At 51.5% G+C, this 243,793-nt stretch overlaps 1 protein-coding gene and 1 long non-coding RNA gene across 2 annotated transcripts; one reads left to right on the top strand and one right to left on the bottom strand.

Annotated features, from left to right (window-relative positions):
- Positions 1–10,997: 10,997 nt before the first annotated feature.
- On the bottom strand, positions 10,998–142,546 carry SRRM4 (serine/arginine repetitive matrix 4). The gene is made up of 13 exons (XM_037052215.1): positions 141,989–142,546; positions 48,105–48,248; positions 45,049–45,135; positions 43,364–43,435; positions 40,481–40,507; positions 38,679–38,729; positions 35,607–35,705; positions 33,065–33,221; positions 20,251–20,555; positions 16,691–16,894; positions 13,873–13,983; positions 13,154–13,294; positions 10,998–11,537 (listed from the first exon to the last, which is right to left on the bottom strand). Exons 1-13 carry the CDS (start codon positions 142,117–142,119, stop codon positions 11,252–11,254), a joined length of 1,815 nt encoding a protein of 604 aa, XP_036908110.1. The 5' UTR covers positions 142,120–142,546; the 3' UTR covers positions 10,998–11,251.
- LOC118991160 (uncharacterized) lies at positions 27,247–49,926 on the top strand. Its single transcript, XR_005067365.1, has 4 exons — positions 27,247–27,398; positions 42,436–42,441; positions 45,289–45,293; positions 49,915–49,926. It is a non-coding gene; the product is annotated as an uncharacterized LOC118991160 (long non-coding RNA).
- Positions 142,547–243,793: the final 101,247 nt, after the last annotated feature.

Raw genomic sequence — 243,793 nt, 5'->3', positions numbered from 1 at the left:
AAGGCACACACAAAAATCAGCAGAAATTTTTGCAAGCTACCATGCAAACATTTTTGCCTACATCTCATTGGCCAATGTTAGTCACCAGGCCACACCTGGTTGCCAGGGAGGCTGGGAAATCCAGGCCTCACTCTGGGTGGCTATGGACTCAGTTAAAGTCAAGGGGTTTCACTGCTATGGGTGGGTGGGTGGGGGGGGCAATGGCTATTGGGAGGCAACTAGAAACTGCCAGATCCTGAGAGTCAAACAGATTTTGCTGACAATTCCAAGATGGGTTCCTTTGGGAAACTGGTGGGAAATATTGTACTTTTCTGTAACAAAATGCTGATATATCTTTTTAAGGATTTTTAAAATTCATTTTGAGAGAGGGGAAGGGAGAGAGAAAGAGAGGGAGAGAAACATTAATGTGTGGTTGCCTCTTGTGCACCCTCTACTGGGGACCTGGCCTGCTACCCATGCAGGTGCTCTGAGTGGGAACTGAACCAGTGACCCTTTGGTCCTTCACAGGCCGGCGCTCAATCCACTGAACCACACCAGCCAGGGCAAAATGCTGATATTTTAATATATTAAAAACTTAGTGTAAGATTTCAAATAATTCTCAGATTCTCTGAAGCCCCAGCCTGGGAGGTCTTGGGTTCCCTTAGGTTACGATTACTTCATCTGGAACTAGGGCTGGAGGTGAGGGAGACAGAAGGGAAAAATATTCTATGTGTGTGTGTGTGTGGAGGGGTGGGGCGGGTGGTGAGAAAATGAGTCTATTTGATGTGGTTGGTGGTGTTTATTTTGGTTTTAGATTTGAAAGTAGATTGTCAAAGGGACCAGTGTTGCATGTAAGAATTCATGTAACAAATTCCATTGGCAATGGAGAAAAAAAAGGCAGAAAGAAAAACTGCCCTGAGTCATTTGTCCACAGGTTGGCCATAGCTATTGTAATAGAATGGTTTAGAGCCAGGTTCAAGGGCATGGAAACTTCCGAACAGCGCCCCCTGCCTTCCAACTAGGGAACTGATGTTGGAAGCATTCTGGGGGGATCTATGGATGAAATGTCAGAAGGGACCACCCAGTGGAGGAGATCGTTAGGGAGGACGGCAGCTGGGAGGAACTTTCTGGAGAATTTGGGGTTCGAGGTGATGGACGGCAAGCATAAATAGAAGCTGTTTGGCCTTTTGCCCAGGTAACCTGGAATCCTCCCCCAAAGTTGTCAGAAGCTTCCCTGGGCAACAGAGACCCCCCTCTTAATTTTTTATTTTTCTTAGTAACGATGATAATAGCTCCAGCAGGCACTGGGCTAAGTGCTTTACCTGCATCCGCCCTACTAATCCTCATGGCATCCTTATGAGATTTGTGCTTGTCCCCGTGGGACAGACGAGGGAGCAAAGCTCAGAGACGTTAGGCCACTTACGCATAGACACACACACAGTTGGGCTCAAACCTAGGTCTTTCTGACTCACAAGTTCTCACTCTCAGCTACTGCCTTTAAAAAGTTGTATTATTCTCTGTAGACGGCGGAATATGTCTTGGCCATAAGAAGGAATGGAACCTTACCATTCGCAACAGCATGGATAGACCTAGAGGGTATTAACACTCAGTGAAATAAGTTGGGGAAAGGCCCATTCCACACGACCTCACTTACACGTGGACTCTAAAGAACAAAATACATGAACAAACAAAAGAGAAACAAACTCAGACACATTGATGGTTGCCAGAGGGGAGGGGGTTGGGGGGCAGGGTCAAAAAGGTCAAGGGATGAAGAGGTTGGGGCTCAGGCCAGGGAGCTCGGTTGGTGAGAACATCGTCCTGGTTGTGGGTTCAATCCCCAGTCAGGGCACATACAAGAATCAGCCAATGGCTCTGATGGGTCGGCTCAGCTGGTTGCAGTGTCTTTTCCTACCCTGAAAGGGCCGTGGGTTCCCTTCCTAGTGAAGGGCAAACACATAGGTTGCAGGTTCCACCCCCGGTTGCGGTGCATACGGGAGGCAACTGGTCGATGCTTCCCTCCCATTGATGTTTCTCTCTCTCTCTCTTTCCCTTCCTCTCTCTTTAAAATCAATAAGCATATCCTCAGGTGAGAAATTTTTTAAAAGGAACCAACAAATGAATGCATAAATAAGTGAAACAACAAATCGGTGTCTCTCCTTTCCTCTCTCTCTAAAATCAATCAAAAAATTAAAAAACTTTTTTTTTAAGTGCAGACTGGTAGTTACAAAGTAATCATGGGGATGTAAAGTACAACCTAGGGAATGTAGCCGACCGATATGGTGATAACTATGTGGGGTGCGTGGCGGGTCCTGCCGCTATCGGGGGATCACTTCATAAGTTGTGTAAATGTCTATCCACGACGCTGTACGACCCAAACCAATATGGTACTGCATGCTGACTAGAGATGAAAAAAAAGTTAATTGGAAAAATCTCGTATTGCCCAACTTCAGGAGATGAGCCTCAGAGCTTCCTGCGGGCTGAACTGGTAGCAGGTACTCATGTCGGTCTGCCTTAGCTGCTTTCTGTCACCCCCAGGAGGGCCACCGCCCCCGCAGGGGAGAGCGTGATGGGTCCTCGGACTCCCCGAGTAGGACACATCACAGCCCTTCAGCCACAGTCCCCACACCCCTTGTCCCACGGAAAGTGAAACCTACCCAGCACAAAAATGCCTGGGATTTGGAAGGGAGCCCAGCTCTCTGAAGGCGGCTGGGCCCGGTGGGGCGGTCCCCTCCGGGCATGCGGGGATGGGGAGGAGAGGGCAGGCAGGGCCCCGTCCTCTCAGAGAAGCATAAACAAGCGAACACACTAATTACAGTAAGAGGAGCTGTGGAAGGGATGCGTGGGTGGGTGGGGTGAAGAGCCGACTGGAGGCAGATGGAAGTCAGTCCTGGGCCCGTATACTCACAGTCACCCCTGCCGGGGGTCCCCCTACTCCCTCCTCTTTCCTGAGCCCCCTTTCCCAGCCTGGGCAGCTCCCCTCATTCCCCAAGCAGCAGTCTAGATGTCAGTCCCTCTGCGATGCTGCCCTTGAGCCTCCAAGGCAGATTTTGGTGCCCCTTTGGACTCACTGTCCTCCTTGCGTCTAGCTGTGTTACCGGGGGCAACCCATCGAGCCTCGGTTTCTGTGTCTGTGAAATCGGGGTGAAAACAGGACCTACTTCATAAGGCTGTTGGGAAGATGAAATAGCGTCATTTATGTCATTGCACTCGAGGAACTCGGAACCTGTGCGGCACACAGCAGGCCCTGCGTTGTGTGGGAAGGTGCTGCTGCTGCTGCTGGTGTCGCCATGCGGACGGCAGCCCACAGCGAACAGCAGGCCTGGATGGCAGGTGGCGTTTGGGGTGCCGTCGAACTGGGTCATTCTCAGTCCTAGCTCCATCTTAGTCGTCCCCAGGAAGCCTTTTAAGACACTGGATTCCGGCCCCCACCCGCCCAGAGCAACCTTTTGTTCGGATGGAGTGGGACCCAGGCATGAGTGGCTTTGGGAGATTCCCAGGTGGCTCCACTGTGCACCCACAGCTGAAAGCCATCCGCCTAAGCCAACCTTCTTCACCAGGTGGCGGAACCCAGAAGGGTGGGTTTGCTTAGGTCGGGAAGCAAGCAGGGTGGGAGTCTCGGACCTTGAGTCTCTGGAAGTTTTACTCCCCTCCCCCCAGCCCCTGCTTGTCTGTGAAGGGCTGCATGTGCCCCCAGGGCTGCAGAAGGCGAGGGTGTTCCCTTCCGGCTGTCTTGGTTAGTCCCTGGGCAGCTGTGCTGCAGAAGCTGGTCTCTCCCCCTGGCAGCCAGGGCAGTGGAGGCTGAGAGGGGGCGGGGCATCTGTTCAGAACCATCCCTGGAGGGACAAACTTACTGACTCCTGTAACTGGGGGCCGGGGCAGGAGATAGACTGGTGAAGTCCTCCTCTGCTGAGTCACTGGGAAAAACTCCTGGCAGCCACATTTTCCGGAAAAAGGATATCAGGGGCCCTACAGAGGGCTAGCTCAGAGTCAACGGGGCTCACGCCTCCAGAGGTAGAGGGGTGCGGCGGAAATGCCCTGGTGCCCACAGACCTAGGTTCCAACGTCCACCAGCTGTGTGAGCTTCTCTGAGCCTCGATGCTCTGCTCTGTGGAATGGGGCTAAATCGGGTTGTCAGGAAAATGAAGTAAGTTAATGAATGTAAAGGGTCTGGCACGTGCTAATTGATCCATCAAAGGGGTGGTTGTTGTTATTGTGTTACCACTGTTCTCCACTGAGGGAGCCACAGAAGAGGAGATGGGGGTGGTAGCCCTGCCCCCGCTTGGGGAGAAAGGTCAGTGTGCAGGGGTTGGGGTGTTAGTGGGGGACAGCTCTGGTTGACCCCAGGGAGGACATCCTGTCCCGATCTTTCCCAGGGGGGATTTCCAGAGGGGCAGGAAGCTGGCCAGGGGCAGGGACCGGGCGGGGAGGCCAAGGCCAGGGTAATCCTCCTGCTTGGCCCCCGAGATTGTGTACAGTATCTCTGTGTGTGTGTGTGTGTGTGTGTGTGTGATTTTGACTCACATAAAAAATGAGTTACAAGCATTTTAAAAGTCAGGAGATTTTTATGTAAACATTCAGGTTTTCTTCAGGAAGTGGGGGGATTTCTCACAGTGGGAATTGGGCTCCCCAGTCCTAACCCTGTCCACTTCCCTCACCTGCCCCCCACCGCACCCCCACCCCAGGCCTGTTATCCAGGGCAACAGCTTCTAAGCCAGACACTGAGAACATCTCCGGAGGCCCCCACTGTCTCAGGTTGGCCACTTTGGGGCTGCGGGCACAGCCCCACCTCACTCAGTGGTCCCACCTTAGGCGACGGTAGCCACACTCACTAGGATTCACCGAGTGCGTCCTGTGCATGAGTTTTTTCAGAGCCCCCATTCCAGTCAGTCCCCACAGGGGCTCAGGGGGGCAACGGTGGCCGGCTGTCCCTGCTCCCCTCTACGTGGGGCTGCTGTGGGCAGAGCCAGGCGCAGTCTGGGGACTGGAGTCCGTGGCCTGGGCCCAGGCCTCGATGCCAGCCAGGCCTTGGGCAAGGAGCTTTGCTTTTCCAGGCCCCAGCTCCCTTCTCTGCAAGAAGGAGATCCTGCCGCCTGCCGCCTGCCGCCTAGGGTTGTGGTGAAGACTAAGAAAATGCACGCGAAGTGCTTAGGAAGAGGCGCCCTCCTCCACAGGTGCTGTTAATGTACAGGGTCCCGCCGAAGTAGGGCCTGCTGGCGAGTGTGGCTGGTAGGGTGTTAATATGGGTGTAAGGCTTTATAGTTTTAACCTGAACATCTCACCGAAACTGTCACAGGGTGTGCTTGTGTGTGATATTGTTATGTTACAGAATTACATGCTTATGATGTTGTAGTAAAAGATTTTGTAGTGGAAAACAGGGGCGTTCTTTGTGTCCCACCCTGTATAGGAAACCAAAATACCCACAGGTTTGTTTGGAAGGTCCAGGAACAAGCAAGGTGGCAGCGCTGCCTCCCTGCCACCCCCCTTTCCTCTGCCTCCCCCCCAGTACGGACAGAGGACGCTGAGCCGTGTGTGAGAACACCATACCATGGGACCTTTTATTAGGACAGACGTGTTTCGTACAGGCTGAAAAACCAGAAACCCTGGGAAGTTTATGTTCAGCTGCAGACACCAGGAATCAAACAGGCCATGGCCGTGGGAGACAGGGTCCCAGGGTGCTGCCGGGCACAGGTGCTCCCACCCTTCCGTGTGGGTGTTCTGGGCAGAGGGTGGCTGCTCAGCCTGGGCTGCTGGTGGGTCCCCTGCTCTGGGGTTTTCCAGATGTGGGATCCAAGCCCCCAACGTGGAGAAGTGACCTAGGCTGATGGGGTAGATTCTTTGAGGTCCTAGGCCAATGACTGCTTGAGGAAACAGCTGAGAATTGGGACAGAAAAGATGCAGCCCAAACAAAAGCCCTCACAGCACAGGCCTGGCGAGGAGGAGCTCCGGAAAGGGTGTGGGGCATGGGGCCCGACAGACTGGAGCCCCAGGGAGCTTGCGCACGCCACTTTCCCCTTCCCGGGCCTCAGTGTTCCCATCTGAGAAATGGCAGTATGACCCATACCATTGGTTTGAATAATGGTACAAATAAACAGTAGCGCAGCAAAGTCGTTCTGATCTTGTCTTTGATGACCCTGCAAGGCTGGGTTTGGGGAGAAGTTCAGGCTGAGTATCGAGGGCTGGCAGCCAGACCACAAGGTGCTGTTAAAAGTGGCAGCACCTGGACACCCTCTTCCCCCACCATCAACTGCAGGACTCAGCTGCCGTGACCTCGCCCTGCAAATGAAGCCCAGGCCGTTTTCATTTCCAACCCTGGGAGACACCCTTCACCCTACAGTCAAGAGAAGACACAGGGACCCTGTATCTGACAGGGCGTCAGCATTAGGACCCCCTCCCTCCACCCCACCAGGAACAGAGGCCAAACCCCATTCTGCAGATGGTAAGAATGAGGCTTGAGAGCCACTCTGTCTGACACACACACACACACACACACACACACACACACACAGAGGCAAGAGACCCACAAAGCGAGTTTGTGCCATTCGCTTTGGCTCCACTTGTTAAGAGATGAGGCACAGCTTTTCTTGGCCAGAGAAGAGGGATTACAATCTTCTTTCTCACCATTTTTTTTTTCTTCCCAAGGAATTGGGACTCTTTAATAGAAGTTGGTTCCTGTGCAGGCATTTTATTCTTCAATTAATTTCCATCTAAATGAGGTTTTCCCAGACTTAACCAGTGTTTTAGTTCCATTTGAGCTTAATTTGTATGACTGAAGCCTCCGTTTCTGCCGATTCCAATTTGCTGGGTGATTCTAGCTTTCATTACCTGGGCCGGCACGCCTGCTCTGCAGGCAGCCACCCCGGAGCCGGAGCTGGGAGCTAGGCCGATTTCCATGAGCAATTCAGGGGCAGGGGGGCGTCCCTCTCCTCTGCCAGTACCACTCAATAAATAGGAAATAAATTATTAATGTTCTGATGAGGGATCCCCATCGTGGTATTTACAATGCAAAGCAACCACCACTAAAGAAAAGCCCTCAAAAAGTGAAGACAAACAAACAAAGTAGCCACAGGTGGAGGGGAGAGGATAACTGCACAGCTGGTTGGTGGGGCGTGAGAAGAGGCTGTAATCCAGCACTGCTTCCTGGCTCGGGCGCCGTTCCTTGGCTGGGCCTGGCCGCCGCAGGTGGCGGCGAGTTTTGAGGAATGCCAGAGGTTTTGACAATTTTTTTTATGAGACAAAATTGTATATTCAGCTGGAGAGAAAAGCAAGATATGCACGTGAGAGTACTCTGGATATTCGGGGAGGAGAATACGGCAGGAGAAAAGATAGAAGTAGGACTTGGAAACGAGGGTGCTTTCAAACCTTTGGGAGCACCCTGAATTTTGGCCTCGTTAAGGGGAGTCACCCACCGCTTTCAGATTTTACCCCTGTGACGAAGAACCTCCTGGACTAAAAATGCTCCAGGGTGTTTTTCCTTCTTTCTCTACTTCTCGTGAGCTCAGTCTGTCTCTGAAGAATGACCCAGGGCTCAGGTGGACATTTTGGATTGTATCGCAGAAACCCCTCTACTTCTCAAAGGGGGAGACGGTGGCCCAGGGAAAAGGAGCGATTGCCCAGGTTCACTCGTCCGGTGAATACCTGCAGCAGGAAGGGCAGGGGCTGACCCTGCTGGACCTCAAGCCACATTGGCCTCCCCTTTCCCGGGCTGGCTCTTAAACCAGGTCCTCATCAGGAGCAGGTTTCGGCAGTTTGTCTCATTCCCGGGAGCAGGAAGTAATGAGGGTGGGCTGAGACACCGCAATGCCAGGGATTGGGAGTTCTGGTTCAAAGTAAGATTACCGGTGCCCCAACACGAGCCTTTATTTTGGGAGGGGAAAACACAGAAAATGTAAAGGAAATTAGAGAAACACACCAAGTGAGCCAGAGGGACAAAGATCTCCCCCCAGGGGCGTTTAAGCAGCCTTCTGGCGAACATTCCCCCAGCCAGGGGACTCCTTTGCTTAGGGTCGCTTGGGCTAAGGCAGGGCAGAGTCACGTGACAAGAGAAACCACCAGGCCCACCAAACCCAAAGCTGGACCAGCCGAGCTGGCTGTTTCAGCTCGTTTCGACAGGGGAGAGTGACTGGAAAGGGAGGGAGCCCTCTCTCGCCACCGCCCACTGCTGGCTGGGTCAGAGAGGCGAGCCCAGGGAAGACCTCTAGGTCCTGCTTCCCGGGGTGCACCTGAAATGACCTGCTTGTGGGGTACCTGTCACTGCTCCCTTTACGGTTTTTTTTTTTAATTTCAAAAACATCTTTGCTCTCTCTCTCTACAGAACAGCAAGAGACCACATGCAAAAAAAGGCGTTAGCTTTGGGTTTGGGCGCCTCTCCCGGGGTGGCTGAATCCTCGTCACAAGGCAGTGGACCCACTGCAGAAGGAGCAGAGCATCGCAGGGGATGATGGGGAGGAATCGGCACCAGGAGGCGGAAGCCCAAGTAACTGACAGGAAACCCACCAGGTATGTCCAGAGAAGCCCGTGAGGGATCCCGCCCACTAATACCCGCCGTGGAGTAAGGCCACAGGACCTAGACGCGAGCGAGATATGACGGAGATGTGACCTTAGTCCCCTTTCCTTTTCACAATCCTGGCCTTAGTCTCCAGGTCTGAGCTTCTCGTCTAGGCCAAGTGCACGGGACCCCAGCGCTGAGCCCTGCGCCACTTTCAGCCACCAGGGGCTCCAGACACAGGCAGCTGCCTGGATAAGCACCAACGGAAGCCTCAGCAGCCCACCAAGAGGCAGCGCCTCTGTCTCCCGGGGGCTGCCTGGAGCACTTTCAAGGGTGATTTTGACTCCGTGCGGGTTTCGCCTTCCACACCAACTTCCCATGCCAGCCCCCACGTAAGCTGTGACTCCACTGTGTCAGTTTGGTGCCTTAGCTCGTAAGATTCTTGGCCATTTTCATTGTTTGGTACCACAGTGAGGCAGCTGGAGGGCAGGGCCTGGGGCACGGGCCTGGACCGCACGGATGGTGGGCCAAGCAAGGCACCTGGGGGCCTGAAGTGCTTCCGGGCCACCTCCAGGATGTCCTGGGGCTCAGGGCTCAGTGGGTCTCACCTACAGGGGAAAGGGCACTGGCCCAGCCCACACCTGGCTTGTCAAATCCCATCTACAGAAACAGGAGAGAGAGATGCCCAGAAATAATTTAGAAGGCCCCCTCCTCCCCAAACACACATACAAACACACACAACCTCTCCATATAAATAAATAGTTGAATACTGCTAATGGGGACGGAGATCGCATCACATAAATAAATAAATAAACATAAATACGGACAATAAATAAAAAGGTCTGCTAGCAGCCCCAGGCAGAACAGGCCCCTGGAGTTGCTTGAGTGGAGGCAAGTCTGACTGCGAGGCCCTGGGGCCTCTCACCTCGGTCCTGCTAAGGAGGCTACCAGGCTCCGGGGAGCCTGTCTCCGTGAGGGGAGACCGGAGTCCAGCAGGGAGCCTGGGCAGGAAGAGGGTTATTTACACTTGCTGTACATGCCCTCCTGGGGCACCTGCCATCAGCCTTCTGTGGTGACAGCATCGGCATCTGTAAGCCTTGGTGGGCAGGACCCAGGTCTGGGCCAGAGGGCATCATGGGAAGGCAGGCCCTCCTCACTGCCCGGACAACCTCGCTCTGCTCTCCCGGTGGAGGAAGGACGTTTGGGGTGGTTCAGGGCAGTTTCTGGCCCCACAGGCTGATGTGAAGGCAAAGACTGCAGAGGGGCGGGTCCCTGCTTCCAAACCAAAGGGTTTTCCCCCCAAAATGTCTTCCCCAAGGCGTGAGGGATGAAGAGTACGTGATCCCTGCTTTCACAAAGCCCCAGATCCGGAGCGGGGAGCTGTCTCCTCTCTCTCTCTCTCCCTGCGTCCTTCCCTGCTGCTGTCGCCACCACAAGCTCAGAATTCACCCGCAAGGCTCTGGAAAGCCAGTGAGCTGGTGAGGGGATGCCCGGTTTATTTTAAGGATCCTTCCTCCCACACGCCTGGTCTCAGTTACTCCTGTGGAGGGAGCAGCTGCTGGTATCTGTGTCAGAGACAGACTCGCCCTCAGTGCCCAGCCGTAGGAAAGGTGGGCCGAGGGCAAACAAGGGTGGGGCTTCCTCCAGCTGACAAGGAACTTCAGAAGCCAGGAGGAGCCCAAGACATGGAGCATCCAAGCCCCCCTGACTCTGAATTTGGGCCTTGCCCCTCACACCTGAGCTGCTGTGCCCCATCCTGGCAAAATTCCTGAGGCAAAGGAGCCGGCTGAGGATGAGGGTGGGCGGGTGTTCAGCTGCCCTGGGTAGGATCCAGGGTGTGGCACTCTGGGCGGTGTGGAGGGGCAGGCAGGCGCCAACCAGAGGGTAAGGCCAGACGGGCTGGCGCTGCGGATGGCAGCTGGCCATGGCACGGGGGAACATTCGGCAGATGGTCTTGTGGAATTTAGTTGGTGCCAGCTAGTGGGGCTGAGACAAATTTGGGGAATGGGAACATAGACCACGCTGTCCCGACTGTCCGCTGTGTCCTTTCTCAGTGAGGTTGCAGGGTCCCTGGGAAGAGCGAAGGGGCATCGTGTGTAAACCACGCTGGGATATTGGGAGCAGTGGCCTGACCTCTCCCTCCAAGTTTCTACACTCCTTATCAGAGGACCCTACTATCAGCTGGAATGTCCATGCCCCCTGCTTGTCTGTGCCCCCTCTTCTAGGATTTGAGAGACTTCTAGCCTTTGCTCTGGCCTGTTTGTGGGGGTGACTGGCCTCACCCCATCTCCTGGACTTGAATTGCCCTTGAGCTTCCCTAATCCTACCACCCCCCCGACATCCCCATGAGGAATGGGTGTACGGACATGCAGCCACAAGACCGACTGAGGGGAGAAGGAGGGCAGGTGGGATGAGTTAGCCCTGCCCTGCCGGACGCAGCCTGGGAGCAGTGTGTGAGCGAACCATGTACATCTTCCTGGCCAGGCCCAAATGTTGGAGTCACGGACCTGCTGCTTCTTACAAAACCTTGAGGTTTTTTTTTTGTGCCAACAGCGGGTGGGTGTTTCTCTTCATATGCCCAGGCCTGAGTGGAGCCCCAGGGTGGTGCTGGTGGAGGCTCTTAGCAGCTTGTACCCTCTTTTCCTCCTTCGCAGAACAGAAAGCACAGGGTCCAGGAGCCCTCAATGTCTGTCACCAAGGAGAAGGCAGGGTGGGCAGAGTGGGGGAGGCTGGCCCAGAGATAGGGCCCTGCCCCCACAGGCAGCTGGCTCAGAGGAGGGCTCTTGCTTAGCGCCTGGTGCTGGAGTAGCTGCCTGCTGAGCTGTAGCTTCGGCTCCGACTCCGGCTCCGGGAGCCCAGACTGGGGCTGTGGGAGCTGGAGCTGCTGCTCGTGCGGGTCCTGCTCCGGGTGCGGCTGCGGCTGCGGCTGCGACTGCGGGAGTAGCTGCGGCTGCGGGAGTAGCTATGGCTGGCTGAGCGGCTGCTGCTGCTGCTGTACCAGGAGGAGGCGCTGCTGAGGCCACTGGACGAAGAAGGGCTGGGCCGGTAGTAGGGGATGGGGCGTTTCCGGGCGCTGTGGAGACCAGAGGGCCACATGTGAGGGCCAAACTCCTTTCAGCATTCCCAGGGAGCCTCAGCCTCATCCCGAGGGAAGGCAAGCAGCGGCCTTCCATTCCCTCTAGACCCTTAAGAAAAGATACTCCCCTTGCAGTTCTGAGAACATCAAGCAAACAAAAACTAGCGCTGACAAGTCTTGAAAAGTGATAATTTCACTTTTTCACATAGCGGGCCTGGGGCGCAGAGTAAAAATAACAAAGGAATTTGTTATTTTTACTTTCACTAGAACCTTCTATTTATGGAAGGGGAGGCTGACTTTCCATTCCCTGTGGCGTATCAAGTTTCCTTCTGAAATAAATGTATGCAACTCTAAAAAAGGGCAAGACTATTTAAAGAAAATTAAGTGACTGAAGTTTGGAAAACACTGAATGAGTGCATCAAGAAACCAGGGAGGCTTCTGGAAACACCACCTCCTTTACTTCCGCCTTCCTGCAAGTGGGCCCTAAGGCCACCTTCCATCAGGGCAGTGGGTGCAGGAGGCCCTTCCTTCGTACCAGGGAGCAGGCCATGCCATCACTCGTCTTCCTGTTTGGGACCAATGTTCCTTTCCCTCCCCCAGACCACCCCCAGCGAGGAGGTACAGGGCAGCCAGGAGCCCCGCCCCTTCCCTCCGGGGGGTGGGGCTCCTGGGCCACGTGGCTGACCCGAGAAGGGTCAGCAGGAAAAGCCCAGCCAATGGGCAGGCACCGATTTCAGGGCAGCGCTCAGCCCTTCTCCCAGGCCGGAGACACTGCGTCGGCTCAGACCGCAGCCCCCCTTCTACGACCTGACCTTGACAGAAAACCTGTCCGCCCAGCCTGACCCTTCAGTGCGTTGCGATGGCGCATCGCGGGGCCTAGTGTGCTGCTCTTAGATTTACAAAGCACGTTCACGTCTGTGTCTCCTTTCATTTCAGCTTCATGACACTCCCGGGAGTTATTTCCTCCAGTCCTTCGTGGGTGAGAACTGAAGCTCTGGGAAGTGACGAGACTTTCCCAGAAGTCACTGGAAAGTGGCCTGGCCAGGATTCCCCTCCAAACCCAGCACTCTTCTCCTTACCCACCTCCAGGTACCTTAGGGACTTAATCGCGGCTGCCCTCTGCACGCTTGGTTTGGGGTGTCATTACGGATGCGTCCTTCTGAGCCTAGATTCTCGCGTGTAGGTCTGAGGGTGGCCTGTCTCCACTGCCCAACCCCAGGCGAAAGCCCTGTCCCATTGCGGGTGACCCCATTCCCTTACCTGACCCCACTCTTTTCCTGCAGACCGCCTCCTGACCACAGCTCCAGGTCCAAACCCTGGCCCCACCCCTTTTCCAGCCCCTACCATCCCCGCCCATCCCACCCAAGGCCCCGCCCCCACCGCCCCTACCCTTTCGAGCCTGGCAGTGTAGGCCCCCGGCGCTGACTTGGCCCAGAGGTTTTGAATGGAAACAATTTCAGTGGTTGGGAGTTTGAGGGGGAAGGGAGTCTCTGAGCTCCCAAAATTCTGAAATCCAACCCCAGGGAGGCAGGGAGAGAGCCTACGGTGGAACAGGTGGGGAGGGCGTGGGAGTGAGGGTGAAGGTGGGCACCACCAGGCCTCCGGCGCCCCACCTGGTTATCCTCCGCGCCTCCAGGTGGCTCGGGGAGTCTCTCCGGCGCTTCCGCATGGGCGAGTAGGACCTCCGTCTCTGGCGCGCTCGCTCGCGCTCCCGCTGCTGCGAGTCCTTCTCACTGTACTTGGGGTCCCGCTCCCTGAGGGATGTGGGGGGATTACTGGGGAGTTGGCTCTGGCCTGCCTTCCTGTCCCCAAGGCCCTCCACCCCAGTGGGGCAGGCAACAGGATCTGCACGGGGTGGGGAGGGGGAAGCTGACACTGCTGTGGACAGTCTGCGTGGGTGGGTACTGTGGGGGTGGGTCGGGCGAGTGTAGGTGCCAGCCTTTGAGGGTGGGCAGTACAGGGGTGCGGGGGCTGCCGGGGCGGGGGTTTGAAGTTACACAGGCCCTGGTGTGTAAGAATTGGGGGCTCAATATAGGATGAGGGGTGGTGTGAGTGTATGAAAGGTAGGGGTGTGAGTTCTGGGGTGTGGCCGTAGGGACGTTTGGGGTGGGGGGGCACGTTAGGACACAAGGATATATGTGGGCCTCAGTTGCCACTCCAGCTAAGATAAAGGGAACTAGAGGGGCGTTTAGTCATCATCCTACTCCTATTCGGGCAGGGTTTGACCTAAAGGGAATAGAGGCGGGGCTTGGGGATTCTCCTCCTAAGTGCCTCTGGGAGGCGGGGCCTACTCTGAGGGGTGGGGCCAGCGCCTGGTGGGCGGGGCCGGTACCTGCTGGGGCTGTAGCGGGAGTAGCTGGGGCTGCGGCGAGATCGAGGGCTTCTGCTGGGCGGGCTCCTCTTGCCAGACTTGGAGGAGTAGCTGGGTGAGCGCGAGTAGGACCTGGAGGAGAGGAGGTAGCCCCTGAGGAGCCTGCTGAGCTCCGCCAGGGTTGCCCAGGGTGTCGGCTGGTCTCTAGTCTTTTTCCTTCTGGAGGCCAGGCAGAGGAAGCAGGCCCTTACTGGGGAATGAGGTCCCCTCCCTTTCTGGGTGGTTAATAATACTAATATGAACAACTTCCTCTCATGGAGTTTTAACTCTCCTGGCCACGTATTAGCTGTGTGACCTTGGGCAGGTGGTTTTTGTCTGAGTCTCATCTGCAAAATGGGGGTAATAATAGCACTTACCCTATGGAGTTGTAGATTAGATGAGTAACTTAGGGACACAGAGCTGGCACACAGGAAATATCAGCCATGCTGTATCTGTGTTATCATATTATGTCTTTCACTCTGTGCCATTTGAACTAATGCTTTGGGTGCGTTATCTCATTTAATCCTCAGCACCTCCTAGGGTTAGGCACTACTTTCAACCCTGTTGTATATATGGGGAAACAGAGGCACAGAGCAGTGGTATAATTTGCTCAAGGTCGCTCACCTTGTAAGGGATTTGAACCCAGGCCCGTCTGGCCTCCAAGTGCCCTTGACTCCTGTTAGGCTACCTTGCTGCGCATCCAAATACGTGCCATTGTGGTCCGACCACCCTCTTCCCACCCTGCTGACGCCTCCCCCTTTTAGTGTTCCTCCACCAGGTTCCCAGGAACATCTGTCCTCCTATCTCATCGCCTTAAAGTCAGGCTTTCAAATAGTGTTCATCTTGTGTGTGCTGGGAGTGATGTCCTCGTGGTGACTGCCAGAGCGGAGAGGGACTGCGCGGCTGTTTGCGATCAGTGGGAAAGAGCGCCGCAGCCACGTCTGCTATGGGCACAGGGATGGGTAGGGACACTCTCTCATGTTCTGCTTTTGCAGCTTTTCCTCAAAAAAAAAAAAAAAGGAAAAAGAAACTATTTCCCCATCAATTCTTTTTGATTTGAAAAGGCCTGCCTTCCCCTGGCTGCTCGTTAGGTGTTGCCCGCTGTCCTTGGCCGTTCTGACCACCAGGCCCTTTACACGCGGCCCCTGGGCTCTGAGCTTCCACGCTGCCCCGGGTGATGTGAGGAGTCGGGGGGGGGGGGGGGAATCGCTGCTCCAGGCTCGGGGCCCCAGGACAGTGTCCAGCTGTGGCCCCTGGGGAATGGGCTCCTGCCATCTGGTTCTTTGGCTGTGTGTTGAAAGATACGTAAGAAAGACTCAAGATGAGACATACTCTTGGACACTTTCAAAGGACGCCGGGCATTTCTGCCCACGCCTCTGCACAGCATCCTCTTTCTGTGGAGCCGTGTCAGCCAGTTTTCACGCACTGACACATCGCAGTAACTGCTGTTCTCAGCAGCTTGCTCCGTTACTCTCCTTTTTGTTACTGATGTCACAGTTGGTGGAGCGATGCCCCTTTTCGCTTTTTCTGTCAGGGAGCTCAGTGGTAGCTGCGGCCCGCCCCCACGCAGCTCTACAAAGTAGACGTGTCAGGACTTCGCCTTTCCCGTGTCTTCCTTTTACTTCTCTCCTTAGTCTTCCTTTTAGTCTGATTCGTCCTCCTATTTATGTCACTCGGTCATACTGAATATTTCTACCAGCTCCCTGGTCTCCTCATTGTGAATGAACTGGTCTTGAAGTAACCCGCTAAGCAACCGTGTGGTTTGTTTTGATTCTATGGTGGCCGAGAAGGAACAGCAGGGCCGCTGCTGGGAATTCCTGTTTGCGGAGGAAAGCTGGACTCCCCGAAGCCACGGGTTGGTTAGACCGGGTGGAATCTCCCAGGTCCTGAGATCTTGTGTCTGTGCACTCTGCAGCCTTATTATTCGACATGAGAAAGTCAGTTACGAATACCAGCCGCTCCTGTAACTGAGTGGCAGAATGCAAAAACAGGGACAAGGCTTCTCCTTCCTGTATGCACAGCCCTTGAACTGTGACTTTGCAGCCCCTCCCACTAAGAGGGGCACCCCTCCGGATGCACCCATCTGCATCTGGATTGGTCTCTGTGACTTGCTCTGGCTAACAGAATGGCCGCAGGGGTGTCACGTCCAGTCCGAGCCTAGGCCTCGATGGCCTTGCACACTGGGGCCGTCTCCCTCCCTCTCTGTCTCTCCCCCTGCAACCCCTCCCTCTCAGACCCTTGTCATCATCATGTGAAGGAGCCCAGACAAGCCCTGCTAGAGGACAGACTGGCCAGGCCCCAGGCAACCCAGCAGCGGATGGAGGACACCTACATGGGCCCCAGAGAGACTAAAGAACCACTTAGCTGGGCCCCAGCCCTAACTGCTGACCCACAGAATCAGACATTAGACAGACACTTGTTTAAGGGTGCTAAGTTCGAGAATCATGGTTTTGTGCAGCAGCGCTGACTGACACACGGGGCTAATGGAGCTCATCCCTATGCCAAAAGCAATAATAGTAACTAATACTCCTTATACTCCAACTATTGCTCTTAGTGCCTTGTAGTGCTCAAAACAACCCTTCAGGGCGAGTACTGCTATTGTTTTCATTTTGCAGATGAGGAAACTGAGGCCCAGAGAGATGAACGGAGGCCCGAGGCCACCAGCTAGGATTGGGTAAAGGGGCACCCAAGCTCCAGTCTGTCTGACTCCCCTCCCCCACGGGGCCCAGGAGATCTCTGGTCACCTTGTCAGCTCCCCAAGGGGGACCTGCTGTGGAGCCAAGGTCCACACCACACTCACCTTTTCCCGGAGGAGGTGGACCGGCTCCGGGTGTACCTGGGGGAGGCCCTGGGGTTGGGGGACCGGGAGGAGAGGCTGGAGGAGCGGGCGCTGGCATAGGAGGAGCTGCGGGAGCACCCTCTCACAGGGGAGCTCCGCGCTGGAGAGGGGACCACACCGGACTTCTTCACCTCGGCGCAGCCCAGGCACGGTGACTGCGGTGCTCTGTGGAGGGAGAATGTTTGTTAGTACCGGCCCGCCTGCTGGCCTGGGGGCGTCCGTCTGCGTGGTGCTCGCTGCCCTACCTACGCTGGGGCTGTGGGGCTCCCTGAGCCCCCTCCCCACCCCGTTGCTTCCTACCTCCAGGACGGGCTCCTAGGCCATGAGTGTTGGAGTAGAGACAGTGGAATACATTCCCTGCATAGGGGAGCATGTCTGAGTATTTTGGGTCATGGGTCAGGGGCGTGATGGGACAATCAAGTCACATGCTGGGAGATTTACCGCCTTTTGCTGTATATAATGCGCACTCACATTTTTGTGGTACCTAGAGCCATGCCCGTACCTGCTGGGTTCTCAGTCAGGACGTGCTCATTTGCATTGGGCCAAGGGCCCAGGGCAAATCATGTTAGAATAGTTTCAGGGTTCATCGTGACCTGGCCTTTGTGCACCCCTCCAGGCTCAGCTCCTGGCACATCCCTCTGGACTCTGGTCCCTCCTGGAGTGTCCTTGCCCCCTTCCCTGTGTCCAGGCCTCAGAACATCCCCACTGCCGGGAACCCACTTCCCTCCCCTCATGACCTGAAAACCCCTCGTCTCGGTTCGGGTGTTAATTTGACCTCACCTTTTCAGGGAAGCCCTCCCTGACACCCCGAAGTCTGGTTGGGTGACCTCCAATGTGTCACCCCAGGCCCAGCCCTCAGGCCCCCCTCAGCCCAGTGACTGCACTTGGTCTCATAACTGTTTCTTTCCTCCCGAAGACAATGAGCTCCTTGGGGACAGGACTCCCCTGCCTCAGGACTCTGTATCCCAGCACCGAGGACAAAGCCTGACACATGTGTCCTGGACACGTCACAGGCATCCTCTCCCCGGTCCCCCAGCAGCCCCAGGGAGCTGGTGCACTTACCGTCCTGGTGCAGAGAGGACTCAGGAGGGCAGGCCAGTGGCTCAAGGCCACCCGGGTGCCCAAACCCAGATCTGTCCAGCACCAAAGCCCATGGCCTTGGTGCCTCACCAGCACGACCCTCCCGTCTCCCCCACTCACTATGGTTCCGTGATTCAGGGCTGATACCTCTTCCACTCAGCCCTCTGCTCCCAGCTGACAGAATAAAGGTGGCGTGGATTTAAAGACTTTCTATTTCATAGTGAGCAGCTGGGGCCAAGTCGATCAGTTCGGCTGTCCCCGGAGAGTGAGTGAAGCAGGTGACTGCGAGTTCTGGGGACAGATCTGTGCTCGAAGCCGGGTGTTGGCCCTCGTTCACGGTTTCTCAGCCACGCCAAGCCTCAGTTTCCCCATCGGCTAAAATGGGGTTATGACCCCACCTATCCCATGAAGGTCTGGTGAAGAGATACGGAAGATGGTTCACGGAAAGCGTCTGGCGTGTACCTAGCACGGAGCCCCGGGCTCCGTAAATGCCAGTTGCCGTTATTGCTGCTGCTGTTGCTGTGGCAAGTCTCAGTTTCTCTTGCACAATAGCAGGGTACCAGCAGACTCGCGGCCCTGCTCCCCCATCTGGGGACATCGCTGACTGTTCTGAGAGACCGTGACGTTCGCTCTGGCCCAGCCCTGGCCCCCAGCCAGGCTCGAGTGGGAACTGAGGTCAGGGGGGTCCTGGGCAGGCACGCCACAGGCCGGGTCTACGTATGGACGCCAAGCGGTCGATCTGGGACTGAAGTGGCTCTGTGCTGGGGAGGGGACAAAGGGCACTCTGTCCTTGAAGACGGCTTCGCTGCCAAGGCTGAGGGGAAAGCCACTGAATGAATGGTACAGAGCGAGTGATCAGCCAGGTGCCATCGCTGATACTGTGACAGCATCCTCAGTGATTAGCATTGCGTTGTGGTTGCTTGAGTGACAGAGTAAGGGGGTGAGGAAACAGCAGCATCACGCTGTCTCCTAAGTGGGTGCATGGAAGCGTTTTCTGCAGGAAAACTGCGTCTAGCAAATGTGTCAAATGGGCAAAAAGTTGAGAAATCTCCACGTTCTGTGAGAGCCTGGTCTCCCTCCTCCTGACACGGTCCTATGGGGTGGACGCCCAAACACGCACACACGCACACACACACACGTGTGGCCGCCCCCCTCCCAACATCCCCGTCGGAATGGCACACTTGTTCCAACTAACGGGCCCACGTGGACACACCATCATCAGCCCAAGTCCGCAGCTTACCTGAGGGCTCACTCTTGGTGGTGTCCACCGCATGGGTTTTCACAGGTGTCCAAGCGCACGTTTCTACCATTATCGTCTCACCCAGAGCAGTTTTGCTGCCCTGAAGACCCTCTGTGCTCTGCCTGCTCGTCCCTCCCTCCCTCCCTGCCAGCCCTGGTCTGCTACTGTCTCCGTAGTGATCCCTTCTCCAGATCGTCCTGTAGTTGGAATCACACAGTGTGTAGCCTTTCCCGACGGGCTCCTTTCATGTAGCAAAATGGGTTTAGAGTCCTCCATGTCTTTTCATGACTTAATAGCCCATTTCCTCCGAGCTCTGAATACTATTCCATTGTCTGGATAGGCCGCAGATCATTCATCCATTCACCTACTGAAGGACATCTTGGTTGCTTCCAAGGCTTGGCAATTATGAATAAAGCTGCTATAAAAACATCCCGTGCAGGGTTTTGAATGGCCATAAATTTTCAATGCACTGGGGTAAATACCGTGGTATGTGTTTCAATGGCAGTGACTTCATTAAATGAATTCAATGCTGGACTTTCCCCTGAGATTATTGGTGAAGACACCTGTTTTTTTCTTTTTTTTTCCTGGCCCAGCCTCTGCCCCTCCTCCCGATATCCCTACCCTGGCTTTTCCTCCAGAGAACCAGCCCTCTCTCCATTTTAGTGGACCTGGCAAGACTCTACTCATTAGCCCTTATGGGGGCGTGTGGCAAATTCTAAGCAAGAACACAGCATCCCCTGGGCCAAAGTGATTGGTCCAGGGTGGGCCAGTGGCCCAAGCTGGGCCAAGCAGAGCCAATGTGCGCCTGCCCTGATAGTTGGCTGAAATTTGGGGGAAGGAGGCATCTTCCTTCCATTGGCTGGCTGCACTAACAGAATGTTAGCAAGGTGGCACATTTGACAATGCTTTGGGAGGGTCTGCTTGAGAACTGAAGCCAAGAGAGAGGGAAGCAGCGCTGAGAGATGTAACAGGAAAGATAGATTCCGAAGGATATATTGTTGAGCCCCTGGATCCAGCTGTACCTGAAGCTGATAGCCTTGGATTTTTTTCCCCAAAAACATGCCAGTTTGAGTTGAGTTTTCTCCCTCTTGCAAATAAAAGACTCCTGGGTCAGAGCCCTGCGGGTGGTGCAAGGCAAGGGGGAGAGACAGAGACAGTGGAGCTATGGGGGAACCCCCTTCTCCTGCCCTGGTGTACTGACCTTGGCTCTCTGCCCCTGCTGGTGGGGGAGAGACTCTCCAAAGTGGTCCCCTTGTTCTGGGGTGAGGAGGTGGTAAAGGAGTTCCCTGAATCAGAGGTGTTGCCGCTGTTGAGGTCCCGGCTCTTGCTGAGTTCCCCACTGGGGCTCCCCTTCTCCTGCCCCCGAGACCTGGTGGAGCTGATCTGGGTGGCGGGTGGCGAGGAGGTGTCATTGCCGGAGTCGTACTCCTGGGAGCGTCCGCGGGAGGCGGTGAGCGGGCTGGCTGTTTTGGTAAAGAGGTCAGCAGCAGACCCCGACCCAGTGATCTGAAAGCAAAAACACCCGTTGGACGCTGCTGAGCGCGGGGCCTGCGGGCTGTGTCTAAACCTAGAAATGATTACCATCATGATGCACTGTAACGAGAGGAAAGAGAGAGAGAGAGCAGAGGAGAGGAGAGACGCCAAAAAACAAAAGCACAAATTCCTGAGAGAGTACCACAGAAAAGAGATCTTTCTTTACCCCCTGCTAGGATAACGGGGAGATTTTAGGTATCATGCAGAGAAAAAGCATGCGATCCAGATTAAACAAAAGAAAAAGGAAATTATACGAAATTTAATTTCTAATGAATTAACTCAAAGCAAAGAGGCAACTTAATAGAAGGGGGGAGGGGTGTAAACACCCTTTAACCTAAAACAATAACAAAAATAAAGGGAGGGGAAGGGGAAAAAGAAATGGAGCTATGGGCCTGAAAAAAATATATCTTGAAACTTAAAAAAAAAAAAGATATAAAGCCCAAACTTTAAACTTCAACCAAATTCTCAATGAATTGGATTTTTTTTTTCCTAATAAGAAGTTGCCTGGATAGAACCCTACACAAATATCACATGGGGAAAAGAAATGAAATAAAGATGAGCTTCTTAAAAATATATATATATATAATGTCAAGGCCACAAAATGACATTTTAGTAGCTGTCAATCAAAGGGGAAAAGAAATAGGGGCGGGGACAAAAAAATGGCAGTCAAATAGTCTGGCTGAAAACAAAGAAACAAAAAGCTCACTACGGATACGGAGTGTGTCCCCCTGGAGAAGGCAGCTAAGACTCTCGAGTGGCTTCTAACAAATTCTCTCATGTCTTTGCGGATTTCATCCACTTACCAAGCAAGAACTCCTCCTTTAGTAGGTAGGTAAGGTGTAAGAGAAAGGGAAGAGCGGGCAACGTGAGTCCATCATTAGAGTCGCAAATGACAAGAAAAAACACACCCCTTTCTGCGCATCCTCACACGGGGCCCTGCACTGTGCGTCTGGGGTTCTGCGGTGTCCTGGACAGGGGAGGCCTCGCTTCTGTTTGGGTTCCTCGGGAAGGGGCCCTCCGGCCAGCAACACTAACCTCGTGCCAGCCCCTTCATGCCCAAGCGGGATCAAGAAACCCTTGCTGAAAGTGCAAGTGGGGGCTAGAGGTTGCGTCTGTCTAGGTGTCAAGATCAAGGCGACCCGGGGAGGGTGTGCTTGCAACACTGGGCTATGGGAGGGGTGTGGCCGGGAGTGAGGAGGGGCTCCCGGAATCCTGCTTGGGCTTGACCTGGGACAGATGAAGGAGCGCAGGAGGCGATGGGGGGCCTGCCCCTGGGAGGACCGTGGAGTGTGCAGAAGCACAGCGAATGGCTTTGTTTAAACATTCCAACAAGTCTCACGACTGCGACGCCACCGGGTGCAGTTTTCCGGCCCCGCCAACAGTGCCATGTGTACTTGGCTGTGGCAGGAGGGACCCTGGCCCTGGCCCTCTCTGCCAGCAGCCATCCCCACGAGGCAAGAAATCTGTGGGATCGAAAGGGCATTGCCCCAAGACCACCTCCCTGACACTGCTCTCCAGTGGCTGAGATCCCAGGATGCTGTTTAAATGGCCCCTGGGCGCCCCCAGGGTCCCTGCAGGTGCATCCCTGGCCCTGCTCCCCCAGGAGTAGTTCATGCTTCCAGGCGCACACTCCCAGGTCCAAGGGGGCCTCTTTGGACGGAACCTGGATGTTCGGGCTGAGGTGTCCCCGTGCACGTTGGTGCTGGCTGGTGTGAAAAGTGGGGAGGAAGGAGAGGGGCCAGGCCCCGGGGGTAGGTCTCCCCCATGCTGCCAGGCTGTGGCCTGGCCCTCGGAAGGGGCTGGGGCTTTAAACTCAAATCATGCTTTCAGATCATTTGGAAGGGATGCTTGCGAAGACAGGAGAACACGTTTCATTTCAGTCTGCTGGCTCCATTGACACTGCACATTCAGACAGAGAGTATGTGGGCTTCCTTCAGACTCTTGCCTGGGCCCCCCAAACACTAGAGCCGGTCTCACCATCGAGAGCCTGCCTGCTCTGCCCCCCACTTTACCTCACACCCTGTGGGCCTGAAGGAGGGAGGGGCTTGTGGCATTTCTGCCTTCTCAGCAGGTGGCCCTGAAGGCGACACCGGAACACGGACACCGAAACTGGGAGGATAACAGCGAAAACCCTGTTGGCTCAGGATGTCACCTCCTGGACTGGGGAGGCAGGTCTCCCTAGTGGATCTTCCCAGGAGGCTTTGCACACAGACAAGGGGCTGGTCCAGCTCTGCCAAGTTCTACCCAGAGCAGCTGTGGCTCTCCCTGCTTGGGGTCCTGGCTTAGCTTTACTTTGGGAGAAGGGACCACTGTGTCGGGAGTAAGGAAGTCCCATGCCAGGCAGCTAGAGGCTGGGGCCCGAGCTCTCAGGCTGGGGCTCGGGCCAGGGATGGGCTCAGAGCATCTTTGCCTCAGAGATGGTGAGTGTTCGGTGGCCAAGACATCACAAGTGAGTCAGCAAGCCATTCTTGGAGGGACCAGGCTCTGGTGCAGGGGCCCTGAGAACAGTGGTTTTCTCGTATCTCCCGGACACATGCTACTTGGGTGCACCCAGGCTGGGCCTCTGTCCCCCCCGCACCTGTTCCCTGCCTCGACTGCTCAGTTCAAATGACGGGCCCTGGTGCATCAGGGGTCCCCACGGGCAAAGATTTCACTAGTGGGAGGCCCCTGGGGGCTGGTGGATGTAGAAGGGGATGGTTCTTTTCCACCTTCCCCACCCACACCCTGAACCCACAGGGACATCTGTGTCCCCACTGAACCACAACCGACATCCACATGTAACTCGTGCGTTCAGAACTGAGGATTCTGCGGGGCACCTTGCTCTCCCGCCCTTGCCAGGAAAGGGAGGTACAAGTACGACGCATGCGCTCGCAGTGGGTGGCCCTGGTGTGTGAACACACCAGCCTCTGTGGCTTGTTTAAAAGGCTCGTTTCTCGGGATGGATCTAAATTCTTTGACCTGGATGGCAGTGCCCTTTCCAGCCCCACCCTGTGTCCTTCACACGGCCTCACCTCTCCCTCACACCCCACCCGGGCCCCCCACCACCTTAAGCTGACCAGTTACAGAGAGCTTTCTCGGTTCTGCCGCCACGGCTCGCTTCCTCAACCTCAGGCCCTTGGCACATGCCATTTCCTCCGCCTGGAAGAGTTCCCCCTTGTGTCTCCCTTCACATGACTAGATGCATTCATTCTCCTCTGGAAAGCCTCCCCCGGTCCCCAGGCCAGAATAGCACAAAACTATTTCTTTCTTTCATTCATTCATTCATTCATTCCACCTTTCCTTCATGCACTCATTCAAAAATGAGCGGCATCTCTGTGCCACACACTGTCACTCAGCGGGGTAAATGCTGTTTTATCGCCTGGCTCCCCATCTGGGCGGGGGCTCCTCGGAGGCAGGGCCCAGACATGGTGGCTTCCCCGTTGCACCCCAGTACCCACGGTGCTCGGCACAGAGCAGGGGCCCAGTAGATCTCGCTAAGTGAACGCAGCTGCTCCACAGGCCCTGGGAAGCCTGGGCTGGGTGGCTGGGCCCATCCTAACTCAATTTATTGGCTCGGTGATCGGGCCCTGGCGGGGTCCAAACTGAGTGGGTGCCAGCTTTGGGAAGCTGATGGATTTATGAGGAGGGACTGGCTTCCATCACACTCCAAACAGTTCTAGGATATTAGGTGAACCCTTGGCTGACGGTTGGGGCTTAAGTCCCAGTGGAGGGCTGGGCGTGTGAGCCAGAGACGGCCTCTAGGACCAGGTTTCAGGCCCAGGCCTGTGGCAGAGAGAAGGTGTACCCCTTGTTCTTGGTCCTGGCCACCCTCAGACCCAGGAGGGCCTCGGCCTCCAGGTTCTCAACAGCGAGCGCTGCAGGTAAAGGGAGATGCCTTCTCGGCGGGATGAGCCGTGTGAGCCGTGCAGGTCTCCTTGCTTCCTTCTCCACCCTCCGCTGTTCTGAAGGTCAGGGGGAAAGACGGCCTGGTCTGGTGGTTGGCACACAGCAGGGCTGTGGGCCCCACACGGTGACTGGGTAGAAACAGGTGCTCCTCCTGGGGCAGAAATTTTAAGAAAGTGCCCCTCTCTGGCTAGACAAACTAGAACAAAATATACTTTTCTCAGGGCTGAAGCATCCCCACGTAAGTATTCACAACCGGCCCGGTGAGTGGAGGATGGGGGTGTTTAACTCCAAGGCGCAGGGCACAGCAGCAGGATATAACATCCCTGGTAGACACTGAACACACAGTTCTTCTCGCTCCATCTGACCTGCAGTGGGGGTGGGGCTGGGGCAGGGAGGAGGTGGTGCCCTGCGGACATTCATCCCTGCTTCTTTCAGCTGACATCTATCTGGCTTTGTCTTGATGGGCTCCGTCTCTATTTCCGGGGACAGGAACATTTTAATAAACTCATTAGTGATGTCTGGATAGTTTAATGGCCTCTTAGCCCCAGACTGCACCTTCTCCAGAGCCTTCCATTCACCCCACAGAAAGAGGAGGAAAGACACACTGAAGGGAGCCAGAGACAGTGTGTGTGTGTGTGTGTGTCGGGGGGCAGGGGAGGGTGACAGTGTGATGACTCACAGGAGACCTTCGAGTTACAGACGTCACGACAGGCAGACAACGGAGGCCTCTGTCCTCTGCCCTCCCCCCTCTGAGTGACTCCTCCCTACCCAGACGCCCACTCTGGCACGGAGGATGCCCACCGTGGCCCAGCAACAGTGCCCCCACGAGACCCGGGGCCCCCACTGAAGACTGGGAAGCCTCCTGCCAGGGCTCTCTCCTTTAGCCCACTCTGACCCCTTCTTGCATCTCAGCCTTGACCTTCTGTGCGTGTCTTCACAGAGGCCTGCCTTCGGGTCTTGGCGTGAAAACTCAGCCCCTGTAAGATCTGCTCCATCACGGAGGGAAATAGCACTGGCCTTACTATGAATTCTCCCGGAAATTCAGGCAGGAATTTCTCAATTTGAGAAATGTGAGTGCTAGCAGTTTAGTCCAGGGGGCACGTCTGTAAGGGAGAAATGAGAGGAGGGAGAGAGGGGCCCAGCAGAGGGTGTGTTACCAAGCCAGTGCCACCGTGGGCAGCAGAGGACGCTGCCACCGGTTCAGGACTGGCCCCAGAGTTCGTCTTGTCCTAGGAGGGCAACGAGAGGGAGCCGACCTCAGCCCACCAAAATCGCCCTGGACAGCTATGCTTTGTATAAGATATGCTTTCTTTGGCCCACTAGGTATGTTCGACCATCAGTTTGAATCAGCTGCCAACAGGATAGAATGGGGCGCTTCCCGATCACAGCCCCGTTTTGTTTCGTGTTGAAAAACTAAGATCTTGCAACACAGGGTGGGCGTCCCTGCTTGGCAGCTGGTGATCAGCTGGACAGTGATGCCAGCTGCCCGTCTGGACGGTGCCTGAGCTCCCCTGGCCCCGAGCCCCACGAGGACCCTGCTGCGTATATCTTTTAGCCATTTGGCCCCTGAGACAGCGGAGTCTGTGACCCTCTGTCCTGAGTGTCTGCTGTTACCTCTATCACGCTGAGAGCCAGAGACAGCTCGCCTGTGTGGCTCTCCCCTCCCTTCCCATCGGCCGAGGGTCAGTGGCTCCGCCTTCCCCGTCTGGACCCTCCCAATCCCTCTTGGCCTTTGCCCGGGAAAGGGACCCGGAGACCAGAGCCACTGAGCCATACCCAGGCCCCCGACCTATTACCAGCTCTCCCGATGGGGTCAGGATTGCCAACCTCAGGGGATGTTTTTAAGGGCAAACTGCATTTCAGAAACTCCTGGCCACTAGGAAAAAGCAAACAAGTATTTTCCCTTTATTCCTTTATCTCCTTCCAATTTATTTTCCTTTTGCACTCATAAACTTGCCTCATCTCCTTGTTCCTTAATATACTCAGTGTTAACACTTGAGTTTTTCTAATAAGTAATTAAACGCCCCCCCTCCCCGCCCCTCTCCCCCTGCCCACGGACTCCAGCTCCTGGCGTTTCACAGGCAGCCTCTCTCAGCCCTCCAGGGAAGCCAGCACGGTTATTTATTATTTTTTGTCTCAAATCGTTATTTAATCAAGAACAGGGGGAAAAAGACAACCTCTCACTTACACTTTAAAATTTAATTTCAGCTGAATTCTGAGATCAAGAGGCAGCGCGGCCTAATAGGTTACAAAAATACAATCAAGAAGAGAATTCCAATTAAACTGAACAAGTGCCTTGACTGCGCTTCCAATGGCCCCATGGAGAGAGGCGGCGGGAACTTTTTTTTTTCCTTCCCTGCCATAGGGGGCCTGGAAATTCTCGTGTGAACAAGGAGCTGCGTGGCAGAACTCTTAGCTAGAGGGTTCGGGTTATTTCTTTAAAAAAAATCCTTTTGTTTCACAGAGACATTAAGTTTGTTTTGCTTGCTGTTGTTCATCTTCCTTTGCAAACTAATTAGGAAGCCAGCACGAGAATGGGTTCATGGATCTGTTGGAAGTTCATCTGAGGAGAGCCGGGGGTGAGGAAAGACAGGGGGACTTGCTGGGGGTTGTGGGAAGAGGACAAGCTGCCCCAGTGGGGTCTGCATTTGACCTTGGGCCCTGGGAGCTGGCCTGGCTTCCTCCTAGGACCCTCCCTTCAGCACGAGGCTGACAGGGACTGGCGGCTTCGGCTTCTCCATTTCTCCAGAGCCCTCACTTTCGGCCCCCAGCCCATCGGTTCTTGAAAATCTCTGCATGGACACAGTTAGTTCCCCACCAGCCCAAATTGAAACAAAAGAAACGTATGTTCCAGGCAGGGGGTGTCCAACCTTTTGGCGTCTCTGGGCCACACTGGAAGAAGTAGAGTTGTTTGGGCCACACGTGAAATACGTTGTGACATGTAATCACAAAAAAATGTCATACTGCTTTAAGTAAATTTACGATTGTGTGTTGGGCCACCTTCACAGCCCTCCTGGGCCGCAGGTTGGACACCCCCGATGGGACTTTTTCCAGCTAAATGCACTTGATTCCGAGCTGCGTCCCTTCTCCCGAGGCCACGACAGTCCTACTCCTTCCGGTGGTAAGATGTCACTTTCATGATAGAAAATCATGGGGTTTGTTTCTGTTCTGACTTGGCAAAAGTAAAAGTTGACGATGCTATGCCACTTTCCATTAAAAAACAAACAGACAAAAGCCACCAGTCCCAGAAATCCCTGAATCTCACGCTGCCGCTCTGCATTCTGGCTCCTGTGTTCTCTCAACTGCAAGGAGCAGTTTAGCCTTCTCGCTGAGGGGAGCGCGAAGGCGTTCGCAGGATTTACAAGAGGCTGGCTCCGGGGCCTGGAGGCCAGGGCCACTCCCGCACCGTCCCTCAGCCCCCACATCTCTGTTCACGAAGTAGGAAGCAGACCGCCACCCTGCCTCTCTCCCAGGGCTGTTCTGATGTCCGGCAGAAATCCTGGGTATGACTCAACTGCGTGACGAAGACCTGCTCCAAACACACCACCTCGTGTTTGTCTGGAGTCAGTTTAATAAAGCCACTCTGACGACAGCTAACCACCCCAGCGATGGTCGTATCCTGAGTGTTAGGTCCCAAGCGCTGGGCTATTGTTCACACAGAACTGAAGCCGCACCAGGGCAGGGACCTCGTCTGTTTGGTTCACTGCTTCTTACCCACTGCCTGGCACACAGCAGGTGCCAGTGCGTATGTTCTGGATGGATGGACACCTCATCTCAGTCTGTCTTCACAGCTGCCCTATGAGGTAGGTGCGATCGTGGGCCCACAGCACCGATGAGGTCCCAGGGGCCCAGTGCAGGGAGAGGGAGGCCATGCAATTACACACCAGGTCCCCGAGTCAGGCTTTCTGGGTTTGGACCTTACTTTCTCCACTCAATAGCTTCCTTCCACTTAACTTTTCTAGGCCACAGTTCCTCAGTTTCCACAGTTTCCTGCAGAAAGAGGACATTAGGGGAAGCTCCTTTGAGGGGCCATTTAGGATATAAGTGAGATGAGGCATGTACGACATGCAGCCCAGCACCTGGCACACAGTAGGTCCTCAGCAAGCATTAGTTATTGCTGTTGCCCAGGGCTTCACAGGGAGACAAGGTCAGACACAAGGTCAAGAACTCCAGAGTATCGAGATCTAACCTCAAAGTCTTCATCACTATCCTCTATAGCCTCGTCCTATAGAGAGATTTCACAAGACCCTCTTTTACGGCCCCTGAGTTCTGCTTTCCCCCCTTTTTGATTTTTGTTGTGGCGTGTGTGTGGTTTTTGTTGGCAGGGAGCTGTGGCCACTGCTGGCCCAGCCTGGAGACGGAAGGGGGAGAAACGGGGCCTGTTCCTCTGCTTGGTCCGGTTTCAGTCTGGATCAGCCCCTCCCTCCGGGACTCCCTCCCTGATAACTAGAGGACGCTTGGCCAGACCTTGGGGCTGCCTCCTCCTCAATCACACAGCTGTCAGTCCCTTGGTTGTCAGACTAAGCTTCTGAGACACACGCCATAGTCACACCAGCTCCCCTTCCTCCCAATTGGGCTTCTGCCCAAGTCAATTCACCTCTCTGAATCTTGGTTTTTCCATCTGAAAAATAGTGATAATAATTGTATCTGCCTCAGACGAGGGGGAAAAAACCTGTGAAGTATGTGACAGTGCCTGGCACACAGCGGTATTCCCCCCTCCCTCTATCACCATCCCTCTCAGTTTGGTGAACTCCTACCCATCCTTCAAAGCCCAGCTCAAATGTTCCTTTGTTTGTGAAGCCCTCTCGGACACCAAGACAACACTGTCTGGTCCTACTACACATTGTATCAGCTCCCACCAGCATCGGGGGGATAGTCAAACAATTCAACAACTAGCTGAGTGTGGGCCCCTTCTGAAGGTGGCCCACTGAAGGTAGCTGCCAGGTACCTCTCTCCAGTTGCTGGCTGTGAGAAGGTCCAGAGGGTACCAGGGGAGAAAAGAGGTGGCTTTGTTGACTGAGGAAGGGGTGGGGTGGGGTGGGGTGGGGACAGGCTCTATTTATCAACTGCTGTGCAAATATTTGAATATTCCGACAACGGAGGAGACACTGGCACTCTCCGACTCAGTCTCAGCCCTGAATACAAGGCTTATCTACCTGTGCTGCAGCCGGCTGCTGACTACCAGACTGTGAGCTCCGGAGTTCGGGAGGTGGATTTTATTCATCTCCCTGTCTCCCTAATGCCTGGAACAGAGATGGCTGAGTGGAGATGAGGAGCATGAGTGAGGCTGTGAAGGGTCCCTAAATTGCCTCCTTGGGACCCTTCATTTGGATTTGGGCTCAGGCCCAGCAAGAGGGCTTCAGGTTATCTTTAGCTCACCAAGTAGGATTTCAATAAGACAAGACCCCAGATTTGCATATTCATGCATGTAAATGTACCCCTTGATGTGATACACCATTCTCGATTTTTTTTTTAAAGAGCCGTGCATAGGAAATGCCTGTAGTGGAGTGTGGCGGGGAAGCATGGCGGAGAAGGCCCTTCACGCTCAGGTTCCTGCCATCCCCCGACACCCCGCTCTCATCCTGGGCTTCTGTCTCCAACCTAACTCCAGTCTCCATTGCCTGCTTCCTTCGGCGAGAACCCCTGTTCACTGTTGCCCCCTCAGCTAGCTGGTGCCTTCTCTGCCGGAAGCTAGCCCCCCGCCCCCGCCCCCCCCCCCCCATTCCTGTTCCTGGGGCTTGCCTTTGACCCCATCGCGGCCTCTCTGCATTCACGTTGCCTACTACTGTCTGACACAGTTTTTACCTGTCTGCCTCCCTCTCAAGGAGACACAGACTACCCCTCATTCTCAGGATGCTGGGACCAGCCTCGGAGCTGAGCCTTTGTAGCTGTAACTCAGCAGCCAGCCCGTCGGTTGGAACAGATGCCCGAACGAGGGATCAATGACTCTGCTGTTCTCTTCAACAGAGAGCTCAGGGGACATCTCAGGGCCAGGACTCAGAGAAACCTTTGGTCCCACCCGACTCCTTTCGTCTCTGCCTTTGCAGGAGAGTGGATGAGAAAGGCTCTGGTGTGGAGGGGACTCAGAGGGCCACCCGACGTCCCCAGAAGTCAGGCAGCCACAAGTCGGGTGGGGACAGCTCTGTGGGCTGCAGCCTCCCACTAGGACAGCAGGGGAAGCAGGGCCCGGGCTCTAAGTCCCGACTCACCCACTGGTCTGCGCCCAGGGCCGCACCGATGTTATCGTTACTACCATTGATTGCTGCTGCTGCTATTGTCGCCACGGTTATTTCCACTGTTGCTACTAAGTCATCGGCATCACCCATCACAGCATGTACCACTCGCCTGTCACAGTCTACACTGTTTCCCTGCCTTGAGTCCCACCTCTGGAGAGGCAGGTCTCATCAGTGTCCGCGTTTTGCAGACCTGGAGGAAACTGAGGCACAGAGTGTTTGTGTGGCTTGCTCGGGGCTCCTCGGCGGGTAAGGACAGAGGCAGACCCCGCGAGGCTGCGGGCACAACGCCTGCTGGTGTCTGCCGAGTTCTGCCGCTGTGCCAAGCCGGGACCAGTGGTTTGCAACACTCCTTTGCTTTTGTCCTAACAACAAGGCTTTTGAAGAAGAGACTTCTCTCATCTTCACGATCTCTTTTTAACAGAGGAAGAAACTGGGGCTCAGAGAGGATTAAGCACCCATCCCTCGCTCACAGCCGGGACTGGAATGCACGGTCAGAACCCCACGGTTTGTTTTTCCCAACGCCCAACCTGCCTTGGCCCACGGGAGTCACTGATCTCCTGTGAGTCTGATTCTTTTCTTGGAATCGGGAGGTTGAGTTAGACGGGCTCTCGTGGTCTCTGCCTTCTAAGTAGGATTGAGCTTTCAGCTCTTCCGATGAGGGCTGGGCCCTTCGAGAACCAACAACTAATCCAGTGCCTCACTTAGCTTGGTGTGGGAGGACACTTTTTAACATTTTTTTTTTTTTGACAGTACTTCACAGCCCTGCCCTGTTGGGAAACGGTCCTGGGCAGGTGAGAAAACACGAGCCAGTTGCTCCCAATGGCAATTTTTAATGAGGATCACCAAATGGGTGATCCAAATACCTCGACCAGGGAGACTAGGTGGCTTTCGCTGATTTAAGCATCATTCTTCCACCTCTCACCGCGTGCCTTTTAAATTCATCTCCACCTTTGCAATGATTCCTCTGGGGGACAAGTGAGGTATGTGTGCCCATTCTCCAGGTGGGAGAGCTGAGGCTAGGGGGGACAAAAGGAATTGTGCTGCGGAGCCAAGACCTAAACCCCGCCTCCAAATCACTGCCACACTGGCCCTTCACAGGACCTGTGGGGCGGGGAGACCGCAGTGGGGCATTTCCCACCTGCGAATACTCAATACCGCAGGCATTTCTACAAAGCGGGGGCCTGGGGAAAGCTGAGGGCCATTTCCAGCAAGGCCGAGGACCTCGGCCAAATCAGACTTGGTGACTGAGGGTGCTGTGACTGGGCACAATGAGTTTCAGGATGCACGATAGGCCCTAACTACTGTGTCAACCAGGCCCAGCAAGGGTCTGTCACCACCTGCCCCTCCTGGACCTCCCGCAAGCACCTCTGAATGCTTCCTTTCTTCCCCCTCATGCTTTCTGAGGGAGAAGCTCCCCAAAACTTCCAGATTTGCTTGCAGCTGGAGGAGACAGGTCCCCTCCTAGCTGGCAGTCGCAATTGTAGGCCACATCAAAGTTCAATGTCCTCATGTGTCTCTCTGTCCCTTTAGCGTCTACAAAAGACCATTACATAGTATATCTTATTTATTGTATTATCACCAACTACCCTATAGGGAAGTGGTCCTGTTTCAACTTTACTGACGAGAAAACTGAGTTTCAACAAGGTTAAGCGACTTTCCCAAAGCCACGCAGCTAGAAGCGGCAGCGCTGGGACCTGCGTTCAGACTCAGCTCCGCACACACCCTTGCCTGGAAGCTCGTGGTGTCCCCGGCTGAGGTCCCACTGCAGCCCCTGGTGCTGCCTCGAGGGAGCGCGGCAGGGGTCCGTCTGCTTTTGCTCTGCGCTGCAGTCTTCACGCAGACCTTGGCCCTGGCTTTTCTACCCCTGAGACCTTTGTACACCCACGAGAGGACACAGGTCCTGTACATTTAAGGTCGTATTGACATAGGTGACATGAGGCCCCGGCTGGCCCTCCGTGCTGCTTCCTAGCTGGCATCCAAGATGGACTTCATGGGGTTCCCTGGGACCTCTGAGACGCCCCTCCCCCTCCCTCCCCCGAGAAACCTCCTGCAGCACCTCTCACAGACATTCCTGAAGACGCACTTTTCGACACTCCCCCCCCTCCCTTAAAAAGCCTGGGTGTTTTCACTTGTCTGCCCGCCTGCCCGCCCCTGCCCCAGATTCCCAAGCCGAGTGCTGCCACAGGCTGGCGAAGGACCATCTGGTGAATTAACAACGAGGTCTGAAACCAGTGGGGGCCTTGCCCAAAACCAAATTACAATGTGTCGTGCACTGCCCTGAACTGGAGCCTTCCTTCGCCCCCCCGCCCCCACCAGGTGTCATGGCCAAGGCTGGCCGAGGAAGCTGTGAGGAGTACTTACTACACCGCTGGCCGGCAGGAGGCTGAGCATCTGGAGGGGCGGGCTGGGCGGGTGGCCGGACCGGGCCTCGGGGCTGGCCTTGCCCAGGGTCTTGGAGCAGCGGCGGGAGTGCCTTTGGCGAGACTTCCGCCCTTCCTCGGGGGACCGGCCGCGGTGCCTGGGTCAGGGGAGAGACACCTGAGGGTCTGTCGAGGGAGGGGAGCTTGGCAGAGAGGTGGTGGAGGGACCCGTGGGATCTGAGGACTTTATAGTATCCATCCATCTCCCAACCCATTCATTCATTTATTCATTCATTCATTCACTCCTTCCCTCATCGCCTCATGTGTTCACCTGACAAATGTGGATCCGCACCCCCAACCCCGTTTCTGGGGGCTGGGAGTGCGGCCGTGAAGGCAGAGGAGTCCCTACCTGGGCCCAGTCTCCTACCCTCTGCTCACCCGTGTGGGCGTCTCTGCCTCTGTCTGTCTGTGACTGTTTGTGTCTGGGTGTGGCCATCTGTGTTTCCCTGTGTTTGTCTATGAATGTACGTGTGGACCCTCATGTGACTTTGTGTATGTGACGTCACCATCTGTGAGACAGAGGCATCTTATTGACTGTCACCCAAAACTTTCGGGGAAAAAATAGCTGACAAAGATGACAAAGACGCCTCCTCTGAGCTGGTCAGACCTAGAGCCGGCCCACCGCCCACCATGGAAACCGGAGGGGTCCCCGGTTCTTCCAAAGGGGACGCATGCACTCCGAGGGGCCCCTTGGCTCTGAGCCGCAGCAGACAACAGCTGGCCTTGCCAACTGGCCCAGCACTTGTGCACCCCCTAGAGCTTTCCCAGGCCGCCCTGCAGCCTGGAGACATAGGCAGGGCAGGGTACTGCTTTCCCATTTCTCTGATGAGGAAGCTGAGGCTCTGAGACCGGTAGGGGCCTGCCTGGGTCACGAAGCTTGGAAGTGGCAGAACCAGGGTCAGGGCCGAGGCTGCCAGCCCTGTAGGGACCGAGGTCACTGGTCTTGGCCAGGCGTGGGGTCCCAAGGGCAGCGCCCGGGTTGCTGCCATGACTGCTGGAGTGTCCCTCAGCTCAACAGGCACTGGGGAGGCCCAGCAGAGGTGACAGCAAGGGGGGCTGCAGCGGGGTCTGCGACAGCAGCCTCTCCCCTAAGGCTGGGAGGGTGGGCGGGAAGGTCCAGCGCAGTGCCCTGAGAGTCTGTGACCAGGCGTGCTCTCCTGCTGGGGGCTGACTCCGCCTGGGCTGCGGGGAGGTTTGGGCTGAGCCATGCAGGCCCGGGTCCCTGTGCCTGCTTGGCCAGTCCCTGTGACTTTGCTCAGACCCCTTCACCCACCAACACGCAGGCTTGTCGCTGCGGCACGTCGCTGACGCAGCTGAGCCCAGGGTGCCCGTGCCCACCGGGAGCACCTCTGTGGCCGCACAAGCATGGGCGTCACTCCTTCCGCTGAGGGAGACTGCGTGCCCCGGGGGAGTGGAGGGTGTCTCTGCACCTGGTGGGTGTGTGGTGACTCTGGGGAGCCGGGGCTCTGCTCCAGATTGGGTGCCGTCGGAAAATGGAGGTAATTCCGACGGGGCATCGTCGCAAACCTTATCTGGGAAAACGGGCGAGTGGCCCAAGGTCTCGGCTGTCCCTGCTAAAGCATCAGCAGTCACTCACATTAGTCCATGTCACTCAGTCCACGTCACTCATGGACGGATGCTGGGTCACCTGTGTGTTCTGGACAGAGTTCCTGTTCCGTCTGGGCTCAAGACTTGGAGCCAGGCACAGCGCAGGATTGAGACAAATATTTCTCTTCCTCCCTCTAGGCCTTCTGATCGAACTGGGACGCAGTGGGACCAGGACCGTGATATAAACACAGAGCCACATGGGAGAAGCATTTCAGAAAAAACAGAGCGGCCTGTGATACCCAGAGCCAGCCTGGCACCAGGAAGTGGGCCGTGGTGTCCCCGAGGCCCACCGACGATTTCAAGCACCAGCACCAGACGATTTCAAGCACCAGCACCAGCCCCGCTCCCCTCCTCCTCCTCCTCCTCTTCCTGTCTCGAGAGATGCCTCCCTCCCCTGCACAGGCCAGGACAGCCAGTGTGTCAGCACACACAGGGCCCAGGTCAGGAGAAACAGGACACTTCGTGCTGTGTGGCCTTTTGTAGGTTGTTTAGCGTCTCTGTGCTCCAAGCTACCCTTAGCAGGAGTGCAAAGTCCCAGCCGGACTCCCTGCCTCGATTCGGGCTCTGTCACTTGGTGAGGAGCAAGTTCCTGAACCGCTCTGTGTCTCGGTTTGCTCTCCTTTACAATGGGGACCACCACAGTGCCTGTCTCCCACGGGAGGGTGCTGGCGCCTTGGTGCGGTCTCTCGGGCACCGGTGTGAGCAGCAGGTACTGTGAGTGCCCAACCTGAGGCTAGGAGTCCTTCGGTCTGCGCCCTCTCTTCCCAGGGAAGTGCCAGGAAAGTGGGCCCCCAACAGCCACGGAGGTGGCGGGGGAGGGGGCAGCACTGGTGACAGAGACTGGGCCCTGGGTGGCGGCTGGGGCGAGGGGTTACCTGTTCTCACAGCTTGAGGACCGCGACTCCGAGCTCTGGGATCGAGAGGGGCAGCGGTGACGGCGGTGGCGGTGAGACTTTCGGGGCCGGCTTCGCGACCTTGTGGGTGAGGAGAGAGTCAGAGAAGACTGATTGATTGACTTTGATCTTGTGACACACACTGCCCTCTGTCACTGTCCCTCCCAAAGCTAAGCCTCTCTTTCCATCTCAGCCCCACGTCGCCCGAGCTCCCCACATGGAGACCTGGGGTCTCCCGCCAGCCGAACTGAACACGAGTGAGCAGAAAGGGGGTTCTCCGGATGTCTCAACTTCCCGCCCTGCTGGAAGCAGATGCTGCGGACCACACCCCGGAGAGGAACGTCACCTCTGCCTGTCACCTCTTCCTCCCCTAAGGCAGGAACCTCGATTTCAGACAGTGTCATGCGCCATGAAGTGTCCCAGTGGGTGGTGACTCAATCGAAGGCCATGGGCACAGAAAAGGGTGGCTTTGCCTCCAGAACATGGGCATGGGGCTGGGTCTTCTAATTTTTCCAGCGAATATAGAAACACGGATATTTATGTAAAGGATTCCTATTTTAAATGGAAGCCCCTTTTTTTGTTTGCTTTTTCAATGACACTGTTTGGGACAAACAAAACCACATTTGCAGAGTAAATTAGGCCCTTGAGCTGCCAATTTGTAATGTTGGACCTGGAAAATTAAGCCTAGATTCTTAGCATGGGGTCAAAAGCCCAATTTCCGAATGACTTACAAGCGCCATCAACAACCCAAATTACAGTAATTATGGCCACTCCCACTACAAGTGGTATCTCTGCTGGTTACCTCAGTGCCACATAAACAATGACAACAACTCGGCAGCAGCAGGAGCGGCGGTCACCACGGAGGCACAGGGGTGTCAGTGGCTGGCGGGGCTGGGGCCTCCATCAGGAGGTAGCCGGCTTAGCTCAACAAAGGACTCTGGGATCCTTGTAACGTGATAATCAGGCCATTGCCCTCACGTCAAGTCCAAAGTCTGACCTTGAAGCCCAAGCACCTTCGGGAGTCACGCCTGGTCTAGCTCTGCAGCCTCCTTGTGTGACAGGCACAAGCATCCTCGAAATGCTTCTATTCTGGCGCATGTGTTTCCCACTCCAGGACGTCCTTGTGAAGGTGACAGGCGTGACAGGCCACCCGTCCCTACCTAATACACACTGCACGCCTGGCGCTGTGCTCCAAGCATCTTCCTTAAACAGACGCCTCGGCCCCTCACGACCACCCCCAGAGCGGGAGCTCTGGGATGCCCGTCCCACGGACGCAGAAACCCAGGCACAGCGAGTCGACCACACGTGCCCAGCCTGCCACCTGGAAGAGTCCCACCTCCACCCTCACCCCCAGCGAAACGCCCCCTCCTGTGGAAAGGGCGCCCCCCCCCCCCCGACACCCTCTCCCCAGCACCAGGGCTCCGTCTGCACCTGGACTTCCTCTGCCGCCTCCTCGGCCACCACGGCACTGCAACACGCGTCCCATGTCTGGCTCCCGGGCCCCACTGCACTGCGAGCTCCTCGAGGCCACGACAGTGGCTGGCAAACCTCTGTCCTGGGCCCTGCACAGGGCCCACCATGCGTCAGGGCGCCAGTAAGGGATGCTGAGTAAGAGGCAGCAAACTCACTCCAGGGGCCACTGGTTTAAAAGCAGCCTTGACGGGGGACTTGGCAAGAATAGCCACCCTTTTCCCCAGGGGTGCCCTGACTTTCTCGCTCTGGTCTTCGGCTTTTGCAGACTTTCTTGCATCCTGCTAGCGATTCTGGGGACTCGCCTAGCCCTTGGCACTGGGGCGGGCAGTGACCCCTCCCAACACCCTTAGGGCCTGGGCACAGCCCCTGGCTTGGAGGTGTGTGCACTGCAGCCCCTCTGAATGAGTGGTACTGTGGACTCGGGGAACATGTGCTCTGTGTGTGCTTAGCATGACAGCACATGCAATCCTAGGACTGACGACTGCCTCTTGACTTGAATTGATCAGCAAGCTCGATAATTGGGAAGTTCTCCCCTGAGCTAACTCAAAGCTCTCCTGCTTCCTTCTGGAGCTTTCCGTAGGCATGGGCACTGTGGTGGAGTCTGACATGGCCTCCTCTGCACCGACCTTAGGCGAAGCAACCCCGTGGAGCCGCAAAGCCGGGCGCTCTCCCTCTGCGCCCCTGCCCCCCCACCCCTCCCCAGCAGCGGACTGCCTTTCATCCCGTTGCCTTTGATTCTCGCTTTAGAAGCTTCTTGGCAGGAGATAAATTATTAGTTGATTGGAAAACACTCGCACTAACATTTGTAGGGTATAAAGTAGGTGGGTTGTAACCAAATTTACTTTTAATTTGGCTGGGAACTGAACTCCGCAGGCAGCGCTGGCTGATTTGAATTTCTACAACCAGCTATAAACTGTGAGCCAGCTGGGCCCCCGGACAGGGCAGGCGCTTCACTGAGAGATCTGAGCCCTAAGTCCCAGCACCGGGCTGGGACTCGTATGCACACTCACGTACCTGACTATTCCCCTTTAACTCCGGGTGCACGCACAGCACGTGTGTGCACAGGTAAAAGCCACCCACACCCTCTGAATGCATAATGCACACAGGCACACAAGCAGGGCACGCTCACAGTGCATCCGGTTCACCCACAGCAGCAGACAGTGCACACAAGCATGGCACACGTGATGCATTCATGCGAACGCAAACACATACCACACACACTAGGTGCCCGTGTTACACACACTTGCACACACAGTTCACACAATGTTTGCATGATGAAAAAAATGCACAGACGGTTATCAGCAATGTGCACACGATGCACACTAGATGTAGATAAATATGCAATGCACCCAGGAACACAGAATTCACACAGAGGGCGTGCCGGGCACGCAGGTGCACACCCTTCACCTTCATGCACACTCACACATCACATGCACGCACGCACACCCAGACCCACAGAGCCTGTCCGCACACAGTGACCTTTCCCTTCTCCCCTCTCCCCCACCCTCCCATTCCTGTTCACTAGGCAGCTCCAACACTTTCCCTGGACTGGGGAGCACACTCCCAGAGGTCCCTACTTACTGTTTTTTGTGCCTCTTCTCTTCCTTTCTCTTGCTTTTTGGGCTGGAGGAGCTAAATGGACAAATGAATGGCCAATTAATTGAAAGATGCAAAACTGCAGTTAAAGGTGAACATAAACAAGTAGCTAAAATGCTCAACACCCAGCAGCCATTAGGTCCAGCCTGTGTGGGAACCACAGCGTCCCCTGCAAGATCGGGGCAGCTGACGCCAACGCTCACTGGCTGGAGACGCTGACCCACGTGCCCAGACAGAGAATGTGGAACTGAAGGGGCCAGGGTCAGCTTGGGCAGCTTAAAAATAACCGTGGCAACGAAGGTAATAACAAAGCCCGCCACCTTGTGAGGCTTTACCTCAGGCCATTCTGCTGAATCCTGTTTGTCCGTGATCTCACTTTATTCTCCCCACCACCCATGGGAGAGGCACAGCCTAACACGGGCCCACTTCACAGATGTGGAAACAGGCCCACACGGGTGAGCGGGGGGCGGTGGCCCCAGACCGCGGTCCCCGGAGCCCATTCTCCTGACCGCTGTCCCATCCATTTCTAAGAGAAGAGAAGGGAACTCTCAGGGGTACCCTGGAGACTTATGAAGCTGGGCGGGTTCTGAAATGTTCTGCCTGTGAACACCCAAGTATCTGGGTTTATTGCTTTGGTTTTTGTTTTTGCTTATTTTAGGCCAGAGCACTTGGGCGGCGGAGAGAGTGGACGGTGCCGGCCCGAGGCCCCAGCGCCACCACACGGAGGCCCCAAAGGGTGAGCGCTAATTTGACAGCTGGAGTCAGATTGACTTCGAGAAATTGCCACACACATACTCGGCGTGGGGCCTCGGTCCTGGGAAACTGGCCTCATCCGGCTGGAACCGGACCTTGACGGCGGCTGCAGGACTGGTCCCCACACCTGACACTCGGTCTGGGCCGTGGAAGGGCCCCGTGCCTCGCTGGGAGGCCCCAGCTCATGTCCCGGCCCCAGCGCACAGCTCCCTGTGACATCAGGCAAGTCCGCCGTCTCATCAGAGACCCAGCTTCCCTGGCTGTGACACTGGGACGCTGCTCAGGCTGCTGGGCTGAGTGGGTGGGTGGCCTCGGCAATCGAGGCCTACTGGTCACCGAAGGCATGAACGAACTCTGCACTCTGCCGACGGCTCCCGTGTGGCTACTGAAGAAGCCACAGCAGCCTGTCCCCACCCCCTGTCCCAGAGATCTGGCTTTAAAGGCTGGCTCTGCCACCTCGCACTGAGTGTCTGTGGGCATGCGTGTCCCATCGCCTGTGTGAGTCTTAGCTTCTCCATCTGTAAAATGGGAACAATGAACACATCCACCACACAGAGAATTATGGGGGTGAAATAGGCACACACATGGAAAACGCTGAGCGCCGGAGCCAATACATTTGTGCCGGAAACCCGGGGTTTCCAGTCCCGCAGGTCTTGGCTCCTGTCGCCTGGCCAGGGTCTGGAAGGGCTGCGGTGGGGTGGCTGGGGCTGATGTTCCTCCACAGGCTCCACCCCAGGGTTTCACTCAGCACTAAAACGCACAGACTCTGGCAAGGGTGGGAGATTTTCCCAGTCCCGCCACTGGAGGGGCTGGTCTGGGAACAACCATCTTGCCTGGTGGAAGTGGGAAGCTGGCTGGGAGCTTTCAGGGAAACCAGGTCAAGCCTTTGTTTGGGAGGAAACAGACACGGGAAGATGAACAGGGGATGGTGCCCGAGATCATGGGGGTGGGGACTGGGACCTGAGCCTAGATGGCTGCCCCCTGGAGAAAGCAGAAAGCTGAAGCAAGAGGCCGGGGGATGACAAGATTCTTACCTGTGCCTTCTCTTCTTGGAGAATGACCTGATTGGGGGAGCAGGAAAAGAGAGGGAAGGAAGGAAGGAGGGAAGGAAGGAAGGAAGGAAGGAAGGAGGGAGGCAGGGAGGGAGGGAAGGAGGGAAGGAAAGAGGGAGGGAGGAAGGGGAGGAGAAAGGAAGGGAGGGAAATAAACACAGGTGAGTTAGAGGTTTCTTTCCCCGGATGAATGTTTTCAGTGCATTTGCGGCCACGCGACGTCGGGGTCCGGTACCTAGCGAACCCTCCTTTTAGACTGCAAAGACTATGAAGACATTGACATTGGTCTGCCTTTGGAATTCCCAGGTCAAAACCTATCAGCGCTCAGCCTTCACCCCAAATTGTCAGCGACCCCCTGTGATGGGGCTGGGTGAGGTTGGTGAGGGTGACGGAAGGGCGTCCTCTGCCTCCTTCCCTACCCCCAGTCTCACTTTCCTCTGTCCCTCCCTGGCTGTGGACTCGCTGTCATCATCACTGTCATGAGCATGGGACAACCAGTTTCCCGGGTAGGACTCTAACTGGGAGCCAGGCTCCGTGCTGAGCCTCTCTCACACATGATCTCCTTCCATCTTTCCCCGAACTCTGGGACGTACTGTTAACACCCATTTTACAAAGACACTGAAGTACAGAGAAGTTAGCCGAGATGCCCAAGGTCACACAGCTTTCACTGGTGTAACCCCTACTCACTCTCTGGAGCTCCTCTCAGATGCCACCTTTACCTTGTAGCAGTTTCTGGTCCCCCTAGGCTGCTTGGGTGCCTGCTCTCTGCTCCCACAAGCCCGGAGCTTAGCTTCACTCCGGTCTAGCCCTCTACCCATTTCCCCAACCGGAGTGTGAGCAACTTGAGGGCAGGGGCTGGGTTTTGGTCACTGTTCTGTTCCCAGGGGCCCAGAATCCTCATTCATGACACATAATAGGAATTCAACAAATAGATTTAAAAATGGAATTTTTTTAACCCTGAAGTCTTCTTATTTGAGAGGAGAAAAAAATGTCCCTCCATCCTCTACCCCTGGGCTGGGGAAGCGTCAGCATTGGCATTTCCTAACCTCCGTTTAGGGCCCTCCTCCCCACTCACCCTCCAGTGCCTGGGCTGACCACAGCCAGCAGCAAAAGCCCGTTCTTAACCTGGCCCATCTCTTTCTCCGAAGAAGAAACCCTGGAGTGAGAAGGCCCTTGGCTTCCAAGACCCAGACATGGAAAGGTCCCCCAAGCTGGGACAGCACAGGTGACAAGATGAGTCTATAGTCTTGGCAGGCCACTGCCACTGCCGAGGACTTCACGCTGGCAGAGCCTGCTCACACCAAACCAGCAACGTCTCCCTGACTGGTGTGACCCCCCCCCCCCCCGCAAAACATGTATTTGAACTGTGCGGGCCCACTGATTTGTGGGTTTTTTTCCAGTAAATGCGTACAGCATTGTAAGTGTATTTTCTCTTTCTTATGATTTCCTTAGTAACGTTTTCTCTTTTCTAGCTTCCTTTACTGTAAAAAGACGTGTATAATAGATACCATACAAATTGTGTGTTAATCCGTAAGGTTTCTAGTCATGGTGGACTACTAGTGGTTAAGTTTTGGGGGGAGTCAGAATTACATTTTGAACTCTGTGGGGGGTCGGGGCCCCCAACCCCCACGTTCCCAAGCATCCACTGCATCAGACACGAACTCAGCCTCCGCTGGAGGGGCTGGGAAGGTGCGGCCACCATCGGCGAAGCCACACGGAGTCCAGCTGGCTCTGGCAACGGAGCCCAGACCTGACCACGCCCCTCAGTTGGGAAAAGCTGCTTTGGTTTCTGAGGTTTCTGAGGTTTTGGGGGCAATTTGGAACCACGGGTGCGATGCCGGGGGGGAAAAACCTGAAGGAACTTTCTGCTTTTTTGTTCTGTTGTGATTAACCGCACAAGCGACCCGCCATCGATGCGGGAGAAGCAGGAGGTACAGACAAGCGTGAAGAGGACGTGAACCTCTCTTCTCCCACCATCCGCGGTCCACCGCAGCCAATGACCTGCATGGGGAGCTTGGAGCCCCTGGGCCCTGCGGACTGACTCTGTGAGTGTGCGGGAGTGTGGGCCCGTGGCCAGCCCAGCTCAGAGGCACGTGGACACCCACTGCAGCGGTCACCGGTGTGAAAACTGGCCCGTAAGGACAGAGCTTCTGATATCTCGGAGCAGCCGGAAAACCCGGTTTTTATATCACGGAATCTCCTGATCAATAAAGGCCGGCTTGGTGTGTGAGCCAGAGATCTGCGTACTTGGGTGTGCATCCACCCTGTCTTCCCCCCTCCCCACCGATAAATGTGCACGTGTGTGAGGGTGTGCACGTACGTGTGTGCATATTGGGCACCTTTAGGCACATGTGATCAGTTCAGAGTGCCCCTTAACTGTCCACAAGGGAGGACACCCCAAGAAGTCGTGTTTGGCTTCTTGGGAATTGGGAACAAGGAACAAGACAGAGAGACTCAGCACCTCTGGCTGGGAGACAGAAACAGGGCACAGCCATGTCTTCCCCAGGGAACGGGGAAGACGTGTCCTGCTTGGTGCTCCCTCCCCAGGGAACTGCGTGTCCTGCTTAGTGCTCTCAGCATTCTACTCCTCGGCTCTGGACCCCCACGGAGGCCTGGCAGGTCCCCGAGACACTGCCGTCTCCTTGGCACCCACTGCCCCTCTGCCTGAGTGAGCTTCGGTGAGCCTCTGGCCTTTGCAACCAGGGTCCCAGGTTATACAAGGCACAAAAAACAAAATGAAGGAAAAGCAACCCATAGATGAATATTTTACATAAACGAAATGCTTCTAAATGACCTTCTGGGGTCATCCATTCTCACCGCCACCCTATCCCACCAGTCTTGTCTGCGGAGGAGGGGGGACAGTACCTGTGTCGCTTATGTTTCTTGGAACTTTTCTTCTTCTTTTTCTTGACAGGTGACGGGCTATATGACGGGGACCTGCAGGGAGAGGGACACCCTTCAGAGAGAAGTTCTCAAAGGCGGGTGCTGGTTTCAGAGAGGCTTTCCCCCAGCCCCGAGCTGGTCCTGGTGCTCTCGGTGACACCCACAGGGTAAGGCGCAGGCTGTCCTAGCCTGTACGTGTTTGAAATGTTGGACCCAGGCTCCCGAGACCCGAGTCCCAATCTCGACTCTGCCACCAGGTCACGAAACTTCCTGGGGTGGTCACCGCCCTCTCCCATTTCCCCGCTGACGAAACACCCCGGTTGAACGAGATTAGGCGTTTCAAACACAGTGCCAGCCCGGGGCTCTCAGATAGCGTACGTCGATGCAGCAGCCTGGGAGGAAGGCAGCAGTGGCAGTGGGGCCTGCGTCCACCAGGGGCGCCTGACTGAAGGGGCGCCTCTCGGATCAGCCGAGGGTCCCCGGGCTTCCAGAAAACCCCCTTTTCAATAGAAGTCACCAGAGAAACAAGTTTATTATGTGCCATCTCCTGGCCTTGACACATTGGCCTGCAGTTCAAGAGACAAAAAGAAAAATACACACTTCGCACGTCAAACAGAACGTGTCTGCAGAGGGAAAGGCGGCGTTGAGAACGACCTGACTCTTACGGAGTCACAGAGCCTGTCCCGAAACATGCCCGCCCCTAAGACCAGGAGGCATAAGCCACTTGTGCCAATTCCAGAGCTCACCCTACAATGGCTGGGACTCAGGGTCTTCATCCACGTTCCTGTTTGGGTCCTTTTAGAACTAGGGGTGTCCTGGAAACTAAGTCCCAGAAAACCTGGAGGTGGGTCCTGTCATTCAGACCTTCCTCTCTGCTGCCCCCTACAGGCTTCTTCAAGTACTGCCTCCCCAGTTTGGTGTGTTTTTCAGCTGGCCCTTCTAAGGTCTCTGGCCCCCACTCCGGTCTGGAGCTCTGGCTATCCTTGCAGGCCAATGAGTGGAAGCTTAGAAGAAAATCTGGAAATCTTTTTAAATATAAAAAATTAAAGTACAATGTACATAGAAAAAAATCATAGGGTACAAAAGAGTCAATAGCTGGCAAAATATAAAATCCATTATTTTTGGCTTTAAACCCACTGGTGGATGTGATGCAGCCAACCGAGGGGCTTGGAATCATGTCCCTGTGGGTTCTGTCAGGCTCGCCCTTGTGCCTTTCTTTTCCCATCTCTGAAATGGGGACAATAATGCTTGCTTGGTAGGCTGTGATCAAGGGCAAGAGATCGTGGGGAACGCACAGCCCTCCACACAGAGACAGTCCTCAGAAAAAAACAAATGAAGCCACGTTCAGGGTCAGGACTGTGGCTCCGATCAGTTGGTCACTCATTACTATGTGTCAGACACGGTGAGACAGCTCCTTCTACACCCATTTTTTTTTCACCAAACCCACTCTAAAGTCCCAAGAGGGAGGTATTATCACCATTGTGTAGAACTGGAAACAGAGAGGTGAAGTGACTTGCCTAAGGCCACACAGCCAGGTAAGCGGCAGAAAGGGGCACCGAACCCTAGCGGTCACTGTTTGACTCTGAAGTCCTTTTTACCCCGCCCCCCGCCCCCGTTCTGTCCCTTCCCCCCATGTTCAAGGTCTCACCAGCCTGTGGGGCCCTCACCTCCTTCTCTTCTTCCTGGTGGATTTCTTCTTTTTCTTCTTCCCCCTGGAGGAAGGTGGTGGCGTCAAATCCTTCTCTCGGGAGGCACTGTGGAGAGAGCACCGAGTCTGGAGTTAGAGGGCTCAGGGTCCCCCGGCCCCTGTCGGGGCTGCTGTGGCCAGGGAAGAGGGACCCAGCGCCTTGGCGGATGAAGCGCCCACAGCGAATTACCACCCCATGGCTGGTTCGGTCACACTTCAGACTAAGTGTCTCAAATAAGGAGTTAACGCCGACCTAATGAGACAGACGCGGATGTCACCCAAACACCAATTGATTATTTAAAACAGAATTACAGAGGTTAACTGCTCCTTAATAGATTTATTATTGAATTTGCAAGTGGTTGACCTTGATAAATAAATCACTTTTTAAATAATTAATCGGCAGTTCAGCCCCGTCCCTCCTCAATACATCTTGTCTGTAGTTCCTGCTGGAAATTTAATAGCAGGCAGATACGTTAAGAAGCAGCTGATTATTAAAAGTATATTTGCCGAGGTCTAATGTAATGAGATACATATCTTATATCGCTTCACGGAACCTCAGAAACCTCTGCTCTTCAGGAATAATTATTTCCCATTCAATTAAATTCAAATGCTCAGGCTGCAGCTAAATGAAGTCAAGTTATCTCCGTTTATAATTGGGGCAGGCTCCAGGGATTTTTTTTCTCTTAAACACTACCCCATGGCAAAAGGAGATGGTTTGAGATGAAAAGCTGCTTGGAGATTGAAACGTGCCGACCTAGTTGGACCACAGTGGGAAAATGGAATATTAATAATATTATTGTCATGATTAGCAATGATACAACGACCGTTTATTCACTTACTTCACGCCCTGCATTTTGCATACTTGGATACTCACAAAACACTTTGGGGGTGGGCTGGCTTTTACTGCCTCGTTTCACAGGGGAAGGAACTAAGGCTCAGAAGGCTGCCTGGGCTTGCCCTCGGGTACACAGTGAGGAGAGGCTGAGCGAGCTGGGAGCAGAGGCAGGGACCGTGCGGCCCCGCCCTGGGAGCTCTCCCACCAGACCTGCCGCCTTCTCAGGCCTGTTTCTGCGCCGGCGCTCTGGAAACGACCCCGAACTCTTTACAGAACACCACAAAATGCTGCCGTATTTAATTCCATTCCAAGAACCGGGATCATTTTGATTAGTAGAAAAAAAAGTGGCCCTAGCTGGTGTAGCTCAGTGGATTGAGCGCGGGCCTGCGAACCAAAGGATTGTGGTTCGATTCCCAGTCAGGGCACATGCCTGGATTGCAGGACAGTTCCCAGCAGGGGACGCAGGAGAGGCAACCATACATTGATATTTCTCTCCCTCTCTCCTTCCCTGCCCCTCTAAAGATAAATAAATAAATAATTTTAAAAAAGTGATACAATGGTCACAATACGTGCTAAGGTCTCTGGGTTGCCAGTATAAAAATCATGCGGCCACTGGTCTATGGAGAACGTTTTCAGGAGAGTTGCTGTCGGCAGGGTGAACACAAACAGCACAGGGGACTCCACACGTGTCCAGGAAGCCAACCGGCTGCCCGTGCACATGTGGGAGGCCACGTCCATGTTTTTCCCTCCTGCCTGACACAGGGCAGGAGCCTGACATGTGGACATTCGGTGAGTGACCGAGTGAGGGATGCACAGATGCAATAATTTAGCCACTGGTTAAATCATCTTGTTTCATACAAACACTTCCCAGGGGAACAGCTGCCAGGAATTGGAGAGAAAAAGAAACTTGAATCATTTAAAGGGAGGAATAATTAGGAAAATAAAAAAACTTTTAAAAGTGTATTGTTTGAAACAGAGAAAGATCTCCTCGTTTCAGTCAATTACTCTGCCTCAGTAACCCAAAAGCTCCAGGTTCGAAGGAGAGAATTTGGACCAGATCAGGGGTCCTCAGGCTAATCTAGGCCCTGCTACCAATGGACCTCAGTTTTCCCACCTGTAAAATGGCTTTGATACCCTTTGACTGAACAGGAGGCCAAGGCTGTAACTGGGGTGTACTGTTGCTGAGGACATGAGGTTCATTTTCAATCTGTCACTGGGGTGGGGCCCCCCTTCATTTCTCTGGGGGCCAAAGACGGGCCAGACTTAATTTGTGTGCAGCCTGAAATTTTTAAACAGGTGGTGGGAGATAGGTTGGCTTTTCCATTAACATCAATGGGTGATGTGGTAGGTCTAAGTCTAGGATACAAGACCGGAGAGACTGAAGTTCAAAACTTCACTCTGTGTGAGGAAAGCATAGGGAATATAGTTCAATAGCATTGTGATAACTATGGATGGTCCCAGGTGGGTACTGCACATATCAGGGGGAGCACTTTGTAAAGTATGTGATTATCCAATCACTGTACTGTACACCTGAAATGAATCTGAAATAACACGGAAAGGAAAAAAAAACTACAACTGGTAACTGGTGCCTAAAGTAAAACAAACGAACGAACAAACAAATAAACGAAACCCCTCACCCTGCCCCTGACCGACTGCCAGATCCTGGGAAGCACCTCACCTCTCTGAGCCTCAGGAAGATGCTGTGTCCTCATAGGACAGCTGCACCCTGCCTGTCACGTAGTAGGTGCTCACAGAATGTGGGGTGAGTGACTTAATTTAGGAATGGGTGCAAAGATCTGGGACTCAGGGAACAGATCTGGTCTGAAGTCACGACTCTGGAGCCCGTGGCTCGGGGGTCACTAGCACGGACAGAAACTACCTCTGGCTTTTAAAGGTTCGGAGCCAATCCGGGCCCATCTCCCTGTTGGGTGAGGGACGTGTGACGGATACACAGCCACGCCCACTTGGTCGCATACTGTCTGGGGCTGCTCTGTGCTGCAGAGCCAGGCTGAGTAGGCGTGGCGGAGACCACAAACCTAACACAGTTTCTGCCTGATCGTCCACAGGAAAACAGTTTGCTGGTCCCTGATATAGGGGTCTAAAAGAAGAGCGTGTAAAGAGACAGGGGCGGACTGGCCAGACAGACAAACTTCACCTCTGCCTCTTCCACCTGAACTTCCTCGCTGCGGGCAGCACCTCACCTGCGTGCTCTGGTGGGACTGAGCTCCCGGCAGGCCTTGTCTCTCTCCCAGTGGGTGCCCAAGGCCTCAGTGGCTAGATGCTGGCTCAGCTTTTCCGAGGGTCCATCCTGAACTGGAACCACGGGGCTGCTCTGGGCTTCTGTCCTGCGTGGGCAGAGAGAAGGAAGTGAAAGTGTCAGGGTATGACGGAGGCTCTGGACGTTCATCAAACCTTCGCAGATGTCCTGACATTTCCCAGCTCCCCTTGCGGATGGCGTTGAGCCATGAGAATATCTTTGGCCAACATGTCCCTGATTGGGGTGACGTGTCATTTCCAGTGTGACCCTTCTCTAGCTCCTCCTCTGTCGCAGGGGTGGCAGAGGCTACGTATTCTGAAGGGCAACGCTGAGATCTGGGAAGCGAAGATCTGTGGTGAGGCAGAGGTGCCTGAACCACATTGGACTTTGTGGAACAGAAACAAGGAGGTTAGGTTAAGCCACCGAGACGGAGTTCGTTTGTCACTGCAGCCCAGCCTACCCTATCCTGACTCACTCCCAGGGAGAGGCTGGAAACCGACATTTCATTACCCACCTTGAGACATAATTCGAGGCCAAAGCATGATGGGATTAGTTCCAACTCCTCTTTGCCATTTTGACTCCATTTTTCTACCTTCTGTGTGCATGGAACAGAGATACCTGAATGCAAATACCACTTTCACCCTTTAGTAGCTATAGGAACTGGGGCCAGACACCTCTCCCAGTCACGGTTTTCTCAGTTATGAAACAGGGAATATGACTGGCCCTTACACTGTTGATTTGTGGTAAGATAAAATAAGCAAACAGAAGACCTAAGAAGTATGGCTCCCTTTCCCTTCATTCCCTGTGAACCAAAACCTCTCGTCTGGCGTCTGCAGCAGGTAGGAGGCCACCTGCTTGAGACACAGGCAGTTCCCACGAAGGCCCAGTTCCTTCTCGTGCCTCTGAGATGAGCTCCGACAACACAGGGAAAGTACCTGAGTGCCCCCAATCCCGGCCCTGACTTTCTTTGAGTCCCAAGGAGGGAAAAGAAGTTGCCCAGTCACTCTGTCTTTGAAGAGCCCGGCACCCAAATCCGCTGGCTCCCAACCAGACGGCGTCAGGACTCTGAAGGGCACAGGTGGTTCTGGCCCCGACCAGCCAGTGCCCCTCCCTGCTCACCCCGCCTGCGGATCCGGGTCCAGCATCGATCAGAAACGTCAGTGTTTCTCAGGCACCAGGCTCCTGCAGCCAGCGCTTCAGGGTTGGTTTTATGACTCAGGACGAACACATCTGATAAGCCCCCTCTTCTCCCCGCTGCCAGGAGAGCAGGCCACGCCCAGTCAACATTGGAGGAAAGACAGCGGAACACATCTGTCTCCGTCAGCAGCAGCTGCCGGCGCCCCCTTGGGAGCGGAGCTAGGAGACCCCGCAAACCCAGGAGCAATGAACGCTCTCATCAGGGCTTCCCCACGCCTCCCTGCCCGCCTCCCACTACGAGGGTCCCACTTCCATGCCTCGGCCCAGGCCCATCTACCCGTGTGGGAGCAGTGCTGGCTTTTCTCAGACAAAGCAAGGCCTGCCGTTGCTGCCCAGCCCCCAGCGAGGCTGCTCTCATATGCTTGTCCCGGCCTCTGCTAACCTGCGCTCACGAGCACACGCCGATGCCCCAGGGCCTGCTGCGTGCCCAGGCCAGGTCTAAGTGTGGGGTGCCGTGAGCAAGGCGGAGCTATCCTCTGTGACTGCAGAGCTCACGCTCCAGAGTGGGGAGCCGGTAATAAAGACCTAAGCAAGTCATAATAAGGCTTATTGGATAGCAATAAATGATGCAGAGAATAAACCAGAGTAATGGGACTAGGAAATTGGATGGGTGACTGTGTACAGTAATCGGGGAGACCTTTCTGAGGAAGTAACAGGGGAGTGGAGACCTGAAGGCTTAGGGACTAACCCTGGAGTTTGTGATGGTTTTAAAATATGTTCACGGGTTCTTTAACACCCCTGCCATCAAAAGATGGCGTCTGATGGCCTCCCCCTGAGTGTCAGACGGACTTAGGGACTCACTTTTAATGAACACAATTAATTATTGAAAGTAGAATAAATTAGGAGAAGTGATAAGATAATGTGGGGCTTCCCAGAGCAGGTCACAAAGGCAGCTTCTGCCCCATGCTGTTGAATGGACCACCCCCAGGGAAGCTGGCTGTGTGGAGGGGCCCAATGTGAAGCCGAGCTGAGGCCTCCTGGTGACAGCCAGCGCCAGCTGGCCGTGTGAGCGGGCCACCTTGGAAGTGGATCCAGCCCCAGTCAAGCCTTCAGGTGAGAACGCAGCCCCGGCAGACATCCGACTGCAGTCACAGAAGAGAGGGTGAGCCAGTCACCAGGCCCAATTCCTGAATCACAGAACCTAAGACACAATCACTGCTTATTGTTGTTTTAGGCCACAAAGACTGGGGTAACTTGTTGCATTGCTCAGGCTCCAGGCTCCTGCAGCCAGTGCATCAAGATTGCTTTGATGGCTCAGGATGAACGCATCTGATAAGCCCCCTGCTCCTCGGGGGCGGCGCCAGGACAGCAGGCCACGCCCACTCCATATTGAAGGGAGGACCGCAAAACACATTCACCTACTCCTAGGCAGAAGGGACAGCAGGGTGGAAGACTGTCAGCCCACACAAGGAACAGCAGTCCGGTGACCGTGATGAGAGGGGAGACCAGAGCCTAGGTCTTCGTGGGTCAAGGGAAGAGCTCTGGGCCCTCCCTCCTGAGCAGAAGAGTGGTTGGTCCAGCTTGCATTTCAGAAGGGTCGCTCCACCGGCTGAAGACACAAGACCACAGGGAGGGAAGGGCAGAGAGGAGGAGACGGCTCGGTGGGCGGTGATGGAGGCGGTGGGTCGGGCGATGGTATACTTAGGGGGTGGAGCCTGCGTCCTTTGTGCCGGTTCAGTGTGGGATGCAAGAGGCTAAGAGCAGTGGGGGGCTGGTCACGCGACTCTGAGGCTAGGGCCAGGTGGGGTCACCTCCACCTCCGCTGAGGTGTAGAGACGGTGGCGCAGGGAGCGGACTCCTGGGGAGACCTAACTGCTCCTCTGGGACGTGACGGTCCGTTTGCCACCCTCACCCCGGCTCTTGCTCACGGGCGTCGTTCAGTTACACCGTCTTCTCTCACACCAAATGGGGAGGCTTCCGGCCCCTGCGCCTGCTGCGTAGGAAACACTCAGCAACATTTGTTCAATGAATAAATGAGAGAGCGCATGTATTGGCTTGGGAGAACGTTTGTTTCAGAAAGCTAGACAGGGTTTTTGAGATGCTTTGAGCTAATCCCTTTATGTTGCCGTTGGTGGAAGTAAACTAGCCCAGGCCCCACTATTGGATGGCTCCATCAATGCCCCTTCTAGTCTACCCGCCCCCTCTTGGAAAAGTGATCAGCGAGTGTGGATGTGTGTGTGCGGCCCGCCAGAGCGTGGGGCTGTTCACACCCGAGAATGGCATCTCCGACTCTCTGGGGCACTGCAGGGAGCCAGAGGCGACCCTGGCACAGGCACGCACCGCATGCTGATGTGAGGAACTTGGCTGTGGATGAAGACACGGTGCGTAGTCCCGGCCTTGGGCGGAAGGGCTCAGTGGCGACTGGTGCTCACAGAGGGAGAAGTGACAGGGGCTCCCTGCAGGTCGGAGGTGGCGGATGCCACTGCCAGGCGCTGGGCACAGGGCTGGTCTGAAGACCATGGCTCACCCACCACTGCCTTCAGCAGGGCGCTGCGCCCTAGGGCTGCCCCAGGGGCGGGGAGGCACAGCAATGCTTTGATGAGGACAGGTATGATGGAGTCGCAGCAACGTATAACGTCACCCCCCCTGAGGTGGACACTGTCCTTTTTGCCAGTAGGACTGGCTTCACCTTCCCAGTGTGGCGTCCCCACCAGGGATTATAAAACCAACCGGAACGTAATTCACTCTACCAGGCAGGGAGTGGCGGGGGGCAGGAGAAAGGGTTCCTCCATTATATAACTGGCAACCTTTCAGCATGTTGTAATACTTCGCTTCTCTGCTTTCTTAAAACGGAAAGAAACTCAGGGAGCGTGTATAGTCTGGGGTTTTCCAAAGCTGGCCTCCAAGGGGCTTTGAAAAATGCAGATTCCTAGTTCCCCCCTTAACTGTGATTAATAAATCAGAGTCTCAAAGGGGTGAAACACGGAGTGTGCATCTTAAAGAAACATCCAGTAATTCTGCCTCCTACTGGATACTGAATAAAATCCAAACTGATTAGGGGGACTAACAAGCTCTGCTACAGACCCCATTTCCTACCCCTCTCCCTTACTCTGCTCTAGCCACGTGGCCCCCTTGCTGCTCCTCAAATGGAACTGCGTCTTTACTCGGGGCCATTGCCCCCTCTGTTCCCTCCACCTGGCACGCTGTTCCTCAAGTGCTTCTCATGGCTGGCTCCTTCCTTTCATTCCAGAGAGGCCGTCCTTGACCCCCTTGTGAAATCGAGCTGCTTTTTACCGGCGCCATCACGACAGCTCGCTCTGGCTTCCTTCAGAGCGCTTGTTACCATTTGAAATGACTATCTTCTATGTTTACTTTCTAAGTGTTGGTCTCCTGGACTAGCAGGTAGGCTTCAGAAGAGTGGGGACTAGTTTCTTTTTTCACCACTGAATTCCTGGAGATATAGTGCCTGACGGAGGGTGCCTTTTTGCTCGATAACCATTTGTTGAATGAATGAATGAATGAATGAATGAATGGATCCAGCATGAAAACCCTGGGTCAGATTCAACCTCTCCTTACATATAAGGAGGCGGAGTTCCAGGGAGAAGGACCAATGGGAGGTCAACCCCTTCCGAGGCCCCACCCATCTCCCTTCTCCGCCTCCTACTCAGCACCCTTGCAGCATTTTTAAGAAAAACTCCATGTTCCACCTTTGCTGAGCAGGACGGGCAGTTGTCCCGATTATCACCACACAGCCCTTCAAAGTTGCATTGAAAAATATACTCAAAAGAAGGCAGGGTCTTCAGGGGACGGCTGAAACAGTGAAATCAAGGGCCCGCATGCACCACTTCACAGAGGGAGGGAGGGAGGGAGCCGCGAGTGCTGAATTCCACAGGGCCTCCCCACTCAGCTCCTGCTAATCAGCGACCTGGAGCTTAGTCGCTGCTCTCCGTAGTCATGGCAACCAGCAGATTCATAGCCTCTGATAAGAACCAGAGCTGAACTTTCTGCAAAACTCTCTGAGATGCCTGGCTCCCCAGCCGCTGCCCCGGCTTCTCCCTCCCAACAAAGTGCTTATTCAGCCCCCGGCTGGGTGCAGGTCCTGGCGCGCCCAGTACGGAACTGTTTGGAACTGTTTAACGACTCTTGGGAGATCAGAATGGAACAATGTAGCGGGAGCGTGCGGAGTGGGGAGGGCCCCCAGCCCACCCCTGAGGGTGTGGGGGGAACTGAGGCCCCAAGAGGTAAGGGGACTTGCCCACACGAGAGGTGACTCATGTTAGGACTGAGCTGGAATGGTGGTCTTTTGACCCCCCGTCAAGTGCTCCGCCCACATCACTTGATCATAGCAGCAGCTGGCGTGTACCAAGCACCTGCTCCGTGCAATGAACATGGGAGGCAAAAAAAAAAAAAGTACAGACTAGGAAGGGAGACAGGGGCTGGGTCCTTTGCAGCCATGTGACAGGTGCTTCCCACGCCTCAGTGTGCGTGTGTCTCACCTGTGAGTCTTGTTCGAATGCAGGTCTGGGGTAGGGCCTGAACCTCTGCATTTCTAAGCGATTCTCAGATGCTGTTGCTGGTTCCCGGACCACACTCTGAGTAGCTAGACTGTGGAGTTTGCAAAGGATTTGGACTTGACCCCGAGGGCTGGCTCAGCCAGACAAGCACAGCTCTGTAGTATGCTGTCTCTACAGGCAATCGATAAGAACGGTGGAGGTCAGTTCTCAAGGCTGGGTGTGTGTGAGTGTGTGAACAGGTGTGTATGTGTGTGTGGTAAACACTCTTGTACATCAAAGATTGCCCTGTTCCCAAGTTTAGGTCAAAGGACAAAGGAACCATATGGAGAAAAATAAACTCAGCTTTTCTTACCCAGCTCGGCCAAGCAGGTCGGGCTCCCAGCTGGCCTGGGTCTTGAACTCTCATCACAGAACACATCCACTCGTTGCCCTCCCATCGACCCCATACCCACCCCACCACCTCTCCCTCCACAGGCTGGCCTGTGGATTGCCTGTTTGCCGAGCGAGGGACCAAACCGCTGAGAGGCAGACGACCTTCGGTTCTGGGGACATGGCTGAAGTCCAAAACGCTTTGGTTTCCCACTTGGACGGGTTGCAAATAGTGATGCTGAGCAAGTGCCCAGGCCCTGGAGTCTCAGTGACCTGAGTTCCAGCCCTGATCCTGCCACGCTGTGTCACCACGGGCAGGAACAGCGTCCCTCGCTCCAGCCCAGGATCTCTGAGTCAGTTGGAATTGGGAGGGCTCGTTGCTGACTATGTTTCCTTGGTGTGGGAAAAGCTGTGCTGGGTGAGTCCCTTTGGGGCGTCATTACAGCCACTGCCAGAGGAGCCAAGCTAACCGGGTCTGTGGGGGGCAGGGCAGAAGCCCACCAGAGAGGAAACCTTCAGCCCAGGGTAGGAGGGGCCTTGGTTCAAGAGCTCAGAGAGTAAAGGCTGGTCGGTTCCCAAAAGTGCTGCCAGGGACCATTCTCCATTCAGTCACGGATTCAGCGGACATTAATCAAGTGCCCGCTGTATGTGGGCACTGTTCTGGGCACTGGAGACACATCAGGAAATAAAGCAGGAAGAAATCCCTGCCTGGGGGGCTTGCAATCTGGGCTGGGCAGAGGCAAGAGGCAAGCAGAAAGGACACAGGATTAAGTGGTAAACATGTAAGTTATCCGAAGGCGGTGGGCACTATAAGGAGAGAGACGAAGTGAGATAAGCAGGGAGAGAGCTGCAACTTTAAACGGGGTGGGACAGAGACGGCCTCAGTGCCAAGGTCACATTGGAGCAGGGTATGAAGGTGATGGGGGCGTGAGCCTCATGCGTGCCTGGGAGACCAGTTAACATGCAAAGGCCCTGGGATAGGAACACGCTAGATGCACTGGGGCTAGAACTGAGGGGACAAGGGGGAGAAGGGGAGGGGCGGTATCAGAGAGGTGGTGAGGGACCAGAGAGCATGGACCGTCTGCTGGGCGAGGGCAGGGACCTGGCTTTTTCTCCGAATGAGATGAGAAGCCGTGGCAGGGTTCTGAGCGGGGAAGAGATACAATCTGACTTAGGTCTGAAGGGTGTTTCTGGCGGCTTGCTGAGTGTAGACAGCGAGGGAGCTGGACTCAGCGCAGGAAGACCGGAGCGGAGGTGATGACGACAGCTCCCCGATGGGGCTGGGATCGGTGTTCCGGCTGCCGCAGCGGGAGAGGGGGTCAGGTTCTGGACACTTACGGAGGCTGGAACCGGCAGCATTTGCCCCTGGCTCGGATGTGGAGTGTGGGAGAGAGGGGTCAAGGGTGCCGCCCAGGATTTTGGTCTGAGCAGCCTCGAGGATGAAGCTGCCAATTAGTGAGCCTGGGTCGGCGGCCGGGGGAAACCAGTGTGTTGGAAAGGTTCTCTGGAGCCCAGTTTTGGACAGACTAGTTTCAGATGCCAATTAGACACCCGTGTGGAGTGGGTAGGTAGGCAGCGGGGAACATGAGACTGGGAAATGCACCTGAGGTAAGCAGATGTTAATATTCAGACTATTTAAACCCAGGAGAGTGGACCATCTGGGCAGTACCTGCCCACAGTAGGATGGAGTACCTGGCTAGAGTGAGGCAAGACCCTGAGAGGTAGATAAATCCTAATGGCATTGTACCGGTGGGGTTTGGGGTAACAGGACGACTCAATGGAAGTGTCCTGGCTGTGTGGGCTGGCTCTTAAAATACACCCATCAAGTGTCTGATGCCTCCTGTTCATACATTTAGATGCAATGATTCACTAATAGTTTATGTGTTCATTTATCCGTACATTCGTCAGCCATCCATTTACTCACTCATCTGCCAGGTGACCTTGGGCAAGTCTCTTCCCCTCTCTGGTGGAATCGTCAGCCGCATGCATGGCGCAGGGCCGTTGGAGGACGGACTGGCGTGGTGTGTGTCTGGCGCTTAGACAGCTGCTGGCACACGGCAGCACTGGAAGCATGTACACTTTCTAGGAACGGGCCACACTGCTCTCCAGCCTTACTTGCAAAGCTAGCCTCTGGGGACCCATGTACTGCTGATTCTGACCCTTTCCACAAACAGCCAAGGCAAGGGATGCTGGGAAGGGGAAGGGTGGGGAGGCTGAAGTGCCCCTGAGTGTCCGGGAGCTCTGGGGCCTTGGCTGACCACTGCCAAGCTGAGTGGCTACTCTGGAACCCAGCAATGGTCCTTTCCCATTCCATGCTGTGTCCCAGCTTCTTTCTCTCCCCCAATAGCCCAGGGGTGAATCTGTGTCCTATTGTCCTCCCAGAATTACCCACTGGACCCTGTTTTCAGCTAGGGAGCAGGGCTTCCGAGCACACGGCACAGTTGGAATTTCATGCTCCTACGCACACACACGCACACACATGCCTCCTTCTCTAGACAGAGGTCTGGAAGAAAATTCCTAACAAGCAGAGAGCAAGCTGCCACTCAAATCTGCGGAGAGGACAGAACAGACAAGCCACAAATCTCAGTGGCAGGCAGGGAGCTCCTGAGGTCTGGGCTCGTTAGTTTTAAAATAACACAGCAGGGAAATGAGATAAAGGGCTTCCGCAGGGGAAGTGGCTAGACATTTTGACTTACACTTGCTGGAACCACCTGAGGGGGCCCATCTCTCCTCCCGGGTTACAGAAACAGAGCCCACCCGCTGGGGTGGCGACCGCATTACCAGATCATAGAGTCAGAATGTGTCGGAGCTAGGCCAGCCCTCGGAGGACACCAAGCCCACTCCTGGAGAAGCTGAGGTCCGGAGAGGCTGGGTGCTACACCCAAGGGCACGCTGCGAGCCAGGGGCTGAGCAGGGCCCACTGCCCAGTTCCCCTGCAGCCACAGTGGCTGCTGTGGGTCAGATCCCAGGTTGCTGTGAGTGCTGGCTGCACACGCCGTGCAGGTACCCCCTTCCAGAGAGCTCTGTCCATTTCTGGGTTGGGGAGAGGAAGAGCAGCCCACCACCAACGAGCAGGTGACAGAGGCTTACAGAAGACCACCCCCTTCCCTCAAGGGAGGACTCATTCTAAGGTGCAGTTCTCCTTCCAGTGCTCCCCACGCTCAGCCCCCTTCTCCTGAAAATGTTCTCTCGGGAAGGCCTTAGGTTCCCTGTGGAACCTTAACACAGATGTTAAGGTTACCTGCTTCATGAGGTCATTGTAAAACCCTTGGCACATTTCCCAGCCACACAGTAAGTGCTCGATATTTGTTATCTGATGATGATGGTGGTGATGGTGTCGGCAGCAGAATGAATGGAGAGTTCGTTCCACTGCAACTCCACCAAGGAGCAGAAAACTCTCAGAAGACTCCGCCCCTGCAGCTCCAGCACCAGTCACCCGAGAGTTCCCCAGTCACACCCTTTCCATTCGCCCTCCCTTAGGCTCATCCCAGAGGCCCCATCCTTTGCCATGATCCTTATTCTCTCACAAAGGCTGCCCTGTGGGAGAGGGGGGTCTCTGGAGAGAGCAGACCGTCTGGCTTGACGCAGAAGTGGCCATTTCTCAACGCCGGCCCAGGCATCCAGCTGTCCCACCTGTAGGAAATGGCTCTTCCACAGTAATTCTATTTGAGGAGTCAATAGGAAAGGCCTGCCCTTCCAGTGGGACTTTTATCTGCCTTCTAACAGCCAAGCCGCTCACCACAGGACTGCAGGTTTACTGGAGGGCTTTATCATTATCAGGCATTCAGCTTCATGGTCATCTCCCTCCAACTCTGAGGGGCTCTCCTGGGCTCCAGGAGAATTTGAGGCGCAGGGCCAGGGTGAGTTGTGGCAGGAACAGACTAGGGGGTCTCAGGACAGCCCCTTCCCACTACATGGGCAGAGGTCTCTCTAAGGCCCACGGTTTTCAGTGTTGACAACGGGCAGCCACTGAACAGCCAGGAGCCACCAGGGGCTTTGGAATCGGGCAGGACCGGAGTTCAAAAGCCGGTTCTGCCATTTTCAAGCTGTGATCTTGGACAAGTCACTTCATCTCTCTTCTGCAAAATGGGGTTCACGACAGTGTCCAGCTCAGAGAGATGATGCTCGTAAAGCACTTAACACCATTCCGGGTGCCCAGGAAGCGCTTAGTCAATGTTAGCTGCCATCGCAATTGTAAACAGGCTTTAGGACAGAAGCTCGCAGCTCGGCTCTCTTTGCTTGAGCTGGGCCCTCTGTTCTCAGGGCCCTCCCTTCCCTTCTCTCCCAGGAGAGGCTTCCCTCGCCCTCCACGGCTCAGCACAACGGTCCCGCCTGCCTTTTCTGACCCCCACCACCCCGTTCTCCACAGGACTGAATTCTTCACTCCATCATGTTCCCACATCCCTCTAGCATATTGCAGCGTGACCTTGAGCAAGGCCCCTGATCAATGTAAGCCTCAGTTTTCCCATTTTTAAAATGGGTATAATGCGTTATGCATTGAGGTGGCTGTGGGAAGCATACACCCGTTAAGCTAAGCACAATGTCCATTATTGTCACTGTAATTGCAATTACTATTGAAAGGGGCTTGGTGGCTCCCGTGTGACAAAGAATTTCTGCTTGGTGAGTGGCCTTATGGATTATCCTGTCCCAGTCATCTCTGAGGAGGGCACAGCTCCCAATCCGCCTGGAGTAACTTGGGACCCTGACGGCAGGGGATTGGCCCCAACGACCTCTGAAGAGCCTGTCCAGTTCCAAGGTTTTTCTGAGTCAGCTTCTTCTCTGGGTCTAAGTCATCCCCATCTTTTTACTTCTTTCTGAACAAACACATCAGGGGAGGCGCGGCAGGGCCCACAACCTAACACATGGTTCCTCAGCCCCCAGTTGAAGGACGAGAGCTTCTGGGCTCCTAGGCTGGCGCCCGGGCACTCGGCCTTCCCGCACTCACCGTGTTAGAGTGGCGGGACCTCGCGTTCACCGAGCACCGACAATGTGCCCAAAACCTCCTAAGACACTTAAAACCCATTATTTCATTCAGGTCCCCTAATGAGCCCTCAGAGTAGATATTGCAAGGGTTGCTTCTAAAGGAGAACAAAAGAGGCTCTGAGAGGTGTAGTGACTTGCTTAAGGACACACAGTGAAGAAGTGAGGGGCCCAGAGTTCTCAAGGAAAGGTGGCTGGGGGCTCCTGGTCCCCAGACTGAGTGTGGCTACAGAGCTCGGACTGTGTCCACCCAACTTGTGCAGTAACAATGCCACTTTCTGCTGCTGACCTCGTCTCCGCCACCTCCCCGCTGCCTGGCACTCCGTCTTCTCCCTATTCCCCTGCCCGCGCCCGGCTCCCTGGCTGCCGGCTGCACAGTCTATTGACGATCAATCAGCCAGCTTGCTCCGACAGCTAAAAAACACCCCGTTGACCAATCTTCCCTCCAGCGCCTTTCCGCAGACTGTGAAACCTTACTAATTTGGAATTTGCAATGATTTCTGACACAGAACCTGCATTTCTCATTCCAGCGAAAGGAAAGCCTGAATGGAATGTCCCCATGCAGACCCCTGGGGGCTTCTCAGCGAGGTCCTGGCAGCCAGAGCGCCCTCTCTCTACCCCTTTCCCCCTTGTTCCTTATCCTGGTTCCTTCCACCTGCAACCTTGTTTACGCTGGCAGATAACTGACAGCACCATTAAAAATGCTAATGTCACTACTAATAATAACAGTGGCTATTCGTGGAGCGCCAGCTCTGTGCTGAGCGCTGTCCTAAGTGTTCTGCATTTGTTTGTTCTTCACTTTACCAATGAAGAAACTGAGGCATGAAGGGGGTCCTGCTAATAGGTGGTGGGCATGGAATTCGAACCCACGGAGTTCGCCTCCAGAATCCATGCCCTGCACCACAGTGCCTCTTGGGATGGGCACCATGGGGGCCACTTGTGGCTCCTCTGAACCCCAGCATTGCCTCCTGTTTGGGGGCTCAGAGAGCACCAGGCCATGGGATAGGAAACCATCGTGACCTTCCATAGCTGCATAACTGGTGTGGAGCCCCAGGAACTGGAGGTTGTGGAAAGGCTGCCCGGTGAATTCTGTCCGCGGGATCGCTACTGAGTGGGATGCATGGAACCTTCCAAAGACATGGGTGGCAAGGAGTCTGAGAAGGTGCCTTTCTAGGTTCAAAATCCTGTGTGAGAGGGTTGGTTGCCCTTAGGGACTGACCGTCTAACCAGAGCTCTGGTTTCTTCCTACAGACTTTTTGCTACATGCCGGTGGCAGGGATGGGAAACACACAATCGGAAAGCTAGGTGCCATCCCACTCACCCCTTTCCTGTGCAAAGGCCCTGTGGCATTCTTTTGCATAAGCCCAGCACGGACTTGCCTTTGTGGATTGGCGACAGAGCACCACTCTTTACCTGGAAGGGGGCGTTGGCCATTGGGTGACTCTGGAATACAACTTGAGTGGAAAAGAAAAGCCATAGCAGAAAAAAAAATTCATCAGTATGGCTTGATTCTACCACGTACCAATTTACCAATTTTGAAGGCCTTTGTTGTCATTATCAGTCTCCCTGGTGGTGGGACCCGAGGCCTAGCCAAGGGTGGGGGCCCTGGCAGGGTCGACGCAAAGGCCTTCAGACTAGTCCAGTGCTCTGACCAGGACGAAACTGCCCCCCTCGGAATGACTATTGTGGTCACACCTTTACTATGCTTTCCTAGGACCATCCCCATAAGTGTGCAGTGTTTGTCCAGATGTGTGTGTATAAGACGGGCTGGAATCTGGGCCCCCGATGTCCTCAACATCAGGATGCGTCATGGGGCAGGGCCACTTATGTCTAGGGTGATCACATAATTCAGTGCTCAAACTGGGACACTTCGGGGATCAAAAGGGCACTGATATAAGCCCTCAGGGGACGTACGTGGTCAGCCTGGCTGTCTGTCATTTCTGACCTCGAGACTCCGGTACCCAACTGTCTCCTTTGGCCTCCCCTCATGGAAATAGCACAGGCAGCTGGAACTCACCCCGTCCAAAACTCAGCACGTCACTGCCCCCGCCACCTGTCCTCCGGCTCCACCGGCTCCCTCCTTATCCAAGCAGCCACTGGCCCTCACCCTGGACCCTCTCTCTCTCTGGCCCTCACATCCAGCGCACCAGCAAATCTCGGCCACTCTCACTTCAAGCACCTCAGCATCATTTCCGTCTTTCCATCTCCACCATCTCCTCTCCAGTCCAAGCCACCATCCTCTCTCACCGAGACAAACGCCATGGCTCCCAGCCTCCTGATTGGCTCTGGCCCCGCCCAGCCCACTCTGCAGGCAGCAGGCAGGGTTATTTTCCAAAATGAAAAGTCGATCGGGTCACGCCCTTCTGCAGAGTCCCGAGAAGCAAGTCCAGCCTTTCCCGCTGGCTGTCACGACCCTCCGGGTCCATGGAATCGGCTGACACGCCCAGGTGTGTCACCCTCTTGGACATCAAACCACCCAAAGTTCCCACAGGGCCCTAAACAGCCCTGCGTCTGACAGGGGCAGCACAGTGGGAACTCAAGGGCATGGACGGCACCAGACTCCGGGTTCAGACCCTGGTCCCCGCCACTCTGACCGTGGGCGATTGCCTCACCTCCCTGGGCCCCAGACCTCCGCCTGTAAGACGTGGATAACCACAGTCCTCCCTCACAGAGTCATTGCAGGGGTTAATAGTGAATATGTCACATGTAAAACTCTTGGAAGAGGGCCTGGCACATAGAAAGTGCTCTGTTTACTAATTAAGAAATGACGTCTCTCACCTTACTTCCTACTTTCCTTCTCTCCCTCCCCAGGCATTTCTTGAGCTTCTGCTCTGCTAAATATTCTCAGAGCATGAAGACGGGGCAGCTCGGTTCCCCCAGTCACATTCCTCTTCCAGTGAAGCTCCCAGAGGAGAGCTGACCCATGCCAGGTCATGGTGCCCGGGGGTGGCAGAGTGGCCGGCAGACCCTGGTACCCCAACATCCTGTGCTTTGGGCTGCTCTGACGAGGGCTCTCCCTGGAGGCCGGCCCCTGCCCACGCTGCTGCAGGCCCAGCGTGCGGCTGGCACCAGGGCCAGGTCAGGCTGGGCTGCTGTGTTCAGAGCTGGCAGCCAGGGAGGTCTCTGTCCCACCACAGCCCCCGGTGGGGTCAGCCGGCCAGGCAGGTCTGGCTCAGCATTTCAAGCGCATCCTTAGGCGTTGAAACAGTCTCAGGAAGAAAAGAGGATTTGCTTTTTGTTGCAGTTTTCAAAGAAAGGGGGGAAGTCACAAACACATTCTCCCTCTCGCCAGAGCGGCCCACTGGAGATCAATCAAATGTTTTCAGCCAAAGCCCACCCGGGTCCACATTTTCCCAAACTATATCAGCTGAAAGGAAGGTGGGGAGATGGAGAAAGGGTTGATAAAACTGGGGAGGGGTGGAATTATCCACGGGGAATGCAGGCGGGAGGGGGGGAGCTCTGCCGACCGTTCTTACACCTGGCAAAGAAAGGAGTGGGGACAGAGACTGGCCAGGGTGAGGGCGCTTCTTCTGGTGAAGGGTCTTGGCTTGTGCTCCGTGGAGCTGCAGAGCTCTCAGAGACCCCCACTGGGAGTGCAGTGCACTCTCAGGAAGTCCTGTGGACTAACGAGACTGAGCCTGAGACCAACCAGCCACGACCAGCTCGCCCGGCGGAGTGACGTGGCGGCTGTCGGCCTCCGCGTGACTGGAGGGTCTGTCATGATCANTCCACAGGGAATGCAGGTGGGAGGGGGGGAGCCCTGCTGACCATTCTTATACCTGGCAAATAAAGGAGTGGGGACAGAGACTGGCCAGGGTGAGGGCGCTTCTTCTCCTGGTGAAGGGTCTTGGTTTGTGCTCCGTGGAGCTGCAGAGCTCTCAGAGACCCCCACTGGGAGTGCAGTGCACTCTCAGGAAGTCCTGTGGACTAACGAGACTGAGCCTGAGACCAACCAGCCATGACCAGCTCGCCCGGCGGAGTGACGTGGTAGCTGTCGGCCTCCGCGTGACTGGAGGGTCTGTCATGATCAATGGTGAGCTCTGTCATGGATTCATTCCTAATGATTATTAAAGATGAACATAGGGGAAGAGTTTCCAATTAAAATAGACATATGAATACATGAATCTTTGTCATGTCAGTGAAAGGCTGCTCTAAGCAGTAACCATGGAGTTGTCCGTGACTCCACTCTCACACGTCTCGCCTGACCTATCAGCAGATGTGGGTGCCCCCTTCAAAACGTATCTAGAATCCAATCACTTCCCTCCTCCCATGTGGCTACCAGCCTGGTTCAGGGCCCCGTCCTCGCTCACCTACATCACCGCCAGCGCGTAATAGGTCTTCCTGCTCCCACCCCTGCCCTCCTGCAGTCTGGGCCCCTAGGAGGCAGCGGATCCTGTTGAAACTCAAGCCAAGTCAGGGCACTCTCTTCAAAGCCTTCCAGTGGCTTCCCTAATGCCAACACAACAGCCAGGCCCACACAACCGGCGCCCGTTCCTACTCTCCTCCTGTGATCTCCACTCCCGCCCCACAGACCCTCCTGCTGTTTCTCTGACACGCCCATATGATCCGACCTCAGGACCTTTGCACCTGCTGTTTCCACCGCCTGAAACAGTCTCCCTCCCAGTCGCCACGGGGCCTCCTCCCCCATTTTCTTCAAGTCTCTGCTCACGTGTCACATTCTCAGTGACGTTTCTTCCCTGACAGCCCTTTGTAAACCCTACGGGAAGTCATGCCCCCTTCCTGTTGTATGTTATCTCTTCCTGCTTTATTTCCCTCGATAGTATTTATTGCCTTGTAACATAATAGAACTATTGACTATATGTTTTTTTGTTTATTGTCCCCAACCCCCCCACTAGAATCTAAGGTCCACGAGGTCAGAAATTTGTTGTGTGTGTCCCTTCTGTTCACAGCTGTTTCCCAAGATTCTTGAACAGTGTCTGGTACACAGTAAAGACACAATTACCATTTGTAAATTAAAGAAGAGAATGGATCCCAGATTCCTCCTGCTACAGAGCCCTTCGACCTAAGCTGTGTTCTGTTAAGCTTCCCTGAGCAGGAAAGAAAGGTGTGGCGTGAGGCTGCATGCGACCGTGGGTCTGTGTGGCAGGGGTGGGGTGGGGTGCACGGTCACACATCTGATATACGTCTGGACTGTTGGGGGAAGAAGAGGTTGAGAACAACAGGACTGATGTGCTGACTTTGGGGACTGCATGGCTGTGAATTGCTGTGTGGCTTTGGGGAAGTTGCCTGCCCTCTCCGAGAGGCAGCAGAGCAGCAATGGGTCAGCCCTGCCCCAAGGGCACTGGGGCTCGGGTCTCAGTCCTGCCGCCACTGGCTGAGGGACCTCGGTGCAAGAATCTAATTTCAAAGCTCCTGTCATCCCATGTCCTACACAGTGGAAAGAAGCCACTGGGTGGGAAGGATGGAGCATGTGACTGAGAGCGTCGGAACCGAAGTGGGGACTTGAATCTTGGCACAGCCACTCGCTAGCCATGAACTTCCAGTTCTTTACCTTCAACGGGGGGAGCCTGACCCCCCAGAAATGGTGTGAGGGTCAAGTGCATCACCAGGTGGATGATAATACGGTAAAAATAATACGGCGTCAGATTTTAGTGCTTACACCCCAGTCGTTGTTCCAAGTTTTGATGTATTTTATCGATACAACTCATCTAAGCATCGTCAGGATGCTGTCAAGACAACACTATCATTTCTCCCGTTCTGAAGATGAGGAAACTGAGGCACAGGGTGGTTAAATAAATAATTCACTCAAGGTCACAGAGCAGAGACGGGTTTCAAAAGTCTAAAACCAGCCCCTCCTCCCTCTTCTCTCTCTAGCCCCAAATACCACCACCTGCTCCCTTAACATCCTCAGCCTCTCACACCAGCTGATAGAGGCTGGATCTTAGGACCCACCGACGCCCCACGTCCCGAAGCACCAGGGTCTTCCTGAGCGTCTGAGTGGAGAGAGGCGCTAGGTAGCTGAATTTAGGTTGATTAAATCAAGGAGAAAAGTCAATTAAATTTAAATAAAGAAAAAAGATTGGAAATCAGGCACAATGCCTTCTTCATTATAGCAACTAATCACGGGCTGGAAAAAAAAAAAGAACTCCGGCGCATTTCTTGTCATATACAGCCTTGTGTGTCTGCCATGAGAGGCTGTAATGAAATGCCCATTACCCCACTTGACTAGTAATTGACTAGGCGATCCTGACAGTATCACGGGTGGAAATGATCAGGCAGAATAGCCGGAGCTCTTTAGGGAGGTGACAACACAGGACGCGCTGGGGGCTTATCAAGGGGCAGCTGACTCCAGAGTCCCCTTCCCTTGCAGTGCAAGTCACAGTCCTGCTGACAAAGAATGTGACCACTGGGCAGGGCCGACTGTGTAATGCGGCAGGCGAACGTGATTAAATGGCTTCCCTCGGCACAGTTCGGAGCTGCTGCAAACACACGGGGCGGGGGGAGAGCGCCGGCTATCAGCAAGCAAACGCCTCCAAGAGATTACTCTGACCAGCGTCCCTGCCACTCAGATCCTGGAGCGTGGCCTTCGAATTGGTCTCCCTGTCCCCCACCTCTCCCCTTCCAATATTTCTCCTCCATTACAGCCAGGGACATCTTTATAAAGCACACCTCACGGAGTCACTTCCTTGATTAAATCCCTTCACTGGATTCCTGTTGGGATGAGAGCAGTCCAGACTCCTGACCACGGCTCAGGAGGCTGCCAGGCACGATCTGGTCCCAGCCCGTCATTTCTCCACTCCTGGCACAGCCTCGGTCCCATCAGCCCACATCAGCCCAGTGGAGTTCCCTCAAACCTTTCAGGTACTCTTGATTTCACGCCTTTGAACATGCAGTTCCCTCCGCCTGGAACACCCTTCCCTCCCTCCCCCACCTGACTCACACCTCCTGACAGCACATCTTCCTGGGCACCCCCCCTTCCCTGGCTGGGTTTGAGGGCACGCTTCCCTGCTTCTCCTGTCCTGGCAAGCATTCCCTGAAATCATGGTGGTCTGTGAGCCCACTGAGGACAGGGACTTAGTTCTGCTGACTTGTTTTGTCCCTAAAACTGAGCCCAGGGTCCAGCCCTGCTTAAAGACTCTGGTGAATGAGTGAAGGCATTGAAAACACCATCTCTCAGCTGGGATGCTTCTGTGACTATGAGTGAGTGTCACAGACCCAGCGTTTGCTTGTTCTTCCGGCCCTTTACGACGTGGGCAGCAGTGAGCAGCCAGAGCTCTTGGGGACATCACTGATTGGGTTATTCTGTCACTCAGTCAACTAGCCCCCATTCATTGCGCAGCACTGGGCTGGATCCCTGAGTCTGAGAGCTGACGAGGGCGAGATCTCTCCCTACAGCACCTCATAGCTCAGTGCACAGCAGGTGTGCAAGGGGATGCTCACAGTACCAGGGCTAAAGGGATGGGCAGAGCCCCCCGAGGAGGAGACTGAGGCCCAGAGAAGCACTGTAGCTTTCCTGAAGTTGCAGATGCGATACCTGGCCAGCATATGAAGAGCACACATCCTACCAGCTTCTCTTCAAGATCCCCACGTCATGCCTGCCTAGGCGGGGGAGAATCTCAGACAGAGAAGCCAGAGTGCGTGGGGGGCAGCTGAGGTTTCCAGTAGCATTAGGATTAGAGTTGGTGAGAGGCCAATGACCCTGAGAAGTGAGGGTCTAGAGACCAAGCACCCAAAGGTCCGGTGTCGGCTAACGGTGCACCACGTGGTCCTGGAGACGGAAGTTCTTTTTAAGTCGCCTGACTGTAATTTGTGGAAGGCAGGAGCTGACTTCATTCATTCCTCCATCTGCTCATTCATTCACTCATTTGTTCATCCATCTACTCTTTCGTTCATTGAAGAAATAATCATGGGCTACCTACTGTGTGCCAGGCAGCGCACTAAGAACTTTGCAGGCATTTTCTCATTCCATATACAGAATCAAATCTGATTTCAAGGTATTACTACGATTGTTCCCATTTTGCCAGTTAGAGGACCTGGAATCAGAAGTAGAAGTTTCCCAGGTAGCGATAATGAACAGTAATGATAACAATGAGCATTTGTGGATCATTCATGACATGCCGGGCCCTGCGCTAAACTAATATGTTGAGTTTAATCCTCACAACAAAAGTGCAGGGTAGGTGTCCTTTATATCCTATTTTGCAGGTGAGGTCATTGATATATTTTTTGTAAAGGTGAAGTAACCCGCTCAGAGCCCACAGTGGAACCAGAATCTTACCCTATATGTCTTCTTGATTCCCAAGTCCAATATTTCTCAGCTCCATGGGTCACCTATAGCAGCCTCGTCAGGGACGTTTGTGTAAAATGCAGGCTCCCGGGCCCTCGCAGACCTCCAGAATCTGAGGCCAAGGCCCAGGGACTGGCATTTTATGTATAAGAATCCTGCGTGGTCCTTACACTCGGTAAAGTCTGAGAATTGCGTTGTCCCTCTCTCGGTAGGGACCCGGCCGCTTTGGACGGCCAGGAAAACATTCCGTTTGACTTCCTCACTCATTTGATTTGGAAAACCGTAATGCAAGGAGGAAAATCAGTGAATTTCTCCCTGGGTCCCAGGAGGGCTGCGAGAGACGTGAGATGAAGACGGCGGTGGCGGCGTTTGGATGCCAGCGCGCTGGCAGATGTGTTTATGCAAGTCGGTTTGATTACAGGTGCTAAAAATACCCACTTTAAATTGAGGGGCCCAGAATATTTCCCAGTGCTTTACCGAAAAACGGGTTTTCAAAACCTTTAATTCATTCCTGACCCCCACCTCCTTCAATCAGTTATTAGTATTGATGCTGGAGTCCCAGAGATCGTTGCCGAGAATTAGAATAGCAAATCACGGAGACATTTTCTCTGATTACACAGATTCTCAGCGCGTTTGGTTCCCATCTCCCCGCCAGCCATTCCTCTGAATCAGCAAAGCGCCAGCTGCACCCTTCTCCCCTTCCTTAGGGTGGCTGGATTCCAGACCTCGACAGCGTCCCCAAATAAATCTCCCACTGGCGGGACCTGCCCCCACTTCCTTCCTCCCAACCGGTCTTATCTTTCTGTCCTTTACCTTTTGGGATCGAATCACATTAAGACCTGAGAGTTCACGGGTGAGGAAACCCGGGCACAGACACAAAGGGAGTATCACTCGCTGGACGTGACCAAGCGCGTGAGTGACAGCGCGGGGCCAGAGCCCAGGCATCTGCTCGTGCATCCGGGGGTCTTCAGCGACCCCAGGCTGCTGCTCCTGGGGCGCTGATCTCCACCACGGGCCGGCCTGTGACCTGACTATGCCTCACTGAGGGCTGGTTTTCTCATTCATAAAACGGGAATAATACTGCTCACCCTGAAGAGCTGTCGTAAGCAGGAAACCGTCCATGCAAAATACCTGGCACCGTGGCTGGTGCTGAGTCAACCCTCACGAAACAGCAGCTTGTCACCATCTAGCTCACAACACATGTCAACCAAGGAGAAGTTTTTAACATCAGAACACTGTGATCATTTTTTTAGTCCCGCTCCCTTTTTCTGTTTGTTGAGGAGACGCGGTGCCTGGCAAGGAACATAAATATCTGTTGGGTGTTTTATGAATGAATAAGAAAGACCCAAAATGACTAACCTTATTCAGGGTTTGGATCGACCTGATACTTACTTCAACAGGAGATTAGGGGTGAGGACCACTGGGTAACCGTTCCCACAACCCATCACCCCCTAGAGAATGGGCTCTGGTCCCTAGAGAAGGGACCTGGACACCCTCACTGCCCCTCCTTCAGGACACACACAAGTGCCCCCTCCACTGGGCCTTCCTCACGCCTGCCTTCTCTGAGTTCCTCCTACGCTACTTGGTCTTGAGAAAACGTTCTCTTCCGTCCCACACGGGAGAGCATTGTTCTCGCTCAAGGCCCCCAACTCTCCTCTTAGTCGGTGCGTCTGGGGCGGGGGGGGCGGTGTGAATTAGTTGGCTTCTTTGTAGGGTTATTTATTTTTATTTTAAAAAATCCTCACCCGAGGATATATTTGCTGATTCTAGAGAGAGGGAGGGGAAGAGACGGGGAGAGGGAGAGAGGGAAGGAGGGAGGGAGGGAGGGAGGGAGGGCTGGGGGGAGACAGAGAGAGAAAACCCTGATGTAGAAGGGAAACATTGCCTCCCTCCCGTGGGTGCCCTGACTGGGGAATGGAACCGCAGCCTTGCGGTGTGCACGCCGACACTCACACTCCAACCCATCCAGCTCCCTGGCCAGGGCGGCACTGATATTTTTTAAAAGTACCTCCTTCCTCCCAGAGACTGCCTTAAACCATTTAAATAATGTATGTATTTGATTTTCCGGCCCACCTGATGGGGAGCCCACTGACGCAGGCCTTATTCATCTCTGCAGCCACAGCTTCAACACGGGATTAATAGACACTTACTAAATATTTACTGAATTGAGTGGCAACGATCTTTTGTACTAAACACCGTGACCTTTGCCGGCACATGAAGACGGTGCGTCTGAGCTGTGTAATCTGAGTCCCGGTTTCTCCGTCTCCACGCTGAGCGTGAGAACAACGTGTATTTCTTATTTCTGTTTATGACGAGCACGGAATGAGATAAAGTGGAACTGGGGGCCAACACGGAGCCAGGAATATCAGAAATGCCCACGAAATGTGATCTTCTTTTCCTTTTCCCTTTGCCAAGTGCCATGGCGAGCAGGCAGGGGAAAGGAAGGCCAGAAGCACGCTCGGCCTCGGCAGGGATTGTCCTTAACACCTGAAGCTGCCGCCAACAGCGGCACCATTAGTAGCAGCCGGCCCCAACTCTGTGCCGCCTCTCGTTAAAAGTACTTTACAATATTTCCAATAAGCTGATGACAGCCCTATAAGGTACGTATTATGATGCCAGCTTTCAGATGACAAAGTAGAGGCTCCAGAAGGGGACTTATCTTCTTCAAGTCACACAGCAATGAAGTAGCAATGCCAGAGTGAAATCTAGTGTGTGTTGTCTTTTTTAGATGTATAACTGACATGAAACTGTACTAGTTTCAGGCATAGAATGTAATGATTTGATATTTGTCTGTATTGCAAAATGATCACTGTAGTTGAGGCCAGTTCCAACCCCATGCGTGTCTCCATGGCCCTCATACTCATCCCTACACTTCCCTATTTTTCAGAGATAGGCGATGCCTTTCGCAAGGATCCAGCTCCTGGACTCAAGCCTCTCCTTGGAGTGTCACACTCTTTCAGCTGAGATGACACAGTGCCTCCTGTCCCACCTGTTCGCCCAGATCCCCAGACAACAGACAAGCTGGCCATTAGCTGTCAGTCCCTTCTCATTTCTTTATTCTCTTTCGGAGGCAACCACAACGGTGGGGACCCACGTTTGCATCTACCTGAGCTGGATTCAAACCCAAACTCTGATGGGCTCTGTGACTCGTGGGCAAATGTCTTCCAGTAGCTGGGTCTCAGGAATCCCTTTGCAATGGGGCCAGGCACAGAGGCCAACTCACAGGGCGAAGGGGAGGGTTTGATGCGCTGTTGCGTGCAATGTGCCTTGAACCCAAGGGGGACCCAAAACAAGCTAGTAAGTGGTAGTAACTGTAGGGGTTCCTCTTTGGAAAAGATGACCCAGCTGCCCAGAGGCCGGCCACCTGTCTGTAACCAGGGCAGAGTGCCTGGCTGGGAGGGACCCCTCGATGTCCGGCGTCTCCATTCAATTACCTCCATCTGTGGGTGAAACAGCCCCTGCGTAATGGACTGATTAATCTCCTTATCGCACGGAGCACACAGTGTAATTACATCAGAGAATTCAGATCCCCAAGCGCAACATCAATCAACTCGGAGAGAACAGCTTCGCCCTCCCTTCCCTAACAGCCTCGGGGAAGAAAAATATGTCTCCCCTCTCTGCCTCCCTTGCTTATCTTTCCCTTAAATGTGAGATTGAGACTAAAACTGTCAGGGCAAAAGGCTGCCTGGGGAGCAGGTGGGGGAGGAAGGCAGGGTGGTGGGGGGCCTGTTTTTAGGTCAGGCTCTGTGACAGCTGCCATGCCTCACCTACCTTGTAAGTCCCGTTGTCACTTGAGTGTGCGCATGAATATGTTAGGGTGCGGGAAGGAAGCCCGGGTTTTTTTGAAAGGATGCCTGGACAGAACAGCACTAAGAACTCATAAGTGCATTTTATTGAGTGCTCACTACGGTGCCTGCCCGGGCACTCTCTTCTTTTGTCTCACAGCAACCTGATGAAGAAGGTGCTATTATTAGGACCCATTATGCAAGTGAAGAGACTGAGGTTTGGGGAAGTTGAAGACCTCCCAGCTGGCGAGTGGCGGAGCTGGGGATCAGAGGCTGTCAAGTTCACCTCTGAGAGCTGAGCTTTCTGTCCTCTGCTCCTCCCCAACCAGATCACTGGACCTGCACGACTCCTCTTGCCCACAGCGACCCTCCGCCACCCTCGCCCCTCATTTTCCACCTGACCCTCAGCTATCCACTCATCGAGTAATTTCTGAGCACCTAATATGTGCCAGACAGTGGCCAGGAGCCAGGAAGGAAGAGATCTACACCCTTGGAGCCCACCCTCAAGAAGGGCTAAGTCTGACGGGAGGACACACGCCAAGCCCTTCATCGAAAAGTAATCGCGGTGGAAGCACGTGGATGAATCTCACAGCACTTTGCTGTGCAAATGAGGCCAGGCAGGAAAGACAGAGATGGCATGGAGACTGACTCTGTTTTACAAAGTCCCAGAGGGGGCAAAGCTAACTGGTCACGCAAGTCATCAGGACAGACACTGCCCCTGGGAGCTGGGGACTGACTCAGGAGAGACCTGAGGGGACTTTCCTGGTGGGGTGTAGATTACAGGGGTGTGTGCACTTGTGAAAACTCACGGAATTGCATGCCTGTCTGTGCACTGCATTGTGTGTAATAGATTCTCCCTAAGTGTACTGCCAATAAATATTGCAAAACAAATCAAAATAGCAATGGCGGCAGCAAAGTCTATTGTTGGTCGGTCGTGCTTAGCATGTGCTGAGTCTTGGCAAGCGTTCATAGGTTTAATTCTAATAACAGTATTACCGAGGCTCAGAGAGGGCAAGTGACTTGCCCGAGATCACACAGCTACAGAAGTGCCAGGGCCAGGGTTCCGGCCCAGATCTGTCTCCGACACAAAAACCTGTGCTGCCAGCCACCGAGAAAGCCATCCTGCCTCCCCTCTGCCGAAGTCCTGACACTGAGATTCACTTTCATTTACTTACATATTCATTCACTCAATCAATACATTTTTCTTGATTCTCACCCAAGGACATTTTTTCACTGCTTTTCTGAAAGGACGAAGCGGGAGATAGAAACATCGATGCAAGAGAGAAGCATCGATCAGCTTCCTCCTGTACGTGCCTGGACTGGGAACTTATCCCACAACTAGGCATGTGCCCTGCCCAGGATCAAACCCGCAGCCTTTTGGTTACTGGACGATGCTCCGACCAACTGAGCCACAACTGCCAGGGCTCAAGCAACGGAATTTTGTGGTGCCACGCACTGGGGCTGGGTCCAGAACCTCGTAATCACAACACACCCCAGGCCTCGAGCTGATGAAGCTACGAGCCCTGTCCTGAGTCCTGAGGAGCAGGACCCACCTGAGTCCCCGGGGAAAGGCAATATCCAGGCATCCTGCTTTGTCAGTTTGCAGCCCATCCCAGCAGCCGCCCCTCCGAGAGGCAGATGGAGTGGAGAGCGGGGTGGAAGGGGGGTGGGGGTGGTGCCTGACGTCTCTGAAATCAGGTTAGGGAAGATAAGTCCCCAGAACCCCACGCTGTCTCTAGTCATCTGGTTTTCATCCCAGGTGTGGGTGAGACACTGCAGAGTCAGACCCCGGGGGGATTATCAAAGGGTGGGTTTGGGTCAGAAAAAGGGATGGTCCCAGTAGGAATTAAGGCAACAGTCTCTCAGTCTGTTCTAGCTCTTGTGAAACCAGGGAATGAGGCTTTTCTTGCTGGTCCGGGGACTGACGACTTGTGTGTGATCTAAGCCACATCATGTTGTTGTCTTGGTGTGCAGAGCAAGAATGGAGCGGACGTTTGCACGCCTTCGACAATCCAATATCAAGTCGCTGTCAGCCATGACAGTCAGGTTAAGTGCTAGGTCCTGACTGGGGTAACAGGGGGTAATGGGGGGTAACGGGGTGTAACGGCAATGTCCAGAACCACAGGTCTGGACACTTGGATAGGGACTCTGCCTGGACACCGACATGAGTGGGGCCTCCCTGCCAGCGGGGCTATGAGGACTCAGGACTCCAACCACCTGGTGCTTGAACTGGCTGAACCTCGGGTCACACTCATAGCCCTGCAGGACTTCCACTCCCCCGGACACATTCTGCCACTACAGCCACCTGACTTTAGACCGATGCCCACCACTCCACCTGCAGATGCCGCAGGTGACCAGAACCGCACACTGGATGTTTGCTCTGCTCGCTTCTGTCCCGTAAGCTCCCCATCTCTGTGTGTGACTTGCATGTGACTCTACTAGCTTACTGGGGAGTTTCCCCCCATAAACCTGGCATTGTGCAAAGACACAATAGGTGTGAGTGGCTCCTCTCAGGGATGCTCCCTGGCTCACAGCACTTGGTCCCTAGTTTTCCCAGGTGTAGACTTGGTGGCGGCCTGAAATCACCCCACACGAAGCAGATACACACACACGACTCCTCTCTCTGGAGCAAGGTAAGTAATCGGACATCCAACCACTCGGCCTCCTCCTCACTCAGCAAGGCAAGCCCAGGGAGAGGGTCCCAGCACACAATTCGGCAACGACACCTGTAGGTGAGCTCCCAGATCTGAAATATGAGGAATCTATGCCTCAGAGAGCAGTGAGAGAAGTGTTGTCTTGTTCACAACTGAACCCTCTGTACCTAGAACGGCTCCTGATCCAATTAGTGGTTGTCGAGTGGACGGGTGCTTCCAAAGCCCATTCATTTAATGGACAGGCAGAAAGTGGGTGGATTTTTTTTCCCCTCTTGTGCAAAGAAGCTCCTTGAGGAAGGAGCCTGCAGACATGCTCGGCTCGGGCTGCATGTTACTTCTCAGATGCTCAAGCTCATTTCGGACATTTCAAAGCCAGGCATTGCACACACACATTTTAGTTTTAAGAAAGACCAGATTGGAGACGAGGGGCCTGCTTTGCCCTCCCAAGGCAGCCATCAGTGGGATCTAGGTCCCAGTGGCCCCTACCTCATCTGAGTCCCCACCTGGCTCGCTTCACCCGTTTATGGTCCCTGTGGCCCTGGTAGGTATTTAACTTTGTGAGTTCCTGGTTGAGAGACTAGTTTCTTCTGTTCCCCTCAAAAGTGGGGAAGCACAGAGCTAGCCACACCTGGGCCAGCCCTGCCAGGCCGCCACCACCTAGGTGATGGCTGGCAGCCCGGCGGTGGCCTTCTGAATCCGGACGCCTTCTGAGAAATGAACCGACCTCTACAAGCCTGGACCAGAAAACGGAGGTCTATCCTTTTCTCTTCCAGTGGGAAGCAGGAGGGTAGACTTACATCTCATTGGCTAGCGGTGCTCCAGACTTACATCTCATTGGCTAGCTGTGTGCGCTCAACACCCACCATCTCATTTGCCTCCTACGAACGTTGAGATGCAACCAGCCGCCCGCTTTCTCCTTTCTCACACAGGACTCTGCCCCCAGGCTCCAACGTGCAGGCTCAGCCCTGGTCAGGTCTGGGGAGTGCGGTGACGCCTCTGGCAGCTGGGATGACACTACAACATCAAAATCCATGACTCCCAGATGTGTGTCCACAGCCGGTGCTGATTGGGCTACTACCGTATCATAGAAGGCACTGCCTGTCCATACGGATTCCTGGGCAGCCCTTGGGGACTCGGACCCGTCCTGGTGGAGGAGGGGTGGATCCTGCTGTCTGTATAGATAGGAGGCTGTCGGGAGGACGCTGGAGGGCAATTCTCAGGCCCGCACGCAGTGGGAACCACAGATAACTGGCTAAACCCCTCACTTTGTTCCACCGGCTCTGCCTGCATTTCTTTACGTGTTGGCTTCCCTATTTGGGGCGCTCCTGTTTCTATTTTCACCCCACCTTGAACTTCCCCCAAGGCTATCTCCCTAAGCCGGATGGCTTTCGCTCATTTTCTTACTCAGCCGGTTGAATTACATCTTTGGGCTTGGCTCAGACCCCCAGTGCCTGGTGCCGCAGGGATACACAGGCCAGAAGACAAGAAACCTCGCAACAGCATCTTCGGGGAGAGGCACTGCCCGGCCCCCAGGCTCCAGACCTTGGTCCTTCCCCACGCCATGCCCCTCCTCTCCATTTCCTAGCGCTGCCTTCCTCCCAGGATCGGTTAACAGGAACACGCACTGCTTCATCTCTGGGCTCTGGAAATCCATCAGCTGTTGCCAGAACCTCCATGGCAGGTACTTGGAAGGAGCCGGTCCTGAGCCGCAGTGATGGATGCTGCAAGGCAGGCCAAGTTCGGACTGCGGTGCCCAGGGGTCCCCTTGCAGATGGGAGATAAATGTCTACAACTCTCAAAGCCATGGAAACAGCGGCTCCTCAAGGTGATTTTGCACACACACACACACAAGGCAAAGAAAGTGGCGTTCAGAGGAGTCCCCCTACCCCGTCGCCCCCACTGCGGGACCCTCTGTGCTTGTCCACGGGGCGGTTTAGAGAGGGTAGAGTGGAGACAGAGGATTGGGCTGTAGGGCAAGAAAAAGCCTGCTTTTTCTCTTCTTTGGTCACCCAGCAATCGGGCTGGGTCACAATAGAGATGACAGAGGTCATGACAGTGATGACAGCTACTAGGTAGCCAGTGCTTGCCACGAGCTGGCTCAAGCTGGGCACGGCTCTACACACTCTGATTGCATTCGGTCCCCGCCACGGCTACAACCTAGGTCCTCTGTGACCAATGTGGGACTCCAGATGAGAAAACCGAGGCCCAGGGAAGTTCAGAAACTTGCCCAAACTCATGCCGCCAGGAGGGGGAGGAGCCAGGCACCTCCTAGTCTGAACCTGTTGTCTGACACTTACGTCTTCGGCTCTGTCCTGCCTTGGACACCCCTGTAGCTTGTGAACATCTGTGAGACAGGTGTGTGCCACCAGCCATTGGAAGAGCTTGCGGGACAGCTGGGGAGTTCGGATTTAATAAAAACAGATCAGTAGGTCTAACACGCCAGGCACTGAGCTGAGAGCTTTCTGTGTACCGTCTCCTTTAATGGTCCCAACTACTCTATTACCCCCACGGGTAAGGAACCTGAGGTTCAGTGAGATTGCCACGTGCCCCAGGCCATGCAGGGTGTGGGTGGAGGCCTGCTGGCTTCTAGAGCCCTAAGCTCTGACCCAACAGATACACAAGAAGGTAACAAACCTTATCAGCGTGGTCACCATGATAAGATGTATCAGGACAGAAAGCACAGGGTGCCCGGGTCTTAGCTGTACAATTATTTATTGAGTACCTACTATGTGCCGGGCATAGTACTAGGCACTGGGGATAGGAGGTTGAGAAAAACAGATATGGTTTCTGCCCTCATGGAGATTACAATTTAGTGGAAGAAGCAAAAGGTATGCAATTAGACAGAACTTGGAGAAAAGTGAAGGGCGTCAGGTGGACACACAGTGGGGAGTGGCTGGTCACAGGTGACATCATGAGAAAAGATGTGGGTGACTTTGTACACGTGCATCCGTGACATCCAGGGGAGTGACATGATCAACGGGAGCAGTGGTTCCCACACTGGGCTCTGCATCAGAAACACCTGGGGGAGGGGGGTGGCTGTCACTGCACAGTTTGCTGCCCCCCCCCCTTCCTGGGGTGTCTGGTTTGGAAAGTCTGGCCTGGGGCCCAAGAAGGTGCATTTCTAAAAAGCTCCCAGGTGACGCTGCTTCTCCTGAGGTGGGGACCAGCTTTGAGAACCAGGAGCGCAGCGTGCAAGCCACCCAATTTGCAGCTGCATCCTTGAGAGGTGCACCCAGCCTCTGCCCCTGTTTAACCTGGGTGGGGCTGGATGGCCTCTCCAACACTCACTTTCGTTCATCTGCGAAATGAGACCAGTAATATCAACACGGTGAGTTAGCTGTGTATTTGTAGTAAATCAGATAAAAGGCTTATTGTAGTACTTGGCACACGAGAGGCTCAATAAATAATAGTCACTGTTATTGCTATTACCCAGAGAAGGAGCTTAAACCAGCACTTAGTCAATAACACATTAGGACTCAGATGAAAAAATGGTATCTCCAATGAGCACCCAAAGCTTAGGGCCTCTGAAGTGACAAGCAGCTAATATTGGTGAGTAATGACAAAAATGGGGTAACACATTTGAGGGGTTCCTGTTTGCCAAGCAAGACTCCAAAGGCAGACAGGAATCAGAGGCCGTCCCTTCATGGCGGCAAAGTCAGACTGTCTACTTATTCATCCACTAGGTGATCAATTCATTCACTCACCCATTTTCCACTTTTCCACCCATCCACCGATTCCCCATTTATTTGGCCACCTATCCACAGCTTTTGGTAAACCCCTGTCTTGAGTGAAAACCTGTCCGAGGTAGGACCAGTTAACTGGATGCAGCATTTGCCTCCTTCTGGAAACCTGGCTCGTATTCCCATGTTTTGGCTGGGAGATCTGACTCACCCAGGGCAGTCTATACCCTGCTGGAGGAAGCAACAAAGAACAGCGTGTCCTCAACTGACAGGGAATCCAGGGGAGAGGGGCGGTTCAGAACCGAGGCTCGGCAGAGGGACAGAACTTGAGGCAGACTCCAGTTGTCGGCCCAACCATTACGACGTGAGTGATCTTGGAGGCGGCGTAACCTGCTTCGTGAGCCCCGATTTTCTTCTCTAGAGGAATGACAGTGTTGAGAGCGCCCATGTCACAGGGGTGGTTGGGAGATAGTGCACAATATATACAAAGCGGATGACATGATTCCTGGTATATGTTAATTAAACACTAAACAAATCCTAACTATCATTGTTAGCCATGGAGCAGGGCTCATGAGGGTGGGTGGGGCGATTTGCTTGGATCAATGTCTTCATTATCAGCTGAAACCAAATTTTAGGGTTTTCCCTGAGCATATAAACCCCCCCGAAATGAGAGAAAGGCTAAATTTTTCCTCCATTTTCTACAAATCTCTGTCAGATAAACTAGTGTCTGGCTTGAGAAGCAAAGAAAAGAAGCAGTTATCAATGTAATTCTAATATTTATAGAGCATTTTCCACATTTCCAAAGCCTGTTTGTTTCTTCCCTGTCGTTTTGTCCTGATAAGACCCCAAGCGTTCAATAAGCAAGGTTTTCCTGGCCCCGTTTTCCAAAACAGGGCGCAGGCCCCAGGGACATTAGGTGACTCGCCTGAGGTCACACAGCCAGTCATGTGCAGGGGTGTGGCTAGCTGACTTACGTGTTCTTTTCACTACAGGTCATGGCAACCTAAGTTCAATTTCTTGGTTTTCCCCCTTTTATTTTTTATTTATTTATTTTTTAAATATTTTATTTATTGTTAGAGGGGAAAGGAAGGAGAAAGGAACAGAAATATCAATGTATGGTTGCTTCTTGTGCATCCCCTGCTGGGAACTAGCCCCTGCTGGGAACTGGCCCGCAACCCAGGCATGTGCCCTGACTGGGAATCGAACCGCGATCCTCTAGTTCACAGGTCCACGCTCAATCCACTGAGCTACACCAGCCAGGGCTCCCCCTTTTAATAAATAGGAAACCAGAGAACTTTGGCTGACCCCTCCGGTATTTTACACTCCAATGCCACCACAGGAAAAAAAAAATATATATATATATATGCCTGCCTTTTTGGCTATTGTGAATTATTCATGCCAGTCTCTTTAGCATGTCGATTGTACTCCTTTGTTCAAACCACTCTGTTTGGCACTGGCAACGGTACTGGAATGAATAGTTTATTTGCCAATAACATAGCTTGTTAATTTTTAATCAGATACAGCATTGTGAGCACGTAGTTATTTGGGATACACCCCTTGGGAGTCAGAGAGATCACTTCAGAAATGAATGAATGACGGAGCCGTTGGGGGCCAAAGTGAAGTGGCCAGTGGAGCCTGGATGCGGATTACCCCGATTTGAGCTCTGAGTCAATAGGGCTGGTCTCTCACTGCTCCCATGAAAACTCTCAAGTTAATTATTTTCAGAAGACAATAAGAACAACACGATGTAAGGACACTGTTTTACGTTTTGTTTTCTTTCAAAAGGCACAAGCTGTCCTGATGATGTTTTCAGCCCCGCATCATCGCCTGTTACACCCCGGGAGTCTGACACTGATGAACGGAAATTCTCCTAGGCACAGAGTGGGATGGTGCTGCCCCATGTCCTTGAACGTAGCTGTGACATCATGACTTGCCTTGACGATGGAAGGGTAAAAAAAATGGATGCGTGTCACTTCCGGGTAAAAGCCTTGAAGGGCAAGTATGCGGATCAGCATTTTCCCTTCCTCCCTGCCTGGGTAACTGCAGACATGCCCCACGGTGGGGGTTCACTCAGTCTGGGCTCCTGCAAGAGGACAGTGTGGAGCAGAGACCCCCGCCAACCCACGATGAGCGAGTGGCGTGATCGTGGACAGAAGCCTTTGTGGCTCTAAGCCTCTGACATCTGGGGGCTGGGTGCTGCTGTGGCACTTAGTTGCCACCGAGCCTATCCTTACGGACAGATAAAGGATCGAGTATGACACGTATGTGACCCTGGCAGTCACACGTTTCATTTGTGACCTTGATATCGAACCCAGGATTTCTGGTTCTTTGGGGACAGAGACTAATGGCTTCTTCATCTTTAAACAGCCAGTGCCTAGCAGAGTATCAGCTATTTAGTGGGTATCAGGAATGTTTTCTGAATGAATGATTTAGAAACATGACAGTATAATTTCTGGAGTTAAGTGGCCAAGATGAGGATGATGGTGGTCACAAGGACGGCAACTACCTTGCTGATGAGACTAGCATCTTTTGAAGGGTTATTATGTGCTCAGCACTCCGCTAATGACGTTGACAAGGAATACTTTATTCAGTCCTCACATAAACTCCCCAAGGGGAATGTTAAAGTTGCTTCCATTTTGCACAGGAGAAAGCTTAGCTGTAAAGCAAGGAAGTCAACTGACCAGAACCATCAACACTGGTAGAACCAGAATTCAAATTTCAAATACATGTAGTCCACAGATTTTCAATGCAGGTGGGAGGTTTTGCCCCGGAGTGGAATGTGACAGTGTCTGGATTGTCACAACTGTGGAATACAGCAGTGAGTAGAGGCCAAGGCCATTGCAAACGTCACATGAGGCACAGGGCAGTTTCTCAGACAAAGAGTGATCCAACCCCAGAGGCCTCCCAGGCCAAGGACCCTTGACATAGTTCTATGATGCTCTTCCCTGGTAAGTTCCACCATCTGTGAACACATCCATTTTTCAGAACTCAGGGAGACCGAAGCATCGAGATTTCCACCCCATCCTCCTGAAAGGTTTACTGGGGGGGAAAATGTGTTTCTGAATTGATCGCATTATAAAATACAGGCTTACATACCACTGGTCAGGAACATACATTTCCCATAAAGCCAGGGACACCTGAGAGGGGATGTAACCAGCGGGTTCTCTAGGTTGAGGTGGCTGGCGTTGCAGCCAGGTAATGGTGAGTGGTGGTGCGTGGTCTGACTCACCACAGCCTCGCTGTTTAACCAGCGGCCGCTGTCCTTGGTGCTGAGCCACCGCCCCCGGCCTCCGGGGACCTGAATCAGCAGAGCCCCGGGTGTGAGCGGAAGTTCTGCCCCCACACTCAAGTGCACACGCAGGCTACACCTTTTTCTCTCATCTCGCCTCCGCATCTCAAGGACAAGTCTAACCCCACCTTTGGAACAAGTTAATTAATATGTGGGAAACATTGCCATTTTTGAGTCCATCTAGAGGAATTTTCATTCTAGGGCTTGACAAGGGGGCCATTTTTTTCCTCCCATCATTCATTCTTTCAACCTTCAAGGACTTTTCCGCCACTGAGTACACAGCCCTGCCATATATGCTGATGCAAATACACATGCACGCACACACATTCCACGTGAAGAGGTGCAGGGAAGGGACAGGCATGCTCGGATGAGACCGAGAAGCAGGGTGTCCTGAGGGGGAGGTGGGGGAGTGAAAGGATGGAATGCACAGCTCCATCCTTAAAGAGAATTCGCCAGAGGCCAGGATTTGGTTGACAAGTGAGAACTGTGTTCTGTCTGCCCATCCCTTCCTTTACCTTCCTCAGCTCCCTGTCCCTCAACTCCCAACCTCCACCCCACACTCCAGCCAGGGTGGAACTTCCCCAGGCAGGCCAGACCCTTTCTTCCTCCGCTATATACAGATTGGGGCTGCTTTATACTTCTCTCCTCTTTTCTGGTTCACTCCTGCTTATACCTCAAGTTTTGTCCCAATCATTGCTTCCTCTGGAAGCCTTTCCAGGCTCCACAAGTCCTTGACAAGTATCCCTCTCCTGCTGCCCCCTCACTCCGGGGAAGAGAAACAGGTGAGTTCTCACCTGATATGTTCACCTGCCTGCCCCAGTGTTGCAGCCCCAGAGTCTAGCTCTGCGCATGTCACCAAGAATGAATGAGTGAGTGAATGAAGGAATGAACGAACGAACATTGCTCTGCTATTCTTCAGCAGAGTCGGCAAGGGACTGTGTGTGATGGAGAAGTCCCAGGGAGTGGGCAGGTGAGGGGCCACTGAGTCAGAACAATTAATGCCTCTCAAGTCAGGAGCCAGACAGAAGTGATTTCAGGGCTGAGGACGGCCCCAGAGGCTCTGAAATGCTGCCCTGGTGTCCACAGGCCTTGTGCTCGCTGGGCACGGAGGAGGGCTGGGCGAGGTGTCTCCGGATAAACAGCTGCCATCTAGGGAGTGGCCGTGGCAGGATTGGAAGGCACCTTTCCCCATGTCTGGCTCTGCACTGGGGAAAAGGGGATCACAGACCTCTCAGCTGGGGAGCCCACGGGGCATCAAAGGCACTGCAGGGGGGTGGGCAGAGGGTACCGAATCTGGCTGCCCTGGGTGGGTACAATCTTAGAGAGAAGTGAAGGATGTGATGGGGACAAAGTCTCTGGAAGAAAAGGTAGGAGAGGAAGGGGGACGGAGAGGCAGAGAAATGGGGCTGGAGGGTGTGCACTGAGGNCATCAAAGGCACTGCAGGGGGCTGGGCAGAGGGTACCGAATCTGGCTGCCCTGGGCGGGTACAATCTTAGAGAGAAGTGAAGGATGTTATGGGGACAAAGTCTCTGGAAGAAAAGGTAGGAGAGGAAGGGGGACAGAGAGGCAGAGAAATGGGGCTGGAGGGTGTGCGCTGAGGGGAGAGGGTCTTGCTCACTGGCTGTGTCCACCTCCAGGGAGCGTGAGGAGAGGAGGGGGAGGGGTTCCTGACAGCGGCTCACATTTCTGAGGAATGCGCATGTGTTACCTCTATAAACCTTCTATGTCATGATGGACCTCTTATGTAGAATAGCTGTGGGAGGGGCGAGATGACCGATAGGTCACAGACATGGGCTTTTGACCCAAGCTGCCTAGATTCCAATTCAAGCTTTGCCACCTATGGGCTGAGTAACACGAGAAAGTCATTTAATTGTGTTAAGCCTCTACCTACCCCTCTGTAAAATGGGAGAACTCCTGTACCAGTCTCGGGGTGTATCCGTGTCCTGGGTATGAGGGTTAAAAAGGAGAGAGTCCACATTAGACACTCAGATCAGTGTCCCATGGCACACGATATGGGCTCAATAAAGATTTACCTTGTGTTACTTTTTACGTATACATTTCTAGTGCCCCCACCCCCAAAATGTCTGACAAATGGCAGATCTCAAATAATATAGCAGGAATAAATGAATAGGTGAATGAGTACATTAAGGAAACATTTGTTATGTGCTCAGAGCTTCCTGTGAGAGAGCCATACGCCTTGTGTCGCTGTCCCCTCTGCCCGGAACACCCTTCCCCATGTCCTTGCCCAGTGACTGCCCGTCCATAAGTCAAGACTCAGCTCAGAGAGTCCGTTTCCCAGGAGGGGTCCTTCCTGGTATCACCGAGGAAAAAATGCAGCCATATCTCTGTTCTGTGAACATCTGTGAGAGGTACAGGGAATCCTGGACAGAGAGTCTGGGGTCTAGGGTTTTTATGTAGGTTCTGTTCCGAACCTGGACAATGGCCTTGGAAAAGCCCTGGATATCTTGCATCTCTGTGCGTCATCCATGGAACAGGAGTGATGATGCTTATTATGTAACATCACTGTCAGCGTGTCTGTCCTTCAAAAATCTCCACTGGACTCTTCTGAAGGATCAGGCAACTCCCCTGGGCCCTGGATAAACCCCTAGTGAATAAGACAGGCGAAGTTGCCACTATAACGGACCTCACAATTTAGTACAGGAGACAGACATTCAGGAAATAAGTGTTCTGAAAAATACAGATAATTATAACTTGTAATGTGTGCAAAAAAAAGGAAAGGACGTGTGGGAGAAAATTAGGAGAGGCTTGCTTGAAATACGAATGGCAAGGAGGAAATAATCATTCAAAAGAAGCTGGGTAAAGAGCATCCCAGGCAGCCCAAATAGCACGTGCAAAGGTCCTGAGGCAGGAGACAGAATGCCTAGCGGGTTTCAGGAACTGAAAAGAGGTGAGAGAGACACGAGCACAATGGGAAAGGGAAGGGGAGGAGTGCGATAAGGCCAGACAGGTGAGGCCAGAGCAGAAACCAGGTCTGGCAAACCTCGGCAGGCCACGGCAAGGAGATTATCGGTGAGGGTAGGGGTGCCGCTTCTCCTGATACAAAGTAAAACTGCGTGGAAATGTCACATAAGATCACAGGCCATAGCCTTTTGTCACTAGCTGTCAAAAAAATCTGCCACTAGCCTTTTGGTTTCTCCATTGGCAAGGTAAGATAACACCACCTTTCCTGCTATGCCCACCCAGGACTAAAGACGAGCGTGTCATCTCCTTGCCAGTGAAATCAAGCGACCTCTCTCCAGGACAGCACCGTGTACCTAAGCCTCGATGAGGCTGTACCAGGCCCCGTGGCCCCGGTTAAGTCAGCACTCAGACGAGGCTGAGCTATTATCAAAGGGGAGGAAGCATCCTGCAGCCTGTTTTGGAGCGTGATGTACGTGGCTATTCTGGGCCTGGTGGGAGGGAGGCGGGAGGGGGGCTGGCCGGAAAAGCAGAGTTATTTCAGGACATTGCAGCAGACAGTTTGTAGCCTGAGCATACAGAGCAGCTCTGGGTAGACCACAGGGGCCAGGGACCCTGAATTGCTGGAAGCCAAAGGACATCCCTAGATGGCCCGAGAAGAGAGGGGCTCTGCCGTAAGGCAATGGGGACGGCATGGGTCTTGGAGGCAGACAGGCTGGATTGATGCCCACTGAGCAACCTTGGGGAGGGGCCCACTGGGTGCCAGGCATGTTGCCAAGTACCTTATATGCATCAGCTCCTGTGTCCTCCCAACAGCCTTATGACAGAGCCTCTGTGTTCCCATGTTTCAGATGAGGAGACGGAAGCTCGGAGGTTAAGTGACTTGCCGTGGTCCTGCTATTAGAGGCAGAATCAGGGTTTGCACTCAGCTCCCCAAATCTCAAAGTGTCTGACCTGCAATCTTCTCCCCGCCTCTGATCACCGACAACAAAACAGTTGTCAGGACAACTAAGTAAGATGGTGGGTGCAAAACAGGCAGCACAGTCCTGGCCGGGCGGCTCGGCAGTTGGAGCATCGTCCCATACACCAAAAGGCTGTGGGTTCAATTCTCAGGCAGGGCACTTACCTAGGTTGTGGGTTCAATCCCTGGTCGGTGCATGCACCAGAGGCAAACAATTGATGTTTCTCTCTCTCTCAAATCAGTAAACATATTCTCAAATGAGGATTTATGTGTGTGTATGTATATATGTGTGTGTGTATGTATGTGTGTATGTATGTACACACACACACATATAAATAGCACAGCTCTGTCATGTTGAATCGTGGCCTGCAGATGGCTCACTAAGGTATCACTCAAGTTCACGGGCACTCTCTGAAACTGCTTACCTGGAAGTACACAGGCAGTGAGTTGCGTGTGCCACTTCATTCTTGTGGGGAGATAAGGCAGGTCTTAAAAACTCTGCAGGGACCGGTCAGACTGGGACTTTGAGAGAGGTATCAGCCATTGTTGGGCAGTGGGGGAACCTCAGGACTAAAGTGTGTGTTTTATAGAAACCAAGGAGAATAAAAAGCAGCAACGATAATTGCATTTATAAATAACACTGTTGCACGTGCTCTTTAAAATAGTGTTGCAGAGTGTGGTGGCAAGAAGCTACTGTCCTGTGCAACAACGGAAGACACTGAAACACATTAGGATTTATGGGGTTATCCAAGGTCACGGAGTAAATCAGGGGACAGAAGTGATGAAACCGCCGTCTGCTCCCTCTGGGTGCAGGCCCTTGGCCCATGAATCTTCTCCACGAAGATGGAAAGTAAATTTCACGGGGCATAATTCTCCCTGCTCAGCGTCTGTTCTCTGCTGTTATGAGATGAGTAAGACATTCTTCTCTGAGGGGTCCATTCCCTTCTCCACTCTCAGCCCATCTGTTTCTGGCAATGGTGCTTTCACCCCCGCTCCAGAGATGAGCACATGATCCCTCCCGGCCAATGAAAGCATCACATGCCCCTGGCCACAGGGATTGGTTCCTAAATAGGCACTGACCAAACCAGGCCAGCTGAGCCAATGAAACTCAACTCTGGGACTGCTTTGAAACGATTTGGAAGGGATCTCCTTTGCTAGAGGTTGCTCAAAAGGGTAAGATGAAAGCTTGGAGCTCTTGGCAATCTTGCTGTCACTCTAAGGGGAGAGATTACTTAAGAAATGAACAGGAGGCCATCATGTTTTAGTTCCTGGATCCAGCTAGACCTGAAGCTATTCAACTTTTCGGTTATGAGAACCAATACATTCTCTTTATTACTGGAGCCACCTTGGTGCGGTTTATGTTCCTTGTAACCAAAGGATTACCCACTAATCCACCTCATTATCAACAACAGCAAAGAACTTGACTGTAGTTCTCTAAGATGCAGGTTCTTCTGGTGCCAAGAGGAGTAGTTAAGAGCCTGCACGCGAGCTGCCTGGGTGTGGGGACTGCCTCTGCTACACCCCAGCTGTGAGCTATGAGCTATGTTGTGAGCTATGAGCTATGTTGCCTCCCTGTGCCTCGGCGGCAAGGGAGGGTACCACTCCTTTCCTTGCTGAATGACTGGGAATGAGGAATAAGCTCATATCCAGCTAAAGCTTAGAACAGTACCCGGCATAGGGTGAGCACAGCTGACCCTTGAACAATGTGGGCATTCGGGCCACTGACCACCTGCACTGTGGAAAACCCACACGTAATTCTTGTTAGGTCTTCTGCATATGTGAATTCCCAATCGCCAGCTGACCCTTGAACAATGTGGAGCAATTGAAAAAAAAAGTCGGGGTATATGTGGACCTGCACAGTTCTGCCTCATGCTCAAGGGTCAAGGGTACTCAGTAAATGTTGATGAGGAAGAAATTGTTTGACCCCAAACCTGGGACCCTTAGAGGCACCACGTATAGAAACCAGTGTTAGTCACAGAACAAGCACGGTGAGTTTCCAATCTCTGAGCCCTTGCTACCTGTCCCAGATAAGTTCCCATGAACCACATAAGACAGGTAATTTACTATCTCCACTTCACTGGCGGCAAAACTGAGACTCAGGGTCGGAAAGCCCAGCTCAGCACAGCACAGCTGGGGCGTGGCGGAGCGGGCACTAACGTGGGCTTGCTTCCTCCAACGCCACGTCGCCCGCAAAGCCNCCACTGACCACCTGCGCTGTGGAAAACCCACACGTAATTCTTGTTAGGTCTTCTGCATATGTGAATTCCCAATCGCCAGCTGACCCTTGAACGATGTGGAGCAATTGAAAAAAAAAGTCGGGGTATATGTGGACCTGCACAGTTCCGCCTCATGCTCAAGGGTCAAGGGTACTCAGTAAATGTTGATGAGGAAGAAATTGTTTGACCCCAAACCTGGGACCCTTAGAGGCACCACGTATAGAAACCGGTGTTAGTCACAGAACAAGCACGGTGAGTTTCCAATCTCTGAGCCCTTGCTACCTGTCCCAGATAAGTTCCCATGAACCACATAAGACAGGTAATTTACTATCTCCACTTCACTGGCGGCAAAACTGAGACTCAGGGTCGGAAAGCCCAGCTCAGCACAGCACAGCTGGGGCGTGGCGGAGCGGGCACTAACGTGGGCTTGCTTCCTCCAACGCCACGTCGCCCGCAAAGCCTGCTTCCTGTACCTCAGCTGCTCACCTACGACCCGGCTGTGATTTTTGTCCATGTATGCATGTGTTTCCTGTAAGAGCATTTGCTTAATAGTATTCATAAATAATACTGACTTGCTTTTTGACTTAACATATTTCGTTAAAAACAGAAACCTCACAACACAACTGTAAACAGAAAGTAAGTGTCCTGTTCAGCAAGAGAAGACAGCCCTAGAAGGAGAGCTGATGAGGACTCAGGAACGTTACAAAATTCCCTCTGTGCTCTGCTGCCTGCCCCGACCCCCAGCCTGACATCTGCTCCCGCTTTTGTTAGGAAAGGAAGATTAGCACCTGTCGATGGGGGTTAAAAACACAGGAGTCCCAAAGTGAGACAGCTCTGACAGCCGGTGGGATAGAAAGGGGATGAAAAGGGCAATTGCTTTCTCACCACATTATCTCACGCTGTGTCTACGAGCCCGCGGAACATATCCAAGTAATAACCTGGACCCAGAATTCTGGGCCACGCAGCACCCAAACTCCAATTTATCTGTTCTCTAAAGACCCTCCTTTCTGGTCTCAACCGTGTCCCCTCTCTCTCTCTCTGTCTCTCAACATTCTAGATGATCCCTGTGTTAGTATTTGATTGGAATTTAGCTAGGCTAAAAAAAAAAAAGAAAAAGAAAAAGTCTTCAGTTCATAAGGTTCTTTCCCCAGGCGAGTCTTGGAAACACTGCGCCACACGCCGACACGAACATTTACTCCGCTGGCACCTGGCAGGCACACATGGCTCTCACCAGCCGAAACTCACCGCCCAGCGCCCCCCCCCCCGCCCCGCCTTCTGCATGAGCCAGCACCCACCCACTGCCACACGGGAGCCGTCTAGGTCTGCACCACGAGAACAGCCACGGTTGCCACGGTGACATGTTCTAAATAAGGCGGGTGATGTAATTCTCCTTAGGAATGTGGTATCAACCAGGTGACGGGGGCGGGCACAGTGCATCTGAGTCCGGCTCCTCGGGAGAAAGACCTCACAATGACTCAAGGATTCTCTGGAATTATTAACAGGAAAGGGGTGAATAAACGAACGAGACACCTGCCAGGCTCTGAAATGTGCGCTCCAGCTGAGTGGCCTTGGGTGAGTCACGCAGCCCAGGGTCAGAACCACCAAATAAATGACTCTCCCCAAACGCCAGGACTGGTGTATGGTCACGCAGATATTAACTACTGACAGATCCAAGGGACAGGGGGCTTACCGTATTTTTTTGGACTATAAGATACACTTCCCCCCAAATTTGGGAGGAAAAGGGGGGGTGCGTCTTATAGTCTGAATGTAGCTTGCCTGGCTTGTTGGCGGGGGTCGGTGGTGGGACAAGGTCACAGGTTATTAAATATTTTACCACATTTTTTGCTTCAACATTTTTTTGGTCCTATTTCCCTCCTCTAAAAACCTAGGAGCGTCTTATGGCCTGGTGCCTCTTATAGTCCTAAAAATATGGTATTTGAGATTTCATTCTGTGTCCAACTGTGCTGTCATGCGACACTTACCAAAATGGATTCCATCAGGACATTGGTCCTGCCACACATTCGGAGTCGCTGGCTCCTCCGTCACGACAGGGGAATGGAAAACCATGCATCCGCCGGGGCTGAGAGGCGCCGGGGTGAATAAGGAGGACCCGCTTTCGCTGCTGCGGGACTTGTCAGAGCCTTTGCTGTGTGCAGTGCAATGCGACGGCCCAGGAAAGGACTGTGTCAGGCAGGCCTTCTCAAAAAACTTGGGGCCGCAGAACCTTGTTCACGGTCGAGGGGGCTGACACTCCGTGGGGCAGTCTCCATCAGACTGCCTTCGACAAGGGGAAGCTCACTCCTTCCACTTTCAGAAAATGGAGGGCTCGCAACAGCTTTCGTAACTGGGAAGAGACAGCCTCTCTCTGACTTGCACCCTTGAGCTCCATTTCTGCTCCCTTTCGAGACACCGAGCACCCCCGAGACTTGCTGTCCCTCCCACAGAGTGGTGGTGATGCTGGCCCTGATTGCCCCCCAGAATGGGGGGCGGGGGGATTATCAACACGTGGGATGACTCAACTCTGCAAACTGTTGAGTGTTGCAGACACGCGCACGCCCATCCGGGGAGGAGCAGCACGGCCTCGGGTACAGACGAATGGCTTCAGGCAGTCATAGCTCTTGGGAGCGGCCTTTCTGGAGACAGACGACTCAGAACGGCGCTTCTGCACCTTAGCACTGTCGTTTGGGGACTGTTCTGTGCACTACAGGATGTTGGGCCTCGTCCAGGGCCTCTGTCCACGAGGTCCCAGAAGCGGCCCCCGAGTGGGACAACAAAACCATTTCTTAATATCCCTAAATGTGCCCTGGGGGACAACGCTACTGCTGGCTGAGAAGCACTGTCCCAGATCGGCGAGCTTCTGTGAGGATGGAGATGTCGGGATCTTGCCTCTGTGCTTTACAACAGGAGGGCACAGACACAGGTGGGCATCAGACGCTGGGAATGTGGCTGGACTGACCCAGGACACGGACTTTTCATTTTGATAATAAATGACTAATGTGTATAAAAACATACCATTTAATTTCTCGTAATGGTTAATTTAAATATACATGGTCAGAGGTGGTGATTGGCTGCCACATTGGACAGTGTAGCTGGAGGTCCATTGACACAGTCCACAAATATTTGTTGAGCACCTCCTATGTACCCACCATGATAGCACATATTGGATATCCGGGGAGCACACGACTCCTGCTCTCACCAGGCTAGCAGACACCAGCGAGTCAGCCAGTGCACAAGACAACAGGTGTTTGGGCTCATGGGCCAGAAGATAGCGCCCTACAGGCTTGTCACGCAGCCTAAAATCCTGCCACCACACTCCACTGAATTACAAGGGTTCCAAAAGACACACATTATTTCAAGGGGAAAATTTACTAACACCCGCCGATGTGCCAGAATGGGTTTGTTTACGTGATTACTTGCACTGAACAGCCCCCCACAAGCTCCCTGACAGCAGCGCCCCGCCTTGCCATCGTTACCGTCACCAAAGCCTGGCACAGGGCCTGGCGTGTGTGGGCGACCAGCAAACACTTCTCGAAAGGAGATCGGAACAGATTCGGAACAGGCTGTCGAAGATGGAGGCGGGTCTGCAAACCCTGTCATGTCAAGGTCAGCTGTGCCCTGACTGGACCCCCTCAGCACGGTCTCCCAGACCCTGGCACAGGGCACGTCCTAGGCAGCTGCTTGTTGACTAGCGAGGAGGGGGAGGGGAGGGGAGAAGCCTGTGTCAGTGTCTGGGGGCCGTGGCTCGGATAGGAAGAGTATGTGACTGGACTAGGCGAGAAAGATCCTAAATGGGCCATAAGGATAATAGTGATTTGTTATTACTGTTACGGTTACTATTTATTATGGGCTGAATTGTTTCTCCCCCAAATTTACGTACTGAAGTGCCAACCCCCAGGGCCTTGGAATGGTTTTGGAGCCTTCACGGACATAATTGAGGTAAAATGGGGTCACGTGGGTGAGCCCTAACCCAACGTGGCTCCACTGGGGAAGTTGGGGAGAATAACCCCCGTGGCTCACGGTTCATGCTTGTTCTTGCTGCTCTCTCCGGTTCCCCTGCCCCCACCACGTGGGCTGGCTGAACACGTCCCGCGGATGTGATTTCAGGAAGGCCAAGGAGAAAGGTGAAAGACACCGAGAACTGTCCCTTCCCATTCGGTCATGGACCCAGCTCTGACCCGGGGCTGGGCTGGGGGACCCCGATTCTGGTCCTGCTTTGCCACACTCTCCAGGCGTGAGGTCTGGGGACAAGCTTCATTCATCACTACCCTCATCTCCAGTTTCCCCAACGGTACAATGGGATTCCCAACTCTTGCTTCATAGCATTGTGCCAGGGGTAACATACAAGAACACACGAGAAGGTGAAACTCTGAAAACTGTGAAGCGCTATGCCCACATCAGGCAGTGTTAGTTCTCAAGCTATTGAGTTCCACCATTTGTCTCTTATGAACAACTACTAGCACTCATTCTGTGTATCGTGGCAGATTGTATTATTGTTCTCTGTCCTTATTTCCTTGTGCCCACACCCATTGTCATGTGACTTCATGGTTCCTCCCACTCTGGGTGGATTTCTCCACCCCATTGGTGTTGGGGTGGGCCACACAACTCGCTCTGGCCAATGGAATGCAGGTGGAAGTGAGACTGAACTGGTTCCAAGCTTGGGGCTTAAGAGGCATCGAACATTTCTGTTCATCTCTCCTGCACTTCTACCATACCACGAGGGCTTGTCCTGAGCAGTCACCAGGCCCGAAGAAATGAACAGTGTGAAGCTGGTCTAAACCCAAATCCAGCTAAACTCAACCTAAACAAGCTGACTCCCAGTCAACTTGCGGATGGGTGAGGGAGACTAAGTGATTAATGTTTTAAGACATTGAGTTCTGGGATGATTTGTTACACAGTACTATTGTGTCAACAGCTGACTGATATACATGTTTGCTCAATGTCACTTTATGGACATTATCTCATGAAATATATGATAGATTTCATTATTGTCTCCGCTTTAAAGATAAGGAAGCAGAGAATTGATAGCTTCAGAAGTTTGCCTAAGGTCATACGGCAAGGAAATGGCACAGCTGAGCCATAACATTAAACTTTGTGCATGCGGCATCCCCACATTTTATGCTATGCTGCTTCCTTGCACCTATGAAATAGAGACCAAAGTATATCCAGACAACTCAGGGTAAAGAGATGCCATAATCAGTGTTCCAGACATTTCAAGGGAGATTGGATGACAAAGAGTTCAAGCACCTTGGTGAAATGAAATGCAAACAACAGTAACAACCGACCCCCAAAAGACCTGGGTTCTGATTCCAGCTTGGCCACAAACTGACTGTGTGTCCTTGGTCAAGTTCTCTCTATTCTCTGGGCCTTAACTGCACAACGATGAGCCTGAACTGTGAATCGTGCATGACCATCACTTACAAGACGTCCGTCAAGCTCTAGGATGTTTTCAAGCTTCTCACTTCACCCATACAATGATCCTTCCAGGTGCCACTGACAAGCTGAGACTCAAAGAAGTTAACACAGCAGGAATTCAAGCCCACACCGCCGGAATTATCCCAGGGTCCCTTCTGGCTCTGAGGTTCCCTGGGTGAGCTTCAGCATGGACAGAAGCCAAGAGGTTTCCTTTTTCTGGCAAAGGGGTCACACCTGTGCTTCCTCCCTCCTGCCACCAGGGGCCACGGTGCAGGCGGTTTGATGATGGTAAGTAGGATCTCCCCTTCCCCTTCACTCTGTCCAGGCTCAGCGGAGCTGAATGGGTCCTGAAAACCAGGCCTGGGATAATTCATGGTGCCCAAAGCAGGCCTCTTTCCCCATCGGTGGGTCACTGGGATTGTTAATTACTTTCTTTACAAAAGTAATCAGTCCCAATCAAAACAGGTGCAGTCCAGAATTACAGCTCATTAGCGGTAGGTGCACTTTGCAGTCTCATAAAAAGTCAGGTGGCTCTGGTGAAAATTACGGGTCCCTGGAACCAGCATCAGAGACAAATCCAGCCTGTGTCCCGCCGATGACTGTCAGCCACGCTGACTTAGCTTCTGTAATTACAGAGGGAGACAGAGAGAGGGGTGTCTGTGTGTGTGCCCAGGAGTGTAAATCTACGTGTGGGTGGGGTGGGAGGCAGTGACAAAGACCCCGGAGTTCCAAAGTCTGGGTCACAATACTGCACGCTGTCCTCCCTCCCTCTCAAAGCGAGGCATTTGCCTCAAAGACATGGGGAGAGGTCAGTTCACGGGGATGACCTCAAACTGCATTTTTGCAGAAAGTGAGGCTCACAGAGGCGAGAGCAGAGCTGAGACAGCTTGGGGCAAACCTGTGCTCACGGCTGTGGCCCTCCAACAGCCTGCTGTGCGGCTCTACCTTCATCTTTTAGGAAGATATTTATTTATTTATTTATTCACTCATTTATTTATTTACTCATAGAGAGAGGGGAGCAAGGGAGCAAGGGGAGCAAGGGATTGGTTGCCTCTCCAACAGCACACCTTGTAGGAGCCCTGACTGGGACGGAACCTCGGCATGTGCCCTGACCAGGAAATGAATCTCTGACCTTTCTGTTTACAGGACAACGCTCCAACTCATGGAGCCACACTGGGCCCCAACCTTGATCTTGGAAGCAGGACAAATAGCTTTGGAAGCTTTGCCTCGAATTCTCTTCTCTTCCCTGGGCCCCTGTCTCCCGACCAGGGAAAGACTCTGGGTCTTTCGAGCTCCAAGGTGCTACCTGTATGTGCTTCCCCAACCCCACTCCCCTGGTTGCCCAAGGTCCCCCCTCAAGAAGCTGCTCATCTACACACGGATCCCTGTCATGCAGATGGGGACAGTGGCAATGACATATAAGGGCTTCCTTTTCAGGGCACCAGAAATAGCCTGGAGGGTGGTAAGCCCCCATGCCATCCATGTCAGGAGTCCAGAGAACTTCCAGCCAGCGGGTCCTCTGGGGACTGAGAGATGCCCAAGACACAGCTGTGTATGTGGAGGATGTGACTCATTGTTACTTTTCCCCTCCACTCCTCATGTGCTGGGCCTCTTGTCTGCCCTTTCTGTGTGTTTGCTTCTTCTTACCTCTGAGCATCTGCACTCCGAGGCCTTCTGACATCCTTGGTTCCCTAACTTCCCCTTTGCCGTATTTGCATTTCTCCTCATCTCTCTTTCCATCCTTCCCTCCCACTCCCTTCACACCCACTCTGCCACACCCCTCCATCTCCAGCTTCGCTTCTTGTTCTTTACATCTTTTCTCTCCCTCTCTTCTCTGGCCTTGGCTTTCATCTCTCTCCTCCCCCTCTCTCTCTCCTCCTTCCCCTCCCCTCTGACTCCCTCTCCCCTTCCCTCACCCACCAGCACGTCCACCTCTCACGCGGGCCTGTGTTGCCATGCAGAAAGGCGGCCAGTGTCCTTGGTGAGCGCTGGACCGCACACGCTGAAGGGCTGAATCCAATCACACTGCAACCGAATGGCACGAACAGACCGACTACATGGCATCCGAAACGCCATTGCCACGGCACCCCTCACACGGACTGCGTTCTTGTCTCTATCTTGCTGCCTCCCCTCGCCCCGCCCCCACACTTCTTCTTTCCTCTCATTCACTCCTCTCTCTCTCCTCCGCCCTCCGGCCCTTGTCCCCACCCACAGGCTCTTGTCCCCACCCTCAGGCTCCTACAAAAGCCAAAGGACACAGAGAGTTGGATCTGGGACCGACCTCACCCGAGCACCTGTCTGACCGCGTAACCGAGATGCCCACGGGCTGCACGTCACGGCTGTCTTTTGAATGTGCGTGCTTTGTTCTCTTATTCCTAAACCGAAGTGTGGCTGATATCATCGACACAGGTAAAAACTTACATGAGTAAGGTTACTAAAGTACAATCACTTCTACCAGTTTGCTGGATCTCCGTAACGCCTCTGTGAGGGTGGTCAGGGGACATCACCCTCACCCGAAGGCTGGGGAAACCGAGGCAGAGGCCCACTGAGGGGCCTAACCGAAGTCACGCGGATTTAGATTTGGGACTACGGCCCACGTCGACTAATTAGACCCAGACAGGACTGGACTCCAACCCCAGCTCAAATTTTCGGCGGAGTGTCTTAGGCCCATGACTTCACCTCTCGGCGCCTCAGTCTCCACGTTGCAGTAGTGGAGGTAATATGAACACCTCTCACGGCACGAGGAGTATTAGGAAGACCCCCAAAGCTGACATCAGTAGGAAGCTTAATGGGATGCCTGTATCCCAGTGAGCAACCAGAGGAGGGGAGGCGCAGTTACTGCTGCTGTACCTGCTGTTGTGGGTGTGGGGACACGTGCCTTTTCCCGCCTTCCCTCACACTGATGCCACGCCCCTACGGGGATCTGACTTTCACCCCCTCTCTCATTCCTGGTTTCTTCAGCCCCCGGGGCACCCGTGTGTGTGTGAAAGTTGTCCGTCTAACTGGTCAGAGTGTGGCTACGACTGGGCCATGTTTCCTGGTGTGTCTGTGGGAAGGGTCGCTGCACTCAAAGGCAATGAATGTGCTCCTTTCGCTGTCAAATCCTCCGTGTCTGAGTGGGTGAGGAACGCTGTCTGGCTCTCTAGCCACATCTGCACTCGTGGGTGCCAAGTTCCAGCATTTAGTTCAGGTATCCAAGGCCAATGTCCTCATTCAGCCTCAGACTCGGGTCACATTCTCCATCGCTGCTTCCCCAAGTTCACATCCACACTCCGTTTTACATTTGGTTATTCGTTTCTGCCTCACATGGGTAGGCTGCTGGACCATCTTGGTTTGTCTGGGACTCAGGTGGTTCCTGAAATGTGGGCCTTTCAGTATAAAACTGGGCAAAAGTCCTGAGCAAACTGGGACCAGCACGATAAGATAAAGTCCTTAAACAAACAATGATAATACCAGTAATGATATTATGGGACATTTGAAACGTGCAAAAACAAAAGCAGAAGAGAATTGAAGTCACCACAATTCCATCACTTAAAGACTTCCTGCCCCCAGCAGAGACAGTGATACTGCCCACGTTGACCACACCTATCCAAGTGCATGGCCCATAGTAGTTGCTCAATAAATGTCTGCAGCCTGTCTGCAGTAGTTGCTCAATAAATGCCTGCAGCCTTACATTACTTACTCATGTAAGTAAATGCATAGCATTATTCACTCCTGCCCATGTTAGTCAGTCCTCTAGCGTGTCAGCCACAATCATACCTCACTGACCTTTTGGACCAGCAGGGAATACGACTACCTCATTTTACAGGGGAGGAAACCGAGATTCAGCAGGCGATGCCACTACCCACAGTTATGGACCAGCCCTTGGTGGATGGAGATGGAATGAGAGCTCAGGCGTCTCAATGCCAGCCCCAGACTCAGGCCCCGCGTGCTTAGAAGCAGCACAGATGTATTTCTATGCCTTCCCTCTCCTCCTTTTAAGTGAATGTGTTACAGGGGTTTCACCATGTGCCCAAGCAGCAGGTGCGCTATAAGCCAGCTGTCCCCATGGTGATCGCAGCCTGGGAGGCCTAACAGATACCTGCAGGGAACACATGTAAATAAGCCAGCCACGTTGACCCATAGATTCCATGAGATAGTGTGGCCCTTGGCAGTGAACTCTTGGTTCATGCCGGTCTGTTTTCCTTGGTGGGCCTGGGCTAATTTTTCACCCGGACTGTAATGTGATGGGAAAGGCACACAGACATCTATAAAAAAATTCAGCGGAAATCCAGTCCTCATTGTGAAGGGCTGGTGGAGCCCTGTCTCCTCCTTGTCTCCTGATCTTCCCTCCAGCCCCACTTACAAGGCCCCACTATCTGTTTTGCATTCCGGACAGGAAAATCTATTTTCTGATAATGGTCCTTAACTCCTAGGGTATTTTTCTTCCCACATGGGATGGCGATTTGTCGTCTGGGTGATGTTCATTCTGAGCTCTCTCTCCATCCCTCTCCCTGTCTCTCGCCCTTTCCCCTTCTGCCACTTTTCTCCCAAACCCATTTGAGCAAGAGAAGCCAAACCGTTGACCTACTGGAGAATTGGGGGGGGGGGGGGGGGGGTAGTTGCTGCTCCTTTTCACCAGCAGGGGGCGTGGATATCAGTCTTGCTTTTGCTAACCCCTATTGCTCCCACCACAACCGGTTTCTAAGACGTTCTAGGAATGAGACCAAAAAAGAAATCCTTCGGGTGTCTGATTGCCCCAGCAGAGTGGGTGCAAGAAGTGAGGGGAACTAGCAGGGGGCTCACCCAGAACAGCACCCTGAGCATCACCATGCTCCTCAGATATTAAAACCACTGGGGGACTTGGGACCGCTTTAGGAACCCTGCACACCATCCGCTACACCCTGGGAGGCATTGTAAGGCGTGAGTGGGCAGGCAGACCGTTTTGGGGCTCCTTCTCCTTTCTGTTCCGTGTTTTCTTTCTTTTCCCCTCTTTCCTTGCCTCCCCACCTTTAACTGCACCCTCCCCCCTTTCCTTCGCCCTTAACCTTGAACAATTATTCCCTCGGGCACTACTCAGAATCAAGCTGGCAATCAAAGGCGTTACCCACCTCCCTCCGCTTGCGGCCCCCCGCCTGTCATTGAGGTGATCAAAAGACTATGAACAGACAGCTGTGCTGTCCCTTCATCCAACCACAGGACACTCTGTGCTAGAAGCTGAGGACAGGCAACTCTTAGAAGCCAGAGGAGCGCTGAAGACTATCAGCAAGGCAGGGGATTGGCAGCCCGCGTGGAAGAAAGCGCACGCTCAGCAGCAGGCCCCTGGGTGTTGGAACAATGGGCCTGGAAGCAAGTGGAAGAGACCCCGGCTGGCACTTACAAACACCTGCCTGAAAGCCAGGGAGAGACATGGAGTCCTCAAGGGACAATTCTGGAAGCCAGCAGTATCTTTGGGAATTGAAGGGGAGCCAACAAGCAGAACAAGTGGAACCAACCCACAGTGGTGCTGAGTCACGCTCAGAAAAAGCCAGGGCACTTCTGGGATCTGGCTGACCCAAGGCCGCGGCCACTTCTGCCTTGCCCGCAGACCAGAGGAAAACCTTTCCCACAGGCACATCTCCTTGCCAAAGATATCTCTGGCTCTGGCTACCTTCTCCTATCTCTTCAAGCAGCTGAATCTATGAAAGGAAAATTACAATAAATTTAATGTTTCCCTTTCCCTTCATCTGGCCTGAAATAGCCAATCAAAGATCCCTTCCGTCCCTCTTAGAACCCACACAGGCTTCCAATTTATAATATTCATGGCCTCATTGTAAGCATGAGCCAGCAGGGAACAAAGTTGGGCCATATGAAAAAAAAAAACCACCTCAAAGTTGAGTTGAGGGGGATATAGAAGTCTCAGGGCTAGAGCAGAGTTGCCATGGAGAAAAGTTCAGAAATTGTCTTGATACTGTGAAAGGCGGCGCTGCATCCATGTACTTAGGGGAGATCACTAGAGAGATCACATGAAAATGAAAGGTACCCTGGAAGTTAAAAAAGTTGGCTGAGTCGAAAATAAAATCGCAACAGGAGCATTAAACAGTCCGTTGCAAACTGTAGAGGATCAAACAAAATATGTAAAGATCGGCTCGAGAAAACCTCCTCTCATTCAGAAACGGGTTAACAGAAAAGGAAAAATAAAAGACACGGAGCATAGACCCACACCATCCAATATGGCCGAATGAGGAGAGGCAAGAACACCAAGAAATGATACAGAAAACATCACTGCTGAGTCATCATTTCGCTCTGCCAATCAGACAAACTTAGCAAGGGGGGGGGGCGGCGGGTGGAAGTGAGAAGAGACAGACACCTAGATACCTAGTGCAATTTTTTTCAGTTTCAATCATAAAGAAGCAATTCTACAAGCAAAGCAGGAAGAAAGGTTTAATACTTCAAAAACGGGAAAACCAGGCAGCCTCAAGCTTCTCTATAACACAAAATATAATAAACAGTGAAGTTTCGAGAGGAAAAACCGTGATCCAAGAATTGCGAGCCAGTGTTCCAACCTAAGAGAAAAAAGTCCATAATTTAAAATCATAAGGGTTAAACTTTATATGATCTGAAAAAAAGTTCAAAAATATATTGCAGCCAAGTAAGGAATTAATCAAAATAATTACTCGTGTAATTCATATAGTAGGAGAGAGAAAATGAAGTAACTATTAAGACGACATAAAACAAGAAGTCCTGTTAGTTATGACCATAATTATAAAGGGGTTAAATCCCACTATTAAAACACCAGTACTCTCAGTAGTGGGTCAGAAATTAAAATTCAAATGTGCCAAGTGCTTTTCACAAGGGATACACCTTGGAAATGACAAGGTGATTGAAAATGAAGCATTGGCCAAAGAGACTGCAGACAAAGAGGAGGAAACCAGGGGTCGAGACATCAATAAACCTGGAATTCAAGGCAACACAAAAAGCAAACGGAACTCAAAGAGGGGGTTTTGCATGGGCAGGAGACTAGCCATGACAAAGACACCCGGGTGTGGGTATCTATGCGTTGAATGGCGCAGTTTCAAAGGTTGTAAAGCAAAGCTGAAAAATAAAGCAAAAAATACAAGAAGAAATGGCCAAATCTTAATTTTATTAGAATACTGTAACATTCCTCAACAAACCAAATACTCGGTAAAATTTAGTAAGTTTGAGTAATATAGATGGATAAGATGTTTAGCCTTCTGAAGAATAAATATGATTCTGGAACATAAGTGGCTCATGTATAAAGAATACATCTCCAAACTCAGAAATTCTCCATTGTGGTCCTGGCTGGGTAGCTCAGCTGGTCAGAGCACTGTCCCAGCACACCCAGGTTGAGGGTTCGATCTCCGGGCAGGGAACACACACAGAAGCCACGAATCTAAGTTTCTGTCTCTCCCTTCCTTGCTCTCTCTGAAATCAGTACATTTAAAAAAATAAAGAAGGAAAAAAAAGAAATTCCGAAATCAGTACATTTTTTTTAAAAAAGAAAATGTCCTTTGCGTTTCCTTTTTCCTGTTTCTGAACTACAGGAGATTTTCTCAAGCTTCTCTTTACATTTTTTGTTTGATCTTCTATAACCTTTCTTCCTGCTTTGCTTGTGGTGGGGGCTGGGATGCCCTGCCCAAATTCATCTTTGAGCTCGAAGAGTGGGTTCTCCCAGCCCCGGGGGTCAGGCCTGCAAACGGTCAGCCCACTGGGGCCAGGACTGCCTGCCCTGCAGGGTGGGAACTAAACGCCAGTCCTCAAGCCCCCAACTGCACTCAACTCCCCCCGGATTCAGAACTCTCCGTGTGGTCAGCTGAGGCCTCCACTGAGACTCTTTGCAAACTAACTTTTCCTTCTGTCCAATCCTACTTCCTTCCTGTCCCTTCCACAAATGTCCCTTGACCCCAAGGTCACTTGCTCACAAACCCCCTGCATGCCAATCTCCATCTCAGATCTTGCTTCCCAGGGAACCCACCAGAAAACAGATCATCCTGCTAAAAAACTAGAATTGCTTTTTAAATATTTAAACAAGAAAGCCAGAAGGACATATAGGAGCATATGCATTTATTCTATATAGCTTCTAAGAAAAAGAATAAAATCTTTAACTGTAGCTAACTTTTAAAATATTGGTATTGAGAACATTACATATTAAATTTAGTAATAGGTGTTGCTAATTCTGTACTCAGAAGCAAATTCATAGTCTTAAAATGCTTTTCTTATTACATAAGAAAGAATGAAAAATCAATAAGCTAAGAAAAATCAATCTAATGAAATGGAAAAAGAACCATGAAATACTCATAAGGAGGTAAGAAAAATATTCTTTTAGAAAAAATATTCTTTCTGACATGTTAGGGAAAAACAACATGATTTCCAGGGTTTTCTTTAAAATTTCTCAGCAGATAAAGAAAAAAGGAAAGATAAAGCAAATGTGGCAAAATATTGGTAATTATTGTATATAGGTGATGAGTATAATGGGAATACTTATACTGTTCTTAATTTTCAGTGCATTTATACTTTTTCATTAAAAAATTAAAACAGAAAAGAGGAGAAAGAAGTATTAAAATGGATGAAGCAATTAATGAATTAGAAAAAATTAAACACTAATATAATTGATATGCAAGTACACAAATTCATTCTTGGAGAAATCAACAGTGAAATAGATGATTTGTCATTTCTAATCAAAGATAAATGAGAAAATAAATTAGTACATATAACTAGAAATATAATTACAGATCAAAAGTTAGATTTAGGTATTATTGCTCTATTATTACATTTTTTACCTAAGTTTTAAACTCACAATGAAATGGTCATTTTGTACAGGGCGAATAAGTTACCATATTAGCACAAGTGGCTGAAAAACTGACTAGACCATTGATGGCAGGGAATCTGAACAACTGTTATATATAGTTTGTTAAGAGCCTTTGATCCAAGCAAGTCCAGAGTAAGATCTTTCAAACTTCCAAAAACCAGCAGTATCACGTCTTATAAATGATACCAAAATATGGAAAAAGAAAAAGTGTCTCAAAGTATTTAATAAGATTAGCACTCTACTATCAAAATAGTAATAGTAACAAGAGTAATAACCAATCTCTTCAAATAACTTTAAATATAAGTGCCAAAATTCTAAATAAAATACTAATGCTGGAAAAAACCAAAAGTTCATTAAGAAATAAATGTGCCATAGCCAATGAGACTTATGACAATATTATACTGGATTATTTAAAATAATGGTCCCTACTCAAGGCCAACAGCCATTACAGATGCATTTGGGACGTTCCTGAATTAGGAATTAATTTGATTAAGAATATCTATTTTCAACCAATAAAAGCACATCAGGCTTCATGGTGAAACACGACGGACATCTTTGTCAAAGACCTCCCCCCTCCCCCCCACACAGACATTAACTCTTATTTTACAATTTTGCTGATAAATTCTAATCAATGAAAGAAGACAGGAAACTGGAATAAGTGGGTCGGAATTTCCACCCCTCATCCTTCCATCCACACCTAGGGGGGAGCTCCTAACACCCCTTCTCAGGGCCCCTTGCTCCCAGTCTGGGACCTCCGCCAGTGAGGTGCTCTCACACCATCGCCCAGGTGAGACAGGTGAGGGGAAGAGGGGCCACTGAACTGCAGAGTTAAAGATAAATAATAAAACCATGACATGACTGTAAGAAATATGACATTGATCTCTCTGATTTGGGGGCGAGGGACATTTTAGGAATAAGAGCGAAGGAAGAAATTGCAAGGCAAATTATTGTTGGCTTTGACCATGTAAAATAGTAAGTATTTTTACAAATTGTGTAACCAAGATTTTAAAACAAATGACAAAACCTGCCCTTGGCTGGTGTGGCTCAGTGGAATGAGCACTGGCCTGCGAACGAAAGGGTCACCAGTTCGATTCCCAGTCAGGGCACATGCCTGGGTTGCAGGCCAGGTCTCCAGTAGGGGGCGCGCAAGAGGCAACCACACACTGATGTTTCTCTCCCTCTCTTTCTCTTTCCCTTAGCCTTTCTCTAAAGATAAATAAATCTTTAAAAAAGGAAACAAATGACAAAATCTGAAAAAGAGTATCTAAAACATTAAAACACTTAAGAAAAATGGTTAATAAAACCCTTATTATATTAAAAGAGTGAGCAGCCTTTTATTTAAAAAGTGGGCAAAAATATGAATTGGCAATTTATAAAAGAAGAAATACAATGACTTGTTAAAAAATGTAAAAAATTAGTTCTTGAAAAAATACAAATAAAGATGGAATACCATCTTTTCCCTACCAATTTCCCTATCAAAATGAAAAGAGTTTTTCAAAAAATGACGACAAGCAGCACTGGTGAGACTGAAGACAGCTAGTGGGAAGACAAATGCACACAAACATTTCAGGGGGCAATTCATCAGTACATCTCGAAACTCCAAAAATAATTCATATCATTTTACCTAGCAATTCCCCTTCTAGAACGTGACGGACAGATTCTAAGGCAACCCCCAGTGACCCCACCTCCTGAGGTTCACACTCTAGTGTAATCCCCTCCCTCTGAGGGTGGGCGGGGCTCGAGACTTGATTCTGACCAATAGAATATGGCAACACCGAAGGGCTGTCAAGTCTGTGATGAAGTCACATACATAATTGAATTGTAACTCCCACCTGGCTCACAGACTCAACCCCTCGCTGGCTTTAATGAAGACAGCTGCCCTGCTGTGGGCCATTCTAGGGCGAAACCCCCCTGACAAGTAACTGAAGGTACTAGTTTGAAGGTCCACAGCTAAGAAGCACGGAATCCTGCCCACAACCACCTAAACGAACTTCAGAGCAGATCTTGTCCCCAGATGACCCTTCGGGTGAGGCCTCAGCTCTGGTCTCCATCTAGATTGCAGCCTGGTGAATGACTGTGGAGCAGAGTCCCCACTAAACCTGACCCATGGAGACTGGGCTACAAACGGGTGTTGTTTAAGTGGCCAAGTCTGTGTCGTGTTGCTTTGTTACACAGCGGTATGTGACGAGTGTGGCAGGATTTACCAAAAGGAAGTAACCGTGGATGTGCGTGCAAAGACCTGAAAACCAAGTTCACTGCACAATTTTCATAATTGAGAACATTTGGGAACAGTCTAAATGTCAGTGAATATCAGGCAAAAGAAAGAAATTACAATACAGGTGAACCATGTGAAATTGTCATTTCTGTCGGTGAAGAAAAGGTTGAATATCACTAATTTTACATGTTTCAACCTGATGTACTCATACAATAGAGACATTGAAATGGTATTCATGGAAAATGGTTTTCAATACGGAGGAAAACCTCATAAAAATTACATGATATATTGTTAAGTGAGAAAAAACAATTTCTAAAATAATGAAAATTTGATTTTCCTTTTGCAATAGAAAAGATGTGCACACATGTGCCCAGAGAAAAGACTGCAGGTGTCCCGATAAAAATTTAATAGCACTTATCCTTAAACTATGGGATTTGGGGGGATTTTGCTTTTCTTCTTCTGTACTTTCTGCAATGGATATACCCATATTTCATTTTTTTATAGCCAGAAAGCAAGGCTAATTAATCCAAGCCAACACCAGAATAAACTCCTAAGCCAGAGCTAAACTTTCTGCTTAGACAATGGTTCCTTGTTTCTTACAAATCACACTTTCTGATTTCCCGGGCTTACAGAAGAATTACTGGAGGTGTGTTTATGCGTGCCCTGTGATATCATTCACAGCTCTGTTGGATTAGTCTGCTGTCTTCTGGAAATCTGTCACCCCTCCCCGGTGGACAGGGTCGTTCCTCTCCTATAGCACACTGTAGGTTCTTTGAATTGCTTGTTACAAATCCCTTGGTTTCTGACATTTCATGACACTGGGCAGTAGAGGGGATTATGAGGAAAACATGTGTTCTAGAAGAACGTGGAAACTCACTGTGTATTTTTCTCTTGTGTTTCAGTTACCTCTGCCTTCTGTCACTGCTCAGTATTTCATATGTTACCCAGTTAATGATCCCATTAGAGACCTGAAACTCTCCCCAGCTTAGTTGTGAGTGGCTGATGGACTTTCTCTCCCAGGCCCCGGAAAGGCCTTGGCACAGCTGTGTGGGTCCCTGGGGGCTGGGCCATTAGCTGGGAGGTCGTCCTCACCGAAAAGCACCCCCCTCATCAGACCATGCTCCGACCAGGTCCACCTGGTGCAGTCTGCTTCCTGAGCCCCTGACCTCACTGCATATCATTCAGGGCCGTCTCTCCCTGGAGGCAAAAGGGCTCAGAGGGAAGTGATTTGGGCCTAGTTGGCAAGTTTCATTACAATCGAAGCCTGTGCTATCCATGTGGGAAGAAACAGAGGTTGAGAAGGGCTGGCTGGTGACCCCCCACATTTTCCCTCACTGACAAAGGACGGAACATACTCCACCTTTGAAACGACGACTAAATTGCAGCCAGACGGATTTTGGCCAACCACGAAGACAAGAAGCATTTCTGTCTGATTCACCCAGGGCTGACCCCAGCACACGACGGATGCCTGACGGACGGCTGCCCAGTGACTCAGGGACTGGGTCAATGGACAGCATCAAGAATTACCAGCACGGTCCTCCTTAGTTTGCCATTTCCACCTACTGATCCGCCTCACAGAAAGAGGCTTTTCTCTCTTGCCTGTGGTTTTGGAGGTGCCCTCTCGTCATACGGGAGCCTCTGTGTCTTGGCTGGCTGTTTGCTGGAGGCTGAATTTCAGCGCCTTCAATCACAGAATATCATTTTTCACTCGACGACAAAGGAGAAATCACTCTCCTTGTCTTTTGCTTTGATGAAGGAACTTAGAATGGGAATGAAGCAGCAGGTTCTGGCGAGAGTGTATTCGAACCCTGCTCTTCATCCTCCCCTGAGGGAATGGACGGGGATGGTCCGTCGCTGGGCCACACGCTGTATCCAGCACACAAACGACGCTTCATAGATGTTCCCTTATCCTGTCTCTCTCTCCGAGTCCTTTCTCTCACTCCCTACACACAACCACCAAGTGCTACTCGTTCTGTTTCTTTATATAATTTCAGTGTCCACTTCTCCATAGATCCCACCACCCCCAAGTCCAGGTCAACATCATCTCTTTTCTGAACCTCTGCAGCACCCCCCCCCCCAATTAAAAAAATAGTATTATCAATCTCTTCCTACCCATTTTCTCCACAACCATGAGATTGGCTTTTTTTTTAAAAAAATAACAAAAATTGCCTAAAACCTTCTGTGGCTTCCCATTCTCCTTGGAATAAAATTAAGCCTGGATGGGGCGGTCATGAGAACGTATCTCTCAGGTTTTCAACCACAGGGAGCATCATTGACCCAAGACCTCCAAGGCTGACCTCTGCTGACCTTTCTGGAAGGTCATACTTGCCACGGGCTGCTTCCAGTCAATGGCTGGGTGACCAGAATCCTAAGGCAGGGACACACACCTCTGACGGCCAAATTTGGCTTGAGGGCTCCCCGAGAACTTGACCAAAACTTCCTTGGGCTGCGTGGCGGGTTAGGATCCTTCTGCCCTACCTTTCTGCCTTTCCTTTTCCCTCTGTTCCAGGTCTGATGCTCTTGCCGCTGTCCCTGTCCACTCCCCAGGCCCACCACCATCTCTCTCTCGGGCAGTTGTCCTGGTAAAATCCTTACATATATAATCCTACCTTAGCATCTGCTTTTAGGAGGACCTGGACTCAGGGCATTGACACCCCTGTGAATTAGACTCTGCCCACCTGTCCAGCCTCACCCCTCACTGCTCGGCCCTCACACCAGATACTCTACCTGCCCTGGACTACGAAGAGCTCCCCCCTACTCCCCGCCTACTCCCTGGCCTTTGCACACGCCGCTCCTCTGCCCTGCCCCCACCCCACATGCCTGGTTTGGCCGAAGTCTCAGTGCAAGTGTTATTTCTTCTGGCCATGTTTATCCTCTGTTCTCCTGCACACACAAACGCACACGTGTTACACGCCTTGGCTCTACATGTCCAGAATACTCTTCCCAGGCCCCATCCAAAGTACTCCTCCGTTTATGCTGTAATTCTGGACCCGGGGGCCTCCCCACACAGAATGTGAGCTCTGTGTGGGGCATTAAGAGGTTCGCTCACTGTGCCCGTTTGCCCAGTCCCCGAAACAGGACCTGACTCACAGTCAGTGCTTATTGACAAAGGGTCGCCTTCTCACCCTGCGGCTGCGACACATTGCTGGGAGACACAGGGAGGCCCTGAGGGAGGGATGTGTGTGTTACAAGCGCCCCCCCCCCACATTGGTGCAGTTTGGGTGTAGAGGGATCAGAAAACATCCCAAGGCCCCAACATCCATCTTAGAGACCCGGCCGGCCTGTCTGTCCCCGCACGCTCCAACAGGGAGCAGGTCTAGGCCCCTGGGAGGCTCAGTTTAAATGCACGTCAATCATGCTCTGGCCAATCCTGGATTAAAAGATCAAAGCTGACAAGCTGCCTGTTGGAGAGGGGGCCAAGCCAGGACACACAAGGAAATGTGTGGTGGAAAATACACACGAAGCAGGGGCTTGGGAAGAGCAGACTTCCATATGCGTGCAGCTGACGACCTGCGCAGAGGCACCCAGCCTCGCGGGTTGTAGGGGCTGAAACCCAACCCGCAATCCCGCCACCAGCCTGTGTGCCTGGCTGGCAGGCTGCACCAGCCCGAATTCAACCACCCAGAGAGGGCACCTTCGGGAGCTGCCCACGGATGCTCCACAAGCCTGCAGCAACTCTGAGCAAGGAGGGGCCAGGCCCAGGAAAGAACCTGAGGCTAGAAGCCAGCAGAGACGGTGTCTGGCCTTCATCATCCCCCACCATGCTGGGTGACAACAGGCAGACCGCCTACTCAGGGTTTCGGGTGCTACGTGTGAGCCCCTGGCAGACCAGGCACTGGACATAAAGCCAAGGAAAGGCAGAAAGACAAACAATCCTCTTAAAATGCACACATAGGCGAAGAGAAAGAGACATTGAGGAAATAATCGCATAAATACATCAAAACAACCATGATAAATAGCAGCAGAGAAGTCTAGAGGCCTATGAAAAAGAATTATAGGGAGGGCTTCATTTGTGAGAAGAGAAGGAATTGTTAAAGAAAAAGCATAAGTAGGAATTAACTAGAATGTAGGGGGGTAAGATTTTGGGCTGGGGAACAGCATTTATTCATGCAACAAATCTTTATCATGCGCCCATTCTGGGTTGGGTCTGGAGCAATGAAAAAAGGCAAAGAAGTCCAGGGAGCGAGGAGCAAAGAGATGAGAGAGAAAATGGAACTGAGTTTATGTGGATGGTGGAGGTGGAAGCCAGATCATTCAGGACCTTGGGCGGCAAAGCAAGGATTCTGGGAATAAGGCCTTAAGCAGCTGTGTGACATGAGCAGATTCGCATGTTGAGATCACATTGGCTACTTTCAGGGACCAGGGCCTGGCGTGCCCGTGGGTTCAGTGCCTGTGGGCTATTCTGGGGATGATGCTAAGAGCTTCTCCAGCTCTGCTCCCCTGAGACACAAGTGTCCCTTGGTCATGCGACCTGAGGCTTGTGACCTCTTCCTTTATCATTCAGCTTTCACTGGGGACCCTTGCAAAGGCATCTGGTCACTCTCCATCTTGTGGTCCAAGGATGCATCCTTGTTAGCCAGAGTCCTGATTCTGTTCAGACATTTGGGTTGGGGGGAAAGAAGACCCTCATTAGGGGAGGCTGGGCCCCCCTGCGGTACCAAGGGATGAGTCTTGATTGACTAAAGCCAGTCATGAAAGTCCACTCTCCTCACCGGTGACTGGCTTGGGAATAAGCATGTGATACAATTCTGGGAGGCCAAAGAGAAGGCTTTCTTTGTCCCTAACATAGGGCACGAGAAGGGCTGCTGTGTCCCATGGTGTCTGCACGCGATGGCTGGAGAGGCTGCAGCCCTCTTGCAGGGGTGTGGGGAAATGCCTTTAACACACGGGAATGGCAGAGTCAGACCTGAGGTCTAGGCGAGCTGCCGAATTAACCAACCTTCCCCCAGGACTTCTGGTAAGTGGCAGAATACATCTCCGTTAATATTTAGGCCATTTTCCATTGGGTTTTCTGGAGCCTGCAGATGAAAACTCCTTAACTGATGCAGGTTCTCCGGGCCTCAGTTTGAGGTGTGTGTGTATGTATATATATATGTATATATATATATACGTACACACACACATATAGATATACACACATAACGATGCTTTACAAGTTTCACAATCCCTCCGCCAATGTCAGGTAGGCTGCAGCTAGCAGCCCAGACCCATGGTTTCTGCAGTCTGCGTCTAGTAAAGCCACCCTCCCTCACTCCAAGCAGACATCCAGCTAATGTCGCAGACAGGAAGTCCTGCTTGGCCTCTGGCTTAAATTTCTGCTGCTGCTTCAGCAACTCTCTTTCCCTGGGAAGGAAATCCTGTGGGGATCACCTCCTTGCCCTAAACAAACCCCAGGAGTCTTGGCCCCATGAGGTGATAACCTTGGTTGTACCGATCCCTAGCATCTAAACCAGTCCCCGGCACAGAGTGAGTCTTAAAAGTTAGTTCTTTTCTTTTCTTTTCCTTTCCCATTTCCTTCCTTCCTGCCTGCCTTCCTTCCTTCCTTCTTTCTTTCTTTTCTTTTCTTTCTCTCTCTCTCTCTCTCTAATGAGCAAATATGACTACCAGTTTCATCTCTAAGAAACTATGAGCAGAGCATCAGTTCTTCCTCTTTTCTTAAACGTAGACTTTTAAGTAAAGTTTAACATACTTACAGAAGACTCCCCAAATCATCAAGGTAGAGCTCAATGAATTTCCACCAAATTAAGAAACACAATACCCCGGACACCAGAAGCGGGCTACCCCCACCCCCACCCCCCTCACTCCGGTCACTCTCTTTCCTGACGTTCTGACTCCCAGACGAGTTCTGCCTGCTTTCAGGGGGAATGCACACGGAATCTCTGCAGTAGGCGCTCTTTTGCCCCCGGTTGCTTTTGGTTCGGCACTAAATTCGTAAGGTCCATCACTGTTGTGGCCAATGGGAGTGGTTCGCTCATTCCCATTGTGCAGATGAGAAAAGCAAGGCTCGTGAAGAGGAATCACAAGCAAGGTCACCTCGACAACCAAGGGAGCCGTGGCTCCTCCCCACTGTCTCTGTGACTCACTTTCCTGCTGCCAGAACAGCGCCCCCCTGTGGTAGGACCAGCATCTCCTTTTCCTGCCGCCGGATAGGATCACTTTCCCTTTGGGAAAGACCACCTTCGTACCACAGCCCCCCTTTTAAAAAAAGAGGAAGGAAGGGAGAAAAAGCCCTTTCTCATTCGTGGCTTCAAACTGAAATCCTCTTTATTTCCCCAGCTCCTTCCTTCCTGAGCGCTCCACATCGAACCTTTCACCAACTCTGCTTGCAATTATCACTAAGAGGAATCTCGTCTATTCTGGGCGACTCATTTGCCTTTTCACACAGGGCCTGTCTGTGACACACCTGGACAGTCCTGTTCAGGACGGCCGCCCCCTCTGAGCGGCACCTTTTCAATGCCACCGGCCAGCCGCGACTCACGCCGCTCGACGCCACTCCCCTCCCTTTCGGGATTTCATTCCTCGCTCGGTTGGAAACGGATCATTCAACCCAGACTGTACTGATAATGAGCAATGGCTCTTCCCTGCCTGGGGCCGCTGGGTTTACCAACACTCCACGTAAGCATCTTCTACAAGGATTTAATTTAGATATTTAGACAGCAGATTTTTATCTGCCGCACCAGTCGCTCTGCCTCTGAGGCAATCCGAAGGGCTATTTAATCAGGAGACAGGTGAGAGGGTCTGTGTAGGGGGGGGCACAGGGGGCAAAAAAATGAAAGACAGAGTCAAGACCCTCATCCCAGGGAACAGGCTCACTGGGTGACCTTGAGAATGTCACTTCCCCACTGAACCCCCCCCAATGAAGGGGTGACCTACCACAGGGTCTGTGCTGGGCACCATCACCCTCAACTGTGCACGTTGTTATTTACCGGAGGCCCAGGGTTCCCTTCCCTAAGTCAAGGTGTGTTGACGTTAGACAGCAACCCTGGTGCAGTTCCATGTGCGTGATTTTTCTGAAAAAAAGTCCCCGTGGCTTTTCAGCTTCTCAAATTGTCCCAGTCCCCAGGAAGGACTCAAAACCATCATCTTAGCAGGTCTCTCCAGCCCCTTGCTTCCCTGCATCCTGTGAGTTTGTTAGTATTTCCTCTCCTTCCATCACCTCCCTTCTGGTGCTGAAGTAATCAATAATCACACAGCCCTGCTCCTCAAATAAAGTAGCTGGAGAGGCAGCAGCATTTCCAGTGAAGCGGTTTGACCCCGGGGAGGCAGAGGCACAATGTTCACGGGCAGAGGAAGGAGCTGAAGTGACAGCGGGGTCAAAAAAAAATGGAATAACATGTTACTCGGGGAGGTCACAGGGTGAAAGCCAGTTGCTTCCAGAAAAGGCAAGAAACCGCTGTTGCTTGGGGTTTGGGGCTGACAGCAACAACAGGCAGCTGAGGTGGGCAGGTGGTAGGAAAAGGTTTGGGGGAATTCAAATCCGAGGAAAACTTCTGGGATTACTAGAGTCCCCCTCCCCGCCCCCAGCTGATTGGAGGAAAGGAGACAGTAGGCTGGATCTGCAGGTGGACCCCACAGGCAGAACACCCACCATTTGTACTCACGGATGGTCAACGCATCTTCCATAAGGGCCTGATTCCCACTCACATCGCAGAAAAGATGGGCTCAACTTTGTTTTAAAACCTCCATTCAATATTTAAGGAGCTGGTTTCTAAAAGCATTTAAATTAGGATTTGATTTATGTCAAATCAATCGACACATCACCTTTGCCAAACAGGTGTTCTCTTCGAGGGATGTAGAATTTGGGGTGGGAAACCCAGTTCCTCAGTTTTGGGGAGCAGACCTGAAGGGGAATGTAGAGTCTGGGGCTAAATCTGGCAAGTCGTTGCAGTCGGGTTCTGGGACATTTCCCTCTGATAAACCCCCTTCTACAAGAGCTTCACTGAGTCAGCTCTGGATTCCTGCAACCCAACCACCCCGAAGGAGACACACGGACTTCAACCACCACGGGGCGTGAGTGAGAGCAGGACGGACACCGAATAATCTTCAGTGGAGTCCTCATGACTCCCAGGAGGGCTTGAGGGTAGGTATGCCCCAATTTAAATAAGTTCGGGATACGAAAATTCCAACTACAATGAAGCAAATTGGAGCAATTCTTCCTGCTACTCTGGAGGACTGGCCACGAGTTTCTTTTGCAATCCTAGTGGCCTCCCAGTATTTTCAATTAAACCCCCAAATTCCAGAGACTTGCAGTCGAGATGGAGGCATAGGCAGACACGCTTAGCCTCCTCCCACCACCATAGGAAGAATTACAACCAGATCTCGAAACGAATAACACCCAGAGCCATCAGAAAATCAAGCTGTATAGAAGTCCGACAACCGAGGATTTAAAGGAGACGCATTCACCAGATGGGTAGGGGGGGCGGAGTTGTGGAGATGGGAAGGGAGGTGGTGTGGCATGGAGAGGCAGCAGTAGTGGTGGTGGCGGCGAGTGGGGGGTCCCACATTCACACAGGGTGGGTGAAAGTGGGGAGGGATACCTTGGAAGCCAGCAATCCAAGCTCCAGGCCAGACTGCACAGCCCAGGGTTCCAGTACCAAGAAGACAGTTTCCCCCGTACCTCTGACTGTAAAAACCAGTGGGGGTTTGGACAGTGGAAGAAACTGTTTGATTTTGCTGCTTAAAGGGCCTGTATAGTCTTAAAAGGTACACAAACCCACCCATTCCAGGACTCACCATTGGGGCAGCAGCTGGAAGTCATTTCACCCCCACCAGTTCCACATGGGAAGGGGGCGAAATGATTGGAAATGGGGCAAATGTTGGGTGAACCTCCAGAAGCCAGGCGGTGGCAATGTCCCCTCTTGGAGCCCCGCCCCCCCACAGCCACAGAGCGGTAAATGGGGTGGCCCCACCCTGACAATTATCTACAACATAAAGGAAGAAATGAAGGTCACACAAAGTGCAATAAAGAAAAATCCACAGGGAACCGACAGGAAAGGGAAGGAAGCTGGGACTCAGATCAATGACTTGGAACATAAGGAAGAAATAAGCACTCAACCAGAGCAGAAAGAAGGAACGAGAATTAAAAACAAAACAAAACAGGATAGGCTTAGGAACCTCTGGGACATCTCCCAATGTGCCAACATCCAAATCATAGGGGTGCCAGAAAGAGAAGAGGTGAAACAGGACATGGAAAACTTATTTGAAAAAATAATGAAGAAAACTTCCCAATTTGGCAAAGGAATTAGACATACATGTCCGGGAAGCACAGAGAGTCCCGAAGTTGGACCCAAAGAGGAACATACCAAGACACATCCTAGTTAAAATGCCAAAGGTTAAAGATAAAGAGAGAACCTTAAAAGCAGCAAGAGAAAAACATAGAATTAGCTACAAAGGAGTTCCCATAAGACTGTCAGTTGATTTCTCAGAAGAAACTTTCCAGGCAAGAAGGCACTGGCAAGAAATCTTCAAAATGATGAAAAGCAAGGACCTACAACCTAGATTACTTTACCCAGCAAAGCTATCATTTAGAACAGAAGGGCAGATAGAGTGCTTCCCAGACAAAGTAAAGCTTTGTCATCATCACCGAGCCATTATTACAGAAAATGTTTAAGGGACTTATTTAAGAAAAAGAAGATCAAATCCATAAACATTAAAAAGGCAACAAAAATGCACAAATATCAACATCTGAATCTAAATAAAACAAAACAAAAAACCCTAAGCAAACAACAAGAACAAGAACAGAATCACAGGTATGGAGACCATTTGGAGGGTTATCCACTGGGATGGGGAAGAGAGCGAATGGGGGAGAAGGAGCAGGGACTGAGAACGTATACATACTACCCACGGACGTGAACTCGGGGGCGGGGAGGACTGCTGGAGGGAAGGGGGGTACTGGGTGGTGGGGAGCAAAGAGGAGAAACCTAGGACAACTGTAACAGCATAGTCAATAAAATACATCGTAAAAAAACACAACTGGCTGACTGACCACTAACAGTATTTTTTAGTAAGGAATTATTAGTATTTTAAGGTATAATAAAGTTGTTATCGTTATGTTTCTAAAAAAAATTCCAGTTCTCATTCTTTGGGGGTCTGAACAGATTTATTTCTCTCTCCCTCTCTGCCTCTCCCTTTTCCTCATAATTACAATGGATGTCAGGTTTTGAGTTCATACTATGTCCTAATGCTATGCTAAGCACTATGATTTCATAATTTCTGATCTAAAAGCTTAGTTTCTTCTAGGGAAGTGCAACAATCTGCTTATTTTTTTTCTTAACTCCCCCCCCTCCGCCCCGGCCATATACAGTACCAAACCCTGAACTCTCGTGGGCAAACACCACATCCTGTTCGTCACTATGAAGGGTCCCCTGAAAGACATTAATGTGAAGGTGTTTCTGTGTTAGGGGAGGCTGGGGGGGCGTTAGATTCCTGGGACTGCCATAACAACACGCCCAAACTGAGCAGCTCAGAATGACAGACACTTATTCTGTGACAGTTCTGGGAGCACGAAGTCCCAAATCAGGTGGTTGCTACGACCAGGCTCCCTTCCAGGCCTCTGGGGGCAGGGGGTGGGGGGCCAGGGGGATGCTTCTTTGCCTCCTCCAGCTTCTGGTGACCCCAGCATCCCTGGGCTTGTGGCTGCATCCCCCCAGTGTCTGCCTCCATCTTCACTGGCCACCTTCCCTCTCTGCCTGTGTCTCTTCTCCCAAGGACAGCACTCACATTAAGGGCACACCCCACGGCAGTCTGCCCTCGTCTTCGCTTAAATTTCCTCTTCAACGGCCCGATTCCAAATCACGTGACAGAGGTTCCAGTGGACAAGAACGGGGAAGGGGCCACTATTTGGCCCATTACAGGTGGAGGTGGTCAGAGAGGGCCTCCCCGAGGGAGCCTCGTTTTTGCTCAGATCTGGGGAATTCAGAGAGCTGGCTCTGCACGCACCTGGGGAGGAACAGCCCAGGGGGCCATGTGAAGGCTCTGAATCTGGCCTGAGCACAGTGTGTAGGAGGGCCTGCAAAGAGACCCCTGTGGCTGGAGCAGCAGGGTGTGAGGGGGGGGGCCCAGTGGGGAGGGGGGAGAAGGAGGTGGGGCTGTGGCCAGGCGCTGGGGATTAACTCATCTTGCAGCAGGTGCAGGACTTGAGTGGAGAAGTGAGTGACGTGAGCAAGCGTGACTTTCAGTGGTCTCCCCGGCGACCGGAGGGGAGTGAGCAGCGTCCGCAGCCATGGGAAACCTGGGAGACTGTCCTGGGAGTCCAGGTGAGCGATGACAGAAGCTCTGCCTGGCTCAGGAGCCGAGGGGATGCACCAGAAGAGACTCAGGCTACATTTATAACTGAGCGGTCTGTTGATGGGTCGATTATGTGTTGAGGAAGCCAAGGACGACGCTGCAGTCCTGAGGGTTATTCCACACCTACCTCCCCCACCTGCAGTGGGTCTGTTCCAGTCCACAAACGCCCTGGCCCTCTCTCCATGCCCGAACTTGGATGTCGGCCTCACGCCTTTTAATTGCTTCATTGCATTCTGTATTTTGGATGGCTCACAATTTGTTGCTACAATATTTATAAAGCCCCCTTGTCAGATACTTGCATTTCTGATTTCTCACACTTATGTCAATGCAGCAATAAACATTGACCCAATTGTGCCTGTCTTCAAGAAATGTTTTGAGCAGAACCTGGACCCTCGTCTGAGGGCTTCTCCAGGCTAGAAAAGGGGTAGCAGGGTGGTCGGTACTCCCGCTGTGATGGGACTGCAGGTTTTTGCCAAAATGCACTCCCACGGGCTCAGTGGCCATGGACATGCTGGTCCCTTGCTGATCAGAGGAACCCCCTCCCTCCCACATCTTCTGAGATTGAACAGTCCCCCTGGGGCGCCCCCACCTCCTCACTTCCTGTCCCTTCCTAAATTTAAAAATCGCAGGGCTCCTGGTGGCCATATGCTACCTTGTGTCTGGTCTCGAGCAACACGGAGTGGCATTTGGGGAGAGGGGACCAGGCTGCCAACAGCAGCTTGGCTCTGGGAGGCAGCGGGATGCTCTTTGCAGAGACAGGTTTTCTTTCCTCCAAAGGCACGCCCTCATTTGAACCCAGGTCCAGCAGGGGAGATGAGAGCCTGGTACCTGCTCTGACTCACGGCCTCCATCTGTCACAGAGAGCCGTCCCTGGGAGAGGGAGGAACTGGGAAGGGCGGCAGAATCCAGCTTCCCTCCCTGGCTCTTCTCCAGCAGCTCCCTACAAGGTTCTTTCATTTGCTCCGACTCTCCATCCTCATCAGAAACGAACGTCAACAAAACAAGTTTAAGCAGCGGCCCACCCGACAGAAGAATAACGTCCTTAATATGCAAAGAGCTCCTATAGAAAAATGACCCCATGCCACCGAATGGACGAAGGACATGAAGCGGGAAAGCGATCCAGAGAAATCCAAACGGCCAGCCCACATGCAAAGAGGGGGCCCTCGCTCATCACTAAAGAAAGGGAAATTCAGCAGGAATACAGTGCTTTCTAAGTCTCAGAATGACACGCAGCAAAGAGCTGGGTCATGCCGTCTCTTGTAAAGGTCAGGGCAAAGATGCTCAAACCCCAGGGAAGGGAGGGGGCAAACTTTAGGCAACTGGGCAGGATCTTCCAGGGATTTCGAACAGTTCCATTCCCAGGAATCTCATATACACTCTCAGGGTGGGGCAAAAGTAGGTTTACAGTTGTGAGTATGTGAAACAGAGTCTATCCTTGTATTATTATTAATTATTGTATTATTTTCCATAGGAACAATGAGTGTGCACATATACCCATACGAGTGTGTATATGTGTATATATACACACACGTACAACACACACACATATCTCCCCAAAGTGAACAAAGATTATGAAAGTGCTGACGGTAATCTTGTTATAGCTAAAGTTCTCAAAACCACCTGATTGTGAATCACTGGAATATTGGTTGAATAAAGGGTGATCCAGCTGGACAACAAAATATAGGGCAGCTATTAAAAAGAGAAAGGGCCCTGGCTGGTGTAGCTCAGTGGATTGAGCACAGGCCTGTGAAGCAAAGGGTCACAGGTTCGATTTCCAGTCAGGGCACATGCCTACGTTGCGGGCTGGGTCCCCATTGGGGGACACATGAGAGGCAACCACACATTGATGTTTCTCTCCCACTCTTTCTCCTTCCCTTCCCCTCTCTCTAAAAAATGAATAAATAAAATATTTTTTAAAAAGAGAGAGAAAGGGCAGCTCTAAGTGTAGTGGTATATGTAACAACCCAAGGTACAAAGTTAAGAAGAAAAGGCCAGTTTCCCAGCATAATGCACTGTATTTGCATATGACACGTTTCTGGAAGAATGCATTAGAAAGCACGATACCATCTCTCCTCTATAGGACAGGAGTTAAGAACTAAGACAAAGGGACTTTCTCTTCTCTGTTCTTCAGCTGGGCTTTTGATAAACGATTACCATGTGCTGCTTTTACGATTAAAATTTGTTTAAAGAACGTTGAGTGGAAAACAATGATTTGGTGCTGGACAGAAAATCTGGAAATTGGAATAGCGGAGTCCTAACCCCAGTCTGTGTTCTCTTTGCGGGCTGTGTTACCTTGGGTCAGTGGCTCAGCCTCTCTTGGCCTGATTTTCTCATCCCTGAACTGGAGATGCTGTGGGTTTGTGGGTAGTGTTGTCATTGTTCATGTTCTTTACGTGGCCGGCGGGGCAAACTGGTACAGAAACGTAAGCAGCTGGACTGCGTGGCTCCAGAAGGCGTTTGGTTTGTAAGTCATGCGTAAACATCGGTCTGATGGTCTCTGAGACCATGTCACTTACTTAAGTTACAGAAATAATGATGCGGGGCTTCCCTGCCATGAGGGTGTATCTGGAGACGCTGGAGGGCAATCCAATGTTCACCTAGCCTTCTGTTAATTCCCTCTGTAGCCCATTGCATGCTGACAGGAAAGAGCATTACCTCCCCAGTCGAGGTGAAATCTCCATCTTCCCTCCTGCCTTCCCTAAAGGTGAGAAGGGAATTGGGTCCGTCTCTGTCTTGGGCAGGCGTGAATGCAGACGCAGTAAATGCCAACAGAGGAAATCACTAGCACGGGGGGTATTACCAAGAGCGACAAGAGAACGAGAAATGCCTAAGCTCCTAAGGTGAGAGGCGACTGCCCAAAACAACAGAGGAACTTTGCAGGGTCTTGGCAGAGGAGCAGCGACACACCTGCCTTCAATAGTGACAGTGGAGGAGGGGAGGCCACTGCAGTTGAAGGAAGAAGCCGGGGGAGGAAGCGGGACTGCGTTGAAAAAGAACAGAAGGCTGCAGTAGCAGAGGTCATCTGGCGGGTGGTCTCCGGTTGAGCCTGCTGCTCGCTAAAAATCAAAACAGTGGTGGTGGGGGGTGGTGGGGGCAGACTAGCTGAAAAACGGTAGGAAGAAGAGAAAACTGTGGCCTTAAGATGATCACCCATTTGCCCTTCATTTTTCCAAGGTGGAAAGGCTGATGGCGGGGAGCTTGGTCTCTGAGGAATGTTGCTAAGTCAGGGATGTCCCCCCCCCCCCCGGGAATTATGTCATGGGAACCCTGATTAGAAGACATCAGGCAAGTCCCTGGCGCAGATGCCAGGGGAGGATGGGGAACAGGAACTCCCCGTGGGCGGGCTCTGTGTTTGATGTATCCTAGTCCAAAGGAGGTGGCCCCCAGTGAGCACGGGGGAGGGGCTTCCTGCACAAGTGAGTGGTGCCCATTCACTTCAGGGTGGGCAGCTGGCCTTCCGGGGAGGTGAAAAAGGAAACATCTGACCCTCTTCCTCATGTAAGTACTATTGGCTTACAGCAGCACCTTGGCTGATATACGACTCACAAGCACAGCCACAAGAGCATCTTGGGTACCATCCACTGAGCCCGTAACCCGACCAGGACACAGTGAAGTCATCTATTGTCTATGTAACCCTCAAACCTGACCCAGGAGGGGGTTATTACTGGCATCACCTTTTTACAGGTGAGGAAGGAGTTTAGGAAGGTGAAGCGGCCTGCCCAAGAATGCCCGGGGTTGGGATCGGAAACCAGATCTGTCAGTTTTGCCATTTGCACCAAGATGCCCAAGACCGACAATGACCAGCCAGGAGGAGGCGCTAGTCTCCCTATTTCATGGACCAGAAGACTGAGCCTGGATCACCGGCTCCTCCCACTGCCACGGCCCCTCCCTAATCCCCATGGGAAGGCAGGAGTTGCTCCTTTGGAGTCCTCCACCCAATCTTTTTTAAAGTTAATGTTTATATACATAACTCATACAGGGAAAACTCTTGTAATTCATGAAAAGTCTCATGAAACACGCAAGCCACAGAGATAAAGCGAAACACCCACCAACTCCCTGCCCCCCTTCCCGAGCGACGACACTGTCCTCAGTTTGTGCGCGTCCCACAGTGCCGGCCTTGTAATTCTTTTTAACGTGGGTAAGGCCCAACCATGGAGTGGGGGCCGGCACTTGCCCACGCCCCACGCCGACTGCTTAGTGGACACAAGGTGTCTGAGTGACTCATCCCAGAATGCGCTTCCTGAGCACCGACTATGTGCCCGGTGGGGAGCGCGAAGCTGTGCTAACAGAGAAAACAGCCGCCCACCGGCAAGCAGGCGCCAACCCCAAGAACACACAGTCAGGCTGCGGTACACACCGGCTCAGGAACTGAGAGAGAAGGAGAGAATTGTTCCGACTGACATGAGCAGAAGGGAGAGCATCTGGAAAAGCTGCTTGAAGCGATTACTATTTGGATCCTAGTCACAATGGTTTTTATTAGTGGGTTTTCTTGTTTATTGTCTGTGCGTGCTCCCACTCCCCAAGCTGTCACAGTGCCCGGTATACAGCAAGCACTCAATAAACTCTTTGCGTGAGTGATCTTATCCGATTCAACCCCGTGAGGAGGTGGTACCACTCTGTTCTACACAGAAGAACATGAAGACGCAGACAGGTGAAGGAGTAGTGGGCTGGAGGTCACACAGCCAGCAAGGAACAGAGGAGAATCCGACTCCAGTGGTCCAGAGTCCAAAGTCCTACTCTTGACCCCAGGCTTTAGAAGGCCGCCCTGATAGCTGGGTGAGAGGAAGTCAGGCAGGGCAGGTGGACTCAGGACCAGGACGGGAGAAGGAAACTGTAACTTTTCCGAATGGCTTCTTCAACCCGGAATCTGAGGTGTGGCTCCTAGAGGCTGGAAGCTGTGTGATTCTCCCGTCATTCCTCCCGGCTACTGTGTCCCATCCCTTTCTTGCCCTGTTCCCCTATTTAATTGTCCTTCTCTCCACCCCCTCCCCACCTCGCCCCGTCCCCCGGGGGCTGCCAAAGATGCCATTCAGTTGGACAATTAAAGTTCCCCCCCTGTTAGCATCTCGCTGCTGAGCCCTCCCAGCAGCTGTTCAGCAGGAGCGGGCCTGGGAGGGCTGGCCCCACAAAAGCTTCGCAAATAATTGTGTCTACAACCTGTGTGTGTGTGTGTGTGTGTGTGTGTGTGTACACGACCAGCATGCGCCTGGTCTCACTCTCACCCCACTGGGTGGGGTGGGGGGGGTGAGGCACGGATTCATTACAGATTTTTCTTGGTGGTGCTGAGAGGCGGGAGGGGAAGGAGACCAGATGGCAGGCAGGCGGGGGGGGGGGGGGGGGGGGGGGGCCGCGCGCCCCCCCCCCCCNGGGGGGGGGGGGGGGGGGGGGGGGGGGCCGGTAGGCCCTGCCTCCTCCTCCTCTCCCGGAGCAGATGCCCCAGGAATAAGGGCCCCGGAGGCAGAGGCAGGATTAGAGGGGGAACCTCCGTATCAATTAGTGTCAAAGGCTCCGAGAGCTGGTGGGGGAGGGGAAGCTAGTTGGCTCTGGCTGGTGGGGGGAGGGGCCAAGGCCAACTCACAGCCCACAAGGAGTTAACATACATCCTCCCAGGGAGCTGGGAGAGAGGAAAAGAATCACCCCCAGAAATCATTAAGGGCTGCGCCCTGCTTTCACACAGGTAAACTGAGGCCCAGAGAGGAGAAGAGATTTGCTGGAAGTCTTACAGCCCCTAGGCTGGGGCTAATACTATATTAGAGCTCTAATATTATTAGATAACATTAGACAGTCGATATTAAATAATGTTAATAGGTATTAGATAATATTAACAATATTAGTAGTCTTATAGGTAACAATACCAAAAACTTTAATAGCAATGGATTAGTACTAGTCACATGGCTGAGCACCCACTATGTGCCACATATTAGGCAGTCGATTTCTTACCTAATTTAATTGAGCCTTGGTTTTATGGATGAAGAACCAAGGTTCCAGACGACAGCGAGGCCACCCAGAGTCACAGGGCCAGTAAAGACCGGGCTGAGGGTCTGCCCCAGACCTGAGCAAACCTAACAGTCAACAGCGGGGCTGGTCCGACCCGCCCTGGCCTGAGGTTGGGTCTCTGTTGGTTTAGAGCAGTAACACTTAGTCTCTCTCTTCTTTTACCCTAAAAAAGGGACCTGAGTTCCAAGCCCCAAGGTCAACATCCAAGTTCGAGCTCTTATGTACAAGCTGTNCCAAGGTTCCAGACGACAGCGAGGCCACCCAGAGTCACACGGCCAGTAAAGACCGGGCTGAGGGTCTGCCCCAGACCTGAGCCAACCTAACAGTCAACAGCGGGGCTGGTCCGACCCGCCCTGGCCTGAGGTTGGGTCTCTGTTGGTTTAGAGCAGTAACACTTAGTCTCTCTCTTCTTTTACCCTAAAAAAGGGACCTGAGTTCCAAGCCCCAAGGTCAACATCCAAGTTCGAGCTCTTATGTACAAGCTGTGTGACCGTGGGCACGTCACTGAACCTCTCTGAATTTGTTTAGACCTCTAACCCATGATGTCGCCTGACAGTGGAGGATGGGGAAGTTTCTTCTGATAAATGCCTGTAGTGAGACATAGGCATTAAAAATGATGAGCGGGACAGATAGTTGCAAACATGGGAAGATACTCAGACTGCATTTCTAAATTAGACGGGGTTGGGGGGGGGTGGTGGTGAAATTTTTAAAAAATGCCCCAGATATTTGCAGTGGTTGTTATTGGGTGCAGTGACGAGTCTCGCCCAGCCCTGAGTTTTGTGAGGACCCAGAGTCTGGCTCCACCGGCTGCAAACGCCCCATGTTTGCTAGGGCCGCTGTCCCCTAAGGTGGCAGAGGGGAGGATGAGATGTGAGCTGGGGTCTAGTCCGCAGCTCTGTTAGAGACCCAGCCCTTCTGGGGGTCCAGTCAAAGTCGTGAAGAACCAGCCTCTGAGGCCTGCTGGGGGGAAAAGGGTTAATGTGCAAAGCCATACAGCTGACCCTGGGGTGGCCCACTTAGGGGACCATCTGCCAGCAGGCTGGCAGCTGCCAATCCCAGGCAGGCCCTGCCTCCTCCCAGGCTCCTCCCAGCCCACACTGCTCTGGGAGCCTGTGCCTGGCCTCCATCCGGCCAGGGATCTAGCCCGCAGCATCATCACATCACCCTCCCTGCATTCTGCAGCAGCGCTGGCGCCGAGGCAGCAGGGGCTGCAAACTTTCTCGCTTATAGACTCATTGGGCCAGGAGGTGAGGTGGTGTTTTTCCCATTGGGAAGCCCAGGAAATGAAGTCTCAGAGGAGCCATATGACTTGGGAAGGACACAGATTCTCCTTGGGAGACAGCCCCGGGCTCCTCGGGGAAGCAGCAACCCCACGCGCCCTGACATCATCCCACAGGCACTAACTCCTCCAAGAGAAAGCGAGGGTCAGATGAGGCTCTCATGCCACCACCCAGAGCCCAGGGCAATGGGGTGAGGATGGAGGCGGGGCTGGAGAGCACCCAGTGGGGGTCCGGGGAGCTGACACCCACCTAGAAAGTCTCAGGGGCCTCCCGGCTCCGCACTGTGGGGAATCTCTGATTATTCCCAACCCCAGAAAGAGAAGAAGGGGAGCAACTCTTCCTGCCCCTCTATCACCACAGTCTGGAGCCTGAGGTTGGTTCTGGGCAACCCAAGATGGGAGAGAAAAGAGTTAAATGGAGGGGCAGACGGAGGAGGGACAGGATCCTCCCTGGAACCGGTTCAAATGTTAGACCCAGTGGCTCAGGACTGCTGGCCAAAGGCGGCAGCGAGAGACCCAGAAGCTCCCGGAACAGATGGGCCAGCCAGGGCACGAGGGGGTTGACGCAGCCGTCATAACCATAATATCGCAAATTCCTCTGGTGCCGTCCCCGTTTCCACAGCTCCTTCAAATTCACTGCCTCACTGGACTCTCACGACACCTCCAGACAGGAGAGGGCCAGGGGCTGTGGCACCCATCTGGCAAGATGAGGCCACTACACTCAGAGAGGGTAAGAGGTTGGCCCAAGGTCACACAGCTCATCTGCTGTCGGAACAGCCGAAAAGAGAATCAGTTCTCCTGAATACTAACTAATTCACCCGTCAGCAGATTTGTGATTTCTCAACCCAGGGCAGGTGGGGGGCTTGGGAAGAAGGTATACATTGGTAATAAAATAGCAATGACAATAATGAAACCAACACGTATTGGTCACTTACAACATGCTAGGCACTGCTTTAAGCACTTAATGTATATTATCTCATTTAATTCCAACTCTGACCCTACGTGAGGTACATATTACTATTTGCGCCAGTTTAACAGATGAAATGAAATCGCTTGCTCAGGCACAGGGTAACGATACAGCGGAGCTAAGATTCAAACGCTGGTCTCCCTGTCCCTTCACTGCCCCCGTGAGTCAGTCCCAGTCACCATGGCTCATCACAATCACCTGAGGAACAGTTTCACAAATAGTGAGGCCCAGAAACCACCTTGGATCAATTAAACCAGAATGTGTGGCTGTGGGGGGTGGGGTGGGGGGCAGGCATCAGGATTTTGTAAAGATCCCCAGGGGATTCCACGACGCAGCCCATTTTGGGAGCCACCTCGAAATACTGTCCCCAGGGACTAACCACTTATCATCTCAGAACAGCTCAGTGGGGGCCGAGTTCCTCTCGGCTTCCCCGTCTGTGACCCGGAACCCCATCATCTTTCCCGGAGTAGGGTCCATCCTCTCCAGGCTCAGGACAGGAAAGTGTTAACACCCCAGAGCTGGGAGCGGAGAATTCCAGAAGGCAGTCCCATCTCCTCTCCCCAGAGCCAACTAGAGTTTCAGAACCCTACACTGGGAGAGGCTGTTATAAAACTTTTATGATGTTTGTTTCCAATTAGGCTTTTGTGCAACTGCAAACACCAGAAGCCACAGCCACGGGGCCGTGCCGTGCTGCTTGCTGCAAGCGGTGTTTTCATCTTCTCCGGGGAGACCAGTTGGGCGCCCCCCGAAATACAGTGAAATCACAATGCAGGGGGGGGCCAGGGATGCTGCCAAGGAAACTAGGAAAATAGGCCCTGAAAGAATGAAACTGGGACTGGAACTGTGTGTATTTTTCAGGCTCTGGAAATCATCCCCCACTTTCTCCGCAGCAGGACGCGAGGTGCCTTCCCTGGGAGGGGCGGGGGAGCAGCGCCCAGCGTTGAGGGAAGGCAGTCTGTTTGCTGGGCAGAGCCCTGCTGCCGGCTCACTCATGGGGTGGGGTGGGGTGGGGTGGGGTGGGCTTGGACTGGCAGCTGCCACACTCTGGCCCACTTCCGTGCCTGGAACTGGGGAGGTTGGAGCCCCTGCTGACCCTGACCTACCTAGTCCTCTCATCAGGCCTATGAGCTGCAGGAAGGGAAAAGTGGAGAGGCCCAAATGAACGGAGAAGCTGGGGGAAAGCCGGCCTCCTCCAGGAGCTCCCTCCTCGGGGGAGCAGTGTCCAGCAGCAAATGCGAGGCTCTGCTAGACCTCTCGGATTTCTCAAGGCTGGTCTACAAATGTCTGGGGTACAAAGAGGGGGCTTTTAGGGTCGTGAAGTCTGGGAATCCAATGTCCTAAAAGATAACGTCCCAAGGAATGTGAGAGGAACCCCAAAGGGCTCAGCTGAAGGCAAAATTTGGCTTCTTGGGACACAAAACCCACAGAATCCCATGATTTCAGAATCTTAGAACCAGGGATATAACCACGTGGGGGCCTGAAGCTTGCTCTGTTTTGGGGGGGAGGGCCTTTCAGAAAAAAAATATAAAATTTCAAAAATGAAGTTGGATGCCAGAGTGAATACAGAATGGGGTAAAAGTAGGTTTACAGTTGTGAGTATGTCAAACACGGTTGATTCTTATGTTCAATGTTATTATTAATTATTGTATTATTTTTTACACTAACAACTGCAAACCTACTTTTGCCCCACCCCGCGTTTATTTAGAATGAGCAGATACACAACCTGGGACAATTTCAGAAGCTGAGAAAACCCACAAACACCCCAAAATGCAGAATCTAACATACATATGGTTTTTTTAATGAACAGCCAGAAACACTACTCTCCTACTTAATATTCCCTAGATTATTTTTCTTGGCTGCATATCCTGATCGCTTCCTCATACGACAGTTTCGCCCTACCCTCATCTATAGAAAGAACAGAGAGACAATTCGGTACTTTTCCTAAGAGAGCTGCTCGGGAGGACTTCCGGGCCACAGAGCCAAGAGGTTCAAAGGTCCCACTGAGCTATGAAACAGGGGGGCATCCATGAAAGTGACTGAGTTCAGGCCATTACAGCAAGCCCGGAGGGGACAAGGGAGGACAGGGACACGCCCGTGTCCCTGTGATCTCTCTCCTGCCCACTAGGAGGGCTTCCTTCCAGGGCTCGGCTGGGTGCGCTGTCTTCGCCACACCGGCACATCCATGCAGGGAAGGCATCTCCTTTTTGGTCGGTGACCTCCCCTCATAACCTCGATTAGCTTGCCTACTTACCAACGCCAGGCCCTTGAGGGAAAGCGAGTAGGGGAAATGGGGACTGAAACACATAAAATTGCCCTCGTTTTCGATAGGCGGCGATTTGCGCAATTGCTGACTTCAATCTTTTCCGCGTGTCCCCGGGGGAATTGAGAAGCCAGGAGGCCACAGAATCCTGGGGGCTGGGGCTCAGGGCAGGCTGCAGACTACGAGGGGGCAGAGCCACTCAGGTTAAGGCCCTGACAGTATGGCTCTGGGCTGCGGGGTGAGGAGAGACAGAGGGCAGCCCAAGTGGGTGGGTGGGTTCAATCCACTCGCCCTGGTCCCAGACCGCAGGCTGCACTGTGGGCCCAGCAAAGCTTTCCCACATTCCCTTCCTCACTGGGACCCAGAGCAGGTGACACAGAGGAGCTGGGGAGCAGCGGGGGATAGTGGTCAGGGGCCTGGGATTCAAATCCTGCTTCATAGCTTCCCGGCCACATGACCTTGAAGGAGAGCTGTCACTTCTCTGAGCTCCAGCTCTCTCAACTGCAAACAGGATGATGAAAACGTACCCACCTCTTTAAGGTGGAGGAAGTGAAATGCAGTGCAGCACGGGAGTTACTGCGCCGTACTGGTCAAAGCATCCTCCGTCACTCAGACTGTACAAAGTACTGCACAGAACAGAGCCAGAGGGACCTTCCCAACCCCCGCACACTGACACATTTTACGTCTCAATGTCGGTGAAGGAAAACGAACACTTGTTCCACCTACCGAGTAAATAGCTCAAAGGCACAAATATACATCAAGTATTTGGAAAACGAAGAAAACACCACACAAATGCAAATCATTACTCAATAAATCAATTAGTAGATTGACAAGGAGGTGGAATGGCGTGGAGTTCAAGTGCCTAGGCTCTGGAGTCAGAGAGGACTGGATGTGATGAACTTTTGACCTCTCTGAACCTTGGTTTCCCCATTTGCAAAAGACAGAAAAGTGTATGCCCTGTCTCATAGGGTACCACTGTGAAGCTTTGATGAATACGTACAAAATGCTTAGTATAACATTTAACTTACACTGTTGTTGCTCTAGTTGGTATTGTTATTGCTGTTGTTACTGTTATTAAAAGTAACTCCATTAGTCTCAGTTTTCTCATCTGAAATGGAAAGCCAAAAGCCCGCCCCTCTCACAGTGATTTCATAATGTGAAATTCTTTAAAAGTACAGCATGCCGACTCGACTCTGCAGATACGATGAATCGCCCCCAAACTTCACAGAGGCCAGACACAGCTGGGAAAGGATGTGGGGAGCGCAGACGGGGCTCCCTGAGGCCGCCCATTCCCACGGCCTCCCCGCTCCGGCGAGGCACTCAGGTATTCCGGGTGGGAGGAAGCTGGCGTGGTCCAGACTCTGAGTCCCAGAGTCCCTACAGCAAATCAGCTCTGCAGCCTCCTGACATCCCGCTGGCCAGATACAGAGCTCCAACACCCACTTCCTCCCCCTCCCCCTGCTTTAGCTGCCAACTTGCCTGACGAGATTATCAAATGTGTCCACTTAGTTGGGTATCTTGTGACTCGCCAGTGGGCCGGCTGGGCCTTGAGCCCTGCCTTTACCAGGACGGTCTCTGTCTGGTCTTCCGCGTCCCACCCAGTAGCCAAGTCCTCTAGCACGGGTTGGTTCAACACATGTTTATCACGTACCTAGTTTGTGCCAACCACAGAAATCGACCGCTTCCTGATTAGGTAGGCACAGCCAAATCTCTTTCCTCGCTAAACCACCCCTCCTAGGGAGCCAGCAGAGCCCATTCACAGTTCTAAGTAAATAAGTCTTGGGCATCGGTTGTGTCCTGGGTGCTGTGCTGGTCATTGGCTGCACGGAGATAAACAAGACGAAGCCCTCTAGCCAAATATATATGTTCATGTGCTAATTAAAAGGTTTCGGGATTGCTCTTCTATTGACATTTCTATCCATCACCCTAATGGTTTATGTATTTAACAGTAGTTACCAGAGCTGATGAGCCACTAACTAGCTTCTTTCACCTTGGGCAAATGACGTGGCCTTTCTGAGATTCTGGGGTTTGTCTTTTTTAACCTGTAAAATGAGGGTGTGCCCTGTGATGAGCTTGATCTGAAACAACGAATGTCAAGGGCGTGGTCCCGACATCATAGTAAGTGTTCAATAGTTGCTTCTTGATCTGATCCTTCCAAAAGCTGGGGCGTTCCCTTCCCAGGAAAGAGAAATACATTGCCCCCAAATGGCCACCTCCCCTCCCTGCACCAAGGACAGATGTCACTAACCAACCAACGCACTCTTTGCTACTGATCTCGGAGAGAGCCCTAGAACCCATCCCAACACAGTGCCCCAGGCAACTACTACCAAATGTACCAGTTTGTCCCGGCCGATGGAAGCTGCTGACACTTTCCATGGAACTTTTTTTTTCCTGCCTTCCTGCCCTTATATACTCAGTTGCACACGTTAGGTTGACACTCCAAGGAATCTCTCTCTCCTCCCTGAACTTTATTCTCAGGTGCCGAGTGTAACATCCTTAGAGACAGAACTGTATGGGCACAGGCCCAGTTGCGTGCATGTAGTGCCCATTCAATGTGGGGAGCGACTGGAGGGCCTCTGATCGGCAACCCCGGCTCCCCTTCTGCTGAACTGCTGATCCATCTCGGCCAAGCCACGCGCCCTCTCTGGACCATTTTGACTTTTCTCCCCTTACAGGTGTTAGTGAGACACGGTGGTTGAAATCTTCACTGCCGGAGCCCTGCGAGCTTTGGGTGGAATCCTGGACCCACTTCCTAGCGGCGTCACCTTGGAGAAGTCACACAACCTTTCTGAACTTCGGCTTCCTCCTCTGTTAACTGGAGATGGTAGTAGTAACCCACAGAAAAGCGTAAGGGGCATAAATGAGATAATTCAGGTGCAATGGGATAACTACCGACATCTCTTCCATCTTGAAGGGTTATTCCCCTGCCCAGGCGGTTCGATAATCTTCTCGCTGGGAAGAGCACTGGTAGCGCTAAAGGCATTCCTGCTGGCCGATTCTTGCTCTGAGTGGCTGCCCAGCAGAGGAGGGAACCATCAATACCCTTGGCAAGCCCTCACCCAGCCCTTGATTGAGGTCAGCCTCACTGCCAGACGGACCCTCCCCCTGCTACTCGAGCCTGGCCCTGGGGAAAGCTTCCCCGGGAGAGATCATCTAAGCACTTGAAAGCAGAACAGTTAGGCCTTGCCTGGGACACCTTACGCTCCACATCTTGCCTCCGGGGAAGAAAGTGTTGGGCAAAAAAGAAGGCTGTGGCGGCAAGCACACCTGGGCTACGATCCTAGCTCTGACCCTTAGGAGATGATAACCTTGGCCAAGTTGCTTAAACTCCCTGGACCCCACTTCTACCATCCCCAAAGTGGGGACCACCCTGCTGCCAAGGGTTGGGGTGAGGATACAAAGAAATAATAGCTGCAAGCTGCCATAGAGCTTAGTTTATGAATAGGGGCTATTCCAAAGTTGCACGGTAGTACAACGCAACCTTGGGCACTGCACCTGTTCAGACTTCAGCTCTATTTTAACAATAGTAACTCCTGCCCTGCCTGCTAATGGCCAGTGATTTGCGGACATGTCTGCCGTCCTGGAATGCAAGCAACCCGAGAGCAGAGGAAACTTCACTCACCATCACGTGTTGCATATCGTAGAAGCTCAGTGCTGGAGATACGAAAAGTCGGAGGAGAGGTGCAATCCCCCCACACAAGTTAGAAAATAAAGGATCCTGGCAACTGTGATTCTTTGTTCCTGATAGGATCGATCATGTAGGATCATTGAAATCTCCACAGCAAAAGGCCTTAGAGTAGAAAGGCAAGCTGCTGGTGCCTAGGTTCTTTGGGACCACGCAGTTCTAGGTGTCTTGGAAAGAACTAAGATTGGGGGACCCGAATTCGATCACATGTAATGCCTGTGAGGTCCTGGAAAAGAAATGATCTGACCTGCTATTTCTTATCATCTATCATATGAAACGAATAAACCTTATGTTACCATAAATACAAGGGAAATGGTGAAGGTGCAAAGTAGATGCTTGGTAAATGTCGGTCGGTTGGTTGGGGGTGGGATGGGTGGATAAATGGCAGAAGAAAACAGCTGGAGAAGGGGTGAGTAAACAAGTGTCTGAAGGACACATGAGTGCATGGTTGGAATAATGAATGAATGAATGCAAGGTCCCTAGATTGATGGATGGAAATAGGGTGGGTGGATGGATGGATGACTAGATAGTAGATGGACAAATAAATGGATAAGGGAGTAGCTGATGGGAGGGTGTATGAATGGACGGGTGTGAGTGGATGCGTGAATCAAGTTCTCGGCCAGCAGGCAGCTCTGTGCCCGTGAAGAATGAACTTGATCACCGAATGTGTGTACCTAAATTGGTCAGCCTGGGGTAGGCATTGCAACCAGAAGCCCTAATTTCTCACCCAGGAAAGGCTCGGTATCCTTGTTTCTCTCTCTTCCCAGGGAAACTGGCTTCCAGGAAGGCTGCCACAGTAATGCAGCATCGACCTGCCTCGAGATTGCTCGCCCCAGAATTAAACAGCTGGGCAGCACCACTGGGCGAGGTCCTGAGGCCTGCAGCACCGTGTCACTGGGATGGGGCAGGAGGGAGCCACGTACTGAGACATGTAACCAGCGTGTCACGAACTTTCTCATCTCTGTATGGTGCTCCTAATTTTTCTAGTCTCTCCTTCCCGTGCCTGGGGACTGGCAGAGAGGTATTCCCAGCCAGCACAGGGTTCAAAGCATCTCTCTCTGACATCACCTCGCTGTGCAAGTTTAGGCAAGTTACTTACCTCTCTGATCATTAATTTTCTCATCCACAAAGTGGAAATCGTCAGGGTGTCTCACCGCCCCACAGGATGGTTGAGTGGACTGGGTGAAATACTGAAGATAAAGCCTTCTGCTCAGTGATGGGCATACAGTCAGAAACTACTGTTAGTCGCTATTCCTGAAACGCTGACAGATGAAGCTGAAAAATCGATGTCCATGAGGCCACGGAGGCAGAGACGTGAACCCTGAGAGTCAGGAGACCTGGGTTCTGTTGCACTGTGTGACTTTGGGCAAGTGCCTTTCCCTCTCTGAGCCTTAAAGGCCCCACCTGTATAACAGAGAATGGAACCCATGAGCCCTGAGGTGAAGGGTTCCTGGTTAGGGGAGTAATCCTAGTGCCTCTTTGCCCTCTCCCCCCAACAAACTGATTCGTGTTTGAACATGAGCCTGACTGTCCGAGGGCAACCACGCCCAACAGCCATACCTGGAATCAGCAATCACTGATGTCAGAGGCTTTTGTCCTAGGTTACAAATGTGGACACTGAGGCTCGGGGTAGGGAAACCACTTCCCCAAGGTCATACAGTTAATAGGTAGTGGAACAGAATTCAAACCCAAGTTCACTAACCACAGAGCCGGAACTCATCCAACCATGTAACACCCCTGCCTTGGCGAGTGTCCTGGTAACATTCGCCTGGTGAATGGGGGTTGTTGCTTCCTTCAGCACTGGAGGGGCGGGGTGGGGAGCGGTACCTAAGAGGGTGGTTTGGACGGTATCTTGCCCAAGCCACCTGTGTAAGTACCTGTGTAAGTCCCTGTGTTTTTGATGAAAAACAGCAAAGGTATTTAAGAACACTTACACCAGTCGCTCGCTCCTGCTTTCAAGCCTCTGCCGGGGACAGTTTGAGAGCTGATTTGCTGGAGGGACACAAACGCTATAGATCTGGGTAGAACAGCCAGTGCCCTGGGGTGTGTGTGTGTGTGTGGGGGGGGCAATAGAGGGCAATTCCATTAGCTCGTTTTCCCTTTTCTGGAACCCTCTGTCTATGGCTTTAATAGACAGTGAGGTCTTAGACAAGTTCCTTAACTACGCCGAGCTCCTCCTGGCTTCTTTCCGCAGAATGAAGAGTTAGGGAGGGTAGGACAAGGAGATTCTGAAGGCCAATCCCAACTTTTAGTCACCAAGGTGTCCTCATTTCTGGGGCATACAGAACCTGCCGCACAGTCTGGAAGGTTCCCAGCCTCATGCCCCTCCACACTCATGCTGCTTGGGGCCCATTTCCCCACGGTCTGGCCTCTGTAGGGATGGCTTCCAACGATGTTTCTTCCTAAGGAGCCTGAGCTTGGGGTCCCCCTTTCAGTTTTTGGGTCCCACACCAATCTATCCACCCCCTGCCCATCACCAGTGAAGAGATGTTTCTCTAAGAGATTCTCCACCCGGGAAACAGACACAGCACACACTGGGGCAGGTGAAAGGGGCACGAGGCTGGTACCCGCCATGATAAGGCATCGGGGACAGAGGGGATTGGTGGGGGTACAGGCTGGCCAGTGACCAGGGATGGCCATGCCATCCTTCCCGCTGCCTGGTGGGTCCATGCTCGGTGCACGAGCTCTTGGGGTCAGAGATTTTTGTCCCCTGGTGGGATGGGGACACTGAACTTGGAGTTCGTCAAGAACGCTGAGGTTTATTCGGGGTCTTTATATGATCATGAGCCTCAGTTTCTTCATCTACAAAATGGGGACATGAAACTGGCACTTACTGTTGCGAGGAGCAAATGAGATCAATAGTAACAGTTTAACTAGGACGGCAGCAATAGTGACAATGCATCGTGATTTCACAATGAGACTTTGTTCCCCATAGTAGGGCCTCACTGGTTCTGTCTGTAAAATGGGGACACATGAATTTTTCTGCCTTCTTCCTCAAGGAACTCTGAGCAGCACAGTGTCTTAGGACGGGGTGTCGGCGGGTCCATATCTCAGTTGCTGACCTGATGTTAATCTTCTGACGCACCACCACAGAATGCTCTGTGCCCCGTCTGTGCCTCAGTCTCCCCGTCTACGGAATGAAGAAGCTGGACTTGGGTTCCTCGGAGGTCCCTTCCAGCTGAACGCCACAGTGAGGTAGGTGATGCCGGTGCATGAGAAGCTCACCATCAGAAGGTGCTGTTACGAGAATGGTTTCCTGCTGGAAACCAGGGGCCCAGGGGCCCAGGGGCCCAGGGGCGGGCGTGGTTTTGAGCCAGCCCCGCACCTCTGCCCAAACACCTACTCCCTGTTCCAGTGTCCTGGGCCCAGCGTCACCTGCCAGCAGGTGTGGAAGGAGGGCTGGACAAACAAAAGCCTCCTTATCAGCTGCGAGCTCTGAAACACGATCCCAGAAACAGCAAGAGCTGCTCACCTGCTCTGCTCGGCACAGGCCGGGCACAGATGGGCATCTCATCAGGATCCCCAGACCTGGCTTCGGGCAGCATATGCCACAGGAGGTCTTTACGGGGCAGGGTGCCACATCTCGTGGGGGGCGGGGGCGAGAGAGAGCGGCATCTGGTCACCTGATCACAGCAGGGAAGTTCAAACAGCAACCGTGATGTTGGGCAAACACCACTCCACGGAACACAGAGCTCACTCACCCAGGCTGACTCAGGCTAGGGACCCCGGGCAAACCCCCTGCCCTCTGTGGGTCTCAGCTTCCGCATCCGCAAAATGAGGAGACACCTCAGATCAGGGACCCTGAAGATCTAATCTTGTTCTCAGGCAAAGATTTTAAGGAAGAAACCCCCATACATGTGTATTTACTTGTAAACTACATAGACGCACTGTTGTTCCAAAACACCATGCCTACTAGGAAACATAACCCTCACCCCTCCACGCGTGAAGTGAGGAGAACGGAGGACCTCTGAGCCCTTCAGCTCTGAAATCCTGCGGCTGCACCTCTGCGCCTCTCTGAGTTTCCTCATCTGTACCTCGGGCTTACCTACCTGCAAGCTGCCGTTAACCACTCATCCCACAGCCACCTCGAGTGCCCAGCCTCAGGCCTCTGCCCGAGGGGCGGAGCTGCAGCAAGAACCGGGACTCACACGGTGTCTGCCTCTGCCCTCAGCAGCTCAAACGGTTCTCCAAGGGAGCAACGCCGCTGCGTTCAGATACTGGCAATTCCATACGGTTCGCACTGTCGGGCACGGAAGGGGTTTGGGGAGGGAAGGTGTTAGAAGTCATGCATCTGCCAGCATTTGCTCGGTCTTCTGCTGGGTGCCAGGTCAGGGAGGTGCACCGACGAGCACACAGACGGTCCCTGCCCTCGTGAAGCTCACAGTCTGTTCGGAGTGGGGCGCTTTCACCAGCAACCCCACGGCCAATGCAAAACTACGAACATGCCGAGGGCCGAGCAGGCTACAACAGACATACCGTAACGCGGGTGCGCCCCGGTCTCAGCACTATGGAAGGACTCTCCGAGGAAATGGCCTTTGAGATGAAATCTGACAGGGCAGCAGATGGAAGTTAGGTGCTGGGGCGAGGGGAGCTTTCCTGGCAGCATGTGCAAAGGCCCTGAAGCAGGAAGGTCATGAAAAGCTTGAGCCACTAAAAGGTGTAGGGTACAGCCGGGGGGAGAGGGAGTGAGGGGCAGTATTTCAGAAATGATCTTGGGGAGTAGGCAGGAGCTGGACCGTGAAGAAACTTGAAGCCTTGGCAGAGAGCTGGCTCTGTATCCTGTAAACCAAGGGAGAATGATGGAGGGCTGTAGATGGGTGCAGGGTGTGTATCTGACTTGCCTTTAAAAGAGGTTCTTCTGGCTCAGTGGGGCACAGGGGCAAGGAGATAAGGGCGGCGCTGTGAGATGGGAATGCAATAATGGTGGCTGCCTAGATTCGGGACAGAAAGCAAGATGAGCAAAATAAAACAACAACACCCACAACCTTAAAAGCCCAACCACAGTGACAGAAAGGGAGGGCTGTAGTCGAGCAGACATGAGTTCAGATCCCACTTTCGTCGCTTCCAAAGTGCGTGACCTTGGACAAGCCACACTCCCCACACCCCCTGGCCTCAGTTTTCCCGTCTCTGCCAAGTGGACTAAACCACAGAGACAGCAGCTGTGAGATCTGGGCTCCCACCTCAACTCTGACCCGTCCCAGCCCCGTGCCCTCGCGCAGGTGACTGCACCTCGTTTCTCCATCTGTGAGACGGGGTCTTAAAAACACCTGTCTCCAAGAGGGGCTGTGAGGACAGAATTAGATGACGGACGAAACCTGCTCGGCACAGGGCTGGGCACGTGAGGCGCTCAGCAAACACATTCCCACACGAGTGAGCGCACACACACACGCACACACACACACATACACACGCACAAGCACACTGCATGCGCACGCACCTCAGGCCCTGATGGCACCTCTCCTCCCGCAGGAGCGGTGGCTGCCTTGTAAAAGCCCAGCCACCTTGTGTAAGCTCAACTTTTAATGAAGCTGGGGAGCAGGGATCTGGCGCTTCTGCTCAGGGAAGCTGTCAGCAGGGTGTAAGCCCTGGGAATCCGGCAACTGGGGGATTCTCCCGATGAGAAACCTTTGTGTCCAGAGGATCTTAATATTTGTTTTGAACAGACCCATGTAGACGTGAATTACTTAATGACTGTTTTAGGGTTCGGCATTGTTCCTGTATTTGGTTGGGCTTTGTCTCTATGACATCTTAATTCTGTGTTTTATTTCACGGAGTTCCGCGCACAGGCTGTGGCATATGGGAGCTCCCTCAGCAAAATCTCAAATAGAGACGGGGGGCGGGGGCGGGGAGAGACAGAGCAGACTGCAGCCCCTGGGGTGTCACGGGTGTGCAGTGAGGGGGGCTGCTGGGCGAGGGGGACAGTCTAGCTTTGTACACACGGATATGAGTGATGCACCCAACACTCACTGCCATGGGAACAAGATTTGCCTCTGCTATTTTGGAAGTCTAAACAGTGTCTTTTTCAATTTCCTAATCTGATTGATCGCAATCAGAGAGATTGTAAATTTCACGCTTGTCCAGAACACATGGAGGGCCCAGCTAAGCTTCCGACACTGCTATTCAAAGTCATCCTTGGCTGCATTGGAATCGGGAGACAGGAGCCAAGGGAAGCAGAGCAGACCCAGAGCTCTGACTGAGGGGGCAGGGGCCCCACTGGGACCCCCTCTCTGTTCCCAGTCTAGGAGCCGTGGACCTGAGGAGGCCTTCACTGGCTTACAAGGTACCGCTTCATTGGCTTCCTGCCTACACCTACGGATGTCTTCCCCTCACTCACTCTGCTCCAGCCACGCTAACCTCCTTGCTGTTCCCCAAATACACCCAGCATGCTTCTACCCCCAGGCCTTTGCACGCGCTGTTCCCTCTGTCTCAGACACTCTCCCCCAGTTACCCTCACGGCTTGCTCCCTTTCCCCACCCAGGCCCCTGACCAGTCCATCTGACGCAACAGCCCTTCCCCCTCCTCCACCGCCTTCCCGTTTGATTATTTTCGGACGCCCTCATTGCCACCTGATTCTGTTTATCTGTTTCTTCTCCTTGCACAAGAACAGGAAGTCATGTTGTTCACTGCTGTATCGAGTAGGAGCTCAATAACATCGTCAAATAAATGCAGGTGCGACTCCATTGCTCAGCCCATGTGCAGCTTCTTCCACATTATGCATTCACTCCCCTGCAGTTTGCCTTCGACACGTGTGGGCTCACTCTGATCGCCGACCACTGGCGGCTGCTCAAGGAACGCAGACTGGATTCCGTTTTAGCCAGAGCCGGACCGTGAAGGACAAGAAACCCAACGGCACACACTAGTTCTGTGTGCTCCCCCCCCCGCTTTTTTTAAGAGAGGGAGAGAAACATTGATGTGAGAAAGAAACATCGATCGGTTACTGCCTCTCGAACGCCCCCAACCGGGGACCTGGCCTACAACCCAGCCATGTGCCCCGGCCGGAAATCCAACTGGCAACCTCTCAGTTTGCAGGATGACACCCAGCCCACCGAGCTGCAACAGTCGGGCCCGCGTCCCTGAGCCAGCCACGGGGAAGTTGGGAATTTCATATTCCATGAGCAGTTTCTTTCCACAGCCCTCCTTCATTAGCACTGTGGCCCCCCACTAGACAAGGTCCCCCCAGGGGGGGTCAACCTGCTCTTCTCCTAGGAAATGAAAAGATCTGTCTTGAGACTCTACTGGCAATAAAGGCCTTATTTGTTCCGACCACCCCTCGCATTGGCTGAGGAAACCAATGAATCGCTACCATCCTACAGATCAATAACTAAGGATAGCTGTGTGACTATAAGCAAGGGACGCCGTGCCTCACAGACGGTGTCCCCCTCCTCTGGACTTCCACACCCCCCGTCTCTCTTCCTACCTGCCTGAGACAGTCCTGCAGATTGTCTGCTTCAGGCCACGCTGTCGAGTTTGTGAAGACGCCCCCAGGCTCTCAAAGGGAGCCACTAAGCGCCATTCATTTTTTTTTCGCCTTGATGGGCCTGACATGTAGGACTAATAAAAACTATAATTTATTATTAATAGTAACAGCTAACGCCGGTGGAGTTCTTATTGCGCACCAAACAGCACTTCCCAGAAATTGTTCCTTCAAGTCCTCACAGTAGCTCCTGGCAGTAGCTACTATTATTAGCCCCATTTTGTGGATGAGAAACCAAGACCGAGAAGGTCAAGTTGCTTGCCAGAAGTCATGGAGCCAGTGTTTGTGAAGAGTGAATGGAAACATTACTTTCTGATTAGTTGGCCCGTCAGATTTTTTTTTTCAAAGGCTCTACGCATCTCTGGTGGCTCTTTGGGGAATGCCAAAATCACACTCCCAAATGAATCCAGAGCAGTGGGGTGGCCCAGTGGCGAAGGCCAAGGACCACCCCCCCCCCGGGGGGGTGAAGGGCGTGGCATTCCCTCTGACCCCATTTCGGCGGGTAGCTCACGGCACAGCCATGAGACTGAGACTGCAGGGAATGGAGAGGCTGGTCTGGGCCCGGCCCTGGACCCTGTTCTTTGTATGAATTACCCCACTCGGGCCTCACGACCACCCTACCTGCTGAGTCTTTCACAGACGGGGAAACTGAGGCATGCGGCGGTGAAGTGACTAGCGGATTCCTAAGCCAGGAAGGAGCAAAGGAGAATTTCAGCCTGGGTAGCTCTGACCTCAGAGCTGAAGCCTTTTACCACTCCGTTTTCTCTCTCCCTCAGAAACACTCCTCACACTTCAGAGAAAGTCTGGGTAAGAAGCAATTACAGACCTCTGGCTTTTTTAAGCCCCTGCGAATTCTTGCACCTCACAGGAAGGTAAATCTGGAAGAAAGAATATTTTTAAAATGGCCTGTGGCCCTGCAGCACGCCTGAGGTCTCATGGAGCAGAAGGCATGCGACCCAGGCTTCTTTCTCCCTTAAAGGGATTAAACCTCTTTCTCCTTCTTGGTGGCTTGCGGTGAGGGTGGCCTTCATGGAGACGTGCAGAGGCCTAAAAAGTGCTTCCAGGTGGCATCTGGTCCAGCCTCCTGCCCCGACTCCAGCTGACGCGTCTGGCCTCCCAGCCAGCCAGACGTCTGTGTCTGGGAAGCTTCGTTCTGACACTAGCGAGAGTCAAATCCACGTGCAGCGCGCGTGTCTCTGGACTGCGCTGCTCAGAGTCCCTGGTGTGTCAGGACCAGCGTGGCGCTGGGGAGAGCTCATCTGTCGTTGGATCTGGACCACGTCTACGCGCTCAGTTAAGGCATCCAGCCTCCACCGACCAGTCCAGCAGCCGCAGCCCGGGGCTCTGAAACAGCACGCTGCCCAACAATCACAGCGGCGTCAGTCGCCATCTCCTACCAACCCACCTACGCCGCTCCACCAATTTCATCTTCCAGAAGGAGAGGCTGGACCGAGGGAGTAGCACACCCTTCCTGGGAAAAGCCCTCGCTCCTCGGCAAGGCGAGCACTGTCCGTGAGCCTGGGTGCGCGGCTTTCACGCAGGCCGTCAGGAAGTCACGTCCCAGCAGCCCCTCACTACTCTGCTCCTGAGGACACAGTCAGCACAAACGCGCCAGCCGATCTCTGGGCGCAGAGGAGAGTCTCCAACTGAATGGTTCCAAGGCATTTTCCCTGACTACGGCCCTCTTTCCCTCCACGCAGTAAAATCTCCTAGAGTTTGGCATTTATGACCCTTGGGACAGGGACTGGGCTGAAGTCTGCTTCTGGACGATTCTGAACAGAAAAGCTTTTCGAAGAAAATTGATGGCTGGCCAAAAGAACTGTGAAGGAAACACTCGCCCCATGTTAAGGGGGCCCTCTCTCTAGCCCTTTACCAGCACACGAGCATCCATGAACAACGGATATGCTAATTATACGTGATTTTTACATGTTCATGTCCTCAACTACTATTGGTCTACATGATTATCATCGTTTGAGCTGGCCCCAAACACTAGGGTTTCCTCTTTGAGTCTAAATTTCTTGGGTGCAAACTTTTCCAGACTAAGTAAGTACCAGATCATTAATTAATGCCACGGCAAATGACTAGATTTCTGTGGTGGGGACAAGAGAGGGGGGCCCCTCACACTTCAAGCATCTTACTGACTTGTGCACCTCTCATTTGACCACCGTGATCCTACACGCTGGTTTGGCCTGGGAGAGTCAGTCCCTGGTGGGTCTCCCAACCTGGGAGAGCAGCTCACAGCAACGCCTTCTCACTCTTGATAGGAGCCAGAGATGACAGAGTCACTCTGGAGTTGACGGAACGAGGGATTAAAACTGTGATTTGTAGGGCGTGTGAGCCTCTTCCAGGCTAGCAGCCCCTGATTCTCTCTCCATACACCGAAAGAATACTCCTTAAAGATGTTGTACCCGTCTTCACTGAACCCAGGTTGGCCTCCAGCAGCCCCCCCCCCAGCTGAGTCAGATCCGAAAACAGCTCACCTTCCCTTAGGGCGGGGAACTACGGGAACACGCCCACTCAGTGTGTGTGAATTGCACCTCGATGTAACCGCCCGTCAGGAGCCGCAATCCCACCGCTTTTACGCGGCAGCAGTGGAGGGGAGAGACAGGTGGGCACGAGGAGCACCGCCCTGGGAGGAACTGCTGATGTCCTTTGGCCACCACGGCGCTGAGCTGTCTGCGTTAGAGGCGGTATGCGCTGAGCTGTCTGTGTTAGAGGCGGTATCTGCTAGACCATCGCCCTGCCTGCGCACCATGGGGAGCGCCGTGCTGGACGTGCTCTTCCCCACTCACTGCCTCAGACGGCTACTATTCCTACTTCTATTGGCAAACTGATCAAACAGGCTCAGCGAGGGGGAGCCGCTTGTCTAGGACCCTCGGCTTCAACGGCAGAGGCAGAACGAGAACCCGGGTCTGTCTGAAACTCAAGTCTGGACTCATAACCACTAGGATGCACTGCCTCCCACTCCACTCCACGGTTCTGACATTTGAGTCAGACAGCGGCTTGCAATTTGATGCATTGTAAAGCTATTGCCTCATCAGGCCTGCCTCACAGAGGGGGAGCGGAGGAGGGACGGGGAGAGGGAATGGGGGTTGCTTTGCTCTGGGTGCCCATGTGATCTGTGCATATTGCTACGAAATCAACAAACTGAATGTGTGCAGTCTATCCACTAAATTATCTTCACAGATAGACTTAAAATATCCTGGGCAAGTTCACTCAGGGGGTAGCCCTCGTCTATAAACAAATAGTGAGCGTGTAACCGACAGGGCCGACGGGTGGTAGCCTTCCCCCTCCCCCATCTCCCTGCAGAGACCTCCAGGGGCAGGTCTGCCGGGGGTGACCTGGGCTGGACTCAGGCAACTCAACGACATTCCTGACGAGGCCAAGTCCCCCGGTTGCCTCTAGAGGAAGGTGCTGGGACCCAGCTGATGCCACGCCAGGGTCTTGGTGGCTTTCCTTCCTAAGCACTCTGCTTAGAACCATGGCCCTTTCACCCTCCAGTAAGCACAGAACATTCCAAAGGAGGTGGGGACTGACCACCACGAGACGTGGCTGGCTGCGGTGAGCCTGGGGATGATCCAGTTTCATGGGCAGTCTGTTAGAAGACAACTCGGCCCAGCCCTTCCTGAAGACTTGAACGCGAATGCTCCCTGCTCACACCCCACCCCAAACCCGGAGTAACCGCTACAAACCGGAGTCTGCGCTACAGGGAGGCCACACCTGTTGGAGACCTACTGAGGGGGTCCTGCCAGCACGACAGACAGACAGACGCGCGGGGCTTCTGGCTCAGACTTGCGCCTCAGGGGCGGAGACCCGCGTGTTCAAAGACACCAGGGGTGAAATACCGCCTATGTGTGTGTGTGGGGGGAGCAGGGGGTCGGCCACTTTGAGGTTCTTAGATGAAGTGAATAGGGATATATACAGGCATAAAAAGCCTGAGAGTTGGAAGACACTGTGGGGAATTTATGTGACTGAGATCAGGATGAGGAACAGGGCATGCCAGCGACAGCCCGGCAGGAAAGGGCGAGGGTCCTGAGGGTACCAGGCGGACATCAGGTGTGCTTTTCAGAATGAGAACACCCCCTCCTCTCCCCATACCCCTGCCGTATATGGATGACTCTGGACCACAGGCCACACTTCTGGTTTCCAGTGAAATTCTCTCTAGTCCCTCTACAAGGACATATTTTTTGTCCAGCACAGCACCTGACTTGCCAACAGTAGGTGCTCTCCAAAGGTGGAACGGATGGCAGGAGCCCAAGAAGAGAAAATCGCTGACGTCAAAACTCTCTACAAAGAGCCCCCTTCCAAGCAGAGAAACATCAGCTTCTGATGGCATCGACAGCATGGTCCCCCTTCTCCAGCCTGTGCCAGAGGGGTCCCCTGCCTCCCACCCACAAACACTGGCAGCTGCTGCCTGTGGCCCCCTAGTTCCTGCCGGCCCCTCACCCCGTCCACCCATTCCCGACGCGGGACACCCGTTTTTCTAAAGACCTGGGTGAGCCAGGCCCCCGCCAGACCCTGAAAAGTTCTCCAGTCTGGATTTGATTTCAGGTCTGATTCCGGTCAGTCCTCCAGCCCACGGCCACTGCGAAGTTCAGATTCCATCGCGCCAGGGCAGACGTTCTCTCTGAAGCACTTTGCCAGGCAGGTTTTCAATCCGCTCCCTTAATGTAGCCTGCCGGGATTAATAAATCCCCCAAGTGGTCGCCCCTGGTCCACTTCTTTCTTTATCTCCCACCAAACCGCTCATCCAACACCAGCACATTATGAGTTTTCATACTGCCTGGATTTGCCCTGACAGAGGGCACAGCCTTTTTGCCTTTCATTCTCGAACTCCTCAACACTGAACGGTTCCGGAAACAGAATCGGGTCTCCTCTACCTTGGACCGCTTCCGTTTTGCTCAGCCTTCTCTCCTTTCGCCCCTCACCCTCTTCCCCCTCTTTCTGCATCCTTCTCCTTGCTTCCCTTGTCTTCCCCCATCACACTATGTCCACCACCATCTAAGAATCTCTTCTCGTGCCTGAGTTCAAAGCAATCAGAGCCTTTTGGAAAAAACAGCTAAAACTCTTCCCAGACCACCTCCGTGATCTTGGAAGGCTCCTCCCTGACTCTGGGGCTCGGAGTCCTGGTTTTGGACGCTGGAGAGGAGAGAATTCAGCAGCAGCTGCTGCCAGAAAGGCACAGAGAAGGGTGCTGTTTGGGGTATATTTGGGGGAACAGCATATGGGCTTTTGTCAAAACCTCCAGAGCTCGCTAGTTTCCGAGCTGAGAATAGCAACGTGCCACTGTCTCCGAACACTGCTCCAGCTGGACCGACCCTCATCTCCTCATTCCGTACCGCTCCAGCCACCTCAACTCCCCCCATTCCCCCCCCCACCCCTTGCTCTGAGCTCTGAGATACCAAGAAAAGTTTCTCAGTCAAGTCGTATCCCACCTACACTGCCCACCCTAAGCAAGCAGAACCTCTCACGTAGAAGAAGCTGCCAGGCCAGCAGACAGTTTTGTTGCTCCCGGCTAAGGGCTCCCTGTCCCTTCTCACCAGCTGCCACCTCGTACCAGCGATTAGTGCCCATGTTCCAGCGGGAGGGAGCGAGTAGTGACAGAAAGAACAGGCACCCCAGACCAGCTGTCTGTATCCACCCCTCAGGATTCTGGGGCACAGGCCAGAAAGGGGGAGCAGCAGGGTCTCCCCCTCTTAAGAAGGAGGTCATTACCTGGGCAGCGGCTTGCGGGCTGTAATACTGGCGACAATGATACTCTCAGGACGTGGGGTGGCCACAGCTTTAAAGGTTCCTCGCCAGAACTTCTCAAAAAGCTGCTTCTCGCCTTGCTGAACGCTCGCCATAGCCAACGCAAAGGGGCCGGACGCCCAGGCGCTGTCCGAAGTGCTGAAACGTTGATTCCAAACCGGGGCGCACGGGGCTCGGGGCTCTGTCCGCCCGAAACCCAGAGGGGTGGGGTGGGAAAGATCGGGGTTCAGGGCGGGGGATGGGGCGCCTCAGCCCGGCAGGCAGGGGGAAAAGAAGGCTTGTCCTCTGCCTTTCGTCCGCTTCTGGGCTGGCTCTGGGCTGCGCTCTGAGCTTGCTGAGCTTCCGAGCCCCAGTTAGGGAAGGGAAGGCTGGCTTTCTCGGCGGCGCAGGGAGAGAGAGGCGGCGGCGGGGTCGTCTGTGTGCGTGCGTGCGCGTGTGAGCTCAGGCGCGCCCGGGTTTTGTCTCTCGCACAATGTGACGTTGGTAAAGGAGGCTGGTCGCGAGAGCTGCACTTTCTCACCCCCACCCCAGCTCCGTCTCTCTCTCCGCCTCCCACCAGCTCCCGCCTCCTCGGGCTCAGCCTCCTGCCGTCATCTGCATAACAAAAGCCCGCAGATCCAAGGAGGAGAAAGGGCGGGGCGTGCGCTTGTCACTAGGGCCCCGCGGCTAAGGAGTTGCAGCTCTAACCCCTTGGGGAAGCCACCGGGCACCTGAAGCTAAAGCAGGGAGCGGACCCTGCTCACCAGCCCTCTCCTCCCCCACCATTGCGGGCCTTCTCCTGTCCTTCTTGAGTGTGATCCGGGCCCGGCCACCTCCCTTCCCAGCCCCTTTGCAAGTCCTCGGATCTCTTATTGAAGCAGGCGTAAAAAACTTAACCTCTCCTCCCGCCCCCCCCCCACCCCCCAATTCTGGGAGGGACTTCCTAGGCCGGAAAGGGGGGCTCCTTACGTTCCTCTTTACGACTGAGTGCCTCAAGAGCCCCACCACCCAGAAAGTGCCATTTGATGGACAATCCGTCACCAGTTCGGCTTCTCGCCATCTGCCGAGCCGGGACCCCCGCCCGCAGAGGGGCGCAGCGTTACATCTGTGCATGCGGCGCTTTTGTGCCTCTCAGCCAGCCAATCCAATGTCCCCGCTGCCAAGCCCGTCGGCAAGAAAGAGTACCCCCCCCCCCCACACACACACACATCACACCATTCCAACCACTCCGGGGGAATTCGGCTGTAGCTACTTTTCTTAACACGGCTTTTCTCTGGAAAAGAGTCTAGTTTAGGAAAGAAAGCATTTGGTGTATGTGGGGGGATTAAGGGGGGGGGGAATCTGAGAATTACAGGAGGATGGTTACTTATTGGGGTCTCTCTCCATGTTCTACTCCTTCCCAGCTCAACCCCAATCCCAGAAAGTGGGAGCTTAGAACCACAAATAAACCCTTGGTAGAGTAATTTCTCTTTCACCCCCCGGGGGTTTTCATTAAGAAAAAGGGAGCTGTCGGATCCCTCAGCTCATCTCGTCCTCGGAGCCCTTTGATCTCAGCTGAGTTACTATTCCCACTCTCCAGGCCGCAGACCCCTGCAAGGAAAACTCGCCAAGTTTCTAAGGCCTCGCAGCGCCTGGCACCGGGTCTCCGCCACAGCGGAATAAGCCCGTGCTCTTGCGACGCTGACGGCCACTGGGACCCGGGGACCTCGGCCGCACTGTGACCTTCAGGAATTCTTTGGAAGGGGACAGGAGGGGAATGGGGCAGGAAGGGGGAAAGGAATGCAGAGAGAATAAGATGGGGGCGGAGAAGAGACCTGGGGTGACCGGGTATTGGTCCAGAAGCACATAAAGGCCGGGTATGTTCTGTGTATTTGGATATTTGTGCGCTTGCTCCTGTGAGTGCCTGGGAGCAATGCTCGCTCTGCAGCGACCTCTTCTGGTCGACAACTAGAGGTGCATTTGCTGACTTCTTAAAGCGNCCTGCAAGGAAAACTCGCCAAGTTTCAAAGGCCTCGCAGCGCCTGGCACCGGGTCTCCGCCACAGCGGAATAAGCCCGTGCTCTTGCGACGCTGACAGCCACTGGGACCCGGGGACCTCGGCCGCACTGTGACCTTCAGGAATTCTTTGGAAGGGGACAGGAGGGGAATGGGGCAGGAAGGGGGAAAGAGAGAATAAGATGGGGGCGGAGAAGAGACCTGGGGTGACCGGGTATTGGTCCAGAAGCACATAAAGGCCGGGTATGTTCTGTGTATTTGGATATTTGTGCGCTTGCTCCTGTGAGTGCCTGGGAGCAATGCTCGCTCTGCAGCGACCTCTTCTGGTCGACAACTAGAGGTGCATTTGCTGACTTCTTAAAGCGCGTTGCCCAGGCCTGGAGGTGGAGTTAGGGCTGGGGAGCTTGGGGGTAAAGGGAAGTAGATGCTGAACTCCACCTGACCCCTCCCCTCCTGTCTCTCAAAACTCCCCCACTCCCCCTTTGCTCTCAGGCCCTATTTCCCACCCCAACATTGCCATTTTTAAATGCCTTTGAGAGCTGGCTCCTTAAGTTGCCAGAGACATTTAAAACTGTATTTAGTCAGGACACTTGGGTGGGGTGGGAGCTTCCTGGGAGAGGTAGCTGGGACCCTAACCCCGTGAGGTCAATAAACACTTCCCAGCCTGGTCCTGCTCTAAGTTCCCGAGACATTAATAAAGTTTCCAGGTGCAGAACATTGCCTCATTTGAAACCTAACCTGTAGCACAAGCCAGGTGAGGCGGTGAAAAAGTCAAGGTGTAGGATGGTCCAGTGACTTGCCCACAGTGAGGCGATTCTGTTGGGACCAAAGGTGGTGACTGAAAAGCAGTTTGGGTTTTTGCTCGGAGGGTGTTGTGGGTTGCGGGGGTGGGAGTCCTCAGGACAGCAGGCGTTCTGGTGAGGGCTCTGCAAAAACTATCAGACACTGGTGAGTACACTGGGCAGAGGCTTCTCAGTTGGGAGTCTTGAGTGATACATTCAAGGCCTCAAAGCCAGACTTCCTGGGTTCAAATCCCAGCTCAGCCATTTCTTAACTGTGACCTTAGAGGAGTGACGCCACTTCTCCAGGCCTCTGCTTCTTCCTCGGTGACATAAAGACACCATAAAAATTCAATACCTTGTGTGTAGGTGGGACTGGCTGTAAGGACGGAAGGAATTACTGCAAGCACAGGTCATAGAACAGGGTTTGGGATGTAGCTTACTAAATATAACAGTTATCGTTGTGGGGTCAAACAGGACAAGGGTACAAAGCCCCGCTCTTCCCCTTTTAGCTGGATGACCTTGAGCTAGTTACTGACCTCCGCTTCAGTTTCCCCACGTGCAAATTGGAGATAATAGTCCATATTTCACATGGTTGTTGTAAAGATAAAATGGAATGAATGTTGCCTTCAAAGATTAGCACAGTGTCTGGGTCACAGCAAATGCCTATTCAGTGTTGACTATTATTGTAGAAGCTGCTGGAGCGATTGCCTGTTAGAACGGTAAGTTAGGTCACACTTGGTTCAATAATCATTAGTAGATGCCCAAGCTTGGTCAGGCACAGTCCTGGGCATGGGCAGTCTGATGATAAACAAGACACGATCCCTTTCCTGAAGGAATTCACCGTCTAATTCACCTTCCAGCTCTCCAGTGCCTACCATTTGCCCCCTTTCCACCTTATCGAATCGGGAATGCCAACTCATACCAACTAGTAGTGGCTATCTAAAGAAGGTGTTGAGAAAGATTCAGAGGCCATGTCCCAGAAAGGGTGCTGTGATGGACTAGTGATGCCTGCCATGGGCAGAGCACGTGGAAAGGCAGCAATTGTATCACGTGTGACTTACGGTTGAGGTCCGGCTTCTCCAGTATGACTTGAACTTCAGTTCCTCCATCGGTTTGTCAAATTATGACCACTTGCCCTGGCTGGTGTGGCTCAGTGGATTGAGTGCCGGCCTGCAAACCAAAGGGTTGCTGGTTTGATTCCCAGTCAGGGCACATGCCTGGGTTGCAGGCCAGGTCCCCAGTAGGGGGCGCACAAGAGGCAACCACACATTGATGTTTCTCTCCCTCCCCCTTTCTAAAAATAAACAAACAAATAAAATCTTTCTAAAAATGACCATCCTGTTCTCATTCCTGCAGGGTACTGCTTTCTGTTTGCCCCGATGCAAGCAGCCTGCTCCGTGAACAGAGACCACTGTCAGTACGCTGGTTAGTGAACACAGACACGGGGCACAATTGCTGCCTATCCTCCAGTTCAGAGAAACAGCTGCCCCTCCTCCTGGGGCAGTGCAAACCCCACCTCACAGGTGTCACTGCGTTTCCTTGGGTGAAGCCTGTATCTCCCTGTGTCCATGGCCCCTCTGAGTACCACGTGGCGAATCATTAGCCATCAACAGGAAGGGACGTCAGAACGGTTCACAGTCAGCACCCATTTCCGAAAGTCCAGTGAACAATAAATGATTCGAATAATTACTGGGATTATAGGAAATATGCTAATGACACCAATTCATCTCTGTGCTTTCCAACAAGATCATACTGAACTATTCAAATGACAGGAGTCTGTGTTTCTTCATATAGACAGTTGGGGGGAAAAATGGTTGCATTATTAAAGGTTTACCAATCCTTACTTCTTGAAAGTTCTACCTTGCCTCTAATCTGAATCCCATTTCTGCTCTTTATTATCTGTTCCTCTCCTAGAATATAGACATGCATGAGTCCAAAGGCCCCTGGATGCACACAGGTAAACCAGGAATCCTCCTTCCCTGGTTGCAGAGTTCCCAGGATTCTGCAAGACAAATACATTCCTTGCTATCTCGGGGAATAACACTAGCGTCACGTATCAAATGGATGTTACTACGTTCTGCCTTCTCGTCACCACTTGTGCTAACCACCCCTTTATACACGTGACCTCGTTTAATCCTCGCAACAACTCTGCGAGAAAGGAACCGTCGTTTTCCAAATTTTGCAGATTTGGAAACTGAGTCTCAAAGCGGTGGAAGATTCAGTCAGTGCAAAGGCCACACCCGGGGAAAAGAGGTGTGCCTGTTTGAGAAAGAAGCTGAAGCCCAGAGGACATGGTTAGCCATGGAAAAATGTACTCCACGCAATGAAATGAGACAACTGCCATTATTCCTTCCAGTTTAAAAAGCCAATGATATCATATCATTATTTCTCAAAGTGAGGTTCCTTGGAACCCTAGTGATGGCCCTCCAAAGTTTGGCGGGGGGGGGGGGGGGCGGNCGCGGGGGGGGGGGGGGGGGGGGGCGGTGCCCAGCTGGACAGAGCCTTAAATAACACTGAGCACCTGGTCATGTACAGCGACAAAGTATTCCTTTTATCGGTTGTCTTCCTGGCCCTTAGGGTGCCTCTTGAAGTAAGTCTCCATTCCTGATCTCCTTGAAATGTCTTTTCAACAACGAGAAAGCAACTTCAGACTCCGAGGCAGTAGACTACTAGAATTTAATAACACTGCTTTGCTGTCATTGAATTTACTCTCCAGTTCCCTTGGATGACTGTCACGTGATACTGGATTCCCATGTTGAAAATATCCTCTTTGAAGATATTTGCAAACACCCCCAACGACAGGTGAGTATCCAAAATGTAGAAGGAACTCGTACTACTCAACAACAACAAAAATGCCCAGTGGCAAAATAAGCAGAGGGCCCGAACACACACTTTTCCCAAGGAGACATATAATTGGCGAACTGACATATGAAAACATACTCAACTTCACTAGTCATCAGGGAAATGCAAACCAGAACGGCAATGAGGTGCCGCCTCCCACCTGCGTGTTACAGGGAGTTTCAAACATACACAGTGCAAAAGTGAAGAGACTAGCATAACGAGCCCCTGGGTACCGATTCCCAATTTCAACAACGGTCGATCCGTAGTTCCTTTTTTTCTTGCTCTGCCTCTTTCTACCCCCCTAAACCATTCTGAAGCGACTCCAAACAGTGCATTAGTCCAGTTGTAAATACCGCTGGGTGCATCTCCAAAAGATTAAAAACCACTTTTATTGTGATTTTAGTATGACTATTACACTAGACAAAATTAATACTAATTCCTTACTATCATCAAATATCCAGTGTTTGCTATTTCAAGTTGTTGTTGTCTTTAATTTGGGGGGAGTTGTTAGTTTGTGTGTTTGAATTGGGATTCAAATAAAATTCATTCATTGTGGTTGGTTGACAAGCTGCCTTAAGTATCCTTTAATCTCTAAGTTTCCACACATATATACACACAGTCTACTTCTCTTTCTCCTTTATTTTTTATTAGAAATGTGGTTTGCCCAGTCGAGCTTCCAATAACCTGTATTTTTCTAACTGCATACCTGTGGCATTAATAACACGTTTCTCTGTGCCCTCAATTTCCTGTGAAGGAACGGTAAGATCCAGAAGTTTAATAAGATTTAAGTTCACGAGAAATTCCATCAGCAGGTTAATAATGTACGACTTTCTCTTTTTCCTGTGATGCTAGCCGACATCGAAGATCTTTGCCTAATTTAGTACTTTATGGAGGCCGCAAAATGGTGGTATTGTAATCTATCATTTACTTCTCACGTATTAGTTGAAATACCTCTAAAGACAACTATCCCCTCGTCAACTACGTGGGAAACTCAGAGTCTGATCAGGGTAGAGGAAGCAGGATAGAAACTTGATCCTTTCTCTTTATTTACTAGTTTAAAAAATATCAAGATGGTATTGAGTGCTTTTTTTCATCCTTCTGACAAATGCGAATGTAAATATATTTGACGTACTTAGTTCATTGCTGTTAGTGTTTTTATTAATGCTGAAACTGTCCCACTTTAAGCCAGGACAGTCTATTCCATGGATTCCCGAGGCATTTGACACAATCGCAGAAGCCTTTGATGGCTTCCCTACGTCCCCAAATGTCAAGACAGTCCAAGCCCAACTTCCAAATTTCCTGCCCAGACCTGGAATCAGCCACTTCCCCACACAGCACTGGTTCCCTTTAGCCGATGCCAGGATTGTTCATGTCTATTGGGTCAGTTATTGTTTCTAGGACTTTTTGGAGTAGAGACCTAGGTTATTTTGTTTGAAGACAAAAAAAAAAACCCACATCATGAATTCCTACTGATATTTGTAGCTCCAATAAGGGCTGTGGGTCTTCCCTGTGAATCACAAACCTCACATTTGTACATCCCTGTGACACGCCAGAAATCCACCTTTGGTGACACCTACGTGGCTGCTTATTTCCTCCATCCCATAATACACACATGCCCTTTCAGAACAGACATACTTATCCTACCACCTCTTGTGGGGGCGATTTTCCTCGCAAGTTCTCCCATGTGCCACGAATGAAAGTAAACATAGGCGTGCGTCCATGGCATTGTGGCTTGAAACCTCTGGTCCATGAAGGAGGTCCCCAATCCGCTCAGGTCCTTGTCCCACGCGCCAGATATGGGGGTGACTTTCCTTGCAAGTCCCCCCGTGGCATTTCTTACGGTTTATCCTTCCATTTAAAATCGTATTTCTTATTCAAAATTATTTTATTTTTAAAAAAGTAACAGCACAGGTGAGACAAAGATGCTACAGAAAGTCTAAAGCAGTAAACCACTGCCCTGGCAGGGTGGCTCAGTTGGTTGGCGCGTCATCCCGTGCACCAAAAGGTTGTGGGTTCGATTCCTGGTCAGAGCACATACCTAGCTTGTGGTTTCAATCCCCAGTGGGGGTGCATATGGGAAGCAACTGATCGGTATCTCTCTCTCTCACATTGATCTTTCTCTCTTCTTTCTCTCTCTCTCTCTCTTTTCCTCTCTCCCTCCCTCCCTTCCATTCTCTCTAAAATCAATAAACATACCCTTGGGTGAGGATTCAAAAAAAATTTAAGTAGTGAATCACTAATGCACAGGGCACATTGTATTATCGACCCGTGCGAACAGCCGGATGCTGGCTTTTCCGGGACGAGAAAGGGGCCCTGCCAGCACCTGAGCCGCCAGCCTTTGGACGCAGAGGTGGGTGGTGCCGCTCCTTCGCTCCCTGGCAGTGCGCATCAGGCGTGTGCACGCTGAGAGCATCTCGTTAGCTGTACTAGAGCTCGTGCAGCATTTAAATGTGGATACGCCATCCGCGTTCTGCAGAGGAGGGCGGAAAGGGAACTTGCCTGAGAGGATCCCGTTCTGCATCCCAAAGCATCCCTCCTCCATCTGGCACACCTCACCTTATGTAGCGTGTGCGTGTGTGTCGTGTGTGCACACGGCCCCTAGTGCCTTCTGCTTTTAAAGACAGGCTGCAACTTCTGAATGCGGCTACTTCGTCTTGTCTGTTACTTCTTTCCTACTGAAAGGAAGACACCATTCTCTCCGGGAAGGCTTTGAAGCAGAAGACAGAGGCAAATGACCTTTGGTTTGTGGTGGGGCTGGGGGCGGGGGGTGGACAAAAAGAGAAGAGCAGGGCTGTTCACATGACTTCGGACGCCTCAGATCTGGAGGCAGAACGGAGGCCGGGTGCCTCCTGCAGCCGGGGGCTCTGGGGACCCCTCTCCACAGCAGCACCTCCCTGACACCTTGCTCCTGGATTGGATGTTGCCGACATAATTACGGAACAAATCGATAGTCAGCGCTGTGATGTGACCGCGACTGTTAACGCGTTATTTTCCTCCTGGAAACGGGGTGTGCATTCCAGGCTGGCCAGGGTCTCCCCAGGCTCCTGACAAGCCCGAAGCATAGAGCGCCTTACAGTTTCCCAGCGACTTCTCGAGGCAGCCCTTTGGGGCAGGCTCTGTGGGCAGTGCAGGGGCGTGTCTGAGGTGATGCCGCCCAAACCTCTAGAGTGCATTTCCCCATTGCTTTTCTTTGGGCTTAAAATAAACAGGTCATAGAATGTCATCTCTAGAAAAGCAAGAAATGACTTTTTAAAAAATCCCTCTCAACTAGACTTTATGGAGAGTTCCTGGGGGCTATTACTCGGCGGCATGCTTGTGGCTCCCAGCCCCACCCCCTTCCAGGGTCTTCAGAGGCGCCTGGGCGATGCCCAGTGGGCCTGTCCTCACGGGACCTGGGCGACTCTCACTCCTGACTCTGGCCGCAGTCTCCCCATCTGCAATATGAAGGGATGGGGCTGTCAGAGGTCTCAAAACAGCAGCCCACGGGATGAATCTGGCCTATACATGTGTTCTGTTGGATGCCCACAAAGTCTCCAAAGGGGAGAAGGGGAATGACTGCAGGCCAGAGGCCTGCTGTCCTTTCTGCCACAGACCCCTCCGAACTGCCTCTCGCCCAGCCGGCCCTGGCCTTGCACTCGCCTTCCCCTTATCCGTGTCCATTCCTGGGATCGCGCACCCCTAAGGACCCTCCCGGGGGCGACCCTGTGCAGTTTCCTGATGTTTTCCTCTGCTTCCAATATTTATAGCAGCAATTTTGACACTAGCAGAAACTAGCCTTTCTCGAGCTCCTGCTGTATCTGCCTTTCACGAGACTAGGCACGCCGCACACACCGTGTTCCCTCCTCAGAGTAACCCAAGGTGGAGGCTATTACTGGGATCCCCGTCCTTCTCCTAAGAGAAAACTGAGGCTCAAAAGAGAGAGAGAGAACCTTGCCCCAGGTCGCACAGGCGGCAGGGACTGGGAGAGCTGGGATTTTGACCTCGGTCTTTCTGAGCCCAGGAGTGACACACACAATACACAGCCACAAGTAGGTGTGGAGCTGACTAATCAGGTGGGAGCTGGATGCAGAGCAGCCTGGGCTCCGGGGAAAACCATGCAGTGGCCAGGACAGTGCGGACAGTGGGCCCTGCAGGAGGATCGGAGGAGAAGCAGCGCTTGGCCCAGATGAATGGAAATGCTTCACTATTAAACGTCCAGGGTGGCTGCCGCCATGCTTGCTGGTGTCAGTGGCCTTCCCGCTCTTAATCACTCCACACGCTCCGTGTCCTGCCGAGTCAGAGGCACCTGCAGTGTCTTTAGGGCCTTGTGTCAGAGGAACACACAGCACAGGGTACTGACCCGCCGGCAGCAACGCCGGGTGGTCCTGGAGGTGGACAGGGTCTCCTGAGAGGCGGGGGGTGGGGAACTCAGCAGCAACAGCCAGACCCCCTGCTTTCAGAAACTTAGAAATAAGGAAGGAAGGTGGGACTGACCTGGAAAAACAGTTCTGTGGGTTTCTACGTGAGCTGAAGGAGGCCGGGGGTGATATTAAAATGGACCACGTAATATGGCTCTGGCCCCAAACCTACAGAGAGTGTGCTGAGTCTCGGAAAAGTACTTCAGGTCGCGTGCCCTTTCTGACTATTCCGACCATTTACAAAATGCACTGGGCACAGGCTTCTGTGCAAGGAGTTGTGCAAAGGGCTGAGGTTTCAACAGACGACAGCATCTCTACCTTTGAGAGGCTCACAATCCAGGGGTCGGCAGGGGTGCGGAGAGAGAGACAAGTAGACAGGCAATGACTGTGCCGTGACCTGCGGTATTATGGGCTAAACACAGAGGACAGGAGGAGCACTGCTCTCTGTTGGGGGAAGCAGGGGAAAACGAGAGCCGAAGTATGAGTTGCCCAGGCCCGGGAGGCAGGGGGAGGCAGAGAGCCCTCCCGTACAAAGACCCAGAAGTTAAGACAGAGCTCAGGGTACCTCGCTGGTTCTCACAGTGGATTCCAGACCACCGGCAGCTGCACCTCCTGGGAGATGGACAGAAATGCAAATTCCCAGGCCCCAAACTCTAGGAGGTGGGGCCCAACAATCTGTTGTTTGATTTTGACACAGCCCTCCAGGTGACTCGGATTCACGTTCAAGTTTGAGGGGCACCGAGAGCAGGGGTTTTGTGGCTGAGTGTTCAGAAGTATGGGTGGAGAGGAGGGTGGGACCAGGTCAGGAGAAGCCTTATGTGATTGAGGTTTTATCTTTAGGGCTTTGGGGGGCTTTGGGAGGGACTTTAAAAAGAGCAGCGGCGTGCCTCTTGCCTTTACCTTCATGCTCGTTCCTCCAAACTGCTGAGCTGGTTCCTGTTCCCAAGCCTTTGTGTTTGCTGGTCCACTTACCTGGAACATTCGACCCCCAGATTTAGAAATCACTAACTCCTCACTATTCAGATCTCAGTTCAAACACCACTTCCCCTGATCACCCCAGGGTAAACAGTCCTTCTGGCCACCTCGCCCCCGCCAGCTTGTTTTACTGTCTTACAGTTAGTGTCTCCACCTGCAGTCATTGTGTTAGTTGCATTGTGCCTCCCCCTCCCCAGCACAGTCCCCAGCACACAGTGGTGCGTGTGCAGTAACTGAACTTGGGGAATGAAAGAAGCATGACGCCCATGGCCGCTCCCACTAGGGCCATCAAATTATACTGACACGGAGGGAACTCAGGGGAGAGGGCCACCCAAAGCGGTGGGTCAGATCGGATGGTTCCCAGAAAGAGGCGGGTTTTGAATGTTCTTCAGGACAGTGAGGTAGGTAAAGAGGAGAAGGAGAAAAGAAATTCAGAAAAAAGGGGGGGAAAAGGAAAACAAAACAGCATGAGCTTAGAAGCCAAAACAAGCCCGTTAAAGACCAGGAGCCTAAGTGGTAAGAGAAGGGAGATCTGAGGAAGGTGGGTGGGAAGCAGAGACAGGTGTGATGAGGAGGGGGGGTCCAGATGAACTTGTGACGCTGGAGACCGCAGACGAGGGTCTTTCGCCATTGTCTCCGTTCTCATTGAGCTGAGTCTGTATCTGTCCCCCTGTCCCCTCCGACATTTGACTCCTTCTGAGTTAGAAATAAACATTCCTACATGCTGGGTTTCCACGAACAAGAATAACCTTTTAAATGTAAACAAATGAAATAAACAGAGGTTGTGAGATTTTTTTGGTCAAGTGTAGACAGTTTTTTAAAGAATCTGTTGCCATAAATTATCATGGTGATTTCAAAAAAGAAAGTACGTTTTATGCCCAAAATGTAGGAAAGAGAAAGACATGATCTTAGAACAAAGAATTTACTCCTAAATTGACTAAATTTCACAACATTGTCCATATTGTTTTCCTGTTCTCTTTTTGCCACAGGTTAGTAGAAAGGACCCTGAACATCAGATCAGCAGGGGGCGCTCTGGAGCGCTACCCTGGACAGGACACGGGCAACCCCAAAGGGAGCCGGCTGGGTATTAAATGCAGGCATTTAAAATAGCAAAGTCTGTAGCTTCTTACCCTGCCGGGGAACTCAAAGTGAAATTCACAGAATTACTAACCGTACAAATCCACATGTCCAATTCCTCCTTTTTTTTCTTTTGTATTTTTTTATTATGGTAAAATATACACAACCTAAAATTTGCCATTTTGGCCACCTAAAGCATACAACTCGGCAACATTAAGTACATTCCCAATGTCACATAACCATCACCATTATCCATTTCCCGAACCTTTTCGTCATCCCAAATAGAAACTGCACCCATCAGATGACAACTTCTCTCCCCCATTTCCTGTCCCCGGTAACCTGTCCCTTCATTCTGCTTTCTGCCTCTATGAGCTTGCCTACTTCAGATGTCTCATACAAGTGGAATCATACAGGATTTTTCCTTGTGTGGCTGGCTTCTTTCGCTTAGCACATCTTCTATATATTCATCCATGTTAGAGCACGTATCAGAGTTTCATTTCTTTTTAAGACTGAATAATATTCCATTTTCTGTGGGTACCAGCTTTTGTCTACTTGCTCACCCATCAATGGGCACTTGGCTGCTGTGACTAATGTTACTGTGGACAATGGTGACACGTAGCCACTTGAATCTATACTTCAAGTTAGGGGTATGGGCCTAGGAATGAAATTGCTGAATTATATGGCAACTCTGATTTTTTTTAGAAACCTACTCCTCATTGTATGTCAAGGAACTGGAGGCTGGAATAGATTAGGGATCTGCCCAAGGTCCCACAGCCATAACTAGACTCCCTCAGGGACTCTCTACCCATCCTGGACAGGGGGCAGTAACAAGTGGATGGGAAAAACCACAGGGCCACGCCCAAGGAGAGTAACAGTTTTCCGACCCTGCCTCCGTGGCTACTGGGGATGTTTCTAGTCACTCAGTGAGCAGATGCAGCCTGGGGCGGAGGATTCGGGGACCTTTCCAAAGTGGCCAGCACGCCCCATCACTGACCAGCACCAGCAGGTCATGCACACCTGTCGTTTGAAAACCCTGGCGTGCGTTTGCTGGTGAGCAAGTTGCATTATGTGGCTTATGCCTTTGGAGCTGTCAGGAAGGTGGGGAGACTCAGTTGTCCCACAGGATCTGCTGTGAAGAGAATAGAAATACCCGCACCACGGGATTGCAGCTCCAGGTTCAATGTCAATAGAGTGCGGGTGAGTCACTCTGAAGGCAGAGAGTGCCACCCAGGTGAGTCAACAAAGTCTCTCGGGGCTGTCAGATCAGCAGCGTCAGCCTCCCTCTTCTCACTCCCACCCAAAAGCTGTGACTCCCCAGAGTGCACGTCTCACTTCACCTGGCCTGAACCTCCGTGGGCCTCAGCTTCCTTATCTGTAAAATGGGCAGAGCCGTATTCCCCCGGCAGGATTGTTGGGGGGCTTGTACAGGATAACGCACGCAAAGTGTCTGCTTCTGTATTTCTCCCCCCCCGCCGCCCCCCACACTAGCCCACACTTGCAAGCAATCTCAAGGCTAACCCAACTATTGGAACCCAAATTCTAAGCAGCTCCAACCACGCAAAGGGCAACATGTGAACCTATGATACAAAGGGCAAAGACGTGAACCTCTGGGTCAGAGGGTTTGCAGAAAAATGGGAGAACAACAAAAAAGAAGGAAGCTACGTAGGACGACACGAGGATTACCCGCCCCAAGTGGTGGATGATGCATCTTTAGCCAACGGGGAATTTTCTGTCTTTTCCACACTGCAAGCATTTTCCCTTCAGACTGTCTTTTTTTTTTTTAAAGCTGATGGAACAGGAAGAAAAAGGAAAAGAAGCTACTCTTTCTCATGTCTTCAAAGGCAACCCAAATTTCACCCCTTTGGCGAATGGCTCTAGACAAAAAACTCCACTTCAGCCCGCTTTCTGGGATTAAACAGCCCTCTTGTTTGTCAAACAGCAGGGAGAAGAAAAGAAAGGAAATCTCTAGGGGCTGTTGAGCGCTCTGAAAGTGGGCTCCCTCCCCGTCCCCACCGGTGGGGGTGCCAACCCCGACAAAGGAGTTCTCACAACAGGCGGCAAAGTGGAGGGCTGGCTGCCTAAAATAGGGGAGAGAAGCGGGTAGGGTAGGAGGCGCCCTAAAAAAAGCCTTCATAGGATTGTGAAATCCTCAAGTTACTAAGAAGATGTACGACTCTTGTGCCCGGTCCCCTGTCTTTTTAGGGGTGACTGCCCCAAGTGACTGCCACACGTGGACCCTATCTATTCCATGCGTTCTCCACGTAAGACATCGTACCCTCGGGTGAAGCAAATAGACCGCTTCCTCTTTGGGGGACGGAGAGCAGGAAGGGGCCAACCCAAGTCCACGTTGCTTCACTGAGGATCCAATTTCAGCTTGACCCCAGAACTTGAGTCGTCATGGGGAGCAAGAACTTTTTACAGAAATCTCTCCTGTGTCCCGAGGGTTCCGCTTGGAAGGTACGTGCATTGGTCTGCTGACATCCTGTACCTCCTTTGGCAACTTCACCGACCTAACCTCATTTTGGTCTCATCTCCCAACGAACAGTATCGGGGCGTGGACAGGAGTGGAGGGCCACCAAAGGCTTCCTGAGGAAGTCAGTGGGGCGGTTAAACCCACGGGTTTTGATGTCAGACGGGGCCAGCTTCCAACTTCATGCCTACCTCTTACTCTGTGATCTCCGGCACATGACTTCCCCTGCTGAGCCTCCTTACTCGACGGTAAACAAGACACTAATAACATCCACTTTGAGAGCTGTCGTTGGACTGACGACAGGTGATGTGAAAGCACCCGACTCACTGTCGATCTCAGATAAATGGCAGCTCTTACTATCGCGCCTCCCTGCCTTTCCCCACGCAGCTCCTCCTGCCTGGAAGGCCCTTCTGCCACTTCCTTCTCACCTGCGGAACTTTCCTCTCCTTTCTCATCAGCCCACCCATAGCATGTTGCTTAAATGGCTTGACATGCCCATATCTATCTGAGGTATTTTGCTGCAATTGCCACTGGGGTTCACAAACCTGTTCCCATCAACACTGCATGTGCTGGCAGTAGATACCAAGCTTCCTTTATCTCTGCAGGTCCAGCATTTAGCACAGGGGTTTGCCTATGGGAGGAACTTGATATTTCCTAGATGAAACTATTCACACTTTAGCATGAATTACCTCTGACTGCAGTTTCCAAACGGTGGTCTAGGCACAAAAGCATTAAGTCGGTGTAGGGGGGTGTCTCAAAAAGCTTATCTGACTCCACTGAAGGGCTTGCCTTTTCTTTGAGACCATCCTTCCTTTTGTTTGGAGTAAAACAAACCCCCCAAAACTTGTCATCTATGGAATAATCTTTAAAAGCTATTTGTTTGATAAAATAGAGATTTTTGCAACCTCTGTGTGAAGATATATCTACACCTCTGGATCTGTCTCTGTATTTCAACAAGGAAGTTTCAAGTGCATTCATTGAAAATGTACTAGCACTTGAAATTCAAAGAATTTCAAAAGTATGAGAACCACCACTTTACAAGGTAATAGAGTGAAAAGCAGAACTGGAGAGAATAACGCCCATGACTGCTAAGTTTTGATGAGAAGTGGAGAGGAAGAAACTAGTGCGTGGGATATGGCCAGGGATGCACATTTGATCTGAATAAAAATGCTTCGGCTGTTTGGGTGAGCAAAGCGATCGATGAGAAAAGCAAGCAAATCCCCCCTGCTTTTCCAAACCTACCTTGGATATAACTCCACTGTCCCAGAGTTCTGTGTCTTAATTTACTCAGGGCTAAGGCCCTCCCAACTGTCCCGCCCCTAACCGCTCAGATCAACAACGTCCTTCGAAAACTAACAATACGGTACAAGGAAGGGCGTCCATCGCATTGACCTCCACGGCCCCTCCTGTCCCTGGAGTCCCGGTCAGACTCCTCCCTCTACGTGGGAACTGCTGCACGGGCACCCCGAGCAGATTCTGGGAACTAGCCCTCGCCTTGGCCTCAGAGTCACATTTCTGCAAAGAGAGCTCCCTCGGCCATGATTCCGGCATTGTTAGGCATTCCTCAGTCCTGTCTCCCTCTGTCCCTTCCCTTTTTGTCCTTCCCCGCAGGGACACATCTGTCACTTTAAAGTCCCCATTGCTCATCTGTCATGGTCCACAACCAGGAAGAGACGAGGGAAAAGGCCAAATAAATGTTTTGCCACTAAAAGGAAGACTTTGACATTTTTAAAACTCTTCATGTCTCTGAGCACCGTGTCCCCCACCCCCTACTCAATATCAGTAGTAGAAATAGTAATGATAATAACAATAATAGCAGCAACTGTGCCATACAGCGGCATAATGACGCATGACAGGACTTATGCTCAGCACTTCACAGCCTTATTTCTTCTCCACACCCGTGGGGATCGTGTTGCAGACGAAGAGACTGAGGCGCAGGGAGATCACGTCACCTGCCCAAGGAGCTTCTCACGGCCGGCAGAGCCAAGGAATAGAGAGCAAGCGCTCCTGACGCCAAACTTCTGCACTTACCCTCACTTCACCCAGCCTCCACTCAAGCACCGTCAAAGGCCCGGGCGCAGCCCACCAAATGGGACTCGGATTTCTTCTGTGGGCGCTCGAGACCTTTCCAGGCCTGGTCTCCACCAGCTTCCACAGTCTTGCCTCCCACTGGTGCCCTTCTCGAGTCCTCCATGGGAGGCACTGAGAATCCCTTCTGCTGAAGAAGTCTCCCCCTCTGGGTTTTCCCCGTACCATGCCTCACTCCCTGGCCTCCCTAGCCCGAACCTACCTGTGTTGCAAGCCCCAGCTTGAATCCCACGCCTACCAGACCCAGCGACTTCTCCTTCCTCTCAGCCCCCCTAACACGCGGGGTGTGGGGAACCGCGGAGCCCACCCCACGGAGCTCTGTGAGTTACTCTGCGGTCATTTGTCCTGTGGCCTTTCATCTCCCCGTCCTGACAGACACCCATGGGGCGACCCACATCACAGCGCGTGTCTCTCGTGTTACCTCCCTGAGGACACGACAGCTGTGTCATCGGTGTTTGATGACTGACACCCTTCTGTCCTCTTCCTACCCCCTCTTTCTTTGCCCCACCGTGCCCCCTCCTCATCCTCTCCCTTTTGCATTTCCTTCTTTTCTTCTCTGCCTTCTGTTTTCTTCGGCACCGTTAAGTGTATTAGGCAACTGCCGGCGTGTTTCCCCACAGTCTTTGCCTCCTGATAGTCAGGGCCTTCCGTGACCTCCCCTCTTTGGCGTGGGCTGAATCTACGGACTTGCTTCTCATGACCGGAATATATGGCAAGGGTATGTCCCTTCCACGATCAGGCTGCAGAAAACGGCGACTGCCCCTTGTTAGCACTCTTGCCGGCACTCTATCGGGTCCACTCTCTTGGAGGAGCTCTGATGGAGGCCGTGCCGCGTTGCGGAAGGCTCTGCGGAGAGACCCCTGTGGCAAAGAATCGGAGGAGGCTGCTGGCCAACAGCTCATGACGAACTGAGTTCTCAGTCCAACAACCCGCAAGGAACTGAATCCTGCCCAAAACTACATGAGCGAACTTGGAAGTGGCCCCTTCCCAGTGGAGCCCGGAGAGGGCGGGTGGCGGCTGCGGCTCTGGGCCAAGCCTGGGCCAGGAGACCCAGCTGCGCCACGCCCGGACTCCTGACCCCACGCCACTGTGAGACAATAAAGACGTTGTTTTAAGGGAGTGAACTGATAAGCAGGAATAGATTTGCTCAGCAGTATTCACTTACTCAAACATCTGGTGAACGTTTAACATGGCGTCCTTGTCGAAAGAGGGAACATTGGGATGACTCAGCGTGGTTCTCCAGTTTTGAAAAGCCTCAGCCTCCTTGAGAGTTGGAGAGAGAGTCAAGTTCTCAGATCACTGTAACCCTGTGTCATTTAAGAGTTCTAATAGAGACCGGAAGAGGAACTTGCCAGAGAAGTACGGAGGCAGCAGCTCATTCTGCTTGGCAGACGCTGAGAAGGCTCCCCAAAAGTTAATGTGGAGCTACAATGTCTTGGGAGTGCAAGGGACGGGTCATCCACTTGAGGGAGGTGGACAGAGGGGACGAAAGAGCATTTCAGGCCAAGGAACACTGTGGACAAAGACGGAGCAGAGTGAAAAGGCTCGTCATAATTGGGTAAAACATGAAAGTTTAGCATTCACTATTCTGAATCCTCTATTACAAAAAGAACAGCATGCATTTGTCCAGTGTTCGTTCCGTTACATTTTAACACTCAGCGTCTTGCTGAATTTGTGTGACATTCCCACAAAATGAACAATCTCTATTTATAGGTGAGGCTCAGCAAGTAAAAGTGGCTTGTTCAAGGTCACCGAGCAAGCCACCGGCTAAGCTGGGATTTGAATATTGATCTGACTCTCGCACACCTTTCTCAGCCATCCACTGCCTCTGTCGTATCTGTGACAGGCAACAAAAGGGGGAGGACTCCAGTTTCCATTGGACAGGATACCACGTCTTTAATTGTCTGTGGACCCACGCGCTCCTCCCGCAGCCTGGTATGAAAACAAAGAAAAGAGGCTGGGGGTCATTTGGGTTCTCTGTCCATCCTGGGGCAGTGGGTAAGGTCACAGGCCTAGGTTCAAATCCTGGCTCCTCCAGCTACTAGCTGTGTGACCTTGGGCAAGGTACTTAACATCTCTGAGCCTCTGTCTTTGCATCCATCAGGGACATGACGGCAGCACCTAACTCACAGAGTCCATGTGATTCCCACAGAAGGCAGAAGTGGGGGGTGAGGAAGTATGCCATGAAGTTGAAGGGCCTCAGTAAGTCTGTGCATGTGAAATTCTAGTAGTGAGGAACCAAAAACAGAGAGAGCAGGTGGCCCCCATACACCCTCCTCAGAGTCTGATGACTTTGTCATTCTGATTCTGTCATATCTTTAGAACCAATATTCCATTTTTCTGACAACCTGCTATCGTTGCAGGGAGAAGAGAGTGTGGGAGGAGGAACATTTATTCCCTACTCTTCATGTTTCCCTGTAGGGGGACCTCCAGTAGAGTGGCACCCCTGGCTCTTGCCCCACCTGACTGGTGCACCTGGAAGAAGGAACTGAATGTGTTCAGCTCACTGTTCTCTCTTTGGGGAGTTGCTTGTCTGAAGGGAAGGTTCACTCTGGGTTTCCCAGGGCAGGCTTCGTCCCATCTACTTGCCTGAAATAGAGGTTGAAGCTAAGTTCAATTCAGAAGACTATTAGCAGCTATGTCCTCCAAAAGAGGTTTCGGGTTTTTTTTTCCTAATCAGTAATAAAACTGGAACTTTGAGCTCCTTCTGACTTCCGTGTCTGCTGCAACGAGTTTTGAACCACCTCGAAAAGGTTTGCTTCTCCCTTTTTGTGATGCTCATTCCAATCCGTCATTAAGTCCCCTTGTCACGACTCCAGATGGCTATCCTAAGCAAGCTTTCTGCAAAGATGGCTCTTCCTGTGGCTTCCTGCTCCCCTGACATCCTGGCTCCCCACCCACCCAGGTCCTGAATCATGGAGCAATTTGGCAGATTCGCTTTGTACCCATGCCTCCCCCTCTGCCAAGCCTGCAGACGCCTCGACTCATCCAAGTCTTACCTAATTACTTCTTGGCTGAAAACTACTCTAGCAATTTCTTTATGTCCGATGTCTGTTCCAACTTCTCCACTTTGTCTTTCTCATTGGATCCTTAAAATAAAAAGCTTGGTATCTGGCATTTTTGAGTCATTAATTTCAAGTGTGTTTTCTTTTATTAGCTCTTCTACATTCCCCACTGAGACCTCCCTTTTCTCCTTGAAGCATTTGAGAACCTGCACTTCATTTTCTTTTCACGACTGAGCTAGGACCAGCTCGGACTACCTCACTCCAACAACGCCTTTGCAGAAGCGTCAGTAGACACAGCACATCAGCGTGGAGATTCCCAGGTGCCGATTGCTGGCATCTGAGCCCTCGAAATCTCTCTTCCAAGGGCTTGCTGCTTCTCTGTCTGTTCTCAAGCACTTTCCAAGAATTACTTTTTCTGAACTAATCAGAGGTAGGCAAGAGTCACCAGAAGGGCACTGAGGATGCACAGATTTATTGAGAGGGGAAGGTGGGCCGATCAAGAAACCATCTGCAATGGACACATGAGCAAGGGCTTTCTTTTCTCCTTCCAGAGAAGCTTTCTTGTCCCCAGCAGAGATTGACTTACAGGACGGGGGGGGGGGGCTCAACGTGGGGGGGCAGGTCCAGTTCTCAACAGTCCTGTCCAGTAGAGTGTTCCGTGGTGATGGAAATGGTCTATTTTCTGTGCTGTTGAAAGAGTAGCTATAAACTACGTGAAAGGTGGCTAGTGTGACTAAGAAACTGAATTGTTTGGATTTTATTTCATTTTAATGAATGTCAGTATAACTAGCGACATGGGATTAGGGGCTGCTATATTCAACAGTGCAGTTCTACCTGGTGACCTTTGGGGGTTCCTGGGACTTTCGCCTTCTGCCTAGTGATCACAGGTTTTGGGGAGTCCAGGGTAACACACAAGAAGACAAAGGTCCACCAGACGCTCAGAAGCCAGGCAGCGGACGGGAGCCGTGACGCTTCCTGCCTTGAGGAGCCACATCCTAGCAGCTGCTTCGAGAAGAGGTCACAGATTGCTGGCCTGCAGCCTAAGTTCAATGCGTAAGCATGATCGACTCACTGCATTTAAAAAATGAATTAGTTGCTGACGTTGAAAAACCAAGAGACTTCACATAAAGGACTAGGTTTCCAGCTTCTCTTGAAAAAAAATCACAAGACACCATCTGGAAACATTCAGGGGGCAGCAAGTAGCAGCAGCCCCCTCTACCTGGGGCGGGAGTTCTTCCGTCGGCGACAATGCCCAGATCCCTGGGGTCTGAACGCCCCATGCAGGCATTTGGGTTTGTGTGTCTTCGTGTCACAGGTCTCAGCATAGGCTTGGGTGTTGAACCACCTAAGTTCCAATCCCATTTCTGCCTTGGAACAGGCTGTGTGACCTTGGGCAAATGACTTGACTTCTCAAGGCCACAGTCTCCTCACCAGGAAAGCAGGGAAGGTGGGAAACATAGACTAGGCCTGGAGCTTTGTTGTACGGGTTCGACGGAACAATACTTAAGTGTTCAATAAATATATGGTAGCTGTGAGATGGAGAAGAGGGAGGAAGAAGAGATGGAGGAAGAGGAGACAGAAGAAGAGACAGAGGAAGAGGAGGGGAAGGAAAAGGAGTAGGGGTAGATAAGAGCTGCTAGTCAGTTTCCAAACCCATCTAAGATCAACAGGAGGGAGAGAGAGAGAGAGAGAGAAAGTTTCCCCAGGGAAAGATTTCCTAACCCCCTATCACTTTAGTTCTCCTCCAACATTATACCACAACCATCCACCTCGTAAGCCCCAGGACACGGAGTGGGAGTTGAGGGGTGAATGAGTGAATTTACTGAGGGGAAAGACGGACGTGCAGACAAAAGCAAGGAGACAAATCAGTTGGCCCCTGGGACCTTTGCTCTTGGGTCTGCAACCTTTGCCCTGAGAGCCTGGTTCCCAGTCCACGTCTTAGAAGCATTTGGGACCTTGTGACAGAAACATGAAAGGGGTCTGGGCTTCATGTAATCTACTGGGGCTGAAGTCCCTCCCCCCATGTGAGCATCTGTCATCAGAAAGGGTCTCTGTGTGGCTTAGTTTGTACATATCTAGCAGAGGAAAAGGCACGCTTTTCTAAGACAAATGGAGGGAAAGTGACCAGCAGCTGTTTGCCAAGACACACGGGAGGCCTGATCGTTATGACCTTGGGTTCTCGATGTTGAACTCTGCACAGTTTCTCAAGGTCAGTTCAAGGGCCATCTAATTGAGACCAGGCTGGGAGAGGGGCATGGGGATACCAATTCAGGGCCTTGCACCCAGACACTAGGGTTCTCAGTCCACTGGGAGCAGGGCTGGGGAACGTGCTTTTGCAGATACACAAGCTGTCTCACTTATAGGACTCACCTAATCAAGTCGTAGCAGTGCTGGTGAGCATCGCCTAGTATGTCCCACGTCTGGGGAAGCATGAAGATCACTGTAAATTTGGGTGGTCAGGGAAGGCTTCTCGGAGGAAGAGGACCAGCCTTCTGCCGGATTTTGAGGTATATAGATGGGGGCCATAGGAGGAAGTTAATTCATTCATTTATTCACATGTCAGATATTGGCTGAACACCAGCCGTGTGCTAGCTTTGTTCTAAGTAGCAAGAATAGAACAGTAAACAAACTAAATCCTCATAGATTTAGTTAGGGAAGGCAGGCAATCGACAAAACATGTGAGCAAAATACTTGGCTATAAGATGATGATAAGCACCAAAGAGAAAAAACAAAGCAGAGACCTAGTCCAGAATGACTGGTGTCCTTGTGAGAGGAAGTTAAGACACAGGCTGGGAGAGACAGCAGATACGGGTGCACCCAGAGACACAACCGTGGAAACACACAGTGAGAAGGCAGCCCTCTGCAAGCCAAGGAAAGAGTTCTCCCGAGAAACCAAACCTGCTGACCTTGATCTTGGACTTCTAGCCCCCAGCCCTGGGAGAACACCAACTTCTGTTGCTCAAGCTTCTCCTGGTCTGTGGTCTTTTGTTAGGGCAGCCCTAGCAAATGAACACAGACACTGTCAAAGAACCAGGGGCTCACAGATCAGAGGGGAAAATCAAATAGGCAATCGTCACCTGAACATACCTCCACCAACACAGAAACACCCCCCTGAATGAATCACTGCTCTCATTAAACCACCAAATATTTGTGGCGTGCCTACTACACATTTCCAGTGCTGCACCAGACACCGGGAATGGCATGGTAGGTAAAGTAGATACATTCGCTGCCTTTAGAAGTTCACCAGGTCCTCTGCCCCTCCCTACACACTTAAAACTGTGCTCCGCCCAGACTCAAATAATGGGGCTGCAGTGTCGTGAGGTAGATGGAATCAGGGGGTCCTGGGTTTCGGCCCGTGATCTCCCACCGAAGTGCTGCGTGGCCTGGGGTAAGCTGGTTACCTGCTCCGGCCTCAGTTTCTCCCTAACAGGCAGCAACAACACCCAGGTACGACTGTTGTAAGAATTAAATAAGATCTCGGCCATAAATCAGAGTGAGTGCCTCGCAGATGTTTGCTACGGTTATCACGGCAGACTCTGGAGCAGAACCAATCAGGGGATAATAAATATCATCACGCACACAGAGTGCTTTCTCGATACCACAGCATTCAAAGTAATCTGCATATATGATTTTATCTACGAAGCATCTGCCCTACACGCCAGTCTTTCCTACTCTGATTTTCTGGTTTCTCCTGTCTACTTTGTGTTTATCACTCCCATGAAAGCACTTCAGACCGGAGACGGTCTCAGGGAGAGGCGAGAACCTGGCGGGGGGAACAGCCTGCACCCCCATCCATCCACAGTGCCCCGTCTCTCCTGTCTGCACAGGGGCCCAGGCAAGCTGGGAGAGTTGTCTGCAGGGCGTGGTGCCCTGGGGCTCCCTGGCCTAGCAGAGCCACTGACAGCACATGTGACTGCAGGTCCCCGCCAAGGTGGCGCAGTTGTCTGTCTCTGTGTATGTCATTCCTGGCGGGGTTTTGTAGTTAAATTTCCTCCAGCGCCACTGGGAGACGGGCAACAGCAAGGAGCTGTTATCATGGAAACCACGTCTCCCCCGGGCCCCGAGGGGCACTTCTGGAAACGGTTTGGAATTTGATCACAGTCTTTGAGCATAAGAACCATGGTTAAAAGCTGTTATTTCCTCGCGTCTGATAAACGGTTGTCGAGAAGCCGCCAGTTCTGGTTTTGCTGGGGGAGACTGGACTGGGGAAGGGTGTGGGTCAGGAGGATGGGGAGAGACCACAGGTTAGGTCCCCGAGCCTCAGCCCTGCAGAGCGAACTGAGCTGAGGATTTGCAGACGGTCCTGCCTGACTCTGTCAAGAGTGAGACCGTCAAAAGCTGGGCTTTAATTAAGGAACTAACACCTCTGGATACAAATCGTCGGCTCAGAGGGTCTTTGAAAGAATTCTAGGTGCAGGAGTTGCTTTAAGGGAAGTTGAAATGAGCTTGGCGAGGCTTTGGGGGGACACGGAGGGGCATATGCCCTGTCTAAAGGAGGTGGCAGCCCCCAGCCCCAACTACTTGCTGCCTGGGGGGCCCGTCGCTGCTGCACAGGCCAGTGACCCACTTTTCCAGAAAAAGCCCCGAATCTGGAGCTTTAGGTAAACTCTCCTGACATTTAAATGTAAGCTACAGGGTCTCACATTTTAAAATCACATTGCAGACCATTCATTTCAGTTTGCAAATCGAGCTAGGAGCGTTAAAAAAAAAAAGCTCAAAATTCCGGAGGCAGAAGGGGATTTTAATATATTATCAATTACCACAATGCAAAAAGCAGTAAAAAGAATAGTTATGATTTATTCGGTAATTACTGTGTGCTTAGCAATTTGTTTATATTACACCAATGAGTCCTCAACGCCACCCTGGGGCTGTAGGCACTTCCACCCCGACTCAGGAGAAAACTGAGGCTCACAGCGGTAGAGTCACTCGTCCGAGGTCACACTCCGATACTCAGCGTCTCAGCAGGGAGAGCAGCCATTTCCTGTGTGTCTTCTGCAGCACGGAACACGACCCCCCAGACACCTCCAGCGGTGTTTTCCTCCGCCTCATTTTTTCCTCGCTGTGTGTGTTCAGCCTGTTCTAATGCAGTGGTTTCTAACCAGGGGGCAATTTTTTGCCTCCCAGGGGACATTTGACAATGTCTCTAGACATCCCAGTTATCACAACTGGCGGGGGAAGGGCAGGGTGCTACTGGTGTCTAGGGATAGGGACCAGGGATGCTACTGAACATCCTGCAGCGCACAGGGCACCCCCCACGGGTGACAGAGAATGATCTGGCCACAACGGCGATAGTGCCAAGGTCGATGAAGCCTTACTTGAAAGGATCAGGGCAGGGAGAGAGGAGGGCGGGGGTAACTGAGGAGAGGGAAAGGAGAACACTGCAGATGAGGCCCACAAGAGCAGCTCTTTGTTAGAGAGGGTACGACTCACCACGGGTTGTCAACCTCACTGTCCCCCGAGAACTTCAGGATGATCCAGCAGCACCCCTTCCTGGTGCCATTTCAAAGATGAGGAAACTGAGGCCCAGAGAACGAGAGAGACTGTCCCTCGGCCACTAACCCTTCCCAACACCCAATGGAACGGGCACTCTGCGTGCCTTCATATACAGGTGGGAAACTGAGACTCAGAGAAGTGAGAGCATGTGGCCAAAGTCACCAGAATTTGAACCTAGGCACCTATGACTTTGTACCCTGTGCCTGGAACCATCCCACTGGCCTGCATCCCATGATGCTTATCCAGTGAGTTCCTTGTTTCCAGGGCATTGGGGATGCTCAGGAGCGATCCCAGAATGCATCCTGGCTTCAAGGAGCTCACGTGCCAATGGATGGACCAGGCACATACACCCGCAGCTGTACGTGACCCAAGGTGCAAAGTGACCAGGCCACGAAGAAGGGGAAGCGCTGCAAGGCAGGGCCCCGCAAGCGTGGCCTGCGGCCGGGCGCAGCCCGCTGCCTGTTTCTGTGACGCTTCACTGGCACCCAGCCCTCTTGTCCACACAGTGCTTATGGCTGCGTGGCATTGAATGGTTGCTACAGACACCACCGGCCTATAAAGCCNAGGAGCTCATGTGCCAGTGGACGGACCAGGCACATGCACCCGCAGCTGTACGTGACCCAAGGTGCAAAGTGACCAGGCCACGAAGAAGGGGAAGCGCTGCAAGGCAGGGCCCCGCAAGCGTGGCCTGGGGCTGGGCGCAGCCCGCTGCCTGTTTCTGTGACGCTTCACTGGCACCCAGCCCTCTTGTCCACACAGTGCTTATGGCTGCGTGGCATTGAATGGTTGCTACAGACACCACCGGCCTATAAAGCCAAAGATTCTTTCCCGAATCTTTGGTTCTTTACTGAAAAGTTCGCTGACCCCTGCTGTCAGAGGAGAGGGATGACCAGCACTGAAAATTACCCAACTTCCTTGCTTCTTTCCCTCCAGATGCGTTGGTGATTGATCATGCCTTACGAACACCGGGGGGATGCCCTCCACCCCGGAGAGCACAGCAGTTGTAATGACGCTAACAAACTCCAGGTACTGGGTGCTGATTGTGTACCAAGCTGAACACGCATGACAGCGAGTCTCCTGGCCACCTACGCATGAAAACCCCTGGCACGAGCCCTGATGAGTCAGAGAACTCTAGTAAGTGCTCCATCGACACATCTTCCTTCTTTTCGCCCTTGACGGGGGTTCCCACCCCAGTAAACCAAATGAGATCGTGCTGTATAACAACAAATACAGATGTCGTCTTTGTCCCCATTCCTGGCACAGAGCTCCAAAACCCTTTGGATTTTCTAAGTGATGAGAGGACAAAGGTATATTTTTATGTCAATGAAACGACTTTGGGAAAGCCCATTGGTCACCTAAGGCTGGGGGCTGACTGTCGGGGGAACTTACCGTGTGATGAGAGGGGTGGAACTTTCAGTCCCACTCACCCATCCCCCAGGGAGGGGAGGGGGGCTGGAGATGGAGCTCAATCACTAGAGGCCAATGTTTTAGTCAACTGAGCCTATGTAATGAAGCCTCCACAAAACTCCAAAAGGGCGGGTTCGGAGAGCTTCTGGCTTAGTGAGCACGTGGAGGGGCTGGGAAAGCGGTGAGCCTGGAGAGGGCGTGGGTGCTCTGCACCCTGTCCCCATGCCTTGCCCTGTGCATCTCTGCCAGCTGGCCGTTCCTGAGTTACACCCTGTTAGAATAAACCAGTAAGTAACATGTAAGTAAGCAGTGAGTAAGCCAGTAAGTAAGTAAACCCAGTAAGTAACACGTCTGAGCTCTGGGAGCTGCTCTAGCAAACGAAGTGAACCCCAAAAGAAGGTCATTGAAACCTCTGGTCTATAGCCAGTCATTCAGAACCACTGGTGACCACCTGGACTTGCAACTGGCATCTCAAGTGGAGGCAGTCTTGTGAGCCTGAACCCTGAACCCACGGGATCAGTTCCAGATGGTGTCAGAATTGAGCTGCCCTGTAGGACACGCAGCTGGTGTTGGAGAACCACTTGGCAGCGTGGGGCGGGAAAGCCCACACATCAGAATTGGTACCAGAACTGTAACTGGTGGGAAGCTCCTGCAGGGCCCAGAAAGCCCCTGCAGGGCTCCCCCAGGGGGCTCTTTTTGCAACTGGTGTGTCTGTCTCACACAGCACCCACCAAGCCCCAAGTTTTGAGGGGCTGCGAAGCCTCTAACCCAGTCTGCAGTTTCCAGACAGGCTCAAATCCCTCCACCCGCAGCGGTCCTGCAGCTGACATTTACCCAGCACTTTACACTCTCCCTTGGTTAATCCAGCATGTTCCCTGGTCACTTCTCATTAAGCCAAGCGTAGCCTCCTATTCACTTGTTCTGAATTAAAGTGTCACTTTTCCCAGCAAGGGGCTGCAGGTGGAAAGTACAAGCACAAAGCTTGGAAGGCAGGGAGGGAAAAGGGGACAGCCCCTTGTCACCTCCCACCCCCCTTCCTGGAGCCACAAGGATACTGCCACTCAGCATCCCCCACCCACCACCCCCTGACCTACAAGTTAAACAAAAGTTAAGTCCCAGTATGTTAAGGGTTTTTAATGGCTGAGGGTATTTAGCTCAGCTGGTGCAGGAAAATATTCGCCAACAGCAGCTGGACCCGAGAATGTCTTTCTTGGTGTTCCCAGCTAGCCAGCTGTCCCCACTCGGGGTCCGGCACACAGCCCCAGTTCATCCTGCTCCCAAGCTCGACCTCAGGTCATAAGAGCCAACTGCCCTCCCGGGGCATTCAGTGCCTGAGAACTTGCTGCTTCAACAACGGTGGAATGCTCACCAGGCCTCCCTTTGGCTACAAATGCAGGAGCGGGAGAAAAGGGGATGCACATTTCAGTGGGAAGGATTTAGGTTTAAGTCACCCAGCTCTGTCTCTTCCCAGCTATGGCTCCAATTTCTCCACATCCTCCCCGATACTCGTTATTTTGGTGCCATCGTAATAGGAGTGAGGTGGTATCTCACTGTGGTTTGTCCTACATTTTCCTAATGATTAGTGCTATTGAACACCTTTTCATGTGCTTGTTAGCCACATACAACACGTTTTTCGTTAGAGCCTGGAACACGCTGGGAGCTAAGGCCCAATGCCGGTAATTACAAATTCTGTGAGATGCGACTCCGCTGAATCCTCCTTGCAGGTCTGAATGGCCCCAGGGCTCAGTCATTCCGAGGCAGGAAGCAGTGCTTTCTCCAGCCTATTCTTTTAGACCGTGGGAAGTCACTCATTTCTCTGGGGCTCATCAAAATGCTTGGAAGGCATATAAAATAAATCCAAAGCAACCTTAGAGATGGCGAAACCACTGTACTAGGGGTTATACAGGCCTGGGGGTGTGTCTTGCTACGCCACATAGTAGCTTTGTGATACTGGCCCAGTCACTGATCTCAGGTTCTAGCATAAATAAAGCATCCCCCAGAAATTTGTTAAGGTTGTAGGTGAATGAGTGAGTGAGTGAGCAAGTAAAGGAGTAGATGATCTCTTTCTCATCAGCCAAATTATACCTATTCCTGGAGTATTCTATACACTTTGCAGAATACTGTGCAGTTTTTGAAAAGTGCTTAGCATGCAATATGGCTGAGTGGTTTAGAGTATGTATTTGCATATTTACAAACACACAATTCGCACTTTGAATCCCGGTTCTGCCAAGACTGTCCATGTGATCTTAGACAAGTTGTGTAACCCTTCCAAGCCTTGGCAGCTCTCTTTGGAATTTGGGGGTGATAGGGATTCTCACCACGCTAGCCAGACTCCAGAAATGCTCCTGATGATCCTAGCCCCTGACATTCAAGCTCTTCCTTACACAGCCCCCACTGAAAATGAGGGAGACCGACTGATACAACCAATATGAAATGACGAAGTGTGACTTTTGCGCCTACTGTAAAGGACGTTTCAGTGTTGGGCTCAGTGTTGGGGAAGCCAGCAATCACGCCACGAGGCTGCTCAAGCAGTCCTGTGGAGAGAGGTGTGCATGGCAAGGAACTCGGGCCTCCTGCCCACAGCCAGGCCCAGCTCGCTAGCCACATGAGTGAAGCCTCGTGGAAGGGGGTCCCCTGCCCCTGTCAAACCTTCCGATGAGACTGCAGCCCGACGAGACACCCTGAATGAGAACCATTTGGCTAAATCGCTCCCAAATTCCTGACCATCAGAAACGGTGTGTGAAGTAGTGAACATTTACTACTGCTTTAAGACGCTCAGTTCTAGGGCGATTTGTTGCAATGGACACGCAGTGCGCTCACCTCACAGGGCCACTGTGAGCTTTAAATGTGTGTGAAAGGTCTGCCTTGCTCAGTGCTTGGCCCATAACAACAGCTGGGGAAAATATCACTCATTGTTATTTTTGGCCATGAAAAGAAATGACTTGCTCTTTGCTCTGATTCAAGGGCCCTGAGGAACGTGTCTGCAAAACTATGCCCTGGAAGACACATCGATGAATTACTTCAAGCACAGATGCCACGGGGCCAAGAGCACAACCTTTCTGTTATCTAAGCTAAACCGGGGGCAGATGAAGCAAATAAAAGTCTAAAAGGCTGAAGGTCCTTTCCAACACCGCAAAGATTTAAGGAAGCCAATGGCCAGGGCTGTGAGGCCTAAATTAAATGCAGACTATGAAGACTAGAACATTCAGAGCACTGTATAAACAGGCCTGTCATTGTGGTTCCCTGCACTTTATAAAGTCTATAAAGTGCTTTTGGAATTATCTTTGAATCCTCACAATAAGCCCTGTAGGATGGCTACTCTTGGGTCCATTTTACAGATGGGCCAACTGAGGCTCAGAGGGCTGAGGCAACTGTCGCAGGAATATAGAGTCATCAGGTTCTAGGGATGGGTATTAGACCTAGGCCTCCAGCCTGCTTGACCTGGACTGTGCCCGGAGACCATTCCACGATACCAGGGTTCGGTCGCTTCCTCTCTCTGGGCCCCCATTTCATTAAACGTAGAGTTTGGAAGAAACGGGATCACATATTCAGAAGTTTAATGAACAAGACAGTTTAAGTGGGAAAAGTAGGTCAATAGAAAAGTGATTTTTCTATTCTAAGAGAAACAAAAGCCATGTGCAACAACATGTAGCAAATAGCACTGGGCACCAGAATTGGGGATGCAATAGAGACTGGTGAGGACTGCGGCAAATTGGAGAGCATACGTCCTTTCTTGAGAGAATCTTCTCCTTAGCACTAGCCAGGTGTGGCCATGCATGAATATAAGCCCAGGGTTGTGAGACTGCCTAGTATAACAGAAGCCGAAATCTGTATTTTATATGATTTCTCCCAATTTTAAAAGTCGGCTCAAAGAAAATCAAAATAAAACTATGTGAGTCAAACACATGCATCTACAAGCTAATTCAGCTCATTCAGCGACCCCTGCACTAGATAATTTGCAAGGTCCCTTTCTGCTCAAAGGCAGGCTGTCTCCATCAGCCCTCAGCATGCACTGTTTGTTTACATGGGATCCTGGGCAGCCTCATAAATATTCAGAATGGGTTTTCATGTGCAGATGTGAGCTGTGTCCTCAAATACATTTCAGACTGTCTGAAGGCAGGGACTGGGTCTCCAGCTTCCCGTGGGTTTCTGTTTCTGACTCTCCCAGTATGCAATGCATCCCCGTGAGGTGAGTGCTCATTCATAGCTAGGGCAGAGGGCCAGGCTGAATGACTGTCCCCAAACAGTAGCCCAAAGAGCTGAGAGTCTCACATCATTTTGGGACTTGAGCTCTGGATCTTGGAAGGGCAGCTTCCATCACTACCTGTGTTCTAAGGAAGCGAGGCTAGGGAATCAAGGTTAACGACTTCTACTTACAACCTGTCTGCCAGATTTACAAACTATGCTTTTATTTCCTTTGGGAATCCTGCCTGCTTCTGGGGAGATGTGGCTGCTTTTGCAGGAGGAAGTAATTTCCTCTGCATCATCCCATATCAACAGGCAGGGTCCTCTGGGTGTTCTCTCCTTGGAGTCCCCAGTCCATCATATGTGTGGCTTGGGATGACACAGTGCCCAAGAGCACAGATTCCGGAGCCACCGTTCCTGGTTCAAATCCCGGCTCCCCCATTTACAAATCAGCAAAACTGGAAATGCTTCTTGATCATCGCTGTGCCCATAACAGCGAAGAGTCTGCCTTTGAAAGTGTAACTTACATCCTCTGCCTTCCAGGAGCTTAATTGAGGAGACAGAACAAAAAAAGTTATGAAGGCTTAATGCAGAAATGAGAAATTACGGTCCATGGCAGTAAATGATCATTAGCACAAGAGTTGTGTGAAAAGGACCGTAAGAGCACTGAGATGGGGGTGGGGAGGAGCACACTGAGATTCACACAGGAGGGCTAAGGCCTTAAAAATGGTTGGAGCTGGCAGAGGAGCAGCCGTTTTCTGCAGGAGGCAGAGGGGCATGGATGAAAAATGCGATGTTTGCCCCCATTGAAGAAGACAAGATTGAACGGTGGTTCAAAGCACAGACTTTGGAGACAGACCTAGGTGGGAACCCTGAATTTAACCTAGTTGAAAGGGACAGGGACCCGACTTCAGCTGGCTCAAGCAAAAAAGGGCTTTACTGGTTCACAGACGAGGGGGTTGTTCACAGAACGGACAGCAGTAACTAGGGCAGCTCTCAGGCCCTGAGAAACTGAAGGCCACTGAAATTATCTCACGTCGTCTGTGTCATTTTAGCCTTTTCCTGCCCAGCGTTATACTTTCCTGCGGCAGGCAGGCCTTCTCCATATGGCAGAGCATATGGCCCCGGGAAACACTGAGTAAAGTCCTTTGAGTTCCATGACTTTAGAGAATAGGCTAGTTCTCCCCCACCTCCAAGCAAAAAGTCCCAGGGAAGAGCTGTGATTGGCTTGGCTTGGTCACATGACTTTCACAGGCCCCTCTCGGGGACCAGAGGAGTGTGCTCCCATGATCGAATAGGCTTGAGTCTTGGATCGAGTCTTGCCAAAACCACAGCAGTAGGGAGGGTGTGGAGAAGGACTCCCACTACTCCAAGAAGGATAGGATATTTATCAATGCTGCGTTTGGGGAAAAGATCTTAGAAATAATCTAGGCCAGCGTGTCCCATGACTGGACGAGCTTGTTAAAATTCAGATTCCCAGGCACCACCCAAGGTTCTAAACCTATTCTCGAGGACTGGAGCCTGAAAAACTGTTTTTAAGCAGCTTTCCATGTGACTATAATAGTTTATGTCCACTATTAAAATTTGAACACAGAAAAATAAATGGAAAAAGGTAAAAGCCACCTAAAATTGCTAGTATTGTGCAAGCATCCTCTTGAAGATTTTCTGTGCATATATCTATATGTGTGTATATTTTATGCAAACGGTCACATAACACATGCAGTTTTTACTGTTGACTTTTAAAAGCATGGTTTTTAAAAAAATTTTAACATCTCTTCATCCCTCCCTGACCTTCCCCAAATAACCAATATCAATACTCTTGTGTATGGCCACCTTATAGGCAACATTTATGGGCACATAAGAGTTTAAAAAGTGCTTTCCCATAACATTTTCATACCCTCACGACAAGCACCTTGTCAGATGGCAGACGCCAGCTCTTGTCCCAATAGGTGATTTACCCAGGGAAGTCACTCAACTTGTAGATGACAGGATTCAGAGTCCTAGACTTCTCATCCAGTGCCCTTCCCTGTAAATGCCTTGTCCCTAATACCCACTGGGAAGGTCTCCCTTCTGCCTGACTAGATAGGTGTTCCTGACTCTGCTCTGTGACTGGTAACGTCTCAGGTAGTGACCTTCCCATCCCAGGAAGTAATCAAGCTAATCTCTGATGGTCATTCACCAGAGTCAGGGTTGAGGAGATTTTTATGCAATGCCGTGAAAAGTAGCGTGGCGTTGTTACCGGATCAGCATTTGCCAACAGAGAGGCTCCGGCTCTGTCAGGCCAGTCAGTCTCGCCCTCCAAAGAGCCGTGCTCAGACGGTGGCTGGATTTGTTTTTTTCTTTTCCTTAAAAACCTCTATGTTGCACTGCACTTCTATGGAACTGGCAACCCTGGGCCCACTAAATGAGCACCGAGATAAATGACAGCATAATGGTAATGGCCCACACTGATAACCCACAGGAGCTGTTCCGGCCAGGCTGCAGTGGGAAATGTGCTCATTAAAAACGCGAGGAGGTGCTTTTTCACTGGCCTCCTTGGTGGAGATGCACAGGAGCCAAGCTAGCAGGAGTTACCAGAGATATCCAATGCACCTAGTCACATGACTTACTGCCAAGCTTTTGAGGGTGAATATTTAATGGCAAAGGGCATGGGTCTCAACGTCAGCCAGACGTGGGTTCAAGTACCGGACCCTCCACCTCCTGGTTTGATGACCTTGGGCAAGTCATTCCACTTCTCTGAGCTTCTGCCCTGTGCCTGGCACCGAGTGAGTGCTTGACAATATTAGTTGTTTTAATTACAAATATCGCAAACTCAAGTGCTGCAAAGGCTCCTGGGGGATTTTAGAGAATTGCCCTAACTCGGTGTATCAGCCGTCTCCCTATTAGGCTGACCGGGAACCATAAATCCAGTCTCTGTGCCCATCACTTAACTTCATTTTCATCACGAAATGGATGCTCTCAAAGCCTAATTAACACGTTTCAGTCCCATAGTTCACAAAGTATGGAAGTAGTATCTACAGATACTAATACTTGTTACCGGCAAAAAGGGATTTAGTGAGCAAATGAGTTTTGAAAACATTTGGGGAAACAAAGTCAAACACTTTCCTGCGGGACTTGTCAGAGCCTTTTACATTCCCACAGAACTGGCAACTGGGCATTTCCAAAGGCAGATGTGATGTTGCATCAATTGAGGTATTTTCGGCCATAAATGGCCGAACCCCAGCTGAATTTACCTTAAGCAAAAAGGTAACCTACTGGTTCATTTAACTCTAAATCCTAGTATTGTATGACTTAAGGTTGACTGGGTCCAGGGGTCCAAATGACGCCATCTAATTAATATCTATCCTCCCTCTCTCCCCATTCCCTCCTCCCATCGGTCCCCCCGCCCCCAACCTCTGTGGCAAGGGGTATGAAAGTAGTCTGAGTGTACGGCTAAAAATAAACTAAGCATAGAAGTGGAGGAGGAAAGGTGTTTTCCAAAAGGAGAGTTGTGATGGTGATGAAAAAAATATATCCACTCTGAATATTTAGCATTTCACCACTGGGCTAATGTTCTTTAAGCAATGCTGATTTTTGTGCAAACTCCGTCTCAACAGAGGAAAAGGAAATCATCATTCTGAGCTATTATTTTTGAGTATCTATTATGTGCCTGTTACTACGCATGGGACTTGGATGCAAAAGTGAATTCGACACAGTCATCATTTTCCAGAAATTCACGGTCTGGGAAGCGAAGATCTGAGGCACACAGGAAACAGCTAAGGACAAGAAACAGTCTAGGTAGTACAGCAGAATGATGCCACAGGAACTCAGGAGAGAAAGTGGAGCGCTCTGCCCGGGCGATGACAGAAACATTTCATAGAGGGGGAGGCAGTTGTGTTGGGTTTGAAGAGAGGCAAAGTTTGAAAAGGGCGGGTTATCCTGGCCTAGAGAACTACCCACGAAAGCTTCTGCAGGCTGAGAGCTCGTGGCTGGCTCTGAAAGTAAATGAGGGCTGTATGACGCTAATGCAGCCTACACGGTGAGCAAGAGAGAGAGAGCTGACGGTCGCTGGAGCTAGATCTGACTCCTGACTCGCAAGTCTTCTCTTTCCCCAGTATCCTTCCTAAGAGCTGCCTTCGGGGAAAAAAGAAAAAAGAAAAGAACTATGTACTCTCTTGAGTTGTTTCTACTTAGTAAGCTTCCTTGAAACTACGGGTGGCAAACACAAGGTCCGTGGGCCGAGTCCAGCCCTCCACCTGGTTATCCAGCCTGGTACCTTGTTCCTAACCGATGGCAGTGCCGAGCTCCTTGCCCCTAGTTAAGGAGTGGGTGCATTTATGCAGTCCTAAAGTTACATTCGGCCCCTTGAAGGCAACCACGAGGCTGATATAGCCCCAGTGAAAATGAGTTTGACACCCTGCTCTAAATCCTTTCTCCAAGTCCGTGATGTTTATTACAGAGCCCACACTGAGCCAATCCTGTCCACAGTTTCCTAATCACTGTGAGTGGCCTGTGGGACTCATGTGACCCCTACACAGCCAATCAATGTCTCAGCTTGACTTTTTTCTACTCTGGGTAAGCAGCTGAAGATAGGAATCTGGAACTGCCCAGTATCCTTCCACGCTACATGCGTTTGCAGTGGCCCTCGCCCTCCAAAACAGTCGCTTTCTCCAACATTTCACCTGAATGCTGCAAGATTGCACATTCTCCAAAAGGGTAGGGAGCTTCGATTACACGGGAGGAGGCGGGACAGCCAGTAAGTACCGCCCTGGAGCACGGCTTCATGAGTCTGTCCTGCTCCTTCTCAGGGCCCTGACCCCTCTGAGGATCGAATGTCGGAGACCGTGAACCCAATTCTGTTTCCGTGAGTCAAGCTGGATCCCTTCTCCTTTGAAGACCCATCGAACCTGCACACCTGCCTCCATTTTTACCTCTACCTTCAACCCCCTCTTCACACTGCATGGAGGATGCTTGGGGAGCCCAGATCTGACCATGTCACTTGTTGTTAAAAGCAAAGTGTATCACCGGAAAAAAGGGGGGGGAGTCCTCGTTCCTCAAATTAGCCTACAGCAAGACTCTCCAACATGGGTGGGTGCCCGTATTCCAGACTCATCTCCCACCCCTCCTCACAATTTGACCTCTGCCCACGCTGGGTGGCTTCCATTTCTCTGCAAACAACATCTTTAGAGCTTCTTTTTCTCTTGGGAGAATCACGCTCATCTATTTTTTTTTTAACTTTAGAGAGAGGGGAAGGGAGGGAGGAGAAGAGAGAGAGAGAATCATCGATGTGGGAGAGAAATATCAATGTGAGGGAGAAACATCAATTTGTTGCCTTCCCTAAGGGCCTGACTGGGGACTGAACCTGCAACCCAGGCAAGTGCCCTGACTGGGAATCGAACCAGTGACCTTACGGTTTGTAGGACCAATGCCCAACCAACCGAGCTACACTGGCCGGGGCATCCACTCAACCTTCAAAGCTCAGCTAAGGTATCTTCATTACTTCCACACCAGGTACTCCCACCACATTTCATTCTGCTGTACAATTATATGCTTGGGTGTCTATTTCTCTATGAGAGCGAGGGCCCAAGCTTTTTTTTTTTCACATCTCATATCCAATTCCTGAGCAAACTGTGTCAGCTCTACCTTCAAACTGTATTAATGTCTTCCAGATCCAGCCACCAATTATCGCCACCACATACCACCTCAGTCGCAGTCACCACCACGTCTCATTGCACTGTTGCATTAGCCTTCCACAGGGTCCCCCGTGGTTCTGTCCTGGCCACCTTTCAGTCCATCAAGACAGAAGCCAGAATGAGCCTTTAAAAACCAATTCAGTTCTCGTTAGTCCTCTGCTCAGAACCATACATTGGGTTTCTCATTCGCCTAGGAAAAAACTGAAGTCCCTGCAATGGCCTGCGAGGCTCTGCACGAGTTGGTCCCTGTTCCTGCCTGGCATCGCCTTCTACAGCTCTCCTCCCGCTCACATCCCCAGGCGCTCCTGCCGCCATCCCTCAGCACACCCAGGGTGCCCTCCTCGCGGGCTGCTCTTCCTTAAGGCTCGCTCCCTCGCCCCCTTCAGGTCTTCTCTCAGGTGTCACTCTCCCAGTCAGACCTTACCGGGTGTTCTATTTCAGATGACAGCCCCTTCGTCAATGCCCTCTACCATCCTTTCTCGTTGTCTGAATTTTGTAGTGTGATACCGTGCATTTCACGAGCTTATTTATTTCACGTATGGTGTGTCTCCTGAGTGGTCCTCCATCCCCACAGGACAAGTCCCATAATGGAGAGAAATTTCAAGTGTGCTGCTCACTAATATATCCGTGGTGCCTGAAACAGTGTGTGTGCACAACAGACGTCCATGAATATTTGCCACGTAAAGTGATTATCGAGTGGATTATCTGAACTCCAACTGCTAACATATTGTAGACACTCAGTATAATTTATTGAGTGAATTATATAATGAACGAAGGCTAAATGAGTTTTTTCCGAGCATTTTCATGTTTCTCATTCCCCTTCTCCAGCTTCTTAATCAATTGTTAATGGAGCTTTTTTCCCTCCAGTCCTGATGTGGTTCTGTAAATGTCTTCGGTAGCAAGAAGAGTCAATCAATGGGTAGTTGACAACGAGGAGTCCTACCCCACTGACAAAGCACAGCTCCATTCCAAAGAGTCTGTCATTCTTAGTGACAAAAAGCCAGGCAATGACACAATTATTTACCACAAGTTTCCAAAATACCGGTCTGCACATTCATGCAAAAGGAACGAAACCCTTTGGAGCCTAGGTTTTATAAAGAGGAATAGATGGGGGTGAAATTGATATTGAAATCATCACGATAGTCTTCAAAGCACATGGGAAATATATCCAAAGGCAAAGAAATTTCCATCCAAAATGAAAAATGCACAATATATGTCTCCATTCAACCTCTGTGAGACCCACAAAGAACTTGGCATCACAGAGTACTAATTAGCATGAACACAGAACTGAGTAGTTTTCTAATAAACTTTCATGGGTACACTTTCATCTGGGTTTCATAACTATCCTTCAAGGAAGGGATCATTATTGCCTCATTGTGGTAGGCCGTGGCATGGCTCCAAACTCTTTGCCGCCCTGCCTGCAAAAGGGCTGTTGAGATGGCCCTGTAGACCGTTGGGCACTGCCTGACTGCAGGCACAGCCCCCACGGTAAGAGGAATGTGGGCACAAGGGGACATTAGGGCACCTGTGGGCAAAAGCATCAGAGACGTTGCACGATGCCATCACTCCTTATCCCTTCGGCACAAAACCGAGAGAGTAAGTGGGCGCCTCTTCATCTTGGGTCTCAGAATGGGCCATCTACATGGAGCAGAGCCACAGAGCCACAGCTGAACACAACAAAACTACAGTGAGTGATGACTAAGTCTCTATTGCTGTAAGCCATCCAGATTTGGGCACGAGGGAGAGATGTGTGTCACGACAGCAACTAACTGAAGCTGACCGGCACGCCCATTTTACAGATGAAGAGTCTGGGGCTTACAGAAGCGAGTGATTTTCACCTGATGAGCACCAGAGCCAGGGCTGCACCCCAGGACGTCTCTCCCCCAGAACTACAGTCATCACACCAGACCATTCTAATGGGCGACAGCCTCTCCTCAGGCACAGCCCCTGGAGTAATTGGGAAGCTGAGCGGTATCAGACTCCAAGCTGCTGCGTCCTTCCCCGACGAGGGCCTCTTCCTGCCGGAGCCCCTGCCAAGTCGGAGAAGGGCGCTGACTCTCCCAGTTGTGGAGGAAAGCAAGAGTTGGCTCTCAATAGAGCTGTTTTCATAAGCTGGTCTCTGGAAACCAGCCCAGCCCAGGGTAAAATATGAAGTTTAATCACAGTGGGAGTTCAGCCAGCACCACCAAGCCCCATTGACTGTTCCTTTATTTCCTTTCCGGACTGAATGGGTTTTCAGAAGCCCTTGGATGGGCCTGAAAGTGCTCTGCAGGGACAGGACCAGAATGTTAGCATCGTTAGGTCCTTTCATCCTTCTGGGTCTCTCCTGATGTTCTCCCTAAGGAAAAGAGGGACATCTGGGGATCCAGGCTGGCTTGCCCCCAAGCCAACCTTCCTGAACTTGTATACTCTACACATATACATGGTGGGGTGGAAGCAGGTTTACAGTTGTCTGTCTGGAAAATAATGCAATAATTAATAAATAATAAGAATACAAGAATAAACTGTGTTCTGCATATGTACAACTGCAAACCTACTTTTGCCCCACCCTGTACAATTTGTTCTGCAGTGGCACAGCTCGGAGCATAAACATCTAACTCCCAGGAGCCAACATCTGGATTATATAAGGAAATGAATGGCCCATGTCACCCAGGCAACCAGCCAGTCCTGCAACATTTCCAAGAACTGTGTGAAAAAAATGTCTTTGAGCACTCCTGGTAGAGAGAGGGGCTGACAATGCCTGGAACCTGGTCTCTAGGAGCAGAAAAGAAAGGCTGAAGTTAGCTCAGGTGCCCCATGGCGCGAGGAAACACAGGAGAAAAATCACCTAAGTCTGGGCGTGGTCATTAGTTCAGGAGAAACGCAGAGACGTGCAGAAGAGGTTCTGTCTATTTCACAAACACGTGTACTGTGGGCCAGACACTTTTCTAACCACTCTAATATACCAACTGATGATAATGCTGGCCACAATTCTGAGACAGGAACTCTCACCCCATTTCCTGGTGAAGAAACTGAGGCGCAGGGAGGCGGAAGCTCAACACAAGAGGCTTTTCCACACTTAATGTCTCCGGGAAACTTCTTGACGGGGGGCTCCCAACATTGAGAAAGAGAGGTGCTCTTTGCACCACTGTCTCTACAGTATCTAAGGCAGTGCCTGAGTCCGAACAGGCCCAATAAGTACTTGTTAGGGGGGAGGAGGGAAGGGAGTGAGGGATGAGGCAGGAAGAAGGGAGGAAGCAAGAAGCTCTGTACTTCTCCGTTATCTGTCATCTAATCCCCAGTCGGGGATTAGTTTATGAGATGAGAGTTTGAAGCTAAGGATGTTTAAAGGTCTCTCCAAAGGAATTGCTTAAAAAACTGCTGTGGCTTTTTGCACCTCTGGCTCTTTCTTCCACAACATTTTCCCCTTGGCTTTATTGCTGCACAACACACACACACACACACACGCACATGAATGTGCATTATCACACACGCGTGCACTGTCACATGCACACACCCCTACAGAACACAGTTGCCCAACTGGCCAAGCCACTAGACCTCCTGTTCTGCATTGGCTGCTGCTGTCCTACAAAGACCCAGAGAAAAGACCCAGCAAAGGGAATCATCGCAACCTCACTTTGTCTTTGTCAGCAGGAATGCCCGCAGCGACCCCCCCCCCTTCTCTGGCTAGGGGGACCTCAGCGACCAGGACCAGTTTGTGGCAGATAAAATGTCACAGAACCTGGGAGTGCAACAGCCCACAGGGACATGACAGATCACCCTGTCTAGGAGTTCTTACTCTTAATTTGGGGGGAGTCCCTTACTGTCCCTCCAAAGCCTGACCCCTCTCATCACACCACACTGTCTGTCCACGCTCCTGTCATCCCCGGAGCACCACCTTCAAAAGAGGCAGCGGAGGGTTTCAGTTCAGAGTGCTCGGATGACTTAGAGCTAGAGAGGCTTCGGTTCCGTTCCTGGCTCAGCCAGTTATCAGCTCCCGCCTTCGACTCACATCTTCCCCTCTCCCAAAATAAAATACTGATGAGAACAGACACATCATAACGTTTCTGTAAGGGACTGATGAGACGATGCATCTAAAGCACTCAGCACAAAGTGTAGCACGTAGTGAGTACCCAATAAAGACGTACAATTACCCAAATTCTTCACGTTTAGGGATACTCTCAGAAGAAATAGTTTCGGAAACCGCTGCGGCTTTCATCCCATTTAAGCCGACATGTCACTCCGGCTCCCACCAGCAGCAAAACCCACGCTGCGATTTCCCCTGTTTCCAGAGTCAGGAATAGCCTTCTCCTGTTAACTTGCATTTGAAAAGCAATTTAACTCCCTGGCATTAAAAAGTGGAATATAAACAGCCCAGTGCCTGATTTAATGGACAATTAAAATTTAAATTAACAGCTAGTAAGTGATGAGCTCATTTTGTTATTGTAACCATATTAGCTTCATATTTGGAGGAATATAAAAAGGAGAAAGTAAACCTCTTAAAATTAAAAAAAGAAGAAAAAAAACAGGCAAGAAAAGATTTCAACTCACATATCATGGCCTTGACAGATTCACTCTTTGCAGCCACGTGCTCCAAAACTCGGTCGTCTGGTATTCATGCAAAAATGTTTAGATGTCAAAGTAATAAGAATTGATGATCTGGTAGGAAGAAAAAGAGCTCTAATGTAACATTTTATTGCAAGATGTAGAGCCAACTGCTGGGGAAAGCAGCGTGGGTCACCTCAAGCCACACTGGTTGGTGGCCTCTGGAATGACCATGGGTTTTCTTCCTCATCTTTGAGCACACGGATCGGCCACAGCGCTAACTTCAGGGCTCGGGGCCAACCCCCTCTGTTGGGATCCTGACTCTGAGCTTCCGTAGAATGGGGAAGTAAGCAAGCGGGCCGGGAGGTGTTTCAGGACCCTGGAGAGCGTTCAGCAGCCTTGGGCAGGGGAGACTCACCTTTGCTTCCCCCACCGCTTTGTCCTGTGCCTCTGGCCCAGCGTCCCCCAGGGACCTATTGCTCTCAAAGCCCTTGTCCCTTTATCATCACTGCATTTTTTAAAGCACCTGTCCTTCCTGCTGGTATGTGAGGTCCATGAGTTGAGCAACTGTTTCTCTATTGTTTAGCATCATGCCACAGCAAACAGCACGGTGTCCAGCAAAAAAAAACAAAAAACAAAAAAACACTAGGTGTTCAGTGTGTGTTCTCTCAAACTGATTTAATGTAAATGAATGAACAACCTGTCGAATCTCAGATGTTAAGGACTCGAGATGCTGCCCTCTCGGAGGCATTTGCCATTTGGGTCGGGGGAACTGGAGATAGCAATAGTTGTACACAGCTTAGCCAAGGGGGTAGTTTTGAAACATGCACTGTTAGGTGAGTCTGTCAGTTTGCGAGCATCGCGGAGTACACTTACACACACCTGGATGGCCCGGCCTGCTGCGTGTCTAGGCTGCGTGGGAGGCAGAGCTCGCTGGTCCTAGGCTACAAGTCTGTTACTGTGCCGAACACTGTGGGCGGTTGTAACACTGTGGTGTCTAACGTAGCTGAATGCAGAAAGGTACAATGACAAATACAGATAGANTGCCCTCTCAGAGGCATTTGCCATTTGGGTTGGGGGAACTGGAGATAGCAATAGTTGTACACAGCTTAGCCAAGGGGGTAGTTTTGAAACATGCACTGTTAGGTGAGTCTGTCACTTTGCGAGCATCGCGGAGTACACTTACACACACCTGGATGGCCCGGCCTGCTGCGTGTCTAGGCTGCGTGGGAGGCAGAGCTCGCTGGTCCTAGGCTACAAGTCTGTTACTGTGCCGAACACTGTGGGCGGTTGTAACACTGTGGTGTCTAACGTAGCTGAATGCAGAAAGGTACAATGACAAATACAGATAGAGTTAAAGACGGTGCTGCTGCACACAGCGCTTACAAACAGAGCTTGCAGGCCTGGAAGCTGCTCTGGGTGAGTCTGGGGGGGGGGGGGTGTGAAGGCCGAGGGCACTGTCGTCCCCTGCTGTAGACTTTATAAACACTGCACACTTAGGCTACACTAACTACATCAAAAATTCTTTTTTCGATAATAAATTAACCGTAGTTTACGGGAACGTTTTAACTTTGTAAACTTTTAATTTTTAAAAAAGTCTTTTGCCTCTTTTGTAATAATACTTAGCTTAAAACACAAACACATTGTACTGCTGTACATAAATATTTTCTTTCTTTAAATTCCTATTCTATAAGCATTTTTCTATTTTAAAAAATTTTATTTTTCTCTTTGCTGCTTCAACTTTTTTTAAAAAAAACTAAGACACAGACACACACACTAGCCAAGGCCTGCACAGGGTCAGGACCATCGATACCCCTGTCTTCCACCTCCATTCCCACTGGAAGGTCTTCAGGGACAAAGGCATGCCTCCTGGGGCTGTCATCTCTCAAGACAGGCCAGTAAGCCAGGACAAGTGGAACAGGAAAACAGAGACAGGCAGGTGAACGAACTGACGGAGCAATTCACACCCGGATAAGGAAGGTCACTGCCCGAGAGATAGCGTCTAGGCCTCCACTGTATTTCAGCTCCAGGCCCAGAAAAGCAGCAAGCCAGGTGGGCAACACCAGAACCAGCTACTAATGACCCCCTGGCCCAGCACTGGCAAATCAGTGAAGACTAGGACCTTTAAAGAGCACACATGGAAAAGTGATGAATATTCTGCTGAAAGCCTGGAGACCGCCCCTAAAACTTCAGGCCTGTGAGAGAGAGAGAGAGAGAGAGAGAGAAAGAGAGAGAAGCCTCAAGACAAAGGACCCAGCTGGAGCTCTTCGTCTGGGGAGCAGCCATTGCCTTCCCCTCCTCCTCCCTCTCTTTTCCCCCACAGGCACACCCATCTCCTAAACTCTAAGGGTCCCCACGAGACTTGCAACCAGGGAACAATGGGCGGTGGCAGCTTCTCCCAGGCTAATCCCCTGAACCTGCCCCCGGAGGCCCCTTTTCTCTGCCTTCCCAGTGAGCTAAGGCAGCCCAGCCTGGGCCCTCCTGCCGCTTCTTCCACGCTGAGTCCCTCCTCGTTTCACTGTCCCCAGCTTTAATAAACATGCCCTCCTAGTCACCTGGGCTCATGTTGTGAAACCTTTCCTACATGAAGTCAAGAACCCACACCCACCAGCTGGCCCTAGGCAGACCCACTCAGGGCCAGGCCCCCTGCTTGGCAACACTTACTTACACCGGCATCACCACAAACACGTGAGTAACGTGTCCTGCTGTGACACTACAACAGCTACAAGGTCGCCAGGTGACAGAAATGTTTCAACTCCATTCCAGTCCCCAATGTAATGGGACCACCCTCACATACGTGGTCTATCATTGACCACAACGCTTCCCAGCGCATGGCTGCACTAAGTCCAGAGAGGCGGCTGCCGTGCAGTGTGACGCCGGGCACCAGGAAGCGGCCAGAGGCCAGACAGACAGTGTCGGGAGGGGAGGCTTCCACGAACTCGTCACAGTGCAGCCTATAGATGCCTGTCTGCCCTGATTACACGCCGGACTGGCTGCAGTGAACAGAAACTGTGTTAGGGGCAAAGAACCCCACTCAGTTCTCACAGCGTGTGAAGTGTCTGACAAAATACAATTTGATTCTGAGGAGATGGGATCTGAATGGGGGGCAGCCTTCTGCCCATAGGGCCCTCTTCTCCTCTCTATGTATTTTCCTTTTCTGTTCTTTTTTGCAAGCCCGCGTGCCACAGTCCCTGTTTGGCACACAGGATACGCGTTGCCTTCTGGCAGCTCAGGATCCACTTCCACCAGCTTCAGCAACAATTCCTTCACTGCCTTTGGGAGAACCTCCTCCTGCTCAGTGTGTGCACAGTAGTTTTAACGACACCAGGAGTCAAGGCACGGCCATCCTAGGGTGTATGACTCCAGCGCGCCAGATCAGCCCCTTCCCGCTGTGACTTTGAACCTCAAGTGGAGTGTCACGAACAGGGAAAAGGGGTTGATGAAACTTCTCCCAGAGAGACACCTTTTGAAGAATGTCATCCACTTCACCCACGAGCCCATAGCAAAGCATTCCTTTCCTTTTCTGAGCTGGGTTCTCCAGCCTTCTTATTGATTCTACCCTGCTAATAAATTCATTTTCTGCCTAAATTAGCCTGAGTCTATTTTAACATCTTATAATCCACGATCTCTAACTCATACTTCAGGTCGGAGAGCAAGAGATGAGGCATTATCTGGGCTTCCAAACTCTTCTCCAATAACACAGATCATTTATCACATGTATTAGTTAGCTTCCTTCCAAGGAAAGTGAAGAATCTGATATCTAAAAAGAGTAAAAGGACGGGAGAAAAATTAGGGTGGAATCATGAGGATAAGTCCTACTGGTGGTAAGAGACAGACAGGAGAGGCTGGCCAAAGGAAACCAAAAAAATTTTTTTTTTTGCCTACTTGGCTTGGCTTCAACTCCAAGGAAAGGAAAAGACCCAAATTCACTGAACCGTGGACAGGGTCATGGGGATTCTGCACGATCAGCAGGACTCAAAGACCCTCCTGAGGTCTTCCTCGAACCCAGTCTCTCTGTCTCTTTTCCCAGAGAGTCCAGAGGCCCAGCCGTGGCATCCCCACCCTACCACCCCCACATAATGGTCCAGCCCCACAGGCTGCACAGAGGGGAAACTTTGAGGACATCGTGGGGACACTATCTCTGAAATACCACAGCTCTCCGGGGGTCCGTGCATCAAGAAACAGATTGGAGGCTTGTGAAATTGGTCTTCCACCTTTAATCGCCACCAGTCACACGCCACAGAGGTACTACTAACGTCTCTCACTGAATCTGACATCGGGCAGAGACTATGAAAGGAAAGAGAAGCACAGAGGTGGTCACATTAGAGATGCCGGTGGTTGCCCCTGCGCCCTTCTACGGCAAACCGCCTGCCCCACACTCCCCACTACTTCAACAGCTCCTCCCCGCCTGCCCACTAACGGGGCCACGTGTGGGCCATCAGGCCTGAGAACGAGGCATCCAAAAGAAGCCTCATGACCTGTGTGACCTGGGATGAGATGCTATATTGGGCAGGGGAGCCACTTGGCAGAGCGCATGGTTTTCTGGCTGCTTTGCTGGACGTCTGAAATGGGTATAGAATGACGTCGAACGTAAACTGTGGTTGAAAAATAAGAATATTTTAAATGAGGGAAAAAGAAAAAAAAACACCGTGAGATATAGAAGACAAAGCGTGAATAAACCAAACTTCTCCTTGAGCAGGAAAGATGAAGAGTGTGAGGAAACCAGCCAACAGAGAGAAAGAACAAATAATTAGAGGAAGCAAGAGACAGGACGAGAAGAGAAAAAAGCGAGACTTGTTCTTAAAGCGGCTGCAGGTCCTGACAGCTTCCTGGTTCTAATTACAAGGCACGGCTGTCCTAATAATAACACACCTCTGTTTCTGACATAACTTGAAGGAGTCTGTTTCTCGCAACCAAAAGAACCGAACTGAAACAAAGGGAATTCATTTCACAAAGACCAAGGTGAAGAACACATGAACCAATTTTAATCTTTTCTGGCTCTGGCCTTCAAGCCAGAAGTGGGTCTGCCTCAAACAGCCTCTTGTGCCTGAAGCCTGCTCGAGTTCACGCAGTATGTTCACTATTGTCCATTTGAGCTGTGCAACTATACACACTCCCTGAGATGATGACATTGGACACACATTCACTCAACAAACATTTGTTACGCATGTCACCACCCCCTCCTGGGAGTGACTGGAGAGAGAAAGGAAGGCCAAAGGATCATGGCCCCTGCCCTGCTGGTGGCCAGAGGTATCTGTAATGCACAAATGGGGAGATAGACCAAGATGGGACATAGGTTTAGTTCAAGTTCACCCAGCTAGTCAGTCAAGGAGATGAGATACTAGCCTAGGCCTCCTGAGCTCCTCATCTCCCTAGACTTCTATTGCCACCAGATTCTGCTTCTGCCAATGCCATGACATTGCCAGGGATTGGCAAAATTTCACTCAAAGAACCAGAGAGCCTAAATATTTCTTATTTCACTGAATAAGCCTAAACATTTTAGGCTTCGCAGGCCATTTTCATTCTCTGTCCTGCCTCCTTGGCTCTGCTGTTGGAACGCAAAAGCAATCGGAGATGTGTAAAAAAATGCGCATGACTGTGTACCAATAAAACTTTATTTACAAAGCAGTGCCTGGGCTTGGCCTGTGGGCCCCAGTTTTCCATCCCCTACTAGATCCTGTGTGTTGGAAGGACCCTCTCCTTCCCACAGCTGGGACCCACTTCGAGTCCCGAGAGCTTTGAAGACGACGAAGCTGTGTCGAGTCAAGAAACATTAAATATTCTACTCATCTTACGATGCTCGGTCGACTGGACCGTAGGAGGAGACTGTTCACCACCCCATCCTAACTTAGAACTGTACCATTTCACATAGATAATGTACATTCTCCAAAAGCCTTTCCATATCCCAGCTGTCCATCACTGTAACAACCCACACTCCATAATGAGAAAGTTGAAGCAATAACCAACAGAAGTTCAGCCATCAACTTCTTCAGATATAAATTGTAACATTTCAAGATCTGCTACTAACAGACTAGCCGGGGGTATCGTCAAACATTCTGAATTTCCCGGATCTTCATACAGTTGTAAACATATGTATTTGTATTTTCCTAAAGGCCAGTAATCGTACATCAAGAATCTTAAATTATTTAGAGTATATATGCACACCAGGAGGAAAACTTATCTAGAGAGGTAAAACCGTAGAATCAGAGAGGACTGATACACCGAAACGGTAACTGAGAAAAGCTAATACAGACCATTGTGTAGATACAGACCAATCAGCTTTCTGCGAACTCCCGGAGAGGCAGACAAAGAGGGAGCCAGAGTAGGTTTTACGTCCTTCCCCCTGGGGGGAAGGATGCGCTCCCAACTGCCCGAATGCAAGCCCTTCCTGTCAATAACATGCTGACTGCCCTACCATCGGGGTCCACCGTGATCACGGGGTGACGGACAGGCCTCGGAGGAGGGGGGCACACGGCCCACTTCCCCTGGGTCCCGGGGAGATAAAGAGAAAATGCATACAGGTGTCTGCCCCCAGTTCCTGGAATGGGGCTCCTGAAACCCTTGCAATCTCCTGGGTGACAGGAGTGTCTTCGGTTCCAAGGAGGTGACTCTGGGAGGGGTCCTGGGGGAGGATGAGTCACCAGAAGGACCATGATTAGAAAGCCTGACATNATCTAGAATCAGAGAGGACTGATACACCGAAACGGCAACTGAGAAAAGCTAATACAGACCATTGTGTAGATACAGACCAATCAGCTTTCTGCGAACTCCCGGAGAGGCAGACAAAGAGGGAGCCAGAGTAGGTTTTACATCCTTCCAGCTGGGGGAAGGATGTGCTCCCAACTGCCCGAATGCAAGCCCTTCCTGTTAATAACACGCTGACTGCCCTACCATCGGGGTCCACTGTGATCACAGGGTGACGGACAGGCCTCGGAGGAGGCGGGCACACGGCCCACTTCCCCTGGGTCCCGGGGAGATAAAGAGAAAATGCATACAGGTGTCTGCCCCCAGTTCCTGGAATGGGGCTCCTGAAACCCTTGCAATCTCCTGGGTGACAGGAGTGTCTTCGGTTCCAAGGAGGTGACTCTTGGAGGGGTCCTGGGGGAGGATGAGTCACCAGAAGGACCATGATTAGAAAGCCTGACATTTTCAGCCCCACCCCCCATCCTCTTGAGAAAGGATAAAGGGCTGAAAAATGGAGCCAGTGACCAATTATACGTATGTGATGAACCCCCCAAGTTCCAGAGTTCAGCTTTCAGATGGCAAACCCATCTAACATACTGGGAGGGTGACGCACCTTCCCTCCACAGGGACAGACGCTCTTACACGTGGGACCCTCCCAGACCTTGCCCTGTGGACCCCCTCATCGGGATGTTCACCTGTAGCCTTCAGCATGCCCTGTTAACATAGTTATCCTCAACCTTTTTGGCATCAGGGACCAGTTTCACAGAAGACAACTTTTCCATGGACTAGGGGTGAGGTGGGGGAGGTAGGAGGGGGCGCTCAGGCTGGGGCAGGAGCTGGGCCCGGAGGTTGGGGACCCTGCTTTAACATACTGTAAATATAAGCATTCCCATGAGTTCTGTGAGCCCCTCTAGCAAGTTACTGAACCCAAGGAGGTGGTCACGGGGACCTTTAATTTGTAGCCAAACTGGGCAGAAGGTGTGGATAACCTATGGACCCCTTCTGGGGTTATCCGCAAAGAGATCTACAAAGATCTTCCAGATAACCATGTGACATCTGAAGTCGGGGTGGGGGGCAGACTTGTGCAACTGAGCCCTTCCCTGTGGGTTCTGACACCACCTCCAGGCAGACAGTGTCAGCACTGACACTGTGGGACACTCACTCTGTGTTGTGGAGCACTGCACGGTGTGGGGAGAACTCCCACACATTCGGTGCCCACTAGAGTCAGAAGCAAAGTGCTCTGCACGAGCAGTAAAGGAGACACACGGGCAGGAAAGACAGGAGCTCTTCCAATACAGTCCCCAAGGCGTGGACACACCCTCACCTCCCACGGAAGCCCATGCGGCTCCCCGGTCCTGCACCCGGGAAGGGTGGAAGGACACAGATGGATGTGGCTGCTGGTGAAGTTGTGCAGCCTGCACCCTCTGCTCTGTGGCTGCCCGAGAAAAACAGGCAGGGAAGCAGCCTGAGAAGCCCAGACCAGTTCCGCTCACGATGCCCTGACTCTGCAGAAAACAGTTTCCTGGGAGTGTGGGGAATGCTCAGACCTCCCCTATCCAACTTTAACGTCTACCTACTTTCAGACGATTCCTCCCCTGCTTGTCCCTGGGGGGCTTCCTTGGAGACTCTATAAAGTGGGACTGGGGGGCTGGGAAAGCACATCCGCCTGCAGGTGTGGGTCACCTGGGGGCTGCCCCTTCAGGTTCCAGCAGTCCATGTGTGCTTTACTCAATACCCACCTTGGGGTGGCACTCACTGAAGGCAAAGAGCTGCTCTCTTTGTGGCTGTTACTCAGCATCTTTTCAGCCTTTGTGTTCGTGGGACAACCTTCTCTCTGCTCGTGCCTCAGAGGTACCACATACAATAAAGACAGTAATAATTGTGGCTGACACTTATTAAGTCCTTATCACGTGCCATGTGCTCAGCTATGCATTTTACATTCATGGCCATCTTTTAATGTTTAGGAAAACTTCTGAAGTAGGTATAAGGAGTACCCTTTAACAGTAAGGCAGAAGAGTAGGGTGCCTTAAGAGCATAAACTCCAGAGCCTGAGTTCGGATCCAAGTCTCCTACTTGCTAGCTGTGTATGCTTGGCCAAGTGGCTGGACCTTTCTGGTTGTGTGAGTCACCTGCTGCTGCGTAACAAATAACCCTGCCACCTACTGGCTTAATGAAACAACACACGCCTGTGACCTCATGGTTTGGGGAATGGCCTAGCTGGGTCCTCTTATTCAGGGTCTCTTACAAGGCTGTAATCGAGGTGTCACCCCGGGCTTGAGTCATCTCAATGCCTGAGCTGGGGAATATCTGCTTCCAAGCTGAGTTAAGCCTGGCAGGATTCAATTCCTCGGGTGTTGTGGGACTGCTGACCTCAGTTCCTCTGCGGAAGTGTACTTCATCAAAGCCTGCAAGCCGAGGAGGCAACTGAAAGTCTGCTAGAGAAGCAGGAATGAGAGTGTCTTGTAACCTGATCAGGAAAGTGACATCACAGCATCTTTTCCATACCCTACTGTGCTTTCGAAGCAAGCCACTAGTAGCCCACTCTCGAGCAGAGAATGTGACACCAGGGCATGGAGTCTAGGAGGTGGAGACCACGGAAGGGAGTCTTACAAGGCTGCCTTCTGCCCTGGGTCTCAGTATTCGCATCTGTGAAATGGAGACACTGGCGCCCACTCATGAGGCTGCTCTGCTTATTAGAGGAGTTATTACACGCAAAAGCACGTAGATGGGGGACTGCGCTTTTGATAATAGGGACGCCCACATTTTTAGCAATGGGTGTCATTACAGTAACACTAAATACATTTGTGAAGATTCTTCTCAACCTAGTGTAAAGCAAACCCCAACACCATCCCCTTCAGCACTGTCTGCTACCCTGGGGGATTCGGGAGCCGAAACCCTCCGAAGTCACAGTCATCCTCAGGAGGAACTTCTGCTATCTTATCTGTCTCTGACAGCATGGTTGCACAGCCTTTTCTTCTGCTTATAAAAGTGCCTGCCAGTGGCGTGAGCCAAGCAGGTACCTGGAGGCGGAAGCCTCTCTCTCCACTTTGGAGTCCTCTCACATCATGCAGCGACCTGCCCGGATGACGAGCCCCACACTCACCAAATTGCTCCTAACCCTTTCCATCTCCCAAGGTGGATTACCCACTCCGCTATGTTGCAGTATTTATTTAATTCATGCCCCAGCTGCCCCACTCGAGGCTGGAGAAGATCGCTCCCCTCGGATCACTCCCATCAGCAGCCTAAGTGGAAGGTAATAAAGACCCACACGTAGCTCCGACTTTCAGTTTCAATTGGAAATGGAAACTGTGCGATATGATTAAAGTGTAATTTGCATCATCAATAAACACGTGCGCTCAAGCAGCGAGGGCTGCTTCACCTCCCGGTCGAAGGCAAGGGTTTGATGAGAGCATGTCTGCGGCCTCTCGCCTGAATGAAGTGCTGACTGAGGTGGGGGTTGTGCACGCCGGCACCACGTGCACTGGTGAGCAGGGAGTTGATATATTTGTACAAAGGAGAAAAAACACCATGTTTGGCAGGAAGAGGATGCGCATGCTCAGAGGACACTGGACTGGATCGATGGCTCTGCAAAGATGCACTAAGGGTGCAATGGCTTTTCGAGTGTCCATTCGTTCGTTCATAAAGTGTTTATTGAGTGCCTCCCGGGTGTCAGACCCTGTGCTGGGTCCTGGGGTCATAGTGGTGAAGGGGAAAAAACAGACACCATTTCTGCTCTCCTGGAGTTGATAGTAATGCTTTAAAGGGATGCCAGCCAAATGATCAAGCAATTAAATGTCAAACTGCTCCCAAATAAAGTGCCCACAGGGGAGGGGTTTATAAGGCTTGGGGAGCTACGAAGAGGGAGGTGTGACCAATTCTGTGAGGTCAGGGAGAGCTTCCTGGAGGTGGTGATAATTGAGCTCAAGTCTAAAGAGTAAGGCATGGGGGGCTAACTTAGGTGGGGGCGGGGACAGGCTTTGGGAGATGGTACAGACACGGGAGGGACCCCGGCAAAGGAGGCATCTGTGTGGAGTCCGGGGAGCCAGAGGGAGCAGGGCGGGTCTGAGGACTCGCTGAAAGAAGGCCTAGGGGCTGGAGCACAGAGAGAGGAGGCGGTTCAGTATGAGCTTGGGAAGTTGTGCAGAGAACTCCCACTGAATTTTGTAGGATGTGGCAAAGGGTCAAGATTTTTTTTTTCTTCTAAGTGCAACGGGAAGCTATCAGAGGGTTTTAAGCCGGGCGGTTGTGTAACCTATTTAAAATGCTGATGCACAGAAAAGGAAATAGACAAAGCAAGAATGGATGGGCAGAGACCACTGAGGAGGCTATTTCCGTGGTCCAGAGGAAGTGTGAGGATAACTCGGCCTCGCTGCTGACAGTGGAGGCGAAAAGTAGACACACTTTCAACAGGACGGAGGGCAGATTCTGCCCTTCAAACACACAATACACTGGTTCACCTCGTCTCCATTTGCCCAACCCTTCCTCCGTACATTTCTGTCACCTCCAAGAAAACGCACCATTCGGCACGCACCTGGACATCTTGGGCTTGTGTTTCCAAGCTTACCTGTGTCTTCACCCACCCCTACCTGGGTCTGTTCCCACGGAGGGGGAAGGCGGACCATGTCGGCCTTGGCTGCCGAGGCTGCACACACACTGTTCCCCTTGCCAAGAGCACCCCTTCCTCATCCCCCTCCCCCAGCTACTCTGCACTGAGCTCTCAAGCCCCAGCTTAGAGTCCCTCTTTCGGGAATTCTTCTCCAACCCTCTCTAGTCAACTGCTTTGGAGACCATGCATCGCAGCCTCCATAACTGCTTGCTTAGTTGGCTCTTAGCAGCCAGTGCTGTGAAAACCTTGAAGAGGAAGCCAGGCTTTGCGTCCTTCTATCCTCAGAACCCTGGGCAGAGTCAGGGACACAGAAGAGCTCCACCTTCTTTCTTATGCCAAGTCCCACCCCCCACTCCTCCACCCCCCGCCCCCATTCTATTGATACCAACTCTTCCTATTTCAGCAAGACCTTGGTCCATCAGTTGTCCCTTCTCTCTTACGTATTCAAGCTCATCCTCTTAAATAGAACTCCCCACAGCGAGAAATTCATGCTTCCCCATGATAAGAGCACTGCCCTTCAATCCTGGATTCCCCAGGCAGTAGGAGCATCCCCCAAGCTTCTGCTGTTTACCACACTTCTAGAAGATACAGTCTATACACTATTTCTACTTCCTCACTGCTGGCTTTCATTATCCAGTTCTACTGAAATAACCTGAATGGCCCGGGAGGCCTCCCAATGCCAAGTTCAATGGTCACTTTTCGGCCTTCATCCTACTTGACCCCTCAGTGACATCTGATGCTGCTGACTCACTTGCCTTCTGCTTCGGACTATCCTACCCCTTGATGTTCACAGGAACATTTCCTGAATCTTTACCTACCTCATCTTTGTAAGTTCCACTTATTCCCCTGTACAGACTTTCTAGGTTTTCCATGCCATTTAACAGCAGAATACACTAAAGGAACAATAATCTATATGACTGTATGTTTTTCCCCCAAAAAAGTCTTCATCTGTTGGAGAGAGTCACTAAAGCACTTTTGAGTGAGATGATATCATTTCTTGGAATCACTCTAAAATACTCCAGATGCACTCAAGTATTGTTCGTGTAATTAAACAGGTAAGTATAATTGAAAAATAAAAAGTCATAGTATTCACCACCCTCGTTCTATCTTAGAAAACCAGGTCTCCTTGTGGATCCCAAAACCAAGGGTCTTTTTGCCACAAAGACCCATATGCTTCCAGCGGCCGGGAGAGGCCTTAGCCAGAGCAAGGGCTCGTGGTGTCCGCCACGTGGGTGGGGGGTGAGGGACAGGTGCGTGCATTAGGGCAGAGGAATCCTGGACTCGTGGTCAGGCTGGGCTCTGCCAGGATCCCCACTGGGACCTGGAATGGCATGTTTATCCATGCTGAAGCGTGCCTCTCCACCTTCGTAAGGACACTTAGAAAAACAGTCTTCTGTAAGTGAAGTTCATTCTGTACCACTCAAATCTTAGAAATTGTAACTATTGAAAAATCTGAAATGTTCCGTGATTTGTGAAGGGCAGCAGCATGGTGCTGTGGTGAGGAACCCGGTCCCTCGGGTGAGGGGGACCTGGATTTCAGCCCCTGTTCCCTGACTTCCTAGAGCCGGGGGGACTGGGACAAGTCTCGGGGGACTGCGGTGTTGGTTTCCCTGTGCACTGCAGGGTCAGGGCTATGAAGAGGGTTCAAAATGGGGAAACACCCAGACGACAGCAGATGTCTCCCAATTCTCAACAGAGGGTAGGGGACAAATGGGAGGCAGGGAGCCCCAGACTGACCCTCCAGGAGAATGTCACATGGGTCCCCCTTCCCACGTCCTGGGCATCTAACTCAGGATGATTTGCATTTGGAGACGAACTCAGCCCTGAGACAAGAGGTCTGAGGCTGGTGATAAAGTCGTCAGCCAAGATTTGCTACATCTTTTTTTTCCACCCCCCAGTCTCCCATTAAAAATGATTTATCATTAAGACGAAACATGGGAAAGCAAACGTGATTAAAATGTTCCTAGATTAAGTACCTGTGTGGCCATGGCAGGCAGAGCTGAGTTCTGGAAAAGGCTCTGATCCCTCCATCTGGAGGGCGGATGAGCGGCTGGCAGAATTAGGAAGCAGGGGAAGGGCCCGGGTTCCTTCCTCGGCTGTTTCACACACGTCCTGGCATCTGCCTTCCCTCTGGTTGACTGGATACCAGGGACGCCACCCACAGGCACAGGAAGTGAAGGATTAACAGTACCTGGGGCAAGCCCTGGCTGGCCGTAGCTCAGTGGATTGAGTGCGGGCCTTCGAACCACACAATCGCAGTTCGATCGCAGGCCAACTCCCAGCAGGGGACGCACGAAAGGCAACCATACATTGATGTTTCTCTCCCTCTCTCCTTTCCCCTCTAAAGATAAATAAATAAACAAAATCTTTAAAAAAAAAAAAAGAAAAGAAAAAAACCGGTACCTGGGGCAGAGGGTGGACATCTTCACAGAAGAGGGAAGGCAAGAGAGGGTGGGTTATACGCTCTATCTTCCTACTTTGCCTTCCCAGAGGTAAAAAAAAAAAATGTTCTCGTAAATTATAGAAATGTGATAGATCTTTCAAAAATCCATGAAGTCAGTTACACAGGGGGTGAACCACATGGCCCGGCTTTAACGTGTCCCCCAAACCTTTTGCCCCCTGTAAGGTCCGTGGCAGGTCAATTGCAAAAACACCCACAATTCTTCACCCCTCCTTGTAACCATGTCCCTGGCCATGGGACCGCAGCCCCTTCCACTGAGAGTCGAAGACTCTTCCCATAGGCTTGTCAAGACTCTTCACAAGACATAGGCTTGTCTCGTGACTTGGTTCGGCCATCTGAACGCAGGAGTTAGCGTGTGCCGGTTCCAAAGTTAAAGCGCAAGAGACTTCCTGTCCCCTTCCGGTAACAAGCATAGGTGACTCTGCTGGGCGATGAAAGACACACAGCCAGTCACCGCCCATCAGCCACCTCCACCCTACAACCAGGTAACTTCGATACACGTGAGGGAAGCCATCGTAGACTAAAAGCATGTGCCAACCACAGCCTGTCCCCACGTTCACAAGGAAACCCCGCTGAGACCAGCCCGTCTCGTCCTAGGCCAGTAGGCCTGCCCACAGACTAGTACGCAACAGTAGGTGCTCACCACTTGAAGCCAATGATCGAGGTGGCTTGTTATGCAGGGAAACTAACTGATACAAAGTCCGCGTGTGGTGGGACTTCCCATCATCACATCTTCCTCACCTGCCTCCCCAGAAATAACGTTAGCCAATTATTCCCCCCAATTAAAAGGGGTGCTGTTGGTTCCCGTCAGCTCTCCAGAATCTGGTAAAATCCTTGGTTAATGTGAAAAACCATCCCCAGGGAGGTGGGTGACAGCCACCTCCTCTTAATGAGGCCACAGTGCTCAGCCACTCAGAACCCAAAGCGGAGATGAGCCCTGGCCCCACTCGAGCCTCCTGAGCGCGATGCACGGGGTTTCCCCGGCCCCAGCCCAGACTCAGTCCACCGCACGGTCCCTCCTCCCAGGGGGCCACTGTGATACACTTGTCGGGTAAGAAACTGGGGATAATGGAAGAAAGAGCCGGAAGTAGAAGTTCATTGGTTTAGTCACAGTCAGAGGGCTCTGCCTTCCCTTACTCCGTCGCCGAAGACGGGGAGGGTTCATCTGGACTGGCCAGGCCAAAGTCATGTTCTCTGTGTGTGTGTGTCTGTCTCTCTCCCCCCCTTTTCTCCCTTCCCCTCTTTTTGTGAGATTGCAGAAACGTTGGTGCTTCCTCCTTCTTAAGGAGAGGCACTGCTTTCACCCCCCTTGGAATCCACGGGACGGCTGCGGTGGGGCCGGGCCAGGCCTTCTCGGCCAGTCTGGGCTGCCTGCATGGGCCCAGCGCCCGAGAGCACAAACGGTGGTTTGGGAGCGGGATTCCCGTGTTCTTTTCACGGCATATATGCTCGTAAAGGCGCTCCCTGCACATGCGCCCTGACCAAAGACCCTTCAGATGTCTCTCCCAGAGGACCGAGCTGCCTCGGGCTCCCCGGACTGAAGGAGGAGGGCGTGCGTCGAACATCTGGGAGCAAAAGGAAACACGCGTGGACGGGGTCACTTTAAATGCTGGTGCTGACGCGAGGAAAACGGACACTGCATCAGCTCGTCGAAGAAGTGGAGTTGCAGCTAACATCACTTCTGCGGTTCTCCTGTCAGAATACTGGGGGCGGGATGGAAGTGTCTGAGATCGGACTCTCTTTGACGTGAGGGTATCAGCCTCTGACCGAGCACAAAGTGGGAATTCAAACACGTAACAAGAAACACTGGAAACGTTTCTCTAAACAGAAATCGGTCCCCAAAGCAGAAACTTTCTTATTCAAACCTATCGCCATTCTCGAACCCTTAACATTATCGGGATTGTTACTGCAGGGCCACTCCTTCCCCTCCAGCTCCTGCTCGCCCTCACCAATCCCGTCTCCTTCCACTCCCCATCAGGAACTTGACCTTCCAGCTACTGTTACGCCTCAGGGAACCCCAGGTGAGCTCCTCCCGGAGGGTTTTTGCCTATATGTCTGGGACATTCTTGTTCCTTCCTTCTTCCTAGCTAACCTGTGCTCTCCCTCCAGGTATGGGCTCAGTTGTCCTTTCCTCCTAAAACTTGTGCTGGGGGACCCTTGGACAGCGCTGTCTCAGCAGGTGGCAAACCTCTGGGCATTTCCTGCGTGTCACTGTTTTCTTCCCTTGAAGATACAGAGTTGGATGAATGGTCACTTAGGGATCATAACACCGTAAGGCTTGGGCCATCATTCCATGGCCACGGGATAATTTCTATGAGTTACAACACGGGAAGAAACAAAATCATGAGCTTTGAAATCCATTTTGCTTTAGGTCGTAAAAAATGTGGCATGCTTGCTAATTATTTCTATCGAGGACTACAGGAGGCCTGTCCCTCCACGCCCGAATAGACATTAAAAGTTGTAATTGGATGTCATCTCTGTCAATCATCCTGGGTACAGGGTAGAGGGCAGGTCGCCCCTCCTGGGGAAGGAGCATGAGGCCGTGCCAGGTTGTGGCCAAGAAGCCTGACCTGGACGTGTCCTGCTCTGACCCATTTCGCTAACCCTGAGGCAGAAAAGGGGAGATGGAGGACGCTCCGTCTCTGCCAGACCCTTGAGGCCATTTAAGAAGAGAGCCTCGTGAGCGGAGATTTGGGAACCCGTGGAGTAATAGTTGACGCTTTCTTAATGATACTCTGAGTAGGAAATGGAGGGGCTTGTGGCGGGAGAAGAAAAGCTGTATTGACTGATTTCTGTTCCTTGGGGTTCTGAACCTTTCACGGCTGCTTTATAGAAAGCAGCAGTTAATGAATGCATGACTGGTGAGAAGACAGGTGTCCAGCCTGTTTTTTGATTACCCCTAAAATAGAATTTCTGCTAATCCTACCAAGAATAGGTGTGGGGCCCCTCCTCTCGTCCCCATAGACCCTGTGGAGGCAACAGGCAGACGGCCCCTCCCAGAGTCTGTTTCCACCCCCACCCCCAACAGATTATGAGCTTCCGGAGGACACAAACATGTCTTGTTCACGCCAGCATTAGCCAGTTCCCAGAATTTATGGGAATGTTAACCTGTGAGTCACACTCACGGCTCAGTTTGGGTTCAGTCGCCACCAAGCTGAGCATCCACCGAGGATCTATCTGACCACCAGGTGGTTCGGACCAAGACCCCCAGATCAACCAGTCCACCAACTCAATGGACTGAAGCTACTGGCCCTCAGATGTAGCGGCTTGTGATTTCCTGGTGAGCAAGCGATCCAAACGGCAGTTCACCTGCCTTAGGCATCCAAGGACAGAAGTGGGCTCCAAGCTGGATCCTGTCACTTACTGGGAAAAGCTAGTCATCCTCTGTGTCTCAGCTTACACACACACACACACACACACACACACACGTGGCCTTTGGTGTCCTTGGCCGGAAACATTCCAAACAAGATGAAGAATGGATATGGGCCTGGTACTAAGCGTAATCAGCACACTTCGGGCTAGTGGACAGGATGTCCCTGCGTCCTCGTGGAGGTTCCTTTCCCCTTGTCTTCTAGTGTGTGTTTCAGCCGCTGAACTGGGATGCACCAACGCTTCCTGCTGACAGGAAAGCCAGAGACGGTGCAGTCTTACAGCTCAGATACTAGTTCAGTTGCTCCTGGTTTTGCTGGCGCGAAGGGTGGGAGTTTTAGTGCAAATGTGAAAATCTGCTTGCCTTCCTCCTGTGCTGGCACATCAGTGCATTGGTCTTGCACACATGTCCTGGTGCCCAGAAGACAATGGGGCTCTAATGGGCTTGGTGGCTCTGTATCTAAGCTGGCCAATGCACCGTCACCATCAGCTTGGATGACAGAAGCAACCGGACTAGAGACACACACGCTCCATCACTTAGGGAATACAGGGGGAACTCCCAGAGCCAGAGGCAGCGTGTATGTGCCAGTGGAACACCCACTCCACCCGCATTTATTGAGCACCTATCAGGGTGAGGTTTAGGCCAGGCCAGTGCCCTTCATGTGTGGGGAGGTGTGAAATAAATCCTTCTTCACGGGGTGAAGGGATGAATAGAAGTCTGTATATTGTGAAATCACTGAGAACTCCATAATGCTTCCTCTTTTGGAACCTGAATTCTCAAAAAGCCATCCAATCTGAAAAAATAAATTGGCTGGAAGAGATGAATATATCTTTTTTGGGCAAAACCCCAAAGACATTAACTGCTGCAAATGCGACAAATGCATAAACCCAGGGGAGGGGATAATGGCTTGGGTGCTAAGGGATGAAAATCCACAAAGAGACTTCACTCAATTTCAAGGAGAGGGTGTTTGACCACCGGCCACAGGTGCCAGCTGGATCCCACACATGTGCTCCAAGTGGCCTCTGCTTTCACCTGCACGCTCCCGAAACCTCTGCGCTGTTCTGTTCGGTGGGGACTGCATCACTGCAGGAGCTGGGAGCCTGGGGCCTTATCGTCGAGGGAAGGATAGACAAAGAGGTTCTAGGCTGTGTGCCTAGAGGTCCTGCCGTCTCCTCACCACTGTACCGCCCTCTCCCACCAGTAGCTCACACAGCGCCTGGTACATAGTAGACGCTCAAAACACCGTGGGCTGGGTGAATGAGGACACCTGACAAGTATAGGACCTAGCTCTACCACGTTACAATGTTACCTGCACTACCGGGAAAGTAATACGTGTGTGTAATGTGCAATTTGTATCTAGTGTATCTGTGTTGCTTTCATGGTTCTAGAAGGCAACAGTTAGTTTATCATATTTAGTCTACAATCTATAACAGAAGGTGCCATAATGCAGGACAGACTAACTCTGTGTGGGCACTCAGAGGAAAGGAGAAAGGGCCTTCAAACCTAGGGACACTGGGAGACATTGTGGAAGAGGAGAAATCTACTGTGGGTTTCAAAGCAAAGGCAGGATCCAGGGTGTCTGGACACTGCACAGTCCAGGCTGAGAATATGGTAGGAGATAAAACACACGTAACACGACAATGTTTGACCCAGGACATCCTACAGAAGCACTGTCACAAACCCACCTGAGTATGACCATCCCCAGCCCACTGGGTCGAAATCTCTGCTGCCGAGGCTCACGAATCTGAGCTCCAACAGGCTCTTACGAGCTACATTTTGGGAACTACTTTGAAAGAGCACAGGCTTGGCATTTCATTTAATCCTTTCGGCCCACCAGAAAGTTAGGCGCACTTATCTCCAATCGAGGGCTAGGAACACCGATGTTCGGGAAGGCGTAGTGACTTGCCCAAGGCCGCCCCGCCTGCATGTAAAACAGCTGTGATTCCAGCAGAGAATGACAGGCACCAAACCTCCAGTCTTACCCACTACCTGTCACTGTGTCCCTGAATGCAGGGCTACAGGACAGAGTGTGTGTTCTGATAACAACAGTATGAAGTAGAGATAGATAAAGACAGCGATACTGTTTTATGCCTTTTAAAAGAAAGAAAGTGGACAGCAGCACGCTGGGTGCCACGGCCTTTATCAGGAGCATCCTCTGATTAATGACCCAGGCCCTGGACTCCGCCCCCTAACAGAAGCCTGCTGTAACTCTGGGAGATTTCCATCTTGGCCAGGCGTTGCTGTGCCGGGCTCTGGCGGACGTGCTGGTTGTCCCCTGCACTGGATCGGCTCGTCTCTTGTTTTTAAATAAAAGGGCCAATAAATGTACGCATCCTGTAGAGGGATTAGTGATCAGGAGACGGCGTTTAGAGCAGCCGTTAAATAGCTATCGGGGTTCTCTCTGGATGGACACTCCTTCTGTGGTCAGCTGGACATGCGTGGTTAAAACACCCAAGGTCAAGAATCCAAAAAAGTTAACCTCCTTTACTACTCCAAGGCCTCGCTTGTTTCCCAGCCCTCCTTGGCTGCCCACGTAAGTCCACGGAGAAGGTCCTGTGACTCAGGAGGGCTGGCTTGTTCCCTCCCTTCCTCCGGCTCCCTGCTCAAAGGCCAACTTCTGAAGACCCCCCTCAGACCCCCTGCTGGGCATGGCATGGCCTCATCCCACCTCCCCGCCTTCCTGGCTTTTCTCCTTGCCCCTTACTGACACGCAGTATTATATTGATCTGCTTATTTGTTTTCTTGTAAATTACCTTTCTCTTTCCACTAGACTGTGAACTCCATAAAGTCAGAGAGCTTTGTTTTCCCCATCCCCGTTTCCAAATCCAGGGCTGAGCCTGTTACATGGTAGACACTGCCTAAACATTTGCTGAATGAAAGAGCACGCTGTCACAAAAGCACCCTCTACTCGGAGAAGTAACTTCATTCTCACTTCTAACTGCCTTTGCTTGGTGATGTTATTTAAAAACAACACTTCTTTTCCCCTAGTCAAATCTTGCAACAGCTTTCTTCTCGTCACCCCTAAGATGACGCAAACTTTGCCATATGGTTCCCTGGACCCTCTGCTTCTGGCTGAGGTTCTTGTAGCTTATGCCACGCCCCTTTCTGACCCATGTCTGCACGCCCCACATTCTTTTGACTGCTTCCCCCTTTCTTGGTTCTTTCTACAGGCACCTTCTCACCCTAAAACTCTTCCTGCTTCCTCTCTCTGGTTAATTCCTAGGCATCCTCCCACTCTCAGCTGCAACATCACTTCGGCCAGGCTGCCTTTCCTGAATTTGCAGACTCAGTGGCTCCCCTGGGACAGGTCTCTACGGTTTCCTTCATGTTCACCCTCGCTCACACTTACACATTGGAACACTCGTTCAGCATCTGTCTTCGCCGTATACCCGGCTTCCTGAGCTCCCCCAAGGCGGGGATGGGTCTTCCTCCTGACCAGCTGAGTTCCTGGATTTCATTTCTCACATGCTGGAGAGAGGCAGTGCTCTCCAAATACCGACTCCACGAATGAATGCATGCATGCCTCTCGGAGCCCGGGAGTTACCACCCACTGAAATGACCTCCAAACGCAGGACGAACGTCTCCATCCCCTGAGATGGTGTTTGAGGACGCACGGGTGACATCGGGTCTCAGTGTTAGCAGCAGAGTCTCAGGCACCCCCATTATCACCTAGGTCCGGCCCCTCACCCAGCAAATCAAGTGCTCTTCTCATCACCAAAGACAACACCCCGCCCTCTGCCGCCCCCCACCCCTGCCATCGCCCCAGGATCTGAGGCCATTACCAAACCCACACCCTAAATGGCAAAAACCTTACAGACGGGGATACTTCACAAATGTATTGTGGAAGCCTCTGGCTAAGAAACAACACTCATCGAGAATGCCAGCAACTGGAGCCATCTAGAGAACAGGGCTGAAATCGCACGGCCAGGAGGCCAAGGGGAAGACTTTACACTCACGGAGAACCGCAGAGCTGGTCTGGGGACCACAGGAAAGGCGAAGAGCAGGGCTGGGCAGGGGAGGAAAACATGGGGCGACCTTTTCTCGCTTTTAAGTCTAATTACAAAAATCGTAAACACACAAAAATCTCCCCTAATTAACCACTCCGAGACAGCAACTTCTGATATTTAGCTGCATGCCCTTTCTGTAGTGAGAGCGGTGGGCTGGAGGCTGCACTTGCTACTTAATAGCCAGCCCTCCTCACTCAGCCATGTAACAATCACGCCCCGAGGGGAGGCAGATGGCATGCACCAAAAATGAGGCCTTTGTAATCAGGTAGAACTCCATCTCACTCTTGCTCAACCATATACTATTTAGTTCTCTTGGCGGATGTTGAAGCCTTAATTTCCTCTATAAACTGGGGACAAGAGTGGAGTCAATTTCTCTGGGTTGAGAAGATTAAACGAAGTAAAATACGCACGTTATTAACACTGAGTTTGTTGCATCGTCGATGTTGCTGTCCAGTAGCTGTCATTAATACTGGAGTAACGTTAGTGTTTACTCCTCCCCAACATAATTTTTGGTGGCTCAAAGTGCTACAGTAAATGGATTTGCTTAGCCAATCCCTTATTGTTGAATATATAGATTGTTACTTTTCTTTTCTGTTGGGTGGGGCTTTGGGAAAAGTAGCCATGCCAAAGGTTCCCAGGAAAAGAGAGAGCACAAGAAGAATGGATGGCTTCCAGCAAATGTCCTGGTGCCAGCAGGGGTGGTGCCAATGACGAAGTAATTCCCAAGAAGGAAGGAAGAGGGGAGGAAGGGGATGATGGCTGAGATCATTCAAAGGAGGACAAACAACTGGTTTTCATTCTTGTACTAGCTGGATTGGAGAAGAGAGTGATAGAACAACCCAAAGCAGCCAGAGTGATATTTTAAAATGTACGTCAGACATTGCTTTCTCCCTTAAAGCAAATCCATTCTCCTTATCCTGGTCTACAAAATCCAGGATAAAGATCCAGCATCTGTCTGTCTGTCTCTCTCTGACTGTATCACTGTCCCCTTTGTTCACACAGATCTGACTATGCTTGCCTCCTTGCTCGTCTTCGAACTTGCAATGCTCATTCCTGCCTCAGGACCTTTGCACTTGCTGTTCCTTTCGCCTGGAACACTGTCCCCCAGATCTTTGCACGATGCACACTATTCATGATGCAAGTCTTTGAACCTCCTCTGATAAGTCTTCCCTGACCACCCTACCTAATATAGTTCCCTTCCGTACCAGCACCATCCCCTCACTCTATTACCCCTTACGTGGTTTGCTTTTCTCCGTAACATTCACTTCTATATGAACATATACATGCATTTGTTGGTTGTTGGTATTCCCTACAGAAGCATGAGCCACCTATGTGGGAGCAGTGGCTGCTTGTTCATCAATGTATCCCTGGGTCTAAAAGAGTGTCTGCAACACTGTAGACAGTGACTACGTATCTGTAGAATGCGTAAGTAAACCTCTAAAGTGGCCTGAGGTGCCGTAAACCTCTAAAGTGGCCTGAGGTGCCGGGCCCAACATCTGTCTGTAGAGGAAAATAAGTCTGCACGCTCGGGTTCATGGTGTGTTATCGTGGTTAAAGGCAGAGAGTAACGCATTCATTGGGATGCTGGGTACATCACTTCCTGGCTGTGGGATCTCACGCATGTTATTCGACATCTGTATGCCTCGAGTTCGCCTACGTAAAATGGGAATGACAGCGATGCCTCTTAGAGGAGGATTACGTGTATATAAGGTGCTCAGCAGAGTGGTACTTGGGGAGCCATCAAGAAAAGTGGTTTCTTACGATTCATCAATTAATTCATTAAGATCATTGCCTCATGAGTGGTTTCAGGCATTTTTTCACTCAAATACTCACCCACAGAGCTAACATTGTTAAAATCTCCATACGACCCAAAGCCATCGTCTGTCCATGGAGTCAATGCAACTCCTATCAAAATTCCAATGGTATTTTTCGCAAAAACAAAAAAAGATATCTTAAAATCCACATGGAACCTTTTAAAAGACCCCACAGAGCCAAAGCAATCTTGAGGAAGAAACAAAGCTTCACGATCTCCCGATTTCAAACTATAATTACAAAGCTACAGTCCTCCAAGCAGCATGGTGCTGGCACAAAAACAACACAGAGAGCCACGGGGAAGAGAGGGGCTTAAATACGAACCCACGCAAGGAGAGTCCACGGACGCTTGACAAGGGAGCCAAGAATTCTCCGTGAGAAACGGACAGTCTCTTCCACAAATGGTGCTGGGGACACCGGCTACTCTCACACGCAAAAGAATGAGGTTGGACCTCCATCTTACTCCACGCACCAGAATTAGCTCCAAATGGATCGAGCACCTAGAGGTAAAGGAATTGGAATCATAAAGCCCCTAGGAGAAAATGCAGGGAAAACAGCCCACAGGGGCCGGCAAGGATGTGGGGAGAGGGGAGCCCTTTTGCACCGTGGGTGGGAATGCAGACTGGGGCAGCCGCTGTGGAAAGCAGTATGGAGATACCTCAACACGTTAAAAATGGGTCTGCCTTTTGACCCAGTGACCCCCACTTCTGGGAATATATCCAAAGGAACCCCAAACACTAATTCAAAAGAACATGAGCACCCCTGTGTTCACTGCAGCATTATTTACAATCGCCAAGATACAGAAGCAGCCCAAGTGTCCATCAGTAGATGAGTGGATAAAACTATAGGACACTTCTACCATGGAATACTACTCACCAGTAAAAAAGGAGACGATTTTTTTACCCTTGTGACAGTATGGATGGACCTGGAGCACATTATGTTGAGTGAAATAAGCCAGCCAGAGACAGACAAATACCATGTGGTTTCCCTCATGTGTGGAATCTAATGAACAAGCTGAACCGACCAGAAAAATGGGGATGGACTCATAAATGGAGAACAAGAGGACAGCTGGTGGGGTGGGTGGGGCGGGGAGATGAGGGAGCAGAGGGATTGAGCCAAAAGTAAAAAGAGCTTATGGACATGGGCAACAGTGTGGCGATTGCTGGGGGGAGGGGGCATAAGGGGACTACATGGTAATGGGAAAAATACAATAAAGATTAAGTAAAAAAAAAACAAAAAAAAAAGGAAGGAAAGGGAAAGAACCCTCTGACCATGGTATTGGTGAGGATTTTTTTCATACAATGCCAAAAGCACAGCGACGAAAGCAAAAATCAGTAAGTGGGACTACCTCAATCTAATAAGCTCCTACACACATACTACTGAATGTAAATGGTAACTGAAAAGTAAAATTAAAAAAATAAAAAATTAAACGCTTCTATGCAGCAAAAACAACAATCAACAAAATGAAGAGGCGCCTTCCAGAATGGGAGGAAACATCTGCAAACTATGTATCTGCTAAGGAGTTAGTATTCAAAATATTTAAGGAACTCGTGCAACTCGACAGCGGCAAAACGAGTAATCTGATTAAACGCGGGCAAGAGGCCTGAATGCACATCTCCCCGAAGATGTACGAATGGCCAACGCACACCTGAAAAGATGCACGACATCACTAGTCATCAGGAACGTGCACACCAAGACCACAATGAGATGTCACTCCACACCTGTTAGCATGGCTTTCGTGGGAAAGATGAGAGGTAATGAGGGCTGGCCGGCACTCAGAGACGGGGAGCCTTCCTTCGTGCGCTGTGAGGGGGAGCGCAAACCGGGGCGGCCACTCCTGAAAACCGTGTGGAGGGTCCTCCAAAGATTACAAACAGAACTACCACATAACCCGGCAATCCCGCTTTGGGGTAGAAGTCCAAAGGAAATGAAATCACTGTCTTGACGCACTATCTCCCCCCATGTTTGCTGCAGCGTGATGTACAGTTAAATACATGGAATAATTAATTACACAGTAAGTGTCTGTCAGTGGGTGAGTGGACGGAGAAGACGGAACACACATACGCAGTGGAATATTGTTCAGCCACAAAAAGAAGGCAAACCCACTATTGGTAACAATAGGGACAACCCTGGGGGGCACTGTGCCAAATAACATTTAAGTTGGGGAAATGATACATAGCCTCGTGTAGATCTGAAACCTAAACAAGCCAAGCTCTCGAAGCAGAGAGTACATAGACTGGTGGTTGCCAGAAGCTTCGGGCAGGGTGGGGAAAATGGGGAGATGTTGGTCAAGGGTCCAGCCTTCAGTTACAGCCCTGGCTGGTGTGGCTCAGTGGGTTGAACGCTGGCCTGCAAAGCCAAAGGGTCACCGGTTCAATTCCCAGTTTAGGGCACATGCCTGGGTTGCAGGCCAGGCCCCCAGTGGGGGGCACGTGAAAGGCAACCACGTACTGATGTTTCTCTTCCTCTCTTTCTCTCTCCCTTCTCTTCTCTAAAAGTAAATGAATAAAATCTTTAAAAAAATATTTTACCTTCTAGTTATAAACAGTATTTCCATACAATGGAATATTATCCAGCCATGAGAAAGAATGAAGTACTGATAACACACTACAACATGGTTTAACCTCAAAAATACTGCGCTAAATGAAAGAAGCCAGTCACAAACTGTATACAGTTTTATTCACGTGAGATGTCTGAACAGGCGAGTCCACAGAGACAGAAGCAGATTAGCGAGTCGTTGCCAGAGGTCAGGGCGAGGGAGAAGGGGGTGCAACTGCTTCATGGTGTGGAGCTTCTTTTTGGGGTGAGGAGAATGTTCTGGAACTGGGCAGTGGTGATGGCTGCCCAACATTGTGACTGTGCAAAAAACCCAGTGAACTGTACACTTGAAAATGGTTAAAAGGATGGACCTTTTTGCTGTATGGATTTTAACTCGATTAAAAGGGGGTTGGGAAGAAGAGGTACAAGACATGAAACAGTCCCACAGGGGGACACTGCTGGGTGGGGGGCAGCCACCCAGGCCGGAGGAGGGGTGGCCTGCTTATTCTTCTCGAAGTCCCTAGGCTGACTTTCAGGTGGTATTTCGCCCTGACCTTGGACGATCCAGGTGTCCAGGGGCGGATGACTTAGGTGAGAACTTCCTGCAAGGCTATTCTATCTACCCCAATGGACCACAGGGCCAGAGTGGAGAAGGAGGGAAAGGAAGAGAGCAAACAACACACAGGCATAAGCCAGGAGGAGACAAGGGACACAGGGGGAGAGGTGCCGGGGGGGAGGGGTGCCAGGGGGAGGATAACACCAGGAAACATTCTTTTCTTCCTTTTGTCTCCAACGCCAGGTGATAGGATAGAAACGGGAAGGAATGTAGATCAAAAAGTCATTTTCGCTTACAAGCTGCAGTGAGGCCAGGGGCCGGGGCGGCAGCCGGCCCTGGGGAGCCGCACGGGCAGCAATAGCTCGTCGGCCGCTCTGCACAAAAGCCGTGCTTATTAAAGGTCACGCGGAGGCGGCCGGGCCAGGGAAGGGTTGACGGAAGCAATAAAGGGGCACATGAGGGAGGAGGCCACAGGGGCAGCTGGTTCTGATTAAGAAGTTGTCCCAAGCAGGACATAGGCCAGTCATTCAAGCCGGCAGGTGATGCCCCTGACACCCACCCGGGACCCCTTGGGCTGGAAAAGGCTGCCTTTGTCTCCATGGGCCAAGAGTTTCCCCGGCCCCCTGCAAAGATCAATGGTGAATCAATAAAAACACTGGCTTGTATAAGAAACAATTACCAGCAAGCCAGCAAAACAGCACGGGGAGACCTCTGCTCCTGCCTGCCTGCCTGGGGATGGGAAGGTGGCCAAGGTCTCAGAGGTCGGGCGGCTGGGGAGTGACCTAAGGTCCCAGGTGCCCAGGTCAGGCTAATTCATCATCTTCCTGACCATGACCATCACCAGTCACCTCTAGTAGCTGTCAAACATTCCACGCTGCTGGGGATCTTACTAACCCCCTCAGCAGCCCGCACACAAGTGCTTCTATTATTCCCACTTCGCTGTTACTCCCACTGAGGCTCAGACCGGCCAAGTCTTGCCTGCCGACAGCACTTCTGGGACGAGCAGCGTCAGGCCACAACCCCACTCTGTCTGACCCCAAAGCCTGGGCTCTTAACCATGGCCCTTCACCAATGATTACGGAGGGCCTCCTGTGTGCCAGGCCACGAATGCGTTGTGGGACTCACTGTTTGGGGGACTCATTCCTTCTCTCGGGGCTCCGGGGCTCTCCTCCGCCGCCTGGGGACTCCCGGTGACCCAGTGATAACCAAGTCCAGGCACTGAGTGACAGACACGCCCAAACCGGCAGGCCTCTGACCCATGCCTGTGAACTGATGATCGATGACCTTTTCTAGTCGCAGTCTGGCCCCCAAGAGGCTGAGCTACCTTGTTGCACATGCGTATACCCGTTGTTGCTGTTTTTAATTTGCAGGGTTATTTTCATTTTAAAAGAGCCACAAATGGGCTCTTTTACAGCCCTCACCAGGGTTGCTAGGAAGGCTGCCTGGAAAGGTTGCGATGCATCCACCGCAGCAGAGCACAGGGCTGCAGGGGAAAAAAAAAATGCTGAATGACGGGAGAAAGTTCTTGAGGAGGTGAAGAGCTGGTAGAATGAGAGCTGGGAAAACTGTGTGTGTTCATAACAGACCTTCAAAATTAGAGAGCTCTAGAACTTTTGTTTATTTTGGCTTTGAAATGTACCTCGAATGCCACTTTAATAATTTCTCCCTGACCCGGTAACATCTCTGAGACTTGATCTGGCAAACAGCGGCTTTGCCAGGGAGAACAGATGCTTCTGGTGCCCCAGTCACAGCCCTTCGGCTCCTCCTCTGACCCCATGCAACCTCCAGCACCTGTCCAGGACCCAGACGCTCCCTGCTTCACTGCCTTAGTGCTTTTCCTAAAGCTCAAAAACCTGCTCGGCCTCAGGCAGATGCCTCCCAACGGGGTAGAGGGCAGCCAACACCCTCGGGCCGACCCTCTGGCGGCTGCGGAGCCAGTGAATTCAGCTTCCCAGGCTCACACAGAGGCTTCCGGGAGGCGGCCTGTGCACTTCTCCGGTGCCCCAGTGGACCAGAGGCCCACTGCCGATAGCAACAGCCTGTAAACAAGGGATTCTTCATCCACTTCTCCCTGTGTCCTGGTTTCAGTCTCTCTGCTCCTTTACCTTGGCTTCCTGGAACCGGCTCCCAGAGGAACGACTTGCCCGCAAGTACACGCGTCAGGGTTTGGCTTCGGAGAAATCCAAAATAACACTCCCAAGCATGTATCTTTTTAGGAATATCACTTACATGGTCGGAAAATCAGTCAGGGCTTGAGCAAAGCAGCAGGCCCCTGGGAGGTGTATGTGTGTGTTAAAGGGTTTGTTCCAGGCGTGTGGCCTTGCTCCAGTGGGACTGATTCGACGGTCTCTGTAGGTCTGCTGCTGTCCTCCAGTTTGATGCTGGAGTTTGACGTCTGCAGGGCAGGCAGTCCCGAAGGGCGGAGAGACGTCAGGGGGGCAGGGCAAGGGCGAGCCGGAATCCGTCAGCACAGACCAGAGCCCACGGTCGGCCCTCACTGCCTCTGACCTTGTGATGTGGACGCCCTTCCCCAAACACACACCTGGCCCGGAAGTCAGAGAACCTGAGGAGGATCCATGGGAGGCTGCCCCTTACCAGTGAGGTGAACCGGAGACAACACACGCATGAGCTACAGGAGTGCCTTACCCTGGCCTACAGAACAACAAACCAACCAACCAAAAAATGGCTTCACTCCCACCTTTCAAGTCTTCCCCAGGAACCTTGCTTGTGTCCCTACCCACAAGGGAAGGAGGGGATTCTGGGAAATGTCATTCAGCCTGAGTTGGCTGTTTACAAAGCCACCACGGTAGGGGAAGGATTCCTGCCTTGTAAAACAGTCAGAACCGAGCCAGACTTGACCTCATGGAGAAATGCACTTGGAAATGTCTCTGAATGACTAGCAAACATCGTTAAAAGCAGCTTCCCCCTCCCAGCTGCTGAAGGCACAATCCCAGGGCTCCATTCCCATTGGATCCTGATGCGGGCGGGGCTCCCTGGAGCTGGGCCCTCTGGGAAAAGCAGCCACACCCACCCACAGGACCTTCAGCTGGTGACAGGGGGAAGCACATCTTAGAACAGACTCCCAGCCCACGGGAAGCGCCCATGCTGATTTGGGGGTGGGTATAGCCCTATCTTGGCCAACAGAGTGTCACCACGAATGAGACTGGGCTAACCGGAAAGGCGGAGCCGGGACTCGGAGGGGATAGTCAGAAAATGGCAGCGCAAGCAGGCAGGAGATGAAGTCCAAAGAGGCCACCTAAGGCAGGAGGGAGAAAGAGTAGCCGACTCTGAAACCAGGGAGGGCGCAGGGTGCAGAGGAGCAGGGAGACGGGCGGGTACTCCCGGAGGGGGAGCTCCAGTCTGTTCCCGCACTTGTGGTCTGGACTCTGTCCAGCCACCTGGCTCTGGGTTTACTTATGTTAACGTTAACCAAAGAGGACCTCGGTGGGGACGTGTTTAAGGGCTCTGGGGATTCTGGAGTCAGGAAGGGCAGCGCCAGATGTGTAACTAGAGCCCTCCTGCAGTTTGCCCCCTGCCCAGCATCCCTTCTCTCTGGTCCTACCTGCACAGCAACTTCCTCTGCCGAAGAGCTCTCCTCCCAGCTCCAGATAAGGAAACTGAGGCTGTCACTCAGGTGAGGCACCCCGCCCAGCGTCACACCTGGCGGAGCTGAGTAAAGCACATGATGTTCTGTGAGTCCGCCACCAAGCAATCCTGAGCGGACCCGAGACGGCAGGGCCGGGTCGGCTTTGGGGTGCACGTCCAACTGACACTGAGATCCGTGTTCTCACCTTTGTCCTCCCACTCTGCCCAGAGCGTGAGCATTTGCACAGCACAGGCAGGGAGAGACCTTCAGCCTATTCGGTCTCTAACTCTCGCCCTCCAGGGCCATCCTCGGGGTGGCCCAAAGTCAGCAAACCCGTTATCTACTTAATCCGATTTTACACCGTGCCACAATTTATTTTTGAATTTTTTCTCCTTGTCGGATAATGGCTGCTCTGAAAAAGCTCTATTGATTTCTCAATGGCAGGTTTATTGGGGCTGAGTCAGCCCAGCCCTCTGCCAACTGGCGTCTCCATTCAGATCTTTATCTCCTCTATTCCTAGCTTGAAAGACGACGTTTAGTTAAGGCTGTAGGTATGGGTCCTAAGGGTTGCATTCACGCTCGTAATGAAGCAAAATTAGGAACTGCTTTCGGTTTTAACAGCCACTGCATTCACTGGGCTGAATTAGACACACAGGAGACAGTCCGAGGATGGAGGCGACGTTGGTACTTCACATATGCCTAGAGCCTAACTGCAGCCCAATGACACTAAGGGGAAAAAGCAGAGAGAAAACCGAAACTTTGACCTGGCACTGACCTTGGGCACCGACACTGAAGTGCTCAAATGGGGGAAATATTCCCCGCTTTCTTTAGGGCATCAGAGCCTCCCCAAATGGGGGAAGTATTCTCCGCTTTCTTTAGGGCATCAGACTGATCCATAACATTGATAGTCCTCAGCAGAAAAATTCCTGCCTCCAGACTCAGCCTTCAGACACAGAAGGGAGCCTTCAAGTGTTGCTTCCTCCAAGAAACTTTCCATCATTTTTCATTGCTTTCTTTTTTCATTCAGAAAACATTCATTGAGCAAATACTAGAGACGTGAATTAATTCCGCCCACACTTACGCTGTATTCTTAGGCAACCTGCTCCCACCTCCCGTGCGAGGCGATCTGTTTGCTCCCTCCGATACCCTCATGGTCTACGTCCTTTTATTCTCCAGTGAAACACCTGCTCGCACGTATGCACCTGGCTTTACCCGCACCATGGATCGCTTGCTTTCTGTACTAGGGTTTGATCTACGAGGCATTCTGGTGCATGTGCGGAACTGAAAGTGAGGTGGCGGTAACACCCGTTGGACAACCCTCTGACTCGTGAATTAACACGAGCTGACGGGGAAATTCTTCCCTGTCTCATTCTAAGGAAGGCATTGCTACTGAGAGGACTGCTGTGGAGTAGGAGCCTCAGCGGCCCACCTCCAGTTACTAACACACCTTTGGACTGGCTTTCCCTCCTTCTCTATTTCACTCTTCCAAAGAATGAGCTCACTCACTCTCTGGAAGTGTCCCCCCAAGTCCCCCCTCTCCTGCTCCCTGGCATCTCTTCCCAACCACACTACCAGCATGCGAGTCATCCCTCAAGCTCCACTTTCAGGAGAGAATCTGATCAAAGACCTCCAGAGAGCAAAGAGACACTCCCCATCTCTGGAGCAGGGGACCACAGGATCCTATTCCCCTGCCCCTGGCGCCAGCTAATAGGCCCAGGAGTGAATGCCAGATGGGAGTTGAAGCCAATCAAATCTTGTCTTCCCTGGGCATTCAGAATCAAGAGGCTATTCAATCCCTGCCTGATGTTCGAAGCGGAAAGCATTGTGAAGCCTGAGCTGGGTTCATCCACCTGCCCATGGAGCAGAGAAAGCCAGTTTGCAAAGAGGAAAGAGACATCACACAGTCTTGGGAAAACAGAGGGGAAAACTGTGGGGTTTCTGGGCATTTTTCTATTTTTGGGGTTTGAGTTCTTTGCTAGCCTGACTCCCCTTCCCATCCTTGAGTTCTCTGGGACCTTTCGTCCTTCCAATCAATTCACCTTTCTGCTCATACTAGTTTGAATAGGATTCTGTTATTTGCAACCGAACAGTCTCTAAATCAGGACATCGTAACACAGCCACGCACTGTTTGGCTCTGGCTGCACAATGATGAATAAGACACAACCCCTGCCTTCAGGGAGCTTGGTATAGTCCTGATTAATAAAAAAATGAGGCAGTCTCACACAACATCTCCTATCTTCCAGAATGCTAATCTCTTTCACCTTAGGCCTTATTACCCCAAATAATTAATGAATCCTTTCATAGTAACTGCAAGTAGATGTGTTAAAAAATGGGGGTGGGGGTGGGGGTGGGGACACGAGCATTCCAGGCAAAGGGAAAGGAACCTGCAAAGTCCTCGAGGCAGGAAAAAATAAAGGTGTAAACACATGACTGGACTCCAGGTAAGAAAACTCTCCCTGCCCCCGAACCACACCTGTCGTTCTCAGGTCTCTAGCTGCCCAGAGAGATTGTCCAAAGTACCCACATTTAGGCTATGCTGGCAGAGATTCAGAGTTAATCACTTTGGCAGTAGAGGTGGGGAACCCAATCACCATTTTATCAAGCTCCCCAGCAATTCTGACGCACAGGGAAGGTGGAGAACGGCTGGGCTGGATGGACATGGGTGCAGGAGAACTCACATAAACAGGCAGCCAGCATGAGAGAGACAGGTGAGGTCTGGTGTCTCCCGAACCCTGAACCAATGCCTTGGTTCCATGGGCCACAGTCTCCCTCCAGGAAAGTCTCCCAAATGCAGGTTTCTGGGACCTGGGTATAAGGAGGTGAATACATCCCAACCAAGAAGTGCTTCACTGTAGGAGACTTTGTCAGTGTTACCAGACCTTGGCTGTGTAGGCTCCCAGGCCGTCCTGGCTCCCGACGAAACCCTCAGAAACCCTCTCTGCTCCTCAGCTGCTGTGCTCACCCCCATTAGGCACTTATCACATGGTGTGATGTATATCTACATATTGGCTCATTCAGCAGAACTCCCTGAAGGCAAGAATGGTGTCTTCTTCCCCAGAACATCCTGTATATTTTTCATGCCTTAGTTTAGATGCCTCTTCTTCCAGGAAGTCATCCTAGACTTCACCTCAAGATGGTTTAGGTAGCTCCAAGGGCATCCTTTTATCACAGAATTTATTGCCCTATATTTTATACAAGGAGAGACTCCCAAAATGGAATTTATTTATAGAGAATATTGTGTATTTATTCTTCCATGTTTAAACTTCAGTCACCTTCAAAGTACTCACTATTTGATGCAATGCAATACTTCTATTGAGATGTTTTTTCCACACTCAAAATCATTGACTTTGATGCCTATTGCTGCTTCTGCTGTCTTCTGTTTCACCTCCCACATCAGCAAAATGTTCCCCTTTGAGGACTTTTTTCATTGGAGGAAACAAAAAAAAATCCACTTGGGGTGAGATCAGATGAATAGAAAGGGTGGGTCATGGGGGTGGGTCATGCTGTTTTTGGTCAAAAACGCTCAGCACATTGTGGGCAGGGGACACTCGTAATCAATCACCCATCATGAAATGGGCAAATGCATTGAAAATTTTTTAAAAAAATTCACTGAAGCAGAGCACTGCCTCTCACAACACCACCAGCTGGTACACTGATACAGATGGATTCTTAGAATACTCACCTAGCAGGGGAAGCCTGTGCTATTGGGACGCACCCTCCAGAAGACAATTCCAGGTTTTTGGGGTGCCCCCTCACATGTATGTATGTATATATGTATGTATGTATGTATGTCTCCCACAGTGGTCTGGGAACACCTCAAATCTGTGCCATAGTCATTGTTTCATTCAACAAATATCAACCGATCTATGTGACCCACATTGTTGTGGACACTGGGGACACAGCAGAGAAAAAATGGACCTACTCCCAGGAAGCTTGTGTCCCTGTGGTGGGAGGGGAGGCAATAATCTCCGGAAGTACACAGCATGTCAGGCAGTGGTAAGTGCTCTCGGTGTGATAGGCAGACACGGGAAGCCACTGTGTGGTTTTACATAGAGGGACGAAATGACCTCACTTTTCTTTTAAACGGCTTCACTCCAGACCCTGTGTTACGAAGAGAGTGTGAGGAAGCCAGGCTGGGTCCCAGAGGGCATGTCACGAGGCCATTCCAATGAACCAGGTGAGCGAGAATGGTGGTTTGGATGAAGTGGCAGTGACGGAGACAGTGAGAAGAAATCAGGTTTTAGAGATGTTTTTTCATGGCTTCATCAAGGTAGAACTGGCATTTGATGAAATTGAAAATCAACTTGAAAATACACTTCTCTCCGCTCTGATATATGCACACACCTGTGCAACCACCACCACAGTCGAGGTAGCGAACACACTTGCCCATCCAGAAGTCTCCTCGTGCCCCTTGGTAATCCCTCCTGCCTGTCCCATCCCAAGCCACCACGGATGTGCTTTCCGTCACTATATACATTTTCTGAAATTTTACACGAATGGCATCTAAGAGTATTCTTTTCCGCCCGGCTTCTTTTGCTCAGCATCGTCGTTGGAAGACGCGTTCGCATTGCGGTGTGCCCCAGTAGAGCATCGCTTTGTGTTTGTGAAGAGTGTTCCGTCGGGTGACTGCACCACAGTGGGTTATCCAGTTACATGTTACTGGAATGTCTGGGTTCCGTTCCCAGTTCTGGATACGTGTTAAAGGTAGAGCTGGGAGTATCTGCAGGTGGGTGGGCTGCAACACGTTACAAAAAGAGCAGGGTCACGGGCCACTCCCAACCTCTTCCCTAGCCCCGGGCAGATGCTGCCGCCAGGTGCTGAGCCAGGAAACCCTATAGGGTTAGGGTGGTGGGAGAGTTTTAGCACCCAGCACACTACCCAGCGTGTAGAAGGAGCCAGTAAATATGTGTTGAAGAAAAGGGTGAGGCCAAGAGGGACAGACAGAAGGAGTATAAATTCCGTTTGGGAGGCTGGTCACTCAAACCCTGCACATCAAGCCCCAGGGGGAATGGGGCTCTCTCTCCTTTGCCCCATTCGCCACTCCGCTCGCTCCCAAAGCTCAGGCAGTCCTGATCGGAAAGAGGGCCCTCGGGTGCAATGCAAGTGGCAGGCGGATTCAATTAGAGCAGGATCGCTAGTTCTCCAGTGGCTTTGGGCCTGGGAAGCATTGTTTTCTCCCCAGCACGGGGCTGAATGCACAACTGGCCTCTCTGGTTTCTGGACGATAAGCTTCCAAGTGACTCTTGGCCAGGCAGGTCCACTTGAGAGACAGAGCCACTCACAAGTCGTCCCCCCCCGCCCCCACCCCGCAGGCTCTCTCTCATTTGCCCTGCATTCCTGAATTTCCCAAATGCTCCAATGTGAAATGTGTTTCATTGGCACTTCACCAGGGCTGAGCCCTGGTGTGAACTGTTACTAAAATACACAATTTTTAATGGCCAGAGAAATAAAAAAGCAATCCATCGAAGGATAAATACAAACAGCCAATTAACATTAAGGAGGGAGGGGGCCCAGCCCCACTATACTCAAAGAAGAGGAAATTCCTACAATCCTGAGAGAACAACTTTCGTCTATCAAAGTGCCTTCATTAAAACAAATGCAAATGAGCTAGCATTGGCAAGAGTGTGAGAACACGGACAGGAATGTTCTTTGCTGGTGGAGGCACAAATTGGTACACCCATTCTGGAGGAAGCTTAAGAAGTGGTCATAGTCTTTGATACAAAAAAGTCTCTATCTAGGAATTTGTCCTGGGCAAATTGTTATGGATGTCTGCAAAGATATTTATCACTCTGTTATCTATAATAGAAACAGCACAAATCACCTTCACGTGTAAAGAAATCACGATACTGCTCCTACCAGAAGAAGAGATAAATGTACTGTGTATATTCATTCGATTATGCAGCAATGAAAATAAACAGACTAGTAGCACATGAAACAATATGAATGAATCATTCAACTATAACATTAAATGAAAGGAGGAAAAGAAAGAAATACACAGAGTATGATTCCATTACATAAATTGAAAAACCAGACAAACTTAAACTATATTGTTTAGGGATGCAAACACAGATAGTAAGACTCTAAGAAAAAAAATAATACAGTGGTTTCAATACAAAGGCAATATAGTAAGGACTTAACTCCAGGGAGGAGGGAGGGGGGAGGGGGGGAGGGGGAGGGGGGAGGGGAGGGGGAGGAGGGAGGAGGGGGGAGGGAGGAGGGAGGAGGGAGGAGGGAGGAGGGAGGAGGGAGGAGGGAGGAGGGAGGAGGGAGGAGGTACATACACGGAGCTGCTTGGAGCTTGGCTATGTTTTACTTCTTGCCCTGAGTGGTAATTATGTGGGTGTTCAAAGTGATATTATTCTTTAGCTATATTTTCCCAACCTTGGTCATTTTACCCCCAAGCAAGGTCAGCAAATGAAATGCTTTCCTTCAAAATTTATGACGGAAACACACAGCAGTTTGGCCATTTGTCTCTAAAGACTCCAACAAGATTAGCACAAATAATTCGTAGTTAGGATTTCTTCTCTCAGACCATTAAAACATCTAAATGCGAAATGGGCCCTGCTTTGATAGGACTGGCCTGGAAGACAACAAGGCCACCTCATCTCTAAATGTTCTGACATTCAGCATCAGAGAGAGAGAGGTGGGGGTGGTGGAGAGGTGGGGGTGGTGGAGAGAGGGGGAGAGAGAGAGAGGGAGGGAGAAGGAGAAAGAGAGGGAGAATATCTAATATAGCTTGGTAAAGCTCTGCTCTTTAAGCTAATTAAGTAAAAAGTGTGGCTGAGTTTGGGGCAGAGACGGAAGAGAGAAAGCAAATGGCAGATAAGCAGAGGGTCACAGATTCAGCCATGATACGTGGAGCCGTCTAAGTGCTAAGCACTGCCCTTGACATTGAGGTAGAAGAAGTGATGCCATCTGGCCTTACGAAACTCACAGGGCTAGGGAAGCTGTCGGTACTGCAACGAAATCAGTCCATTTTGCGGGGGGAGGGCGATGATAACAAAAGTTTGAGGCCATAGAGGAAAAAGGAAATATGGGTATGTTTTTTCTCTCAGCATCATTTCTATTCCAGCCCCCTTCAGCAGGAGTTAGAAACCCCCTGGTACCCGGAATGAAAGGACGGCTTCCTTCCTCCTAGTAGGCCAAAGTTCAAGCACATGTCACTGCATCTGGAGCCTTCTGCTAGGAGGCTGTAACACTGTCAGGCCAGAGGGACGATCGGGCTCTCTCTCGTCAAGAGGACGGGATATCTCAAGCACTCTTCGCATTAGAGATGCTGCACCTATTTCAGAAGCCAGCGTGTTCACTTGTGATTAGCATTCATTAAAACAAGCGCAGCAGCAGCAGCAATAAGGATGATCATTATGAAATTCATTGAGGACTTAAGTGTCAGGTGCTTAACGTGCATTATTTCATTCTCTGACATAACAAAGCAGGTAGTATTTTAAGATATTACTAATATTCCCATTCTACTAATGAAGAGACGGAGGAAGGGAGAAGGAAAGGTACTAAACCGAGGTCATGCTGCTGGTTGGTGGCAAAGTTTGTGTTAGAAGCAGGCCCAAGTGACAAGCACCAGGCTAAGAGGTACCGAATAGATGTGACCACAGTGCAGGGCCACCCTCCCTGGGGAAGCCCGAACCATTCTGCCCTGCCCATTCCAGAAGCACTGGTTTCTGAGTGAGTGCTTCTCCACACCAAGGGGGTAGTGTGGCGGGGCGTGACTGGAGTGATGCTAAATTACTTTGGTGACCTCTTCTCTAACCATGATTGTGGGGCAAAGGGGTTGGCTAAGCATCTCGAGGTTCTTGAGACAGGAAACTGCCTGCATTCTTTGTACAACTGTGATTCATACCGCAGTCCCCACCCCTCTTTCCTGTTGGCCAGAGTCCTGTGCGTTGAGATTGCGGGGGTAGCGGAGGTGGGAGGGAAGATCTTGGGCTCCGTTCAGTCACTGGGGAAGCAATTAGATTAGGTGCAGCAGTTACGGCCTTTGAGTAATTCCCACTAGCATCAGGAGGAATCACGGAGATGGCAGATTCCCCACCACTGGACATGGCCTTCACCCCTTGTGTCAAAATCACAGGCCTTCTGCTGTCTTTTATCAGCTCACCTTCCCAGCATGCTTTGGGGTCAGTCTACGAAAATGCAAACTCACGGCTCAACCCAGAGCAATTAGGCCGACAAGAAACTTCACAGATCACCCATAAAAATGTTTAAATTAAATAGATGAAGGGAGAAAGGAGAGAACAGAAAGAAAAGAAATCATCAGAGTGTGTTGTATGTCATGACATAGGAAGCAAATATCAAAGAAATATAAACATCACCAGGTTGCAATGCAAAATGCATTTCTTTTTAAAAAATATTTTATTGTGATATTATTATAGTTGCCCCAGTTTTTCCCCCTTTACACTCCCCTGCCCAGCCCCCCGGCTTCTGCAGTCATTCCCCACCCTGTTGTCTATGTCTGTGGGTCATTCACACATGTTCCTTGCCTAGTCCCTTCCCCTTCTTTCCATCCTTATCCCCCGCTCACCTCCACTCTGGTCATTGCCAGTTTGTTCCTTGTTTCCATGCTATTTTGCTTGTTCGTTTATTTCATCCATTAGGTTCCTCTTAAAGGTGAGATCAATGACATTTGTCTTTCACCAACTGGCTTAGTTCACTTAGCACAACATTCTCCAGTCACACGGGTCAGAATGGCCATCATTAATAAGTCAATAACCAACAAGAGCCGGCGAGGTTTTGGATAAAAGGGAACCCTAGTGCACTGTTGGTGGGAATGCAGACTAGCGCAGCCACTGTGGAAAACAGAATGGAATTTCCAAAAAACTAAAGGTGGAATTGCCTTTTGACCCAGCGACTCCGCTGCTGGGAATATACCCTAAGAATATCCCAAAACCCCAATTCAAAAGAACCTACGCACCCCAATGTTCACAGTTGTACTGTTTACAACAGCCAAGTGCTGGAAACAACCTAAGCGCCCTCACGAAATGAGCGGATCAGAAACACGGGGGCGCATTCATAGAATGAAGTACAGTGCAGTGTAAAATGGATTTCTTAATGCTGATTATGCTCAGAACTGCTTGAAGGTCCTTAGCGCCTCATTCACCCTTTCAACAAGAACAGAGTTCCAAATACGGGGATGGTGCTGTCCGAGGTTCTGAACACAAATATCAACAGAGGAGCCTGGTCCCAATGTACCTAAGTCCCTGAGGGGAGCAAACTCAGACCACACTAGTGCAAAGAATTATGGATGGAGGAAGCCTAGGAGGCTGGGGGAAGAGCATGGTGGGGGGGGGGGGGCAAGTCTCAGGGAAAGCTTTGCAAAGGAGGGTCTCCAAGAGCCAAAACCCAAAGCTGTCAAATTACATAGGTAATTAGGGTCCTGGGAGAGAAAATCGTTTATCACTCCTATGAAAAAAATGTTGGGAAGGACTGGGAGTCCATCCTCATGCTTAGTCATGTTGATGGTGCTGAATATTTATTGAGCACTTAGTATGTGCCAACATAATCGACCCCACTTTAGAATCCCAGCAAACATATAAGGCAGGTCCAAGAAGATCACCTTCAATCAACAGATGAGGAAACCAGGCCTGGAGAGTGATTTGCTCCAGGTAGAAAAAAGAGCAGAAAAAGGCAGGGCCAACATGAATATCAAAGCAGGTAACTTTAGGGTCTATGCTCTTACTACCACATTCTCCTTCTTACACCAAATCATTGAAGAATTCGGAAAGAAGGTGAAGAAGCAAGAGAGAGGAATGAGGTACAGGTCGGGTGATCCTGAGATCATCACTCTATATACATGATCTCGACAAGCCTGTGAGGTAGGTACAATTAGTTTTTGCATTGTGCAGATAAGGGCGCTGAGGCTCAGCGTGGTGAGGTCCTTCTCAACAGTCACATCCAGGTAAGCTCTGGTTCCGAGTCCCCACCACCCAGGCCCCCAACTCCCTGCTCCAGAAGCTAGAAAGCCCTTTCCTTCGAGGCCTTTGTGGGGAAGCCTTCACTGCCAGCGGCATCTCGTCTCTGCCTGGGAAATGTGGCAGCCATGCACCAGCAGCCCCGAGCCCCAGAGGAGGCGAGGCTGCTAATTATAGGAGTCTGTTCTGGTGTCTGCCCAGACGCCAGCAGACAGATGGGCACGAGGCGGGAATCCCAAATCACTCTGTTCTAGGGCCTCTGAGTGTGGTACCCAAAAGTTGACATTTCTGGAAAGTGGTGATGTGGCCTGGCTTTGGGAAGAGAGAACAGGAGAGGGCGGCAAGAGGGAAGGAGAGCTGGGCACAGGGTGTAGGGGAAGAGCTGACCCTCTTCCCCCTCAAGGCAGAAACAGAGAGGAGCATTCACCAGCCTGGTTTTACATCTCAGGAACAGTTGGCATAAAGAGGCAGCTCTGTGGAGTGGGAAGGGCCCAGAGTTGAGGCAGAGGACACAGACTGTGAAGTCTTAGCTCCCCTTCCTCCTCGTAAAGCGCCAGGTCCTGTTCTAGCGTGACTCTTCATAATTAACTGGTTTAATCCTCAAAACAACCCCATGAGATAGATATCTCCATCGCCCCCATTTTACTGGGACTCAGTGGCAACTCGGGTCGTAAGTGCAAGACGTAGGGCTTGAACCCCAGTGTATGCCCTTAGCTATGATCTCACGGTGCCATGAGGAACAACGGAACATTGCAGCTACTGCTGCTTACTGAGCACAGACATGCACGTGCTCTCGCCGAGCCCTGCTGGTACTGGTCTCATCGGCCCCCTCTTCTGGAAGGGGCAACCCTGGGGATCTTCAGGGATGTGCACGTGGTCCCACAGCAGCTGGGATTCTGTCCCAGGTCAGGCTGACTTTCAGGCCCAGGTTCACAGCCACCACACTTGTGATCCTCCGTCTGGGTAACCACACAGGCCCCCTGGGAGAGCACTGCACATCTGGACTTCCTGACTCCCTTCTTAGAGCCGGTCTGCAGTAGGTCCTGGGAAAGTGTGTGCTGGAGGACATACAGCCAAGGTGATTCTAATGATCAGTCACTTGCCAAAAGGGACATGTTAGAATTGCATGAAATAACAAAGGAATTCATTAGTAAACTTCAAAGTGCGAGAAAACCGCTATACAGTACGATCATCAGTGTAACATATGTCATTATTATTATTAATGCCAAACCACTGAAGACGTTTGTCAAAGCTTCCATGAATGTGTGCCAAGTTCTGGTGAACATAACAGCTGAGAAACAGGAGGCACAGCGACTGTCCTCAAAACGCTTAAGTCCAATAACTGAGGTGAAGGGTGGGTTGTTTTTTTTCAGGGGTGTGTTGCTAGGAGAACATGTCGAGCAAGAACAAGAGAATTCACGCTACTGTCAGCATGCAAAGGCAGCGGGCTTTCAGTTACCCATGTGTGAATTCCCAATCCGTGCCATCAGAGAGTGAGAAAGGAGCTGGGAATATTACCCAGCAGGGAGGAGCAGCTATATTAGACTATGAGCTTAGCATCCAGGCACGGAGGTGGGGGATTCTGTCTGAAATATGATAGAACCGGTAAAAGCACATTAGTGGACTCAGTAGCTTCTGACAGTGTATAGAAATCACTTGATTGTCACCAAGATAGAAAAGAAAAACACTACAAGCAATTTAGTTGGAACTCAAATTGAACTGTATATAAAGCAATGAGGTTCCCACACACTAGTATTGGGGTTGGGGTTGAGGTTGGTGTTAGGGTTAGGGTTTGGGTTGTGCTTGACTGGCGTTCTAACAGGAGAATTCGGGTTCAGCATTCCCATGACCAGGAAAAGAAACGAGAGGCTGTAGCATGATGCAATTGCAGCAGGCACTTCAGTTAGACTCCTGGAAAGACTTTTTCAACGAGCAGATTCTATTTCAAGAGGACATTACTCCTACCAATCACATTTCTGTGATCCTCCTCTTAGTTGGATTAGAAAGCTCTTTCTCAATTCAGCTGTCTGCTCCAGATCCCCACTAATACATAAAAAAAAATTTAAAAAAGGAACAACAGAATGAAGGAGGGAGAAAGAGAAGAGGAGAGAGAGGGAGGGAAGGGGAAGAGGGGGAGGGGAGAGAGAGAAAGGGAGGGAGGGAGGGAGGAACACCCCAGATACACACAGAGGGCCCGCATGGAAACATCCCTGTGCTGAGTGTTTTCTTCAGTGTGATCCCATTTTATTCCCAACAATGCTGTAAAGTGGGACCATTTTCCGTGCGAGGCAACCGAGGTTCACGGCCCACGCAGAACTCTGCCAGCTGAATTCCCAAACCAGGCTGTGCCTCACAATCACCTGGGGACCTTTGCAAAAACCCGCCCTGGAAGGCTGGGATTCCAAGCTGGGTTCAGGGATATGTATTTTTAATAGGTCCTCGGGCAATTACAGTACAACTAGCCGGCGATTTGACTTGCTTTGGAATAACAGATTAAGATGTCGCTGTCTGTCGAGAGCAGATCAGAGCAATTCTCGCGTTTCCCACTTCCTTTTAAGAATAACGGCTTCTTATTTTTTTTTATGCCCTTGACACCTAGCCCAATACCTGTCAAAAAAAAAGCAAGGGCTTAATAGGAATTATTGACTCACTAAATGAATTGAGAAATGGATGGTGGATGGATAGACGCATGCATGTAGGGAGCGAGGGAGGAAGGAGTTAGGGAGGGAGGGGAGGGAGGGAGACATCATACTGGGGGTTTCTAGAGCTTGGCATTTCCCCACACACTTGCACCGAGTCCTCAGAAGCATTTTTAATATGGCAGATATAGACTGAGGGGTACTGTCTGAGCCAGGAAGCAATCCAAGGTGGGATATCTATATTTATAGGATGCACTGAAACTCTTACCAACCAATGAACGACGCAGGCAGGGACCGAGGAAGCGGGAGGAGAGCCTGATTCTGCCCGAAGACACAGAAACACTTGTTGGCGCCTGTGCCACCTGTGTGACCAGCTCCCCAGGTCTGAGGCATTAACCCACAGCCATGGCCTATTTGCAGCGAACAGGCCCCTCTGGGCTCGTTTTACCCAGTTGAACCTAATTGCCCTATTTCTCATCTCCTCTCACTCTCCTTTCTGACCTGGCCTGCTGTTTATCTCAATTTCCTGCCTTCTTTTCTGTCTTGCTCCATGGAGTCTTAGAACCTTCTTTGGAAGGCTCCATGCTCTCCACCTCCCCGTTTCTCCAGAGGTAAAGTTGGGAACACTTTCTCATGCAGACCAGCCCTGTAGCCATGAAGACTGTAGATCCAGGCTCCATCACAACTGTGAATTCAATCATCTTCATATTACCACATCCTCCAGCTCCACTGGAATGCAAGCTGCCCTTCCCCCCACCCCTCGCTGAACAGTCATTTCCCTCCCAGGCTTTCAATGGCATCTCTAAGCACTGATGACTCTGAAACTTACATCTGTCTTACCTCATCCCCAGACCTCTGGGCTTGCACATCCTATCTCACGGTGAGGGGATCTCCCCTTGGGACTGCAACAGGGATCTTGAACTTACATCTGAAACCAAACCTCTAACACTCGTCCACTCTCTTCCCATGGTCCTCCCCACGCTGGTCATGGCACCACGAGTTGCTCAGTCATCCTTGACTTCTTTTTGCCTTTCTCACTCCCAGAGATAATCCTCCGCAAGTCCTGAGAGCTCAACCTCCAACATATCTCAAATCTGACCCCTTCTTACAGCCCCCCCCCCCACACACTACTACTGTGGCCCAACACACCCTACCCTCCCTCCTGGTCTCTGGCTTTTCTTCTCGGCCCCCATACATAGGCAGTCTCCACGCAGGGCCCAAAGTGAGCCGTGGAACATACACACTAGCTCTCATCTGCTGAAGACCCGCCCAAAGCTTGCCACCCACCATCCGGAGTGGATGGGACCATTTCCAGGGTCCATACAATCTGGCTCCAGCTATCTCTTCAAACACACTTCCAAGCTCCTTCCTACCTCCCTGCCTTGAACTTGCTGCTGGTCCATCCTTCGCTCAGATGTTCACATATCTGAGGGCTTTGCTCCGATGTCCCCTCCTCAGAGGGTATTTAAAGCAGCGTCTCACCACTGCCCCTCTCTCTGCTGATATTGCCTTATTGTCCTTCATATAACTTCTACCATCTCACACTTACAGACACACACACACATACATACGTACATCAACTCACGCGAGTGAGTCTCCACCAACCATATATGAGCTTCATGAGGCCTCTTCTCTACTGACCTCAGCTCTGTCCCCCAGGCCGTGGTCAGTGCCTGGAACACAGTAGCTATTCGGTCTAGCTGTTGAACAAATGGGTAACTTGTCCACCCTTAGCCTGTTTAGCAGTCTGTTAATCTGGATTACAAGCACCATTCCTTATCCACGATCATACAGTGCATCGTCCTGACATCATGCTTTTCAACAGGCAAGCTTGCTCGACAAGTGCTCGCCACCACAGAGCTTGTTAAATAAATAACGATACATTCACGTCATAGAATTCTACATATGCTTATTCCGCTTTTGTTAAAAAGCCATAATGCTTATGGAAAAGAAGACACGATGTGCATTTTGAGGCATTATCACTAGTGAATCACTTTTAGGGCTTTGGTGAGTATTACAGAGCATCCTGCCCTCTACGCAGAGACACTGGCATTTCACGGAGCGTGATACCCTCTAGACCCATTCATGTTGTTGCAAATGGCAAGATTTCACTCTTTTTATTACTCCATAATATTCCATTGTACGTTTATTTTATATACACCATCTTTTCTTTATCTGTCCACGTGTCATGGTTTCACTTACATGTGGAATCTAAACACAAAACAACAGAAACAAACACAACAAAAACAGACTCACAGAAACAGAGACCAGAGGGATGGTTACCAGAAGGAAGGGGGTCAGGAGATGCGCGAAGAGGGGAAGGAGAATATGGTCAATAATATTTGGTATTTTGGTCAATAATATTTAGGTTTGCATAGTGACACATGACTACCAGAACTGGTAGGGTGACCACATTGTAAAGTATAAAAGTGTGGGATCATTATCCTGGGCATCTAAAACTAACAAAATCAGTATAAGATTGGATACCAACTATAATTAAATTTAAAAAGACAGTTGCACACCCATGCTGCATCCCAAAGGGGGGACAACCGGTGGAAATGTCAGGTCCTATAGGGAGAAAAATGGAGATGCCGGTTCCTCATCAGGCAGCCCCTGGGCTCCCCTAGGTTACTGTTACCTAGGTGATCACCCACTGTTTGCATGTGAGACCTAAGTTTCAGGCATTCTCCTGAAGTGACCCCTCTAGGGAGGAGAGATGCCACAGTTGTTAAAAGCAGGGGACGAAACCAAGTGAAATCCCTATTCATTTCCTTTCCCTTCAAGGCACATCCAGATGCCCCAGGATACCCCATACCCTGCACAGACACCCCAACATAAACGTGGATGTGACTAAAGGGCCTTCGCTTAAGTTGTGATGTCGTCCCTTTTAAAAACACAAGCGCGGCCCTGGCTGGTGTAGCTCAGTGGATTGAGTGCAGGCCTGTAAAGCAAAGGGTCACTGGTTCAATTCCCAGTCAGGGCACATGCCTGGGTTGCAGGCCAGTTCCCGGCAGGGCATGCACAAGAAGCAACCATACACTGATGTTTCTCTTCCTCTCTCCTTCCCTTCCCCTCTAAAGATAGATAAATAAAATATTAAAAAAATAAAAACACAAGTGCGTCTGAGAGTCTGCGATATTTTTCCCGAGCTGAGCTGGAGCTGCAGGGGAAGGGTGGCGGCAGACAGGAAGCACCAGCTCATTACTCCTGCCTAATGTCTCCTAGCACAGTCTCAGAGGGCAAGGCTCATTGGACAGCCACCGAACGAGACCTCCATTAGGCTCCTTCTCCCTACAGGGGCCTCAGTTTCCCGATCTGCAAAATTAGGAGGATAGACCAGCACAGGGAAGCACGCATTTATCCCACACACATCACTGTACACTGTTCTATTCTTTGAAATTCAAAAGATACCAGCCTGGACTCATACCCTCTATTCAGTAACAGACCTAGTTTCCTTCCGGCCCAGGGATGTTTGAGGGTGGGGTGGAGCCTGTATTTCTCCATCTCTGGGTTCTCTGTTCTGCTGACTCTGTTCAGTTTATGGATCATCAGTTTAGCATCCCACATGGTCTCTCCCCTGCCCCCCGATATGGTTTCATCTTATACTGGACACTGATCCTATTCCTCCACTCTCCCGACTGCTACCATCATAAGTCTCAGTGTGTAAAACGGACTTTCTTTGGCAATTTAGGTCAACAAACTATATGCTGCATTGAGGCAAACTTGGAAATGAGGTATCCTGACTTGAGGTCTTAGGCTACGCTGACAACAAGAGGTTCCCATCCATGTTGCTTCTCTTCTAAGTTTAGCTACCCATCATGAGGCTCCCCCCGCGGCTCCCACTTCATCCATAACCTTAAACTCCTATAAATCATGCAGAACAATTTAGTTCTCTCTGCATTGCTGTTTGCTTACACCTTGGGCCCATTGTTAATACCTGAAACAGCCTATGAAATACACTCCAAGACAAAGACAGCTTTCTCTCTAAGACAAGTGCTGATGCCAACCGTGTATAGCCTTTTTCAACCCCTATTCAAATACCTGCCATAAATCTCCGATTCCATGCCTGAAACAGACATCATTAATCAATCTCAACACTATGGGCCACTACCAGGGTCTCTTCCCAAGAAAGAACTAACTAACTGTAAGAAAACACTACTGGTCAATACCACCTGCCACCCTAAATGCAATCTGTTTGTAATCTCTGAGCCTCAATGACCTCAAAGGTCCCTTCCAGCTTGGACCTTCCAAGTGAGAGTACAATACATTGAATATCAACTGAGGGTCTCATCGGTCATTTGCATGGAAATATCCCAGGCAATCTGACTAGGACATGCCCCTGCCTCAAACTGCCCCCTACCCTCAGCTCCAACAGATCTGAGAGTGGCTCACGTTTGATCACTCCTTCGGGTTAAAATATGAGAGAGCCTGGTTGAATAAGAACATGATGTGATTCTATACCCACAATGCTCTCCCATCATCCTTTCCCTTGCCTTCCCCCTCGCCAACCTCCTGGGCTTAGCTCAAAGGTCACTTTCTCCAAAAAGGCACCTCTAAAACCCCCTTCTCCAAAAATAGGTTGGGTCCTCCTCCCTTCATTGTGTATTCTCAGGGCGCTGTGCACTTTCTTCCAAAACTCTCATCATCTTTTAGTTACAGTATTATTGCTTGTTGTCTATGTTCCAGACTAGACTCCAGGCCTGGCATCAAGACATGCCTGCACATAGCAGATGCTCAGTAAATATTTGCTAAATGATGGGCTGATTATTGATTAATTAATGCCTACTTGCTGGGATGGTTTTGAGACTTAGAGATGCATATGTATATAATAAACATGTCTAGCTATGCCTGGCACATACTGGGTGTTTCACAAAAAATAAGAATATGATGGATATAGGGCTCTGTGACCTCCTTCTTCTCCCATCCCTTGCCTTCCCCTCAACCCCCTCCTCACGGCACTCTAATTATTCCCAGTTGATAGATGAAGAAATTGAAGTTCAGAGAAGTGAAATCACTTGCCCTTTTTGCTGCAAAGCGGCACAGTGGGCCTGGGCAACTAGGCAGCGTAGCCTCTGCCGGTGGGTTGCCCAACAGGGATCAGGGGAGGGGCATCAGAACACGGACTAGAAGGTGAGTGAGGTTTCCCACTGACAGGAAAGGGCCAGTGTGGTCAGACAGCTAAGCCTTGAGCCTTAGAGTCAGAACAGCCTAAGCTCCATCCCCCCCACAACCACTTCCTCGCTGGGTGGCATGGACTGTGATGAAACTGCTCTGCACCTCCGCGTTCTCCTCTATAAAATAATACCTCTGCCTGGAATCGCATTGTGATGATGGAACAGGATGCTGTAAGTGAAGCACTCGGTACAGTGCCTGATACATGATGCAGTGCTCACAGAAATAAAGGCCAAAATCAATCTTTCCTCCTGGTTCTCTCCCTTCCCTTCCTTTCCCTTCCCTTTGTCTCCACACTCCCCACCCCCACCCCCCACCCCCATCTCTCTCATGTGCACACATTTTTATATAGACATAGACATCCTGCAATTCTTAGAACACCATTTTTAAGTGGGTGAAGAGGCTGAGTAGAGGCTTCTTTTCCCACTACTCAGTGGTATGTGTTTTGGGGACAACTGGGGTTTCCCCCCCAAGCCTGAAAACAAGGGGAGATTATTGGGTACAATTAATTGTTCAAACTGCCAGAGATTTGAAAGTCGAGGGAATAAACAGATGCTGCTCCGAGCTCTGTGCTCATTAACTCAGAAAAGGGATTCATTCCCTGTGCATGATTAACTCCCCATCGTCAGTGATTTACACAGCGGACGATCAAACAAGAATTCATTACTCCACAGACAGAGTCTGGGTTCTGGGCATTCAGCCTCCTTGGGATGGCTCTCTCCCCACAATTCTTGGGATGTCTGCGGTTGTCGCCCTGGCCCAGTTCTCCCAAGAGCTCTAGAAAGAGCCACGGTCAGGAGCAGCACAGAATGAGCCGCAAAGCCTCCCTCTGCTCTGTGACTGGAACAAACAAGAGTCCCGCTGCCTTTGGTCTCCATTATGTCTTGCTATTGCTCCAGGGGACACCTGTACTTCGGAATGTACAGCCAAGCATGGCAGGGCTCGTGTTCAACAGTCAAAACTCTTAGGACTGAACAAAGAGTCAGCCTTTGAGTTCAAGATCAACATTGTGGAGTTCGGTATTTATTGAGCACCCACAGTGCCAGTGTAAATGGAGAATACTGTAGTCTCTTCTCCCTATGTTGGATGGACAGTGTCTTCCTGTCCAAAGCTACATGAGTACCTTTAGCTGAGCTGGTAGGCAGATCTGCAAGGGGCTCCATGTTGCCCTTGCCTTTCAGAAAAGGTAACTTCTACCGCAACAGCTTCCTTTAACCATCAGTGGTACACAGGCCAGAGGATCAGGAACCAAAACCACTCCATAGAAAGGGAAGGGTCTATGCACGCCCTTCGTGATGTTCAATAAAACAGCCGTGGATCAGTCAGTCACCGTGAGCCAGGCTGTGTCGGGAAGCTGGTGCTGAATCAGACACCGTTTAAATGATGTAACTAAACGACGATAACATTTCCTTATTTTGAAATAGCGCTCTTCCTCCTCTTTTTTTCTTTTTGTGTTTCAATAAATGTCTTTTATGAAATGATGGTGTTGATAAAACTTGTTCGTTTCAAGGTCTTTTCGGCAAAGTCAAAAGTTGCCAAATCTATGTCACAACACCACCCTCCTCGTTTTCAAATCTTATTGGCTCACGAAATCTCTAACTCAGGCACCCACAGCTATAAATAAAGGCAGCACAGCTAAAGCTCCGTGGGGCCTCATTAAGGAGGGCGAGATGTCTTCTCACTTGGGTGAAATCAAGAAGGGTTTCAAAGAGTTGACATTTGGGCTGAGACTTTAAAGATGGATGGGCTTTGTATACCTAGAGTTCTGAGGAAGATTCAAAAGGGCATTCGAAGAGGACACAGCCAGAACAAAGACATACAGGTGAAAACAGAATCCCAGAGTGTCACACCCTAGAAATAGCAAAGACCTAGTTTAACCAGAGTAGTGGATGCCGCCCATGAACCACCGCCTCCTAGAGGGCTGTAGAAGTATTGCAAGGTATCTTTCACTTTTCAGACCCATTTGCCAACGTCTCGTCCCTGATACAACTTACTTTTCACATGTCTAAAGATCTATGTATTAAAAAGCATTACTGAATTCATAGATAAACTTGTCAACAAATGGTCTCTCAAGCAAAGTATGCTCAAATATAGACTGTTATTTTGAAAACCTACAAACATATTTTTTGAATGTCAAAAAGGAAACCTCATCTTATTCATTCAACGAGTATTTCTTGAGAGGCCATTATGTGCCGGACACAATGTGCTGTGGCGAGCAAGATTGCAAGCAGCCAGAGCAGTGAGGAGGGTGCGGTAACCTGGGTGAGGCGTGAGGAAGAGCTTCATTTCTCTTGGACCCGGACGATAGCAAAGCGAAGGGCGGAAAATGGCCAGATTGGGGCATATTGTGGAAGTCAAATAAACCAGACCTGCTGGTGAATTTGATGATAAAGGGCGAGGTCAAGAGAAGAATAAAAAATGACTCCAGAATTCTAGCCTGCACCGCTGGGTAGATGATGTATCCATCCACTGTATGAGAAAATGAAAAGAGGCTGGAGACCACTGGACAACAGGAGGGTGGGAGGGTCACTGGAAATGACCCTGGAGGGGGGGATCGAGAGGGTGGGGAGACCTTAACCACCCTCTGAAGGCATTTTCTCCAACTGCTGCAAAAAGCCAGCAGCTTGAGACCCCTGGTAATGCCTGCGGGAGTCGCTCTTCAATCAACTACACTTTCTGAGCACCAACTGTATGCAAGGTACTACACTTGGCACCACAGGGGTACAAAGAAAGATAAGATATCATTTCAGCCCTGAAGACCTCATCATTTTGTCAGCTGAATCTTGAGACTCACAGGTGAGAAGAGCAAGAAGCCTGTCTTTGAACAACAGCGTAAAACAGGCTCTGGTGGGAAGCTAAAGTTTTGGATTTTGTCAAGATCCCTGGGAGGAATTAGTCAGACATGCCCTGGGTCTTTTTTGCATCTTTGTGTCAAAAGGTTCATCCTTGTGCTACATAAAGACACGCCTGACACACCTTGTTCTACTTCCATTCCATACCCTTCACCCTGACAGGTGCAATGGACCACCCTGGGCCGCCCAATCCCGCTGCCCTTTACTGGACCGATGCACCCAACCCCCAGGCACTGTGAGTCCTGGCTGCGAGGCTTACATCTGCCCTAGGGGAGAACTGCTCTCAGACAGGAGCCCTGTCACCCAGAAAGCCTACTCTGGGCACACCCCTTCCCCCCAAGGCATCCTGTACCCAGTAGGAACTGCCCTGGAGTTTGAAAAGGCTCACCCCCACACCTCAGCGTGGTGTCAATTCTGCAGTGCAGTTCCTACTCCGGAGCTCCCTGTGGGATCAGACTGCAGCTGGTCTCCCACTGAGACGGCACCCGTGCTGAACTCCTTCTCCAGCCCTTGCCTGCCTCCTTGCTCCTGAGAGCTCAGTACGTCACATGCCTGAGAGCCATGGTTCCATATTCTGTTTCTGGAGAATGCAGCCTAAGATATTGCCTTTGTACTTCACTGTCCAACACAACACTACTGTCAATAATAACTAACATTTTGGAGCTCCTACTATATACCAGACAACAGGGGAGGTACTTGGAGTACTTTGTCATATATGATCTCAAAGGTTTAGTGCCATTAGCCCATTGAACAGAGGAGAAAACTGAGGCTCTGAGAGGTTATTTATTATGTGTGCCACCCTTAACAAGTTTCCTCTCAGAAGGCGCCCAGATCTTCTAGGGGGCTATACACCTCATTCCGCAAAATGATCTTTTCCTCCACTTTTGATTGCACTTTTGTAATGGACATGCTATATTTGAAACAAGACTGCACTCTTGATTTTAGAATGAATATATTGGAATTGCATTATTACTTCATAAACTCTTCTTTTTACTTAAGATGCTGACATGTCCAGCTATCCCCAGGTGTATGTGGGTGTGTGAGGGTATGCTTTTCGGTGTCTATGTTTAAGGAAGAAAAAGAATGGTTCTTTTGTTGAGCATATATGTTTTCCACCTTAATCAACTAGATCTTTAAAAATGAAAGTGAAAACCTTTTCTGACGGCAGTATTTATCTCATCGGAGGACAAACAAATCTTCAGTGAAGTGTTGCTAGTCTATTAGTAAAACGCCCTCATGCGTGGCTCCTCCCACCCACCCGCGGCCGCCTTCTGCCATGTCCTCCTTCCCACAAGGCCTTTCTGTGAGTGCGAGGACCTCGGTGGTGACAGTGGTTGAAATCCCCAGAGGAGTGGCCTTCTGCTCAGTCCACTTCCCCTCGACGGGGGTCAGGCAGATCCGAAGTATCCGCCATGACTCTAAAAAGACGGAATCATCTTTGCTGTACGTCCCAGGTACTAGAAAAGTCTGGGCCATTTTTTTATAAAGATTTTATTTATCCATCTTTAGAGAGGAAAGGAAGGAGAGAAGGAGAGAAACATTAATGTATGGCTGCTTCTCGTGAGTCCCTGCTGGGAACTGGCCCGCAACCCAGGCATGTGCCCTAACTGGGAATCGAACTGCAATTGTGTGGTTCGCAGGCCCGCACTCAATCCACTGAGCTACCCCAGCCAGGGCTGGGCCATTTTAGATGTACCTCTGGGCTCCCCTTCCTCCTGCTACCCTCTCACCCTCACGCCCACCCCCCTCTGAAGACCACTGGTCAATTACGCGGGTTTCACTGCTGGAGACCTCCTAGGGCAGCAAACTCAATTTATTTCCATCTCTTTAGTTTTCCCTTGGAATGCCTTTTTTTAAATTGGCAAGAAGCACTTTGGCCCTCCCTAGGATCGTTCACTCAACATGCTCCTAACATTTTTAATAGCCGTGTGCGTGGCGGGGAGACGGGGCGGCCCACCGCCTCGGCCTCCGAGTGCTCAAACTAATTAATGAGATCTGGGTTGGCTGCAGGGGCTCCTCCATTCCACAGAGCCAAGCCCCAGTGCCCGCAGAGTGAAAGGGTAAATCCCTTGGGACTCCAAACCCTCCCCCAATGGAAGGGGTATAAGAGGGTGAGTAAGACACATCCGGCCATCTACAAGAAAGGGGCGGGGCGTGGGCACAGCGAGGGGCGGGGCGTGGGCACAGCGAGGGGCGGAGGGAAATCTGTGAGAACAAACCTCCCAGCTTTGCATGGGCTGTTCCCGCTACCTGGAATGTCTTCTCTCTTTTTTTCTGAACTCTTTTTCAGGCTTCAAAACCCAGTTTAAATGTCATCAGCTCTAAGATTTACACGAGATTCCCCAGGCCCCCTACACAGTCGCTGCTTTCTGGGGAAGCCCGCAGAACCATCCGCTCTCGGAGTAAAAGATAGCAGGTGATTAAGAGCTAATTCCTTTGTGACATAACCCAGGATAAATTCTCACCCCACTGTTCACTGGCTATGTTGACCTTGTACAAGTCATTCGACTTCTCTCAGCCTCAGTTGCTGCATCGGTAAAATGCTAATACACACAGACCCTTGGCGCTGTGCCTTGACCACAGTAAGTGCTCAGTAAAATGCTGGCAAATTGCCTCATTACTATCACCGTCATTACTCCCTCCCCTGAATTCCCACAAGCGCCATTTTCCTGTTGTCCGTTCCATTGATTTGCTATTTACCCTAGATGGCCGCATTTTGTTAATTAACATTGCATGTACGCATATCTCCTTTCCTTAACGACGCTGCAAGGTCCCCACGGGGAAGAGATGAATCTCACACTTTCGTATCCTGAGCAGCTATGAGAACAGTGACAAACCCAAGATACGTGCTCAAATATTTGCTGAATAAATTCTTAAAGCTTTGGCTACAAGTATAGGTGTTTGTTTTTCTTGGCAACAGAACAAACGGCGTTTTGTATTTACATTCTTGTTTCCAGGGCTAATTGATGTGGGTTTTATAATCATGAAAGCCCCTCTAAACTATCCCCTAATAATGGCAGAAGCCATCAATTAAACAAACCATTAGATGTAGCAACAATCTATTAATGTGTTCTTCATGGAAGGACATTGGTCAGTTTCCAGCTGTCTGGCTGCACAGTGGAATTGGATTTAACGGAAATATTGTTTGGTTTCTAGCCCTCCATCAGCCCCGCTTACTCTATAAAGTGAGGACTGGATGCTAATGGAGCTAATATAAATAGGGAGACAGAGAAAGATATGCAGATGGCTTCTAACCCAGTTTCCAGAATAACGTAAACCTTTCATGTATACGGCTCTAAACACCTGAAAGGTAGGGGCAAGTTGGTGAGCAGAAAGGAGGTCCACCCACGCCCCGGCTCTGGCATTTCGTCCTTTGATCTCTAGTTTTCTCATAAGCAAAGGGGTGGGGGGAAGATCCTCCTTGCAGGGTCATTATGAGCATTAAGTGAGATTATGTATATAATTGTCCCTAGTGGGACAGGTGATACAATTGAGAAAACAGGACAGAGTGCCTGTCCTCGCGAAGTTAACAGTCTCGGGAAAGACACAGACAAATAATCAGTCGGTACAAGAAGGTAGTAAGTGCTATGACAGAAGGCAGTACCGGGGGCTGAGGGGACACACAGAGGCCCAGGCCCAGGTCTGTGCAGTGGGGCCCCTGCCGCCTTCCCCGGAAGTGGGAGATGACCCGTCAGCTGCTCTCACGCCAGCTTCACACCCACCCTTCCACCCACTGTGTGGGGACACCAGGCTGCAACTATGTCTGCTGTGCCAGACGCATGCCTGTAGGTTCCGTAGATGGACGGGGCCAGAGGGGACTTCAGGGCAGGAGGAGGCTGCGTTCACTTGCAGCGCTGCCCTAATAAAGCACCGCACTGGAGCGGGGCTTAAACAACATCAAGTTACACTCTCTCACAGTTGTAGAGTCTAGACATCCAAGATCAAGGTGTCTGCAGCATTGGTTTCTCCTGAGGCTACGCCCGAGAATCCGCTCCAGGCCCGTCTCCTGGCTTCAGTTGGTTTGGTGGCCCTGTTTGGCGTTCCTTGGCTTGCAGAAGCATCACACTGATCTCTGCCTTCATGTGTGCACAGCCTGTGTCTGTGTCCAAATTTCCTCTTTTTACGACAGCACCGGTCATTGGATCAGAGGCTCACTCTGCTCCAGCATGCCTGCACTTTAACTAATTACATCAGCAATGACCCATTTTCCAAGAAAGGTCACGTGGAGAGGTATTGACAGCTAGGGCTTCACTACTTGAGGGAGCTTGGAAGCAGATTCTTCTGCAGCCGAGCCTTCAGATAAGACCCCAGCCCTGGCTGCAGCCCTGACTGTTGACTTGTAAGAGAGGCTGAGGCGGAAGATCCAGCTGAGCCAGGCCCAGGTCCCTGACCCACAGACACTGTGAATCATGAACAGCTGTTTGAAGCTACAAAGTGGTGGAGCAGTTTGTGACACAGCGATGATGGACTCACCCCCTGCAGTTACTCTCTGACCTCAGGGTTCCCTCTCTACCTTTTCCATCCTCCAGTAAAGGCTTAACCAGCTCCCTGTTAAATTCCCTCGGTTAATTCAATCGATACCATCTCTATCTTCCTGATTCGACACCGATGGACACAGGATGAGATCTAAGCTGTGGCTTTAAGGACAAGTGGGAAGTAACCAGACAAAGGGGGCGGGGAAAGTGTTTCAGGAAGAGGAGACAACGTATACAAAGGCCCAGGCACCTTTCATTCATTCTTGGTGAAGCACCAGCCACGTGCCAGGCCTGGTGCTGTGAAAGGAATGATGCGTGAGAGAGCGAGGTCCTGTCCTCGCAGAGACTGTCCTGGCGCGTTCGGAATAAGGCGGAAACAAGACGGGGGCCAAGAGCTCCTGGACGGCCCACGCCCGCAGCTCCCAGCACTTGCACCCTGTTCAGGCAGGAAGAGTTGCCCTGGCGTTCTTCCTCTCGGCCACCTCCCAGCGGTCAGCGTCGCATCGGTAAAGCCAGGATGACAGACCTCCCCTCCCAGGCACCGCAGTACCAGTCAGGTGAGGTTTGGAGGCAGCTTTGTAGAGGCAACAGCTGTACGTATGCTGAGACACAATGGTCCTACCAGACGACTGAAACTCTCCACTCAGAACCATCCCAGGCCTTCATCTGCCCCATGGCCAGCGGCCCTCTACCGGCCTGGATTTGGCGGCAGCCAAGGGCCGGGTGCACAGGATTAAACACAGAGACTGTTGCTCCCAGCCCCAGGCAGCAGGTTGCTGGTCATTGATAAAAAACAAGCTGTAATACAGAGAGCAACCTCCCCGTGGCCACCAGCCCCATAAATCATCAGCTCCCGAGGGCTATTGAATTACCTTTAGAAGATGGATGACACAGAGCTGGAAGGCTGCCTGATAAGGTTTCCCTTTGAATAATTCCGTGTAGAAAGCTGGGTTTGAGAAATGGGGTCTTCCCACCAGCTCAGCCCTTCCCGTGCCGTCTCTGCCGGGTGCTCCCCAGATAAACATGTTTCCTTTACGGGCTGCCGCCGCGCCTGTGATGAAGAAAGGAAACTTACTGTCGGGGCCCAGGGAAGTATCTACCTCTGTCCAAGGCACAAAAGGAGGTTTTGTTTTGTTGCTGTTAGCCATTGTTTATAGTACGAGCTTATTAATAATAGCTATCGTGTATGGGGCATATTCTGTGTGTCAGGTCCTATTACTCTCTCCGTTTGGTTGATGAGAAAATTAAAGCCCCAAGATATGACTTTCTCAAGGTCACACAGCTAGCAAGTGTTGGAGCTGGGACTCAAATTCATGCTTTTAACAGGAGTCAGCAATCTTTTTCTGGAAAGGGCCAGCTGGGAAATATTCCAGGCTTTGTAGGCCATACTTTCTCTGTTCCAACACTCACCTCTGTCCTTGTGCAAAAGCAGCCATAAAGGACATGTCACAAATGGGTGTGGCTGTGTTTTTTTTTTAAGATTTTATTTATTTATCTTTAGAGAGGAAGAGAAGGAGAGAAGGAGAGAAATATCAATGTATGGTTGCTTCTCGTGAGTCCCCTGCTGGGAACTGGCCTGCAACCCAGGCATGTGCCCTGACTGGGAATCGAACTGTGGTTCGCAGGCCTGCACTCAATCCACTGAGCTACACCAGCCCCATGGCTGTGTTCTAGTAAAACTTTATTTACACACATGAACAGAGGGCCAGATTTGGTCAGTGAACTATATACTATGACCACCTCTGTTCTTAACACTTCTGTGGCACTGACTCCACAGTTTCTTCCTCGTATGTCTCCACACAGAAAATGTGCTGGCTGCTCATGGCGTGAGTCGATGCCATTCACTTATAATTTCCTTATTGCCTACTTGAAGGCTCTAGCTCTAAGGAAGATGGAGATCCTGCCAGTTAAAGAAGCAAGGTATGTAATGTATGTTGATCATTCGTCGTATTAGTGAGGAAAGAACCTACTAGGCTGCAGTAACAACAAATCCCAAGATCTCAGCAACTTAGAAAAAGGCTTCTCAACCTCAGCCCTATTGACATTTTAGACCAGGTCATTCTTCGTTGTCGGGCTTTCCTGTGCGCGACAGGATTTTCACCAGCACTCCTGGCCTCTACGCACACCACATACCAGTAGCACCTCCCCAAGACAAGCAAAGACGTCTCCTGACATTGCCAAATGTACCCCAGGGGGACAGAACCACCCCCAGCTGAGAGCCAATAAACTCTGTTGGCTTAGGACAACGAAGTTTACTTCTCACATAGAGAATCTGGACGCCGGTCACGAGCTCTCCCTGTCCATTCCCTACAACCGTGCAGCAGGGACCCACGATGCGCCTACGGCTCTGCCATCTCGAAGCTCCTCGCCTCCTGCCCTGAATGTGGAGAGAGATTGAGCAAAGAGCCCACCCCCATTCTTAACTTTCTCAGCCAGGAAGTGACATGGGTTACTTATGCTCACAGGCCACTGGCCACAGCTTAACTGCAAGGGAGGAAGACAGCGAAACGGAGGGTAGCATGTGGGGTGTTGGGTGATCCCTACTGGCCATTCACTCTCACAACAGACATTTAAGGAGTGCTACTCCAGTGAACAGGATACCGATGCTGGGCACAGCTCAGTAAATATTCCAAAATCGATTTCGTTCCTGCCCACGCAGTGGTTACATCAAATGGAGTCATTTTGGGCTGTCACAGAAGGGGAGATGCTACTGGTATCTTGTAGGCAGGTACCAAAAAATGCTGCCAAGTACCCTATAGTATGCCGGAAAGTTCCCTGTAGCAAAGAATTATCCAACCCCAAATCTCATAGTGCTAAGGTTGAGAAACCCTAATCTACCAAAAGAGGAAACTAGACTCCCTACTCACTCATTCATCATCCATTAACATCTGTTGAATTCCAGGCGCTGTGTTAGGCCATGAGGAAAAAAAAAATAAGTAAACATAAATATCATCCTTTTCCAAATGGAGTTTATACTCTATTTGGAAGGACAGATATCTGTCAAAAATTCACACTAATGAGCGTTTCATTACATACAAAGATAAATGAAGATAAATGAAGATAAATGAAAGAATGGAACAGATTCATTGAGAGTGGAGAGAGGTTAGGGGAGTCTTCGCCATGGAATCGACCAGAATTCTAAAGGGCATGTAGGTGCTAACTACACAAAAAAGGTGGGAGAAGAGAGTTAGAGGCAGAGGAGCGGGAAGGAGCACGCTGGGGCGGAGGAGCACAAAGTTCAGTCGGATGAACACAGGGAAAGTGAGGGGTGAGCAGTAAGTATACAACGCAGCATATGAGGACAACAGGAACCAGACCACCCAGGGCTTTGGATTCCCGTGTAGAGAGTTTGGTTTTTCTCTTAGGAGCAATGAAAAGCCACCAACAGGTTTTAATCAGGGCATGAGTAATCTGCTTGGCATTTCGAACAGATCGCTCAGACTGCGATGCGGAGAACAGTGTAGAATGGGAGAGAGCTGACGTAGGGAGACGCATCAGCACACCATCAGTCTTCCCAGTGAGAGGTGATGGGAGTTGAACGAGGGTGGTGCTGGTGAAGACAGAGAAAAGTGGACATATTTGAGAACTAACGAGGATGGGGGCCGCGAAGAAGGGCGTGGTATTTGGACTGTCTTGCAAACTTCTAGCCTGTATCCTGGGTGGATGGTGGTGGGGTTCGGGAAGGTAAGAAACTCTGGAGAAGAATCCAGTTTGGGAACAGTGCAGTAGATTCACAGTCTGCCATAGAATGTGAGCTTTAGACCTCCCTGAAGCAGGCAAACATTTGAAGAAAGAAGCTGGACAGATGCGTCTACAACTCAGAGGAGAGAGGAGGCTGACGTCATTAACATAAGAATACAGATGTTCAACCCTTCCAGGGCAGCCTTTGGCCTGAACCCCAGTTCCTGGCCTCGTCATTTGCTGGTTATCCTTTTCTACACAGCGGTAACCATAACAACCCTACAAAGATAGAGCGACTTGTCTGCCTCCCTCCGAATTCACCCATTCATCCAATTAACGGTTGCAGATCTCATCGTTTGTGACGGGTTATCCTCGATTCAAAGGCAGGAGCCATAACAACTCCACGAAGATAGAACCACTTATCTGCTTCCCTCAAAATTCATTCACTCAACAGTCTTGGATGTTATTGTGCATCGATAACGCCCTTCGGGGCTAGTGATAGAGGAGTATCTGAGAACAAACAGGGTCACGGTCCTTAGAGGCTTTACTATTTTATGGCTTCTTCCTTCATTCCAGTTGCTCCAAACAAGGGACCTGCCCCCTTCCCTGTCTGGCCTGGAGTAAATCACCCCGCCCTGAAGGAGATGCTTGCCAATAACTCGACCTCAAAATTTTAATAGGGTAATAGAATTAGAGCAACTTGGCCTTATATTGGTGGGATCCATTTAGTTCGGTGGCGTCAAATAGATTTCTTATCACATGCCAAACACAATTGATTGGTGGTGGCTTCCTGGAGAGCTAAGCTGAGAATGATTCAGCCGGAAAAATCAGAGTGATCAATTGATGTCGGCCAGGGTTTGACCTGGGACAGCGGAAGGTCACGTGCCCCTGTTCTGATCTCAACTCCTCCTTTGTATGCGCTGCTGAATTCTTTTTGAGAATATTTTCTAAGGACCCTTGTGTCTATGTTAATGAAAGATACTGGCCTGTTATTTTCTTTGTAATGTCCTCATCAGATTTTCTTATCTAAGTTATCAAGGGCCTAATGACACAAGTTGGAAACAATTCTCTTATGTTCTGGGAGGGCTTCTGTAATCTTGGCATTATTTTATTCTTAAGCATTTGATAAAATGTGCCTGTTGTTGTTGAAGAGGGAAGGCAAGGAGAGGTTTTAAGCTGTGAATTAACCTGGCTGGGGTAGCTCAATGCATTGAGTGTGGGCCTGCAAAATAAAGGGTTGTTGGTTCGATGCCCAGTCAGGGCACAGGCCTGGGCTGCAGGCCAGGTCCTCACTAGGGGGCGCTGGAGAGGCGAGCACACACTGATGTTCCTCTCCCTCTCACTTCCCTTCCCCTCTCTCTAAAAATAAACAAAATCTTTAAAAAAATAAAAATTAAAAAAATTGTGAATTCAATTTCTTAAATAGGCACAAGGCTTTTTTGATTTTCTATTTCTTCTTCTGCTGATGTTGGTATGTTATATTCTTCAAGGGGGTGTAACATTTCACCTCAGTCGTCGAATCTAACCAGTTAACTTAATGACAAAGAAACAAAAGCTTGGCTATGACAGTCGACATGCCCAGGGCTCCCAGTAAGTGGCAGACCAAGTACAGGAACTCTGGTCTTCAGAGGTCCAGCCGATTGCTCTGTCTGCTACATCCAGATTCGCCCCCATTCCAAAGGCCCAAGGAAACTGTCTAAGGACCTTTCCAAAAAGTGACAAACACAAGCCTTTTAAATGCCCACCTGCCACAGTATTTAGCACGATCTGGTGACATAGAAAGAGCTGTCCGGGGCAAAAAATCACCTTCATCAGCACCCATCTGGAGGCTCCGATTTCAGCAATCGTACCTGCTGAAGTCTGGAGCCTGAGGCCTTTGGCAAAAACCGATAGGTAGCAAGAAGGAGAAACCTACTCTGCTCAGATCACCCTGGGAAGCACCCCAGGCCCCCTTTCTCGTTGGGGCACCCAGTGCAAGCAAGAAGGCAGGCTGTCCTTGCAGGTTATTCCCCTGACTCCGGGCCTGGCCCTTAGAAGATAAAGTCCCTAGGAGACCTCTCTGCCTCGCCTGACCTACTTAGATGTGACAAGCCGGATGAGAGGCAGAGTAGAGCGGATGGGGATGGACAAAAAGGCAGGCTTGGGGTGGCCCGAGGGAGGTGAACTCACGGAGCTTGACTCAAAACTCTCCTGAGGGGAGGTCTCTCTGGAGAAGAAGCATCTGTTACCTCCGGTCACATCAACGCCCTGCTCGGAAATGGTCGGTGATACGCTTCCTGTGCGCTCACGAAATAGTTCAGACTCCGCGGGGCGGCCCCCAGCGCTCTGTGTGCATCTTCCTCCACCCTCCGCTGTCTTCTCTGAGTGAGAATGATCTACTTTGAGTTCCAGAGGGCAACACACTCTCCCTTCCCACAGGGCCTTTGCATAGGCTGTTCCCTCTGCCCAAAATGTCTTCTCCCCCTATTCTCACTTGGCTTATTGCACTTCCTCCTCAGACCACAGCCTGCGGGTCAC

This window comes from Sturnira hondurensis, unplaced genomic scaffold (assembly GCF_014824575.4).
Source record: "Sturnira hondurensis isolate 20B ecotype Veracruz unplaced genomic scaffold, ASM1482457v3 Scaffold0007406, whole genome shotgun sequence".
NCBI lineage: Eukaryota > Metazoa > Chordata > Mammalia > Chiroptera > Phyllostomidae > Sturnira > Sturnira hondurensis.
The sequence above is the reverse complement of the archived record's forward strand: the minus strand, read 5'-3'. Positions and strand labels throughout refer to the sequence as shown.

Coding starts and splice junctions, on each gene's coding strand:
- SRRM4 (XM_037052215.1), bottom strand. CDS start 142,119: ATGGCGAGCGTTCAGCAAGGCGAGAAGCAGCTTTTTGAGAAGTTCTGG. Junction 43,436..45,048: donor ACCAGGAAGAAGAGAAGGAG/GTGAGGGCCCCA, acceptor CTCTCCCTGCAG/GTCCCCGTCATATAGCCCGT. Junction 13,295..13,872: donor TCCCGCTACAGCCCCAGCAG/GTACCGGCCCCG, acceptor CACATCCCTCAG/GGAGCGGGACCCCAAGTACA.